This window comes from Chaetodon trifascialis, chromosome 16 (assembly GCF_039877785.1).
Source record: "Chaetodon trifascialis isolate fChaTrf1 chromosome 16, fChaTrf1.hap1, whole genome shotgun sequence".
Lineage (NCBI taxonomy): Eukaryota > Metazoa > Chordata > Actinopteri > Chaetodontiformes > Chaetodontidae > Chaetodon > Chaetodon trifascialis.
Genome location: NC_092071.1, coordinates 17,910,852 through 18,191,050, shown reverse-complemented (window position 1 = coordinate 18,191,050; position 280,199 = coordinate 17,910,852). Strand labels below are relative to the sequence as shown.

General features: G+C 41.6%; 10 protein-coding genes across 14 annotated transcripts; 6 read left to right on the top strand and 4 right to left on the bottom strand.

Moving 5' to 3' along the window:
- Positions 1–49,406: 49,406 nt before the first annotated feature.
- gabrb4 (gamma-aminobutyric acid type A receptor subunit beta4) lies at positions 49,407–102,738 on the top strand. 2 transcript variants are annotated; one of them, XM_070982694.1, is made up of 10 exons: positions 49,569–50,916; positions 52,778–52,872; positions 81,883–81,950; positions 83,817–84,037; positions 92,781–92,863; positions 95,646–95,783; positions 97,928–98,080; positions 99,168–99,424; positions 100,063–100,152; positions 100,465–102,738. In XM_070982694.1, exons 1-10 carry the CDS (start codon positions 50,837–50,839, stop codon positions 100,816–100,818), a joined length of 1,539 nt encoding a protein of 512 aa, XP_070838795.1. In that variant the 5' UTR covers positions 49,569–50,836; the 3' UTR covers positions 100,819–102,738. The 2 variants fall into 2 exon arrangements, with proteins under 2 accessions (XP_070838796.1, XP_070838795.1); XM_070982695.1 differs by lacking the exon at positions 100,063–100,152 and having other exon boundaries at positions 49,407–50,916.
- A 14,216-nt stretch (positions 102,739–116,954) lies between these two features.
- On the top strand, positions 116,955–121,659 carry LOC139345123 (V-set and immunoglobulin domain-containing protein 1-like). The gene is made up of 7 exons (XM_070983618.1): positions 116,955–117,065; positions 117,205–117,368; positions 118,202–118,409; positions 120,367–120,522; positions 120,662–120,778; positions 120,897–121,041; positions 121,130–121,659. The coding sequence occupies exons 1-7, from the start codon at positions 117,023–117,025 to the stop codon at positions 121,224–121,226; spliced, it is 930 nt and encodes a 309-aa protein (XP_070839719.1). The 5' UTR covers positions 116,955–117,022; the 3' UTR covers positions 121,227–121,659.
- A 2,113-nt stretch (positions 121,660–123,772) lies between these two features.
- On the bottom strand, positions 123,773–129,245 carry tmlhe (trimethyllysine hydroxylase, epsilon). The gene is made up of 7 exons (XM_070983882.1): positions 128,837–129,245; positions 128,577–128,753; positions 126,070–126,349; positions 125,767–125,886; positions 125,341–125,577; positions 124,939–125,077; positions 123,773–124,792 (listed from the first exon to the last, which is right to left on the bottom strand). Exons 1-7 carry the CDS (start codon positions 128,976–128,978, stop codon positions 124,661–124,663), a joined length of 1,227 nt encoding a protein of 408 aa, XP_070839983.1. The 5' UTR covers positions 128,979–129,245; the 3' UTR covers positions 123,773–124,660.
- A 4,257-nt stretch (positions 129,246–133,502) lies between these two features.
- On the top strand, positions 133,503–143,200 carry mpp1 (MAGUK p55 scaffold protein 1). The gene is made up of 12 exons (XM_070983161.1): positions 133,503–133,888; positions 137,806–137,934; positions 138,043–138,121; positions 138,435–138,520; positions 138,634–138,702; positions 140,121–140,317; positions 140,471–140,574; positions 140,657–140,737; positions 140,885–140,965; positions 141,045–141,247; positions 141,647–141,721; positions 141,807–143,200. The coding sequence occupies exons 1-12, from the start codon at positions 133,766–133,768 to the stop codon at positions 141,981–141,983; spliced, it is 1,404 nt and encodes a 467-aa protein (XP_070839262.1). The 5' UTR covers positions 133,503–133,765; the 3' UTR covers positions 141,984–143,200.
- Positions 143,201–145,092: 1,892 nt separating this feature from the next.
- On the top strand, positions 145,093–156,006 carry vamp2 (vesicle-associated membrane protein 2). Its single transcript, XM_070982386.1, has 5 exons — positions 145,093–145,657; positions 149,923–150,025; positions 150,223–150,381; positions 150,908–150,959; positions 151,134–156,006. Coding segments are annotated over exons 1-5 (333 nt in total). The 5' UTR covers positions 145,093–145,655; the 3' UTR covers positions 151,151–156,006.
- Positions 156,007–159,404: 3,398 nt separating this feature from the next.
- Positions 159,405–165,403, top strand: pcolcea (procollagen C-endopeptidase enhancer a). Its single transcript, XM_070983881.1, has 9 exons — positions 159,405–159,799; positions 161,823–161,931; positions 162,026–162,284; positions 163,733–163,857; positions 163,976–164,112; positions 164,207–164,541; positions 164,629–164,709; positions 164,787–164,957; positions 165,056–165,403. The coding sequence occupies exons 1-9, from the start codon at positions 159,420–159,422 to the stop codon at positions 165,184–165,186; spliced, it is 1,728 nt and encodes a 575-aa protein (XP_070839982.1). The 5' UTR covers positions 159,405–159,419; the 3' UTR covers positions 165,187–165,403.
- A 1,881-nt stretch (positions 165,404–167,284) lies between these two features.
- On the bottom strand, positions 167,285–170,905 carry tmem88a (transmembrane protein 88 a). Of its 2 annotated transcripts, none has more exons than XM_070983260.1 (3): positions 170,431–170,905; positions 168,832–169,154; positions 167,285–167,818 (listed from the first exon to the last, which is right to left on the bottom strand). In XM_070983260.1, the coding sequence occupies exons 2-3, from the start codon at positions 169,138–169,140 to the stop codon at positions 167,531–167,533; spliced, it is 597 nt and encodes a 198-aa protein (XP_070839361.1). In that variant the 5' UTR covers positions 169,141–169,154; positions 170,431–170,905; the 3' UTR covers positions 167,285–167,530. The 2 variants fall into 2 exon arrangements, with proteins under 2 accessions (XP_070839361.1, XP_070839359.1); XM_070983258.1 differs by having other exon boundaries at positions 168,832–169,157; positions 170,431–170,904.
- A 4,846-nt stretch (positions 170,906–175,751) lies between these two features.
- On the bottom strand, positions 175,752–194,155 carry kdm6bb (lysine (K)-specific demethylase 6B, b). 2 transcript variants are annotated; one of them, XM_070982771.1, is made up of 22 exons: positions 193,988–194,155; positions 191,447–191,571; positions 188,976–189,032; positions 188,222–188,342; positions 186,820–186,876; positions 186,273–186,492; positions 185,905–186,150; positions 185,647–185,802; positions 185,295–185,573; positions 182,353–184,988; positions 182,113–182,239; positions 181,070–181,175; positions 179,975–180,180; positions 178,775–178,926; positions 178,616–178,684; positions 178,370–178,518; positions 178,187–178,301; positions 177,917–178,104; positions 177,625–177,766; positions 177,414–177,540; positions 177,138–177,308; positions 175,752–176,055 (listed from the first exon to the last, which is right to left on the bottom strand). In XM_070982771.1, exons 4-22 carry the CDS (start codon positions 188,335–188,337, stop codon positions 176,032–176,034), a joined length of 5,286 nt encoding a protein of 1,761 aa, XP_070838872.1. In that variant the 5' UTR covers positions 188,338–188,342; positions 188,976–189,032; positions 191,447–191,571; positions 193,988–194,155; the 3' UTR covers positions 175,752–176,031. The 2 variants fall into 2 exon arrangements, 1 of the variants encoding a protein (XP_070838872.1); XR_011603172.1 differs by lacking the exons at positions 175,752–176,055; positions 177,138–177,308; positions 177,414–177,540; ... (2 more) ...; positions 178,187–178,301; positions 178,370–178,518 and having other exon boundaries at positions 178,617–178,684; positions 178,775–178,937.
- A 3,265-nt stretch (positions 194,156–197,420) lies between these two features.
- On the top strand, positions 197,421–200,016 carry LOC139345036 (endonuclease domain-containing 1 protein). Its single transcript, XM_070983485.1, has 3 exons — positions 197,421–197,442; positions 199,008–199,246; positions 199,408–200,016. The coding sequence occupies exons 1-3, from the start codon at positions 197,421–197,423 to the stop codon at positions 200,014–200,016; spliced, it is 870 nt and encodes a 289-aa protein (XP_070839586.1).
- A 3,534-nt stretch (positions 200,017–203,550) lies between these two features.
- On the bottom strand, positions 203,551–264,891 carry nlgn2b (neuroligin 2b). Of its 2 annotated transcripts, none has more exons than XM_070982253.1 (9): positions 264,028–264,891; positions 239,070–239,817; positions 231,327–231,380; positions 226,239–226,388; positions 213,852–214,037; positions 211,133–211,398; positions 210,849–211,002; positions 209,036–209,402; positions 203,551–208,332 (listed from the first exon to the last, which is right to left on the bottom strand). In XM_070982253.1, the coding sequence occupies exons 2-9, from the start codon at positions 239,584–239,586 to the stop codon at positions 207,402–207,404; spliced, it is 2,625 nt and encodes an 874-aa protein (XP_070838354.1). In that variant the 5' UTR covers positions 239,587–239,817; positions 264,028–264,891; the 3' UTR covers positions 203,551–207,401. The 2 variants fall into 2 exon arrangements, with proteins under 2 accessions (XP_070838354.1, XP_070838355.1); XM_070982254.1 differs by having other exon boundaries at positions 209,036–209,396; positions 264,028–264,650.
- Between the last annotated feature and the right edge of the window lie 15,308 nt (positions 264,892–280,199).

The following is a 280,199-nucleotide window of genomic DNA, read 5'->3' as shown; positions in this document are numbered from 1 at the left end:
GATTGTTGACCGCTATTTAATGTACACGATCCGTCAGTGAAATGTTACAGCTCGCTGCATTGGATGATTGCTGCACTAAGTTCACAACATGAACATAAAGCTTAATTCTGACCATACCAAAGACCCCTGCTGTGCGCATTTTTCTAAATGTGTTTACTCTCATGTCAGATGTTGGTTTCTTGTATGTTTTCGTGAGATACTTTTAAATCTACGCTTTACTGCAGCTAGAACTGAAGAAGCCTTTTGGATGAGAGGCGAAACAAGCAAGGTCCAGTCGCTTTTGGAAAAAACTTGACATGTCCAGTATTTGTGCCACAGAAGGTGTTTTCTGTGACAGTGGCAGTCATGTTAATGTTGGTGCTCTGGATGCTGAGGCAGTCAGACTATACTCTAGTGAGTGGTACGCCGAATAAACACAATCATTCTTATATGCACAAAGCCCTCTGAGGTTATATCAGCTCAAAGCCCTCTGAGGTTTAAGTCATATCAGCTCAGACGCTACAACCATTAGTCTTGAATTCATTTAGCAGGATAGTCAGTGGATTAATTAAAGGATGATTTCACTGCTTTTCTAGCCAGGTTTTATTTTCATTTTGTTTCCTCACATGCTGTTGCGACAGTTCAGTGGGGCGGCCGTCTAGACCTTTAAACAAATGATGGAGCTTGCTCTCAGTTCAGTCAGTGCCGCACTGTAAATGTCTGTGTTTGTATCAATAAAAAGAGGCTGACAAATTGTGTTTCTGGTCACATTTTATTCCTGTGCCCAAAATAAGGAGAGTTGTGCGACATAGAGTCAACAAACCTGTTGAAAGCACGCTGTGACTTTTTCTGGGAGCGAAAGGGCGACGAGGGTTTCCTCTCTGTGAGGTCCACCCTAAGGTTCCTTGCATTTATCCCTAATTAAGTTTCTGTTGAAGGGTTTCCCCTCAGTGTTGCTCAGGGTCCAAGGTTGGGGTGCCATTTCCATTTATCATTTTCATTTATTCTTTCATTGTGAAGCCCATTGAGACTATAATTGTAATTAGAGGCTGTAATAAACTTGATTTGCTGTGAGCTCCTGTGGGCGAGGAGAGGGAGAGGTGCCGACCGGCTCTGCCAAGGAGCCTGTGAGCCACGAGTAGAGACAGAGCTCAGGTGTAGGTCTTGTGTGCTTATTTTAGGGTGAAAATCATCCATATACCCCAAAGCTAAATGGTTCCCTGCCTATTTCGCCAATACCACCTGCTGTGTAAGATGCCTTCTGGCCTATTTCTTTAATCCAAGGATACTCAACGTAGGGTACGCAGGCCAAATGTGGCTCGAAATAGGGTGCCTACTGATCATTTTCCCATTCACAACTAAATTGATTGATTCACATAGGTCGTTTTTTTTATCAGGGCTGTACGGAGGGACAGGTGCTCCAGTTTTGTAAGTTAGAGAGAGAAGGCCGAGCTTTGTGTGACGGCCTTTCAGGCTGTGCAAAGTGCAGTGGGATCAGACGCTGAGCTATGCAAGGGAAGACAACGACTAGCTGAAGAAGAGCAACAGTTATGCAGACATGAGAATAATTCTGATCCCAGAAATATGTATTTCACACTAAAAGAGCTTAAACACGCCGTTCATTTTGTCCCCAGTAGGAGCAGTTTATATTTATGGTTTATGAATCGTTCCAGCATCTGAGTGACTGCATAATGGGAGAGGTTCCAGCTGTTATACATGTAACCAAAGCATTTACAACTAAAATGCTGTTGCTGCAACTAAATACAGTAAAAATATATGATTTATCTGCAATATAGGCCTGGTGCCAATCCTTATATCAGGTTAATTTAGTTAATAAGTCAATAAGCCAGTTCATTTGAAAGAATGTCCTTTATTTGTTTCTATGTGTAACCTGCAAGCATGCAAGAATACACTCGTTAAAGTGGGACATTATACACCCTTTTCACATTTTACACATGTTGTCTTACCTTCTTTCATGTATGTGGCTAAGCATGAATCAAGCACAGTGGACCATTTCCACACTTTGTACAGCTACCAAGTGCCTTACAGTTAGCTTCCTTTCAATAAATCCTTGAGCTGGCATAATCATGCCCTCCGGCTAATAATTATAAACTCTGGAAAAACTGACACGGAGATATGTGTATGTCTCGGCTGCTTTTGTTAATTAGTCCCAGCTTGTGGACAAAGATGTGTTGGCTTTTGCAAAAAAAAACAAACCAAAAAAAAAAAAACTGTTTGCAGGAAAAATGGGTCCAGTTTATCTAGAAATAGACTTGACCGATTTGTGTAATGTAAAGAAAAACTGTACAACAGACAATACGGGAAAGCTTTACGTGGTAGATATGTATAAATCTACATTTTTAATCATTTCACATTGTTTCATAGCTTCAGGATTTATTTAGCAGTAGAAGTACTCTCAGCTGCGGCGGCTCATAAATCTCACCATTGCTGCGTCTCTCAATCTGCCATTTTCAGCACATTTCAGGTACAAACACTGTAATCCCTGAATTGTTTGAGAAGCAGACTTAAGACTGAAAGGTTCTCAGTGGCCAATCCAGCTCAGTCTGAACTACTTTTGGGGGTCATTTTGAGTGAGACGCGTAAGCCTCAAGAGGTGATGCTGGCCAAAAGGTTGCTCTCAGCGGCTCCAAGGTATGAACACATGTATCTGAATGTCATATTGGCGAGCAATCTCATGGTTAGATACCAACCTTCCGCTTTCTGTTTTCTCCCACTTTCTTCTCTCTGCGCCTAATGAGTGTGACCTTTTCGACATTCTGCAGTCTTGTAAATGAGGCTTCTGTTTTTCCTGCATTCATTATCGTAAATTGAAAATTAAACCGAGGAGACCCGCGCTCCGGTGCTTGTGTTTGTGCTCAGGTCTGAGCCACAGGTGCCACGGTTGTCAGGGATGATAAACAAGTGCAACGTGATTGAAGGCTCGATGCTTTTTCTCTCATGGAGACGAAGAAGCGCGTTAGAGCCCTGCAGATGGGCACGTTGTGTCATCACACAAGATCAATCAATGATTAACTACCCACAGAGGAGCCGCCTGGTGGCAGCTCTAAGCAGCGCCTTAAATTAATGACCAATCAATCCCATCACTATGCATAAAACAGTGTCATGTATGGGATGTGTTAAGTGTGAGAAAATGTATATATTTACAGACAACTTCAGGCAGGGAACACTGTGCCACATCAGCTAGCCATCAGCTGAACCTAATTAGTGCTAATTACTTTTAGCATTTAATGCCAGGCAGTTCATTGAAGCTGTCAGCCCTTCATTTAAGGCATCAGCTCCTCTGTCATTCAGTGATCCTGCCACACTGCTCATTGTGTGGATGTAGCACCCCAGCCTCTTCCTGTTCTGGTTCCCTGGTGATAAAATGCACATGCAGTGGTATGTTTCTGCAGGCCTGTCCCTCATAATGACGTGCATTCCACATCTCAGCGATATGCGATTGCAGGGCGATTTCATCTCGAGCTGTGTGGATTCTGACAGGGAGAACCACAGAGAGTCTGTGTTGCCAAATACAGCTGCGTAAACATTTTTACATGAGTTGAGGAGGTTTCTGACACTCACCACAGAGCCAAACTTTGCATTTAGATGCAGTGTGTTGCTTCAGAAGGAGGTGGTGCGATCCTCTCGTATAAATCAAGCAACACAAATCACTGTCAGCCATATAATTAATCACCAAATGCTTTGGGATTCAGCTCATAAACACTGTCATGGTCCAAAACAGAAGTGTGATGCTAATTGCTTTTGAAAAATATTGTTGCTTGTTAACAAGTCCCCCCCTCCATCCATCAACCTGTCCTCTTTCTGTGACCGCTTTGTTGTCACCCAGAGTCTTCACTCCTGCAGTAAACAAAGTGACAAAAGGGCTTGTTATGGTCATGTATAGATCACCATCATCTGTAAAGGAAGCCGAAGCTGCTTGTTGGTAAAGATAAATCCTTCCACAGTTCCAGCCTCCAGCCTGTTGGGAGCTGATAACAGAGTCCAGTTGCCATGTAAATATATTTTTCAGGGTACGTTTATTTATTTATTTATTTTTTCATTTCATTTCCATTTAGTGAATAACTTTGCACAGATGATACCTAAATGTACAATGGAAGCACGACTATCATCAATCCCTCAAAGACCTCAGCAGCAATCTGAATTCAGACCATTTAGCACAAAATAATCCCAGATGGGACTCTGACATTTTCCGCAAAAGATGTGTATCTGCTCTGAAGACAAGTGGTGCTCATGGCCAAACATGTCGCTCGACAGCAATGCTTCCCAATCCAGCTTCTTGGCACTGTGGGTGCTGCTGGTGTTCTATCTCATCACCTCGTTAATTGAAGCTCATTGCATTCTCTCAGTATTCCGGTGCTTAATCACTCCTTCATTAGGTGGCTGAAATGAAGGCCGAGAACATTATTTAAACTGAAGCCCCTCCACAGTCGTCCCCAGATGTATATAAATATATATATGTACAGAGCGAGCCTCATGAGACTAGGTGAGCACTGCCTGTCCCAGAAGTGTGTTGTAGCCTATTTGGCTGTTGAGCACAGAACAGAAGTTTACATTTGTTCTCAGAGAGAGTCCTCTGGAGATTGCACAGGTTTGTGCCACTGGATCGCACTGGCTTAGGTTGTGCATTTCTATTGTTTATTTCCAAGGATACCCTATATATACTGTGTGCATATGCATCAATGTGTACATGTACATTTTATTGAATGAGGTAATTATGCACTGATACCAGCAGCACTCAGGTATACTTAATTATGTTTACGCTAGGGCAGTCCATTTTAGCAGTATATTAGGTGAAACTGGAATTATTCAATATAATTTATAAATAAAGAGATGACTGCTATGCTGTTAGTAATTCCTAAAATTAGTTGTAATGTCATACCAGCTTACCTTATAGCTTGATTTACCCACCAGTGCATTCATAAGCTGTACTCTATCTATACCTAGATATCATTCAAAGATACCTTATCAGGGACAATGTCTTTTCTCACATTTCATTATATTAACAGACACATTTTAATAACATACAGAAGCTGTGGTGCTCCAAGCACAGCACAGCAATAAGTAAGAGAATCCACTCAATTAAAAACTGGTATAAAGATAATATTTCCTCTTTTTCACATCTACCAGAATAATAAATTCAATTCTATATCAAGTAGAAATTCATAATAACTATCACTGAAGCTCTTACACAGTGATATCGTTCTACATGCCGTATAATAGGTCATCTACCTGCCATAGTCTGTAATTAGCCATGAACTCTAATTCTAGCTTAGATGACTCACATCGCTGTGACCACTACTCCAAATCATCACATTTCTGCTGTGCGCTCCAAATGAAACTGTTATTCAGAGGTGATGGGGGGATGGCAACATGTGGCCATAACTAAAACCTAGTTACACCTCAAAAGTGGGTTAAACTATGCAGAAAAGCTCACTGTGAGATGATGGATGATGGATTGAAAACAATAAATTAATGTTGAAATATTGGAGCGAAATACTTGGAAAGCATAATAACTCTTATAAGTGTCACAAAGTGTTAGTACAAGGAAACTTGGAATCGGACCCCAGGGGGTGAAACTGCATAATAATGTAGCTTTAACTCAGAACTCTTTCTGTGAAGTTACATCAATCTCAGCTGTTTTGGAGCTGCTGAAGTTAAATAGAATAATAAGGACGTAATGAATAATGCACAATTAATGTTAATATTGAAGGACAGAAATTCAGCAAAGCTTGGCTCTGTAAGAATGCAAATACAATGCTATTGACAGTGCTCATAAAAGTCTAATAATGGTGGAAGAAGAGCTACATTATAGATGCCTCTTTTGTAATCCAAGAGAGAATTATGAGACTTATTTGTCACATTTGAATAATGTGATTGTAGAGGAGCTGGGTGATGGAAAAAGATTTTAAATTTGTGCTTTTTGTTTATTTTTTAATTGGCCTTTTTTGTCTCATCACACGTATTAAAGCGAGGAGGATGAGCAGGATGACGTGCAGCAAAGGCCCTGTGAGAACATTTTGTATGGACCTCATATTATATGATGAGCAGGATCTGTGAGGCCAGTTAGATAACATAAGTTTATCTGTTTCGCACTACTGTCTGTTGTCTACAGTCATACAGTCCACTGCATATACAGTCGGTTTCCAAGGAGCTTTCACGAAGCAGCTTTCACAAAGGAAGACGTGATGTTGAGTATGTTTAATTCCTATCTTTCTTTAACATAATGTTTGATCTTTCGCCAATTTCAAAACCCCCCCAAAAAATCTCACATAGTGTCCATATCTTAGATGTACATCTTCAGACAGGCCCTGGTGATTTGAGCTACATGTAGCATCACTAAAACAGAAACTGGCTGCCTGGCAGCTCGACAGGCTTCAAAGAGTTTGCGGTTAGATGTGGATTTTATGAAGCAGAAACTGTTCTTTAAAGATTTTTGGGATGGAGAATACCCGAAAGAATGACTTCTGCCAGCGAACATTTCCTCCAGCTGTCATACAGACATGACAACCTTAGATCCTTGAGTTAAGCTGTGAGCTGATATCACACTTAAATGTGCCCTTAGATTAAACATAGTATGACTAGGTATGCAACAGCCTTGCATGTCAAACTATATTAGGTGCACAAAAAATTTATCTGCACAAAATGACATAAAATCTCATGACACTTGTACTTCTGTTCATTTCTACCCTCCAATCCAATGATCCATTGTTGAGGCTACTGAGTTTATCTGGGAGGAGGAGAGATAGAGCAAGAGGGTGCATAGTTAGTCCTTCTGTAGATACAGCTGGCACTCGCAGCATAACCATTTGCTGCAGTGCATGGAAGTAGTAATTCAAAGTAAACCAACAGGAATTAATTATTGATGCGTTATGAGAGACAACCATACATCATTATGGCATTTTAGGTGGAAAGAAAATAAGAAAGAATTATTGAGTAGGCACAAGTTAGGTCAGCCGGGGTACACAAGGGAATGGGAAATACAAGCGTACAAAAATCAACTTGCTGGTGTGCCAAAGAACACAAACACCGTCCTGTAAGGCCTGACCTTCTGCAAAGGTCCATCATTCAGCTTTTCTGTTTACTTTGGAGAGCTCACTGTGCCATGGGGGAGATGCAGTAAATGCTTTACATTAGGCATATGGAAGTAAAAAGCAGAACTACAGTGGAAACACCCCGAGCCTGCAGCCAAGGCTGAACAGTGAAGAGTTTAAAGCCTGAAAAAATGCGGCTTTCATCAACAGCCAAAGGCATCTTCAGAGGCAGATAAAAAAGAGCAGCGCAGGGCGGTGGTGGAAGGAAAATGACTTCACTGTATCCAGGACCCAAAGTTGGAAAATTCATCTCAAGGGATGGGTGGCTTACAGTAATGTAGCATATACAGTAATGGTAGGTTGAGGCTAATAAAATGCCTAACATAAATCACATCTTGTATCTTTTATTCCTTAGAAAATAAAAAAGTATTGATTAGGTCCCATTTTCTAACAATCAATAAAGCCTTTCTGATGACTGGAATTGATCAACATGATGGCAAAAAGAGGCTGATGGTAAGGGTCATGACCTCTCCAGTCACCAGAGGAGATATGATAATGAAACCCACTCAAGCAATTATCTCATCAGCCCTGGGATTCTCTGTGTGATCGATGGACCAATATGACCTCATGTCTATGATCACCTTAAGTCTCCCCAATGTGTTGGACCTGTCAGAGGGCAGTAATCAACACCGAGGAGTCGGCGTGACTTTAAGCCCCGATTCAAATGTCACAACTCAGAGCACAGCTCGGGTACATCCTAAAGGACAAGCTCTGTGTAACACTGGCCACAGTCTTCAATTTTGTGACTCGAGAGGTCACAAACAAATGCTGCTTTGAGAGATCTGTGTGTGTGTGTGTGTGTGTGTGTGTGTGTGTGTGTGTGTGTGTGTGTGTGTGTGTGTGTGTGTGCTCGCGCCACAGAGGTATGCAGTATCCAGTGTGTTGGTGTGCAGTCAAGACGGCAGCAAGGCTTCCAGTGAAGCATATTAAATCAACAACAGCTACTCTGTGGTGGGTCTTTGTCATCCTGTGGTTTCCATCAGAACAGAAAGCACAGTCATACTCGTGAACAGTGGTGGCTGTCACTCAAAATAATTCTCCTCCACCTCGATGTTCCGCATCTGTGTCTGACTTTTGAGTTTTACTGAGTGGAGTTTTTAAGATTCTGTGTTTTTCATCATGGAATCATTTCTTGATTGTTTTTTTTTTCTTTGATGAATCCTGTAGCCAACGAAATTAGAAAATAGCAGAAAAAAACACTAAAGGTGACATTTTCAGATTGCTTGTTCCAGCCAACAGTCCAAAGATATTTAGTTTACTCTGGTATAAAGCGGAGACAAGCAGCAAATCCTCACATTTAAAATGCTGTATAGAGTGAATATTTGGCATTTTTGCATCTGTTATCAAATGTTTGCTGATTCATTTTCTTTTATTAGGCTGCACGGTGGCGCAGCAGGTAGTGCAGGTGCCTCACAGCAAGAAGGTTGCCGGTTCGATCCCCGGGTCAGGCGGGGCCTACCTGTGTGAAGTTTGCATGTTCTTCCCGTGCATGCGTGGGTTCTCTCCGGGTGCTCCGGCTTCCTCCCACAGACCAAAAACATGCTCATTAGGTTAATTGATGACTCTAAAATTGTCCGTAGGTGTGAGTGTGAGCGTGAATGTTTGCATGTGGCCCTGCAATTGGCTGGCGACCGGTTCAGGGTGTACCCCGCCTCTCGCCCATTGTAGCTGGGATAGGCTCCAGCCCCCCGAAAGGGATAGGCGGTATAGATAATGGATGGATTTTCTTTTATTAAGTAATCATTTCAGCAGTAAGTACCAGCTTCACAAAGCCAGGGTTTAACATCCTGGATTACTTCAAATTGTGTAGATGTGTCTAATAAACTGGAAGCTGTTCTTCAAAGGAAATTGTGGGAAAAGCACTCATTTGCTTTTCTTGCTGAGCGTTGGAAAGTATAAAGCTAACACCAGCATCTCTGGCTAATTTAGCTTAGCATAACTTTAACATAACTTTAATCGTTCCAGGTGCTGGAAGGCAGATTTCCAGTATTTGTACTAAGCTACTTGTAAGTTAGCCGGCTGGTTGTAGCTCCATATTCACAGGACAGAAGAGAATGGCTTCTGTCTCCTTTTGAAAGCAAATAAGCATATTTCCCAAAATGTCAAGCCATTCCTCCAATGTGCTCTCCAAGATATCAGCATCAGATTTTCTTTGCTTGCATTAAGTCTACTGTCTACTGCATGTCAGAATATGATTCCTATGTTCAAAGGTCTCCTAAGACCTTGATAGAAAAGCTGCTACTTTATACAAAACTTTATCCTTGCTGGAATTTTACATATCATGGTCTGATCTGAGTGCTTCTTTTCTTTTAGTAGATGAAATGTTTTAATTTCTCTGATTATATGACTGTATACAGCGTAGAGATGGTCTGTTTACTGAGTTGGGAGTTTGTAGCTAATAACACTTTCTGATTCCAACATAACACCCTAGAACCTTTATTCCTCTTTATACGTTCCCACAAGGGACAATTACCAGAGAACAGTGTCAGGTTTTCACAGTTACTCGGTTGATGCCGTACACATGGACTGACATTTAAGGACTCTCTGTCCTCTGAATTTGATAAATGAATCTTTCGATAATGAGGTGGTCGTGCCATCACACTGCAGGACACTCTTTTGAATAACACATTTCAAATTGAAGAAAATAACCCCCGTTTCCTCTGGGCACAGAGTGGGAGAATACTGTAGCAGGCTAGTTTGCCATAAATTTAATCCCCTACCACCGGGCCCATGGAGCTGTAATGTCAAGGTGAGGAATTCAGACTGGAACCTCGAAGACATGCGCTACTAATGATCAGATTTTCCTGGAAAATATGGAGGAGGGGATGAGTAACACTCTCCCCTGGAGGCGTCACAGTGGGGACTTCTTCCTGTGGCACGCACATCATGCAGAGCGGTCCTGTTAACCCCACAATGGAAACAGCATTATGGCGTGAACACAAAACAGAAAAGAAAAAGAAGAATGGCTGATCCTTGCCAGTAATGTCTTCTACGTCTACCTTGCAGTGTAGAAGTGTTCACATTGGTCATGGTGAGGGTTTTTCTGCTTCCCATACCAAAGAAAATGAATTTGAGGTGGTGGCTCCAAAAAAAGAAAGAGAAAAATCAGTGACCACAGTGTTGTTTAAAAAAAAAAAAAAAAAAAACAAGTTGTGATTGACAGGCTGCAGTTGCTGGAATTATAATAAGGTGCAATTAGTTATAACCATGCTGTTAGTTTCAGGGCACAGATATCTTGATGACCATTAGATGCATTGCCATGACATTTTGATTCCTTCAGGATGAATTGTAGTAACCTTTGGTGATCCTCTGACTTCTCATCTTGCACCATCATCAGGTCAGAATATTATTATATCCAGTACTTTGGTTTATGACCGAGCACTTGGTGGTCAGGGTTGTCTTTAGGCAATGCAGTGATTTTGATTTGATATTCTTCGCCATCTTTTTCAGAGTACTTTTAGATTGAGATGGACAGAGTACTTGAGAAAGTACTTGTGTAAAAATGTACCTACTTTGGTAAAAACAAAAAGAAAGTCAGTTAAATGTACTGAGTAAACATCGCTGCTTTACATTTATGGTACTGTTGAATTGAGGCTACAACTGCATTCAATATCAACCCAACAACACTAGTGGGAAAACACCACATCGTGCCACCGACCCCTGATGCCCAAACAAACAATAAATTCCATTTGCATAGACAGATTTTGCAGCCTGTGTGTACCACTGATTATTAGTTCTAAATGTCCCGCTTCTGCATAGGCTCAGTAAAATTAACCAGAAAAAGGACAAAACTTTGACAATTAAACTCAGTGACCAACAATAAATAAAAAGAGTGCAACAACAACAACAACATTAGGCTACTGAGATTAAATAAGTGCCATTTTAACAGCAGAATAAAACATCACCAAAGCAGACAACAGAGATGTATGAACAACATAAACTCGGCTGCAGGGCTCATCAGGAACAGCAGAAAGTCCTCACACACCTCACTGAAGGAAGACGCTCCTCAGCAGTGCAGCAAATGGGCTGTAGTACCCACCGTAAGCATTTTAGCATGTAGCCTTTAGCCAAACCCAGCATGCACCTGATGGTCACTAAACATCTTGGAAGTGTTTGATTTGTGTCTCTTAGCGTGCTTCTGGGTGGTGCATTAAATCAGTAACTGATTAAAAAGTAGATATGAGCTTTGCTGACTGCAATAATGACTGACAGAATGAGTATTATGTCCAGATAATAATGTTTTAATTCATTTATTAGCATTTATTCATATTAGAACTGCAAAGGTAGAAATCTAAAAACTGAAAAAGCTTATTGTTATAATTCCCATCCAGCCAGCTCCTGTTGACTTTCTGTCCTGTCCTGTCCTGTCCCCTGTCCCCCTGTATCTATAGCTAATATCATGACAAACGTACAGGGATGAAGCTTTATATAACTCACTCGTTTAAATTATATTAAGGTTTATAATCATGCATGATAAAGGGCGTGGTTACTCTAAGTGACTGCTAGACATGCTAGCCTCCATCCACACTGTCACTGAGCGTCACAATGACTCTAGTCTCTGTGGCGTCAGTGGGTGACGCCACAGAGACTACGTCCATGCTTTATATGGTCTATGGGTGTTACAGAGATGCCCTGTCCGTCCCCAGATGTAAGGGAATGTGCTTGTTTGGTACAGACCCCAGCAAAAATCTCAGAATCATTATTTTTATATGTTTGTGAGTGAAAATGAAATGCATGAGCTACCGTTCCCACTAAAAACATGACTCATATGTCAAAAGCAACACATCAAAGTAAGTTATTTTTTCTGCATATCATTCATCCCGACTGAGGACATAAAACAGCAGGAGATTTGTGTGATTTTACACAGCTGTCTCTGGAGATTACACCATGGTTAACAGAAACATCCTACAAGTAGAGAACGATAGAGCTTTTTATTAAACACTGTACTGCTGCCCTCCCAGTCTGCAGTGTGCAGTTATACAAGCAACGATTCAGAGATGTTCTTCCTAAACAAAAACAGTCCTACCCTCTTTCAAATGTATAATGTGCAAGTGTCCTTCAACTGAGCAATTTATAACTGTTCCAGCTGAGCTGCTTAAGGACCTTAAGTAAAACACAGAGGATACGGTATCCCTACAAACATCATTCCTCCTTACTGAAAGACAACATACGCAAAATAGCAATTAGAGATGGATACAGAATCACAGTCCCACTGTTATATTCTCAACATAATCTTTCTCTTGTTCAGAGTAAGAACTGACATGTTGCAGTGCATTTCATCTGACAACATAAGTGCACTAGCCTTGTCAGTGCTGCTTCCACAGCAGTGCAGATGGTGGAACAGGGTATAAATTGTGAGAGCTTGTCAGGGATCTTGCCACAAACAGCAGCACGGTTCGTGTAGTAGGATATAAATTTTGATGGTTGGATTGTTAGCTGCAAGTGCTTATTACCATTGAAAGCGCTCACACCTACAGCACAGGGAAGCTGCCTGTAATTCTGGACCACTGCAATGTACTTTTGGATCCACCACAATTCATTTTGGTCTGTTAAATAGTGATTGTGATTGTTTGACATACCGACTACACTGAAAGCCTTGTGCTTAAACAGTCTTTGAATATTGTACTTATTTCAATCCATTTGATTTTTCCCACAATAGTTTTGGACCTTATTTAGCTTTATTTTATAGTTTGGAGTGACTGATTAGATGGACTGGGGGAGAAAGGAGGTTGGCATGCAACAATGATCCCAGGCTGGATTTGACAAAAGGATGCTGCTTTCATGGTACACGCTTTAGTGAGCTAAGCCACTTGGACATCCATTCCAATCTCTCTTTTAATGATCAAGCAAAGACAATGGTTCAGGCTCTCTCCTTTGTTATCTCTTGCTGACCTGAAGAAAGCTCTCCTCGCTTTCATCTCTTCTTGTCCAGATTAGTTGATTAGTTTACCCTCTCATCCGCTCTCAGACAGAATTCACTCCACCTGCTGCAATCAGCACAAGATGCAAACACTGTACTTTTAACCAGCCAGGAGTCGGGATCATATCACGGCCATGTGAGCCTCACTACACTAATTCCAGACTGCTTCAGAAAGTACACTTCAGACCTTATAATTCCTTACAGTATGAGCCAGTGTGCAATCTCAGATGTACTAGGTGGAGAGCCCGTGGTGCTCTGAAGTCCAGTGTTAAATTTTAGGTCAGTCCTTTTTTTCCCCCAGTTTTTCAGAGTTTTTCTGTACATCTATTGTGTTTTATTGTGGTCTCTGTAAGGGCAGAATCTTAAGGTTGTGGTATGGCACAGCTATCAGCAAATTAAAAAGAAGCCAAAAACTAATGGTCAGTGTTGTGGATTTGGGAAATGAAGCTGTCTGCACTGTCAGAGGTGTTCTGCCTCTGCATCAGCAGGCCAGCTTGGCTCCTTATACAGACAGTTTGACACGATCTGGAAGTAACCAATTGTCTCAGCAGTCAGTCAGACTCCTGCTTGTTATCAAACAGGCATGCACCTAAAACGAAGTACGTATAAGAGCTTGTTTTCTAAGAATGATCATATCCTACGTATTAATTCTTTAACCAGCAACTACAAAGCACATGTTCAAGTTATGCCAACACAGAATAGTTGCGTGAAAACAATATTTTAAAGAAAGCATTGCTAACCCAGAGTATGAACTCTCCGCACTAAAATATTTACCTCTCGACTTCTCCTTTCCAATAAGCACTGTGGAGCTGCTGAGCGTTGACTTGCTCATCTGGAGTCCCACCACGGTCTGACAGTGATGTCTTCCCAGGAACAGTGAGCACAGCTTGATATGTCAGGAAGAGGCTGCTCAGAATCAGATTCTGACACCGCACTTCGTATCTGCAACATGATCACGAAAAGGTCGATTTTATTTAAAAAAAAAGGAGTAGACCTCCCGTAGTTTGCATCACAAGGCTGGATTAGGCCCAGCTGCGCATGCATGATTCTCCCAGCTGCATTACTGAAGCACCAGCCAGATGATTTATCACAGCTGATTGTAAGACTACATGTTGGCCATTTCTTTTTATCTAACTGGAACAACCCCTGTGCTTGCCAACAGCTGAACTCAGGAGAACAGTTTGTTTTTGCTGGAAATAAACAGTGATGCTGTGGAGAATTTCCATCTGATGCGTTACAACAAAAAAATCCATCAATATTGATAATAATCAACTGAATTCAGTTAACACAAGTGTGATGACAGGAAAACATAAGGGATAATGCAAGAACATGGCACTAAAGAAGACATTTTTATGTATAGTGCTAATAACGAGATTTAACGGTCTCTTAAATCTGTTTTTAGCCTTTTTTAGACTCAGAATCTACAGCCATGCTAGCGGCACAGTGCTGTGTTCACATCATGCCATTCAAACTGTATTTATGAGGAAGCGAGTGAAGAAAAACACATCAGCCCCCGAGTTGTATTTCTCAGAGATATTTCTGACAGTGAAGACGTCTCTCTCACAGTAAAGAGAACTACAGGAGGGTCAACAAACCAGGACTACCATGGCTGCAAAGCCTACATTGCTGGTAGTTACATCTAAACTCCACTATTAGCACCAATGCAGTTGATTCATATCAGTTAAAGCTGTCACACTTATTTCACCTGTTAAAAACCACTCCAAATACAGTAAAAGTATGCTTCCCAGAGATTTTCCTGTTCTTCCCATTCTGCTGACATGATGTGAGTGCAGCACTGGCCACAGCAGTCCTTCAAGGTAAACATGCTGACGTGCTGGCGCTGGGTGTGTTAAGATTTGGTATTTTAAAAGGACCCAAAATGCCACAGTCTGACAGAGAGGACAGGAGACCAGAGAAAGTCAATAGATTTAATGAATCTTCAGAGAATGTGCAAACAGACGAACCTAGAAGAATCGCAGAACTTGGAGATCTCAGAGGAGGAAGAGCCAGAGGAGTGTCGAGTCCAATCCTTTCTGAAGACATAGACAGGCGAGGCAGGGACGGGGACAGGTGGGGATTAGGCACCTGGGCACAAAAAAAGCAAAAAGTCAGGAGCAGACAGACAAAACACAGATCAAAAGTTACTTATGATATCTTCAGATCTCGGTCGTTACCATGCAGATTCGACAAATACTGGATGAGGCACCGGTGCTTATATACTGTGGCAGAAGGTGAGTCTTGATTGCTTGATAGAGAGCATCTGTTCTCAGGAGAGGAGGCTGGACCCAACCTGTCAGCCACGCCCTGCAGTGTAGCAAACCCAAACATGACAGAGAGGAGACAGAAGGAAGGGGAAACACAAAGACACAATGGGGAAAAAGACGGAGAACTGCGGATCCCCACAAAGTAAGAAGACAGGTGGTTATAAATCATCCTACGAGGAACGCAGGATGATTTAGTGACCAGACACACACTGTTCGGTCAGAGATCGTTGTAATATTCATACAGCATTTCATGGCATTCGATCCAGTAGTTGTTGAGATATGTCGATCTGGACTAATGTGGTTGACTAAAACACTGCAATCATTACTGCTACTAGTGGTTATAAAGCGTCAGTTTTTGTATCATGATGGGGCTCTACCTCATCTGTCCTGCCATCTCATGTCTTTTTCATTTTTGCTGTTTTATATTGTTACTGTTCCTTTTGTTTCGTCTTATGAAAGGACGTGTATCAAATAACATCTCATTTGGTTCTGCTCAGTCCTGGTTTTAGTCACCCACCAAAACATGAAAATTAAGTGCTTAAAGAATTAGTTTCAGGGGTTCACGTAAGCTCAAGATTTTACCGTGTTTAAAGATTTACAGGACAGCAGATGTAAGAAACAGAATGAGAGAGGTTAAATCAGGAAAATAACATTATTTTTATGACTTAATGGCATACTTGGTTACGCAATTACTCCAGCATCCTCTAATCATATGCTGAGCTGTAATGTTGGGGATTAGCCTTGGCCTATTTTTCCTTCTCACACTACAGTACAGAAGCTCTTCTACTTCTTCATACGTCTCCTTTTTCCTTCCTCATCCTGTTCCGTTTTTGCTCTTTATTACAGTATCACGGCCCTCAATGATGTTGCAGGAGCCCAACACACATGATAATTTAATCGTGTGCTGGTGCAGCTTTAATACTAAGCTGTGATGGGAAGCACTGCAAAGCGGCAAAGCTGAAGGTATTTTTGTGTGTGTGTATTTTTCTTGTACAGTTCATCAACCATTTTTCCAGTCCTTTATTATGTTGATATTTTCTGTTTAGACACGACCTAAACAGTGTCTTGTTGCTTTTAATGCAGTGTATAATGGAGAGGTGAGTTTTCCTTTTACTGACTGTAAAGCTCTCAGTCATCATCGTACCGTGTCCACTCAGGTTGATTGGGCTGTCCTGTTCACTCAGGGACTTTTTCATTGCAACACTTTAATGTGTGGTGGCATTCTGGGTCTGTTGCCTTGTTATTTGTGCTCTTGTAGCACCAGAGCACTCTGTGAAATCACTGCCTATAGCTACAGTAATTGTTTTCGCTATCAGCACCTAACATCCAAAATGAATTAGGGAAACAGCTTTTGTCTAGTATACTCCCTCTCTTTATTTGGACAGCTGATGTGACAGCAACTTTTTGTCTTTCTCCCATTTTTGAAACAGCAGTATGATGGATATTCTCTGTTCAGTGCGATGATACATTCACCAATACTTTACCTTGAGAACAGTGGCCTTTTTAATGGAAGACATCCCAAAATGTCACAGACAAAAGAAAAACACAGGTTTAAATGAGAAAATTAATGACTTACTGGGACAGTTGAATAGAACCGAGACATCCTTAATGTTATTACTAACACCTCCATTTCCCACTGTGACAAGTCAAAATGACGGTATCTTCTTAAAAGTGGGCTCTGCTGCTTTTCTCAGGTTTATATTATTGTGAACTGAATATCTTTGGGTCCGAACTGTTTGCTAGATAAAACAAGACTTTTGACTTTTGTCTGCGGGGACTTTCAATTACAATTTTCTCACTATGCTCCGGCACGCCACAGACTGGACAAATTATAGATTAATTGAGAAAATAAAAGGCAGGTTAATCACTAATCAAAATAATTAGTTCGATTTGTTTTGCTTGTTAATGAGTGAACATCCATTTCCTGTAGCATATATCACCTACCGAGGTACATCACTGCTACGTGGAGAAGTGCACAATGTCTCAAAACATGTGCTCTGTGCCCAGAAGGTGAGATAAATGAGTTTTCACACCATGCAAGGATCCACGAAGGATATAAAACTAGAGACAGGCAGTGCACTGCCACTGAACTGATGGTTTGTCTCATGCTGACATACGGCTGTATACATTTAGCTGTAATTGTCTCCAGTGAACTTTTAATTCTAAACCTATGTGGCACTGTGCGTTTGAAAATGGTGTGTCCTGAGGCAAAAGATATACTTTGTCTATAGCTTAGATCTAACTCTGAGTCAGACTTCAGACAGACCTCTAATGGCTGCAGGATGCTTTCCTTGGACAAATGAAGACAACCGACAATGTCCTCACTGCTCTATATTCCCGACAGGACACTGCGGTCTCTACAAACTCTGTCCCTTCTCTTTTCTCACTCCACAACATTGTTAGCAAACCACAAATTATGAATCATGTCATCCTCTCTTTTGTCGTTCGGTGCCACCGGTCAGCAGGTGTCACCGATTGTTACCATGGAAACGTGGCTCCTAGTTCAGAGTTAGCCTACAGGGGGGCTGGCTAACTTTTTATGTATAAAACAAGTCAGCCTCTATTTTAGTGAAACTAACTGGTATTAGACCATATTGAGAGCAAAATTAAGACTGGCCCAACACTCCAGAATCTAAATATCTAGAAATGTAATCTATACTCATCTATCTCTTATTACAGTGGTCACATTTGTAACCCTCTGCTGTGTTACATAAGACTGTCAGAAAATATAAGGTCATTATTTTCTAATCAAAACAATGTGGAGGAATCTTTAAAGTGGTTTATCTCACATAGGGCCATGGCTGTAGACAAGTAGCTGATTGCATATGCAGACTGACCCCCTGGTATGATGTGTATAGATATGCTGTGCATGTTATCTACTGTACATAGATGAGACGGAGATGGAGACAGCAAAGCGCAAAACAGAAGTGTTAACAGCTTAGGCTTCATAAGAAAGACTGGACAGACTATCTGTTGGATTTGGGTGCAAAGTGACCTTGGCCATGTCTGGAATGGTGATACAGGAACGGAGAACTGACAGTGAATGTAAATCACATACCCCTTTAGCTGATTAGAGTGCCATATGCAGTCTAACAGGACAAAATATGGAGGACCACCCTAGTCATAGGGTGCAAAAAGTGCCACAAATAATGCATCTGCCTACCAAGAACAGGTCTCAAGAGAGAATGACAGGTTTATGTGCTGATTTTAAATGGTGTGTGTCCTTCGTAAAGAGAGCAAGCACAGAGTGCACTCCGAGTGACTTGCCATCATAACCAATATGACAAACTGAGGCTGCAGCTGGGAATACCAAATGATAGAAAAGGACAGGCTTTTATCACAAACATGCTGCAGAAATGTGAGGAAGCAAACGATGGCAGCAGCAGTGTTTGGATGGGTGTACTGTATGTGTGGAGCTTGTACCCGTCTCTAAAAACTTCCTCATACATAAAGGCCCCAGGGAAATTAGAGTGATGAGAGAAGCTACGAGGTGTCTTTTTGCAGTGTAAGCTGTGGGAGATGTTGTGTGAATAGTTGCATTCTCTGCAGTGAGGGGGCTGTTGTGAATCTGGCTGTATTGAGGCAGTTATTTAGTGTAGCTCTTCACCATGAAATGTGATTCTGTGAGCGGTAATGAGGCAGCTTTTTTGCATTCATGATCAATTGTAGGGACAGTAAGTTAGAGACAAGAACCAAAATGTGTATTACTGTTGCTGCCCTTTGTGTTATCTGCTTAAAGAATGAAAATGTGCACCTGCAAAGGTCCAAATGGCAAGGGCTCTTCAACCAAATGTAGAATAGTTAACTACTCATATTTATTTCCCCTGAAGCCTCAGTAAAGTCATGAGTCACAATCATTTAAATCAGAGCTTCCATTGTCTCCACTGTTCTGTCTCCTGTCACTCCACAAAATAAGTTTCTGGACTAAATTGTGTCTTACACATGGGTTTTCTCAGATTTAACATCTTTGAAATAACACTCAGTGTAGGTGTGTTTGTTCTTTGTTTCATTTCTGTACAGTTACATCTTTGGATTCATTTGACCAATAAATTGTGATGCATTATTATGGATTAAGCTACATGGCAGAAAAAAAGTAATTGAAATTAGTTCCTTTACTAGCTGCAACATTAGTGATGTTTAAACAATTACGCATGACTATTTATAGTCCAGTGATTTCATATATTACTCTGAAATAGGCTTTTGTGCAGAATGATTAAGTTTACTTTTGGTACTTTTAGTGTATTTTTCTTAAATCAAACTGAAAACAAACTAAAAACACACTGTGATTCTACTACTTTTACTGAAATAAAAGATCTGAGTACTTTTCCTCAACATTTTTGGCTTGGTTTGATGCTCTACTATGAACTACTATGCTACCTCCCACATAGCTGCGATGTAATCAGGTTTGTTCAAGGATTAATACAATGCAGTAGCGCACTGGGATGAGCAACAATGAATACCTAACTTCTGTGTCTATAATCATCAGATATAATGATAATGATAACAGTAATTATTATTATCAGTAATATCAGTATGTGGTCAAAAGGTCTTTGTCCTCATCATTATCTGACATAGAGCCAAATGACAGAAGGAGGTATTGCCCCTTGTCTAGCATTTCCCCCCACCTGGGGTCCTGTCCAAATGAATACCAAACCATCTCTTGAGGGCCAAAGATTAGCATTTCCAACACACTGGAGAAATGTAGAAAACAAGCACGGATTTGTGGAATGAATGAATTCAAAAGCAGAAAAAGATTCTCTTTCAAAGGGTCAAATGATGGACTTGGTTTTATTGACCAGATTATGAAAAGAGTACAATATCTCATACAGAGTAAAAAATAATAAATCTGCTTTCTCTATCAGTTTCTCTATCTCCATACAATCATGTCCCATCAGTATTACTTCTCCCTTTATACATCTGGAGCTAAGAGGATATACAGTGCCTGTCCTTGAGGCAGGGTATTCTCTTCTACATGTGGTAAAACATATTCATTTCATTGGTTGCACAGCGTATGCAAGCAGGATATACATAAGCAACTGAATTCAAAAAGCTTCTCATTGTTTATATAGTGTGTGCATGCACAATAAATACATGATCTATGCAGACAGGATGTGGTACTTCTTTTTCAAACAAAGTAAAAACTGAAACACTTTTTGCAGGTCATCAGTCTCTTAGTCTCTACAGCTCACAGGGAACACAGGCTGAATGCATTCATGGCCTTTGCTCTCTCCTGACACCCTATCTTTTGTTTTGCTCAGGTCTTCCCTGCCTCTCTAAAGGTAGGACTCACTCTGTTGGTCCCTGACTTTGTAGAGGTGGTACGCACTTCATTGGTCCCTGCCTCTGTAGAAATGGGGCTTGGTCCATTCATCCCTGCCTCCATCGATGTGTGACTCGTTCCAATGGTCATGGAGATAAGGCATGTATACTGGTTTCAAGTCTGTTTTGCAGAGAGGATGTCCTGTTAGGCCTTGGGATTTGAAAGATGAATGTAATTGGGTTTTTCACCTTTGCAACTGTACAGCTACAAGCATGTTGGACCCTAGGCAGGACCTAGCTGAGCAGGGACAGAGGTGCTCTCAGACAAGTTGGACAACTCCATCTGTTCAGAATAGCTGTCAATGGGTCCAGGAATGGCCAGGTTTTTGTGTCTCTCAGGTCTACATAGTCCTGAGACAGGGGCAGAGTCCCCTGGAGTGGTTCTAAAGGCTTGTCTTTCTAGTGTCATTTATTCATCATTCTTAAACATAGGGTAATTGACCAAATTATACGGCAGAGGGATTGAAAGTGTGTGGGCCTGGTTGTAATCCCTGGATAGTCAGAAAGGACTAAGAACATTTGTTACTCCTTCTACTATATCACATACTGTATAATATAATTTCCTCTAGTTAGTTGTAGGCTTCCATCTGGCAAAGATGTGCATAAATCATTGATAAATATGCCCTGTAAGACATTTTCCCATGTGGGGTGAGGAGCCCTTTTTTTCTCATGTAAGGCCAAACAATTAATTTTTTAGATCCCCACTTTCCAAGGGTTCTAATTCCCAGCAGACATTATGAGTACAGAGAAGACAAGCCTTGTATAATTTTTCATTAAAAATAACCATTGGAATAGAGTAAAAGTAAGTTGACTTACAAACTCCCTCTTTTATTAGCACATTATTGTTGTCAGTAATTGGCATCCCATTTCTAATGGGGAATGCCACATGAGGTGGTGAAATTCATTAGAGATGTGACCTTTCAAATTTGATCATTCTCCTAATTGGTTTCCCTTGGTGCCTCCTCGTTTGCACCATGTGTCTTTTTGCCATCGGGCCTTCCTGAAAATATATGCATCTGCAGATAAAGAGCCCTGTAATTGTTAGTCAGTGTCTGCATATTCTGCCAGCATTCTTATGCCCATAAGGACCAACGTACCAGGGTTGCTCCTTCCACAGGTACCTCACCCATTTTCCCCCTGCAGGTGGGGAGATTCCTAGGATGTAATGTTTTTGACACATAGTTGTCCTATTTCATACAACCATCTCCGTATGGCTGTTCATTTGGGACTCCAGTTAGGATAATACATTTTATCTTTTTCATTCCCTTTTGAAGGAACTGAGTTCTGCAGCAAAGGGTATTCTTTCTGGGAGGTCAAGGCATTTTCTCTCTATCATTGCCATTTGAGTTCCTATTGGTTTTTTTTTTTTTTTTTTTTTTTTTATTTGGATCTCTTACCATGTTGGGGCAAGAGTGGTTAGCCCTCCTCTTAGATCTCTTTTAACTCTTTCTTCCAGGGTCCTGAAAGGATCTTCTCCAAGGGTTCGGATGATTGATGCTAATATTCTAAGGACAGTTTGTCCTTAAGGTGGTCTGATCTTGTGTTATTTTGGTACAGGGCTGCTCCTGTGGTGTTCAGCAGATTTGCAGGTACTGAATCTATGACACCTCGTTAGGATCTTTGCTCAGACAGAGGAATCCAATTGTTTCTATTTCTGTTTTTTAGGTTGAGGGAATAGTATTTGTTCTTCCCCGATGCTTCGTCCTCCCAGGAATACAGAGTTGAATGGTTTGGGACATTTGCTATTGAGTTTGAGTGGGTGGGTTGTTAAAAGACCCCTAGTTACTCAATCAACCCCAATGAGTAACTAGGGGTCCTTTTTTAATGTCTGGGCTTTCTAGCTCCATAAGTGCACAGTGGGCCTGTTTATAATTTGTTCCCTCACAAACTTATACCCTGCCCCTTACAGGCACCTCTTTTGTGGGTATCCTATTCCTTGAGTTGCCATTGATTTTTCATAGTGGGGAAGTCCTGATGTGACTTCTTCTTCTCTGAACCATAGTTCCTCAAAGTCAGAGATTGGGCCACTGTCTCTTTCTGGGGTAACTTATATTGTGGTGGAGCACTGCAGTTGAGGCTTTACAGTAAGATTGAGTCCCTGAGGGGTGCAGAGTACTATCACCTTTGAAAGACCACCTGTCTCAGTTTATTGGGTTCCTTGTTCTTGGTGGTAGGCTTTTCACTCTCGACACCTCCCTTGGGTCGCTTTTGCACATCTCTGTTCCTAGTCCATTGGTGGTTGAGTCCTCTAGTGGGAAGATTGGAGACCTGGGGTAGTAGGGTTGGTGAGCAGAGCAGGACTCTGAAGGCAACTTTCCTTTGGGGAGTTTGGGAACTTGACTGTGTTGGTTGGGGAGAGGTATGTAAAAAAGAAGCTGTGTGCCCTATTAAAGGGGATTTTCCCTTTTATTCCTCTTCCTCCTCTTCCCAGCAGCCATCTGTATTCTGCCTTGAGGTTTTCTCCTTTTTCTATTACTAAAGCTACACTGCTTGCATCAGTAAGAAAACAATTTGTTGTATTCATGAGCATAGCATGTGGGGTGGGGGATTTTAATTCTTTTTAGGTTTGAATCTATGGCATGGATTTTAGTTATCAAGTGGGTAAATATATTCTTGAGAGGTTCCCAGTGGTGGAGGGTTCTCTCTCTATTATTATCAGTAATATTGATATTGTTAAAAAAGTCTCTCTGCTCCCAGAGCTTATGATTATCTGACAGAGAGCCAAAGGATGGAGGGAGGTTTGCCCTGCCTAGGGCACCTGTCTGAACAGCTCTAACACTCATGCCTCTCTTGAGGAGCAAAGATTAGCATTTCTAACATATCAGAGAATTGTAGAAAACAGAGGGTCTTACCGAAGCATTGTTGAAGAAGCCTTGGGTGAGCAGAATGAAGAAATCAAATGTCGGAAAAGTTTTCTGTCTTTCAGTGGATCAAATGATCTACTTGTTTATTCACCAAAATTATGAAAAGCAGCATATGAAATCTCATACAGAGTAAAAAATAATAAACCTGCTATTCCTTGTTAAAACAAGGGTGTCTAAATCAGTCACCTTTCTTCCGTCTTCAGAAAATCTCTGTAGGATTTTGTCCTCTTTGTATTCTCCTTTTACATCGTTGGAGCTAAGGGGGGCTCCAGTGCTTGTACTAGGGCAGAGTGTTCAATGGTAAAAAGTTTCATAGGGTACACAGAGTGTGTGCATCACAATTCAAAAACCTTCTTACTGGTTGCACAGTGTATACATGCACATTGCACACATGACCTAGTTAGACAGGATGCAGTTCACTTTTTTCCAAGCAAAGTCCAACGTAGCACTTTTTTTGCAGCTTATCAGACTCTCAGGTGCATCTTCCTCTTTGCTTATTTGCTCACGTAGAGAGAACAAGCTGAATGCACTCTTGGCCTTTGCTCTCTCCTCACAGGTAACAATCTAATAATGTAATATATAAGAATCATTATGTTGTCTTTTGAAACTTCTACTGAACTTTTATTTAAGCGACTTGAACTGTTCTTCTACTATCTTTCTCATTTACTGGATCACCTTGGACAATTATGGAAATGAGCCCAAATCTCAAACTTTGAGTTTAGTCAATTCTTTCTCTTTGATAGGTCAGTCGTGGTGTGGCCTTTAGAATGGGACAGAGCATTTTTGTTTTTGTTGTTTGTTTGTTTTTGTTTTTTTAATTTTTAGTCCAATTTCTAAGAACAGGGTCAAAGTTTGCTTTTTGTCTTTTAAAAAAGACTCAACCATCTTCTTTATTTTTAGGGTTCTTTGTGCATGGAAGGCCAAGCAATGCTAATTTTATCTTACTGAAAATAAAGATGAAAGAGATCACATTGTTGAAAGAGCAGCCTCTCTCTCTGATATGATGAAGGAATAGGGCAAAACCTTGAGATACTGATGATCACAACATGCATGCTATGGGTCACTGGGCTAGCAAAGTGCTACACCTAACTTTGTGTCATCTAATAATAACAGCTGTGCTCTATAATTGCGGTGCTCTTTTAACATTATCTCTCACACTCTTCAAATGTAAGACTTTCAAACATCACCCACAAATGATCTCTGAGTGACACAGAAGATTTTAAAATATGTTTTTAACTTTAGCTATCTTAGCTATCTGTATACAATGTAAAATAGGAAACTGAAACCGAAAAGACCTGAATTTTAAGCGCAATGAATTTTTTTTGTCACTTAATGTTTAAACACAAAACAGTGCTGGGTTTGTTTGTTTGTTTTTTTTGTTTGTTTTTTATTTTTACATATTTAGTTGGTCATTGATGGAAATCCTTAATATTTCAAGAAAAAAAATCTAATTTTTTTGATGTTTGATGTCTGAACCCATTGTCTTTTTGTATCACATATAAAAACTGAATAGGAAAGACAGTTAACATTATTAGGAGAGATGCTCCATGCTGTTAGCATGTCGTCTCTAACTGACTTCTAACATTTGTGTCTCCAGTTGTGGTGGAATGAATCTGCTCAGCAGCTTGAATCAGAGCTGTGGGTGACATAATAACAGGGGCCATGTGAGAGCCAACACAAGTCAAAGGGGGCTCATGCATATGTAGCAAAGAATAATAGTTTTAGGAGGAAAAGTGCCAATAAAATTATAAGAATTCTCATGATGGTTGTCTGTGTGCAGGTTATGAAATCCCCCAGACCATCATTGAGGAGGAAGGACACAGGACTGAGACACCATCCAGAGGATCAGAGTGGTATTACAAGTAAGAAGCAAAAACATGAGTTGGGGTTGAATTTCTTTTCCCTCATTCATCTGCGAGAAGGCTTCCTGAATCACAACACTGGTCACCAGATGGTGCTGCAAAGGCAGGTTTGATCCATGTGTTGCTGGTCCAGGCAGGAGGGTGAAGGAATGAGGAAGTGGAGGGGCACTCACATCAAGATAATAATCATAACTCTGGTGTCTGGTGTGCGGACAAGTGACTGATGGCAGCAATAAATCCAGCACAACAGAAAAGAGGCTATTATATATGCTGTGGACGAGAGTGATGCTTTGCACTTTAGAAATTAAAGGTCCAGGGGGACAATGCTCCTCACTTCTAAATGGAAAAGCCATATCTTGCTATACTTGGAAGCTGGAGCCACAAATGAATGGAAATTGTTGTGTAGCAGTGGATGGATGGACTGTTTAAGATGGAAAATGATTATCAAGATATTTATTTATTTATTTATTTATTTATTTATTTATTTATTTATTTATTTATTTATTTATTTATTTTCAAATGTCAAGTAAGCCTTTTTTATTGAGGGTTTCAGAGTATTGCTAAAAGCAATTAACAATGTAGTAAGCCAAGAGGAAAAAGAAAAGAAAGCCAGCCTAATCAAAATAATCACAGTAATACAGACTTTCTTAATTTGAGGCGTCTGCAGAGGTGGTTATTAATGCCACAATATAAACAATACATTGAAAGCTAAAGTCCTCCATTTAAAAATGTGCCTGAAACAAAGTAAAAAGGTAAAATGTACTTAAGGATCAAAAGTAATAGTGCTCTTTCCAAAGAGTGAATGGTCTTTCTGCAGTTAAATTATTAATGTGTGAAAGCAGCAACTTAATGTTGTCGGTGGTTCAGGTGCAGCCACTTCCTGCCATTAGGCAGCTTGAACATAGCAGTACATCATATGTTGAGCTTAAACTGTGCGGTTTGCTTAGAAAACCTCAAGTAGACAGCAGAGTAAAAAGTCCTCTGTGGTATAAAGTAAAAAGTCAAGTGAATTATGTGGCAGTCTTAAGTGCAATACTTTAGAAAATGCACTGTTCACTGCGGGTTTCCACAAATCTCATCATTTGCCATTTGTTTTTGTGCACTAGAAGTTGCCGTGTCAAATGTTGAGGGCGCTGTGGATGTTGGTGTCGATAATGTTATGAGATGATGGATGCCAGACAGCAGGGGAGCTCAGGACATTTTCCAGAAGCACAGAGGTTGGCACTCGGATGGGCGGTGGGCAGGAAAACAGGAGCAGCAGATGGGGTGTCCCATTAGCAGTTGTCCTGTTAGCTAGGGCCAGCTGCCACTCTCTGGGTCTCTCTCTGGGCCTGTCTTCTCCCCTGAGTCAACAGAATAAATCTATTTCCATTTTAGGTTTGCTGTTTTGATGGCTTACTATTGGACACAAAACTTGCACACGTGAAGCTGCATACAGAGCAGAAGACATATGAACCAAAGACACATTTCACAGTTTGTGCTCCATTCTAAAGAGAAACCAGTTTCAAGCCTGTTTCACCTCCGATCACATCCAGCATCACTGCTGAGTGTGGTAAAAAGTCCATCCATCAGTGATGCCACAGCGTCCTTGAGTCCACCTGTTCATCACTGCAGCAAGGTGAGATGCAAAACCACTAGAGGTCAGCAAAAAAACAACTTTTAGAGGGAGTTAAGCTTCTCTTTAACCAGCTTGAACCAGCGGGGTTTCCCTGCAAATCTATTCTAATAAGGAATTTCATCATATAGCAATTTAGCAATTAGTGTGCAAAAATATCAACAGGCTTTGCCACTTTCTACTAACAGGAAATGATGTAATATGTATGATGTTGGATGTTAATCGAAAAGCAACTTTGTCAAAGTGCCGTTTCACCACCACAACTTTTTTCAAAATGATAGAAGGAGCTCCTCTATTTCCTATGCGCACTGCATTGTGGGAGAACAGCGTGCATCAACGACTCCCTCCAGAACTGAGCAGATTTGGTCTGTGTAGTGTGTGCTTTGAGTATACTTTATTTTGTCACTTCTCTCTTGTGAGCACACTGCACACTCAAATAACCCGCTGAGAATGTGTACGTGGTATGAAAGTGGCACACGGTGGTAGACTAGAGCATGTCATATCTAATATCACGTGAAGGGATCAGAGGTAAAACAAAAAAAAAGAAAAAGCAAAAAGAAGAAGCTCCACCTGTTTAAATGAACTTACTTAATATTTATAAGCTTACCTAAAAACTATCACATACTCAAGGGAGCAGTAACCATCAGAAAGTGTTGTTAAGATCAGAATCAGAATGTAGATTTTTGTGTTAAAAATAATAAATTCGAACACAAATGTGATACAAATGAATGTTACACACATTTTTATCTTGCGTCATACGATACACACAATGTGCATGATGTCATCACCTCTACAATTAATACTGCTGATAATAATAGAAGCAAAAGAAATCAGAGGAGGAAGTTTAATGTGGTAGTTGCAGCTGGTGAAGACAAAGCCAGCAGCCCCTCACGCTGCTCCTCTGCCGCTTTAATAACGACAAATGGTAATGATGGGATTTCCTTGCCCAGATAAGCAGGCTGTCTGTCACTCACTGTGCTCCACCATTTGACAGAGAAGCGTGGTCGCTTTACACCATTTCAGTCACCAATCAAATGCACACAGACGCACACATGCACTTCCATACACATGTCCCAATTTTCCCACAACCTTTCTTCTTCACTCATCTTTTTTATTGTTTGTTGTTTTTTTCTTTTTTCTTTTTTTTTTTAAATAGCTCTTTGTTCTCTGCCCATGTCTATTTTTATCCCAGCGTTCACGGGAGGAGTCAGAGAAATGACGAGGCTTGGGAGACTTGCTCATCTCCATGGCAACTATATTGCAAGCCTTCATTGTCTAATATATCGTTTTCTTTCCTATTCTATACCTTTGTCGCTCTTATCTTATTATCACATTTGTTCAGGTCCATCTTGCACTGCAGTTCCGCTCCACAGGCTCTATGGAGCTCTTTTTCCCATGCATGCTTCCTCTCCTGGATCCTCATCTCTCCACGCTGTCCACCCCTCGGCAGCCCCCTCCCCCCAGGAGCGGATTGAGCTGTCTTTTCCTCTCTGAACCAATGGGCGTGCTGTTGTGGAGTAATTCTGTACTAACCCATGCCTCACTCATGAGACACAGCTTGGCTGCCATTCGTTGTGCTACCACTGTGAGGCCCACTTCCATGAGACTAAAAATCTCTGTGGGCTTTGTTCGGTTCAAGGGGGTTTCCCCATTTTTTCCCCCCTGTACTGGATCCTGTTGAGAAATGCAAATTTACTGGCATCCTCCCCAGTCAATAACTGCAGTATGGCACCCTCTTTTGAAACACATGCTGTACTACTGGCCTTGTTTGTGATTTGATTAGAAGAGGACTTCCATCACTCTTAAGTTGCTATGCTTTTTTTTACAATGCATGCTCCTGGAAATACAATCCTTTGATATTACATGAGCCTGTATTTTCCGATATTTATTTATGTAAGATATTTCTAATTAGAGCTGTATTTTCTGAAGCAAGCTCAAATCAAACTGGAATTGATGATGCCATTTGAAATCCTGTCCTGTCTGTTTACACTAAATTAAGCAGCGCAAACAAATCAGCATCAGCGTTATGCCATCGCGGATATCCCAGCCATTAGTCATCACTTCATCAAAATATTTTCAACCATTGCAGCTCGCTGTCTGTTTGAGAAACAGGGCGTGCATTAAATTTCCACATGCGGGATTCCTTCTCGTCACGTGGCCCGGCAGCACAAACATATGCTGTCAGAGGAAGCTTCTGTGTTCAGTGGCATTAGGTGCACAAAAACACACATAGAGAGAGTACAGACAGTCATAGGAGCTATAATGGTACCAACATGATGGGGGTGGGGGCCTCTGAGGAGGCGCTCCAATGAAACATAAGGAGGAGACAGAAATATACCACGGAGGCGAACAGCAGACTGATGCACACCCTCCTATTTAATACAGCCTGCACTCTATTAAAGGATAAAAGAATATGCTAGCACCCAGACGAACAATGCCAGGTGAGATAATGAAGTTAATTACGTGTTGCCTTTTGTGCCAGTCACCAAGCGCCGACAGATGCCAGTAACCCTGAGGAACTAAGTGCTCACCCATGGTCCTCCAGATTGCCCCTAAGAGAAATCCTTTTCACTGGTCCGCCCGTTCCCTATGGCAACAGTCGGCCCCCTCTGCGTCACCTGCCAGCGAGGGAGCAGGTGGACCCAGCGGGACCAGGTGGAGACTTCACCTGTCACACTTCCAGAGCCATCCTACGCATGCCAACACAAACATAAACGGAGGCGCAAATAGTCCAACCCTGCAATATTTCACGCAGGTTTCATTATGCATCACACATGGAACCTGCTGCACACGCACCAACACATGTAAACACACATGCATTTATAAATAGGCATATTTACATATTAGCACATTGCAGACTGCAAGACTATAGGCATGATTTGATTCTCTCACAGCATTGATAAGGAGTTTAGTTTCACTGCAGTAACATCATGTCCTTTTGCTATATTTTTCATCATTACAGCTATTTATTTGCTACTGTTCTCAGTTTTCTTTATGAGTTTGCTATGGGTTTATTATTTGTGGTGCATGTATATACACACTTAGATCCATCCCCGTTTGAAACTTTCTGCATTCAGAAAGCATCAGTCCAAAGAGAACGCTGTTGATAATCAGACAGAGTGCTCTACATGAGCAGGAGAAGGAGTGATCCTATGCAGGTATTATGGGTTGTATGAGGGCTGCGTGTGACCCTTGATGTGAAGTGAGTGACAGTCAGGCAGTCTACAACAGTATCTAAGGTCACAGCCCCCCACCCTGAAATACAGAGCAATCAATAGTGGCAATGAGATGCGGTGTGACGAGTGGTCTATCAATACCTCCGGGCAGAAGGAGGTAGATTCATAAATCAATCCTGTCTTTCAGCCTCTGATTGTACAAGAGCACTTACAATGGCAGGACAAGAGGGCATGTCAGCAGTTTACTGTTTTATCCAAACAAAAACAAATCTCCTCGGCAGAAATGATAATAAAAGTTTAGGAAATTGCTTCATTTATTAACTGCAGCATTATTTAGCAGAGATCTATTTTAAACAGATTGTGTAGTTTCTCCTTTGTACGCACAGTATTCCAGGAGTGAAACCAAGATGCTGAATGGAGAAAATACAGCATTATACTGTGAGCCTTTTGCAAAACTTGACAAACAGATTGATGATTCTGAACAAAGACTTGGCAGTGATGGAATACGTCATGATATTAAACTACTGGTCCAATGAACAGTACTTGATGTTTTGGCATTGACAACTAAAATCAATTCTAAATGCCATTAGGAATATATGTTTTCTTCTTTTTTTCATCCCTTGGCCTTGCCTGCTATCCCAGCAGTAACGGCATGATAAATGTGCAGGGAGAGAATCGCACGCCACTTCTGGGCTGACAGTGTGGGACGAATGATGTAGTGGCTTCTGATGCGCTTTACCAGGAAACAACCAATAGCTTTACTGGACCACTCCTTGGCTAACCACAGGATGTCAAGGGTTACTGATTGGAATCACATCTATCTATCTGTCTATCTCTATCTGCTTCTGAAATGTCCTTCTCCTCTTAAAGGCTGCTCATTCGCTGATACAGGAGGCCATTAGCCACGAGTGGTGACATGTGTGGACAATGTGATGTTACACTTTCTTGTCTGCTCACTGTGTACATCCTATTCCCCTAAAAGGGTGAGTATCTGTGCAAGGGCGCTGGGGTGTGACCTCTGGTTCCACAGTTACCCTCAGTTGGGAAATCAATGAAGCGCGTGCGCAAAAAGGGCTCCCTGAGGACAGTCCACATCTGCACAAATCAGCACTGTTTTGTCACCACCATTTTTTCTCAGCTCTGTCAGATGTGATCAGAAGGCACAAATGTGCCACATTTTACACACCTACACTGGATCTTCACACACAAATAATCAGAGGATACCCAAGGGACAGGTGATGCTGGCCACACTTCACACATCTCAAAAAATATTTGAAAAAGTAGGCCACACAAGTGTCCTCTTGCAATGTCTCGATCAGTATGTAATCCTCACGGTGCTGTTATTCTATCATGTGAATAAACAAGTGCTGCAGCACAATATAATATAATAACAATCTTCAGTGGGGTTGACTAAAATCTTCCCCACCACAACCTGCACTTTGTAATTTCCTCCATATCTCTGTTCCTCTTTTCTCTCTTGTGCTGCACAATCCATTTGCTTTCCAGGCCCTTCAGTTGGCTCTGGTCTTGCCATTGCTTGATACTGTACAGTGTATGAGTTTCTTCCCTCGGGTCTCTTAGACATGCAGAATACTGAGCTGTGCACATTTAGGTTGACAGATTAGTTTACATTTGGTTTGACACCACAAGAGAAGGGCTTGGCTTGCCTGCAGTAATGACCGCTGCTTTCTGGGTTGCTTTAGTGTGAAAGCATGGAAATATGGAGGTCCAAACCCTGACCCAGTAGAACCTGCCCATGAGTTCACAGCCCCTTGCCTATGGTATATGAGGTGAATCATCTATATGGGAATCCATATATACCAAGTAAAGCAGAAAGAAGCCCTGGGGAAGATTCTGTTTCTAAATTAGTGGCCACTGAAGGCTGCATTACGGAAGAATGCATAATCAGGCTTCAAGTGCGCTTAATTCAACACTGACCATCTCAGAAAGAGACACACACACACACACACACACACACACAGATAGAAAGCAAGTCAGTCAGTCATGTGCTTATTTGTAATATTGACTGTGATTATAGTATATGCACTGTAAGCTTAATTACGGCATAAATCATTTAATAGCTGATTGAGTCGGATGCTTGTTATATGAATTTACATTACACGATTTTAATTCTTTTATGCATTTAGAACTAGCTTTAAATGAGCTCTGTCACTTTTTCATTTTTCAGGCAATGATGAACAGACGTATCAAACTAATACAGCATGTGCTGCTTATACCTGATTAATTCGTCGCCATCTATGTGAGGCCACCTCTCTAAAAGAGTAGCGCAGCTGCTTTGAGATGGCTCAGGTCCCTTGGCTGAACCCCACCACACAGACTGACACATGCACACAGACATAGAGAGGCGCATACACAGACACACATACAGAAACAGACACACACACACCTCCTTTCCCCTAGAGTGGTCTCTGCAGCTGTTCCTGTTGGGAGACTGCGTGATTTGGATCACTAGGGCCAGAACAAAGTCTACACGATTGTTGGAAAAATAGGTGCTTCAAGGAAGATTAGTGTAAAAAAAAAAAAAAAGTCAGATATAGGCATAGGGGAACATATTTTTTCATTTGTACCACTGCAATTACCCAATGAGGTGCCCTTAAGCCAGGCATTTAACCCTCGGTTGCTCCAGTGAAGTTCCCTGGTGGCCATTACATTAGATTCTGGCTATAGTTGGGTGCCTCCTGCTGCGACCATGTGTAACTTTATGAAGCTTTATATTTCTAAAAGATATCTCCGCTCAACCAACAGACCCTGTAAAAATTAATGTAAAAAAAGAATAATAATAATAATAATGATAATAATAATTGATTCTAATTCTGCCAGGAAAGCTGAATAATAGATCAAGTCTTATGTTTATTTTATTACTATGGGTCTTATTTATAAAAATCTTTCAAAATGATGTATTACATCTAAAGTCATGCAGACACCAAAAAAAAGGGCAAATACAATTAATAATTTTTATGAAGCAAATGTGTGTAGTTTTACTAAACCCCACTACTGATTGTACTCTTATCCCAGCCACTGGTGCAGATCCTATGCTCAGTCTTGCTAGCTTTAGAGTATGGTGGCGGGGAGCGGTCATCCCAGCATGCATTTGGTCGAAGGCTATGGATTCACACATGCACATGCAGGGATCCCACATTCACACACTCACTTGCTATGCAGGTGATATTCCGCTGAATGTTTCCAGGAAATTCAAGGTATTATGTTACAAAATTTACATCATCAAACAAAATTATTCTTGTTTTGAGCCCTGAATTCATCTGATATTGTCTCTCAGTCTTTTGGAGGACAACCATACAAAGTTGAACATGTACTTGTCTTGTGTTTTTGTTTTATTTGCTATCATACTTGCTGTCATTGGGCCGAATGTGCCAAAAAAACAAACAACAACAAAAAAAAAACATATTGCAATTATTTTGGCAGATATTTTGATTGCAGTTTGAATCAAGATTTCATGGCAATTTTTACATTACGTTATCACAAAAGAAGACAAACAAAAAACAACAACACAGAAGCGATGATGTGATTGCTACTGGGATCTGTGCCAAACAGGCATGCATGTTCCCTTACATCTTGATTTGTAGGCTGAAGCAACTCTGTAGCATCACAATGCTTCATTCAACAGTAAGCTGTGACACATTTTACCTTGATCAAAAAATTGCAGCTTCTGCAATTTGGATAATGCTCTTGGCCATATTGCAATTTCGATAATAGTTAATTGTTCAGGCCCCCAGCATGACCCTTCTACACTTGGGTCAGGTCACAGTTCCTATTTTAGATCAGTCTTGTCTCTTTTGGTTTCAGATATTTTTAATATATGTTTTTATTTATTAGAACTTCTACACTGGGGTTGTGCTCATTCATGTTCCTACTGTAGGTGTATTGCTCGTAAGTTAACTGATACAAACTGGAAAAAACACTTGGTGAAGTAGAGTGACACAGCTCATACTGGGAGTTAAAGCTAAAGTTAGCATGCCTCACAGGCAAATGGCTTGTCCCAATTCCATACTACATCCCTAATTCCAAGCAGACTTTAATTATTTAGCATGTTCACTATGAAAAAGTGAAAAAAAGAAGTGCACTGAACCTGTGCCCTGTGGATGGACACCATTCTTCCACAATGCAATATACAAAGGAAATGAAGGTGCTGCTCACAGCTGAAAGAATAAATTGTGATTGGTGATAAAGCAAAACAAAACAACTCCAAACTAACAAAAAAAGAAGTATAGAAACATTTTGTTTTTTATATGTGAAGTTAAATTTTTCCAGTGACTTCCTAAAGTCACAGTCTGTATTGTATCATTTTCTGTTTATATTTTAGATATTTCTATATTTTATGTATAAACAACATCCTCCACAACCTTTTCTAGATAGTATACTGTAGATCTGATGTTGTACTCAAAATCAGTTCATATTTTAAATCAGTAATTGTTTTGGTAATGATAATTTTTAATAGATATATTAGTGTCATTACTGATACTTCTCAATCAAATAGAGCAGTTTTTAAGGAAAATAAGGGACTTGTTTAACATGTAGGCTGTCCTTCACTGTATCCAGATATTGATCTCATCACAATCAGCGGGGCCAATGAGGTATGAACAGTGCAGTGGTTGCTGATTGCTCACGACTAAAATGACATTGACCTCAGGTCATTTCACACTTTGTGTTACATATTGCAAAGAACACACAATGTTTCATTTAATCACAAACGTCATACACGATAGGAGTCCTTATTTTTAAATTATTTTTCCTGGAAGTCACAGTTAGACAGATTCAGAATAGTACTTTGAATGCATTCATGTTTGGAGGTAAAATATTTAGAATTATCTGATCTTGAACTACTTGACAATGAAGGTCTAAACTGTCACAATAAGTAATTAACTGTGTAGACACACACAGTACCTTTTTGTCTCGCAGAAGTTGGCAGTTTCAAAGTGATGTCTTAATTGTATTAGCAAGGGCAGTGGCTGCAAAGTGACAACATCCCATTCATTATCTATGCAGACAAAGAGGGGAGACAAGCAAGGAATCTATAAAAAAATGTCAACAGCTGAACTGAAAGTGGCAATACGCCACTACGACTATGCATATGTCGGTGTCAACCATGAGAGCCCCTGGCATAGTTTGCATAGGATCAAATGGCCAGACAGCGCTGGCTTCAGTTGTTTCACTGCAATTTCTATCATCCAATTATGCCAGGATAGATTAAGTGGTGCATCTGGATACTTCGATTGTGATTTGTTGAGCCAGATGATGTGCTTTAGTGGTCTGGCTTGTATGCTGATCTGAATTGTATGGATGCCATCCAGTGGCACTGCTTAGGGGCAATGTAGAATGACTGACAAGAGGTAAGGTCGCTATAATGAGTTGATTTTTTTCATTCATGATGGCCAGGTGATTCCACAGTTTTCTTCAAGCCTTAAAGTAGTCACAGTTTCAATTTGTCCAATACCTGCAGAACCGATGACACTCCCGTTAGCCTCAGCTGTACTTTGGCTAATGCTAATTAGCAATTTGTTGGACAGCAAAGACATTAAACTAAGATTGTAAATTAAACATTATATCTACTAAACAGATTTAATGCTATATTACTATGTTGACACACACCTTTACAGATCTACTAGCATGGCTGTAGACCCTAGTCTTGTTGGAGTCCCCAGAAATCAGCATCTGGTTTTACTCTGATACAGCATCTCCACAGTTAGGAGGCCATTCCGTTTATGGGTCGTGTGTGAAACCACATATCTGCTCTGAACAGTGAGTCCTCAGGACGACTGTCAGTGAGGAGTGCACTCATTTTACTTCATTTTAAGAAACATCTTTGTATTTTGGCAGCAAGATTGAGTGATTTCCAAACTCATTTGTTCATTAGTGCATTGGTGAGAGCAAAGGTTTTTGTGTAGTTCATTGGAGTGATTGGATATGTAATGTGTGTATGGACTACCTGCATACACACAGGAGCCTGGGGAATGGGTGATGGTGAGAGTGGCCCTCAAGGGTCAACAGCAATACCACATGACAGCTTCACAGCTCATGGTTGCAGTCTCCGCACCTGGTTACCTAATTCTATGTTCATGAGTGGCCGTGACTAAGTCAGTAGCATGTAAGATGGGAAAGATCGTGTCCTTGCATTTTGGTTAATTTGCACTCTGCTGCATCTATTGCCAGTATGTGATTAAATGTGGTGGCCAGGTAACAGACCTCTCCTTGTGAAGATGTGTTAAAGCAAGAGAGACGCTTCCAGATAATTCATTTGGAGTGCACTATGGTCCACTGACCAAGGCATCACCACCCATCCTATAGGCACAGTGATCAGACTGGAGGAGGCTGCTGTCACTGCACCTCATGTCAAATGAGCTGAACCTCTCTAAATCTGTTTTTGGATTTGAATATAAGGATTTAAAAATTCAGACAAAACAGCTTTGGCATGAGCAATATTTGTTGCAAAGTCAGTGCTGTATATCTGCCAGGAAAACTATCCTGATCTCCTTGTTCTCCAGCAGGGGGGAATTTCCTCTTTGAAAGTGACACCTGTGCCATCCCTGCTGCTGATGCGATCACACGGCTGAAATCTGAGAGAGATGCAGCATATTGTTGTACATCACAGCGGTCTAATGCCTGTGTGATTTAAGATTGTGGCATCCAGGACGTCAGCAGCGGCACTAGCTGATAAATGGTGCAATTTATACCCATAGACAGATTATGAGGTAGGTGATAGGTGATGATGGGCCTGGATGCAGATGCCTAAACCCCCCCCCACATCCTGCCTGATCATAATGGTGTCATGATGATTTCTGTGTTGTGTGGTCTTTAATATGAAGACGTTTTTCTCAAGGATCTTTGACTTAGACCTTTGACTGTCCAGAGATGTTAAACAATGTTTGGTCAAAACATTTTTAGATTTTGCCTGCAGCAAGTAATCAGTTGGGCTCACATTTGAAGTTTTCCAGCAGTTCATTTTCTTATGGTGGTATAGACTGTCGTCTGTGGCATCTCTGAAATGTGGGATCAACCATCCTGAATACATGTGTGTTGTGGTCACACTGCTCAAGTGAGGGACACTTGCAAAGCCTGTCAATGTGTGCGCTGGGACAGGTGAAGATAGTCAACTAGGTTTTGATAGCGATTCATGTAACAGCCACCTTGTCTGGGGGCCCCGGGGCTGTCATATTTGCTGTGGACTCTGCCCATTGCTGCACTGAAGAACGCTTTCGACTCCACTGCCCTCCCCAAGACATGATGGTGGTGGTTATTGTGGGTCATTATACATAAGCCATCTGCATCAGTGGCCCACTGCTGTCTGTGCTACTCCTTCTCACATAAAAAAATATAATATTAAACAGGTTCTGGATTACAATGGCTATCCAGGGTTTGGTGTCCCTCTCCTCCTTTGGTACAGGTCAGCCACTAACTTAATGTACAATAGCAAGGCTGTAGTGCAGTGGCTACACTCATTGTTCTGGGTCTGTGTGTGTGGGCACTGTAATTTATCTGTCCAGTTGAGTGGCTGAGGAGTTACAAAGGCCTTCCTCTGAAGCGTGGGTTTGCCTGCTACCAGACGGTTGGCCTTGAGAGGCCAAGTAGTTAGCCTACATGGTCTCTGTAGGAGGCTCCAGAGTCTCCATCTCATCAAAATTTCAGCCAAGAAAGGCTTAACTGCATTGTTGAAAGTAAACAAGGATGGTTTTAGCTTGCTGGTAAGGTCAGGAAAAACAGGAATATTTGTCAATCATAAGGGGAATGTTGGCATCTTTCCAGCCATCTGTGTGGGTGCATCAATAAAGCAGCCAGGCCACATGAAAACATATGAGGCAGGGCAGAGGTTGTGCTATAGATTGAGATGTGACTAATAGCTTCGTCCCTGATAAAACTGGCAAGGTTGAAGCATGTAACAGAACTGAAGTAACGTGATAGGTTAACATTTTCAGGCCCCTGAAACGCTATTTGAGATTGAATGGGAGGGCAATGCAATTTATGTGGTGTGTGCCTTTCGTTTAATCACGGGAGAGGAGTCACAAACAAAGGTTGCTTTGCTCCACAACCTCTGTGCACCACTGCCGCTGTGTTCTCCTCAGCATGGAGGTACAGCTAGCAGCAGCCCTGAAACACGGCCATTTCGACAGAAACTGGAAGCTGTGTCAACAGAAGTGCACGTGTTGACAGATTGGCTGCGATTGGCTGTTTGGGTTTAGGGTTTGAAGGTCAGCATGCAGCCGTTCCTGAAGGCATGCCCTGAACCATGACATGTGCTGTATATTACTGGTCCATAAAATCACAGAATGGTAACAGAGCAAGTGAGATAATGTGTATACTGTGTGTACGCATGAGCGCATCAGGAACAGACAGCGCATGTTGCTACTAATCAGAAATCAGCAGGATGACTGTCATCAGAACATTTAAACGGTATCATTCTTGTAATTGTGTCAAAGTAAAGGTGATGAGAAACTTGGGCAAGAGAACTCAAAAGCCCCAGACAAATAAAGAAATAACAAACATGGAGACAAAGTATTTTATTTGGAGGTTTTGGAGCACTGTTGATTCACATGCAGTGTACTGTACAGTGTGAGTAGTGTACTGTTCAGACACTGTATTTTCTCATTTAGCACTTAAAGTGAGATATTGAATTTACACAGTAATTTTGACACATGCATATTTACTTGAAATATCCTTTCCTGCTCTGGTGAAGCAAAAAAGCAAAAAAAAAAAAAAAGAAATAAAGTGAACACAGGACATTTTCTTATAGATGCTACAGACCAGCTACACAGAAAGGGATTTTACAGCTGCTGAAATATAACCCATCAATTTCAGTGACATTTCATTTCAGTGGAATGTTGTCACTGTTTTATTATACAATTTTGTCAAAAATAAATAAATAAATAAAAATCTATCAATTTCAGGCTGGTGTGCCCCATGTCCAGATATTTCTAATGAAAGAAGTGATGTGGTGATGAGACAGAGGCTCAAGGTCAGCATGCAGCCGGAGCTGATTCAAAAGCGAATATCAGGCTAAATAATGTCTGCAGTAAATAACAGCTCCGCATTACTGTAAGGGGGTAATAAGTAAGATTTTACTGCCCGTCGCACAAAATGACCACAATATATCTGCAGTGGGTTGATAGGATTATTGATCAACACAAGTGAATCAACACAACTCACCAGCTGCTGAGATTTCCTCTCTGTTTTGAAGCTTCCTGTTCGTTGGAATCTCCCTGCGGCCTACCTCCATTTTCACCTGCTTCAGGATGGAGGACGGTGCCCTGAGCAACTGACTAGCAACCTCAAGACATTTTGTTCTCAAACTAAAATAGTGGATTGTATTTTTGCCTTCTGTTACTGTATATTACTGAGTCATTACACGTTTCTTTTGCCACTCCAATCCCAGCTGACTCAAGTGTCTCAGAAATAATTAGGAATTCTGGAAATGTGACGCTGTGTCAGTCACAGCAGCTGGTAGTCACTATTCTGGAGGTGTGGGTGATGGAGACTTGTGACCTGACGACATTGGTGAGAACCTCCTGCCTGCTGAAAGACAGTGAGACAAGTCACAGCAGCCTCTGAAGTAAACCTATGAATTCAAAGACAGGTTTGTGTGTGTGTCAGTGTGACATTGAAGGCACTGAATGGTTTGCAGCATAGCAGTTGTTTCAAGGATGAACATGACCAGTTACATGTGCACTGCTCGTGCATTGTCAAGAGACTTTGAAAGAAACTAATTTGTAATGAATTAACTCATAAAGTCCACTGGAACAGTTGCTTAGAGAGCATTTTCCTCCATACAAAGCTGTCTAGAGGGAGACATGTACACATATCATGGATTAGAAAAAATATAATGTAAAGACATGCAAGATCTGCAGGGTCCTGAGCCCAGTGCAGACAAAACTTCCTTCAAATCACTAGAGTGCGTTTAAAGGAACAATGCAGCAATTTTGGGCTTTTCTTGCTAAGGTTTACACTAAAACAGTGGTCCCAACCTTTGCAGTGTTTGTGTAAAATAAATGATTTGGTTGACTTTTGAGATTATTTCCTGTGAATGCTGCGTCAGAAATTAATTTTCTTGATATGTTTAGGAGCTTTTTATCAGTATCTGTCTGCATTAACAATTGTGCATACTTAATAGGCTTCTTTTGTGCCAAATTCAGTGTTTTCTTCTCCCTGACGCCTAGCTTTGAACTTTTCTTCTATTGGTCAGGATCAGTGACTGCCTGGAGTCGTTGCTGGTTATCTGGCAACCTCAGAAGAAGTGTGGCCATCAGATCAGAAAGCGCTTCCTCGTGGTGCCGACAGGACTCAACAACAGGATGGGACTCACTGTGGCTGACCAAGAAACAGTCTGACGCGTAACCCTCCCTAAAACCATAACATGTCATCTTCACCCTTCACTTTTTGTATGAACTCATCGGGGACCTCAAATCTCACTTTGTTAAAAATCTTTGTTGATAATTTGAAGCATTAAAATTTTAGACTGAAAAGGCAAAAGAAACGCACCCTCAAAGTCTCGCCTGCATGTCTCTGTGCAAGCCTGGCGTGTAATGTGTAGCTATAAAAAATGATAGTGTCCATCCATGGCTCATTTAGCAAATAAGATAATATCTCTTCGTACCTGCCTGACAAAGTCATAGAGCCTCCCACTAATTTGCTTTATGACTTACTTCTCTGTGCTTGTGTGATAAGCTATGATAGTCACCTAATCTTGTAACTTCTGGCAGCTGTGAGCTATCTCATCAATTAAAAATTCCCAGTGGAGGATTGAATCCCAAAAGGAATTACTAAAAAATTATTATCCAATTATGATCTGCTTACAGCTGTGTAATTATACTTGACCACATTTCGTCCTGCTGTGTGATGAGGGGATTGCTGAAGTCCGTCTCTTTTTAATTAACCTGGATGAATGAGACTCACAAACCGATGCATCGGTCTGAGCTCAAATTGTGAATCAAGTGATCCCCTGTGAGCCCCAACCTGTGACATTTCCTCACTAATTATAGCTGCTGTTTGTTGATTTCTGAAAATAGCTTGAATTCATTTTTGTCAAGTGAATGTGAGCACTTGATGTGATTGTATTCATGTTTCCTGCTTTACTGCATTTTTAATTTAACAGGGAACAAATGAAAAGCAATATCATGAATATAGAATAGTAGAATTAACTTGCACAATTAACTGAATATTGTCTCAACCAAACCAAACTATTCGTCTTGCAGCTGCACGACATGACATGGCTGCATTGCTTACAGCATGAAGAATGTTGCTGTTGCCATGTAATATAGCGAACGTATCTGCAAAAATGGAGCATACTACACACTCCACATCCAGCTTAATGGACAGGACACACGCTGATGGAATGTGGTTCAGTTCCTGGGAGAATTCCCTGCTCTTGTTTCTAATTGGAGGAGGAAAAATAACAACCTTGAGTGAGTGAGAGCGTTTTAGTCCAAAATGATCAGAAAGCCACGCAGATTTCTGCAAGTCACAAAAAAGGCTTATCTGCGTTTTAACATTTCCACTTGTCCCTGTTTATGTATTTTTTTTCTATTTGTTTGTTTGTTTGTTTACCGAACACTCTGTGCTCTGTGCTCGCTGCACCTACAGCTCCTTGCATCGTTATGCCAACTCCTCTCTATGGACTTAAAAGCTTTTCAATGCATCTCAAAATATTTATGAATCTAAACACAGTTATTTTGCTTCAGCAACTGAGTGCCAGCAGTGAATACTGTAGAAACCAACCTATAGAGTCAGATTTGCAGACTCAAGCATAAAAGTCCATTTGGGCAGTGCGAGAGACTATTGACTTGCTATTGGGAGGATGGCTAATGGCACTAAAAGAGCATGTTTTTGTGCTGAGATGGATTAGGTTATCCCAGCTGCACATAGTGTACTGTGCCACCTATTTTCAAAACACGGCCAGGATTGTATAATCTTAAGGGACAAATAATTATTGCATGTACATGTGCGCAATGTGTGTGTACTTGTGTGTGCAGTCATGCGTGGTTTTTCGTATTTGTACATTTTTGTATTTGGGAGTGTAAGAAGCATCACGGCCCTCAATCTATTCCCTCTTTTTCAGCTCAACCGCGAGGCACATTGCCTAAGGTCTGTTTCATATTGTGAATTAATTATTCTTTGCTGGAATTGTGGTAGTGTGTGTGTGTGTGTGTGCGTGCATGTGTGTGTTTTAGTGGCTGAGTATGTGTGTGTGTACTTTGTTATTGCAAAGGAAATGACAGAGCAGAGTATTATTTCCCATCTACCACATCCAGACCTCATATTTTTGAATGCATTAACTCCATGGCTATTGCAAATGCATCTCCAATGCCAATCACATTCCTTTGAATTGCAAAGATGGAGGGAGAGAGAGAGGGAGGAGGACCAGGGGTGAGGGTGCAAGGTGGCTACTCCTCACTCTTTGTGGCTTTGTGCTTGTTAAAAAAAAAAAAAAAAAAAAAATCTTAAATGCAGCTATGTGCACTGGAAAGCCTCTGCTCGCTGAATTTTAAAATACCTTTGGCACCATTGTTTTTTTTCCTCCTGTGTGTATACAAGCTGCAAGCAGTCACGCAGCTGTTTCCATGGCAATATCTATCTGTGTGAGGAATTCATTAACCCTTTCTCGTAGGAGTTCCGTGTAGAAATCCCACGTAGAATACAGATAGGAAAAGAGGAAGGGATGCTACAGTGCTATTTTTGACAAAATGCTACTATTTATGAAATGCTACATATTTTTGGTGTATAGTGGTGAATCCCTGTTTGCTGTGCTGTTGACATTCATTGTTTCTGCGTTATCTAGACAACTGAAAGGCTGTTGCATCAGGCTTTGACATTTGAATTTTAAGAGAAAAAGAAATTAGGACACTTTGAATGCAAATGAGAGCATTACATGACTTACCCTTTTGCCAGAGGAATAAGAGAATGACCGACCGAAGGCTCCACCGTACAGACATAAGCCAAGCTCACTGGGAGCAACAGTAAGACTGCGTTTGATAAAAGATAAATCAATGGCGTGCTGAAATCCATCTAGACAGTGTAATATAAAACATACATGGAGGATAAAAACGAAGAGGAATATATGACATGATACATACGCAGACAGCATGTACCTACTCACACATGCAAAGACAAACAAGCACACTTACATACGCTGATTCTCAAGAGGGAGAGAGGTAATGCTGTTACTGACTCCAGACTTTGCTGGACGACACATGTGTCACAGCCGTGCTGTTTTGATATTGATAAACCATTGAGAAGATTAACCTCATGCCAGACCTTTACAAACACTTAATTAATTATTTTGATTGTATCAATAAAAGGCCACGGGGGTCTGGTTAAATATGCACCACCCCAAGTGTTCTATAAATGAAATGCACTGAGAGTTGCAAAGGGACATGGGTGAGGTAAGGGACAGAATTACAGATTCGTATTAGTGTTTGTCCTCCATCAATAGCTATTTAGCATCAAGTGTTGCGCCTCACCCATGCTAATTTTGGAGCTGGCAAAGCATGTGACCGTTTGAGATGTGCACTCCTCTGGTGTAGAGGACAGATGAGTGTTTCAGGTCAGTTAGTAGTGTGCTGCCTGCAGGGTGGCGTTAGTTTCCTCACTCTGGAGGATGAACAGGTAGACTGTGTGTTAAGCTGCTGGCTGGCTGTGGACTCTGTATTTCATGTAACTGCGCAAAAATACAAAGCACGAATTATCTCACAGAGGGCGGTGTCACACATCTAATCTTTTGCTTAGTGTGGTTATTATTCAGACCCCCGAGGACAAGCAGCTCGTGTCATCATTATCGATCTTTTTCAAATATATATTACATTTTCCCTGGTTTTCTTCAAGGGCCATGACTTTCTTGTTTATGGTCAATAAGGACGTGTTCATTAATTTCCAATTATGTTGTAACATTCGTACATTGCTGTGAGCAATCTAACATCCGAACTGAACAATCGAGCATGAAACTAAGTAGTAAATATTGAAGTCGAATGTCTTTCATTTTCTGACCTTATCTGAAATTCCTCTGCTTGCATTGATTCAAACCCTAGAAACTCTGTTCATCAAAATGACATATTTAGAAGTTTTTTTTTGTCATGGGACTAAAACTCTCGCCATGCCTTAAAATAGCTTTGATGTAACTCTACACTTTGTCTTTATTTAGTATGTGCTAATAGTCCCCACCTCTATCTCCACCCTCCTCCCTGCTGCTCGCCTGCAGCTTGAGAGAACGTGCTCACCTTCGACTCCGCTCATCAAACACACAAACGGAAGAAAAACTCCCATCTGCCATATGCACTTGACTGACAGAACCGGATCTTGCTAACATTATACGAGCAGCTCTGAGGACGACCTTTAATATGACGTGCTTACTCTATGAACAGTCCCTAGTCATGTGAAGTTTGCTGTTAAAATTATCGTAACGAATGTAGCCAACATCTAATTCAGCAGCTTCGCTATCTGTCAAACCGCTTTGAGTAACGTTCGCCATAACTTTAGTCATCAACACCCCCAGGCCATATAAAATGTCCTGTCAGCATTTGACATGAATCATCATGGGACTTGGCAAGTTAAGATCATCTAGCACATCCCTCATTTGTTTGACGTAGTCAAGTTTTGTGGCATCTGTTTTTGTGTAAAACTTTCAGATCCTTTGGTAACACATGAATGCTCAACATTTCTCCTTTTGCAACTTTACAATCGAAGCAAAACGTGCCTCTGCCATCTGTTTGACATTTAGCTTCCAAATAAGTACCTGGCTTCTCGGATTTCCCTCGTTTCACTGTAGCGTTATGCTCATTGTATGGAAAGCCCCATCTCACAAGTTGACACATGAAACCCTGGCTGTTTGAATCTGCGTTTGAAACTGCTGAAACTGTAATCAGTCCCCTCCAGTTCCAAGGTGGAAATGCTCAGCCACGGCGTTGACCGCTTATTTCGCTCATGACACGTCTTCTGGCACATAAAAAAACTCCATATCAACATGTTGACAAGGTTAAAAACATGATTTTCATTGCAGGGGGTCTTTAATGATTATGAATGGATGTCATTCATGTCAGGCTGAGGTCCTAAATCACATACATCTGCCATTCTGTAGTTTATACACTACACGACGTGATGAGTAGAGGATATTATTCATTTGATGCATCATTCTGGTTTGTTTACACCATTGTTTTTTTTCCTGCAGAAACCTGAGGTGGACAAAGTGGAAGCATTAGCATGCATTTTCCTGCTTTCTTGTGTACTATCTATGGTTTGAGTGTAAACAGCGCTCCTCACAAGTATTTGGAACATTGTGGTGCAGTTCAGCCTCAACGAGCAACACACTGCACTTTGATTGGGCTTTCTATGGTAGCATAGCAACAATTGCCTGGTAGCCTGCTTCGAGGTAGTGCTTCAGAGCCGTGTGCCGTGTGTTTTCAAAGCCTCTAATCTCATCTCTGCGGTCAATGAACGACACGATGTACATTGAAGTTGAACCTTCATTTTCTCAAAGCTTGTCGAGTGCACTGTTACACAGAGGGGAGGTGAGCTCTCACAGTGCTGCTTTGACCTGCTAGTGTAAAGTCATACAGTACATACATTACGGATTAAAGCTGATTCACATGCTATCGAACTCCTATTTACAGAACACTTGCACATCAGTTTTAACCTGACTCTGACTTTATGGGGCTTGTAGAGGGTTGCCCAAATCAGTCTTAATTAGGTTAGGAGGTCAATTAAGCTGCCAATATCAGATTTGAGGGTTTGGCTTGTGTGTGGCCAGGGCCATGAGGAGAGCTGAAAACACTGATAAAAAAAAAAAAGATAAAAAAAGAGCATGAAACATTCACACTCCACTGTAAGATAGGTAGGTAGCAAGGTAGCATCTGTACCTACATTTAAGAGTACTGCGGTAGAAACACAGGGTTCAGATATGGATATGGGTTTCAAGGGTACCATACCAAAGGGATTTGTTATTCTGTCTTACTTTTGCTGTGGTGGTGGTGGTGGTGGTGGTGGGGGGGGGGGGGGGGGGGGGGGTTCACCTATTGAATTGAGACTTTCAAATATAAATGTGAGCACTGAACATGACGGGGTGGAACAGACTTTCCTCTTGGGCTTGCCATGGAAGCGGGATGCCTCAGACCAAGGACAGTTTGCATTGTCCTGGTGAAATCACATCGCTCATTCCTCCATCTAGACGAGGTAAACCAGGTCTGTGTAACAGAATATAAGGACACAGGTCATCAAGTTCAGATGAATCAGGCCAATGATGCAATCTCTGTCTCTCCAGCTAGGTCACCTGGTCTGCTTTTCCAAACCAAGGCGCGACAGCATTGGTACCAACTTGATTTAACACAGCAAAGGAGACCAAACATGAACTTGAGCTGTCATCTCACCTCATAGTTACAGACTGTGTTGTCGTAAATGAAACGTCTTCGCAAGAAGCCTTGATTGCATTCTCTAATCAAAGGGAGTGCACAAAATCCCACAACACATTAACGTTAAGTGAACTCTCATTAAGTCACCCCCTTTTAGAAAACACATATATTCACTTCTGCCACTGAATGATGGCGAGGCCACATGAAGAAGGGATGAAACATGTTGAAAGACATCAGTTAGATATAGTTACTCACAGTCAATTGGGGTGTTTGACAGATATGAACAGCAAGAGAAACAGGGAGTGACTGGAAGGCACCAATGCATTAACCATGTGATACTATTTATATCAGAGGAGCAAGGGTGACCCAGTAACTCACATGTGTTATGCAACATATGAATGGAGCAAAAAAGAGCATGGTACATGCACATCTCAGGGGCTTGGATCTCCTTGTCATAGATGCCTATTAGAGTTAATTGCAGTCAAAGAATGCATCAGAGAATGCTGTGAATGGGAGCACTACTGCGAGTGTGACCGACTATAGAGGGAAACACAGACCGACTGTGACCAGAGACTGAAGGGATCCATGTAGCGTGCTGTCACACAGGTTCTAACTCTATATTACACTCCATTACTGTACTGTACAGACGCTGCTCTGCACTGGTTCCCACCAACATAAACTGTGGGAGATGGACTACCATCAAGCAGTACATATATGGACAAGTCTGCTTCTTCAGCAATTATCCCGTGCACAGTTACTGTTGCCTTGGTGCCTATGCATGAATACACTGATTAAACAACGGGAGTACGTCAGGCTAGTTTATTCTCAAATGGTCTGGTGAATAATTTGCATTTAAATCACTGAATCCCACCTTGAAAACCAATGTGGTACAGGCTGAGTAAAGGATCAACCACACATTCAAAGGTGAAAGCCCACTGGTTGACGAATTTACGGGATTACAAGCAAATACAGCACTTCTCTCTATTTAGGGGCTGTTTTTTGGGTTTTTTTTGGAGGGGTTGCCATTTCACTTTAAAAAAATGACAACAAGACACTTGTTGCTATTGATATTTGCTTTGGACCCTCCCCTTGACTTAGAACAGAAAAGCTTAATATGTTGGTGAAACAAACCTTTTTATTGTACATAACCCAAGTCACACATTAGGAGAGGTCAAAACCTTTATGATCCATGGTGCCCACAGAAGGCTGTTTTTGATGTATCTGTTAAATCTGTTTTTACAGTAAATGTTACAAGAAAAGGATGGAGTAAAATAGAAATCAGGGGCATGGAAAATGGAAGACCCTCCCTTAATTTAGCCAAAAGAAAAAGAAAAAAAAAAAAAAGTTTTTTCTGGCCATGCTAATTATTTTCATACAGTCTTAGAGTGTCAACAAACAGAGATGAATTTAAGTGTGCACCATATATTTCTTTGTGTCGGAAAACATTGAGAACTATTGAATAAAATAATTTCTTGCAGAAATTATGCAAATAGCTCTGCTTCTTGAATTTGCGGTTAATTATTAGTTGATTCAGGATTACATTACAAAGAATTCCTCAGCAGTTACATTTATTAGGGAGACAGTTAATGTACTGACAAGGAAACTGTTCTCTCTCTGAAGCCCCCTTGAACCTTTCACTGCCCAAAAACTATTACACTGATTGTGGTTCTAACCAATCTGATTTTAAATTTCGGGTAACGCTCAAGTAGCAAGAAGCAGACCAGTCAGCAAAGGTTTCTGAGATTGCAGGCAGACTATTCTGCATAAAAAGACTTTAGACTTTAGAGGTTTAGTTTGACCCCCCCCCCCCAAAAAAAAGGTCTTAACTTGGTTCATGAGTTGATGAATGTTGAAAAAGTTCATGAATTTTTTTTTCTTGTCACACAAGTGTTTCCAATGTCACAACTGAACATCCACATACTCAATTTACTGCTTTAGTACTACAATTAAAGGTCCAGTGTGTCAGATTAAGTGGTATCTAGCGTTGAGGTTGCAGATTACAACCAGCTGAATACCCCTCACCTCACCCTCCCCTTCCACGAATGTCAGAGAACAGACATAGAGCCATCAAACTATGGAAGTTTGTCTGTATAACTGTTCACCCCTGTGATGGAACGTGAACCGTGAAGGCCGGTCTGTGCCTTGCAGATCGTGTTATGTTAATTGCTCACCCTTGGGTGCCAGGTCATGGTCAGTCATGGTGTTACCCTTTGATGTGCACTATGTAATTGCAATGCCATTCTGTTTGAAATGTCCACATTATGTCAGTCTCATGACTGGAGGATTGAGGACAGTCCAGTTAATAGGTTGTGTCTCCTCCAAAGCCAGAGCACAGGAGAGCCAAAATACAAATGTAGAATTAATCTACGTTTTTGGTTTTACACTGACATTGACGTAAGGTTGGCATTATTATCCAATCACAAAAGCATCACCGGAAAATCAAACAGAACAGCCATTTTTCCTTCTTTGTCAGTGTATCCTTTTTGTTGAGTGCCGTGACATCACCTATGGGAGGGACAAACTGAGTCTTCCTCTTTTTCAGGGTATGAAGGACAGCAGAGAATATTCAACAGCAACAAATTCCTGCTGACTATGAACATGTTTCAAAGTGTAAAAAAAAAAAAAAAATCTTCTTAGGCCACAGACTGATTGAGTCTGTGACTCTTATCACAGCGCTTGTGGCCCTGATGATAATGACGATGAGGAGGACAATGATGATGAAGCAAAAGGGAAGTGTGGTATCCCTGACAGGCCACATTTCTGTTACATGCATTCTTATAAGTGGTGACCCCCCCCCCCCCAGTCTAACAGATATGGCTCCATGGTACATCAGTTGCTGTCTGCTTTTGTCCCACTGACACCTCAGTGGTGACAGCACTGGGTCTGCTCCTTTAAATGAGCCTTTGCGCAGAGCCTTCGAACCACCACAACTGCATCAGTGCTGGATGGGTTGCTTAGCAACTGGACAGCACAGAGATCCCTGAAGAAAACCTCCTCCTCTGTATGAAACACAAGCTCGTGCGATTCTTGAATTGTGATGTGCGCGTTGGCAATTTCCACTAAGGATATGTATGTTTCACATGCAAAAAGAGATTCGCGATAAGGAATGACATAAATCAGACGTACAGCCCAAAAAAGGCTGCGCGTGTTCGTGTTATGTGTGCGCGCACGTGTGCCTGCATCTTTGACTGTGTGTGGGTGCTTGTCCGCGTGTGTGTGCGAGTTTCAGAAAAGTGGAAGAAATGCATGAAAACGCACCGGCACACACTCACAGCATCCTAATGGGTTTCAGAGAGAATAGACAGACAATTCAGCGCATGAACAGGCTGTCGCTAAGGAATTCACCTTAGGTGTCCCCCCCTTCTCCCCCCCAGTAGGACATTATTTTAATTTCAACTAAGAGCTAGAAGAAATCGAAAGGAAAAAAAGAGGCAAGATCTGCTCGTCATGTCTCTTCGGACTGTTGATTCTCTGTCATTTGTTGAGTGTTTCCAGGAGAAGAGGAGCGGACCACATTAACGTGTCCAAACGCCATTTAACGCTGGGCAGCGAGCGGAGGCAAGTGGACTTTTCAAATAGGTTTGCATCTTTGATATGAAGCCCGGCGTTGTGATACGTGCATTGGCGTCCTAGGGGCCATCCATATTTCTCGGCATCTAATTTTTTCACCAGAGGAGTGATATAGCCTGCTCTGACGTCTGCATCAGATATTACCCAGTGCTTTTTCAATGTGCATTTTCCCCTCAGTGACTTTGCGCTGATCTACATCATCATCAGCAGCAGCAACGGGGAAAAAAAGGGAATGAAGATTTCATTTGTCTTTTTTTTGAACCCACCGCTCCCCTCCAGCCGACCAGCGTTTCCAGCTCAAACAAATATCTTTTAACAACATCACGTTGTGGAATAGTCTGGCGCTGGAGCATCGCTGGAACCATGCCTCTTCTGCAGATTTGGACTGGGAAATTTCATCCGCCAATTTGATCATCAAGAGGCTGCTGCTCAGTCATTCATGCCAGTGTTTGTTTTTTTAAGGGGAAGAAGACTTGTCATCACTTTCAAAAGTATTGTGTATGCTGTTTTTGAGCAAGATGTCTGATCTTCTGGTGTTGGTCGAGGGGCTCTGTGACCTGCACGGATTTCCATAGCCGGGGAAAAACAGCGGGGGCCAATTACGAGATTTTTTTTTTTTTTTTTAAATCGAGAAGCCTATTTTAATGAAGACATCGCATGCGTAGATGTAGGCTAGTTTATTCGACATTTTTAAAAGGCAATTATTTTTTGATTGCCAGTTTTTACTTTGTGCATTTCCTGGAGGACCACTGGACTGGTTGGATTATAGAAACTATATATAAGGATTTGTGGAGATGTTGGGTCGTCAAGAAGATAAATTATGTGGAATTTTCTCTGCTCTGGCGGCTTTGTCCTTCTTATGCTTTGTTCAAAGGTAAGAAAAACGTCGCTTGGAGAAAAAAAAAAAAAAGCTTCACACCATAGACGTGATTACCGGTCAATAACAGGCTGAGATATGGCAAATCGCATTAACAGCGGACCCAGGCCTACTTTATTAGGGGCATTGATGCCGATATGTGCCCTAATAGATGGAGCTGTGGCGCGCGCGAGCGTAAAAACATGCGCGTGCACTGTATCAAGCCTATTGTGAACCGTAACCTACCCCCGATATGAAAATGGGGATATACTTGTGTGTATTGGATTGGGCGAATTTCAGCATGAGTCGACCTGAATGGCAGCCCTCATTAGGCTCCAGGAGGCTCAGCCGATGATTATGATAGGATCAATCAGCCGACGATCGATTGATTACGCCACAGCGGCCAGATGTATGAGTCTACAGTGCTGGAGACACTCGGCCCGCAAGCCCACTTATTTTGTTCTGGAAGCGCAAACTAATATTCGTGTTCATACAATCATCTTCGTTTCCCGTTTTATTGACCTGATCCAAATTAATCCCAATCGAAAAATAATCCCGGCAGGTCATCAACTGCTGTTGCTCTCAGAGTAGGAGGCAGGGTGTAAGATTTACCGTTTCAATAATTTCATCCCTGTATTGTTTACAGTATGAATGACCGCACAAGGCTTCATGAACATCATCACAGTCAGAATCTCCTGATCAATTCCTTTATGGTCTGCTCGAGGAAGGCGCTGATACACATCCCCGGTGGCCTACTCCTTTCCCTTGTCTGCAGTAACCTACAGCCTCACTTATGAGATTTAGGTGCTCACTGAGAAGTGGGTCGCACTTTTTTTTTTTGACATTTTGATCCCATTAGAATGATCCTGAAGAAAGGGAAAGGGGAGCAGTCTTGTATGCGTTTCAGGTGTCACTGATGTTCCCTCATGGTGATGCTCCCAGGTGTCAAACCCACAACCTGTAACCGGCCAGCTTGATGAACAGCTGCACTGCCTATGAGCTAATTGAACAGTGCTTCCCTGGCTGAGCCAAGGGCTAGTGCTCCTATCAGGGGAGCACTTTTAACCCACTTCCTCCCCTCGTATCCCCCCTGCACTCATTCTACACCCTCTCCGTAACGAGGAACCTCAGCTGGAGAGCCGGCCTCGGTCAGGTGTAGCAGGTCATGGCACTAATGTTATAGGTGTCAGTCAGACTAGTGCAGACTATACATTTCTGGCGGGGATAGTCTGCCTCTGACAACATGATGGGAGGCTGTTATAACAGAGAGCTTATTTACATTCCCATGAATAAGACTGTGCTCCTGTCTGAAACTATGAAATTGTTACTTTTATGGCCACTGTTCTGAAGGACCGACATCAATAAAGTACCTGACAGGTGTGTCATCATCATATATCCCCTTAGCAGATGAATATTCTGTAGGTGGGGCTCCAAGGGGGGAAATGCATACCCTCACAAGAACACAAGAGTCAGTGTGCTTTTAATATCATGTATGATGTCAGTACAAAATACTGTAACTTACTGAAAACACATCTACGAGCTATAATTCTATGCAGTGTGAATGTTTAGCTTTTATTCAAATTGTATTCTCACTGTTAAGGTGGTGACACAACCAAGAATGCATTGCATGCACGGCTGAGAATGTAATAGAGAAAATGTGACATATCAATGATTGCTTTAGAGAAAATTGGAATTCATGGACCCTGAGTCTTCTTTTGTCAAAACCTCACCATGTTGATGTAACGGCCTCTTCGTCAAAGGCAGCATTCGTGTCATTAATATTCAGGGAAAAAAAAGCTACGTACAGTAGTAGTTTTCGAGGTACAGTTGTTTCCCCACTGCAAAAAATGACTCAGACACTTGTGGTTTCTGCCCTCAGCTCCTCCACTGGAAGCACCGGAATGTCTGTGGCCAAGACTACCGTGGACAAGTTGCTGAAGGGATATGACATCCGTTTAAGGCCTGATTTTGGAGGTAGGTGCTGTGGCTGCATCTGTTTTGGGGTCTCAGGCTCTGTTGTCAAGGGTATTCACATGTCAAGGTGTGTGCGCAGCGATATTTACGAGTCATTCCTCTGGAATCTGCCGAAGACTTGGCCTGTGGCAAAATACAGGGAAGAGCTTTGAAGTGACTGCTACCATGTCATTACTATGCATCTATTCACGTATCGAAGATGGCTGCTCCTGGAGAAGTAGGGCACACACAGAGATGAGCAGTCAAACACTATGTTTTTTAACAACAGGGGTAGTGAGTGTATTGATTTTTAATAGTATTATGATTAGAGACGTTTCATGGCCTCTTTGTATTACATAGCATTGTTTCTGAGCGTTTGATTTGCGGATCAAGGAAAACCCTTCTGCCCCATTAACTTTTATTGGAAATTGTGAATCTTGTACATCCGTGCTTTAGAATAATGGTTATTTTGATAATTGCTGAAAATAGAAGGCGTGGGCGACAAGTCATTAGTGTATGTCATTTGGGTTGATTGTTTTCCTGAAACAATTTAACCACAATAGACGTTAAGCAGTATAAAAATAGTTGGATTTTTGAACCGCATACTTGCCTGTTGCTAATGGTTTTGCTAATGATCGAGTTACTTTAATATAAAAACAAAGGTTTGGAGAAATGTTGGAGAGACAGAATGTTTGCAAATGAAGTACGACACCTGTGCCTACAATGTAGATGATGAATTTAAAGCCAATATTTCATTGTTTTGACAGTATCATCTGGGGCCTGCTCTGTGCAAGGCCACTCACTGATGATGCCATAACTCAGCACTGACTGACAGCCATTGTGATGCCTCTAATTCAGTACAGTGTATGATTGCACCTGTTCATTTCAGCACCAGCTTTGTTGTCCCTGCCGTGCACACGCATTCAAAAACTTTGTATTCAGAAAAGCTTATGGCCACTTACTACAGTCGCTGTCTGAAAAACAAAGAACAAAAGAGGCTGTTTTACTTCCAGGGCATGTTAACGGAGTGTGATGTTAAATTAATGAGAGCAAGTAACACAATAGTATGTCTGTTGCCACTTAAATTTGCTCCAGCTCCAGTGTGGCCAAGAATCTGCTGTGTCTTAAAATCTTTCTCCTCTATTAGTTTACCAAGTCTTTCTTGGTGAATCATGTGTATAATCTCGTACATCCAGCACTGATAGACGTGACACTCAACCTGTTGAAAAAAGAAACTTTATTGACTGGTAGGTAGAGACAGTGTGGCATGACTCACCTACAAAATATGTGAATATCCTATGCAGCCATGTTATGTGTAAAACAGCTCGACTACATTAAACCAAATCATGTAATGATTACATGATACATAATGATGTCCACTGCCTCAAGAACTTTCCATATCCTGATTCACTGTGGCATTTTTTTTTCTGCAATGCTAAATAACATAATATGTTTAGAATAGAATATGTTTTAATGTAATTCTACATGTAGGAGGACACAGACTTACATCTTGTAGACATAATTTGGCTGATTATTCTATTTAACAGATAGAATGTGATTTCTGTCTGTTAAATGTATATTATTCTTCCGTGTGTTTTTTAAATAGGCTGCAGGCTGCAGCTTGTCAGTCCTGCGTCTGCACTTGATGAAAATGAGAGCAAGCAGTGAAAGACGTATAGCAGGTGCACCTCCTCATATAACCTTCCTCTGGTTGGGTGCTCTGCCAAGATGCTCTGATGAAGACTTATGTGCCAAAATGCGTTAACCTGATGTTAGCCATTGTAAAAATATGTTATAGATGAGGTTACGTCTTCGTTCTGTGTTTTGGAGAGCTGCCATTCCAGACTTGTTTCATAGATTCAGTGGAAGCGAAATGAGAGCAAGCAGCAAAGAAATGTCTCAGTCACTTTGCTTCTGGCAGTTGAATCAACTTCATAATACGCAAAAGTAGTTCCGAACGTTTCACATTAAAGAATTTTTAATTTTCAGCCAATATCGGCTCCAGTGCAAACTGGACCGGCTCACTCCAGTGCAACTACGCACAGTTTCAGGGTCAATGTTTCCGTAGCATATTCACTCCTTACTCTGCCCCACTAATGTAGCTAGCAGGTAGTTGATGCTGCCAAATGCCAACTCTTTGAATCTCTCTCTGCTGGCAGTTGGCAGCAATTTTAACTAATCTAAATGACTTTAAAGAGTTTTTCCAGTTTGGAATCGTCTTTATTGTCTTCCTCACCTGCAACAGTGTTGTTGCTCATCAGTCCTACAAGTCAAAGCAGACAAAAGAGCTAAATGTGACTGAGAACTGCTCACATTTTGTTGCATATATTGATGTTGATACCGTACATATGTGTTTGACTAAAAAACAGCCAGCAGGCACGAAAAAACCCTTCACTCTATGCATTAATTATGAGCCTAAGATTGGGTAAAAGAGGCACATATACTGTATATTTCTGTTTAAGAGGCACATTCACCTTAATTACCATTTTATCTTCAACAGAACAAGAAAATGAACCTGATTCTGACTTCTCAGTGTAAACAAAATACTGAAACAGTTTATTTATCTGTATTGTTTCATCATTGCGCAGTGGTTTGAATACCCATGTTTTATATCAAACGAACAACAAATAGTTTAAAACAAATCATGTAACAGAAACACTTTGTATCACTGTCATGACTTTGAACGGTAAGCCAAAATGTCAGGAAATGAATAAGGAATTGTTTTGATTCCTGGTTCTCGGTTAATTTTTAAAGCATTTCTAGAGCTGCCTTGTCTTGAAGATGATTTCAACAAACATTTCTACTTTGTTCTTGGTTATAGCTCACCACTGTCTAGCAGCCTGTGACTGCACTGGAGATGGTAGAGCAGGTTTGAAAGAGTGAGTATCCCAGGCAGAGAGTAACTGTGCTTTACCCTCAGGCCAGGGAGCTGCAGTCCATCATGTCTTGATATTTCCAACATCAGTCAGCTACTTCTTTCGTGCCACAACTGCTGTCGACCTTCAGCCCTTCAGATTCAACAAAGAGGTTTTAATTTGGCTCAATGCTGGACACAGACTGTGGCTCCCCAAAGCTGGGCCAACACCCATATGTGAGATAAAAACTAGCTCAACGGTGTGCAGCGATGGAAAAAAAATTGTGGTTTGAATGCTCACAAAGAGGTTGCCAAGAGTGATGCCATAGGATTGTACTGAACTGCTGTGGCCTTAGCACCAGTATATCCAGATGAAAAGCCCACTCTGCAGTCACTCTATTCAGACCCGCCCTCTTCTCACTGTTGATCTGAGAGGCAACCTAAAACCTAAGAAATGGTACACACACTCAAATGGCAGCCATTCCAAGATTTTGCAAGGAAACAGATTTGTATGTTTCCTGAAATTATAGCTGTTATTGGTTTTCCTTCTTTTTTTTTTTTTTATTGCAGAATGCAAAAATCTTCTGTTTTTCCTGACTCTATCAGTTGCAAACTGTGTATGTATCTCTTCTTCATTATCTGCTTCCTTGGATTGTAGCCCTTGGATGTAACTTCCTAACAAATGGCAAATGGTCATAGAGCTGAGTCATAGACCACAACCCTCATATAACCTGAAAGATGCATTACATAGATTTAGATTTAGCAAACTTACCGGGGCATTGCAGACATGGTGAAGAAAGTATATTTTCCGGATATATCTGTTTGACTGATTACACTTCTGTGTGATATTAGGTGAAGTTGTATATACATTGTTTTAGAATAACTTGACAAATGAGAGCCATTTACACACAAATCCGACTCAAGCCTTTTTTCAGACTGTTCATTGTCACTTCAGCTACTGTAATTTTAGTAGTGCCTGTTATCAGTACATACATGCTTGCTACCTAAGTGTTGATCAGTCCTATCTTCACTTACTCAATATTCAACATGAATGAAATAAGGTCGAAACACATTTTTGTTCCAGTTCCAATGTGCTACTTGTGTTCTTCTTCCAGTATGTGAGCCTGTTCTGACATGAAGGTTTTTATGTGGGTTCAGGATAGCATCAGTAAAGCGGTTCAGAAAAGCACAGAGAGGAGTTGTTTTGAGCAGTTTTGGGCGAGCTGATGGAGTGTTAGCTGGTCAGGCAGATGATTCAAGAGGATGTGTGAGAATGTGTGAGGGCGACGGGGAGATAGACCACATAGCAATATGGTGTTGTTTGAGAGTGTCAGTTTGTGGAGAAAACTAAAGCTTGGACAACGGAGAGATTGGAACATTGCTGTTACAAATGAGCCTAAACAGAGCTCTATTTCATGTTGTGTTTCTGGTGTGTGTAATATGAGGATCTGGTCTTTGAACCACTGTCTTTCAAATCCCTTCTTGGTAGTCCAGAGTTTCAAAGCTCACGGCCATTCCAGTGAGCTTGACACCCATGTGGTGGGGGAGTTGCACCAGTTGTTGGAGAACTGTGACTTTTCTGTTTGGTTGTGTTTGATGACATGCTTCAAGACAGGCTGCTCCAAAGGTTTTATGAGGATGGCATACAATGCTTTTGGGTGGGAGAATTCCCTTTCCTGACTTTCAAGAAAGCAGTGTAGATTTCTCAGGGACCTAAAGACGACTGCAAAAAATGTTAGAAATATTCAGCAGGGACATGCGGGAGTTTATGTGTTCAGGGTCATTACATTTAAGACTCATTTAAGGTGTCATTATTAGTCATCTGTGTGGAGATTAACAAGAACCCCCAAAACTTAAGGCTGCTGTATCCTTGTGAGCCCATTCACACAGTAATGGTGCTTTCTTTCTGTGGACGTTTCAGCCTATGGCCAGTATGCAGAAGTCAGGTTAGTTATAGAAAAGGGTGTGGGTCCCAGTCTCCTTGGCCATGATTGGCTCAGAGAGATCAGCTCAATTGGCAAGAAGAAGAAGAAGAAGAACAACAACAACAACAACAACAACGATAATAAATACATTCTATATCCAAAGATACAGTTTTAAAGTGAGATGCACGTTAATCTTTTGCTTTTTGCTATAAAGGGACACGTATAGGAAGAATTGGAGCATTTGCACAGATTGAGGATCATAGTACCCATCATGTCAGTCCTAACAGAAAGAAATGACATGAGCACATCAGTAAAATTCACAAAGATTTGCTCTGGTACCATTGCCTAGTGCACAGTATGCAGGTTTTCCAGTCAACCAAAGAATTCTCCCACTGATTAGTATTCTTTACAAGTAGAGTCAAATAACTCATTGGCAGAATCACCTGCTTAGGTGATGAGACTGTTGGCCCTCCATAGCACATGGTTTGCCACCCTAGGCTAGTGTTAGTGGCATCCAGTCCCACCATTTTCCAGTAAACAATGGACAATCTGCTGCAAGACCTTGATAACATTTTGATTACATGGGCCACAATAGCAGAACCCCTTACAAACCTGGATCTGTTAGATTCTAGGCTGTGCCTGAAAAGAAACAAATATATGTTCCAGGCATCTACTGTGGTGTGATACTCCGGAAACATAATCATTTGAGTGGGCCTGTAGCCAGCAGAAGATAAAATCGGCCACCAGTCCTTAGACCCTTTTTGAGGTAAGGGCATGGCAAACTACTATACTGCAGCAAGTCATCAGATGCCTTTTTTATAAATCTGACCCTGCTGTGTTACCTGCTTCATAAAGATGCAATGTGTAAACCGGGCCCTGCTCCGGAGAAATTTAAGGGACTGATGTTCTTCTAGTCAATAGAGCTGCCTGTGTATCACAATGCAGATTATGTCCTGTCCTGCGTTTCCTCCTCCTATGGTGTTGATACACTGCTTTCTCACAGGACTGTACAGAAAAACCCACTGCTTGCGTCTCTGTGGACCTTTATGATATGTGCAGACTGTAAATGTGTGATGAGTTTGTTCAGTGAGAGTCATTCCATTCTGTCCATGGCCTCAGGTAGGATAGCTACAGTATATGTACACAGCAAGTAAAGGGATTGCAAATACAGATGCACTGAGCGGCTTACTTCTGCCATACGCACCTGCCACAATGTGTATGCCCCTGAGACAGTGTTTTTTGTTGGAAACTGTCATGTAAGCTTGTACAGCACAGCAGTGCATGCATTGGATAGAAGATCATTTCCTATAGTATGCCCTATGTTGGCACAAAACAGTGTTTGGAAGATGGATGCATCCTTTGAGGGACCAGAATGGGTGTACCTTCCTGTGACTGATCACAGATCATGGGGTGCTCCCAGATGAAACCTCTCAGTGGAAAAGCTGTGCCTAGCTGTATGTCTTGTGGCCCAGCATAGACAGAAAGGTGGAGAACAAAGTGATCTCCTAGTGTGAGGCCAATCAAAGGATGGTTCCACCATCACCTTACATGCCCTGGGGGGGAGGGGGATGGCAGCAAATTACTAGTCCTAACAAAGGTAGATGTTCCTCATCTGTCCCTGAAATTGTGGATGCTCACTCAAGGGGGATTGATGATCCTATCACAATGAGGTGTTTGCAAACCATGCTCAGCGCTGCAGTGACAGGCAATGGGACAGCATTCACCCATGGCCTTTATAGTGACTTTCTGAAACAGAATGGCAACTGTTATGTGGGCACAGCTTTGTTTTACCCTGCCCCTTATGGCTTAGCAGAGCAAGCTGCTGAGACTGTGAAGGAGGGCTTCAGGAGATGACGAGGGACTGTCCCAGGACAGGTTTGCAACTGTGAGTTGCTTTGACTTATCCAAACGCAGACAGGCCCTGTCTCATTTGTTGTCCAGATGGCAAACTGATGTGTCATTAAAAAGTGCTCAGACTATCTTTGCTTGTGAAATGACTTAAGACAAGAGTCTGTCAGTTTACCAGAGCTTCCAGTGGCAGCACCAGTCACACAACATTGTTGGCACCAGTACACCTGAAACCATCGGCTTGAGCCTCCTTCACCTGGAAGGTCTCCTGTGACACTGGGATTGTTCCACAGGTTGCACTTATAAACATCCTTTTGTTGAGTTAAACATGTCTTAATTATTAAGGTATCTCTGGTTTTATGGTTGCTAGTCAGTCCCATGTGTTGCTTAAACGGCTCTGCGGCTGCGTGTTCCATCTCTGGAGAGTAGCTGAATGTTAGGCAGACGTCAATGAGCATGCTCAGGGACACGCTCTAATATTTACAGTTGTCTTTGCTTTGCTACTTTACCAAGCAGAGAGCAATGAACTCAAGCTGCCACCTTGATTGTAATGAATATGAAACCCAAATGCTACAAAGAAATCCTATTTTCTGTTCCAGCACTAATTCATAAGCTACAGATGGCATATATCGCACACATATTGTGATATTTGGTAATATGATAAATTGATTCTTTTCGTGTGAATTGTTGGTTTAGCCTTTTTCTGGGATTGGTTTAGTGAGCAATATAATTATGTGTATGCACATTTTTCTGCACATTAAAATACAAACAGAATTATCAGAGCCATACCTGTTTTGATTTTGCTGTTTGGCAATATGTTCTGCATGTTGCAATGGTGATTAATCACAAATTAATTGCAATTTCAATAATCATTGTCATTCTATACAAAATTTCCCTGAAAATGTGTTTTTGTCTTAAATGAACACATGTAATTTTCTGCAGACAATGCTGTTCTCAGTTTCAGTTTTTTTTTATTCCTTTTGTCACTCATACAGCCTTGCATGGACACACACACACACACACACACACACACACACACACACACACACACACACACACACACACACACACACACAGAGGCATTAGTACGTGACGCCTTCCATGTCTCTGCATCAAATGATTATTTCTCTTTTCAGTTGTCTGCTGCTACAATAGAACCACAACGACACACTACTTCTCCTGACTAACACAGCCCACCTTGATTTATACAAACCCTCTGAAAGACATGACACACTCTCACATGTCCTTCACACATACATACATGTAAGCAGGGCGGGATGTTCTGCTGTATGATGAGATGGTTTTCATAAAGTGATGACCCATAAAATGTATCTGAATAAATTTATTAAGTAGAGTAATGAAATACATGACCTAGCTAAATCAGTTTCATAAGAGGCCTATTTAATTATTAACCAGTCTCTCAATACATTTACAAATATGGTTACCTTGTTGGAGATGATTATTTGATTTGAATAGAAATTGAATTTTTATATGTAACAAGAGAAATGAAATGAATGACGCCATTCATTCAGACGCCATCCACTGGGTAGCTTGTTTGTCACAACAGTCGTGATGTCTTTTACTTCTGCTGCTTGGGTCACTTGGCGTGTGGCCACCTGTATGTCTTTTTTTTTTTTTTTGTATTTCTGCATGCAATCTAGTAAGAGATTATTTCTTTGTCTGTGTGCTTGGTCAGGAAAAGGGGCAGGTTGATCTGACATTGCGATTATGATTTATGCATGGGAACTGGAATCATATAGAGTACAGGGTCACCCCCAGGCTGACTTTCACTGTGTTGATCTCAATATTAAGGAAAAATCAAAAAACACACGTGATGTCCACTCAGTTGACAGAGATGAGAGGCCCCGGCTCAGCTCTCACCTCGGTCGCACATTCGTCCTTCTGGAGGACATATTTCATATCAAGCTGTCATCATCAAAGGTTTTATGATCTCAGCTTCCACCATTTACAAAGCATGAAGGGTGACACATCACAAATATTGGGAACACGGCATTCTTTCTGCTCAGCCTGAAACAAGAGCAGGACGTATCTGGACTACACATTGTTTATCAGAAATTTTAAAGCCCGTGCTCATCATTGCTCTTTGTATGGTCAGGTTGGATGCTCTGCCTTGTCCACCTGTAGACTTAACAACTGGCACATTCTTACTTATAAGGCTATCCTTGGTCTGCTTCCATCTTAGCTTCAAAAAGTATGGGAAATTTTTGTCCTCACTCCTGGGACTGTTTCCTGCTAAAAGTCCCCAAGGTTTCTACTGAACTTGGAAAAAGGGTGTATAAGTTTGCTGCTGCCTTTGCTTGGAACCAGTTGCAAAATTACCTGAATCTTTAGCAGCTGGTCATTGGACACATTTAAAGTCTTTCTGAGTAAGTCAGAAGCATCTGTTTTCTTTCTTTGATCTGTTCTCAGTTTTTGTCTGAGATTGTTTTCTGTCTACAACCGTTATTAATGTACTCGCAGCACTGCAGCATTTTCTAAATAAATACATTTGCCTATTTTAGTAATGTGTTATGGACAGACTGTGTAGACTGTATATAGCTGATACAAGGCATGGCAAAATTTGTTCTCAAATATAAATGCTGATCATGAAGAGCATAAAGTGAAGTTGAAACCCCTGCCACTAAATATAGTTGACAAATGTCCAGGGGGTATTCTGAGGCAAGCACTTTTGAAATGGTGACTTTGAAATGAGCTTGTAGTCATAGAATGTATTTCTCAAATGCCTTCCCAATGTAGACTGTGCTGTATATTATAACAGGGTTAAAGTCATATAACGACACACTGATGCACGCAGAACAAAATATGTACAATATTTCTGGTGTAAAGCAACATTAATTTAATTTGAATTAAAAAAAACGTTTGACACTGCAAATATAAATGATTGACAGCATTAAATGGGAGGTGATACACTGAAAATGTGCACAGTTCCTCTCCCCATGATCAACATGGAGTACACACCACAGTGTCGAATATGATGAGAAGAAAGTAAAAGTTAAATAAAAGTTTATTACATAGAAAAGTTGGAGAATGACTAACTAGCTGGTTGTGTGGGCTTTAAGTGATTAACCAGTGTGTCTTGCATCTAAACAGATGAGTTTATATAAGTTGGACTGTGAATATAAGGATGTTAAGCTTCTTTCTTAGCATATAAATTCCATTTATCCACTTAAGGCTTATAGGTGACTGCAGATGGCGAGGACAATAGGAAGGTACATTGTTCCACAAACGCATAATTGAATCACTATGTACAAACATGCTGTATAGCTGTGACTAAGTAATAAACAGAATTTCATATGGTGTATAGACTGCTCTAGAGGTGGTATTTGTACTGTATGTAGAACACTGGGTTGTTCATACTATCCAGCTTCTTTTGCAGTGGTAGTTGATTATGTCAGCATTTACATTGTCTTTCTCTGTTTCCTATACTGAACATGGAATATAATTTAGATTATCAGCACAAATACAGTTCTCTGATGCTCCCCTAAGCTGCTCCCCTTCCTTACTTTGTCCTTGTCTGGTGTAATAAACAGTGATACTGCCTTAGTGTGTATTAAATAGTATTCTGTCAGTTGCACAGCTGAGAGAAAATGAATTTTGCAGAGCATATTGTAGATGTGCATAAACAGGATGACAAAGAAACTGGAGGGCCTGTAAATGTCTAACAGCAGGTGCTGTACTGGGGTAATTTATGAAGTGTTGTCAATTGGTGGAGATCACCCTGCTGACTTCAGAAATCCATGTGACTGCTCAAAATTGCAAGCGATAATCAGTCCTGTGATTAGTTTGGATAACTTCAAATAAAGGTCTTCAGAGGTGCATGCAGATATGGAAGATGTTTCTGTACAAGATGTATGTTTTAGGCAGCGGGGACAGAAAAGAATGCGTCCTGCCCCCTACACAGTAATGTCACAGCAATGGAGAGGTCCACCGAGAATAACGCAGAAAAGATAAAAGTGGTGACTGTTAGAGTCTGGGTTGTCCTCTGGGGCTGTGGGAGCATTTTCACGGTGGTCATCACTTCTGTGAAATATAATTATTTTGGTTGAGATGTCTCATGTAAACACACTGTCAATGTTAGGCCTCCTATTGTACTGTAGATCTAGACAACAGACGCTGACATACGCTTTGGTTCTACAGTAACTTGTTTTAATTGGTAATTGTGTCCTCAGTGCTTTTAAGTGGTTATTTAATTCCAAGCTACTGCATTCTGAATACAAAGGAGGTATGTCAGCTGAGCTCTCTGGACACGGCTCCACAATGTTCTTAAAAAGCAGATACATATACATATTATTATTATTACATATGAATCTTTAAATTCACAGTCCAAAGTGAATGAAACTGCAGTGACTAGACTGCTGCCGCATTGCACGTTGTGTAAAGCTGTGAATACAGTATCTGTGACATCACCTAAAGCTCTCGAAAAGAGATTTTATTTTTACTATTGTTAACATTGTATCAAAGTCTGCAACAAAAAGCAGATTCACAGGAAAGAGTGAAAATAACTAAAATTGTAATTGTACAGGTTGTAATTGGATTTCTAGAAAGAATTTGCGAATACATCCATTTTCTTCCATATGATTGGAGTTGCCTTGGAGTTGCTGTTTGTAATCTTAAGGCTTGCAGTATTCAGTGACAGTTACTGCCTTATTGTTGCCTATCAAAACTGTCCAAGCAGTGCAGGTTTGCCACTGCATGTCACCAAACACATGCATGCTGTCTGATGGAGGTAAAGCACAAAAGACCTTAAAAGAATACTATGGAGCTGAAACACCTCTGAAACCCATTAAAAAAAGAACAGAATCTAACAGGAAGGCCTGATTCATGCATGAGTGAATTTTGTATGTTAAAATTTATAAAATATATTGCTCTTGAGAAGGAAAAGAAAGCATATTATCATTAGCATAATGCCATTAGTGTACAATTTGTATTTTCAAGGCCAAATTCAGTTAATTTACAAAGTGTAGATATACACTACATATTAAACTGTCCATGTATAATTCCTACTGTATGTATTGGCAATCCCAGCTCATGTGCAAATACTTCTAATGCACAGTATATTGAAGGCTGTGTTGCTTCCATAGCTGCGTATAATACTCATAGTCGTCCACCACAGCTGTCTTTCAGGGCTCCATTATGACTGGACTGAGTATTTATCACGATGTACTGTAAAGGAATTTGACACAAGCCTTTAATGGTTCCGACTGAAGGAGCATTAGCGTACATTTCGCAGTTTAACGATTTCGAACATTAAAAGGCATCAAAAGGTGCCAGGACCACAGGGATGCGAGCGTCTGACTCTATCAGTAAGGCAGCTTGTGGCCGTAACTGTAAGCACCTGATCTCTGGCTATAGGCTGCTTTCATTTTACCAGTGTGATGCAGCTCGACGCCAGTTCAGCCGGCAGCCATGTCATCAAAGTATGGTCACCTGTCCCTGTCTGCCACACGCAGCCTGGGTTTTACTGATCTCATTTCCCATTGACCCAAATGAGTCCCAGCTGCAGCTTGATCTTGTTTGTAATGGAAAAGCAGTAAATGTAGCCATGAAACTGCACATCAGTTGCAGTGAGACTGCTGAGTAGAATAGACACTTAATTGACCGAATATGAAAGGGAGAGCCCAGACGCATGAGTAAAAGCAGGAGCTGCAGCACTTTGTATTCTGTTTCTAATGTACTACACTGTATGTAATGTAAGTGTAATTGATCTTTGGCTATCCTTTATGTCCTATAAGATAAGGCTAAATGCTTTTAACATATGTGTGCAGCTATTTACAGAAATCACTTCCCGCACTATAGATTTACCCTCTGTGAACATGACCGCTGATTGATGGGTGCAGGACTTCACTTGCAACCTGCATTTTGCCATCTGCAGCTATTAAATGATATATGACAGCAGTTCTTCCAAGACCAGTGGACACTTTTGCAATACTGAGGACAATCTCTTAGTCTGCGGGCTGCCTCGTGTCAAATGGCAGGCTGCTTTGCATAGGGGCTGGTAGCACAGGCCATCGTAACTCAGTCTCAAAGTAATGCCTATTCAGCGCAAAACAGCAGAGTGTTGTCAGAATCCCAGGATGGATGTTGGGGCATGTACAAGTGATATCTATCCTGATGAAGAGAGAATGCCCGGTGATTTATTTCTTAGGAATCACGGGAAAAATGCTCAAGCTGGGCGCTTTTCCCTTCACTTAGATTTTCTATTTGAATTAAATGAGGTGTGTATGTAGGCAGGCAAAGAAAGGGCAAGGGTGGTGAGAGACAGCATGCAGGAGAAAGGACATACTTCATCTTCCTATTCAAAGTGTTGTTTTCAGCAACTTTGAAATGAAGGAGAAAAATGCTGATAGAATTGCACCAGAATGTATCGCAGTGGACTGCAAAGTACAAAAACCCTAGGTCAGACATTGAGGAGGCATCCTGCATGCAGGGCATTTTTTTCCCCCCATTTCAACTCTCCTCTTAAGGTCCCCAGTGACTCGCTTTTTTAACCTGTGGTGATTGATGGGAGGTGTGTCCTTGACAGGTCCAGGATTGGCTGGCCAAGGGCAAGATGCAGCTATCCAATTGTTTCACATAGATAAACAAGGAAAGAAATGTCATTTACAGCATCTGGAGATAGATGCTGTCATCCTCGCTACCAGGAAGCCCGCTTAAAGGCCCATCTCATTATTGAACTCCAGCAGCCGGCCGCATACGAGGGGTTTCCACATAAAAACGATGTGTGCATCATGCAGAGCGGGAGGACAAAACAAGATGCTGAGGTCCACGATATGAAACATTAAGAATATAAAAGATAGACTTAAGAGTAGGCTGCACTAATATGCTAAAGGTCAGAGATCTTAATATTAATTGGCCTTTGCAGCTGCATCCTGTGCAACTTTTCACCCACTATGTCTCGTACTACATCTGTATTTATGTACAGTATCAACCAATGTAGGACCAGGTGGAAATTAAGGTGTTATGAGTTTGTGAAGGCTATACATATACAAAAACATTTAGCAAAATAAGAAACAATGAACTAGTTGTAGTTTATTTGTGTGATTCATTGTAATCCTTGGGCAGCGTCATGTCTAAAATATACAGACCCAGTCTCTGGAAAATGCTCATGCATTAAAATAATATAACAAACCAGTAGTTCCCATCAGCAATCAGTTGTAAATTAATTTACAATGCACAGTATATTGATCTGTGGCTAACCAGTAACTTGTGCTTTGTGCTGTGCAAACCGTACTGTAATCATGATAATGCTCTCTTAGGTGTTCTGATACTGAAAATAACACCTTTTTTTTTTCTTTTTTTTTTTAAAATAAATTATCACCTACATGCAGCTGGATCAGGAAGTAGAGTGATTTTCAACTGTCAACCAAACTTTAGCACTTTTCATGCTAACATTTTAAAATGCATTGAGACCCTTTTGATGTCAATTTTGTTCAGATCTGTGCAGCACATCTCTCATATATGAACCACCCTGCAGCAAACACCTGTGTTAGACTCGTGCACGTTAACGCAGAACAAGGCCGAAGCTCAAAATATTGAGCTTTGTCATCACGAGAAGTAAAGAACTCAAGTAGCTGGCTGTTTGTTGGCACTGTTTTTTAAGTGCATGCTTTCAAAAGATGATCCATTATTCAAGATTTTTTTTTTTTTTTTTTTTTTTTTTTTTGGCCGGGTACATTGACGTTGCGGGCATGCTGCGGCTGCTCTTATCCAGTCATCAGTTTCAATCAAAGATGCAAACATCTTGAAATAATTCAAACGTGTAATTGTGGCGACCTGACAGGCTGTTTTTCTGCTGATGTGGTTCACGGTCAGATGGTCTGTGTATGATCCTCACCGCATAACTGTGAACGCCAGATGTATATTTATTCCTAAACTGAAACATCATCTGGACTACCTTCATTTAGTACCTGCAAAGTGCTCATTTAGTTTATAATTTATACTGTCTGGTCTCCATTAAAAGCAGAGGAACCCATCTGGAACAGAGCTGTCCATTTTGCCTATAAGGGTAACAGTTCAGTTGCGTCTACAGTGCAAATATAGACGTATGTATGAACCGACCGATGAGCTAAACTGTCTTCCTCTAGCAACACAACACACTTCCTTCCATATTTATCTCCTTCATTCCATCTTTGAACACACCCCAACACACACTGTCACTTTTCCTTTTGATTCCACTTTTTTCATTTGCTCTTCATGGGTTTATTTTTTATTTTTATTTGATTTTTTCCTCATTATTGAGTCTGTCATTTATAGTCTGTTATCCAGCTCTGTTGACTTCTGTTTGTCACGTTGTTGTTTCTTTGTTTTGTTTGAGGTGAGATGGTTTTTTTTTTTTCTAGTGTCTTTTTTTATCTCACCTGCACAGTGACTTTCTCTGTTCCTTTGGCGCATCATCATTTCAGGTGCAAATAAATGAAGTCCACGCGCAAGATGGCAACGCAGGAGAAGCTGAGAGTAGCGCCATTCACATGGGTAAAAAGACGTCTGAGGTGTGCAGCACAAGACTGTTTTATGGAAATGCAGCCCCCAAAATCCAGTTTTAGAATGGCTGTTGTCACAGCATGGTACAAATTTCAATTTTTGTGTTGAATTTTGCGCCTTTAAAAAGAGTCTTTGCCTTTGCCTGCAAGTTTCCAGAGTCCCTAAATATTTGTCTTTGCTTTGAAAGTATTTATTGGTAGCTTTAATTGCTGGCTCAAACAAAACAGTAAAAAGAATCAGGCTTAATTTAAAAACCAATTTATCAAAATTGCAGCCAACAGCATGATCTCTTATTCCCTTGCATGCACACCAGAGTTAGTGCAATGGTCACAAATTAATATATTAATAAAGAATTAATTCATGATTCCTGCTCTCTTGAGACACATTAGCCATGATCGTTGAGGAGGATCTGCATGTAATTACCACAAGTTAATATAATTATGCAGGCAGCTTCGGCAGGACTTACCAACACATGGCGTGCCAGTAAAGTGACTGGGATTGACTGCACATGTAGGTTACTCAGGAGATTAGCTCTGAATCATGGGATCAGTTTACAGAGACAAAGATGTTGTTTCACAAAGAAATATCTACAAATCTTTTTCCCAATGGTCATACTTTTTCAAAACGTTCACCTCAAAATGAAAAAGCGGCATGGAAATAGATTGATTAAAGCTGTCAACGTGCGATCCTGTAGTGGGCACACACTGTCCTCAAGTGCCCATACTGTACACGGGCATGCTGCCTTTTTTTTTTTTTTTTTTTCCACCATTGATCAAGATATTAACCTTCAAGAGTCTTTATTTCTTTCCCTTTTACATTTTGCTTTGCAACAGAATCATGACTCACGCCTCATCTTGAGTGTCCTCTGTTTGTGCAGAGCAGACCCATCAAATCCAGCTCTGCACCTCTTTCTGCCGTATGAAGCATCGCTTTGAGATTTTAATGTTGTTTCTGACTAATTCGCTGTAAGGACATTGGGGGTTAAATCTTATGCAAACTTACAACAGAGTGTGTTTTTGATTGGCTTCCATGTTGAGATATTTCCCCTCACGTTTTGCATTTACACTCATTCTATCCATTTAAATAATATTTAAATTGTATTAGCACCTGATTACATTAAAGTCTGCTAAACTAAATGAAACTAAACCTTCTGCTGTAATTCACTCTCCATCCCTTTGGACTACTTTAATAATGTTCCCCATGGGAGTGTAATTTATGAGTTGGAAAGCCAGCCAGTAATATGTACAGCGTTTCATAATTCACTGACAAAATCTGTGTATGTAAGTAGGAAGCATTGTTCATGTGCAGCTTTTTAGTGGGGAATCGAAGTAGGTTTCATATATCAGGTGCGAGGTGTGTGACAGCATAGGACGATAAGATGAGGCCACCTTTACTTATCCTCTGTCTCTCTGGCTTCCTGTGATGTACTGCCTCTGCTCTCCTGCTTTCCCTCATCATTTTCTTTTTCTGTCTCTTCTGTCCTTTTTTACTCCTCGTGCCAGAGATGCTTTAATGATTTCCCTTTATTCGCCAGCAATCACTAATCTTACCTGGCTGTTTCTTGATCCATAGTCGCAGCGTACTTTACATTTATAGCTGTTCAGTAGAAGACATTGTCACATTTTCTGTGAATTCCATGAATAAATTGTTAAAATGACCACACAGAAAGGCTGATTTCTTATTACGTTTTTAATTATATATTCAACAAATAAAAGGTATTTGCTCGGTTATTCAGAATATATGAATGTATACAATCTGAAAAAGTAAGCAGAAAACAAATAAAATGTGACATCATTTCATCATTTTGAGGCATTTTAAAGGCTGGCAAGTTTTGGTTTCTTTTTTTTCCTTTTTTTCAAAGAAAAATAACTGCAGATGACTTGCAGCGTCTGGTCAGTAGGATCAAACTGAACTGCATGTCTTAGATCCAGTAACACTTGTTACACTCATGCTGAAATATCTAGTCTACCATTTCCATGTTCCTCTCTCAGTTCGGGTGTGACCACAGTCAGACTAGTCACAACCTAAACTCTCCACCTCATCTGCCTGGTCATTACCGTTTGTTAAAGTTAAGACACGCCGTCTCTTTACTTGGAATGTCGCACTATAACTTTTGCCTCGTGGCCCTGGCCTTAATAGACACACATCAAATAACATGTAAGTCAAGTTAAAAGCACAAAGCGCCTCAGCCTGGTTTGTGGACAAAGTCTTCCACTTTGAGATGCATAGAAAGCAAAAAGTGGCAGATCTGGATCTCGGCAACATCTTTTCTCTGATATCTATTTTCTGTAAAAATGCTTTATTACTCCATGTTGGAAGGGACAAACATTTGCTTTGTGAGAAACAAATCTGCTCAATGTCCATATATGAGAAATACACAAGCAATGATGCATATTGTAAAGCGATGGCGGTGGAAAAGTAGAAGAAGTAGAAAAGAAGCATCTCCTTTTGAAATGTCTTCCTAATGGTTATGGGTTGGGGTAGGACTGTGGAGCGGAGACAACCACAGAGACATTTTGTCTCAGTGTGTTAGCCTGAAGAAATGTTATTTGTTCGTGAGGCAACCTTAGAAATGTTTTTGCATATTTATTAAGATCACACGGCGGCTGAGTAGTTAGCGCTGTCGCCTCACAGCAGGAAGGTCCAGGGTTCAGATGTGTCAGTCTGTTGAAAGCTGTGATCTCTCAGTGTGGAGTTCACATGTTCGCTCCATGTCTGAGTGGGTTTCCTCTGGGTGCTCCACTTTCCTCCCACAGTCCAAAGACATGCAGGTTAGGTCAGCTGGAAACTCTAAATTGCCTGTAGGTGTGAATGTGTTTGTCAGCCTGTATGTGTGTTAGCCCTGTGATAGATTGGTCATCCATCCAGGGTGTATTCTCTCACCCAGTGCATGCTGGGATGTAGGCTCCAGTTTCTCACAAGCCTGAACAAGAGCATGTAGAAAATGGAAGAATATTTCTTGAATTCTAACAAAGATTTATAATATTAAATGAGCATTTTTAATCTATGGTTGATGTTTTCTGACTTGTGATCTGCACACGGCACATTCAAGAGTTCTCATTCTGTGAACTTGTGAGGATATTTCAGGTCTTGAAGGTGCAGGATGAATGGATTCGGCCAGTACAGGCAACTACAATAGCTCCCTGTGGTGACCTAAATAGCTTCATTCATAAAGACAATCTACATTCACAACCTTGTGGACTAATGTATAAAAGTATAGAACTACCTTCCTCTCGATGTACGCCAACGTATCCGTTACACAGATGCTAATGTGACCATTTAGTTAATAAGCATGACACAAAATGTTTTTTCAGCAGATATTATCATTGTGCCTGTGATAATGACTTGATTTGATGCTTCACTATTTTGTTTCTAAGTGTGTAGGTGTGCCAGGTGAATACGATTTTATATTATTGCCAAATATCATTTAGGCTACAGGAAATGTTTCCATACTCATAATTGACGTACATTACCGGAAGTGGGGTGTTAAGAGTGTCAGAGTTCGGCTGTACCCTTCACACATGACACACAAATCGGTTGTTAGATCTCAGAATTTTCACGTTCATACGGAGCCAAGCTGGAATAATTCAAGCCTCTAAACTTTATGATGAATTCATCACAACCAGGAAGTGATGCTCCTGCATGATCACCTTCAGTAGTGGACATGGTAACATGAAAACTGGTGCAATAATAGAGCTGCATTGAGTAGACCTGCCGAGTAACTGAATTTTAAGGTGTCATTGTTACGTTTTAGACCTTCTGCATTCAGTCACAGTCGATGTCTATCAAAGACGACCTGTGGCTTGGGAGGCAACGTGCCTTTTCTGCATTGCACGAAGATGGAAATAATTGATGAGGCTGCTGTACGAAATTCAGGGGAAGAATTCTGAGCGATGTAATATATTCTTCTATTTGTTGATTTTTTTGTGGGAGAAAAGGGCTTCATGAGAGCAGTAGCCATTGAAAACAAAAGCGAACACAGACTCGGATAAATCATCATGCCTCTCCTGCAACACTGTAGGGAAAATGCTGCACAGTTGCTATGGAACCCTCTGTTGCTAGGCAATGGGTTGATTATCAGAGTATATATATCAGAGTTGATTATCAGAGTATATATATATATATATATATATATATATATATATATATATATATATATATATATATATATATATATATATATACACACACACACACACACAACTGATCTGTGGAATAACAGAACTTAAATGCAATTTATCCAGTTGGATATCTTTTATACTCTGGGCTGACATTTGGAGCACACTGAATGTTCAGATGCTCCAAATTTACATGAAATCTAAACATCAGGGAAGGTTTCACTGATGCTGGGGAAGAACAGTGCTACTCCTCCCTGTGTATACCATATAAAATCATATCTAGCTTCTCCAATGACCCTCTTTAATCAGATTTCATCATGTAACGAGGTGAAACGAGATATCTTCTCATCTGCTGAAAACTCATTCTTCTTGGCACAAGTACAGAATCAACCCAGATATGCCAAAGGCGTTAACTCGGTCCCTAATCTCAGCACCTGTTTGCTGGTAATTTATACTGCTCCATTTATTGAAACATCACATTTTCAAGTAGTGGAGATACAGTAGTAAGGGAATATCATTATGTCGCCCTCTTGTGGTTGCATTCAGATATCAAACTAATTAAGCCTTTCATTAGTATTGTTTAATTGTTGCTTCATTTTCAGACATGTCATGAGGTTGAAGGGTGTGTTGAAAATCACCACAATATTGAAAACAGACATTAATGTTCATAGTCCGAGAGAGTACTCATGTAATACCGTTTTGAGTTTGCTGAATTCCAGCTTTGCCAAACACAACCAGCTGATACCAGCAGGGAGGTGTGACTGTCTGCAGCTCTGTCTCTGCCTTGATTACATGCACACAAGCTCTCTGTCCATGGAGTCTTAACTTTCGTCTGATTAAGGATCTACACAAGTCTGTGTTCTGCTCTCTTTTGCACAGTCTCTGGACCATACTCCCCTAACATCTGATAAAACCTGCAATTATTCAAATGGCAGACATATCATACCAGAGTAAGCAAAGGACTGATGTGTCATGTGCTATACTTTCCCTCATGGACAATGCTATGCCAAACTCCACTAAAAAATCCATCCATCCATTATCTATACCGCCTATCCCTTTCGGAGTTGCGGGGGGCTGGAGCCTATCCCAGCTACAATGGGCGAGAGGCGGGGTACACCCTGAACTGGTCGCCAGCCGATTGCAGGGCCACATTCAAGGACAAACAACCATTCACACTCACACTCACACCTACGGACAATTTAGAGTCATCAATTAACCTAATGAGCATGTTTTTGGTCTGTGGGAGGAAGCCGGAGTGCCCGGAGAGAACCCACGCATGCACGGGAAGAACATGCAAACTTCACACAGAAAGGCCCCGCCTGACCCGGGGATCGAGCCGGCAACCTTCTTGCTGTGAGGCACGCGCACTACCTGCTGCACCACCGTGCAGCCCACTAAAAAATCTTACAATTTAATGATGCTTTGCTTATCAGTAAAGGAATATATAGGTGATGTCGGTAAACACATGAACCACTGTGTTTTTTGTTTTTTGACAACACTCTTCTACACTTATGAAGAAACCAATATCAGACTCTGTCAGGGACAGAAGATGAAGCTGCTCATATATACATATTTTATCTTTGAGGAACCAATAATAAGTGTACAGAGAGCTTTGGCTGACATTGACAGTCCCTAATGGAGACTGTTAATGATTTTTGCTAATTTGGCAAGCACACAGCTGGTTACGCTCAGACACACCCAGGGGAACTACATTAACTTTAGGCTATGAAAGCCCATTACAGCACCCTACAGTCCAGGTATAGTTGATTGTCAGATTTCTACAACACGGACAGATATAATGGGATTTAGAGATCTTAGATATCTGCATATCTAACAGGTCCAGCCTCTGTGGTAGGTAGATTACCAGAGATCCTTTCCACAGTGTGCTCCCACAGAGACAAGTCTACGCTGCCCCCAGTTGACGTTGGGATCTTTTAATCTTACGAGCCCTCCCTGACACTGAACTTATATTGTTTTGATGTGAAGTGCCATTACCAAGGCAAACGTTAAATAGGGCAGCCTCACTGCCCACTACATCAGTGTAGCTTGTCTGCCCTGAGGCTAGATAAGACTGTCAGACTGGAAGCTGAATGTCGAGACACATTGTTGGAGTTGAGAGGACAGCATACATAGATAATAAGCAAAGGAGGGGACAGCTAGGCTAAATTTTAAAAAAAGGAAACTGTCAACAAGGAGTGAAGACATGATAAGCACAGTGCGATGCATGATTTGCTAGTTTTTGACTCACAGAGGGCATCTGAGCTCAACACAGCAGCTATTGACGTCGCAAAGTTGCCAACCCTGCTAATACTTCCCTCATCTGGGCCAATCATCCAATACAGAAATACAATTAAGATGTTGTGAGGATGACGTGCTGATTGTAAATGTTTAACATGGGGATCATAGGCAGACATCACCATTCATGAACCACATAATGTAAATGTGGTAGTTTTCACATCCCAATACCCAGCAGCAGTACACAGCAGCTATTGATTGCTGATTCTAAATGTTTAACATTTACTGAAAGGGATACGCGGTATAGAAAATGGATGGATGGATAGTATGATATACTGCGATCATCCACAACATTAAAGCTGACAGGTGATGTGAATAACAATGATCGTTTTGTTACGATGCATTGTTTTACTGACATTATGCCACCCTAACACACACCACCCACCCAGACTTTGTCATAGAGCAAGCGCACACCCCCCTGCAATGTCAGTGGTATTCCCTCTTGGTACTGGCCTCCCCTAGCAGGACAGTGTGCTCTGCTACACCGCAAGAACTGCTAAGAAACGGCTGAAGGAACACGACAAAGAGCCCAAGGCGTTGACCTGGCCTCCAAAATCCCTCGATCCCAATCCGATCAAGCATCCGCAGGATGTGGCGGAACAAGCTCAATCCATGGAGGCCCCATCCCACAACCCACACTCCCCAAGAATCTGCTGCCAACGTCCCGGTGCCAGACACCACGGGACACCCACAGAGGTCCTGAGTTCATGCCCTGATGGCTCAGAGCTGTTTTGGCAGCACGAGAGCGACCTGCACAATATTAGGCAGGTGGTTTTAATGCTGTGGCTCATCAGTTTATGTACTCGGCACTGTCATTAGTCATTAGCACATTATTTATGCTGTAATAATCAGGATATCTGCTGATATCCAGGGAAGCCAGCAATACTGCTATCCAATCATAAATAATGCTATTATTAAAAGTAGAGCTGGACGTTTTGTGAAAGGTGATGATCTGCGTTCTTGCCACTCTATCAAGAAAGTTGGGAAATACCCCTCCTTTAAGATGGCTATCTGCTTTTCGCAGTTAATGATCAATATCCACTTGGCGTGGAAACAGCGTGAGCATGGTGGTCAGTGTTTTCACATCAAAGCGTCATCTGAGTTTTCCTGGTCACTCTGCTCTATAGGAAGAGCTTGATGACTGAAATGGTTTGCTCCCAGTGTTAATTCTCACACTGTGATTTAATAATAATGACCTCTGGTGCCACAGTGAAAGCTAGAGGATAAATTGTCCACCCTGCCTTGATGTCCAACTCCAGACGCCCCAGTGCTGCAGTAAATTCTGCCATTTAGAAGAGTGCTGGAATATCTTAATGTGCCCAGATGATGGTTGAAGCTTAGAAAGTCTTTGTCTCACACAGCTGAATGCATTAGAACAATCCCAGAATGCCATATGGAGAGTCTCCTGTTTGGCTGACTAAACTTGGTGACTAATACTACTTGTGGACCGGAAGCTTCAAGAAAAGCCTTTTTTTATGTATAAATGGGTTATGAATTGATACCTGACCTATACAGCAATTGGATAGTGGATTAAGAAGTTAGTTTGTTGCCATGGTAATACTCAGAAAACAAGTATGGTAGAAAAATGTCATTGCATGAATGACTTGTACTGTAAAACTGTGGGTTTTCTTTCACTTTGTTTCCACAGTCATTCAGGACTGAAAGGGACAGCAGTCTTGTGAGAGTGAGCAGGGTGAGAGAGGTTAACTGTCTCAGGCGGGGCCCCCCTGTGCAAAGCTTGCATGTTCTTCCTGTGCATGCGTGGGTTCTCTCCAGGCACTCCAGCTTCCTCCCACAGACCAAAAACATGCTCATTAGGTTAATTGGTGACTAAAATTGCCCCTAGGTGTGAGTGTGAGTGTGAATGGTTGTCTATCTTGTATGTTGCCCTGCGATCAACCGGCGACTGGTCCAGGGTGTACCCCGCCTCTCGCCCGTTGACAGCTGAGATAGGCTCCAGCCCCCCCGCAACCCCGAAAGGGATAGTCGGTATAGAAGATAAATGAATGAATGAATGAATGAATGAATGATAAGCTAAGCTAAGATAAGCTAAGCTAACCAGCTGCTGACTACTGTATCTTCACCTGGCAGATGTGGGAGTGGTGTCAACACATTATACAAGAACAGAAATGAGCAAATTTCCCAAAATTTCTAACTGTCACTGTGAAATGCTGCTGTCTTTTATTGTATCGTAGTTGTGATTAGCTATGAAATGTAGACAGATCTGAATAGCTGTCAGAGTCAGTTGTCCATGTGTGAGCTGACACTGAAATGGAAATGTTCTACCAAAGTTACATTTCTTTATCTTTTAAAGGTACCATGTGGAGTCTTACCTCTTAAAACATTTGCAAAGCCTATTGATCCTGCGTTAGTTCCCCCCTCTATTAATGCTTATTTATAGTGTATAACCACCAGCAACTGTTACCACCCTTTGCGATCAGTTTGTGCTGATGCATTCTCATGTGCCTGCTGGTAGAACATGCAAATCATAATTCTACCATGCCACAAGCGGTCAAACACACCCACAGAGCACCTTTTTCAATTTTGCCCTCTGAGTGCTGTCATGGTGCCTGGTTTTGTAGGGAGCCACACACAGGGTTCAGTTAAGAGGCAACACTGGCTGACAATTCTACATCAGTGCATATTGTTTCTGTAATTTGTTTTAATGCAACACATCTAAATACAGCTCATCATCAGATGTCTGTTGAAAGCTGCTCCTATTGTGATATCGGCCAAGTACAAAACCACAGAACGGGAGCAGTTTGACACATTCAGTGGATTCTTGGAAAAGTATTGGAAACTGTTTACACACTCATATGCTAATTGTTCAGAGACAATATGGTTTGTCTAGGGACTGTGTGATGCCTTTCTCTCGCTCACTCCTCCCTTTTATGTGAAATCCGAACAAAAGCAGAGACCAAGAGATGACTGCAGTTATCAGGTTGCCCATCAGTTATGAGTACTATTTTTAAACAAGTTCCAAGTATTCTGGGGGGGGGGGGGGGGGGGGAATCAAGCAGTTTAAAGACAATGGTTGAAATGCTGGTTGACAATTAACAGAGCGACGCTGGTTTAAAGATGAAGGTGTTTTTTTTTTGTTTTTTTTTCCATAAAGAAGTGCTGTTCTCCCAACTTGTGTCGTGCAAGTGCAGGTAGCGGTTTTATTTTGAGAAAGCTGTGGTGACAAAGTGAGTGCCTCTGTTTCACTAAAGCAGGGTCAAAATATGCAGAGAGAGACAGAGAAAGAGAGGGGGGGTTTGGTGCTTTCTGTTTTCATCTCGCGAACGAATGTACTTTGACATCTCTGGGGAAAACTGTTACTGGTTGCCTTCACAAAGTGCGATGGAAAATGGCTCTACTTTTTCCCTTTTTTGTAGAGAGATGGGTCAGGGAATATGACAAAGCTTCAGGGCATTTAGCGTTGTGGGAGGAGTGGGGGGAAGAAAATAGGATTACAGAATGTAAGAGAGAGGATGGATGGTCCTTTTCAGCCAAGTGGTTTGCTGGTTAATATTTTAGCACCAGCATTTGAAGAGAAACATCATAATTAACCAATATCTGCACGAAGGGCCCCACAGGAAGGATCTTTAAGTCATTTAGACGAATCAGGGTACATCTTACAGAGGTTATGGATCTGAGTCAGTTTCATATCATTGTGGCTCAGCTTGTGTGGTTGTCTGACACACACATTATGGTCAGTGTCCACCTCAGTGGGGCATTCAGTAGCAGTTTTACACTAGAAACTCTGTCTGTCTCCGAACTCTGATGTCATAGACTAGTACAGTGACCTCCCTTCAGGCTTCAGATGACTGTTTCCTGACCCGAATACCAAGGATAGTACAGAATGGTGGTAAGTTTTGTTTGGTGCCAAGCCTGTAAATTAAGTCCAATTATGATAATATTTTTCAAATTTTTAACCAAGTGGTCCAGATGAGATAATTAATCCACCTAAAAATGACCCATTTGCTCAAATCAAATCAGCTGGTATTGCTGGCTCAGAAACACTCTGTTCTATTGTATTCATCCAATGCCCTGAATTTAAGTTCACTTTATTCACTACAATGCATGCATGACTTTTTTATATCACTTGCATATATTATTCTGTTAAAATACGGTGGCTGGTTCCAGTGTTTCTTTCTACCATCAACTAAGGAACAAACTTATTAGCTTCTGCTTGACTGATGCCTCTGCAGAACACCAGTAACTTGCTCTGTGTCGACTGCTTAACATTTGCATAAACTGCCCACCACACAGCTGCTACATGGCTTTCCAAGCATTTAGCAATGTGACACACCCAGGTGGTGTTTAGCACATGTGCCAATACAATTATATTTGCAACCTGCACCAAAATAGCTGCTCCCAGTTCAGGTGAATTCATGCACTGAAAATAGTAAAGTAAGTGTATTTGGGGATGTTAGTGTACATTTTTGGTTTTGAGAGAGCAGTGCTTAAGGTGAGAGACATGTCATCACTCGGGAATAAGACACAAAATGATTTATTGGGTATGGTTTTAGTGCAACAGTCCTTGTGGTCCAAAGTTGGATCAGATCCTGGCAATGTGCCCTGCAGGAAAGCGTCTAAGTCTGGCCAAGCATGCAAACAAGCACGTATTAAACCACGTGTTTAAGCCTCATTCAGTGATGGTGGCTTCACGATTGCTTGGTCAGTGAGACTTTGGTTTTAGATTTGTGTGGGGTGTTGGGACCCCATTATGCTTTCAAGTCTGGTTTGTATTTGTTTTGGAGTGTGGGAATAGACTGAAATGTTCTGATGCAACTTACAATGAATATTTGGTGGTGTCTGAATATTTAATAAGTGGACATTGGATTAGGTGAAGTCTCTCCCATATGGAAAAAAAATCACTGATGATTGTCTGTTTAATCAGAGCAGACAATACTTGATTGACTTGAAGTTTTATCCATCAAAGCAAGGGTTTCGATAGGCTAATTGATCATCAGGCTAATGCTCATAAACATGATTTTATTAACACTTTTCTACAGACAAAATGTTTTTAGTCAAATGTCATTGCTCATTTCTTTCTAATGTCATACAACAGGATGTACAATGAGCTCCATGCTTTGAGTAACTGAAGCCAGACACACACTTTGTGAGTGTATGCTGTTATTACTATAGTTAGAGAGGGTAAAGTGCAGACTGACAACGTTGATTGAACTGTATTTTTAGCCATATTCAATAAAAGGAAGTATAGGCGTAGAGCCTTTTCGTGTACCCAGACTCTTTATTTCAGGGTTGTGAAGGTATTTGGACAGATGAGGGTTATATTAGCAATTTTAATACATTGTCAAAAACCTTTATGGGCTCTGAACTATGCAAGTCTGCAACCCATAAACATCCCCATGACTCCTGCTGTCTGCAGCAACTGTCAAGATCTGTTTTCCATCCTTTTTGCATTTCAAAGCGTTGTATTTTGAGAGGACTCAGAAGAAAGGGAAAGTTGTAGATCTGTTCTGGTCAAAGAGAGACTCGGCACACCAGTCATGATTTAAGTCTATTTTGTGAGCTCCATCCATCCATCAGAGCATAGAAATGAATCACTCCGCCCTCTGTGAGCCTTTACTGTCTGTACCCTCTCCTGGCCACATAAAACATGCAAACTATATCACATTATTACCAAAAATTAATAAATGCATACTGATGTAGTTCAAAATTAAGTTTAAAGCTTCACGCGCTCCCAGTGACTACAGCTCACAGATGTTGTTAGCTCATGGCTGTTCCGTTACGTTGATGCGATTGTGTAGAGAATGAGGCCTTGCAGAGTTTGAAAGAAGAGAGGAATTGTGAAAAGAAGTGATTTAAACAGATGTGCAAGGACAAATCCAACAAAGAACAGGCAGCTAACTTCTAGCTGCTTCTGAGCAGGGTGGTATGACAACTGTGCAGTGCATTTCTCGTCACTGCGTCATCTGTTTTGTTCTTAATGTGTGCAATGGGTCAGTGAGAGGACTTACGAAGACTGTATGATAATGATACACATGATAAAGTGCGTATTGTAGTGCATCTGTTTTCTGTGTTGTTTATGATCCTTATGCTAATGCCATTTCCACTGTAATACCATGGGACATTATCTGAATATACTGATTCAGCACTGCCACATGAACCAATCACTGAACTGTCTCTGCTGTTTCTGTTTTCTGTGTCAGCAATTCATATTTTGTGGCCTGATCATTCTCACTGGCGCAGTGTGAGGCTGACACGGTTTGAAGAGGAAGAGGAGGGGGAAGGGTGTTTAGGTGACATGAATGCTATAAATGTATAGAAACTATTATGAGACCATAAATATAGAAAGAGAAAGGATGTCTCATAATAAAATGCTGTCAACATTTCACGCACAACATCCACTGCCTCTGGGAGCAGCTTCTCAAGTGGTGGGTGCCAGTTTTCTTTGTTTTGCTGCCTCCTAGAAAAGGTGAAGAACAGATAAAAGGAAGAAAACTCTGAATCTGGTCTCCAGGCTTCTCTGCAGTCCTGCATCCAGCTTCTTCAGTGTTACTGCCTGTGTTGACCAACGAGGTGTGGTTGTAGTGCGATGCTAATATTCCAGACATTGTTTGAATTAAACGTGATATGAAAAGAGCTGACTGCTACAGAATGAATGCACTCGAGGTTGGTGTCTTAAAATTGGACGTCGAGGTTCAGGGAATACTCTGCTGTGGCGCGTGGTGTCATTTATCATGGCAGTTATTTTATATATATTGCAAGCACACAAAATGACTGAAAATGACGACAATGTTGCGTGAAGACGTGTCTGCCGCTGTCTGAAGCTCCAGCTGTTGTTTAGAGTGACTGTGGGCACTGTGAATGGATTATCCTTGTAAACCTGAAGTTGCGTGAATATCGAAGTGGTCGAAGGGTTTGCTGTACATGTAAGCGAGATGATGTGCATAGCTGTTTACATGTCTACAGCATGTACTGTAATCATGTAAATGAGGCACAGTTTGCTCTTCCTGTTCCTTGACATGAATTGCCAGCCTAGAAATTAGTATGGATGAGTGCGTTTCCTCAGCGCTGTTTCATAAGGTTCTGACAGTAACCGATCTATACTTTCTGTTTTATGTACACGCCCGAAGCAACAAAAGTAGATTTAAATTTGCTTTGTCGCTTGTGTTTTGTACACTACAAGCGAAGCATATGCATTTGAACAGGAGTTCGTAGAGTTGAGTGATGCAGATCTTCTGCCTGATGTTGGTCTTTCAACCAAGAATATTGCAGTCTGATGTATGGGTGAAATCTCAAAAGTTTCAAAAATGTACCAGTTTATAAAGTCAGCTGTCACAGGTTAGTTATATGAGTTATATGTTTTAAATGAGGACTTGAAAACTTCAAAAGTTGGAATATGTGTTTAAGAACTTAAGTAGGTTAGAAATCCAATTAATTTAATATTATCACTACTCCATCAATGTACTTTGCATTTGGTGCATTATTCTTTATGTACTTTTCTCCTCATGGCAGTTTTGCTTTGTTCCCTCAGGTCCTCCAGTCATCGTAGGAATGAGCATCAACATAGCAAGCATTGACTCCATCTCAGAAGTAAACATGGTGAGTTACAAGCTTCTTTGTCTTGTGTCTTCTTATGTGTCCGGTTCATCCTCACGCTCACAGTGAGGGTGTAACACGCACAGGGTTCATGCTAATCTCCCCAGTTCCCACACACCTTCAGGCAAGCAGCCAGCCAACCAGAGGCAGTTTTCAGGGCATCAACAAATACATGATACACTGACTTTCCACCAACCAAACACTGACAGTGACTGTTGTACTGGACGGAGCCAGGCTGAGGGTCCTGCTACAGAGTTTCTGTGGTGGGCAAGAATCTTACACATCCTCCCTGAACTACTGGTAATTTGTTAACAGTGTAATCTTTCCACTACTCTGCAAGACAGTGCATGTTCTTTTGCTCTGATGCTGACTTGAGAGCAGTCAGGAATGCGGGCTCAGGACTGAAGAAGGCAATATGGCTGACGTCTGAGTGATGACGTCACTCTGTCCCTTAGCGCTCTCTTTATTTCACTCGGCGTGACATCGTCACTCACAGTGCAGCTCACTCCTCCCATGTGGTGAGGCAGCTTTTCTATTTTCTGTTGCCTTCGTTCACCCTCTTCTTTCTTTGGTCTTTCATCTTCTGGAGTGATCAGACGATTTTCAACCTGTTCAAATCCACAGCGGACTTTGTTCCACGTGTTCACGATTTGCTTGAGATGTCTTTGCTCTTGAACGTCTTTGAATCACGAGTTCAGTGTGAGAACAAAAGAACACTTCTGATTAATGTCCATATGTATATTAAATGTTCAATGACAACAGCTATTGCATGAATTTATAATTTGATGAGGGGCGAGTTATTAAAAATGCTCTCACCAAATGTCAGTGTTTGTAACTTCTTGCTGTTTTGTGTCACTAAAGGTTTATTGTTTTTCACCAAGTCTGCATTTGAAATGGCTAATTTTTAATGACTGATATGACTGAGACGGTTGATTGATTTGTTTATCAGCAGTATGGCTAAGTGCTCATTAAGAGCTGAGTGTTCATTCATTTCTTCACGAGTGATGCTTTTCAACACAAAACACTTCATATGATTAATTACAGAACAGGATGGAAGGGTTACTAGATGTCTCAACATGAATCATGCACAAACACGTGAAGTGTGGGTTCACTTGCTGTGTGATCTGAGATGAATTGCACCTTTCATGGAAATGAATTTTGTTAAAGCACACAATATTTAAAATCATTGGACTGTGTAGGTTGAAAATTAAGCCAGTGCGTATCTTTCATGGGTCTGACTGCAGACTACAATACTTTGACCAGAGGGGCAATGATGCATTAGCTGTCAGACCATATATCTCCACTTGAGCGCTTTTCCAGTTAGATACAGTATTATACAGGAGTACTAGCACAGCTGTATTTATTGGTTTGCTGCCCATGTTCTGTCTTACAAATGCTGAGCAGGTTAGTTTCCCTGATTGTATAAAAAAGCTAAACAATTTTCATGATCTCAGTGCATAAAAATAGTGTTGCTGTGCCCGCATAGCAGATGCATTTCTTTTATTGCTGTTTTAGCTCTATCAGAGTTGCTTATTCCTCTTTTTGTCCTTCATTAAATTACACTGTGGTGAAACACTGCATACAGGGGTTTTTAATTTGTTGTATTTTCATGTCTGTTCATACACACCACCATGTTCTTGTTTGCATATATTACATATGGTACTATCTGTCAGTTGTGGCCTGTGATTGCGTCATGTCCATGTGTTCCTCCTGGTTTGATGAGCCATGCACACTATTTCTGAAACTCTATCTGCTTTCATTGGGCGCTGGCAGGCAATAAGAAGATTAAAAGTTACCGTAGCTCATCACTTCTTGTACCGCTGAATTGTTTTTGTCTGTGACTTCATACAAGCTTTTCCTTCTCCCCAGGACTACACCATCACAATGTATTTCCAGCAGAGCTGGCGAGATAAGCGTTTGGCCTATGGTGAGCTGAAACTAAACCTGACTCTGGACAACCGTGTAGCAGACCAGCTCTGGCTCCCTGACACCTACTTCCTTAATGACAAGAAGTCCTTTCTTCATGGTGTGACAGTCAAAAACCGTATGATCCGACTGCACCCTGATGGCACTGTCTTATACGGGCTGAGGTAAGAGCGGAAACTCTGCTTTGTGTCTCATATACACACACATCTCTTATTATGTGCATTGATTTCCTGCACTCTGTATGGCTGGAATGGTGGTTTGCATCAGCGCTTCCCCTTTCAGTATGCGACTAACGGATGATGTATATTTTTTTTGTTGTTGTTTGACGTTGTTTTCTTCATTCCAACACGTATCTACTGGGTGAACCTGAACTGCTCGGACCAGTAATTTTCACAGAAGACTTTAAAAAAGAAAAAGAACATATGTGGCTGTCAAAGATTGCTGCACTAAACAAATTTAAGAAAGAAAAGAAAAAAAAAAAACATAATAAGAAAACTATTTCATCAACAGGTGATCAGCGTCTAAGTGCATAACTAAAGGCATGTGTGATAAAAGCAATACTATGTGAAGAGCCCACGCAGTCTCTTACAGCTGATGATGATGAGTTCATAAGGAATAAAAGCCTTCACTGCTCGCTTCAATACACTCGGGGAGGTTGCTGCTACAGCCTTACTGTACCTGGTCTGGTATGAACAGTATCTTATGGTGGCTAATGTTAACAAACTTTGTGTGGCTTTTATAGTCCACTGACTTTAGCATTCATCCTATAAATGTTACTTGTGGTCACTGATAAGTTGCATAGTCAGTGGTTAGAGCTGAGTCATACCTGCAAGTCTCCAGTTTGCTTTTGCAGTCCAAACACAACAGGTCAATTGAATTGGGCACTCTAAAGTGCCCCTATAGTGTGTGTCTGCCTTTTGCCCAATGCATGCTGGGAGTCACCCAGAGCAGAAAGGAGGTGCGGTATAGAGAAGCGATGGATGGATTTTTCATGTCTTTTTTTAATTCTGCTTTTGGAAATACTTAAAAATGCAAGAGGACGGAGCCTCAGAAAGAAAATATATATACACAGGAAAGATGTTAGAGCCATGCTGGGAGAGGCTTTACCTCCTCGTGACCCTGCACAGGATACGCACATACAGACACTGGATGGAGGGCATCACCAGCATTTAGAAATCTAGAGCGAGCAAACACCCCATTTAATATAAGAGCAGAAAAAACATGAGCACTTAATTGATGGATGGAAGGAGGGTGATTTTAACAGACAGAGTCTCAACAACTGTTAATTAGATGACTGCTGCCTTTATCATTTCATTTGTCTCTGCCATGTGTCAGTCATGCAGCATGTGAAGATTGTGATAACTCACAATCACATGCTAGTGTCTGGTTCTGTGGCAGGATGAGTTATGACACATTTATTTTTGGCACCAATAAACAAGACTTTCAAGCTTTTTTTATAAAGTTAATAGTCTCCAGAGTTCTAAGTGTGAGTCAAGACAAACAATAACAATTTTTTGGAAGCAGACGGGTGCATTCAATCCAAAATTCATTGACCCAAAAAGGCTAAAAAAAGGTTCAAAATGCTCACCACCTAAATGTCCCAGATCACTGTGACAAACTAGACAACTCAGTCAACATTAAATGTGCACAGAGGGACCCATCTAAAATCCCTCTGGGACGTCTAAAAGTAGGAAAGTGTCCCGAGGTTTTGTTCAAGCTCGGAACAGATCGCCGCTTTTCTTAACACGTCATTAAAATAAAGCAGTTTGATGGAGGCAAGAAAGCTGGGAATGTGTTTTGTTCCATGAATAAAAGAAAATGGCAGTGACAAGTTGTAGATCATATGAAGTAATGAATTATTAATGCCGTAATCAGAGTTGAGAAACTGAATTGCTGAATTGATGCTGACATAAAAGGAGATATGATGGCAAAGTTTTCTTTTTTTACCTTTTATGACTCTTCAGAAGGTAGCAGGAGTGCAGTCTCACTGCTGCTGAAGAACACGTTGCAGCTCTCAGGTCAGGGCAGTGTACAAGTTGAATCTTGGAGAAGCTTGGTGCCACCTTGAGAAAGGTCCAAAGTAGGATGAATATATTATTTTTCAGAGGAATAGGTTATCAGCAGGTACCGCTGGGGCGTATTAAAATAAAGGCCAATCAAATCACTTTCTGTCTTCCTCCTTCTGCCGCTGTTTAACGGCTACAGCGATTGACTGAACTGAAATAAAAGCACCCCATACATCCCACAAGCAGTTTCAGATAACTAACAGACAACAGATAAATTAGAATGTGGCACTATTTACACGTGACTTTGATGGTTTTGAATGTGTGCGAGATGAAAAACTTATCCTGTGTGTGCCTGCAACAAATACAACAGGTGGAAACGTGATCAATTTCATGCCAAACTGGTACCGGAATTACACTGCGCCACCTGATCTGAATAAACATTCCCAGCTGCTCCACTCCACGTACCTCAGCAAATCCATGTTCCCACAAAAGTATCGAGCAGGCACAAGCATAGTAAAATGGACTCGTGCCAGAAGAAAATGGCATTACACCTGCATTTGCACCTCCACTGGCTTTGTGCCTGCATGAATCAGAAAGCTAAGGCTGTTGCTAGGGACACGAGCATCAGCCAGTCCTCCAGCATCTCTTCTCCAAGCACACTGCACAGGGGTTTGTTGTTAACATCTCCCACTGCAGTGATGGTAAAAAGCAGATGGTGTCAAGCCCTTGGATCTGTCCTCCAGACCATTTTTTTTTTCAGCAGTGTACAGTAATTAGAAGCAGTGCACAATCTACATGCCATGGTGCTTTCAGGACCTTTACAAGCCTCCTGTAAGCATGCCATTAAATTGCTTTGTTAAAATGTTTGACTTTGCCCAAGGGTTGTGTGGACATTTGTTTTTTTTCTCCCAGAAGAATAGATTTAACAATATATGTTGCATTCTCAGTTCAATTCATTTGAATGTTTCGCCTCTCAAGTTTGACCGCTTGAGGTTATTGTTGTCTTAAATGCATTTTATCGTAAAGACCGCCTGTTTGAATCCATCCCCCGTGCCACTCTTGAGTGCAGTAAAATGCAAACTGTGGACAATCACATTACACACACTACTGCACCTTGTGCTGGGCTCTCACCTATCCACCCACTGTGAAATGTGCTGATACTGCTGTTTGTCCTGTTTTTTAGCCTTTATTTACCTTGATTCTTCATGTTTACAGTGATTTTAATCTGAGCTGAGCTGATTCGTGTTGATCATCGTATTCTATTTTTGTATTCATTTTAAGAACAAACTGACATTCTCTCTTCTTCACAACTCCGTCCTTGTTTCTTTACCCACTGATCTCGTGTTGAGCGTTGTAACAGTGCATTCTTTGTACCTGCAGCCTCTGTTCTCTGGCTAAACCAAGCAGATTGCATCAATTTTTTAGATTGCGCACAGGATCATCTGCATTTTTCTGCAATTAAAAACATTTATGTATACAACCATGATTATTAAAAAGATGCTGTAATCAAAAATGTGCACAGATCGTGATTTAGTATTCACAATTAACAATCAAAAATTAACATTTAATTGACCAAAATCAGATCTGATTGTGACTGTTAAATGGTAGACTTAGTTAACAGTTGACCTTATTGCTGAATTCCACATTTGAATGCATTGATAGTGGTTTGGGGTAGCAGACAGCACCTCATCAGCTCTGCTTACTCAAAGCAAAAAAAAAATCCAGCATTCAGATCAGTCCTTCCAAGGTGACCACTGCCTGTGGCTCTCTGTGTTTCACTGTCACAAATACCTCCTACAGTCAAATAACCAGTGGTGGAAAGTGACTAATTGTCTAAAGTACTGCTCTTCCACAATTTCGAGGTACTTTACTTGAGTATTTCTTTGTCATCCTACTTAATTCTACAAGTCCACTACATTGTCAGATGCCAGATGTTAGCAGTTTCAGAGAAGCATGGTTTCCCCTTCAAACTTCTTAGATGGTTTCATTGAAATAATTTGAAATCCAAAGTTGTAAAATTACTTCTTTTTTTTTTAGAGAGAGGGAGAAGTCCAAGTAATGAATCTTACCCAGTAAACATCTCATGACCCCCAGATTTATCTTGTGACCCTTTGGAGGGGCCCAACCCCAAGCTTGTGAACCACTGGTCTAAACTACTGAGCTGTATATAAAGTAGACCAGCTACAACAGTAAAATGCTGCATGCTTATGAACTCACACAGCACTATGAATAATCTAATAATGTTTTGTAAAATAATAATGACACACAGGGCCTTTTCGTTGCAGAACAAGTTCTTTTAGTTTTGATACTTTAAGTGCATTTTGCTGATAATATATCTGTACTTTTGTTCAACTTTTACTTGTCAGGGAGCATTTTTACATTGATGTTCAGGTACTTTCACTTAAGTAAAGGATCTAAGTGCCACTGCCAGCAACATGTTAATAAAGCAAATTGGAGACTATGAATTGTACATGAATGTGCATTTGCCTACCCATGATTCCTTTCTCCAGGGCTGGATCGTCCAAAATTCTAATCAAATCTGGAAAACTGCCACCGCCTCCCTGAAATTAACATTGCTTTTGAACACCTTGCTTAAATTGACATTTTGAGTACCTGAGATATGCTGTAGCTAGATTTTAACCTTGTGCTTTATTTTCATGAGGCGAGGGAGGGAGGGGGGCTGGGGCTGAGGACTGCTGAGCGGTGCAGGAGAACGTTTGGGTGCTGCAAACAAACAAAGTCATTCCGAACATCAATAAAAGAAGTCGGCGTCAGTAGAAAGAGTCCAGCTGGGTGTGGATGATAGAGCAGGTTTGTCTAACTTGCCAGTGAGTTGAGGGGCTGAATCATCGTTAGCGAACTCACAATCCAGTTTGGTCGTGCTCTGGGTCCTGAGAGCATTGAGGGCTTTGTTGAGCTAAGCCTTCACCAGATGGTGTTTTCTCTCTTCCCGTTCCTGTGAATCCACTCTCTCGTGCTCCTCGTGCTTATTAAACCACGGTGTAGTACTATGATCTTCTTTGGTATGCAAGCTACCTCGCAAAGAAGGATACAGGAGTAGACTGTGTGGGTGTCAAAACTATTGCTCACATATCTGAGAGCCTCCCGGTCTGTAGTGCTGAGCCTCTTGGATCCGCCTCCAGATTGCTTTTAGTTGTCATGTGATGCTGGCACGATGCATGGTCTGAAAAGCCAAGAGTGGCCTGTATAAAGGAGTGGAATACACCTTTGATTGTGAATTAGAAGTTGGTAATAAGGCGCTAAGCCTACTAAGCTGTTTATTTTTGCGTTTGCTTTACATTGTATGTGCTTGTCCAATGGAATAAGTCACATTTCCATCACTTCACGGCCTTTAACTTCACACATATGATCCTCAAACCCTCTGCCGACATAGCTGTCTCACAATACTCTGACCAAAACAGTGCAAACCAAGTAATATCGCATGTCATCTTGAATCCTGTGAAGTAAACAGACTGCTGAGTGTCGGACCGCAGTGCCTGCTCAGGTCTGAGGCGGCTGCTGACCATCTCTGGTGGGACTCTTAAGTTGCTGACCTACATCTGCTGACATTTCCAAATCCCAGGCCCTCACTGTGAGCCGTCCCAGCTCGTGCCTCCTCAATGATGATTCTCTCCTCACTTGTTAACTGTCACATATAAAGTCAATTTTATTCGTAGTGGGGTTTTTTTCCCCTCTCTGCCAAGGTGTAAAGAATTCATTTCTGTCCAGTACTCCTGCTGGCAGGGTTTCACTGCTTCACTCTGCTACTGGGGGTATTGTCTTTTAAGAACGGTAACTGTGTCTTGACAGGATATGTCTTCCTGCTCGTGATCACAGAGGACTCAGGACCTCGCTGCAGCTTGAGGTTTCAGGCAGCACATTGTAGGGTCTCACCATACTTAAGTTTGTTCCATTTTTCACTGCATGCCATCAGATGCAACTTGGCATGCAGGTTTTCTTTTGGAGATGTATTTGTTTTACCACTACTTCTCATTCTGATTAAAAAGCCTCTGCTGATAATGTGCTGATGGATACCTGGTTTCTAGTTTACAGTCAGTTCTCAATGAGCGTCTTGCAATGAATTATGGGATCCTGCACGAAGACATTGTTTATTGCTCCTTACTGGTAGCCAACATACTAACTGGAAAAGGTGATGTCACATGCTTTTAAATGATCACTTCGACTTCTGAATTGAATGTGATGACGTATGGAGCCACCAGACAGTTCCTGAGCATTAAATTCCTAATAAATAATACTATTCTAATATTATAAAGGATTTATTTTTTAGTTTGATCATTGCTTAATTAGTCATCAATATTAGGGGCTTTTTTCAGTTTTTTACCAATCCAGGTTTTATGTCCAATACATTCCCAAAATTGCATTGTCTTGTTAGCTGTGCAGCTAGCAGTCCTGTTAGCTGACTCTGGACAGACTGGGAGCTCAGAGCACTGGGAGTGTTTGTGTTTACACTGTTAGCACAGGAGCTTTAGACTGTCAGAGGGAGATTTTTTTTTTTTTTTTTTTCCACTGCATTATCAGAATATTTCTCTGAAATGTTATTTATATTTTCATCAGTATATTTAAATATGCACCACCGATAGAGTGAAAGTGAATGTGGAGGTTTCCATCGAGCTGATAGCAGCCTTTTTGCTGCAGTGGATGCAGCTAACCATAATTTTCTCTTGTTTCTTTAAGTTTAAGTTCAAGTTAGAGTCATAATTAAATGACATTACTCGTGGGAAGCAGGGTGAAAAATGATCCAATCACTTTGGAGATAATTTTATAAAACCTTAATAAAACTGCATATCCAGTATATGTATGTATATACTATATATATGACAGGGATTACAATCAGGAGTCATTACCGTCTTCATCAGGACATTTTCTTTGCAGTTAGGTAAAGTTGATGAACAAACTGAAGATGCAACAGTTGACTGTTCCAGTTGCTTGAAGGTAGTTTGATATTGCTCCATTTTTTTTTTTATTTGTTTATTGATATAGATAAATGAGCAAGATATTTATTCCATCTCTCTGTTTTAGGTAAAGATAGAAAGATATCTGTGAACAGTAATTCATTATACAGTATACGTTAAGCAAACATGTTAAGGGATGCAAAGTCAGCTGAGTGTCACAGGGAATTCCATCAACTAAAAAAAGACTGAATATTATTTTAATTTCAAATCTTGAAAACTCATCAATCTTTTTTCATTCATTGTGTCACCTACATTGTTAATTCCAAAATCTTTCCACCTGCTTAAACTGATGCCCACCTCACCTAAAAGAAACATTATTGAAAAAAACAAACAAAAAAAAACCTTGCCTTTTTTCAACATCTTGCCTGGAAATCATGATTGCCAAGTGACCTTTCCCATTAATGTAATTAGGCATGATGTTATCTCCTCACAGTGTGTACCAGTGGTAGCCCTGCTGTCTGCTCAGAGCAGAGGAGCACTGCGAGGCAGCAGGGAGGTGCAGCACAAGAGAGCAGAACAGAATCTGTTTGAGCAGCTTAATGCTTGTGCAGCAGAATGCAGCTCAGTGTCATTGTGAATAATAAACATATACCTGTCACACATTTTGTTTATGTGTTATTTTCTTTACCCTTCTGCTTCCTTCTGTTATCATGGACCTAGAGGCTGCACATGTTAATCTGGCCCAATCAGCTTTAGCAAAACATATTTTGTTTTCCAATTACCTGCCGACAGCACTCTGTTCACCCCACCATGACCAATTTACAAACTCTGAGTTCAAGCAATATATTTCCTGTGCGAACAGTTTGTTATCTACTGTGTTACTAATTATAGATACTGTAGATGGTTGTGTACATTTGCTTACTGCATCAATGTAAAACAGTAGACTGTAGCAGCATGATTAATAATGTATCTAAAACTTGAAATGCGCTTTAAAGGGCCTAACTAATGTTACTCTCATCATGCTCTAACATACACACAGAGATATGTAACGTGCATATCAACGTTCCCCTGTGAACGTGCTGGTGGCTCCTGACACAGAGATGATGAGCTGAAAATGTATTTTTCTGTTCATTTACAGAAGAGGGCAGTAAGCGAATGAAAGCTGGTCTGATGAACACGTAGCATCTGGTATGAACAGCAGAAATGTAATTACTAAAATGTGCTGCACCGGTAAATACTGTATCTCAGTTAAATGCCAAAGACCCCTACATGTATAATTTGTAGCCAAAGCTGTTTTCCTGGGCTACTGGATTATTGACGTGAATAAACTGCTATGCATACATCTTTTCTAAAGCTACCTGGAAGAAATGCATATCTCAGAACTAGCAATAAATAACGCACATTGACAAAATCGCAGACGCTGAGCAGTTAGTGATTCACATAAAAGGAAATGCTTCCACTTGGGGAAATGTAAAAAAACGAAAAATATATCATATTTAAGAGTCTCTGGAAGAGTTGGAAAAATAGCTAAAAAACACAAGAGAGTAAAGGTTTGCTCTCCTGCTCTCTGCCACGTGCATTCAGGCAGTCTCCAGCTCCCATGAACCTGAAAAGATTGTCGAGGTTAAGGAACATGAATGTGCTACGAAGTTGCACACATTCAAACCCCGCTAAGATACGTGCAGCACTGGAAAAATGTCCTGACAATAATGTACACTTAAAAGCCAAGCCATGGTTGATCGAACTGCTGTGGTGCATTCATGTTTTCAACTAACAACCACAAAATAATCACGTTGAAAGTGCAGCTCGAGGAAGTGGTGGACACACTGGTGGTCCGTCATATTGTGCAACGTGAACAGTGTCGCACATCGTGACCTCCCTCTTAACAGATTCCTTCATTTGTGGGAAAAAATGTCCTAAAATGATCTGTTCCTGTCTGTCCATGTCTTTATGATAGCACCTGCTCTCCTTCTGTCTTTTCTTCATAGAATAACCACCACTGCTGCTTGCATGATGGACTTGAGGAGATACCCTCTCGACGAACAGAACTGCACCCTGGAAATTGAAAGCTGTGAGTAATGCAAAAGGACCTGCAGTTTTTGACTTTGTCTCTCTCAACAAAGACCTTCAGACAGCACCCTTCAAAAGCAATCAGCATGATTGCCAGAAAGCTGTTTGTACTGGCTAATCACCATCTTAAAATCATTGCACCTTACCTCAAAGAATTACGCATAATTAAGTCAGGTTTTTGTGGTAAATACATTTAGTGTGGAGACCTCGGTCGTGAAATGTTTGGCATCTTTGTCAATGTGTGCCACTTTTCACATGTTTTACCTCTGCAGCTGATGACTGACTGCTGTGAGAAGAAGAAATCACAGTGCTTGCTGATGTGCATTGATTACCATTCCCTCAGTCTGACAGATGGAATGGATCTGGAACTTTGAATGTTGAAAGCAAAATGATAACATTAATATTGGGGACCTTACTTGACCCTCAACATGGCTCTTAACCCCTAAGTTACATTAGCATCTTGCAATGTCTGAATAAATAATAATATTAGCTCACAGCCACCACGTCCACAATAATCATTTTAATGAATAATTTATACATGGGACGCATAACAACTAACTAACTGACAACAAGGTCATAATGAGTTATTGGTTAAGTGCCAGTTAGCACCTGATTCAGAGTTCATCAGGAATGATTCATTAAGGAAGTCATTTGGATCAATAAGATACAATCTACAGCAGCAGTTTGTTCTCAAGTACAGTAACCTCACATTATCTACAGTGTCCTTATAGAATAATACAGCCTAATGAGAAATAAGACATGAAATAGTCAGAACTCACCAAACAAGATGTAACGTCGTAATTAGTGAGCCTTAAAGGTGCTGGTAGGTGGACTTTTTTACCTTTTTATGGAGTCAGAATAGCTGTTTCCACCCTTCAAGCTAAGCTATGCTAACTGTCTCCTGGCTATCTTCTTATCTCACTCTTGGCCAGAAGTTGAGCTTGACTCCTGAAGTCCTCTTTGAAGTGTATGTGCGTACATGCATTATGGAGAAAAATAGACTTACATGATATTACATGATAATATTTAATTTATGTGATTTCATGTCTTTTAATGTTTTAATTTAGGTAAATCAATATCCAGGGGGGAAATGTGCAAGTTGTGTAATTAAAAATTGTATATGCTTGATCATTTTCATTGATCATTTTCATTGATTGTTCCATCAATCAACCCATTTGCTCAATACGGCAGATATTTGTGGTTCTTGTTGTTCAAGATAAAAGTGCAGAGTGTTCACCCTCAGGGACATCAGTCAGCAATGAAATATGGATACGCCGTGAATTAAAAAGTTGCAAGAATATCTGCTGTTTATGCTCATGGAATGCTCTGCATTAGTGGGAGTCATGCACATTAACCATCAGTGTGATTGATTAGGCGGGCAGTTGTTTCAATTTCATGGCCAATGTCACATTTCCTTACCCTATAACCTCAGAGAGAGATTTAATGGTAATGAATCCTGGTCCCTTAGTGAGTTTAATGCCATCCAGGTCTGGACGTGGGGTAGTAGAATGTGAAATGTAGTTACACTTCCCGGACTGAGAAATTGCTCTGCAGTGAATGCATACTGGTCTATTGACATAAATCTGCTGCTGTGGTCACTTTCAATTGCACTGCCAGTTGAGAATGTGTGGGAGCGCCATACCAAGTGACACATGTTAATAAATATTCATGCAGGTGGTAATGCATGCATGGATATGGCTCCATAGGAGTCTGGACAATGGCACATGTGATTGCAGGGTGAGACACCAGACAGATTGAAATCTGAGGCAGGGAGGCTTTTTGTATTAGTGTTGTATTTGGTGCTGCATAAATCATTTCTTCAGAAATCTCTCACCGAACCTCTTCTCCTGCCACTGTCTGACTACAATCCCTAATGCAACTTTTACCAGAAAAATACGAGAATGAATTTGATAAATTGTAGATAAAATTAAAGATATGGCAAATAGGCGAGTATCGCCATGGACTACAAAGCTTTAGGATTATACAACAGCTGTCCATTTGATGAATCTGATGTTGTTCATTGTATTTTTTTGTAATTTCTTTAGACCTCAATAAAAAGTACAGTCAGTAATCAGGTAAATGCAGGGTGATACAAATGAGTCAACAAAGCCAAATTTAATCACACTAACTGTTGTGGACATTGACAGATCTCACTGTGATTGGTGGGTGCTGTTCAACTCCTGCCCAAAGGGTAGGTTGAAGTGTATGGGAAATACTAATGGGAAAACAAGTCAGCAATGGTTCATTGTAGGAAAAAAGAAAAAAAGATCCATCATACAAAAACGTGTTGTGCTGGCTCACTACTGAGGAAACGTTAAACGTTACTAGTTAAAGGTGAATATATGTACCTTAATATAAAATGTGACCTTTCATGTTTCTGATATATGTAAAATGTTTTACTTCTGGAGTGTTCGACAGTGCACTTCTACTGTAAATGGACATTTCTACCATGTGGTAGAAGCTCTTGATCTAAAAAAAAAAACAAAAAAACTGTAGTTAATTTAAAAATCACTAATTTATGAATAATAGATTTGTTCTTGCTGTTCTATGTAACGAAGAATTACAAAGAAATATTTTTGGTTGCTCAGTTCTGAATGACTTTAATGTAACACAGAGTAGAAACAAATGTTTTATTTGTCAAAGCGACCTCCACTCATTATCCATATTCTTAGAAGACTTTAGATAGAAACACAGTTAACTGTAATGGTTGGTTCCTCACCACAATCACATGTTTTATCTTCCTCTCTGTCCTCTCCCCTCGATCTGCTCTGGCCATGACACAGATGGATATACCACAGATGACATCGTATTCTTCTGGCAAGGAGGAGACAACGCTGTGACGGGCGTTGACAAGTTAGAGTTACCTCAGTTCTCCATTGTAGACATCCGCTTGGTGTCCAGGGAGGTCAGGTTTACTACAGGTAAGGCTGTATTTGAAATGCTTCAAACCTACCTAAAAGCAGGCTGTAGAGAATCAATAGTATAATAGTTTATAGTTGTATAGTGGTTTGATATTGCTCCAACATTAAAATGCTGTTTACAGACTAAAGATTCAATTAAACTAAACTCACAGGGAAATGGTCATTCTGCATCATAGATATTTTAGTGCTAAATGATTGTACTTTTGTTTGAAATTTTAACCACAGATTTTAATTTAAAAGTTTGACTTTTTGGACAGTTAGCTTAGCTTAGCATGAACACTGGAAATGGTGGGAAACAGCTCGTTTGTCTCTGTCCAAAGACACCTCTATAGCTCTCTAATTAACATGTCATGTCTCATGAACTGTGTCACAATGAAGTGTAAAAACAAGGCACTTCTGTAGTCAGGTTTAGAGGTGCTGGTGGTTTGCAGATTTTTTTTTCCCCAGCCTTTATGTAAAGCTACACAGATTGTCTCTCTGCCCATAGGCTCATATTTAGTGCACTAAGTGATAAAGACCATAGTAACATTACACCTTTCCTATTGTGTCATGTAACACTCTAAGTTTGTAATGTTAGCTAGGAAGTGAATGTTAACATTAGCTGTTGTCCAATGGTAATAAATGGGTTATGAAATATTTGGTTTAATTTAAAGATATGGCCCAGTGTCCCTCTGGATTTTCATTATTCATTGTCTCTCCAGTTCTTGATCAACCAGGAAGCGGTGAATTGATAACAATTTGTCAGATTCCTGACATTTGTTACACTTACAACAGCATTTCAGCTCCCCACCCCGAGCGTGACGGCCACAGTGTGAATAAAGGATGTGATCGGGTCTTCCACCACTGACAGAGACATATTGAAAGGATTACAAAATGTTCAAAATCAGATCAGGATTTAAATTACAGTACAACAAAACACGTACAGTACTTTGGAAAGTACTATGCATAATGTACATTTGTGATACTCTATGGAGTGTTGCGGTGGCATGCTGTATAGTTTCAGTTCTGCATTTTAATCTTTTGATGACATACAGACTTTAGACAACTTAAAAAATAAAGCCCAATAAAAACAACTAGAAGTGATGTGTTAGTTACAGAAAATCTTTCATGAATGGGTCAGTAATTTATTCCAGTTGACCCCAGCTTCCCCATAAATAAACTTCTTGAGAACGGACAACAAAGGAGAAATTTAAGTGTAAATCTCATGTTTGAGTTTAACGAAATCCATGAACATTTGTTGCCACCATTAATCTAGGATTTACTTGGGTCATCTAAGGCCTTTTGTCCCCGACTTGATGAAGTATGTATGCTCAGGTATTGATTCATTAAAAGATTTAGAGGAACCTGCAGATGATGAGGTCATTCATCACTGTGTGTTCCCCATAGCAAATAGCCTTTTAGATTAAAACCATCACGCTTATCTGAAGCCTTTTTTCTTTGGTGACATATTGGAAATAAAACTGTAGATAGAATACATAGAATGGAATTTAACTATATTTAGAGCAATTTGTATTGTTTCTAACCTCGTAAATATCTAGCTCTAGCTGAAGCAGAGAGGTCCTTGATGTTTATGTTGCTTTTTGCATCAGCATTGTGTGGTTGTGGTTGTTTAAAGTGCATTCAAAAGACCAATTAATCTCTTGGCACAACCTGCTGATATTTTCCTGCAAAATATGCAATGGAATGACTTACTGCCTCGCAACCACATACTGTGTATTTCCCTTCCTGGTTTAGTGCAAAGGCATACATTGCAATTATGCACCTCTAAAATGTCCTTTTGGTAATGTTTAGAGGACAGAGAAAGTGCAAAAGAAAGGCAGAGCAGCTCTCTGTGACAATTCTCAGAGGGATGCTGGAGCTGCCTGCTGAGATAGGGGGTTGCAGAAAAATCTGCCGTGTTTGCGACTTTCTGCCATGTTTAATTGGAATCGAACTTGTCCCTGGAAAGGAATCCATCGCTTTGGGGAAATTAAGTGCTCCATCTGAACAAATGGAGAAATGACTACCCCGCGCGTTGTCAAAGTGCAGACTTTGGAACTCTTAAGTTGTGCCAATGTTTTCCCCCTTCTCTCATTTTTCCACTGATGTGTTTTCACTCTGCCCTGCTCTTTTCCAAACTATCACTCCATCCTCTCTCCTTACAGGTTCATATCCAAGGCTTTCGCTGAGTTTCAGGATTAAGAGAAACATTGGGTATTTCATCCTGCAGACATACATGCCCTCCATCTTGATCACCATCCTCTCCTGGGTCTCCTTCTGGATCAATTATGATGCCTCTGCAGCTCGGGTGGCCCTGGGTAAGACGCAACCACTGCTGCATTGTTAAACTTGGACCTGTCTTCATTACAATCCAGTGATGGCCACAGGAACTAAAAGCATGTTGAATGTTACTGTGTACATTGCACATTTACGGGCATATGAAACTGCAACTTTATTTTGACTGAGTGAAAGAAGCTGATGTCAGTTGTGTCTGTTCAGTCACATTGCTCCTGGAGATTCTAGAGATTCTGTTCTCTTGCTCACATGCGATGTTCACACAGGTCAACCAGTGCTGCGTGAACACAGAAAGAAACAGAAACACTGATGCACATGTTGTAAATATGGAGTGATGAGCTGTACATACTATGAGTAAGCCTGAGAGACATGCTTACTCATAATATAATAAACATGCCCCAGTTACCTTAAAGTAGTACACAGAATGTCACATCAGTTACACCGTCGCTATGTTGCTGATGTTAATGACATTTAACACATTTACATTACTGTGTCCACATGCTATGACAGAAAAGCTCTCAGACAATTTAACAGTAGTTTGATTCACTGTACGTTGACTGAAGATATATATCATATGTGATCGTCTCCAAATTGAAGACTGAGGTAGTTTGTATATTTTGTGCGTTGGATAATAATCATCCAATTATAAATACTTATTCTCTTCCGATCTGACACCTTCAGTGCCTACAGATTCAGATTTCACGTACAAACTGTAAGATCATCTTATAGAATATGATGCACAGTTTGAAATGAAACTGATGATGATGAAACTCTGTATAAAGTTATCAGTTACAACCTTAAAATGCTGCTTATGTGCTTGTGCATCATTAATAATAATCAACTAATATGCTATATATTAATTTTACACTGACAGGAGCCATTCTCTTGTTTAATAGTACCTTTTCTTTTTTATCTATATTTTGCCAATAATAATTTCATACTTAGAAATTTTTGAATGCAAGACTTTGCTTTAAATGCAGTATCTTTACTTTGCAGTATTGTTACTTTCACTAAAGTAAATGATCCAAATACTTCTTCCATCACTGCAGTAACGTGGTTTACTTCCTCTGATGGTGAATTGTGTGTCTCTGTGTGTGCTGCTGTACTCAGGTGTGACAACGGTGCTCACCATGACAACAATTAACACCCACCTTAGGGAGACTCTCCCAAAGATTCCGTACGTGAAAGCCATCGACGTCTACCTCATGGGCTGTTTTGTCTTTGTGTTCCTGGCCCTGCTCGAATATGCCTTTGTAAATTACGTGTTCTTTGGCCGGGGCCCTGCGCAACAGAAGAAAATCAATGAGAGGCTGAACAAAGCCAACAACGAGCGCACAAGATACGAAGAGAAGCGCCTGAGGGAACAGGTTTGCATCTTCATCTGCTACCTCTCTTGTAGTCTACCTCTCTGTGTCAGTCAGAGTTCAAGTACAAAACAACGATGTTCTGCACATAAGAGTTCCAGCCATAGTCATTTTATCCATAGACACATATACAGTATTCCCTGAAGTAACCCTCCAGAAGCATACTAATGCCACCACGGCCCAATATGCATTCACCAACCATCATCCATTGCTTCTCCCTCAAGCACTGACTGCTTTTTATCGAGCATAGCCTTTTTCATTGAGATAGCGATTCATCTAGCTCAACAGTGGTGTTAACATTCTCATTTCTTATTTAGGTTGTTGTCTCTGTTTATGCTGTGGGCGTCATTCATTCTCACTCTGCCTCCTTGTATTTTAATATCTATTTTCCAACTAAAGTGGACCAAATATCAAGATGCAGACTGAGTTTAGCAATTCGGCACTGGCAGATGCTGAAATGGTCAGACTGAATGAAGCCCACCCCCCCTGTTTTTTGTGTGTGAAGTACTAAATGCTTATTCAAAGTTGTTCCTGTTAACTCTTTGTCTTGATGCATTGTGTAATTTTTGAGAAAATGTGCTTATTTGCCACAATTTTATAGCCGTTTTAATGTTCTCTTCATTTTTCTTTCACATTGCAAGGACTCCATTTCCGTGCCGTTTCAAACCAACACCTTCAGGTCATTTACACAGCGAAGAAATCTGTATCTCGAGGAACAAAGAAAAGTTGGGGTACATGTATTTAGAAATCATATCGGCTGTAGGCCAGCCTTCACAGTAAAGTCAGATGATTAAGGCTGTTCAAATTACTTGTGACTTTTTTGCAAGTGAAAAACCACTAAGACATTTCTCTATAAAGAAACTCTGTTAACTACTTCTGTTGCATGCAAGAAATGACGTTCCATATCATCCCTACATTTTGCTTTAGCTTGACAGCTCGGGGTATGGGTGGGGGTTAATATAAGTTTCATTATTAAGGGAATTTGGGGCTACTGCTAGACATTTCAGCCCTCACTGACTCAGTGTCTTCCCCTCTCCTTGCAGGTGGACGCTTATGGAAACATCCTCCTCACCACGCTGGAGATGAACAACGAAGTGATGCCTTCTGACGTGGGAAGCAGCGTCAGTGACTCTCGGAATTCAGTCATGTCCTTCGACAGCTCCGGGGTCCAATTCAGGAAGCCCATGGCGCCCCGAGACGGCTTCAGCCACCACTCGCTGGACCGGAGCGCCATGCGGAGCCGGGCCAACTGTCGGCTACGGCGACGCTCCTCCAAGCTCAAGTTGAAAATCCCAAACCTGTCAGATGTTAGCACCATTGACAAGTGGTCCCGGGTCATTTTCCCAATCACCTTTGGATTTTTCAACCTAATCTACTGGTTGTACTATGTGAATTGATGTGCATCCCACTAGGAATCATGGGCCATATTTTGAGAGCACATTAAATTGGCTTTGATACAGTTCCAAAATATGTATACACATATACAAGTTGAACATATGTATATGCATATTTCTATATATTATATTTATATATACACATGTGAAATCTGAAGGACCTTTCTGCTGTACAAAGTATTAATAGGATGACTTGAATGTTTAAGAATAATTGTGAGAGAAGAATTTCAAGGCTTTGAGTTTCTTTTTCCTCCTGAAAGAAACAAACAAACAAACAAACACGAGGCCCCCACCAGGGGTTTTTGGAACTAAAGACTGCATGATATTTTTGCTAAAAAAAAAACGAGAAAAAAGAGAAAGTGAAAGCTCTTGAGAGAGAAAAGATGTCTCAGAGTCCCATTGACTTTTTATTGATACTTATTGTAATCAAAAATCCTCTACTGCAGCTCATGAAATCAGTGGTGGCTCGTCTGTTCAGGCATCAGCTGAGTGAGATCCTTGACACCCCCAAACCCCGCCACCCTCACCCGACCTACCCCCCACAACCCCCCACTCCTCCCATTGCCCATGGATAACATGCACGGAAATCTCCGGTTCTACTATGTACAGCAACCTTGTTTGGATTATGTGTTGTTCCTTGGGTTTTTTGAAGTGATATCGTTCTCTTTATCAGACATCAGCTCTGGCCTAATGGTCTCCATTAGAGGGCCGTGTGGATGGGATGTTTGACCGCCGCGTTCCCGCCCAGAGTCAACGCAAACTTGTGTTCCTTTCTCTTCTCATGTTATTTTTAGAAACATGTCCTCGAGGGGGTCTTTTTCATTATGGTTAAAAACAAGTGCTGATTATTGTAGATATGATTTTGTCTTGAAAAATACTGTGATTTCAGAAAGTGTCAGAACATGTTCTAGAGCTAGGGCATTATGAGATAAAAGAGTCAAAGGTATGCATTACTCATTTTGATTGTGTGAAAAAAAAGACATACTCTATACATTTTATCATTCAGATACTCATGAAAGTATACTTGTACTGTTTATTTCCTCCTATTGATTGATTCACATGCTCTTTAGATGCAGAGTTCATCAACGTCATATCCTGCTTTGTGTTCGCTAAAAGGAAATGGGGGGGGGGTTGCTTTTGTGATGCGTTTGAAATTATTCCACAGTGAAGATGTGAGGACATGTATATTCAAAAGAGTCAACATATCAGCCCGCAGTTTGACCAGTCGTCATTCAGTATCCAGTATTTCTTTGTTTGTTGAGCATTTCTTCAGTGTTGGAGTCACAGTTTCTGAAGGCAAGATGATTTGATTGGGATAGCTGAGGGCAGCCTGGACAGAAGACGTGGGGAGAAGGATTCAACATTTCACACTCAGACTCAATCAGTGCCGTCACACAAATGCTCTGAAGCCCGAGGATCAGAAGCATCAGACTAATCAGGAATGATGCCGTGATTCTTGGGGAGAAAATGTGTGATAAATAGCCATGATTTGAAATGTCGACCAAAAGGCCTATAATCCATATGCGTTATTGTTTCGTTATGCTCTCAAACACACACACGCTGCATTTCCAGTGCTCAGGTTCATTTGCAAAGGAAAAAAAGTACTGTAGGACCTTGATTTATTTTGGAAGTCAGCCCAGGAAATCACATCTTTATAGGTGGTGGAATGACACAGAATAAAAAGTTAAAGAAATATAGATGAAGTCAGAGCATTAGATGACTGAAGACTGACAGTGGACATTGTAGGGAAGACAAAAAGCAAACAAACAAACAAACAAACAAACAAAAAACCTGAAAAAATCCTTCCTTGCCTGTTTAACTTCAGATGAAATGCAGATTACCACCTTCATTGGTGTCATCTTCACTTCAAGCACAAACAGGCTCTATTGGAAGCAACAGGCTCTGAGGAAAACCTGCACGACCAAATCTAGAAAAAATAAAAATAAAAAATCACTGTCTGACTCTTCAGAATACACAGTGCAGCGTGAGAGAAATGAACCAACGGAAACAAGAGGAAGATGGAAGGGCTGCAGAGTAATCAGTTTAGCATCAGAAATATCCACTCCCCTCTGGAACGCAGTGCTCAAAAAGGGAAACTGATTGGAAACCAATTTGTCTCCGTAAGTCATAGTGAAGTTTGTACAGTGATGTGGCCCGAGCTGTGATCCCAGTTTAGTATTTCTTTTTGTTTAAATTTTATGCATCGTCGTCACTGTCTTGTAGAAGCAGAAGAACGGAACAACACAACCACCTTTAATCCATGAAAATAGACAGGAAGTATCTAAAAGTGGTGAGAGTAACAGGAAGACATACAGAGCTGAGGTTTACGCTTCTGTCTGCAGCTGAACAATCTGTTGTTTGTCTCTCAGTCAACTGTGAGGTCCAAAGGATTACATGACCAAAACATAGTGATTACTCTTAAATGTTAAGAAAGTGAATTTGTTGTCATTTATGAGAAAAGTGACTGTGAGTCAACAAGTGCCACAATGAACTAAAGTAGCAGCGAGTATTGTGAGAAAATGGCTTCCGGGTAAGAATTTTGTCTCCAAGCTCTGAAGCGGGTTGTATTGTGTTAAGTAGAGAATACATATTCAGTATTAAACTGTGGGTGAATGGTAGGAGTAACAGCTGAAGTGGTGCCATATGTTATTGTGCACAAATACGCAGAGTTCTTCAAAAGTTGCCAAATAGGAGTGAATTAAGATTGAATTTCAATGAACTTGAATACAGTAGCATCAGATGTTTCAACATGCAGTCTTTACAGCTTGGTTAGGAATGCTCAATACCAGTTTTAAAGGAGTGCTCTGCAGGTTTAGCATTGCACTCCTTTTAAAATTGTTGCACTCATGAAAAAGCATCAAAAATCAATGCAGCAGAACCAGAGATATCGCCTTTTTTATTCCACATATTCTTAATTTTCCTTGTCAAAATCTGGTCTACATTACCCATGATGCAACTCTACCACAGACAGTTTGTCAGAGGGGTTTGTTATGCTAGGGGCGGCTAATGTAGCCATGCACCTCTAGCCTCAAGCAGAGGTGAGGAGTGGGCTACAGAGGCTCGTTAAGCTCTTTCTTACTCCACACCACCAGATTGTTTTTCATTTTCACAGTTTCACACCCAGCTGACTCAACTGACATCATTTGAGGCATTTATCAGATTTCACACAGCTCCTTCTAGCCAACTTTTTTTTTTTTTTTTTTTTTTTTTTTTTCCCCACATATGCAGTACAGCTCCTGTAAACGGACTTTGATGTGTAAAATCTGTGGAGCTCCCCTTTAACTCATGATATACATCCCTGAGATATGCATAACTTATAAAATCTTCACATTTGAGACGTCAAATATTCAATGTGCTTGAAGGCATCTGAGTCAGGCGTATTCAGGCGCTTTCATGGCGGTCGTTACAAATGTGCACATTCATGTTTCAGGTAACCTCGTCCTTTAGAATATTTGGAGAAAAAGCAAGGTGGTAATAGTGGATAATGAATGCAAGTTCATTCAAATAATACACTTGTTTTGCATAATTTCATCCCGGTCTGCACAATAACAGCTTATCAAACTGTTAAAAGGTAATATGATGGATCTGTGAGGCCAGAGGATGCTATTTGTTCCAGTGCAACACATTGTAAAAATGTGGGATGTAAGTCAACCATGAGAGTTATTTCAGCTAATTCAAATCAACATGTTCGACCAAAAAGAAGCCTGATCCATCTGCTCTGTGGTTTCAGTGAAATGCACTTACATTTTATAACGCAAACTAACACAAGTATCAAATTGTCATTCAGGTTGGTTTATTCCCAATAAATGAATACAAACATGCCTATTCAGGTATAAATTCTTTTGAGATAGCCGATGCATATCTTTAACGAACTCCAAATGCATACAGAGGAGAAACATTAGCGGCCCTTGCATGCTCACAGTAAATATCACTCATTCCACTCAGAACATGTATTACCTGCTTTCTGGACATGAAATCAGCACATTCATCCCAAAAGCTGTGAGGATCTTTTGTTCTATGCTTTTACTTTAGGATATTTGCTTATATAAGAGAGAAAATAGATTTCTTTTGACACATATGTTCAAGAAGTAGAGGAGGAGAAAAAAAAGTGTTGAACTGATTTCAATGTGAATTTTCTTGCCTCTAGTGTATATGTGTAATTACATGTGAATTGTACTGTAAATATGATATCTTTCACTTAATAGTTCTTAATGCATGAACAAAAACATGGCAGTTCGTAATACCAGCTAGCCTCACTGCTAATGGCATGGACAGCTTCTCTAGCATTGGCATACTTCTGCAAACGAAACCTAAAAAAAGAAACACAAGAAATACATGGTGTGAACAAAATAATGGAGAACTCAATGCAAAGTCCTCTCACAGTGACGGAGTTTCTGGTGGCTCTGAGTTTGTATTGGTTCACCCACTCCCTTAAGAACAAGTCTAATGCTAATGCTGTTGAAGATTCCTGGAAATTACATATGCCTTGGTTCACTGTCAGCAAATGGGATGGTGGCCTTGTTAATGAAATTCTCTAGTTGGGCATTCCCTTTTGCCATGTCTGAATTTAGGATTTGCAGGAGATTTCAGCACAGTATAGCTGCAGCGTTTACCTCAGCCATCGTCCATGAATCAACTGAAAAAAGTGATGGGCATCGTCGGCTAGCTGACTTATAGAGGCTAGGGGAGCAGGATAGCCTTAAGAAGGCGAGTGGGATGTTCTTTCCTGCTCCTCAATAAGACAGTCACATGTGCCCTTGAGCAAGGCACTTAGCCAATTGCCCAAGTGCAGCTGCTCACTTGCTAACAACAGAAGTCTATGTCTGTGTGGGCGACCTCCCACAAATAAACATGTTTAGCTACATTGAGGGTATTGATAGAATACTGTCCCCTGGATACATGTAAAGATGAAAAACAGTTCCACAAACACCCCTTAGTTCTGTACTGTAGGAGTAAGTTACATTCAGTGTTGCAGTGTGATTAATCTGTTTCAGTCAGTGCCATAAACCAGCTTAGACCTACTATAGTAAAACTTATAAATAATGTTATTTTATTTTTTTTCTGACTCCAGTCTTCATGTTAGGGTGTTTCATCTGGGGTCACAAAACTCCCTCAAAAAAAAAAAGAAAAAAAAAAAGAGATATGCATGATGGGCGGGACCTGTGACCACAAAACTGTCCTGTGAGTTATGAAGAGCACTGAGACTGACCTCTAATGCAAGACAGGACCACACCCATGCAAGACAATTTCATCCACCAAACACCAGACCAAGGCTGACAGGCTCCTCACTGTTGGAAGAACTTTTGCTGGTGCATTCATTATTTTGTATGTACCCTGTAGGTTTTGTTTTGCATGACCTGAGTTTTGAAAGGTTTATTTTCATATATTTTTACTCCACACCATCCGATTCATCTCCACAACCAGGAAAAGAAAGATCCAGTGTTTACATGCTCAAATTGCACTTGTTTTACAGCCAGCTCTATAAATCTTTGTGAAACAAACTGTTCGTAAAACTGGAAGAAAAATGTCAACATAGAACGTGCATCGCGTGATTCGTGTGGATCACCAACGTGTACTTCTATATAATGTATTTACTGTAAATCACGCGATTTGGAATAGATGCACCAAGTGCATGCTGTAGTTTTATCAGGTTCAGCATAAGCATTAACATCAATCGCCCTTCAACTACAAAGGATGTAGAGGATGCTCACCAGTAGCATCTGAACGTAAGCCATGTGATTGCACACTGAGTGGGTGTTCCCTGTATTTTCTCTTTAATAAGTTGCCTCTGGTTATGGTCTGTTGTCGATTACTGTATGATGATACTTGCAAGAAGCTGTGCTGATTCCCAGTTACACATCAGTATACCTCCCTCTTTGAAAGAGCATACCAGGGAGACTGTCTCATGTTTAACCAGTAGGTGAGAACGATTTTCCACACTTTATAAAAATTGGTAACTAAAAGAAAGAAACCCACAAAAGACCAACAGCTCATTTTATTTTTCAGTATGAATTAGTAAATGATTTTATTCATTTCTGTGTTCATTTCTGATTTATTGTATTTGTTGCATTTGTTATGGATTGTTATTCTTACTGTTGTTGTTGTTTTATCATAAGAAGGAAATGTAATTCATCTGATATACTGGCACTGGAAGAAAAATGCATTTGGTTTTTGTACTGTAATTGTTTCGTTCTCATTGGGCGCTTATTTGATTCAGTTGTTTAATAAGGTGTTTGATTTCATTTGGAGTATCAGTACTCATGGAATCAACATTTGTGTAGTATGAAGTTGTATTTTTTTTTGTCAGTGCAAATTAATGTTATAGTGTCAATCAGCTTTTTTAGGTGTTTGAACAAAATGTGTTTTTTACAAATACAAGGTGTTCAAGTATGTGGTATAAAAAGGGTTATCATTCAAACAACAGACTTTTTACAAATAAAGGCTTATACAGTAAAGAAAGCTAATGTCTTTTCATTTGCCCTTTGAGGACTAATACATTGTTTCATTTGACTTTTTATTAATTTCTTTTCAGGTATTAGTCCCCAAAAGGTAAATAGCATACAATGTTGCAAAATAAGAGGATAAAATCAGGTATTTACCATCGCTATTCCAGGTTGTTGTCAGAGCTCTCACCTCTTCGCTGGTGTTTTGCTTTTGATAAGGACTGTTGGATATGAAGACAGTCCCAACACAAAATTTAAGAAAAGATTATCTTCTTTTAATTTGATTACAAAACATTGCGCGTTTATGAGAACATACCTCCTTTCATACCCTATTTCCTGAATAAAGACGCAAAGTGACTCCTGCTGACAAGTGTAATATTTGCCCCTTTTTCAATTCAGGAACTACTAAATTGTATTTTTTGGACATTGTTGGCAAATATAACAAGAGTAAAACGTATATACTGTAGTACAGGTTGGATAAAGTAGCTTTGTGGCCTGTCTGGGGCACTTTGAGTTCAACATCTACAAACCACAAGATAATTAATTAGTTCTGTCACAAGGACAGATGCAGTTGAAACTCTTTGCTGAGACTTTTTTGTCCTCTTGTCAAGGACATGATGCTACTGTATATATGGTAGCACATTTGTTTTTTTCTTTTGTTTTTTCTTGTTGAATCCACTCTTTTTGGGTTTGGGCTACAGCAAATGTTTAGGTGGTGAAGGTGAACAGCCTCTAAATGTGACTGCACCTGGAGCACAGGGAACAGTAATGGGTAGCAGTGAAATATTATGTTCTTTGTACACCTCTAAGCACAAGGAGGCAATGTGTTTCTGTCCAAACATTGCAGCTGCTCAGCTCATTGATTTTATAGATTCATAGTAAAGGGACTTTGGGGGCCTTTGGGTGCAACATCTACCCTCACTTTTGAGTTCCTCGTGATGCAACAACCTGATTAAAAGCACAATCTGTGGTCTAAAATAAATTTTAGAGAGTCGCTCCCACCAACAAAATTCAAAACACAGTACTGGAATCTGCTGTCACTTCCACATAAAATGACAGGGCTTTTAATACACAGACAAATGACAAAGTTATTAATGTTATCCGATGTTGTTTCAGTGCTGTTAACATCAATGATGTTTGTACATACGTCTGGCCTGTAACAGCTGACAAGCACAAAAATCTCACCTTTCTTGTACTGTACGATGTAAGGAGGGCAGGGGCCTTTCTGTGTGGAGTTTACATGTTCACCCCATGTCTGTGTGGATGTCCACTGAGGCTTCAGTCTCCTCTCACAGTCCAAAGACACAGGTTAGGTTCACAGGAGACTCTAAATTGCCTGTAGGTGTGAATGTGAGTGTGAATGTGTCTGTCCACATGTGGGTTAGCAACAGTATGTGACAGACTGGCAACATCTCCATGCCTCACGCTCTGTGCATGCTGGGATGGTCTCCAGCCCTCAGCAACCCTTTAGAAAATGGTTGGACATCAATGTATGCCAGATTGTGTTGTTAATTGCGCATTGATGGCTTTAAATAGTCATCACTTCCAGGCTTCATTAATGATTTTTGAGCAGTGACGTCCCCAGACACTAATACTTCAATGTCGTCAGGGGCAGGACCTGGGGCTTCATGCATACAAATGACACATACGCAGCTTGGTGTGCAACTTTTAGGACAGCATAAAGTAAAGTGGACATGAGAGCACATTCTACACATCATGTATATGCAGATTTGGGAAAAGGTTCAGGTGCGGGATTTGGTGATGCATAACTTACCTCTGTTATTACAGTACAAAGTTAAAATGGGTTTTCTGATAGCTATTTATGATGTGGAAATATAACTTCACTGTACAGTTCAAGGCATGAAAGATAGAACTGAATGCATGTTATATTGCCTGCTTATATTGTCTGCGAAATCCTGACTCACAAAAACTGAAAAGTATTTGAAATTCCAATTATTTTAGAACAGGAGGAGATTAAACAAGACTAGGAGTCCACAGACATGCTAGCAGCTCTGTGGTTTAGGCACAGTGGTGTTTTGAGCTAAATGCCAATATCAGCATGGTAACATGCTCATAATGATGTTAGCATGCCAAATCTTCTAATTACCATTGAACACAAAGTACAGCTGAGACTGATGGGAATGTCATTAGCTTTGCAAATATTTTGTCATAAACTTAAGTATCAGACAAATTGAAGGTTTGATCTGATGATCGCTAACGCCATTAGGACACATCTGGGAACCATGAATGTCTGTACAAATGCTTATATTAATCCATCAAGTGGATGTTGAGATATTTCAAAGGCCAAATGTAAACTTTTACCTGCTGGTGGCATTAGAAGAAAAGCCAGAGAGGCACCAAAGTCACGACAATTCTTCCTCTGGGAACCATAAATGTGTGTACTTTCAAGGCAATCCATCCAATAGTTTTTGAGATATATCTGGACTAAAGTGGTGGATCCACATTGCCATACCTAGAGCCACAGCTAAAACAGTTAAAAGACCAGTGTGAAGGATTTAGTGGCATCTGGTGATGAGGTTCCAGATTGCAACCAGCTAAATACCCCTGGACCTTTCTAAGTGTGTAGGTGAATCTATGGTGGCCATGAAACTGAAAATGTGAAAGGCGCTCTCGAGCCAGTGTTTGGTTTGTCCATCTGGACTTCTGTAGAAACATGGCAAACTCTGTGGAAGAGGACCCACTCCCGCTGTACATATAAAGAGCTTATTCTATTATAACAACAACAGAACAGCTCCTGTGTTGATCATACACATGAGAACATAAGTATGATTCTTATATTCTTATATCATCTCTGCCAGTGCATACCCCTAAATCTTACACACTGGTCCTTTAAGTTCTCATATCAAAATTATATTGGAATTAATGAGATTTCAGTCATTTAAAATTGTTGGGAGAAAATAATTACTGTCAATAAAGTGCATTGGCGGGTGTCCCTGTGGCCTAGTGGTTAAGATGGTTAAGTCTTTCATCTGCTTGTCTCTGTCGAGGGACAGCGCAGGGTCAGCTGTGCTGCCAGCCAATAGGCCTTTGATTCTGACTTGGCATGGCAGGAAAAACGCATGTTGCCAATAACAATGACGATGGCTGTGTTCCATTCCAGTGTGCCAGTAAGCCATGACAGTGTGACAATGCAGCAAGCACAATATCAGGACCCTGAGAGCGAAACGCTGACACTAACTCTTTTTGACCATTATATTTTTGTTTGTGGTTTGCCTTACCAAAAAAAAGTTACCAGCTACCAAGCTGGACAGCTGTTGTACACCTGTCCTCAAACATGCAAAACAGCCACCTAGCAGCCATTAAAATAATAGCTACAGCCGACCTTGCTCTTGTTTTTCCACACTTCCCCTTTTTCTGCTCCATACCAGTTCTTTTTTGAGACATAGCTGCTTTACTATAAATAATGCATCGGGGCAAGAAAAGGCCGCAGCAGCACAGTTAAAGGGCAGAGAATCATTCTCTAAGTTTCCAATGTACTGTATGTAGTGCATAGTAAGTTTCCATCGTTTGTAGTTCATAGCACAGGACACAATGAGCTTCACACGATGATGATGATCTTTAAATATCATGTAGCATTAAAAGTGATGCATCATTTACACTCTGGCTGTTTTCTCAACACAAAGCCTTAAAGACAAAGCTTAAATTGATGCTTAACAATATTATTGTTACATTAGAAATATTCATTTGTTGCATATTTCTTGTTATGTTGGAAGCAAACAGCATTTAGTCAACTACAATTAAAGATATTAGAGGATGATGTTGAAAGGTTTTATTGCAAGAACTGTAAAACGTACAGTATTTTCTTATACATCATATACGTGCTCGAAAATTTCCAACATTAAACAATTGATTAGTGGCCACAGTTACTCTTCTCCTTGAGCTTTGGAGAGCACTGTTATGACCACAATTTATACATATTAGCAAGACTGATTTAAAGGTCAGAGGTCAAATATCGAGGAATGAGAAGCGACTAATAGATAACAGGGGACCTTCATACTTGGACAGAATCAATGTCACTAATATGCGAGCAGGTCATTAGTTCGAGTTGTGGTAAAGCAGCGTCCTTACTGAGTTTGCTGTGACAACATCACCAATAGAGACACAGTAATGGAGCCATAGTTTAATTATTCGAACCAACCCAAAGACATGCTGTATCTGTTTTAAATGTGATCTGATCACAGGGCTTTAGCAACGTCTGCTTGGACCATGGATCATTAAAGCAGACACAAGCAGAAAGTTGAGATGAAATAGATTGACTTCTGTTAACTGGAAAGTGGTGGATTTCTTCTGTCATCCACAGATCCATCTACAATCCAGCCATACCTGGATGCAGCATTTTCCATCTTTATGCCCAAAACTGAGCTTGTCATGAACTTTCACACAGTGCAACTTGATTTGACTGATTGCTGTGTTTCAATGTATTGTGTCTAAGCGCCTTTCATGTCGTTGTTGTGCGTGATGTATGCCTCCTCTCGTAGCTGTGCCCTGCGTAATGATCCTCTCCTGACATGTCAGCCTTTAGATACAAGGCAGATTTAATGCACAGGTTTGTCTCACCTAATTGATTTCTTTTAATTTACTCTGAGTCGCCTCTACCAAGCACTTCAACAGTTGATTATGCCACTAAGAGAGTTGACCTTGAGAGAAAGGAAGGTGTATAAATAATACGTCCAACATGCAAGGATGCACAGATCAGCCTATATTAAATCAAGATCACATTATACCATTATAACTCATTGCAAAGCACTCTAGGTAAGGTCTTTGGGAAACAATGGCGATAACAGAATGTACAAATACTTCTGCTTTATTTCAACGCTTCATGTTTAGTATGGATAGAATATAAAACGTGCAGCTTCAGCAGGTTTTCCTGTGTTTTCATCTTTCTCTCCATGGATTGGCTGTTTCTGCATTGGAGTGCATAGCTCTGTTGAGAAGATGGATACAGAGTCAGTGAAGTAGCTCGGCAGAATGTGCCTTCCATTTCTGTGTTCTATTGTCAGCACTCCATATAAAAACATAAAATATTGAAAAGGTCCATTAACATGGGTCAGAAATTGATGGCTGTTCCCGTGTGAGAAAGAAAAAAAAAATGAAAGTGGCCAAAAAGCAGTGAATGCTTTGGCTTTGCGGCTTAGAATTGCTTGTTCTTTCTGCCACGTACATGTGTTTGATTAATTGTTTTAACTGAGTAATGCATGAAGGTTACAGTCTATCTGGAATATTTGAAACATTCTGGTGCAAAGAAATGATAAAAAAAAAAAAGGTCAACAATGCTGCACTTTTGGCGTCACAATCATGATTGTCATGATTCAATATTCAATCCAGCGTTTCAAGCAAAGCTCATGTTAATGGATGCACATGACTATAGATTTTACAACACAGTGGTGCCACCAATTCAGGGAAAAGATGTCCAGTTTCCAACAGATTTACTGTAACTAGTTTCTTCCTGGATCTGCTGGATAGATAATTTCCTCTAAAATCATCAATTATTCAGTCAACAAACAATTAAATCTGTTCATGCTTTACAAGAATCACAAATTCTTTAAGCATCTTTGACACGATAAAATGTCAGGCGTGCTTCCACCTCCTGTCGCACAGTGTGTCCATCTACTTCCCTTCTGCAGCATGTTCATGTGGGTTGCCATGGAGTTCTTGTTTGGGGGTTGAAAAGAGAGTGAAGAGATGAAGAAGAGTGGAAACATAATGTGTCTAATAAAATATTAAGACGCATCTCTTTTATGCAATGTGACCACGGCTGAACCGTTAAATCCGACCCCCCCCCAGGGGCATCAGAAAATCTTAGGGTATGGCAAAGGCAGAGTGAGGGATGGAGGTGGTGGTGGAGCAGTTAAAGGTGAGATTATTGTTACAGTCTGTGCTAGAGAAAATGTATACACTGCATCTTGTATGATGAATGTGACTGCACATGTCATCTGTGTCAAAGGCAATTTTTCACAATTAATTGATCCTAGCTGTGTTTGAGCTTGTCATTGCCCTCAAACGTTTGCATTATCCCATGAATATCAATCAGCGCACAAGATCTCATTGGAAGACGTGGAAATCTCCCTCCACTACTTCCTGTTAGTCACAGAGAAAGCACCCTGAGGATCACCGAACGCATCAATTTGGCATTCTGCGTGGAAAACGCAAACTTCCCCAAGCCAAGCGAAATCTTTCAGTTAAATTAAGATCACAAGTCAAATGCATAAAATTACACTTTTCTGGCAAATCTCAACAGCCCGCTTCTCAATTTATTTTGGCATTTTCCCTGGATTGAAGTCAGTCACTGAAGGACAGATTTTAGATGATCAAAAATGCCATTAGACAAAGTGGATATGGGAACATAATGTGTCTTAGCCAATAAGGGTCAACTATGTGCTTGCTCCTTTTTTTTTTTTTTTTTACTGCCAGCACTTTATGAAAGTTAGATCTTAAATGCAGCACTGACAGGCTGTCAATTAGCCTGTTTGCTGAAATAAACTTTCCCCCTTCCTCTGCTCATTCTTTCATGCTTTCTTCCTTAAGCGGTTTGTGATAGGTCACCGTCTGCAATGACAGACTGTGTTTCAGAGATGACACGAGTATCAGGAGACGTTACCTCTGACTATCCCCGCCCGAGCTTTTTCAAGTTTTATTCGCGCAGTTGTGTCAGTCTCGGTGAAAGCGGTGCTTTGTTTGCATTTGATGCCAATGTGAGATGATAGTTTAGTGTCACTGCGTTTGGCTTTTAGTGCCAAGAAAAAACTAATGCAATGCAAAGGCGACCTTTAGTCTTGTGTGAGTCAGATGATGTTTCACGCCGCTCTCTGAGGTTGTGTGTTCCTGTTCTCAGATGTGGTTTGGTTTTGTACCATCATTATTTTTCTAAGTGGCTGCTTGATACCTGTAGGGACAATAAGTGAAGCCATGCTAAATGTCTGGCCTATATATTTTTCATTTCTATGGTGGGAGGCAGCAGGAGAGGAGGGTGAGGGGGGAGTGAGGCCAGAGTGTGGCGCTCTTGGCTCTGTTGCCAACAGCTGCACCCCAACACACACACACACTGATACACACTCAACATCTAACAGCCTCGTCTGTCATCTGCTGGCCACCTTCTGAACTGCATATCTGTCTTCCTTAATAGCAACAGCAGTTACAGTATCTCAACCAAACTGTTAGCGCTTTTGAACAAAGCACATGAACACATTACTGCAGTAATCAAGTGATGAATACTTGATTATATTCTGTTGTAATCACGTGAAAGCAATCCCCTGACAGGGCCGTCGTGAAGGCAAAGAAAACACCACACCTCCGATTTGTAGACCTACTCACAGTTTCTGAGCCAAAGCTCTGACTCACACCTCCTCGCAGTCTGCTGACAGGGAAACACTGGTTGTGGTGGGTGGATGAATAAGTCTGTGTGGAGGTATTGCACTGGAAGCTGCTGGAGGTTTGAGTAGGACACAGTTTCAGGCCCAGCAGCCTTCATTCCACTGTGTTAGACAGCTCTGTTTGTGCACTGTGGGGGCGGATTCGTCACCGGCCGTCCACTCACATTCAGAATAGTAACTGAGGAGTCATTAATGTGATTGTATCGTATGCTAAAAGGTGAATCAATCACATGGCTACAATCTATTGTACAATTTGGAGATTATTTGCTACTTTAGAAATTTTTAGCGATGTTTTTAAGCATGCTGGCAGCTGGCAGGGCTCTCAGGATGGTCAGTTGACCCAGGCTCAGCTTAACGTGTATTGGATGGATTGCGCTTTGTACATGCTGCCCAGAGGATCAATATTAATGACTTCGGTGAAAATGGCTGCGCTTACGAGCATTTTTTTTTGAAAGCTTTTACCACAAGACCATGAGTTAATTGATAAGAAAAAGAGATTTGTTATCTTGTGATAAAGTGATTATTCAGTCATTATCATGATCATTTCTATCAGTGTCTAACACAGGCAGAGACTGCATTGCGTCTCATAGTTAAAGATGACATTCAGATCAGTCCTCATCATTTAAGGAGAAGACGAGGCCGGATGCACCTCAGTGATCCCGCTGAGAGTCATTTTCTCATGATAAATCATCCCGACATTATGAGAAAACAAGCTTTACTATCATGAAATAACAAAATAATGAACTCATGATCTTGAGATGAAATGTAAAATAACTGCAAGCAGGGACATTCTCGTCTTCTGTAGGTTTGTAGCAAAATACCTACAAAACTATTGGTATTTCCATCAGCCTCATTAGTACTTGTGTTTAGTGCTAATTAGCAAATATTAGCCCACTACCATGTTAACCTAATTTGGGGAACATGGTAAACATCATACTTAAACATCAGCATGTTAACATTGCCATCATGAACATGCTATCAGTTAGCTCAAAGCCTCACTGTGCTTAAATACAGCCTCACAGAGATGCTAGTATGGCTGCTAGCATGGCTGTTGGCTGTCAGTGTTCACACATGTGACGTCCTACAACCTGCATTTCATTTTGGTATCATTTTGCGATGTGATGTGCAAGCAAATTATACACCACAGATATGGAGTATCAGTATTTCATAAATCTAACCAAATGTGTGCATTATTTCTGAGTGTATTCATTCTTTTTGGTTGCCCCACTTGACTTCATGGAATCAGAAGAAAACTTTCATTCTCCCCCTCTTATCACTTACTTACTCATGCTGGCGACTTGATTCTTCATAGCCGTGTCTCAGTCTTGGATTCTGGTGAGCTGGTCATGAGTCATGCTGTTGATTTCATCTATTAAAAGACTGCCCCTTTGTTTTTTTTTCCCCTGTACAGTTCTGCCAACACATGTTGTTCTGTTCAAAGCCTTTGGACATCATCTCATCTTCCAACCTATCACGGGCGTGTCTTCTGGCTAATGAGCTCCACACACCTCCCTCCACTTTCTACATTACCCACCGCCTCCCTCCCTCACCCCTCCAGTCACCCCTGATCAACATTTTTCACATTGTTAATCACTTATGTCAGCTTCTGGTAATTATAGACAATTAAGCATGTGTGATTCACTGTCTCTCCGACAGCGTTGTGCTCCACACTGCGTGAGCGAAAATGACAAAGGTGAAACTGGCTTTATTAAGTACGCAGCACCAGGGAGTGAACTCCCCAATGATAAGCAGCATGTTGCACTGCTTTGGCTTACACATCCTTGAGGCAAGCGATAAAGGCCAGGTGGAGATTAAATTACATTAATTCCTTCGCCAGAAGCCCTGACCCAGAATGACTTACAAGACAAGGAGGGTGGAGTGATGAGCTGGAGTGAAACTACTGCCAAAGTACTGAAAAATGAATTAACCATTAGTGTCAGAACACACTGTGGTCCTGACCTGCCACATAAAGTCAACAACCTCAAACACACAATGGGCTGCGCCGACTGTGACTTGATTAGCTGTTATTCAAAACGCACACTGTGTTTATTCGTGCATCAACGAACAGGTGAGTTGTTTTTCTTCATTTCTCATTTTCTTCGGCCCCACCCGAAATTATTAACGGCTAAAACAGCGTTTTTTGAAAAACAACAGACTATACACACCCAGTCTGGCAAACATGGATATGCAAACATTGTGTTATCAACATGCCCAGTATCAGCCAGTCCATTGCAAGGCAGACTGTAACCTTGCCTATGATACTGTGACGTTTTTGTCCTCTCTTCCGGTGCTGCCTGCTACAGTCAGTGCTGGAGACTGTGGAAAGTTCAGTTCTGAAGAGGCTCTGTGAGTGTGCTCCTCCATTCTCTGAAGATGTGCTCCACGCTGCGCTTGTTTGTGCTTATAAGCATCATAGGTAACTGCATTTCTACTGCTTCATCTTATGTTTTGGGGATTTTTTCAGGGGTAGGTTTGCGTTACATGGTGGTTTTTGTGAAGAAAGATTATGTTTGGATTATATGTACTTGGGTCCTGATAAATGTGTTGCTCTGCAGGATGTGTCGAACTGATCACAGTCAGCACTCCGCACAAATACATCAATGTTACAGTGGGTGGAAGTGTCTTCCTCCAATGTACGTTTGTGACTACTGAGCAGACCACCACCAGCCTTACCGTCCAGTGGGACTTTGTTTCATCGTCCTCCATGAAGCCACAGCAGGTATACACACACACACACACACACACACACACACACACACACACACACTGCTGCTCAGATCAGAGTTTTGCAGTAAGGCAATTTTGATGTGTTTAAATGTGCTTAAAATGGGTCATGTTATTGACTGGGAAGTAGAGATGCTCGGGAATATCAGGTAATGTCAGTGATATAATATCAGGCTTAGTAATTTCATTGATAAAAAGTGAGAAAGATCTGAATATTTCCAATGAAATCAACTGAGCTCAAAAGCCACTCTTTAATCCCTATGTGTTTGTTTAATGACTGCACAAGGCTTGGAGTGATATTGTAAAGACATCAGTCATTATGTGTTTCTTTCAAGTTTGCAAATGCAGAACAAAGTCAAAGCTTGTTGCCAAAATATGCCTTATTGTGGATTTCCATCGGGTGGAAACTTATGAAAGAACAACATTTCGGACAATATCCAAAATCTCAGTGGCTTTTATTTGAAACGATGCTGAAAGTCGTTACAAAGCTTGAACATTCACCAAAAGCACATCTTTTGCCGCTCACACACAGGATGGCGCCTTTCTTTTCGGAGACACACCTCAGTGAGTCAACAGAGCCTGTGATTGAGAAATCAGATAAAAGCACTTTTAATAAAAACACCATTCTAAATGATTGATTGAAGTCATTAATGAATAGAATTCTGACTTTTAAATGAATGTAACAGGATGACCAATGTTTAATTATCTACCACAGGTAATCAAATGACTTTTTAAATAAAATGCCACCATTCTTTGGACATGATACACAAAAAGCCATTCATTTAGGCCCTGGGGACAACAGTCTAACTTGCTGCCATTTGTTTCCAGGTGTATTACTATCAATCAGGAAAGGATGTCATTACAAGTTCTTACGAGGGCAGGCTTCAGCCTCCCTCTTCTCCCGCCACGACTGGAAATGCCTCAATAACGATAAGCAACATGAAATCATCAGATTCTGGAGTCTATACCTGTGAGGTTCACAACTTTCCCGACGTGGACGGACAGTCTCAGGCCAATATCATTGTGAATGTTCTCGGTAAGTTTTGTTAACTGGAAAGAATGCGTTAACCTCCAGTAAGGCTGAATATTTCAGTGAAAGCAGAAGTAGCTGATTGTTTCTGCGTCTGCTTGGTGCTCTGATGTTCTGCTTTCAAACTAGCCTTCACACCCGGACCTGGGTGGAGTCTGACAACATGAGCTGCTGATGCTGTTTGAAAAAAGCTATTGAGATGCAGAGAAAAAAAAAAAAAAAAAAAAAGGATCTCCTGCTGGAGCCTCAGCCATTATTCTCCTGCTGGTCAGGGTGTGGCTACCCGATAAAGGGAGAGCCAAAGCACACAGTCAGATTTTATTTTTGATTCGAAGGTTTGATCCCGTAGTAGCCATTCTGTGTCCTCATTTGTCTTTTCTCTCAGCATTTTACCTGTGAAAGCAGGTCTGCATCAGTCACAACTGAGTGAGCTACTCTTTCACTTTCACCTGAGTATTTCAACATGAAACCTTGTGCGAATGACTGTAGCTACATAAGATTTATATAATCATTTCACGGAAGGGAGAGCACTTTGATTTCAAAGTGATATTGCAAAGTGCTCTTTCCACAACTGAGATTGCTGTATTTATTATCAGTGTTGTAGCATCAACACGTCTATTAAAACAGTGGCCCTGAATAGTGTGATTAGGGAATTACATCCACTTTGGATCCTCTCATTCACTGAGTTACCAGGGACAACCTTGCAGGCCTCAGTATCCTCAGTTGTTTCCATGGTTACTGCAGCAGTCTCCTCATCGTCGGTGTTGGAAATTAGAGTCGGGCTGTGACTACATCCTTGTAGTGCATACAGAACATATATCAGCATCTGCTGCATGTCCTGTATTTCATAAGCTTGATGAAAATGTTTCCACATACTGAACATGATGCATGTGTAAGTGCTCTATGGATATGTGTGGCTGCTGGTGTGGTGTGTATGTGTGACTGTCATGGGATCCAACATGATTTTCATCATTGCTCTCTGTTACATAGAATTATGGTGATATTCCAAGGAGAGTCAGCAGTCTATTATAAATCACCAGTGAGTGTGTGAGCCTTTGCCCGTACCGTGACAACAATAAATATAAAAAATAAAGTTATGTTCAATCTAAAAAGCCTAATGATTAGTGGACTGCCTCCATGAAATACACAGTAAGGAATCAGTCACAAGTCAGGAGCAGAGAGCTGTGAGGCCACTCCCAGCACACATCCTGCCTCACAATGACTAATGGACGGACACGTGACGTCCTGTTGATGAACAATGAGCAAAGATCTGCCATTTTAGCTCAAGTCTGTGAAGTGTCATTGGTAGATGCACAGGTTGATATATGGTATCTTTATCTAGTCTGATTTGACTTTCAGGACCTGTTTTGAACATTGTTAGTGCTAAGATCATAATTATCTCCTAATAATCATGTGGTCTACAGCGCAAGTCCTATCTTTTGTAAAAGTAAAAATTTTTGAGTTGTGATTACAGGTTCATCCAGAAACAAACATCAGCCGGCAGCATTAACAACCACACTGATTCAGTCTTTGATTGATCAAATTGCTTAATAGGAACTAAATATACAAACAATATATATACAATAGCATAAGCCAATCTCTATTTCATGCTATTTTATTCTTCAAGTCCACTACATTTCAGTACATTTTACTGTATTATGTTTGACAGATGTAGTTTGAGACCCAAAGTACTAAAATTATCCGAAAATGTTCCCATAGAAAAAGAAAAACTCCAAAAAGTAAATGTGAATTTGTGTAGCACAACTTTGTGTTTTCCTCATTAATGATCAGATGACCACACAGACTTTGGAGGGGGCCCAGCCCTGCGTTTGGGAACCACTGGGCCAAACTACCATAATTGTATCTGCTGATTAAACGTGTTTCTTTATAAAGTCGAGTACATTTAGAAGAGTAAATGTAAAGCCACATAACGGACTCGTGCATCCTCCTTGTGGTCTGCTAGAGAAGCCCTCTACTCCTTACTGCGCCGTCCACGGTGATGTGGAATCGGGTCACCTGGTCACTCTGACCTGCCACAGCGAGAGTGGGAGCCCAACCCCGACATACAACTGGACCAGACTGGATCAGACCAAGACAATGAGGCCTGTTCTAGGAAGAGGTGAGTACTGTGTGTGTGTGTGTGTGTGTGTGTGTGTGTGTGTGTGTGTGTGTGTGTGTGTGTGTGTGTGTGTGTGTGTGTGTGTGTGCGCTTGTTAACATTCATCCTTTCATAAACATGTGTGTGCTCATTTCCTCAGTGACCATAACTGGAATACTGGAAATCAAAAACATATCCCAGTTTGAGTTTGGGGAGTACCAGTGCAACGCTTCAAATGCTGTGGGATATTCCACCTGCACCGTCGAGCTGAGTGCTGGTATGTTTGTATTTTGAGAAAATGTGCAAAAATGTACACCAATAAACTGAATAAGGCAAAAAAAAAAAGGGGGGGGGGGGGGCTTGATTCATGGATTTAAAAATGCATGTTTGTGTAGAAGTGGGCGATGGGGTGATTGCCGGTGCGGTGATTGGCGCGTTGCTCGGCTGTGTCCTCATCGTCCTGGTTGTGTGGTTCATCGTTCACACCATGAAGAGGCACAAGTACAAAGCGGTCAAAGCAGCCGAGGGCAGCGAGATGAGGTGAGACTTTAGGCCCTCAATGTTGAAGCATTTCATCAGATCACCTCTAATTCAAGCGTGTAACAGCAACTCCCTCTCTGTCCACTAGGGGGACCTCTCCCCAGGCCCAGGGATCCGCAGACAGCGTTCCCAAGGCAACCACAGACAGCAGCCTCCATGCTGAGGGAGATGAGACACGAGCCTAAAAAAAGGCCTGTTGAAAACAACTGGAGCGACGTCACCGCTCTGAACAACAGGATGTTCAGGCTTTAATGTACGTCACTCTCAAATGTAATCAATGTGGTGGAGCTCACATCTGAAGCTGCGTTTTGTCACGTTTTCTGAATCAAGAAAGTTACAATTCAATTTGGCCTTTAACTGTTTTTTCATTTCAGGTTTTTTTTTTATATACTAAAAATCAGCTTGAATGTAGACACAATGTCTGTAGTGCTTTTGTTTGTTTTACCATTTCATAGTTAGTATAGCATTGTTGTAGATGAGCCCTGCATTTGATACACAAGCGACATAATGTTAGAACAAATATTTGAATTCACTGTATGAAACACTCCATAAAAGGTTCATATCATGAGGGGAAAGTCTGTACCATGCAAATGATCCATGAGATCCACTGTGTAGTAATATAATAAGACATTATTGTGTTTAAAAACCAGTGACAAAATTATTGTCTTTTAAGTCTTTTAAATGATAAAATGTCTATAATATATAACGTATAACATCTATAGAGAATAGAATAATTTTTTTAACAGTTAATGGATATTACAGCTCCCAGATGGATCTTTAATTAATCTTTGTTAATACAAACTCTCAAGCGGCTGTAGATGAAATATGACAGTTTTATGTACTTATGCTCAGAGATACTGATTCAATAAAATATTTGTTTTCTGAGTGGTTGAGTCATGTAACTCTTCCGCTCGAACCATAATGGACAATATCAAGTTTCATCTAGGTGGCAGCAGACTCTCACTGGAGCCGTCCACTGCAACTCAAGCGTTCAGTCATTTTGAAGTCCCTGAGAGCTCCATGGAGGGTTGTCATCTGGGTTTCAGTGGCTTTCTTAAGATATCAAATCTTATTTAAACCATGCGGTTACTCCAATAGAGAAAGCGATCTTCTTTTCTCACAGATTAGAAGATGAGGATGATAAGGGTTAACTTGGCAACTAGACAGAGATCCCACTGATATATACTGTATCATGAAGAGGCCCATGAGTATGTGTAGCCTTTAGATTCTTCCACAGATTTTCAGTTTTGTATTCATTTATGAATGTTTAGGAGGGCAGTGGTGACAGCCTGAGCCATTCAATTCCAGGGGAGAAAATAAAAGCTAGCATTCACAGGGTCATTGGTTTGACTCCAGCTCTAAGCGCAGCTGCAGAAGAATTACTGACATTTTGTATGATACTGTCAGATTATTTATTTCCCCTTTAATAAAAGCAAATATTAAACAGCTCCTTCTTTTGCACAAATCAAATCCATAAATTTAATGCAAAACGACCTGGTTATCCCTCTGCCAACGCTAAGCTAGGGTCCACTGTTTTATGATTATTTAGCAAAGGCAGCACAGAGACTTCAGTATGTTTCCTTTATCTGAGTGGCTTGACATCTTTATGGAGCCAAGTGGGGAGACTACCTGCACCTTAATTTTAATTCATCTTTCACTGGTTACACCTTATCTATGAATAACTTTTACAATTTAATTTGTGTGAATAATTAACAGAGCCTGCTTTCAGTGTGCTGCTGGTATATCACTACCTGACCCTACCAAGAAATCTATGTGAAGTCAACCTACATAGGGCACATTGTCTCCATAATAATAAACATGTCTGAGTCTAGCCCCAGGCTACTGTGGTGGGTTTACAATTTAGCGGTGGAAACGTGCAGAAATGAATGATGAAAATTGTGTTTATGGTCAAATAATAGGTGAAAGTCATTAATAATACAGTTTGTGCAAATATGTAAATTAGATTTGCCATTTTATTATCTCCATCTAAATAAAGTGGCTCCTTTGGTCCTTTGCCAACTGGCTGTCAGCATTCTCCCAATTTGAAGTTAATTTTTAGTCCATTATCTTGAAGATACATGCGTGAATCTGTTAATGATTCAGCATGTCAGCAAACAAATTCACATCTAATGATGGCATCACGTGAGGTGTTTAGCAGTGACTCTAAAAAGCATCATGTTAAAACAAGAGTGAGTGGTACAACTTACTGCATGCATAGCTATTATAAGCACACACCTCACCACTATAACATAATATAAAAACCATACAATAATCCTGGTCTCACTTGAACTCTTGGACATTGGATGCAACTTTGTGTAATGCAGCTGCAGTATGTTACTCATTGTTTTCAATCCGGTGTACGACATCAAAGCTGAGCTTAGTCACCTCTGAAAAAAGTGTTCCTTTTAGCTATGCTAGCAGCAGCAGTCTATGGACTTCACCACCTTGCTTCAGATTGAAATATCTTAACTTTTCATTCATGGCACAGTCATGACATTATAGTTTCCAAAATTGTCCAAGCACATGAAAAACAACTGACATTCCCGTCAGCCTCAGCTGTACTTTGTATTTAGTACATTTAGTGCTAATGGCTGTAATGTACTGTATGATCCTGTCTGATGGGAAATACTATGGACTCCTTTATGCATTCTGTGCACTCTCATTCTCCATTACACCATTTCATGTGATCAAATGATTGCATGAGCTCAACAATGAATGAATGAAGCCATTTGAGAACTGAAAACATTTTAATGTTTGAAGTGCATTATTGGACACATTCTTAGTCTATATATGTACATAAACCTTTAAAATGATACAAAAACAATCAACAAACATAAATGACAAAATAATGAACAAAGATAAGAAAATACAGCATTTATTTTACATGAATTGTTCTGTGCTCAGTGAATAAGAACCGATGGACACTCTAGCTGAGCTCTGGAGATCCTCTGTGGAGATGGGAGAAACTTTCAGAAGTGCAACCATCCCTGCAACGCTCCACTGATCTGGACTTGGCAGAGTGGTCAAACAGACGCCTCTCCTCAGTCAAAGACATGAAAGCCAGCTGGAGTTTGCAAAAGGCATTTAAAGGACTCACAGACTGTGAGAAACAAGATTCTCTGTTCTGATGAAACCAAGACTGAACTTGGGCTTCACTTCTAAGCATCATGTCTGGAGGACACCAGGCACTGCTCATCACCTGCACCATACCATCCCAATGGTGAGGCATGGCAGTGGTAGCATCATGCTGTGGGGATCAGGGTTGAGAGAGTGGAGCAAGAGACAAAGATATCCTTCATGAAAACCTGGTCTAGAGCGTAAAGGAGTCCAGACTGGGCTCAAAGTTCATCGCCTAACAGGACACTAACCCTAACACACAGCCAAGACATCACAGGCTTAGGAACAAATCGGTCAATATCCTTGAGTGGCCCCGCCAGAGCTTGGACTATTTCTTTTTCATTTTTTGTCCTTATGGGGTATTGAGCATGGATTGATGAGGGAATATATGAATTTAAACGATTCTTAAGTAATGTGTGAAAAACGTGAAGGGGTCTGACTCTCTGAGCGCGCTGCAGGCTAACCGATAAGGCACAGAAGTGAAGAGAGCTTCAGGTCAGCATCAGGCCTGCAAACCGAAGCAGCGTGCAGAGCTGAGGACGTCGTCTCTGGTCAGATAGCATCCACAGAGCTGCCTCAGGCCGGTGAAAGACTCCCTCCCATGCATGACACGCCAGTTGTCTATGAAAATCACCTTATGTAGACAAGAGAGGGTAAAAGCCTTACATTACTATGAAGTACACTTACATTTTTATATTCCGGTTTACTTTTCAGCTACCCGAAAGCTGTAAATCGATTGACTGAAACTGACTTTTGGAGAAGCATTTCTAATTTTCTTACCGTCCCTGGAGTCAGTTTCACCCACAGCTCGTTCTCTGGCCGCTGTAGTTCTGTGGTCAGCTCTCGATGTGCCACATACCATCGCTGAACGAGGTCATGGGGGATTGTGTTTATCACTGACCGGTCATAGTTGTTGTATCTGTTGAAAAAAAGACACAAGAAATTCATTTAAAAACATAATACAAACATAGCAAGAAGCTGCAGTAACTATTCTAACTACTCTGATGTAAATAACATATAAAGCTTAAAGGTGGAAAACTTACATCCCCACAAATGCTGTGTAGCTTGACAGTAGCCATGTGTGTGCATAAAATGATGTATAAGATAAATGATGCATTGGATGAAAATAGTGCAAAACGTGAACAGTACACTACTGCATGATCAAATGAAGCGCTGATGTACCGGATCAAGTAGAGTTCATTGTTCCAAGGATAAACGTCGAGCACGGGGCCGATGCCTGTCATGTGGTTTCTGTGGCTGTCAGTCTTTTCAATGTACTCGTGCCTGATGGGCACGCGAGCAAGCAGCTCAAAGTTTTCAGGAGACTGCTGCCGTACTTTTTCCGCAGCGTAGAATCCATCCACAAGTAGCGTCCTTCCTCCAGTTCCCTCGTGCTTGAGGCAGTGGAAAACCTGGATCCTGTAACAACAATCAATAAATTGTTTTTAAAGCTACTGGATGAAAAATATTAAAAAGCATAAATTCATGAAAGGTACATCAAAATTAAGAGGCAGCATCATGAAAACTGTTGACGCTGATTATCCTTTTGCTTCCAGTGCACGGGGGCTCTTTTGAAATCCCACATCAGTGCATCTCTCCTGCACCTACCCACAGGGTTCCTGAAAGTATGAGGTGTCAGTGTGGCGGTCCAGAGCCACCTGGCTGTAGGCACTGTCTCCTCTGGAAAAATCTGAAGTAAAACACCACATTCTTCCAAAGGTAGTCTCCCTTGTGGATCAGTAACACACAAAACACAAATTAGAATTGAGCGGACGGGACCAAACATCCTCTGCATTGGCCCTGAATGCTGTCATTGGATGCAAATGGCTAATGCTGAATAGCTGCATGAGAATGTCGTCTGTAGGAGACAGAGCTTCACTGAAGCACAGGCCAGGAAGAACCACTCAATACCTGATGAGGCTGACCCTCTGGGTAACTGCCTCTGTGGCCTCAACTGTAGCTGGGACACCATCTACAAAAGCGATCCCGTACAGAAGATAGTTCTGAAGAAACCTCTTTAACTCTTCATCGCTGCTCATAAACGTGTCCCACTTGGCAGAGGGTATGTTTGCATGCTTATAGATGTCTGAATTCCAAAGGATGCGAGGCTGGACGGAGCTCTGCTTCCTTCCTTCATAGCTGTTTTCAGCTAACCAGTTAAGGCTGTACTTTGACACATGACCTCCAGGCCCTGAGACACAAAAACGGATAAAATGGTTATTAGGTGCAGTTAATGGAGAATTGCATGAAATTGTATGCATGACCTGATGCTGACTTGTCTTGATCAGTTATTTATGAAAGGTTACGGTAGAATTGGGAAGATTACATTGTGTGAGCTAACTATTATTGGAATAAAACGTTAACTTTTGCATATCTATTGTTCAATACCTACAATGACCATCTAAAATGATGATTAGCAACATTAAGGATTACCTGCTGGACAGCATGGACAACTGCCCCAGCTGCCCCTCATTTGATGGCTGTTGTGTGCTCTGTGCATGATGGGTACTTAAAAGCAGCAGGATACGTACACATAGCAAAGAGAGCAAGGGCAACTGGGAGGTCAGCAGGGCCTCACAGGGTCAATAAAGCCTTGTTATGAAGTAAGACTTAATACTTTTCTCTTAATCCATCTGCTGGATTGGTAAAGTATAAAAATGACTGACTTTAGATAAACTGAATTGAGTTTTGTTGATCATTTTATAGTTTTGTTTTTATCTCATTTACACAATGTGCATGAACAGAAACATGAATTGTACATCAGGTTACAAAGGATTAGAGAACAGCTCAGCAGAGTTTACCATCTATATGTCCTCTAAGCATACGGCAAACAAGAACATCTGACCTGTGTGCAACATGAATATCTACCGGGGCCCATTCAACATTGAGATTGAACAAGTCTGTGAGGGCCACTTTTAATGTGTCGGTTGTGCACACTCAGACTCAGCTGACCTTGAATATGCACCACTAACAGGGAGAGGCACAAGTGCCAGTATGCCCCCAGGAGTATGTGCGTCATCAGGTGTCTTGAGGCTGGCGGGTCCTCATTTGTCAGTTTATGTAAGGTTCAGTGCCACTCTTGTGGATACATAAAAACAGCCCAGCATCCAAGAAAATGCTGGCGCCCAGCAGGCCACAGGGAGGCATCAGTCAGTCTGAAGTCAGCAGCATAAGCCAGACAGACGTCCACAGACAGAAAGCACGGCACTCTCCAAGCTGCCAGACTCTGCCGGCACTGCTGCCGGTAAAGCTTTTTACCGGCACTGCTGTAAAAGCTTTACTGTTTCAGCGCTATAATTATCTTCCTGTTCACTCCTGACGTGACCCAATCGAGCTGTGGGTGTGTGTGTGTGTGTGTGTGTGTGTGTGTGTGTGTGTGTGTGTGTGTGTGTGTGTGTGTGTGTGGGTGGGGGTGGGGGGGGGGGTGGGGGGGGGGGTGATACGAGGATGTGCACATGAGCTGCTGGCAAGCGACACTGAGACACCTGTTTCCTTTTCAACACCTGGCTGCTGTGGGACCATTTATTCCTCTTACTCCAAAAGAAGACAGCTAAATCCCACATGGCTTCTCCCCCTTTGTTTGCAGGAGCAGGCTGCTACTACAGTTGGAATAAGGGCTGCCTCCAGCTAACTGGGGGTTGGTGCTAGTTGAGCCAGTTCCACTCTGCCTGCTGGGGCCTCTCAGGCGAACATCTTTTTATGTGACAGTGTCTAACTGTGCAAGTTAAAGATATTTTTCTTATGGTATACAGGTGACACAGTCCGGGTGTTGTTCCATGACCTGACCACACCCTATGAATTACCTGACAAGAAACCACCACAGAGGGAAAAGTCCACCCCTAGGCTTGCCTGCGAGAACACCTTAACATGTTATGATTAACAGTAATGCGCTCGCTCTTCCCGTGTGTTTGGTGTGGAACCAAATACTCCTAGAAACAACTCCTCGATGTAATTCATTGGCTCACTAAAAGTAAATGACTGACCTCAGGTTACATGCTGTAAATTATTTCATCTTCTACTATTCTTGGTGCTTGTGTTACCACAACTTTCATTATTTTTTTGTGCATAGCTGATGCAAGGATTTTAAAAGAGCAAACTACATTTCAGGCTGAAACTCTAAGGATCTTTGTTTCAGCCAGTTATAACTGTCTGTGATGTTCAGTCAACCGCTGCCAGAGGTGCAATTGAGCACAATAACGAAGCAATAACATGCAGAACATATAGCATAACAGTTACCCCTTTCGCCCAGTTGGTAATTTAACCTTGTATGAGGTGTTATTACTGTCATTAGGCTGCATATATTCTGAATATTCTGGGCTTGACAAGGCTTTTAAAACACTTTGGCCGTGCTTTGCCTGACAGATCACCTCAGCAATGCACCCTTTTATTTCCAAACTTAATATTTCTAACAGACTCACATGTGAGGACGAGATGGCCGTCTTGCACATTTGTACTGTCAGGACGGATGTTGAGGTCTATGCTCCCAGTGTCCAGGTTTCTCTGGTTCGTGCTGGAGTTGTATGAAGAGGCAGAGCGGCAGTGATCCCGCAGCCACACGTAGTTAAAGCGCATCGGCGTCCCTCCATGATTGAGCACTGGTGATTTCATACGCAGAGGTTAATAATGAATTTTGCCTAACAGATATGTAGAAATCAGCTTGAAATGTACTTGAACTGACCAAGACAGTCTTCAAGTAACTGCAGAGTTGCAGGACGCGCAGCACACGCACGGACTTGCAGCTTGTGTTTCCATGGTGGACCAGACAGCATCTGTATCTGCAGCAGCGCAGGACGCACTTTGCTACTTAACGTGCCAAACATCCCGGACGAAGACACGCGCTTATGATCTTTAAAGTGGAAAACCCAAAACTTTAAATGACAACCAGTCAGACAGAAGTGCACGAACCGTGAGGAAAAACAGGTGCGCTTTCCCCCCACTCCGATTTCACCTGAGTAAGTGGTTAATCTCACAAAATGTCTCAATATGCCAAGAAAGTAAGATTAATTATTAAATGCTGCATAGTAACCCCTGTGAATTGCCTTCAGTGTTGGAGTTATGGTAATCCGCTGCAGCGTGTACCCTGAAGTGACGCTGGACGCATGCGTTGTTCTCTTTACCCGAAGACCCGGATGAAACGCAGCGGCTATACGTTTGCACACTCGTGATGAGGAAAGAGTAGGGTAGATGAGTTTGGAAGAAGCAGCCAGAGGAAAGCAGAGAGAAGGAGAGAAGGCCACGAGTTGTTCTTCAAACTGTGAAACTAGTAGATGTTTGAAGAAGTGCGTTACTCATTGTTGGATGTGGGTTATAGATGCAACTGAAGAAGGCTTTGAAAATAACTCATAAATGTCCCAGAGCAGTTGATGGAGTATCATACGTGGTCAGTGCAAGGAGATTTAAAGAATGTAGCAGAGTTTTTGACAGTCATAGATTGTTCAGGATGAGATGGAGACAGATGTGAAACATTTGTTTTGTTGCAAGTTTTCCTGGATCACATCATTAATCCGTTAAGGCCCCATCGTTGCATTAATGGAACACTTTGGATGCAAACCGCCTCTAAATACCAATGAAGAAGACAAATTTAATCTGCTGTCCCTGTCACTGTGCAGCCTAAGACCTACATTCATTGGCCAGTTTATTACGTGTACCTGGCTAAACCTAATGCCACACTCCTGCAGTAAATCCCCCCTTCATGAATGTTGAAGCAGCATTAAAGAGGTGCTGATTGAGTTTTATGATCATTTTAGAGGCTGTAGTTGGTTTTGCCTACCCTCACTGATACAAATGGTGTAGACGAAATAATAGAAACACCTGTCAGTATAATATGATATTGTTCATATGTATCTGCCAACACAATTCAGTGAGGCGGGCTCATCAGTCAACATAAGTGAAAGCATGTGCACAGTGGGTGTGTCGGGTATTAAAGTTGTGCTGTGGGGCTCAAGAGCAGACTCAGCAGACAGAGCAGTAGAGGACAAACCGGTCTTGGCATTAACTCCAGCTGTCAGTCAGCAACAAAGAAGTGGGCAGGCAGGTAACACACAAGCTGTGTGAGATCAGAGGAGCAGAGAGGCTGATAGGTGGCAGACGTGCAGGCGGGTGAGTGAACAGGTGACTGCAGGGTTTCCTGTTCAGCCAGGTGGGACACATACAAAACAGTATGTTTATTACATTTTATGTTGAGCCAAAATATGATCTTTTCACAAGCCTAATCAAGTGGATTGTGTATCTAAACCTAACCACGACCTTAACCACAGCACTGTCAAACATAAAACTGAAAAACAAATATGAAGTTTTGACATGGAGTCAAGGTTTGCAGAAATGTACAATACCAGCTGTCATTCAATTCATTAATGTGAAGGAATTTTCAATTGCAGGCCTTCTCTACAGTTAGGAGCCCAAAAGTCTTAGCACAGCAGCACAGAGACCTCAGACAGTCACACATTACCATAATATCTGGAGACCATTCTAGCAGACAGCAGATGTCTCTCCCTGTCTCAGCTCAGTGGTAACCGAGCTCTTATAGATAAATTGTACACAGATAGAGAGGACCATTCAAGGAGGATTGCTCAAGTATTCACATTTTTAATAAGAAATTAGGTCAAAGTGTCCTAGGTTAGAGGGATGGAAGTCAGGGCATACATAGGTACAGTAGGAGCTAATGTTTAGTTTCCTATACTATCCAATAGAGTACCACAAATATAGAAGATAGGCATAGAATATCCATAAGAGGAAATAATTCAAGGAGTAGAAAGGAGAAATGTGACGTTGGGAGTATTAATACGCCCCATTAATAAGGACATCTTCAGGATTTGATGTGGCTCTACCTCGGTTCACTTGTGGACATTGTATTGCAGATTCTCTTTGATGCATCAAACCTGCAATTAATAGTTCAGCTTAAGACATCAGAAGTCTCCTGGTGAACTCCTTCCTTCAGCTCACTCGATATTCCACCACAATTTGTTGCACCTGTGCTTTTTCTATGTGACATGTCAAAATGTCTAATGTGATAAAGGCCCAAAACTACACTTATTAAACATTTGTTGTGAAAATAAAAAGTCGAGTTGAACTTAATTTGTCTCCAGAGGGGCAACTGATTGTGCAGCAGTAAAGACAGCAACAACAGACAATATCAAAAAAACAGTCGAGCCAAGCAAATACAACATATGATGAGCAAAAACTGAGATGAAAGCAATATTAACCAAGCGTGATTGTGTGGTCAAGCTGATATTACTGGTTATCACTTTCACTTTTACCGTGAACTGTACAGTGAACTGGCCTGAAGGCAACGTCTGAGCCTCCAGCTGCAGGAGAGGCTGCTGTCAGACAGGCTGGATTCTGCTCTCTTTATCCACTGTTTGTTATATCAATCAGACTTTTCTGTTGAGTGCCTGTGACACTGCTACAGGCCTTGATCACCGTTGCTAGTGCACTTATCTGTTTATGGCAGAGGCATGGAAACAGAAAAAAAAAAGTAGAAATTGACTCAGTTAAGATCTGTAAAACAAAGTTATCAGGGACCTGTCAACACTGAAGTGAGCCAGCTTCCTCAGACAAGAAAAAGAGCTGCTGGCTTTTTGTTATCCAGTATGCCAATATGTGATAATTTAAGTTCATTTTACCATCAGTCTAATTAAATCAAATCAGGCCTTTCCCACTGCGGGTTCAGTCTTGACCCGTACTATCACAGGTAGCCAGAGCTTCCACTGTTTAGGCGCTCGTACCTGGAACTAATTTCAGCACTAACCCTTTTCTTGAGAAGCTAAGAATTATCAGTCTGAGCCATGATAGTGGATGGCTGATACAAACCTGCATGCTGGCTCCCTCTGGAGTCCCCTCTGGGCACTGGCTGCTTATCAGTGAGCTAACACTCATCACCTGGCTGAACACTTCTTCCCTTTGCCCCCAGGAACCAGTCTGTTTTCACAATGAAGAGCAGCAGGGCTGTGCTGCCTGTACAGCACAGCGCCCCCCCCCGAAAAAAAATTAGGTTTATTAGAAGAAATCATACGTACAAGATGATAGAGCATCCAAACAGACTGAATATGTTAACATCTTGTAGTCATTATTTTCACCACTCTGAGTCCACTGCTCTGATTTTCTTATGAAGTTGTCATATAAAAAGGAGGTTATACAGACATGGGAGTGATTTATGTAGAAAAGAAAAAAAAAGCCCTTTTGCATACACCTTTGCATATATCATGTGCATTCCTTCTCAGTTGCCAATGGATGAATATGCTGTTACAGCGTTACAGTATGTTGTTTCAGGAGCCTAAAGTGCAGGCTGTGTGGAAAAGGACTGGAAACATTAGAGAAAATAAATATTTTTTATTTTTTATATATGTAGCCTAAATATGTATCCATATACCAACACTCCTGTGAGCTTGTTGTCAAAATAATATATGCATGCTTTTTAATGTTGAATCTGTGCACATTAGTATGCACAGGCTACTATATATGAAGACCATTAAGTGAGATCGGGGAGCGTTGGCCCTTGTAAAAACCTCAGGTATATGACCCCGTGGTTGACTGCAATGCTGCATCCTAACAATCTGCCGCTTAGCGCGCTGTTCTCTTATGGACGTGTTTGCAAGTGATGTGCTGTGTGCACCGTCAGTAGGACTCCCGTTATTTCGCTTCCCTGTAGCCTGTTAGTGCAGCCCAGCTGAGAAAGCTGCGGTAATGCTGCATTTGGGTACTGTCAGGAAATTTTTAAAGCGTTTGCTTTGTGTGTACTCGAAGAGCTTACAACGAGAAATACGACAGCGGATGAGTGACAAGTTAAGGGCTCATACGGCATGGTAGCACTTGTAATTAATGATTAAGGTGCTGTATCATTGTTCGGCAACTCTTACCAATAATTTTTGTATGTTTCTCTTTTTCCTTGCCGGCTCTCACACTGTTAGGAAATATGTGAAAAGTTAAGTGCGGCAGATTGTGAAATCAAAACGAGAGGAGATCATGCCGCAGATACCCAACAAAACAATAAGAAAAGAAAACAGTCAACGATAGAAGAAGGCAACCGAAGAATAGTGTATGTTTTTGGTTTCAAGGGTTCTACAAGAGGCTTAATTACTTTATTTACAGATACAAAGCACTCAATAGGCAAGCAAGAAGTACGAGTGAACATAAAAACGTATGCTAGGCTATAATATAAGCACAATGGTATAGCTAGCCAATATATGTAGCCCTAACTATACGAAACAGACCATGTACAAGGCAAAAACACGTCGGTTACACGGTCCATTGTGCTTTAACTTCCGCGTAGAAACAGTTCAGCGCATGCTAACATAAATAACTTTGAGCATTGATATTTGGGAGCTTCCACGGGGCACGTGAACGCAGCATGAGCCTGCCCCTCTGAGCAGCAGTCAGTTACATGTTTACTTGCTTTGTCAGCGGTGTCCCCGCTGCAGATCTCTCATGTACCTCACCTGCTGCTGATCGAAACCTTGGACTTTTATCTCGGAGAGGCACTTATCACACCGTCAGGCCTCCTTATCAGCTGTTTCTTCTCTCGCAACATTTCGTGGCCAGCCTCTTGTGGACCTTGAGCGGGGGCACATCGGGTTCACGGGTAATTTTTTTTTCTAGCTAACAGGGAAAGATGACGTTAAAATCCAATAAAAACGAACCGGCCGTCATACTGGAGTCTGTCAACAGCGTCCGGACAGCCCTCTCCGATCTGTACCTGGAGCAGCTCCTTCAAAACAAACCAAAGTCTGAAAAGGTAAGGTGTCGTTTTTTCTGTCGTTTTTTTTGCCCCCATATTTTGGTGTACTATATGTTCGCTTCCGGGAAACAGAGATGAGACACATGACCGTTGTTTGTGCCTCCAGTAGATCTCTAAAAATAGACGTAGCTGCGTTTTCATAATCTAATTTACAGCAACTGGATGTGTTGATCTCTTAAACAAAGAGCTAAACATGTAGGTCTTCTCAAATCAGCTGGTCTGTGTCAGCAACCACTGCACTGCTCAGTCAGCCTGAGTTGGGAGCCAGCAGACATTGCATTGGCAATTTCACTTCTGCTTTCCCTCAAAACTACACATGGGATCACTTGACAAACTGGGGGGGGAAGGTTGTATGATCACATGTCAGACTTTCTATATTTCCAGCTGTGATCACGAGACAATGAGCCAGGAAGACAGTGGTATAGAGCCATATCATGGTATTGCATTGATCCCATAGTAGTCATGTTAACATGTTAAGTGGTCTCAAAGCACCAGCAATAGGCCTGTTTTCTTGGGCAGTGTTATGCAATATAAAAGAAGACAGGTATGTGGGAGATAAGTCACCCTTAGCCCAGTGTTTAGCAGTGCTGTGTAATACTGCCTGCAGCTACTGCAGGAGAAGTAGTGTCAACAGTCATCTGAGAGCAGGCAGCCTGTTTACCACATCACACTGTACCAGACTGTTGTTACAGGCACAAACTTCAACTCCAGATTTTGCTGTGAAACCACCGACCTCGCCTCTAAGATTGGCAGTATCTTCCATGTTCACTATGACCACAGCGGTTCAGACACTTGCCACTTAAATCCTCCACGACCTCCAGGCCTCGGTTTGGCAGGCTGTAACGCCGAGGGAGCTCTCTGTGCTAAACTTCTTATGTGAAATTGAAAAGTCAGCACTGAGCTACTGAGGGAAATGGTGAAGGGAGGAAACTCCTTTCCTGACATCAGCAGTTTGCCGTTCAATAGCCTTGAGCTACAGTCTTGCCAGTGTGTCCCTCTGCTCGACGCTGATTTGTGAAATCATTGTCTTTAAGTGAGGTCACGTGGTCCGTTATCTTACTGTGCACACTGCTGTGTGTTAGGTTGAGCATGCTGTGGTGTATCAGTGTATTTTACGTGACATCTAGCTGGTTTACTGTAGCTTATGAATCCTTTATCATGAGTCTGGTAATGAGTAATGGGAGTAGGCCTGTTCTGCTCTGTGCATGCTACGACTCTCTGGAGATACACCTCCAAATACTTGACTTACTGTCCATCAGCTCTGCATGTATGCATATACTGTGTATACACAGTCCGTCATGTGTGTCAGCTCAAGGACATGTACACTACTTGTTATGTTGGCCACACTTGCTGGGGCTTGAAGTGGAAGTTCAAATGTTAAGACACAGACAAGTCCAGGCAAATCAGAGGAGAGCTGGCATGAGATGGAGGCTTTTCAGCAGCACGTCCAGCTATCTCTATCATCTATCCAGATTGTGCCAGTCTGCGTTCAAAGAGGCTGTAGCTGTGGTTGGGAGTTTGTCCAATCGGCTCGTTACCTACGCTGTTTGTTTCTTTTCAAAAGATGGAGTTTCATCTAGGTCAAATATTGATCTCCGACCATGTTCCTCCACGAAATCAATACTTCTTTGCCTGTTGCCAGGAGATCCACCCTAAATCCAACAGGGGGAAAGCATTAATAATTAATATGGCTTGATTGAAAGGCAAATCATCTTAAGAGAAAGAGCAAATGAGGAGGCAGATTGTATTACAATCTAATCAGTGCTGTTAGGCCACAGAGCTGCAGTATATGAAGAAAAGCAGCCAGAACAATGGCCATGGATTTCTATTATCTTATCAAGAGGTGTTCGTATCACAGTGTGATTGTAAACACAGCCAAACCTCATCTTCAGATGAGATGAGCAGATGTCCAGAGCAGGAAGTGCTCTCTTCTTCACTGAATGCCTTCCACCCAGCTCTTTGTTTATCCTGTTGCTTCTCCACACCCACAACTGGCATTCAAGTGTTTGAAAGGACTTCCTGACCCCAGTTCTAGTTACATGTGTTGACTGTTAGCAGTGATTGAACGGCATTGTGACAAACCCCATGAATACCTCTTAATCATGGGCTTATCTCCCTCCACTGTAGTGTGAGTGATATGAGCTGATGATGAGACACGTTAATTAAAAACGCCTTGTAGTGCCAATCCTAGTCATTTTAACGTTTGGTGGGAAGACACACTTCCTCTGTTACCTGCTGCACGTGAGAAATCTGCCAGTCTTCTTCAGATAGCTTCAGCTGTTCACAGCGATAATGCCTGGCCTTTAGATTGAACCTTTGAGCACCTTGTTGAGAGGAAATCAAGCCTTTTGCTCTGAGCCTTGAGGAAAAGGACCCGGCATTTGTGAGTATGGAGCTTCCAAATTAGGAAAACCAGTAAATGTCGTGATGCGATCGCCCAGCTTGTACTTTTCCTAACACTTTGATCAAGTTTGCTTACACTAATCATAAGATCACAAACACAAAATTCATTTCCTGCTGTCCTCGCGGCAGCTCCACATGGAAATGTTTTGCTCTAGGAATGAAAATAAGTGCAACACCTTTGTTTGGATTTCAGAGATAGAAATGAGAGAGTTGGTGTTTCAGGATTAAATGTGTTTGTGGTGATTCTTATCTGCAGCAAAATTGCTGTTCAGCTTCCTTTCCTCAGAAGATGTAATTTCATCTATTCACCACAGGACGCTGTCCAGATGCTCCCTCCTGGTACTGTACATTCCTGGCATGCTATATTACTTCACAAGGCTGGTAAATAATGATCATGTTGCACAGAAAAACAACTGCTTGACTTTCATGACGCGTACATTCAGTTCTCTGTTGATTCTCTGAGAGTCTGTACCACAGCAGGGAAGCAGTACACAGACATGCAGGTGTTCAGGAAAGTAATCTTTCAGAGAACATATATTTTTCATGAATAAAAATACAGTCTAAATTCCTGCATGTGTTACACACCAAGCTGCTGCTCTGCATACTATTTTAAAGCTGAGGTTATACAGTAGGCGAGGAGGTGGGGGTGGCAATAATTCTATTTATTGGTTTATTGTAGTGCTGATGCTGGAAGATAGATAATATTATTTTTTTTTTGCTGAATCAGTGCTGAGGTGTCATTTTCATGCAGAAAGTTAGTGCTGATGCAGCTAAATGTGTTTAGTGACCAATTTCTGAGCCGTTTGATATCGTGCGTCATTGTTCTAAATGACACGAGTGCTTTCCGCTGAATGCCAGTTTACTCCAGAGGGAACAATTACGGGGCATCTCGCTCTTATTACATTTAATGTGATTTCTCAATCACAGCGATGTGTTTGTCAGAGGAGCTCTTTCTCTCTACGGCTTTACAGATACATGGATCTGTCTCTGACGGTGATCTGGACCAGAGATCATCTTTGTTGACACTGTGGAAGTAGCCTGGAGGACAGGGGTGTCCTTCTTTTGGACCCTTTGGGCTCATTTAAGCGTAAAAGCGCAGTATGAATCCACAAAACCAGCCTTTTGTCCGTTCTTTGCACACTCGTCTTCCTTTTATTAATGCTATTCTTTGACGTGATCACCTGATGAGACTGGTGGTATCCATGACCACATGAACCTGGCAGACCAGATCACTGGACGTGGTTAATGAGGTGTTATAACACTGGGTTAATTTTCAACCTTGAACATATGTTGAAACTGCAAATGAAACGTAGCTGTTGGCACACATTAGCAAAAAGCTTTTCACTGCAGGTATTGGAAAGAGCGCTGTGACTGTGATGTGATCTGTCCCGACAGGCTGACTAGAAGAACAGGGACTTCAGTTCTGTGCATAGACGAAGGTTTAACCTTCATTTTGAGCAAAGCTGAATTCATTTTGTGTGAGATATAACATTTTTTTTTCCTTTAAACAGGCGGCTATGCAAACCTATGACAATAAAGGAGCTGAGGTTTACACCAATGGTAGTGCTGGACATATGAATGGTGCAGAACTGACCAAGATGAAAGAAGTAGCATTTGAAAAGAATCCCTCAGAGCCAATGGTATATCATCTGCCTCCACACACACACACACACACACACACACACACACACACACACGCACACTTTTCTTCCTGATTCCCCCTCATTGGTTGTGGTCTTTGTCTGAAGGGGGTGACTCTGAAGCTGAACGACAAGCAAAGGTGCACTGTGGCCAGAATATTGCACGGGGGCATGATCCACAGACAAGGTAATTAATCACACATTGATTTTGTTTGAGTGTTAATGGGGAGGGTGCGTCTTATCGTTAGCATCTGCGTGTACTGGAGGAGATCTGTCTTCATCAGTGCCTGTTTTGGACTATTTTTACTGCAGTTGTTATTTTGATACATGCCTGCGTTGCATGTCTTGTTTTGTCTTCAGGTTACCCCTCATGAGAATAAGTATTAGCTCAGTAGGTGCTAGCACATGTTAGGACCACGATAACTGTGATACAGAAAGTAAGCTGCCGCACAGAACAGCACATTTACGTTACCACACGTCTCCTGTCTTCTTCTCTCCAGGGTCCTTACATGAAGGGGACGAAATAGCGGAAATCAATGGAAAAAGTGTGACAAACCAAAGTGTGGATCAGCTACAGAAGATCCTGGTGAGTTGATGGCTTTTGCTCAGGTTTACCACTAAAGTCAATGACTATCTTTATGTAATTACTGCATTTGTACCACAAAATAGCAAGTAAAACTGCGCCATCTTTACATACAGAAAGAAACCAATGGAATCGTCACAATGAAGATCATTCCCAACCTGCAGAGTCGATCCCAAGCCTGTGAGGTAATATGATGAGCAGCAGAGAATGCGCTTAGCGTCGCTCGTGTGGTGCCTTGTACTTTTGTTCTGAGTGAATTTTGTGTTTCACATTCGTCTCTCTGAACTCCTGTAAATTTGCATGAATAAACGGAGAAAATCAGCCTTTCGTTCCGATCAGTGGTAATGTCTTGTGATATAATCTACAAATATGGGTTTGATTGCATTTCTTTCCATTTTTCCCCTCTACAACTTACTTCTCAAAAGGACTTTGTTCTTTATTAGGTGAATCTTCTGTTAGTCAGTGAACAACCCAGGTGACTATAAAATGAGCTCAAATCTAAAGAACGTCACTCGCATTAGCTTTTGCTAGTTTGACTTGAAACACTGTGGTAGTGTGTTTCATTCTGCCATCTACTGGCCACAGCGCACCCTGTTTTCTCCGGCAGCCATTCACGTGCCTCCTGTGGCATAAAAATTTCTGCTGGCTTGTCAACGGCTACTGTTCTAACAATTATATGACTTGATGTTGCTCTTATCTTTATATCTTTGCTGTGGTCAGCGATGGCAGTCTACTCTAAAGCTTGTAGTCCATTAATGTGTAGGCTTAGTTAATTCACTTTTCATGCTTAACGCTCAAAGAACATCATTTTTGGTGGCCCGGACCACTCCAGTGTGGCCTCATAGTACACAGTGGGTGTATTCACTCGGTCTGTGTACAGCTGCTGCTGGAGTAACTCAGGGACGCCACAGATGTTCTTGAACTGTACTAACAATAGTCAGAATTTACCCTGTGGAGAACTTACACGTGTTCATGCCGTGATCTTTGACAGTTTAGATAATGACTGAACATAAACTGATCCCGCTCATCAATAAAATAACAAATCCCAAGAAGAGTTAGTTATCTAACGTGGAGTATGAACAAACTGCTCAGCCGGATGTTAAAAGGACAGCAAATGTCCAGACATCTGTTTATTTACTGAACCTCTTTTGGGTTGAACTTTAGCTTCTCTTTGCTCTTTATATGTTTTCTACAGGAAGAAAACTGATGATTTGATAAATTCGACCTCATGCCTGCAGAAAATTGTTCATTTTCACAACGTGAATTGAGCTGTCCAAGATCATATCATGAGCTCGTAAATTCTGTCAAGGGGTAAATTTTCCTGATTAACATTTGCAGAATCCAAATATATGTGTCCTACTATGAGTATTTATTGGTGAGAAAATGTCTGAAGGTTAGCTCAAAGATACTTTTTAAACATTAAACAGTAAATGCACATTTGCCAGAGACTGTTTTCACATCTAATGTAGGTTTTAGGAGATTATTGAACACATTGGTAAGGGCCACAGGATGTCAGTAATGTCACGAACACTAGACGCTGCAAATGTTTACAAGCTCGTTTTTTCTAAAAAGCAGAAACACCATATCTTCTCTTAATCTACAGATGTACATGAGGGCCCAGTTTGACTATGACCCCACCAAGGATGACCTCATCCCATGCAAAGAGGCCGGCCTGAAGTTTCAAACTGCTGACATCATTCAGATCATCAACAAGCAGGATCCGAACTGGTGGCAAGGCCGAGTGGAGAGCAGTGTTGCTGACTTCGCCGGACTCATACCCTCCCCAGAGCTCCAGGAATGGTAAACCGCTCTGTCGTCCCGTCTGATGATGAATCCTGCAGTGTGAAGTCACATTTCCCTTGACATGCCAACGACTGACAAAATGTGCTACATCAGCATAGACCTAAAGCTGAAATCTTCCCAGCTTGACCTAAATCTCTTTTTTTCCCGCAGGAGGGTGGCGAGTAAAAGCAAGGCCAGAGAGGGCAGTCAGTCCTGCAGCCCGTTTGGAAAGAAAAAGAAGTGCAAAGACAAATATCTGGCCAAGCACAGCTCGAGTGAGTGCAGCACTGGGTTCACGTTTCCAGGAAGTTTTCTCAGTTGGAGTCTTTGACTCAAACAAAATGCCTTCTTTTGCAGTTTTTGACCAGCTGGATGTGATTTCTTATGAGGAGGTTGTTCAGCTCCCAGCTTTTACAAGGAAAACACTGGTGCTCATTGGTAAGCGCCCTAGCTCACGCACTTTATTTATTTGCTGTGCCAAATTCTAAAAGGTGTAACAAGACATTTCTGATCATCCGTATTGATCAAAATATCTCAAAGTGTATTTTAAGTGTCCAAGTTAATGTTTGATGAAAATGTCTGCAGGTGCACCTGGTGTAGGAAGGAGCCATATCAAAAATGCCCTATTGACTAAATACCCTGAGAAGTTTTCCTATCCGGCACCACGTAAGTAAACCTGTAGACTTTTTTTTTCAGCCAACCTTTCAGAGTTGTCCTTTGGCTAAGTCTCTGACCTTCTACACAGACACCACCAGACCCCAACGTAAGGATGAGGAGAACGGACAGGAATATTATTTCATCTCCAACGAAGCCATGACCAAGTGCATCTCTGGAAATGAGCTACTGGAATATGGCAGCTTCCAGGGAAATATGTTCGGTACCAAAATCGAGACCATCCAGAAGATCCACGAGCAGGCCAAAATCGCTGTGCTGGACGTGGAGCCACAGGTTAGCATTCACAAGTTGATCGGAGACGTAGCATGAAATTTTAGACTCGCATATAGTCAAAGGGTTGCCTTTTATGCCTCTTTGAGCAGGTGCAAATTATTAACAATGGTGAGACTGACCATTCAAAGGCAGGACAGTGAGCTCAGATGCTGAATGTGTTTAACGCTCCGTATCTTTAGCCTGACCCTTTTTGCTCTTCTCAGTAATTAATCCTTTCTAGCCACTTTTTCCACAGCTGTTGCTGTTTGCAGGTTCACGGGAACATTTGAAATATATAACCTCATTTGTTTCATTAAAAACCAATGTGTAAATACACAATAGAAATTCATAATTGAATATATGTAGGCATGGTAAACCTCCATTGAGCTGATACTGATCCCACTGATCTTGCACTTACAGACCTTGAAGCTCCTGCGGACTGCTGACTTTGCGCCTCTCGTGGTGTTCATCGCTCCGACCACCACAGCTACCCAGGTGCTACATCTTCATCTGAACCCACTCGAGTACTTTGAAACTCCATCAGCGATCACCTGCTAATCTCCTCTGTCTTGTTTCCTAGACGGAAAACCTGCAGATGATCCAGAAAGAGTCGGACGCCATTCTGACCACATATAGACACTTCTTTGATGTGGTTATTGTCAACAACGACGTGGATGAAAGCGTGAAAGGCGTGGAGGAGGCCATGGAGCGTGCCACCTCCACCCCACAGTGGGTGCCTGTATCATGGGTGTACTGACAGATGTCTGGCACCAGTATAATACCCTTTGTTTGTTGAAAAGCAGTGCAATATCACTCCTTACACAAAACCAGTTAGTGACATCCCAGGTGTGTATGGGTTTACTTTTGGTTCATGTTCGTTGTCACTGAGATTTTTTTGCACAAACGCATTCAAAAAATAAGCAATACGTAGAAAGGTTTATTTCAGAAAGTCGACAACCTCACCAGGGCTGTTTTATTTGGTTGTTTAGACATTTGTGCTTGAGGCTCTTGAGGGGCTAACGGATAGTTTTGGTGCCGCACACCTTTTGTGATTGTTGGAACGTAAGCAAATGCAAAATAGGACCACAACTGTGAATGAAATCCAAACTTTTAAATGAGGGGATTTTCTCATGTTAAGCATCATTTCTGGACTCATTGTTGTTTTTTTCTGCTCTGACTAGACTGTGCCATGAAAGTGATTGTTCGTACAGTGAGTGTCGCTCCATACAACAATAATGTCTTGTTCACAAAACCTTTTAGTCAGTCATTGACAACCTCACGTCTCATCAAAACTGTATACCTCATGGGGTACTGTAAAGGCACTTTTAAACAAAAAATAAATTTCCCAGCTCTGTTGCAACGGCTCCTTTGGCTGTGTTTCATGTGGAAACCTAATTCTCCAGAGCCTTCAAGGAAAACTGACAGTTTTATGTCAGCAGGAAGTCTCTAAGTGCACAGAAATTCTTTCCACTAGATCCATGCAAGACAGGAACACACATGGCAATGTGAAGAAAGAGCAAATCCACAAGGCTTAATTGAAATATAAAGGTAGATATTTATACTCTTATGGCTTGGGATGACATTTTGCTAATTTGTCCAGACTAGACTTTATTTTATGTTTGTTGTCTATGTGTTTCTTCATGTCTGAGCAGAATATGCCACACTTCAAATCTCTCTACTATCATTTTCCACTTGGACTATGGAGCAGAAGAACTGCCTCTGTTTTTAGAAGAAGTCATGGCTCAAGGCTTTGATCAATTATAGATCAAGACTGGCGGTTTGAGCTGCACAATACAAGTAGTGTACCTGTATCTCCGCATTACAATTCTGCCCTCATCCACGGTGTGAGAGAAATAGTTGCAGGTTATACATGACAATGAATTTGTTCACAGCTTTGATCCAGGATGGCTTTGCACAGTTTCCGGCTGGCATTGTCAGGATTATGTGCTTAATGAAATCAGAATTTATCGAGTGAAAAATGGTGTTTTGTGTTCTGTTCATTCTTAATGACGAGTGCACAAATATGTGAATCTGCAATGATTTAATTAGTAACAATTTGCAATATTGAAACCACATTTTTTGAATAGAATATACCAAAATAAGTTGAGTAGCAGAATTCAACAAGGCGCAGTGAGTAATGGAAGTGGAAACATCACAGAATGACGGTACATGAAAACCTTGAACAGATCTTTGATGATTGTGACCATTTTTCCCAAATTTTTAACCAATTGTCATTAGTGTGTTAGGGCTCTGCAGAGAGCAGCTGAACACAATATAACTCAGAGATGATTACCAAACAGCATGCCAGCTGTACATTCTCCAATAGGGGAGGCCACAGGCGTTAGTGGGGGCATCGACCCCCCCAAAGCTGTCCTATTGCACCACCATGTGGCAAGTCAACACCACCCTGCTACAAGGATGGACCTCCATCGTGCATGGAACCACACATTATATACAAGGCTTGTTCAAACAGTGTCCAGATGACACTTTGTCACCTGTGTGGCAAAATGATTCACCCTGCAGCATGTGTGGAAATAACTGCAGTGAACAGATGTAATTATATGCGTTATATAGCCTCATCACATTCTTCTCTGAGTGTTTCTTGATTTGACCAGCATGTGAAGCAGCTTGTAATGTTGTTTTGCACGTTACTGTATAAAGAAAATGTAATATTATTATTATTATTATTTATTTAGATAGACAGGGTATCAGGTATGTATTTTGTTGAGTCAAAATCATATGAACACATGCTGTGGTTATGGATATAAATGCAAACCATTAAGCGAAACAAAAGGGAGGAGGCTCTTCTAGAAAACACGTAGAATCTATTTGGTTGAACAAGAGTTCAGCGGTGGGACCGAGAGTGGATTTACAAACTCACATGAGATTTCAGCCGGTGTAATTTACTTGCACCTTTGAGACTAATGCTGCAGAGAAAGCCAATTGATGTGTCAAGTGAGGTCAAGTTGAGTTGAGTAGGTTCAATATATGACTGGACGTTTGAGTGACACGGCAAAGAATGTCTCCCAACATCAGTGTGACTATAATGCAACATTTCTTATTAGAGACACTGCGTTGATGCATTCAAAAACCTTTCTAAACAATGGGCTTTTTACACTCATTTATTCCTGTTACACGTCAGTGAAGCTTTTTCACATGAAATGGGTACAATTATAAAACCTGCTGAGGCCTACTGATGTACAGATCATTGATGAGATCCTGTGGCAGAAGTTTCCACTCTTTTTGGATTCACGGTATGATGAATCGACAAATCTTTACTCATCGGCATTGTCTGTGAAGATCGCAGATTCAAGACTACTGTGAGAAAGGCCACTTAAGAGTAGAATGGAAATTAAATTCACACTAACAAAGAAAAAAGCATTTGCATGCATTTCTTTATTGGCTTAGCTGAAAAGATGCTGTTTGGGGCCATAATACACTTTAAAAATTCTGCTTTATTTGGTGCAAAAAAATGAAATAAAGTAAAAATATCAGCATGACTCATCTAATTAGAACCAAAATGTTCAATGTCCAATCCACTGGTTACTTTGAAATGTCTCATAGATTTTGTTTTTACTGAATTTGGGAAGCTAGAAGTCAATAGGAAGGGTCTCCGGGGCCTAGAGGGCCAGGCTGGAGGACATGAGCCTGAACAGACTCACATTAATTATGTAAGATTCATACTATTGACAGTACCATACTGAATGTAGAGCATCCTGAAGTCATACTGAAACCCACTTCTTCAAAGCAAATGTTGGTAAAACGCTTTCAGGTAGGTTTCCTCTCCACTCCATCCCTCTACATATTTACTAAATGATAACCAGGCACCTATGCGAAGCTCGCCACACCCCCTTTCGTGGAACGCCATTTTGTTGACACACAGACGTGCCATCAAAATAAGCTCTTTTAGAGGGGCTGTAACGCCGTGCTTGACCCTGACATGTAATGCGTGGGAATTAAATATGCTCAGAGTGCCAATAACAGCGTCCCCAGATAAAAACAGCGCCGTCTCAGCCATTAAAACGGTGTGTTTGAAGCGTCCGGCCACCCATTTCAACATGAAACTCGCCGCGATTGACGTCACCGAGCCGTCTTTGTCCACCTAATCCAGGCGGCTGTTTATTACACCTTCATTACCGCACGGACTCCGACAGCGCCCGGCACTAGTATTAGCCTGCAGGTGCCGCATCATTGTAGAAGTAGGACGAAGGAAAAGAGGTTTTGTAGCGAGGGGACACATCTCAGTGGCAGAGACAAGCCACAGTTCCGCCTAAATAGGCAGGGAAACGCCACAATAACCAACCAAAGGGTGCCAGAGGGTAGAGAGGAGCGCAGAAGGCAATCCACATCCATCTGCCAGCCACTTAGTACGCGCTAACATTTCCAGCCCGGATTTCAGCACAGCTGTCTAGCCAATACTACCAGGAAAATGTAAGTACAACATCGTTTTAAAGCTGTTTTTTTTTTTTTTATTTAATCCTGTATTATTAATGAATTCCAGTTTCGTCCTCACGACTGATGTTGGCAGGCTATTTGGGATTTGTGTGGTCTGAAGGGTCGCTTGTGTATCTTTGCCTTCAAATACTGAGGTTATTTCACTGCTGTCACGTTCATCGATATACCACTGCTACATATTGCCTGTTGGATTGAATTTTACAGCTGTTTTTCGCTGATAATATGACCCAAACGTAAATGTAGAGGCTAACGCGTCGGCCTAACCTTGGAACAGACGGAGGCATCGGGTTTATCTTGTTATTAGACACATAATTAGGCTTATTTTTGCCATTACACGATGAACGAGCTTCGTGTCCATCGCGTGCTTCTTTTATTTAATCGTCTCGTGCGTTTCACTGGAGCCAGCACGCACGCATTTTCTTTTCCAGTTTGGACTGGTTTGATTTGAAAAGGACACCGTCTGCGCGAGCAGCCACAGGCTCATTAAAAGCACATTAAAGAAAACCTCATGCACAATAAAAGCTTTTCGTCCTTCCTGAACATTTGCCAGGCCTTCATTTTGGTGTCGCTGAAGCGCAGGTGACGACCAGGCTAATTCTAGAAACAGCAAGGGCACGACGGTGAACGTCTAAAGCGTCGACATTATTCGACGAATACTCTACAGACCTTCTTATAGACGATGATATTATTAGCTCTGAAGTAGGCTTAGGCCTAGTTTACGTGATATTTGCAACCTACAGCGGGGGGTGGGGATAGCCTAGCCTCCTACTGTGTGTCGTCGATTGTCGTGCGAGGGCGGACAGCTATATATCTCACTATATTTCAGGCTGTTTGCGTCTTTGTGGCCAAACTAAGCTTGTAAAATGTCTCCTCTACTGTCTTACTTCTTCCTTTCTGGTTTCGACTGCACATGAAGCAAACATATAAAGGGTATGGAGGATTGTTGTTGAAATAGCCACTGAACACTGAACTGTGGCAACACGTTTGCTAACACCCCCTCTGTGGGCTTTAAGTTTCATTAAATGTTGCTAGAAATGTCCACCCAGGTGCCCGAGGAGCCTCCACGCCCTCTGTGTGGTAGGCTTTTGGTGTATTTACAGGCCCGTCGTGCCCGTCGTGAAACGTGATATCTTCCAGGACTTCATGTCGGCCTACTGTGCTGTGTACACGGTCAGAAACGAAAGAAACCAGTGGCGAGGGTTCGGTTCCAGTTCAGTGACAGCGCGCAGACTGGGATGCTGAGGCTGGGATCACCTCGGCTGCTGCGGCGCTGTCCAGTGCTGAAATGTCGCTCTCCAGTGCTCGAAGTCAGACAGCATGCTTCTTCATGACTGAGCAAACAAACAGGAATCCATTCTTTTCCCTCAGTGGTTTAAATCAAATGTAAAATGATGGGATGATATTCTGTCTGGTGCAGAAGGTGTAAGATACGTGTTTAAATTATTCTGCATTTCATCAGGGGCCCCTGAAAACCTTGCACATCGTCCCTCAGTGTTGCTCCAGCACTCTTTGGAGACCACAGGGCGAGACTATTTTTATAAGATCTGTCTTGAAGGAGGTTTTAATATATTTAGCTTTCACACCAAATCTGAAAGCAGTGCATTGTAGGGAGAGGAATGTGATACTTTACCAAACCAGGATGTTAGCTTAGGTTAGGTTAGGTTAGGTTAGCTCCCTTTTTGCATGGTTTACATGTTTATATTTCTGTTCTGTTGTTTTCTGGCATTATCCTCAGGAAATGGGTTGAAACTCTACCTCCACACACAAATTCATCAGCAGGGAGAGGCAGTTTTTGCCAAAAGGATGACATTTAGGGCCCTTTTTTTGTGATCTTGAGACAGGTGACATAGGTTCACCAGGTTACATTTACCACCAGTACCTGTTGAAATGCACTCTATCAGTAAATAGGATATGACTGTCCCAAGTGCCACAATCAATGGGGCGTTCAGAAACCTAATTCAGTTTTTAATTTTCAATTAAAAGTGAAGATTGTGCACCAAAATGGCACTGATCAGACACAGTTGCCCACCTGGGTGTGGAGCTTCCAGTTTGTTGCTTCATCAAACACAGTGGGCGGTGTTCACAGAACGTGGAAGCTGGTGAGAAATCTTGTCACTGCTCTCACAACTCTTCCTGGTTGGTTGGGGTGCCAGTTCAGAGGTGATGATAGCGTGAACCTCTGCGCACATTACAGCCTTGTGGTGGTACTCGTTGCCGGCAGGTGAAAAGAAACCTACAGTTATTACATAGATGTTGTCTAGTTTAATGTTCAGCAGTGAATGTGCACAATTCTTTATCAGATCCTTACACTTGTTTAAGACATAGAAATAATTACAGATATCACAGGTAGCCTTGAGTGTTATATATCAGCCAGTTTCTGTTCTGGCTGGTTAGCAGCTGATAGGGACCACCAGCACCATGAGGCCAACTATTCAAAAGGATTTGTTGTTGCTAGAGGATTAGTCATGTGTGAGCGTGTAAAGGTGACCTTTATACAGAGTTTTGTCTCACACTGGTAGTGTAGCTTAGTTCTAACTAAGGTATATTCATCAGAACATCCTGCAGCCTTAGCTTTATCATAAAGTACAAATCTACAGTTTCACTTAACGATTTTATTACATTATTTGGATTGGTAGCAATAGAGCATGATAAAATATCATACAAATAGTCATACTGTTTTTGTATTTGCTTTGTCCATTCTGTATTTCAGACATGAAATTTAGCTGTAGTAGAGCCTGTATTTTAAATTAGACTTTGTTGCCCCTGATTTCCCTTGTGGGGAATAACAGATACAGAATGAAACAAATTGCCTGGAAATATGTCAAAAATGTCCTTAGAAACAGCAGGTTTAGGAATGATCATGAATAGAAATCTACTGATATCCACTGATTTTTCAGCACCTTTGTTTGTTTAAATGAAACCTGTGTACTAATAATAATGCATATTTGTTGAATCAGATGATTCTGGAAATTCTGCCAATTCTGTTTGTTTTTTTAGGTAGTGGCTCAACTGTTACATGACACTCTGTAAATATTAAAGTATTCATAAATGACTGTATATATTATTTAGATTTATGGTTTATTTGTTTCTCCTGCTGCAAAGAGTGGAGGCACAAGTCCTGTCTGTCACTGAGGTCATTATTGGTGCATAGTGCATCCGAAAGGAGAGGTCTATGTAGGTCACAATACAACATGACATGACAAATCTTCTTGACTTTTGCAAAGCCTGCAGTCATTGATTCTTTTTGTGATGCAAGATGATTATCTTGACTAAGAACTGAAGTTGTTCATTTTGTGACACATTAAATCTTCCAATTCCTGGAAAACAGATCTGATTCTAACTTAAACGGCCTCATACAGTATGAATGTCAGCACTTCACATCCTCTTGATAAACAGCAAAGTACCAGTAGTGACTCCATTGCATTGCCATTGTCTTTTAGCTCCCAACACTGTTCAGTCCACAGCAAAACTCCGCGCTCTGTGAGCAAATATACCAGCATCTGAGGGAAATAACAATAACAAATGCTTCCCCAAATGAGCATATTTATGAGCACAACAAATTAAATATTTGTCCTTTTGCTGAGCCATCTTTCCTGTTGTTGTCACTAATTAACTTTTTTCCAAGACAACAGAATATGACACGTAATTTGAGCTGCAATGATTAATCAGTTAATTGTCAATTATTTGTATTATTTACTGATTCATTGCCAACTATTCTGATAATTGATTATTTGGTTGAAGAACTTTTAAAAGCTGATTCCATCTTCTTACATGTGAATGTTCTCTGGTTTCTTCACTCCTCTGTGACAGTAAACGGAGTATCTTTGGGTTGTGGATGAAATAAAGCAAAACATGCAACATCGTTGTCTTGGGCTTTGGGAGACACAGATGGACATTTTTCATCATTTTCTGAGATTTTATCGACCAAACAACAACAACAACTACCAAGAAAGTAATAAACAGATTAATCAATGAAAATAATCATTAGTTCCGTATAAAATACGGTTAATCCTGCTTTGGAGAACTTTTGCCTCCCCCTTCTGGCAGTGAGGGTAATCACACAAACACTGTTGACCCCTGCTTAAGACGACATAGGCGCTGCCATACTTTCAGTAGCTGTAGCCTACTCCTTTGATGTGGTTGCTCACCCTTCAGCTCTGGCAAACTATTGTATTTTCAAAGCTTTTCTTGGTTTGTATGTTTTATATAACCTCTGAATATTTGTATTTTTTAATCATTAGGTCTGCCCCAGCCGCTGGAGCCCCTGCTGCAGAGGGAGGGAATCAACCTCCCAACCTCACCAGCAACCGTCGTCTGCAGCAGACGCAGGCACAGGTGGACGAGGTGAGTGCTCACCTCACTGCAAACATGTTGTAAGGCTCGGATGTAGACATCTCCGGTTTCAACATTGTTCATTGGTCACTCATTGGTGACTCTCTATGCTTGCTCACATGCTAGTTCAGCCCCATCCTGTCGGACCCTCACCCTCATTCTGTCTTAATAGCTGATTACACTACATTGCTTTGTGTGTCTTTCCCCAGGTGGTGGATATCATGCGTGTGAACGTGGATAAGGTTCTGGAGCGTGATCAGAAGCTGTCAGAACTGGACGATAGGGCTGATGCCCTGCAGGCTGGAGCCTCTCAGTTTGAGACCAGCGCTGCAAAACTGAAGAATAAATACTGGTGGAAGAATGCCAAGGTGAGGACAGGCAGACGTGCACATCACTTAGATAGCAAATATGTGTGTGTAAAGGCTGCCTTAAACTATCCTGTGTACAGACAGATGAAAAAAATAATGAGGGATACCTCTAGGAATGTCAATTTCTGCTAAGGGCTTTCTGGGACATCAATATCACTATGTCATTGGTTGTTTTAGGGTATAAATTCAACACATACTATCTAAATCATCATTGGATTACACAACAGCATGTCATTTTAGGAGTCATTGTGCTGCTCATGACGTTCATGCTGTACAGTAGTGTTAAAAAAAATCAGAGGCTGCTGGACTTTGAGGTCTTTGAGGTTAATTTAGCCGGGGATTACAGGACAGTTGAGAAATTCATTATACGTCAGCATGAATAATAATTGAGAAAAGGACAGGTGAAACTTTGTGTGCGCTTCAGGGCATTTGTTCTGTGTTAACACAAAAGTGTGATCAAACTGAAATAAAGTGACACATTTCACTGCTTCTCTAATGACTTTTTCTGCAAATCCACTGACCACAGATGATGATTATCCTGGGTGTGATATGCGTGATTGTCCTCATCGTCATTATTGGTAAGAATCCTCAGAACTTTTCTTACACAGATTTGTCATTGTTATCTCAACCGATATTATATTCATTTGAAGAAATCTAGGAAGGCTGTTGACAAAAGTTTTATGCTGATACATTACTGTATCATTATGAATTAAACTCCATCACATTTACTTTTCCTGTCTTTCTTCCCACAGTGTACTTCAGCACCTAAGAAGAGTTGCTCCTACCCCAGTCTAATCCCAGTTTCCTTGCTACAGAAAAAAACCCTCAAATCGATTTCAAATTTAACCATGAGAAAATAATTGATTCTATATATCTATCCGATTAGCTTCGATATAACACCCCTAAACCCTTCAGGGCCCCATGGCTCCCCCACTTCCACCACCTTGCCTCTGGACCCCTGTCAATATTTGTCCTGTGAGTGTGTGGCCCTGTCTCCTTTCTGGGTACTCTTGGCTTTTCTAACCCGCCATACTGAGAACCAAACACTTGTGACGGTGCAACAACAGAAAAGGAAACAACGATTGGCGATAATTGTTACATAACTGATATATATAGTTCTTTGTAGAGTTTTATTCTGATATATACTGTTTTGTAGGTGTGTGTGCGTGTGTGTGTGCATTTTGTATTTTTTAATTTTTGTATTAATTTTACGTATGCTTCAGCGTTAACTACTGCCTATTAATCAAAGTGTGTATCTTGCATGTTATCATCATCCGTCTGTCCCCTGCTTACTCTCTCCTTTCGGTGTGTTTTTGCACAGTGGCGTTAGCCTCCATCTAACCAATGGATTACCAGTTGATTTTCAAGTCCATCTGTGTTACTCGTGTCCACTCAGACTGTCCAAAACAAGCCAGAGATCTAAAACTTTCACTGAAAAAAAAAAAAAAATATATATATCGTCAAGTTACAAAAGTTTGAGTGACTACATCGACAAAACTGCCCATGAAAATACTCTTATTTCAGCTCCAGATTTCTGTAACTTGATGGCGTCAAAAACTTAGCTTCTTTGCTGGCTTTCTGAGAGAGTTAATGCTCACTGATATTGATCAAACATACAGAATAATGCATGACTTGTTAAACTTATCCCTCGTAATCATCATTTCCAGTCTTTTCCATCTGAGTGTCATTTCTCTTTCTCCCCCCGCAAACTTTCATCTGGAATGTCTTTAAACGTCCCAGCCCTCTTCTGTCTCTCAGCATGCTTGAACACCTCAGTTTCTTCTGATAATTTCAATACTGCCATAGTACAGTTGGACCAATGTCTGTAGATGTTTCTTTTTTTATTTAAATATTACGTAGTGTCTTATTTCGAAAACATTCCTTCATTGCAGTCTAGTGCAAATGGTCTTACCGTAGCACATGTAAGTGTAAGTATCTTTAAAAAAAATACATGCAATGAAACTTGTGTCTAAAACGTCAGTCATAAAAACTATAGGAGAAAATAGTTAATAGCTGTAAGGGTAAGTTTTGGATGGACAGGATTAGACTCTCAGTCTGTCCAAATTCTTTTCTTTTGTAATCTTAAAGATGTTATCCTAACATTACACTTACAGTATACTGTGGAGATGTCATTAATGTCAAACTGTGGATATGGGCTTGCAAAACAATCCTTATACCAGGTGATAAAATAGGGCCGTCGCATACATTTGACAATTGATCCATTTCCATAAAGCAAAGGTTAATTCTCTCCGGCCCGTTACCTACATGGTCACTGAAAAGCCTTAGTCTTCAGTCACCTCTGCCAGTTACTGTGGAATATTTCCAGTCAAACACACCCTCACACTTGGTGTAGGGGGAGTGGCTGACTGCAGAGAAGAAATCTGTTTAAAATGCACAAACAACCTTGTTTTTGATGGCGCTGTCTGGCTGGTCAATAGCCTGGCCAACGGAGATCCTCGTGCAGCAAAACCTCTCGACGTGAAGAGCACATACTAAAAGAGACAATTCAGCCTTACTTTGCAAATCCTGGAACAGGGACGGAGGCTAATGAGGAAAAAGTCAAATTCACACTTGAGTTTTAGTTCAGCAACTTTGGGGGAAGGCTCAGAAATTTACAGTCAGAGGTTCGCAACAAGAGACGTGTGAAGCAGTTGTTCCAAAACGACAAGCACTCCTTTGAGGAGTGTTTTGCCAGCGCAGTGGTTCTGTCTCAGTGTTTCTCCCTATAGTTAAGGCCTTTTTCTTTTTTAAATATAATAGATTCTATTTTTTATTATAGTATATTTTTGTGTGAAACAGACAGGTAAAGAGGAAGTGTGCAATCAGTACTGTTTGCTGCCAACAGCGGTGAGCTCCTCTTTACCTCCGTCTGCTGTGTTTTTTGTAATTCAGCTCTGTGCGTTATACACTGCCAAGCAACAAGGGAGAGGCTTCTGTTGTTATTTCTTTCATCGGTGCCCTCGCTGGTTTGGTCTTAAACAATTCTTTTACATTGTCTCGGCGTCCACTCCTGTGCATACTACCCTTTGGGCTACGCTATGAGCAGGAGAGCAGGGCAACATGATGCACCTGTTTTTTAATGCTCTGTCCAACTAAGGCCTTGTACACATGAGATGACATAAGCCTCAAATTCCTTGAAACTGCAAATGGCATTTTTGATCGTGGTAAATCTAAACTTAAATCATTGGAGTCCAGTCAGTCAGTCAAATTTCTTTGAAGTAACTCAGATTGTGCTGCACTGCCATTGTTAACAATCCTAAAATGTCTAAATTTATCTTTACAGTTGGCTTAAGTCACTGCAAAGAATTAAGAGACCATGAAAACACATACAGCATGTCAAACCAAGTGTGTGTAAAGCCTTAGTAGCCTTGTCTCTTTTAAACATGACTTCCTCACCAGCTGAGAAGACCAACCTGCCCCCTTTTGCTAAACTTACTGATTCTGAATCCTACAGTGTGTGTGTGTGTGTGTGTGTGTGTGTGTGTGTGTGTGTGTGTGTGTGTGTGTGTGTGTGTGTGTGTGTGTGTGTGTGTGTGTGTGTGTGTGTGTGTGTTAGAATAGCTCTGTCTTGGGAATATCCCCAGTTTATCCCGACAGATTAGGCCGCTTAAATCTCAGAGTGAGGGCACGTTGTTTCCTTGACCACTGAAGTACACAAGCAGAGAGGTTACAGATCTGCCCGCCTGTTCTATTAGCAAGGACCCCAACCCTGACAAACCCACTCCTCCCCTTCCCCTACAAGTTTTCCTTCAAACAGAGCAAAAGTAAACTGCAGAAGATTACCAAAGACCAGATTTCCATGCTTATGCTGCCAATTGCCATCAAAAACAAGTGGAGACAAACAGGTTATCCAAACGATCCCAGTCTGTTTTAAATAGCTTCTACCCTCACCCTACTTATCCATGATGACAGGACCTTTTAATTAGCACACACTATCTACATGGTGTGTCGGTTTGGCTTGTGAGTGTGCCAGTCTAACATATGCAAATTAAACCAAAACATAATGACCGCATGCTTCAAATCTCAAATACAGACTCCTCCACCAGGTGTCTCCAGGTCTGAAGATTCTCTTCAATCGGTAACAAGTTTTTAGACACATGATCCTATAACTAATAATAGCACAACTCTTCTTTTTTTGTGTCTCCATAGTGCTGCCAAGTTCTAACATGAAAAGACATACACTTAACTATAGCTATTAGACATAAACCGAGAAAAACATAAAAAATCTGCATTGTTTGGTGTTGTAATATGGGGGTGTTTTGGGGAGTAGGGGGTCCTATATCCTCAGGTTTAAGGTATTAGCAATTTACCAAAATATATATGAAGACAAAAACTATATTATTAACAGTAAAATTGGGTTTTGGCAATAGAAAATCATTACAGGGTTAAAATGTGGTCCTTTCAGCCACCCTGCAGGAGTTAACCACACAGTGGACTGAAGTGAAATAACACTACTGATTGGGGTAGGACTTCTGTGTGTTCCATTAATCCAACTGTTGTGAGTGCTCAACCAATCTGATCACAATAGTGAAAATGAAGTGAGTGCTCTCTTTTTCTGTTGCTTTATTGTCTGTATGAAAAGAAGTGCGCATATGTTTTAACACCGTGGCACTTTTTCTGTTGTGATTCGTTCGTTTTGGTGGGACGGGAACATGATTCAGTGGAGAATATTGTCTTATGTCAACCTCAAGAATTGTTCAGTGATCTCAACTTACCGCTGTGTTCAGGTCATTTGGGGGGGGGGGGGGGGGGGGGTCCCAAATGCAAGTTGCCAACATGGAAAGTGTGTTCACACCCTCTTCCAGGTTTGGAATATAACTCGTGAACTTGTGATTCAAACTTGGAAGGAAACATCATAAAGAAAGACACCAACAGCAGATCCAATCCTTCAACAAAGCATCATGTAATACTGTGTGTACAGAAGGGGGGGTGCTCCCCCAATGTTTACCCCCAAATGCAATGAATGCAGCGATAGGAGGGAACCTGAGTCTCTGAATGTTCACTGGATGGCTATAAACATACAATATTCTACTTAACATATGTTAACTTGTTTTATTTTTGGACCAAATATTGTGTTTTTCTTTTGCATCAATTTAGTAATAACTCCAGATGTCACTGAATTGTTTGTGTGCAAGCACTGATGGGAAAAGGTAAAGACAATGGGAAGTCAATGGGAAAAAAAGTATTTTTACCTTCAATTGTCCAGAATGATTAGAATGATTCTACAGTTTACATCAGATTGCCGTTTGTATCTACAAGATATATTTTTTGTTTAAATCTGTTTATTTTTGAGGAAAGATTTTAATTTCTCTTTGGGACTGGGGTTGTTGGGATGCAGGCCCATATTGCCCCTGGTCATCTGGCCTTTCAGGAGGGACAGGGCTGGAGGATCATGGGCAATGTGCTCAGTTTTATTTCATCTTTTTCTTTTACTTTGCTTTTATTTATTGATAGATTTATTGTGCTGTCATTTGGTATGGGATTAGGAACTAAGCAAGGTTGACTCAATGTGAAGGAGAGGAGACTGAATGAAAAACTAAAGTACATAAAATAATTGTAGTGTAAATCTATCAATGTCTTATTATATTGATGAACATCATGAAATATATGTATATTGGAAAAACAGTACCTATGACAAGTTGTACTTTTGTGTGTGCTTTATGTGCTTTGTGGGTGTGCAACCATGGGCAGATGCAATTTTGACTGCAGTTCTGGGACCTTATCTGACCTGTATGAATAAGTATAAAATTTATTATCAATACAAAGATAAACCTCTTTCTTTAATGCATTCTAGTTACACGTGTTTCTAAAATACATGGAGACCTGGAGCCGTGAAAGTGCACATTTCAGCATTCATCCAGAGTCGCTTCAGACAGTCGCTGACCTCCACATCCCACCTCACACTAACACACACACATCAAAAACTGCAATTCCCTGTCGAAGAGCAAATGAGGAGTCACGTTAGAGATCACGATAACAATGACACTTAAAGGGACATTATCATATCCAGTTAATGGTGTATTGCACATCACTGTGTGACTGCGCAGATCTTACAGAGAAACATTATTGAACCTCTTGTGTGATTCATGCAGTACAGGTTCTAAGCAGGTTATTAGAGGACCATATCGTAACATTTCATGGACCCACAGTCATGCAAAATGATGGAGCAGTGTCCTGTTTCTTTCCATAGTTTACCACTAGTAATGGTGGTATTAAAATCATGTAGGAATAGTGGGGAAAAGCTGCTGTATCTACATTTTGTTGCGAAGGGAGCCACTAGAGAGTGACTTCCGGCGACTTTTATTTTGAAGGAGTCGATGCAAGTCGCTGAACACACCCCTCTCTGCAGCTCCGCCGCGGACGTTGTAATTTCAAGTTTTCACCTCCAGGTGTCACCATGACAACGAGCTCCAGTGTGGACAGAGGCGTCACTGTCGGTGTACAGAGAGAAAGATGTCAGCTAATTCATCATTAATGTGTATCACATAACGTCTGCATTACAAAACAGAAGTGCGAACATTTGAACATTATTATGAACATTTCAGGCTTGATTAGTTCATCACATTGCTGTGCTGAAGAGGAATACTGAACAGAAAATGCTGCTCTGTGTGGAAATCTGAAGCCTGAATGCTTACTTTTGAGATGGTAGTTTGCAGATCTGTTAGTATTAACCACCACTGCACAGACTGTATACAGTAAGCAGTAAATAGAGATGGAAAATCGTATCTTCATTGCTTTTTACGCGCAAGCTGCAAAAGTATCTCACTGCAAGAACAAGTCCTTTTGTTTTTTGCCTATTAGTCATCTATACAGTCAACAAATTGGCGGATGTCTGTGATTTCCGCTCTGCCTTTCATTTTTGAGAATACAAAGCATATTTGCGTCTATTGCTTGAGAAAAAGAGATGCTTGAGTGCTGTTTCCACAGTGAAAGGGTTTGTCCTCTACCAGGCATGATATTGTCATTAGAATCCTTGGACTTACTGGCAAATGATGATGTGTCTCCTGAGCAGTTGCCATGAAAAGTGAGGCAAGGCTACAGCAGTAAGTGCGATACTGTATGCTGTTAGACAATCACATGTATCCACAGAGTGTTTAAAGGTGCTTATTATGAGATTTCACTTCAGTGCAGCGTCCTGTGAAAGCCAAATGAGGTGCTGTGAGATTTTTAGCACATTGTCCATCGGCTGAGCACATCACATTTTCTCATGGAGTGCACAGTGAGGTGCATCCAGGAAAAAGTTATTATGCCTTATTGACTTCCCTCTTTAAATCTAATAGACTCGTGCTGATGTTTCATACTCACAGTTTGCAGTCTTCTGGTGCCGGGCGACATCTGTAATGCTCTTAAAGGATTTCTCAGATAAAAAGCAGGATAGCAGCATTTCTGGTCAAATCCTTATCTCTGTGCTTGTGCTTCTATTTATTTCTGAAGTCACATGAAACTTGGCCTGCTGTGCTGTGCTGCATAACTGGAAGACAGATCTTCTTCTTTTTTTGAGACTGCAGGGAGTGAATTTAAGAGGAACCACAATTACAGAGAACAGATGGGTCTATAATTATTATGGAATCATCAGTTTCGGTCCATCACCTCGGATGGATTCACACACGCATTTCTATTCATTGTTTTCCACCTCTCTAGCGCACTGTCACATTTAATGGTGTGTTTTTATAAATTGAAGTGATTGTGTTGGACAATAGCAGAGTCATTTGCAGAGGGAATGTGTGGTGTACAGTCATCCGTTGGCTCAGGCAGGCATGAACATGACCTGACTCCAGGCTTCATTCAAAAACAACTTCTCACTTTCTCAGACTGCTCCTCTGTCAGATCGTTTTAAGTTTGTTTTCCATTTATCCTCATTTCTCCAACCCCTCCCCTCTTTACCCATCTGTCTCCCATCTCACAACAGTCATCTACTCCCCCACTGCTTCCCTCTGACGCTCCAAAAGGAATGCACATCCAGCTCGAAGGATTCATCAGGAGTTATTGCAGAAACCTACACCCTTGAGTTTGGATTCCTGCTAAGTGTAAAGGTCGCTGTTCCTCCCACACATAATGGCAGTGGCTGCAGAGTTGTGCACACTCAGACGCTGTCCGCCCCCCAGCAGACTCTGCACGTCATCGCATTCCTGCTTCTGCTGCCTGTTATCAGGACTTTGGGTTAACACAAACACAGCAGGACTGGGGAAAGCTCATTTCTCCTGCTCACCGTGAGCACCAGTCCCCCTTCCCTGTGGCACCAAAACTATTGCAAGCAGACTGCAAAACCTGAAAGAAGATTCTGAATTCAATCACAGTGTGAAAGGCTATGCCACACGTAACCGGAGACACGGCCTCTCTGTGGAAACTCTGCTTTGTGCTTTCATGAGTTGTCCATGCTGCTCTCCCCAGGCTTTGATCAAGGTGTTGCAGCTCTGTAGTGTGCAAAAGCAGCTGATTTTATAGTGTTATTGCAGCAGCGTCCCCTCCACAGGCCTCAACAATGTAGGCCAGAGGGTTTGAATACTCCCCCCTCTACACTGTTATTCTTGCCTTGGTGGATTGTACGGGTTATAGATGCTCTCTGACTCAGATGTTATGGAGCCAAAGGAGCCCCTGGGGTTTGGGGAAATACGGTAAGAGGAAAGAGATCATTTGTTTTAGGAGACTTTGTCTAGGTCTTACTGGAGCTCCTTTTTGGGTGTTATTTTGTTTGAACTAGATAGCTAAAGTTAAAACATTAAGGTCTCACACGTTGTTGTGGAATGCAAAGATTTATGGCTCCACTGGTCGAGTGCTACAGCCCATAGAGCCTCAGGCTCTGGCCCCACCTGTGCACCCTGTATAGTGATCAGCCAGACAGTCACGATGGACGTTAATGGAGCTAACTGCCACCCAGAACTGATTTCAAGTCCTTTTACCATATGTTTCAACCATGTGAAGAAGCAGAAATATGTGCTGTGTGATAGATCCACACCTTTCTGAATGTCCACAAAGCATCAACCACAACTTCTGCCTCTACTCCTCTCTGCCCTTCTTTCCTAGAAGTCAGGCTTATCATGGAGAAACATCTGGCTCTAATTAAAGCCTTCTCCTCCTCCCTCCCCATTCACGTCACCCCCCTTGTGGCTCTTTGTCGCTGCTGTTGTCCTTTCAGCATCACTGTCTGTCTCTTTATCCGTTCTCGAACTCTCTTCCCCGTCTCATTCCTCCCCACTCATTCATTCTCTCCGCCCATCCCTTGCGGGCGGCCTCTTTCTCGTCCTACCCCCCCGTCTTACACCTCTTGCCTCCTACTATCATCTCCCTTTCCTGCAGTAGTCTGCTTTGCTTTGTCTGCACGCTGCATCATGATACATGTGATCTGCATCTGGGCTCTCTCCTTGTTCCTGTCTCTGAATTTAGGATGGACAGCGGCTCAGCAGACCAATTACACCAGGTGAGGTCGCAGTTTGAGGAGATTGTGTATGTTTGAGGAATGACTGATACTCTTCGTTGAAGTGACTTTGCTGAGGTGAGGATACTAGTCGTACTTTTAACAAGAATCAGCTAATTGAGTTCACTAAAGCCTGCAACTCTACAGAGAAAAACACTGAATTCTTTCCTGTTTCTGTAAGTGAATTCTTTCCACTTCACTGTTTGATTGGGCACAGAGTTGTCCTGTTGGCTTTTGGCTCATGATGTGAGGCACGCTGACTCTGCAGTGGCTGAGCCAGATGTTAATGCTTTTGGGTCTGCCTGTGGGGTCGAATCAGAGCGACTTGGCTCAGGCTCTGGACATTTTGGCTCAAATCAGCAAGCGTCTGGCTTTGCTGGGGTTCGGCTGTCTGAGCTCGTAGTTTGTGGGAAACAGTTTTTGTGTTGCATCTAAGTATAGGTTTACTTCTTCAGAATGACTCTGACTTTTCGCACTTCTTGTGAATTGTCATGAACAGCTTTAAAGACATAATTTCCACAACTGAGCCAAAAACAGCGATTCTCTACATCACAGACTGTAAAATGGCAAACGATAATAACTTCATAATCATAGGCCCATTCTTCTTGGTTCATAAGTATACATCCCTGCTGGCAACAGCCTGGAATAGGAACTTTTCCGCTCTGTGAAATGAGCTTCGACATTCACTGAAGTCTGGGTGTTTGGGAAGCAACAAAATTTATTACACAAAGCGACAAAATAACTCTGAGGTTGGACGAGTCAGCTGTAAAATGTGCTCGTCAGCTAACACTGAACTACAGTTCTTTTTTGTTCATGCGTCTTCATCTTTGTGACTCTAAAGCAGTAGTGGACATCTTTAAACTGAGGAACCCATCCAGACAGCCACAGCGCTCTGCGGCTTCACTTCATTTTTAATGGAGTTTGTAATCCCTTGTGGTGATTCTGATGTTTATTGTTAAGATAAACATGTAGTTAAAGTATACAAAGCTTCATTTTTAATGTGATGAAATGATATTAAAATGTGACACGGGTTGGTTATATGTGTAGTTGGCAACTTTTTACTTTCGCTCATTGTTGATCCCTGAATATCAGATTCCAAAATAATCAACAAAGTGGTACTTTTGACTCTTTGAGACATACTGCTGCCTCTCTGTAGACTCTGGACAGCTTTACCTCAACCAAGCCAAACACTTACTCAGAAATATTAAATCAGCTGAAATAACAAATCACGTCATAGCTATGGAAGTGCTCAATTTTAAATAGGCCTACATTAAAAAAGAAAAACAAACATCTACAGTGGGCATAAATAATCTCATGAATAAGTGGTGTGAAATATCTAAATGAACCAACAACTCAACAGTCATACCACCTGTCTGTCTTAAGATCAACACTGACAACAACATTTAGCCAGTCATCTCCAGTTAGCTTACAATCCTGAAGTTATTCGGATTTAACCACCAGGCTGCTGCTGTAAATAAACAGCTCCTTGCATTATGAGCAGCATCAGCTCTTGGCTTTTCAAATAATGTGAGGCCTCGCGTCTATTTTGAGGCACATTTCATGGTTGAGATGGAAGAGTTGGCCTATGAGTAAACAAGAGTCTGTGTCCATCAGTCATCTTTTTCTAAACATGTTCCTACAGAGCTCAAGTGTTGGCACAATTAACTTGACTGTGGTTTGACTATTTCTGTTTGTTTTGCTTTTACTTGCCTTCAGTCCTCGGCCATCTAACTGCAGTTTGCATATATGCAAGAACAGATGTAGCAACACCCCTGAGGCTAATAAGATCCTCGTCTATTTACATTGCACTCAGTTCTTCCAGTAAATTCTACATGACCTCAGTGGCCTAGAGTGGTCAGAGTTTACGGACAGACCTTTGAAGGAAGTGAGTTAAAACACTGTGGGACTAGTGAGAGTCTCAGTGGACTTCTATGAATGCAGTTCTATTGTCTCACAGACCTACAGTGCCATTAGTATTGTCCCTGTTTCCCCCATGGCCTCTCTCTTTCTGGCTCCTGCTCCACAGGCCTGTGTTTTACTGTGGAGGAGACCTGGTCGCAGACTCTGGCTTTGTTGGCAGTGAAGGCTTCCCAAGCTTTTACAAACCTAACAGCAAATGTACCTGGCGTATCACCGTGAGTCACTCACCCTGCAACATGTCTAAATACTGACTCCTGCCTCACGCAGCCATTCAGTGTCTGACTCAGATGCAATCCCTCTGGTTTCCAGGTCCCGGAGGGAAACGTGGTCATGCTCTCTTTCCGTATTTTCGACCTGGAAGCTGACTCACAATGCCGCTACGACTATCTGGATGTTTACAACGGCCATTCCAACTTGGTGCAAAAATTGGGTCGCTTTTGTGGAACTTTCCGCCCCGGCGCTCTTATTTCTACCACAAACACCATGATGCTGGAGATGGCCTCTGATGCAGAGACGCAGGGCAGAGGATTTGTGGCCTACTTCAGTGGAGCCAAACCATATGTAGATGGTATGTGGTCAAGTTTTTTTTGTCTTTTTCTGTTAAGTCATGCCTACAAATGTGCAGCCTGCATGGGCTTACAACACACCACAAAGTATACAGTAAAGTCAAAGGGATTTATCACAACATGGTAACCCAAAATTTGTTCAAATTAATAATTTAGAACTGATCTTATAAATGATTAGTGAATTATTTATCAACCATCAATAGTTCCAATTTTTTAACTCTTTATAAATGATGCAATATTTCAAAGAGCCATTTCATGAGCAACTGACACTCTTAAGTCACTGTTGTGTATCCAAACAAGCTTGCTGCTTCTCCTTAATCACACAGCTTGCACAAGGCTGTAGTAGTGATGAGAATAGTTACCCAGGACCCAAACAAGGGAAAGGCCCTGGAGAAGCCTGAAATTAAGTATTTATTAGCCATTTTAAATGTTTATATTATGGGTCTTGTTAGTAACTTATTATCACTGTCTAAATAGACAATTCTGTGTATCTGAAACATATCGGAGCTTCTCAGGACTGCACATGGTTTAGTCCACTCCTGCAATCAGGTAAGACACAAAGGGGATGTCTCAAAATGTGATAACTGCACAGAACCAAAGACTTTTGTGTCTTTCAAGAAGCAAAAGAGAAAAGCAAGACAGGAGAGAGGAAGAAATAAGAGGGAAAACAGCTGTGCTTTGCCTCAAATTGCTAGGCCGTTTTACAACAGTAGATTGAACTTTGCACCTAAGAGCTTAGCTTAACTTATCTTAGCTTGCAAATTAATTCAGCAGCATTTCCTTTCCTCCATCCTCTCATGCCACTGAGCTCATAAAGCGACTTCCAAAAGACGTATCAAAGAACCACTGAGAGCAAAATGCTGAAAGAAGATTTGCATCAAACATCAAGAGTGAACACAACCAGCCCTGTAAAACAAGACTCCAGTAAACTCTTGTCCCATCACCTTTCATCATGAAACACAGTAATCCTTTCTCAGGCCAGAAAATACAACTTAAAAGATGGAGATACCATATATAAATACCCCTCTCTCCCGTTTCCTGTTACTCATACCTCTACTATGTGCTATAATAGAAACATAAATTTGCCTAAAAGAAGGAAAAGAAGTATCTAAAACTGGTGTGATAATAAGAGGGGGCCCGCTTTGGCTGAATGTGCAAAATGCAGCTTGCATAATGTTTTTCCCTTGTGTATACTTTCGATTCTGCTAACATTAAGATAACCAGCCCTTAATTGTGCAACTAAGATGTTCAACTTCCAAATAAGCATGACTGATGCAACATCCTGTATGATCAATGATTCAACCTTAAAAGTCAAAAAGTCATCAGGAAGAAAAAAATGATTGTTAAGTTAGTGCACAGTATCAGTACTTACCTCTGACCGTACCTTTAGAGTATTTTCTGCTGTTATCTTCGTTCATTGTCCTCATGGAGTGTGGACAACTTGTTTCAGACCAGCAGTTCTGTGGAGGGAAGATAACAAAAGCCCAGGGGGAGATCAAGACGCCCAACTGGCCTGACAAGAAATACCCACCTGGAACCAGCTGCTCCTGGCTTATTACTGTGGAGCCTGATATGGTTGGTGCCACGCTCACTCCCAGCATGCAAACATTTGATTTTCCAAAGTCTTTTACATGCTGAACGAGGAAACTAGTAGTCCTTTAACATTATCTTTCTGCTTCTGTTTGGGTACCAGGTCATCCACGTGACGTTTGATAAGTTCGTCTTGGAGGCTGACACCTACTGTCGGTTTGACTATGTGGCATTCTTTAATGGTGGAGAGAAAGATGATTCACGCCTGATTGGAAGATACTGTGGCGATCAGGTCCCAGAGTAAGTGACAGATATCTCTAAAGCTGTTTTGTTTGCTTTTAAAAAGTCATTCCAAATTGACTACTCTTAACCTTCCTACCTGTCTCCTGTCCAGGCCCATTACCAGCAGCGGTAACGTGCTACTGGTCCAGTTTGTATCTGACCTCAGTGTGACATCTGATGGGTTCTTTGCCCACTATACCAGCATCCCAGCGGGTTCTAACATACCAACAGTTAATACAGGTGGTACAAGGTCCATCCCCCGAAAGCCTGCAGTCAAACCTGCAGCACCTGAGCGTCCTGCCGCCACTTCACAGCCACCCGCCCCCACCCCCAAATATGTGCCCACTCAGAGACCCAAACCAGTCAAGCCCACAAGAGGCCGTGGGCAGGGCACCACAGGCCAGGACAGGAGGGTGGTCGCCACAAGGCCCAATGGAAACAGGCCTGGTGGGTGACTTTATGTGCATGCTATGTTTGTGCGTCAGTGTGGACAAGATATATATCTAATGTGCTTTTTTTAATGCATTTTTCTAGTAGTCCCTCAAAATCCTCTGTGTGCCAAAGCCTGTAAAAGAGATGGAACCATCAAGTCCAGTTTCTGTGCCAGTGAATTTGGTAAGTTTCCCACCCTTCACATAAGCATCAAGCAACCAATCCGATATTGTGTTCTGACTGAGCCCTCCTTTCCCCAGTGATAACCGGGAAGGTGACCTCTCTGGCCCCCGGGCCCAGAGGCACTCTCCTTGTTAGCGTCTCCCTCATTAAGACCTACAAGGCAGGTCGACTAACAATCACGCAAGTTGGAGAGACCATGTCCGTTAAGCTGGTGTCACAGTGCAAGAAGTGCCCGTTGCTCCGCAGAGGTATCAGCGCCTTGGACACACACAGATTACCAGCATTTCTTCTTACTCAAAAATATAGTACTAATCAATCTTTATGGTCATTGTTTCCTTTCCGACAGGTATCAACTACATTATCATGGGTCAAGTGGATGACGAAGGACGTGGTACCCTGGAACCTGGAGCATTCACTGCCCCATACAAAGCCCCGCATCACAAATTATTAATGAATATTAACAACCAACCCTGTTAACCTCCCGTCTGTCCAGGCCAGGAAATTCAGATATATCAAACATACAAATCCACTTTACAATGTGAAATACATATCCACTAAAAGCACAATATTACACTAAAACATAATGTTTCAATGTTTTATCCACCATTTTAATGGAATACAGCTTTATACAAACACATGGCAAACCTTATATTTGTAATTTATATATGAATAAAGGTTTTATATCTCTTCCCAATGATTTGACTATGCTTTTTCATGGCTTTGTAGCGCTCACTGTCTCTCCAACTGTTTCTGGTACCACCTTGTGGATTTGAAGGGTAATAGCACTCAAGATAAACTCCTGGTAATCTTAACACATGTTCTCCAAGCAGGTATAGATTTAAAATCCTGTGACATGAGCTGAACATTAGTCACATGGTTTACCATCCAAATGTTAAGTCTTATGCATTTTTAAATCTAATTTAATCAGGAGTAAAATGAGCACAGATATTAGATGTCAAACTCTTGTTTAAAAAGCTGCTGTTGGTATATATCACCAAGTATCTATTACAAATGAACACATTAGAAATATTACATTACATTTATTGCTATTGCAGTAATTGCTAATGATCAATACTGCTCCAAATCATTATGTTATTTTCACTGATCTTTCATAGTATGTTCCCTTTCTCCACTTTACCCTAACATATATAATACTTATACAGAATTGCCACAAACTGTATTAAATTGTAATGTGGATCAACATGTGAATATAATTATAAAATATCTCTGGTATCACCAACAGACTATCAACAGCCAGACCTACAAGAGCAAAATATATAATATATATTTGGTCCTAACTGAGTTCTAGATTATATATCAACTGTGTTACTGAGTTAATAATGAAAAGAGATAATAGCTATACCTACAAAATGGACCTAAAAACCATTCCAAGAGTTAGAGTTAGCTGTTATTGTAGTTACTGCATTCTGTCCAGTCGCTGCAGAAAGCTGTTATATAATAATACTGAAGTTTCTCTGAGCAGTCTGTGGAGAATATCCAGAGGCAGAGTGCAGCATCTGCAATTTTAGGTATTTGGTTCTGGTAAAATAATCAGCATCACAAACCTTCTGTCTATTTTACAGTTTGCTGTCCAGCCACAAACCCCTTTTCCCCAACTTAATGCTTCTGTAATAATAATAATAATAATAATAATAATAATAATAATAATAATAATAATAATAATAATAATAATAATTCAATAATGGCTGCACATAAACCTTTATCACAAAATAGAACTCTTTATTGAATGTCATTTCAAGAGTGCTTACAAAATGTAATCAGTATAAAACTGATGATATTTGTCATTAAGTGCATTTAAAAAAAAAAAAAAAAAGACTTTGTTTTACGTTATTTAGAATCTATATTTACCTTTTGAAACCAGAAAAAAATCTGTAATTCCTAATAGTCACCAGTAGAGGTAGATGCAGGACCAGAATAACTTCAAACTCCTTTGTTTGGTGTAATTTCTCAACCATTTGGTCTGACTTGAAATTTTTTATTACTTTTTACGAAATTACCATTTGACAAAAACACATTTTTAGACAGCTAAATGAATAGCACATCAAATACATATCAATTCATCAATGATGCGTGGAGGTCAGGATGAAACTATTAATAATAACCTGTGATATCTCTGCTTACAAAGACAGTTCACCCATGAACCAGACAGCACATATACCTCCATGTTACAGTCATTAGCATGTTGGAAAAAATGATAAAGTTTCTTCTCTGCTTTACCAAGAAGATTGACAGTTGTAACCAGTTTGGTCACGTGATTTTTAATGAAAATAAGCAACTTGTGTCTGGCAGCTAAATAACATCTTGTCCCAAGAATGTCCCATAAGTGTCTGTGGAATAAAATAGGACAAATGCTGTGGTTTTACATTCTGATGACTCTGATCACGTACACTACAGTCTAATATGTGGATTTATATGTATGGAACTTTGCTTGAGACGCACATCTTTTACCCGTTTAGCTCATTCAGTGTATTTCACATTTCTTTAAACTTCACCTCTTAAATATAATTGGTTCAGTCCATCATGCTGCAAGTGTAAAACACAAAGCTGGGCAGGTCAAGTGGCACTTTATTGTAAAAAGGTATAAAATACATTCAATATATTGAAATTGTATACAAAAACCAAAACTGACTTCAAAACAATGACTATAAATGATGAAATATAATGGATTTTTACAATGGCTTTAGAAAAAGAAATACAATGGAAATTTGCTTTAAAAATTCAGACTCAAACAACCCAATTCATGGTCATTAAACTGGGATACATATTACAACCATATACAATCCTCTTCTCCTCTCCTGTCTTACACCCACACGCTACCCTTCCCCTCCCTTTCTGAAGCTCCCCGCTGGCCACAGCAGCCTCCTGCACCAGTGCCCCGGTGGCGAGAGGCGGGCAGGTTCTTGTAGACGGCTCGGCTGTAGGGAATGAAACACATGCCCAGCTGGAGGTGTCGGGCCAGGCGACAGTAGGCGGCGAGAGCCAAGACCAGCAGAGGGGTGAGCAGCAGAAAGCCCACAACCAGCAGAGCCACACAGCCGCTGTCATCCAGCAGGTCTGAGCAGTACAGAGATGTTCCATGAGGCTGCACCTGGAGAGCAAGGGGAGGGGGGATGAAGGCATGTTTACATGGATGCAACAATCAAGTGTACAGGACACACACACACACACACACACACACACACACACACACACACACACACACACACACACACACACACACACACACACACACACAGAGGCACACACAGAGGCACACACAGAGGCACACACACAGCTACCTCTAGTTCTTCAGTATGCCCCTCATTTTAGGCCCAGCCTGCAGCCTGTTCCATAGCACAAACTATAGTATTCACTAACTATGCTGGGTGTTTTCAAAATGCACACTTAAGGTACACTATTGACCTACAATGCATTGCACAAAGGAACCAGAGCAGAGTCCTGCAAACAGCTGCAACAAATTAAGAATTAAGCTCCAGGAAGAGCCAGTAAGATCTTGGAAAACAGTATCAAATCTCTGGAAAAACATAACAGTGGCTTTCCCAAATTCCCAGTTTGATTGACAGATTGACAGTTGGTATGAAGGTTTTCTTAACATGCTTTATTATGACTATATGCTCATAGTATGTAGTATGGCATTGGGACGCAGCACCAGTCTGACCTACTACATTTCAATTTCAGTCCATCCCATCTATCCATTTTCTATACCTGACCATCCCTTTTTGGGGTTGCGGGGGGGCTGGAGCATATCCCAGCTGTCAATGGGCGAGAGGCGGGGTACACCCTGAGCCTGTCGCCAGTCGATCGCAGGGCAACATATACAGACAGACAACCATTCACACCCACACTCACACCTAACGACAATTTAGAGTCACCAATTGACCTAATGAGCATGCTTTTTGGTCTGTGGGAGGAAGCCGGAGCACCCGGAGAGAATCCACGCATGCACGGGAAGAACATGCAAACTTCACACAGAAAGGCCCGACCCGGGGATCGAGCTGGCAACCTTCTTGCTGTGAGGCACGTGCACTACCTGCTGCGCCACCGTGCTGCCCCATTTCAATGTCAGTCAAAAAAAACATAAAGGATTGTCAGGATTCTTACTGTGGAGTGGCAGAGGAACCCAAATATAATCATGGTGAGAGCAGGGGTGAGGATGGTGCCAAACACGATGCTGGCCAGCCCGGCATTGATCAGTGCTATGATCAGATTCTGTGCCGTAACCAGCACAGAGCAAGCCCAGCAGTCCAGAGAGCCCCTTAACTCCAGGGGGGTGTCAGCAGCTTCGCTGCCCCCCAGGGAGTATGGAGGTGGCACCACGACCCCTGACCCCGCTCTGGAGGGGGAGCCCCGCTCAGAGTGGGCCTGCTCAGACACCGTCTTCTCCAGCGTCCCGTTCCGTGACAGACTCATCTTGCTTGTGGTCTCTGCTGCAGGAAAGAAAAGCACCGTAAGCCTGATAGCTTCATGTAATTGTTGAATCTAACCTAATAATCTAATATTCTGGAATGCAGTAGCTTTATTTTAACTCTGCTCTTAGGACTGAAAGATTACATTTGGAGAAAATCTGCATAAACTCTATTTGTGTTTCACAATATTGAGATGATGTATTTATCACAGAGTGCCAAGTATTTTAAGTGTCTGCATGCCCTGATTTCTTCACTCTAAAGCTGAAGAATGTTAATCCATTAAGCAATAAGTTTCTTAAATAATGTGGTGAAAGTTGTGGAAAGTCAACACAGATAACCGCAGAGCACTAAGTGCGAGGAAATGGGCTCCAGTGACCCCACCTTCAAACTCCAGCATAACCACGTCTAAGAACAATGAGCCAGGAACAGCTGGAAAACTCGGAAAAACCCCACTAATCGCTGATCTGTCACAACCATGTTATGACTTTGATTTAGAGCATATTTTTTACAACTGCATCAGAGGGAAACATTTCCATGTGACAAATGAAAAGTGATGAGAAAATGACAGAGGCCAGTTCCACCATTTCCCTCTTGGCTGTGTTAGCAGCTACTGTTATTACGCCAAGCACCGTGTGGACACGTGTTTTACAAGCAATCTTTCATTTTTCTTCCGTCTGTCAACGTCATTTTGAGTAAATTACAGCTCACTACATCTGCACCACCCGCCTTTATCATCAGCTCACATGTTTGTGATGCTCCATGAAGAGAAAACTTGAACAGAATTCAGGCACATTGTAAGATTTTAGACACTTAAGTGGCTTTAAACATGAAGCGAAAGGAGAAAGGATTCATAAAACCACCAGTTTTTGTGGTTTCTTGTCTTTTCTTTCGACTGTATAAAAATCAAGGCAAATCAGACGATTTCTTCTGAAAGACTTTTACAGGCTCTCCAACAATCCTGTGGCCTCAAAAACATTTTTTAAATGTTTTCTTTTTGAGGTAGATCTGTTTGTGAGGGTATGTCAGCCTTTCATCCATTCAATCACCGAGCACCTCAAACACTGGCCGTCTAATGATGTCATCCATACAACCACCTTGTTTATGGATGAACTTCAGAAATCACAACTTTCCAGAATCACAGAGTAACATTAACATTCAGGGTGTTTCAATAGAACAATCAACTGTGTGCATTCCAGTAAACTGAGCCCTTTTGTTCGGGTCAGACGAGCATTTTTCTGCATCTACAGCATGGTTTTATTAAAAAAGAAATGGTGACGTACTGTGTTGTACTCACTGTGCGGTAAACCCGATGTGTCCTCCTGCGGTTTGATGGTGGCAGCAGATGATGGGACGCTGAGAGACCTGAGCAGCAGAGCGGTTCAGAGACAAAGAGAATTTCAAAAATTTCCTCCCGACGTATGTCTTCTCTTTTTGAAAACCCAGATCTTGAGGGTGGTATCCAAATGTAGGTTGACTTTCTGCTCCTTAATTAAATCTAAAACCTTCTCCTTTTGTGTTCTGGCTGATTTCCAAAAATATCATCAGATATTTGAATGTGAACTTCTCCCTCAGACTTCTCATGGGTCAGAAAAGAGCTCTGTAGACTTGAGGCAAATTCTGCTTTCCCACTGGCTTCAGCGCTTCCTTCCCTGACATTCTGTTTCCTCACTGCGACTCCAGTTTGTGATATGATTGAGTGGCTACGAGTGTGTGCATGTGTGTGTGAGTGTGTATCCTGTGTTGCCTCTGATGCGAATGTACAGAAAGCAGGCTGGGCTGTGTAAAAGGCTGCTGTTTGTGTCTGGGCAGGGGAGCGGTGGAGGGTTTCTGTGATAACCCCTGGAACTAGGGGGAGGGAGGAAGAGTGTTTATTTGGACAGATTAGAGGAGTCAGGGTATGCTGCCCAATCCACAACACTTGACACCCTCACTGGGGACTTTCTCTACTCCACTCTCAAATACTGATAAGGTGGGTTTCTTAATCCAAAACAGCTGAGCTGGTTTTGTATTGATGTTCATGGTAAAATAAAGCCACAAACTGCCAATAAACACACTTTGTGGCTTTAAGACTGACCATTACGTAAGATAAAGGCCATGGTACACCATGACAATGAACTGTGCTGATGAAGGTGTCAGTGTGGCTCAACTGCTGCGCAAAAACACAGCGCTGAAAGAAGAAGGTAAAGGGCAAGTCAGAGTTGCTGAAAATTTGCCTCTGAAGCAGGAATGACAGAGAATTGGCCCTTGACCTTTTGATGAAAAACAGAGCTCAGCTTTCAGAGAACATAAGGAAATGAGGATGGGGAGGGGGAGGGGGAGGGGGGAACGCTGACTAATTTTGTTGGGGAAAGAAGCTATCATGGGACTGATAAGAAACCAGAGGGGCTCAGTTCAAAGGGTGAAATTAGTATTTTGATATGAAGACTCATTTTTTCATCCCGCTCTAGACATCTTTGTTTATTTATTTCTTAAATATATGCACTCCCTGGAGTGAATAAGGGCATTTTAAGAGTCGGCACAAGGAAAAGTGATCAAAGAGTCCATGGCATTAGTACTGTGCGTAAAAAACGTGGGAGCGATGGGTGGTTTTGCTATTAACAATGCCACAGTGTCCTGTTTGTATGTGTATGTCAGTGTCTGAGGGGGTTGGTGGAGGAAGAACGGCCTTCCTGTCCTTGGAACCGGGAAATCCGTTGCTGTGACCACGTTCATGATGAGCTGTCCCTGCATCTGCAGCTTTGCCATTCTTATGTCCTCAAACCCCAGAGATTAAGACAGGAATATATGGCAAAGAGCAACCAGACAGGTAAAACCTCTGGTTTACACATAGAAAAGGTAATGTGACTGTCTGGGTGCATGTGCAGACTTCACAATTGTTGCTATTTGTTCTTTTAAAAAAAATGTGTAATTTGTTCTGTTATTTTACTTTATACTCTGTTTCATATCATTGGCTGTATATAGGCTGGGGGCTCACTATGAGTGTATGTACCACCTTGGTCAGATGATCCAGGCCACACTACTGCCAATAAAGACTTGGACTTCTGTGTTCCTTGATGAAGTGGAGCGGCTGCAGCTTTGAGAAGGTGGTGTCGGGAAAATGTTGGAGGGAAAAAAATAAAGGTCTCTCCTCTTGAAGCTTCAACTCTGACAGTAGCCTTAAGCAAATTGGGCCAGTGGAGCCACCCAGTGGCCATCACACTGCAGCTGAAGGGCAGTTGCAACACGCATGCACATGCTTGAATTATGACCAGAGAAGAGTCTGTAAGGTGCCAGTGCTGCAATCATTCAGTCCTGAGATACAATGCAACTGAGAATAAAAACAATAAAAAGATGTTTTTCCATTGTGATCCTCTGTAGAAAAAGACTAAGATGAAAGATCTTTGAGACAGGCACTGTTAGTGTAAACCCAGGATGGAAACGCTGTATGCAGACTCACTCACATGTTAACATGCTTTCAAACATGAGAACAGACAACAAGAGTAAGTATACTGTGAGGGTGCACTTATGCACTGCTTTCAGTTAAATGCTAACATGCTCACACAGCAACAGTGCTAACATGCTAATGCACAACAGCTGCATTTCCCATTCATCACCCTTTTACTTTAGCTTATTGACATGCTAACATTTGCTATTTAGCAGTAAACACAAAGCACAGCTGAGGCTGGTGGGAACATCATTAGTCAGCATTTTGACCTGGTGATGGTGCTTGATGAACAGTGACCACCCTCATCCTGAGGGAGATCACGGGGACACGATTGTCTGCACTAAATGTTTCACTAATCCATCAAGTTGATGTTGAGATGACAAAGCACGAGAAAACTTTGACCTGCTTTCTAACAACATATTGTATGAGAAGCAGCATGTAAAATGTTTTAAATCGTGCAGTGAAAAACAACAAATGTTTGCGGTTGATGATGCTTCCCTGAGAACTTGTAACAAATCAAACTCATATCACCATATCATTTTGAACATCTGAGGTGGGCATATATACATGAATGCCTGCAGAAATCAGTGAAACTCCCCGCACCACACAGCAACTGGTGATAGAAAGAAAGAAAAATCAAAAGAAGCGACTTGTCGTTGAATAATTTATCAAAACATTTTATTTTCTTGAACAACAATACAATATGTCACAGAAAAACCACAGAGGGATTTAAGACAGGTCTGGCTCAGGTTTTCTTCTATGTGAGTTCTTTTTGAAACAATAAGTGCAGCATAAATCAAACAAGTCAAGAGGAAAAAGAGCATCATTACATCCTTCAAATAATACTAATAATGAGGACAAGACACAAAAAAAACAAAACCTTGACGTCATCAAAAGTCACATCCCTAAAAGTCTCTGCAAAAGTGTCAAGAATTACATCTACTGCTAATGCTCATCATAAAACCACTAACGCCTCACAAGATTATGAATTTCATACAATGGAAAAAAAAAAAACATTTTAAAAGATCTTGTATTTATCTGTTAGATACAGTACAAAGACATCATTCCATTTCTGTTACAAGCAACTGTGTTGAAATGGTTCTAAGCACCAACCGGTTGGTTTGAGTTCGATCACTGACTTCTGTTCATACATCATTATATGCTGTTTAATGAGGGGGCATTGAGGCAAGGAGGGGTCTAGCACCATGAAAATTAATCCGCCCTCTGATTGCACTTCCCCATCCACACATTATGACCATACTACATTTTAAAATACCTTGTAGCCCCTTATCAAGTGAAGTACCCTTTGATATGCAATAAATATATAAGAAAACAACCATGTACAGTATAAATAATGTCACAATTTACAATTTTCCATTTTCTCTGTATTCCAAAAAACAGAAACTGACAACAAAAAGAGGTATAAAAGTGGGAAGAAATTCCCATTGCAGTAATTTAAACTAGAGTGAAACAGGATATCTTCGTGGTGTATTATAATATAGCAACAACAAAAACAAGTGACTGAGGTGGACACATCTGACCATATACAAATTAGATTTTTGATCGCAAACAAAACTACATAAGTCTTCTAGTAAACCTGAAAACAGATACATTATGTACAGTAAATGGTGTGCACAGACTCATGAGGGCAGGGGTAAGATCTGAAAGCTGTCGTTTCATTCAAATTATGAAAAAACAGGCCAAACCTATGCAGCCAAATCACTGCATGTGAATACAATCCAGTGTAGTAAGTGATGATCAAACTGTATGCAGGAATCAAATCTTTTACTTTGAAGTAAAGCTGGACCAATAACATCCAGGCCAATATATCAGCCGATATTAGCTTATTGCAGGTAAGTCGTTTAGAGCAGTGAGCATGAATGCTCTTCTTCTTCAAAAAGAAAAAAAATCCAAGGGATCTGTACAAGAATTATCAAAGCTATGTCTTTGTTGAAAAAAAAAATCTATTGCTTGCTTGTATTGTTAACAATATAAAAATCAGCCTCAAAAATCTAGTGTCAGTCAGGCTCTGTTGTATAAATTTAGTCACTCTTGCATTATAATAACATATAAAGCCAAATGATGGACTATGTAGCCTCAACAAAATAAGACCTTTATTTTGAAGGAAAAAAGTGATGACTGGCTCTTTCTTGTCATGTCTCAATTTATGTGCTCTTCAACCTGTTAACCTGGAAACTGGCAGTGCATGGAGGTGGACCTCGTCAGGATGGATGTTTGGGACAAAATGAAAACACTGAGGTGCCATTCAGTCTGCTCATCTGTTTGGCCTCATTGGCTTTTGCATCATAGGATTATGATTGTGTGTCTCTTTGGACGTTTTTCAGACTGTAACGGGCACTTCATTGACACAAACATCAATGGCAACCCCCCACCCCCCTTAGCCCATCTATGCACACCACTGTGTATCCCATAAATTCATTCACAATTTACAATTATTTATTTTATCTGTCATCTAGAAACAAGAACATAGCAACAAAAGAGGTATAAAACTGGGATCGCTTTCCCGTTCCAAAAATAAAAACCACACTATGTCTGTTTTTTGGGCGTATCAAAGAAACCACACCAAAGACTATTTAGCTGGACTTCGCTGGAAAACAAAAAAATTGAATTTTTCCATCTACACACTGGATTTCCAACTAAGAATGAAACCATATTAGTCCTCTAGTAAACCCGTATTTTAGAGAAACTGATAAAAGTTTTTGATTCACTTTTTTTTTAATACTTACATAAAACCTTATTTATGGGTGTTTAATCCTCTAATTACCTCTCCTCTAAATACAGTTCGCAAGGCCAATGTGGTGTACTTCTAGGCTGGTAAAACTTCTTAAGTATCTAACGAGAATAAATAAGATTGGAATAGCACCTCAAAGAGTATACAGACAGGAATTACAAATGTCAGAGTTTACCTGAATACCAAACAAAAACAGGAACCAATACGATGCCAAATGTGACAATCAGCTACTTCTCCTGTGAAGCCATTCCCCTGCTGGTACAACAGAATCACAGCAAATTCATGGACATATAGAATAACTAGATTGGTGTAAAAAAGTTCTACTGAATTTGCATAAAAGTACCTGAATTAATACACAGAACCGGCTACTTGACGCTTTTGAATCACAGCAGTGTCCGTTGAACATATAACCTGATTTTCAGTGCTAGCAGTGCTCACATTTCTTTTTTTTGTACACATCTGAAATGCTTTTCATAAGAAGTACCAGTCTAGTCATTCTATTTCAAAACACACGTCCAATCAGCAGCTGGTATGGGGAAGACAGTGAGCTATAGTTGGATTGGCTGAGTATCCATACCTTACTGTGTGATGTAAACAATACTGAGTAAACGTGATTGGCTGATTCAGAGAGTGTTTTTCAGGAATAGATTGCCTTGAAGACGACATTTGTGCTGCCATTAGAGTTTTGGTTATGGCTGAAAGACACCAGGGAGGAGTCCTCACTTTGATAAGGAAGATGGAGCCTGAAGGGGGAGAAAAAGAGGGAGAGACAGTTCAGCTGGCCACTTGTCAGAATTATGTGTGTGTGTGTGTGTGTGTGTGTGTGTGTGGGTGGGTGTGTGCGCACGCATGCGCACGCACATGAAGTTGTGATTTGAAAACAATTAGAGCATTTGGATTGGATCAATTTAAGCAGTTCATCAATAAATACCAAATTTGCAGAAAATACTGTGAATAATTTCTGATTATTATGTATATTTACCATTTTTGTGAAATATTTTGTGTCCAGATATCTGCATTTATTTTGTTTTTGTGATTTAACAGTTCTTGTGAACAACACTTATGTTCAGTTGAATCTAACTTTATCTCATGAACACAAGCATACATACCAAATAAAACTAGATGATACAACATACAGTGTTAGAATGGATGGTATTATACTATTGAGGTCATGTATGTATTTAGCAGATTTTACTGCAGCCATCAGTGAAGGAGGCACAGTGGTGGCTTTGTATGTTCAAGCATGTCCAAAATTAAGACCATTTTGATTTGGTTTTGATTATCTGACAGTGCAGCCGTTAGCAGAGGAGTCTGTTTTGAAATATCTTCCTCTGCACCAACAAAGTGAAGCTTTCAAAACAGTCCCTGATCGCAGCGACAGAACAAGGCAATATTGTAAACTGGGACAACAAATAAACGCACAGGCATTCACTGTAATGCATCATCAATTGCAGACCAGCTTCAAGACTTAAGTTGATTTTCAGATTTTCTGACATGACCTGAAACAGTGAGGACCGGAAGAAAGGAAATCTAAAATCTGATGGTTTGCTTTGGAAAAAGGTCAAGAGTAACAGAAAGTGAACACAAATTATACACAACAAGTTAAAACATGCAAGAATCACTGTACTTAAACTCATCTCAGTTATGATTTCAAGCTTTTGGCACATCTGATGTGTGATTTGTAATATCGCCCTCCGCCTTTGCACTGACTGACAGTGTTATATACATGAATCAACATGAACTCTGGTTCAAACCTGATCGTGTCTCAAAGTCATCACCTCTCTGGCATCACTGTTACTGTGCAAGATTAGAAAGCGATACTGACCAGCGTGAAGCTGTCGTAGATTTTCATCAGCTCCTCCATCCGATACTGTTCCAGCACCACTACTCCTGCCAGCGATGGGCTCTTAGCTCGGGCACAGTCCTCACAGTGCACCACGTAGCTCTTCTTAGTGCTGTTCTCGCTGGTCACAAACAGCAGGTCAAACACCTCCACCTGCACGGGCACAGGTGTGGTATTGCGCTGAGTATCATGTTTGTAATGCATCCACAGCACATACACAAATAGTGTCTGGAGGCCAGAGGAGGAGGAGGGACTCACATCACACTCGTTGCAGTAGTAGGCTGGCTCGTCCTTCACACGACTCTGGTAACAGATCTTCTTCCCTGCAGCCACCAGCTGCTCTCTCAGGATCTGGATGTGCTTGATGGACTGCATCAGGCAGTGTCTGAGGGACACAGAGGAGCAGATAGTGAAAGATGTAACCAAACACGCTGCCACACACACACACACGCACAGAGAGACATCTTACTTGATCATCTTGAAGGTATCCTGGTCGCTGATCTTGATGGTGCGAGCAACATTCCAGGAAACGTGGATCATGGGAACAATTGACTTAACCTTCTTCACCTCGTTCCACTCGAATCGCTCCAGGGCGAGTTGATATTGGTACGCTGGGAGAGCAAAAAACACACAAACAGCGGAAAGAGGGCAGCATATTAAACAGCATATCTCATTCTGAATTCCAGACAAGGGACACCTGACTATTAAGTTTTAAGCTGCAATCTTTCTTCTTCTCTTGTTTTCTGGTCCTCGTAACTTACAGTTGAGCGGTCCTACGTTCCAGGCGATGTTGTTGCACCAGCCCACCGCCTGGACCCAGTGCACAGTCCCCGCATTGATCCAAACCAGGTCACCCGGCCTCTGAATGAAGCGGTACACAGGGATGTTGGAGCTGTAGAGGTCTTCCAGGACTGGCCACCAGGACCCCGTCAGGTAGTCTACTCCATGCCTGAAGGACACAATTGATCACATTCATGCACAGACACTGCAGCTTCTTGCTGCACGTTAAATCAAACAGCCTCTTCACTCACTTCTCACAGAATCTGTTGATAGACTCCCAGTAGTGCTCATGGACCGCAAACCACTCACAGTCACCAGGCCCGATATTGATGTTGACTGAGCAGAAATTATTGTTCTCTTGATGACCTGAAAAGAGATGCAGTCATTTTATTCACTGTCTGTCATTTGAAACTTTACTTCAGACGCACACTGACCTGGTGTGCGGCTGCCTGGCACCTTCATGTAGAGCTGCACGGTGTTCATGCCCAGGATTGTGTGACCAACGTGGCTGAGCATGTTGTTACTGGATTCCACACGCATGAAAGCTGGCAGCTTCAGAAGCTCCTGCAGCTGCGGCTTCCACCTTGTAAACACATATGATGAGTAATGTAAAACAACAAGGATCCTGAAGGGTAGCTCGGCGCAGGTAGAACGGGCAGAATTTTATGACATAATCTCACCTTTTAAGGTCAGAGAGGTCAATATTGGTCCCAAATTTAATGATCTTTCCCACTGTTTTCTGCTCTGAGCTGGGGAGAAGAACAAAGTCTGAGCTGAATGCTGTTCACGCATTGAAACGGTGAATTCTTCATGCAAACTGATGACAGGTTCGTGCTAACCTGGGTGTGGTGTTGGCATTAGCAGGCTGGGCTTTGCTGAAGACGGGAGCAGCTTTACTGTTGGCTTGTGTCAGAGCAGCTTTTGTAGTGGCTGATGGGTCTGAGGGCTTGGCCTGCTCTCCTTCCTCTTCATTCTCACTCTCCTTCTCCTCCTGTAACACATCTACATGAGCTTAGCTAAAAATGCATTAGGAAAAACAATATGTGAAATAGATCATTATTTACCTGCCACTTGTGTGGATTTCATCAGGCCATGCACTTGGCATGTTTACTTTGCTTTTCTATAGAGATTTCTTGAAATTAGCAGGATTATGGGAGGAATGTTTAATAATGGATCACTGTGGTGCAAAGGGCTGAACTAATTGTGGGAAAATAAATGTGTCAATCATAGTAACTATACTGCACTGCAGTCGTGGTATATGTACACAACAAAGAATTCTAACCACGTTTCACACTGGCAAAAGTAAACAGAGCTGCATATATTTCCAGTACCATCCTCTTCCTCTCTTTTCCAGCCGCATCAAAAACAACATGCTGAAACCTACTGGAAGCTCAAGAGCAGTTATACACCAGAGATGACAAAGAAAGACTGAAATCAAATTTTCTTCAGAAACATATTAATCTAAGTGAACCAACAGTTAGTGTTTATTATAGTTATTCTCTGGTGCTAATATTGACACACAATGGGCCTCGTGCAAGGACATTGTTGTATTCTTCTCCTGAACCTGGATTCACCAAACTCTCTCGATGTGACAAACTAAATCACTTCTTTCAGTGACTCAGATGATGTCTATCACAAGCATAACCAAGAGCCCTAGTATGGTTCTATAAAGCTACCTGTTCTGCTGTGTTTGTGGGTTTTATTCATAAAAAGTTACAGAAGAGTAAAAAGAAGATATTCATAGAAATAACACCATGAAGTCAGACTAAGCCTCTTTCCACACTCGTGAGGTTCATACATACCTCAATTCTGAGTATGAGGACACTCTTAAATGGCTTGTACATGCTTTGTAAGAACGTGTGGTATTTCAATGAGGCCCAGTGCAAAGCAAGCATATCTGGTTTTTGACTCCATTAGGATGAAAGTTGTACTACAGGATGGCTTAAGTCAGTTCATGATGCTTTTAATTATATCAACATCCTCTAAACATTAAACCATTTGTGCGCATGTATGCATGTGCCATGAGGGAAGATGTCTACCTGCAGGCTCTCCTGGAAGCTGGAAGCCTGGTACTGGGCGTATTTGGCAATGGTGGTGTGTGAGCGGCTGCTTTCGCACGGCCACGTCTGCGCCGAACCACTGGGATCCCAGTTCTCATCAGCGGGCTGCTGAACCTGAGTCCTCACTTCCACAGCGTGGTCCGCATTGGCCTCCACCAGAGATTTGGTGGAGAACAGACCAAGGTCTCACATAGGGAAAAGAAAGCAGAGATAACTGTCAGATAAATCTGAATTTACAAACTGTGAATTTAATTTTTGATAAATTTTTGATTTCTCAAGGCATTGGGATTTCTAAACACTTAAAACTGTTTCTATCCCAGTTATGTTGCCTTACTTATTTTTTCAGTCTCTAAGCTTAACATTGTGTTGAAACATGAATTGGTTTTCATTCTTCATCAAAGTATGACATAGAGGGAAAAGGAGTAAGAATAGAAATGAGATTAGCATATTTGTACGAGAGGATTGTAAAGTACACACACTGAAATATGCAAATGCATTAAAAGCAACAACCCTGGATCATAGCACAGCCTTGCAGTGGGCCAGCATCATGTCATGGCTGAGCATACATGGTCTGCATTCAAATAGGAATCATAAAGAATTGTGACTGTGATGTGTCTGTGAGAATGTGCTGCTGTCAGCTGCCCTATTTGGTTATACACACGGCACTTCTTAGACCTGACAGGTTTTGCCTTGTTTGTCTAATCTTCACCCCAACCCCCACAATATTTGCATGTTGCTCTCATAATGATTGGGAAAGATGCAGCATCCATAGACTCAACATGATCAAACGTTTAGAAGATCATGTTTAAAATGTCTATTGCAGCTAAAATAAACCCCACAGTTTAATGACAACCTTCATTTATATCTGAACAATAAATGCCTCAGTCCCATCTTTGTTCTCTTTCCCTGCTGCTTGCATGACAATTTTCACAAAACAAATGGCTCTAATTAATGGCAATGTGTTATTAATTACCAAAACTTTAGAGTGAATGGAATCTGGTCAGTTCTGTTGGGCTAAATAGAGTAAATGGAGTGGCATAAATTAGCTGTGATGAGTATGGTGTATAAATTTACTAAGGCGGAGAGAGCCAGCAAGGCCTCTGATGACTGTAACAGCGTTTTTGGGATCAGTGCAGAACTGGAGCAGAACGGGAGAGAAGGCGTCCCTCTTGCTCTCCAACTGCAGGAAAAAAAAAAAAAAAAAAAAAAAGAGTAGTTAGAAACATTTGAATGCAGTAAAGGAATAAATACTGATACTACTGATACAAAACTGTAGATGTCGTGAAACAAGATGTGATAAGGCAGCTCTCTCTTATGCTATCAAAACAATGATCCAACAAATAATTCATTTCAATTTAGTAAAATTTTTAATTTTCAGTAAAATTATGGTGGAAATTTAAAGTCTTTTATTCATATAAGAACAAGACAAACAGTCTATAGCCATGCAAAGACCTCTGTGAGGTAACACTTAGCATTATACTAACATGGTCCAGATGACTATGCTAGAATGCTGATGTTATGTATATGCTGACCATGTTCTTCATCTTAGTTTAGTATGTTCACATGCTAACATTTGCTAATTAGCACCAAACATAAAGTGCAATTGATGCTGAAAGGACTGTCATTAGCTTTAGTCAAAGAGACTAGTTTAAATTCTGATGGTAACTAAAAATTTATGGGATGACCAGAGTAATAACCTTTCAGACAAATGTCTGAAATTTTGCACCAACGCATCACACAGTTATTGCTATTTCTATTTCTATTCTATTTTTTCTATTTTGATTATCAATTAAATTAATCTTTAAAGCAAAAACGTCAAAGATTTGCTGGTTCCAGCTTCTTAGATTTCAGGATTTGCTGCTTTTCTTTGCCATTTGTGACAGTAAATGCAGAGTCTTTGGACTGGTGGTTGTACAGCAGAAGCAATGAGCAGATGTCACTCTGGGCTCTAGTAAAATGTTATGAGATTATTCACAATTTCATAGACTAAATGATTAACAGGTTAATTCTGAAAATAATCGGCAGATTAATCAATAATGAAAAGAACTGTTAGTTGCAGGCCTAATGGCTAAAAACATGTATTTAGGATTGAGTACTGGTAATCTGTGTGGACTCACGTAGATGCTTGGTGTAGGAGGGTTAAGCTTTTCTCGAGGTATGGCGATATCAATGGAAATACTGGGTTTAACAGAGAAGGCGGGAAGCAGGAACGACTCCTTGAATTTCCCCTTCACCCTTGTCGCCCTGGAAGAAAATGACAAAATGCATCAAAAGGACCAATCTGGATATGAAAGCCACCCTGAAACTCTCCTGTCAAAATTCTATTAATCAAAGAGTATCTTTGTCAGAGTACTCACTTGCAAGCTCTGATCACTTCGGTAGCCGTGTTTTCGATGCTGATCTTGGAGAGTGGGATTCTTTGCTCCTCAACCTCGGATATGTTGAACGTTTGTCTTCCAGCACTCTCCACTTTAATCAAGAGGATCTTAAGCTCCTTAGACAAGCCCATGGACAATGCTTTCAGTTTTAGTGGGTCAACTGGAGCTAATGAGCAGGGAGGTTTACTTGCTGATGTGGACACACATAATTTGGATGTGTTGATTGTTACAGTTGACACTGAGCTAGGGGTCTTGGTGTTTATGTTTCCATCTGCAGAGGATATCTTATTTTCTAACTCAACAACATGTTCTTTCTTCTCTGTAAGTATCTTTTCCTCAATGTTCTCAATGTCCACATCCTCTCTCTGGGTGTCTTTGCCACACAGGGTTTGAGTTTCCTGAGGAATCTGGCCCTTCGTTCTGTCTTTGAGAGGTCTGGGTGAGTTGCTGGAGATGACGAGCACTGAGGATGAAACATCCCCCTCTTTAAAACTACTTATTTCATTTGCTTTGTTTTTATGACAGATGACACTGCTTTCTTCTGTCTTTATCTTAATCTTGATCTCTCCTTCTCTTCCTCCATCTTTAGCCTTTTGTTTTCTCTTCCTGTCTGCACCTATGTGTTGGGTCTTTTCACTCTTTCCTCTCTCTTCCTTGGTGGAGACAGAAATGAGGCTGGTGAAAGAGGCTGTATGTGTTGTGGTCAGTCTCAGCTTTGCACTCAGTGACCCGTCCAGAAGAGACGGCTCTGTTCTCTTAGTGAAGATCTCTGTTTCCTTGCCCTCTGGTTTCTCTTTTATATCAATCTCAACTTCTTCCTGCTTCTGCTGTGCCGGAGTGTCCGTGACAGCCTCCATCAGATCTGTGGAACTGTGGGATTTCAAACATGTATCTGAGGTAGCGTGAGTTGGTGATTGATTACCAGGTTTGGAAGATGCTGTGGGATCTGATTTGGGGGAGAAATCCTGATCCTCTTGACAGTGGATCTCTGGCCCCAATTCAAGAGAAGAAGAGTACTTCACTCCTCTGTTGGCGCCAGCAAGAGGTCCCCCGAAAGGACCACCTCGGCATGTGACCCTCTGGCCTCCCAGAAAAGTGGCCAGGCTCTTGAAGACATCATCCAAACCTGTTTTATGATGTTGAAGCTCACGAAGAAGAGAGCCAGAAGTTTCCCCACTGTTTTCCTCCTCTTCTTCCTTTTCATCCTCAGTAACTGGTTCCGTTGCACAAGACAGATTACAGAGTTCAGATATGCCATCGTGGGAATGATTGGCCGGTGGACCTTCACAATGCTTCTTATTCATATCATCAATGCTCTCGCCATCAACAGGTGGAGGGGACAAGCACTGGGTGGGGCTGGGCTGGAGAACAGGTCTACTTATCATTCCGTTTTCAAGCTCCTCCTCATCCTCTCCCAGAGTTGACACTGGAGAGCCCTGCCAGCTGAGAACAGGAGGGGTGTTCGCAAGATTGTCTCCCATTTCATGCAAGTTTCCCATCACTGCCACAGGCTGTAGGTCTGGGGCATTGAGCAGTCCTCTCTGCCCTCCTTCTTTGCCATGCATGGGCTGCTCTAAGCTAATAGAGCATGCTGTAGTGAGAGGTGCTAAGGCTTTAAATAAAAGACAAGGGAGTGTATCATTGAGCGTTGCTTTTGGTCCGTCTGTTGATTGGGTGACAGTGGTGGGCTTCTTGCTGGTCTGGTTGGGACTGGTGTTCCTGGGCAGAGTTTGCATTGGCTGTTTCTTGGCAGGAGGTTTTTGGGGGTTGCTGCTCTTCTTGGGAATTTTGAGACTTTCCGATTTGGAGGATGGCTGTGGTGAAGTGCAGCTGGAATGAGGAGTGTTTGTGGATGGCCTGTGTGTCCTCTCTGCTCGTTCGTTCCTCATCCTGTGCTTGTGTTTGGGCGGTGGCTGGCTTTGATTCTCCGGAGACAGAGTTGTAGTCTCCATTTTACTCATTTTAGCCTCTCCTGAGAAGTTGGAAGTAAAGGTGGAAGTGAACATTTCCTTTTCTATGACTTTGCTTTTCAAGGCAAGCCTTCTTTCCTTCTTTGCCACTTTATCCCTCTTCTTTTTTCTCTCAGCCAACCTTTTTTCCTCTTTTTTCTTCCGCCTTTTTCTTTCTTCACCCTTTCTGTTTGTCTTTTGAGCTTCACCCTTTCTCTCCTTTTTCACCAGCTTATCTGTTTTTTTGTGTTCTTCCAACTCCCTCTCAGGCTTGTTCACTCTTGATCTGCTGTGGGGCGACTGTCTTGAGCAGAGGGGCTGTGAGGTCTTTCTGTATTTGACGTCTGAAAACCTGGATTTTGGACCAGCGTGAGATGGAAGAGATGTGGTACATGTCAGGCTAGGTCTCAGGGTGTGATTAGGGCTTCCCTGGAGTTTCTGCTGTCCACTGAGGCCAGGACTACACTGACGAATGACTGAGGGATCTTTTCTGCCAATCGCCACCGTGTATGAAGAGGGACTGGAAGGAGCACATGGACTGCTGGCAGTAGAGCCTCCATCATTAGTACTGCAGAGGAGGGATGAATAGGGAGGCGAGTCTGCACCAGAAGACTTGGCGAGGGCCAGATCCCTTGAAATGACCCTTTGATGAGTGCGCTGAGGTTCCTGCAGAGGTAGCATTATATCCGTTAAGACATTTGTTCAGGGATCAGTCACTGAAAACCATATATTTGCACTGTTACACTGAAACAAATAATATTAAGAGCAACTTAGGCCTGGTGACATGGACCAGGTTTGAAAAAGGAGATATCGAAAGCTTTCGCTTCCTTCATTTCTATTACCCCCATGTACTTGATGAATCAACAAATACTGACTTAGACACACTCTATTTAGTAAGAGTAAAGAGGGTGTAATATAAAAAGCAGACAGATATATGTGTGTGTTCATGCTATTTAAAAGTGTAATTCTCACTGTGCTTTGTTTGTGGTGATGGCTCCGCGAGTCCTCAAGAGAGTGTAGTGACGGGTTGTGCTGTAGGGCTCTGGGGTGGCCTGTGTGCCGTTGATAGTGGTAATGATGGTTTTGGTGGCTGTAAGGCACACGGGTGTGGTCTGCTGGTGAAGACGAGATTTTCCGGTCGACCTTCCCTCTGCTTCCATGATGTGGTGGTCTGCTGCCACAGCTCTGGCTTAGAGTTGCTAGGTTACTGTTACTGAAGCTATGTCCTCCAGCTCGCAGTTTAGAGGTTTCCTGCAACACAGCCAATAAGAGAAATCAACAATGATCAACATATTTGTTTCATGTATTTATTACACAAGCTTACCTGTTGCTGTGTTGTTGAGGTCCTGTGGTCAGAGTGGTGGCAAGGACCCCCCCTGTCATTAAGAGGCTTCCAGTCGTCTTGGCTGCAGCGGTGATGGCGAGGTGGTGATGGGGCGTGGGCAAGTAAAGGTAAATGCCTTGATCCAGGATGAGATGACTAAACAGAGAAGCATAGATATCTTGTCACAGTGGATGGGATTTGGTGCTACTGCACAGAAATGAAATGAAGTGTACATTTAACTTAGAAAACAGACTTTACCTGATCAGGGCCAGAGTCCCTTCTCCTCTTGGCTGGACACTCTTCCCTAGGAGATAGAGGGTGCTGTGGGGGTGGACTGTGCTGGTGCAGTTGGTCTCGCCGCTGGTGGAGGTCTGGCCTTTTCCAGGGTCCTGGTCTGTTGTTTATCATTCTGCCTGGAAAGCTCCTGCGGCAGTCTGATGGGGCCCATCTCTCTGGTGGGGACTGGATCTCTCTGTTGTTGCGATGCAGGCGAGGACCCCCGTGCTATCAGTCAAAGAGAGAAAAAGGATAGTCGTAATCATAAAGTCAAAGATGACACACTTCTAGCTTCAATAACAATATGAACTCCATTGAAAAGAATATGGTTCCACATCCGCAGGTCTCACCACAGAGTTGCTGACACTGTTGTCCCAGTTTACGTAGCGATCTCCTGGTCCTGTTAGATAACCGTTGTTCGTGCCAGCTCGGGTGTGGAACGAGCGTGTGGAATTGTGATGCCAGTTCTGGGCCTCAAATGGTCGCTCTTTGCCATCCCAAAGACGTAGAGGTTGTCTGTGCCCCTTAGAGATGCCCTTGTCCTGGACACGGTTGACTGTTCTCTCCCCCCTAAGCAAAAGACCAACTGAACTAATTAACAAGTATTATGATGTAGACACTGAATCAAAACACATATGACACAAATGGGAATTTATACAGCAAGTGAATATTTATAGCCATGGTGGCATGAAGTGACCAACTTTTCTGCTGCTTAAGTGACAAATGAAGTTGGCTCTCCAGCTGTTTTAAAAAGTCATGCTTCCAGTTGGTTTCAGTACCAAACACATTGCAGTACATAAGTTATTTAAGAAAGATGACTGGTGCTATAAGTGGCAAAGCTGCAAAATGCACATTTACAATGCAGAGTATGAATACTGTTTATACTGATTTACTCACCTATTATAAAGACGACTTGATGGCAGATGATGTGATTGATTGCGCCCTTCTTGGCATCTGCAGTAGCAAAAAACACAGAAAATCTGTAGTGTCTGAAGGTAATAATGCAGCAGAGAGTTGAACATATACAGCTCATGTGAGAATATAACAAATCTGGGTGCTCTGAACCTTGTTCGTAGAGGCTAGAAGTTGGCTTGAAGCCAAACTTACTTGCTCTCCTTGACTGCTGTTTCAGTTTCTCTCTGCAAGCATTTGCTTTGTATCTTTACTCTTTCTTTGAATGTCAAAATCAAAGGTTTCTTGTTAATGATTTTTGCATCACTCAAAAATGAGGTGTTACTTGAGGGGTGTTTCTTTTTCGTTACATCATTTTAATGTCATATGGAAAAACGGCAACTTTTACAACAATGACCTTTGACCTCACAGACTATAAAGTATATTTGCATAGCTAGGTCGTAAAGCACTTCTGGCTAAAGGTTCACTTAACCCCATGCACAGGGTGATGTTGTCATTGTGACCCTACTGAACTTTTTAAACAGGTGACTGGATAACCCAATAATTGATATTTTTTCATTTTCTATTGCTATAAACAAAAACATACATCATGAATACTGTCTGTAATTTGACCTTGAAAGGAGACTTGTGGTGTTATTTCTCAGATGGATTGGACAACAGTTTTTTGTGTGTGTGTGTGTCTTTGGGAGTCACACCTTTTTATCAGAGTCCCAACTGTTACTACTGCCAAAACCACAACCAGACTACACATACAACCATATTCATTAGAGCCAACCTCAACTGCTGCAGCTGAACGGTTATATTGAAGCTTCTCTCAGCTGCAGCTGAAGAAGTTATAGTTTCATTCACTGGAGTCCCGCTTGTTTAAACTGCAGATGGGCTCATGCTCACAGCTGCAGCTGAAATAAGAGCTGTTCATGAATATGCTCATCACAGTTTCAGTTAATCAGCCAGTCCTTTAAACTGGTGCTTATCTTGAATCAACCCAGACAACAAAGGCTGGAGTCCCACCTGCTGGAATGACCTTTGTTGGGAAAGTTCAAGCCTCAAGTTGTTCTGCTATCCACTCCCACTGAGTTTCAATTCTTTTCCGGAAGACTTTCAGTCCAACTGTCTAGGTGTGCAGCACATTTTTATCTGCTTTCTTCACTGCAATAGCAACAATGTCCCCATTGGCTGCAGTGAAGGTTAGTGTAGTCTTATTAGAAGTCTAGATTGGTGTGCATGACTACCATGCTGCACGACTCCTACTGTACAGTAAATAAACAAGAGGCTATATCCTCTGTATCTGAAATGATATGTGTGCTCCTGAGAATGGACTATTGTCATTTTACAAATAAAAGATAACACTGTAGACACAGTAAGTGTGTATGAGGGTGCTGCTGACCTTGTGTGGCTCCAGGGGCGACTGTTTACAGGAGCCCATTGTCCTCTGTTAGGTCCTCCAGCTGGATAGGAGTCCCATGTGTTACGGCCAGAGTACAGCTCTGCTGGGTGATACATGCAGCCTAAAACACAGATGATGTTTAATGTGTACAGGGTTCAGATTTGAACAAATAAATAAACAAATGAATAAATATGATGTCTCCGACCAGATAAAATGCAATACCAAAGTCTTGTCACTTTCAACCAATCAAATCTTAGCTTATGCAGTGACAATACCTGCCACTCCCCGTTGTTTTAATTTGTGACTACTTCTTATACTTAAATGATGTATGACACAAATTAAGGGAAAATTTAGTTCCTTGATGCTTACTCACAAGACTGCTCTACACACTGACTGATTATTTGATAGGGCCTACAGGAAGGGCCCTGTAATCAAGACAAGTAAAATCCAATTACAGCAGCAGGTGGAAAGAAGATCAAGGTTCATTTCTGCATCTCCATCATTCCACTATCTGTGACATTTGCAGAAACTGCTGAGCTTTGTTTCACACACCATGTTGACAATAATATATACCTTCATATAACTTCTTGATTGGACAGTGCTTTTGCAGTACTGTACTGCAAAACTTAAACGCAGTATGTACTACTGTGATGCTAGAAAGTACTGCAGTGGTGCAGATGCTACATGTTTTCATGCATACAGCCATACACACACACACGAAGTACAGAGGCAGAAACAAATGTTCTGTGGTTACCAGTCTTGGTCTGTGTTTGGGAGGCCCTCCACTTCACACCTGAGAGCAACGAGCAGCCTGCAGAGAAGACACATGGATGAGGGATGCAATCAATATGTGACTAGAGAGAGAGAAATGTAATTCTATAGCATGTCTACACAGTAAAAGCTCTTGTTCTGGCAACATAACAAATAAGCTTTTTATCCTTGTGGGTCTGTGATTTACATCAAGACCAAAGTGTAATTTTGTGTACCTCCAGTAGATTTTATTTCCTGTCTTTTCCTGCTGCACTGTATGTGTTGAGTGCTCATATCATCAGTCAGCCAAAGCTGCATTGTGCATTCAGCCCCTCTCTAATCACTCCCACCCAGCAGTCTCCACAGCCAGTGGCCATGCAATGACAGAAAAAAGAACATGGCACTAAGACGATGGGCCATGGCGACCTCGCTTTCAGAACAAAGAACAGCAGAGAGAAAAACTGGGTGGGCTTCTTTTCTCACTGTATAGTAAAAGCTTTGATTCAATCTTCCATCCGATCCATCAGCTGCGAGTTCAGCCATCTATGGTGCAGGCACACAGAGCTCTACAGCTACCTGCTGAGTCCTGGACCACTAAACCAGGTCAGGTTTTTGGCTGGTTGTGCCTCTGCAGAATTTCAAGTTGTTCACTCACTGTGCGATCACAATTGCTAATTCTTAGCCTCCTCTGCACATTTGGACTTTTATTGACTTGTTTCACTTTGATTAAAAGACAATTGTTGCATGCAGTCATCTCTTTTATCACAGACAGAGATGATCTCTGACTGTCTCCGCTGCTGTTGCCAAACACTTCAACACCGTATATTGTGTTGAGGTTAGCTGACCTTGTAAAGATCAACTCTGCAGGCTGAGGCGAGCATTGCTCTACTGAAGCTAGGTTGCATCTCTATATGCATTATTTTTCCTCAGCTATTTATAGATAGCATGAAGAACTGCTGTGCAACATGTTACCACTTCCCTCTGGCTTCATGTTTGTTTCATACAGGTTTGTTTGTGGTTAGACTGTTGCAGTTGTGCTGCAGTAACCTTTCTGTGAATGCTGAATGAGCTAAGTGAGGCACCTCTTCAAGAGTCCATTTCCAACCAGTTGCTAGAGCAACTGAAGCCAGACTGTTCTTAATGCTGTGGCTTCAGGCTTTTTAGAGTCAACTGCATTTAGATTTATTTTTAGAGTAGAGAAAGGACACAAAAGACTTTCATGTACATCTTACATGACAGTGTAAGCAGTGACAATGCTAACACACAAGAAAGTATGACTGCATACCTTTATTCTAACATGCAGCACTTTATGTCATCATGTTCAATAGACACTGCACGTCTGGGTATATCCACTCTAATCCTCATATCACATCCTGTTCCTCTGAAATCTGCTTTCTGAGCTTCTACAATTCTCTGCTGAGGCTGAAATAACCTCTTCATCAGCCGCTCTAAAGCTTCCTTTGCTCAGGATCTTTTTGTTTGACATTATCCTCAGACTTGCCTTTCTGGGTCTGTGTCCCAGAAAGGCAATTTATGCTAATGTCACAACACTGTCCACCCTGAATGGTAATAAATAAGTTCTCTGTGTGCTCAAATCAACTTGCAAACTATGTTTCACAGTTTGTGCTGTGCTACAACAGTTCTAAATGGTGTGTTACAGTTTTCCTTTCTTTGACATGACATCTTACCATGCATTCAATCCTGAGCTTGCTAGCATTTGAGCAACATTGCACAGACAGCAGATATACCATCTGCTGTCGATCCTCCCTGTTGCACACTGGAACATACATAGCAGTGTTGTAGGGGGAGCCGTCAGTCAACAGCAGCTTAAACTTGACTCTACACAACAATGGCTCTGTGCTCCCAATATTAAACCCATCTGTGCAGGGTTAATTCCAGACATCTGGAATTTAGCTCCAAGGCCAAATGATGTCATGTGCAAAAGGGGTTAAGTTGCTGTTGAGGTACACTCTCTGCTTCACAGTCAGATAACTTGGAGAAAAGAATGTGCAGTGTAAACAGTACAGTACAGGAGCGTACTGCGTTACTGTAAATGTGGGCATGACATCTAAGACATTACTATTCTGTTTCTAACTTTTATAGTGAAATATTTGTATGCACATGATGCTTTACAGGTAAATATTTTAATGTATTATGCTGCAGGGTGTTTAGTTGACACCTACAAGGAGGTTAAACCTGCTGTCTGCAGCCTTTGGTGTGCTTCCTGTCTTCCTCTGTCACCAAGGAAACCCTGGTCATGTCTCTGTCACCACAGAGGGATGTCCATGCGTCCGTTCACGTCTCTGCTGAAAACTTCATTTGGTTGTCTAACCTTTTGCAATTTCACCACACCGATACTGTTGCTAAGTGGACATTGGAGGCATTTATCTAAAACCTAACAGCATAAATGTGCATGTGTGTGTGTGTGTGTGTGTGCGTGTGTGTGCAAGTGTGTATCCCTGTCACCAGTCTTACCTTGCACTGAGCACTGAGAGAAAAGGGGACACAGACTCTGGTCTAAATTCGATGATGCTGCCAGTCAGGAATAGCAAGACAGCAGACTCGGATCCCTTTAAATAGACATGCTCATCCTCCGCTCACTGCCAAACACACACAGACACACATAGTAGGGAGAGTGAGGAAATACCATAGTCAGTCGGTGCACAGATGTAAAAGACAGGAAGGTTTTATTGTTTCAAATCAAGGGCAGTGTCTCTCTTCCATCCGTCAGGTACTGCCGCCATTCTCTTCCTTTATATTCTCGTGTGTCATTTCATACAACGCATGCTTTCTCACACACTTGCAGTGTTGCAAACCTGACCCTCTCCAGACAAAGAAAGAATGAAATGACATGAAAGAGAGAGAGGAGAGGAAGAATGGGCCGGTAACCTTTGGCAAGCTGGTAGGCTTTCTGTTCTCTGTCTTTCCACGTCATGGCCTTGCCCCATTACCTTTGCTATCTTCACTACTTGTTTCAACAAGGCTCTTTTCTTTCTTGATACCCAATATCCCAGCCTCCTCCTTTCTCTTTCAGGCTATGTGTATGGCTCTGCCTATGCCTCACCCTCCCTTTTCTCTGCACGCTGTGTCCTTGTATCCCTGGCAACCGATGATATCATTTAGTCCAGAGCTGGGAGCAAGGCCTCAAGCAAGGAGGCGAGTGTTTGCCGGTGTGTGTGTGTGTGTGTGTGTGTGTGTGATTTTGACATGGAGAAAGAGAGACGGGGGAAGTGTAGACAGTCTATAGGATTTGATGTATAATTCCACATTTCTATGTTCTCTGCTCGCTCCTCTCAAACGTCTGCAGCCTCTATGCAATTGCTCTGTCAGCTGAATAAAAAATTCACACTGTGGAGTGAAGATCTGCTGCAGCACTGCAAACACACTCCAATTTGTGTTCTCATTTGGACAAATCAACAGTCTGTCACATTCTTGCATATTTCACAATATCTGGATCTGCTTGCTAGCTGCAGTGAACCACTGCAGATGTGCATCTCTTGCTGAGACTTTATGTGTGTGTGTGTGTGTGTGTGTGTGTGTGTGTGTGTGTGTGTGTGTGTGTGTGCGGAAGTAGTAAGGATACTGGTCCTATACCATAAAAGGAAGGATGGGCTGCACCACACCAGGCCTGTCTCTGGTGGCTCCTAGGCTAGCTAACACGAGGAGCAGAGACGTGAAGAGAACAGATGGAGGGGAAGTGAGAGGCAACGATGTACAGACAGACCCTGAAAGCATTGCACATGCAGGATTTCATTGGATTCAAGCCTGAAATAGTGTCACGATCACAGAGAGGGAATGTACAGTACGAGCCGAATATCAATCACATTTCTAAAAATAACATCCCCGCAGCCCCGCTTCCCTCTGCTCTATCCCCTTCTCCCTTTCTATAATAGCAGCTTCTCCCGGTGTATGCTCCATAAAGCATAGCCCTCTGAGGGGTGCTGGAATGTACCAAGGCAAGGTCAAGAACAAGAAAGGGGGGTGTCTTTTGCAAACAATGCAAAATGTACAGCTGTTTGTGAACAAAGACAATGAAGTGGGTTAACAGGTTCGAATAAGGCACTGGAGGCACGTGTGTGTGTGTGTGTGTGTGTGTGTGTGTGTGTGTGTGTGTGTGTGTGTGTGTGTGTGTGTGTGTGTGTGTGTGTGTGTGTGTGTGTGTGTGTGTGTGCACGCGCACGCATCTGACAGCTGGCTTGTGAGGGATGGTAACCTAGAATCACACATCCAGGTGGTTACCTAAGCTGGCAATCATATCAACTGAAAGCATACACCGGGTGCATGCTGTACATTAGCAGTAGTTACCATAGAAACCCTTTGTTTATTCTATTTTAAGTCAAAAATGAGTGTCTGGAGATTCATATTTGAGCCAAATGTTTTACAAGAACACAACAAAGCCAGTGTGTGAGAGGTGTTTAAGAGACAGAGCTGAACTTTCAGCGGAGCTAAGAGCTGTGTGTGACACAGTTTGGACATGACTTTAAATGGAGATTAATCATCACACTCGGTCACACTGGTGGCCTCTTACTACTGTACACCTCCCACGAACAGAGAGAGAGAGAGAGAGACACACACACACACATGCTGATATTCAACAGTTAAACGTTCCAGAGCACAAATGTAACCACAAAACAAGAGTAACCGCAACAGCTCCCCTCCACTACATTCATCAGTTCACATTTCTGCCCCTGCACTATGTCTCTGCATGTGAGCATTGCATGTGTGTGTGTGTGTGTGTGTGTGTGTGTGTGTGTGTGTGTATGTATGTGTGTGTGTGTGTGTGTGTGGGCTTCATGCATGAACGTGCAGCATTCAGCAGACACACACTGCAGCATGTTCAGCCAAGGCAGATCGTTCAGAACAATGACACACAAAAAATCAACACATGTGGACAGGCACTGCACAAACAGGAGACAGAAACACACACTCACACTGCTTCCACACTGCATTTAACACATCCACATTCAGCCAGGAGCCAATTGCACATCCAGCTGCTCCTCTGCTCTCTGCTTTTACCTCTCTTTTTGTGTCCTTGTTCTCTTTAGTCCACACACCCCTCTGCTCCCCTTTTCCTCTCTTTCACTCCTCGCCACCTTGTCTCACCCGATCCTCTCTCCTCTGGCTCCTGTCTTTCCCCTCTCCTCCTCTTCCTGTTTCCACTCCACTCTCTGATGCTGGGGATCTGGCAGCAGACCGATCCATGTACAGAGACCGGCGAGGCGGGCCCAGCAAGCTATCAATCACAAGACGAGGGCCAATGAGAGGGGAGAGCCTCTTATCTATCACATTTTGCAGCGAGCTAGAGGAGGCAGGAGGAGGGGAAAACAGCAGACAGAGGCATGGAGGGGCTCTTTATTTCCCTTTTCCTCTGTGTGTGTGTGAGTATACAATATGTGTGTGTGTGTGTGTGTATATGTGTGTGTATGTGTGTGAGTGAGAGAGAGAGTAAGTGAGAGTTGGATCATGGCCAGTACAGTAGAGGAGATATTTTAAATCCCTCCACAGCTGTAAAAGAATCTTCTCGAGCTCTTTTCTCCCAAAAATCACTGCAACCGGTTGACACTTGTTTTACTTTAAATGCAATATTTGTTAGCTTTGTGCATTTATCTGTGCAAACACACACACACACACACACACACACACACACACACACACACACACACACACACACACACACACCTCATGCACACTGTCATGCTGCTAGCATTTTTCAGAGTAAGATTCTTCATTAAAGAGGAAAAGGGCCACAGGATCACATTAGGCCTGGCAGTATGAGTGTGAACAGTGCACAGGTTTCTCTCGGCAGGGCAGGACAGTCAGGTATCTCTCTGGATGAAGAGGGAAGTGAGGCGGAGGTAAATGGTGACAGAAGGGCCAGGGCTGTTGGCTGAGCTCAAATATCGAGTGACACAGGATAACCAGGGGGAGGTGGGGCTACAGCTCTGGGTTCATGAGGGAGGGTCTAGTCTTTGTGGCTCACAATGCAAAACCACCACTCACTCCTCCGCTCATTTCACCCATCAGCGACCAATAAAAGCTAAGCAGGCAGAGCTGTGGGCCCGGAGTGCACAGAGAGAGGCAGAGGTGCAGAGACAGCGAGCTGAGGAGGAGGCAGACCAGTGCGAGAGTGAAATGGTGGAAGCATACTGCTGACAGATTTTTTTTTTTTTTTTTACCTCTGAAGTGCCTTAGCAACAGCCCCTGATCAGCCCAAACTCTATTGGTCAATGCTCAGCCCCATGTGGGTATTTGGACCAATCAGCAGGCTTTGGTGCAGAACTAAGTGGGGACAGCTTCATAGCTTCAGAATATCTGCTAAATTGAGCCCCCTGGTGGATCAGCGAAGGCCTAGAAACTGTCTCCTGTAGTGTGCAAGCAGAGGGAGCATCTGTTCTGTCTCGACAGCTCCCATCAAAAGGCTGTCAGGTTTCGGATGCAATCACACAATGATTATACTGCAAATGTTTCACTGTGCCTGCAGAAGAAATTATAGACATCATCCTAATGTGGATTTCATTGAATTAAAGTTGTATTATTAAACACTAGTTTAATCACTGCAAATAATAAATAACAAATGTGTTAAGTTTTTTTTCTTAATAGCTAATAATAACTAATAACTCCTATTCTGACTCTAAATACAGAGCTGATAAAAATCCTATCATGGCAAACTGAGCAACGCAAGAAAAGAATGAAAACAAAAGAAAAAAGTTAAGAAAGGAAAAGGAGAAACAGACCTGCCCAAAACAGGAAGATATGATTAAGCCCTCTTTGAATACAAATTCCTAAAATTATTCATATTGAGCACCAGGAAGGAGATTTGTATCAGCGTGTTGAAAACTAAAACAAATGAATTTACACAGAAAGAGTTTCAGAGGAATAGTTTTAACAATATAATCCCCACAGTACAGCCTGTCTGTCAATGTAAAGCACCTCTGTCATTAAACACATAACACATCAGTGCTTTTTTATTGAAAATGTGCTGGATTAAAAAAAAAAATGTTTTAATGCATTTATCACAAGCAGGAAACGTGAACAAGCAACAAACAAGCCTACACTGCCTCCAAGTGGGCGATATATATTATTGCATGATGACACACTGGATTTTACAGTATGAAGAACGAGCACAAGGAGTGGGTTCTAAAAATACAGTAGAATAGGTCAACAAAAAATGAGTAGGTTTTATAGTAAATGATCATACTGCCTTTATTATATCAGCATTTTAAATCACTGCATACTGTGCAGCCCCCAGCACCAGAATCAACCACAATTAGTTTCAGTTGTCATTAAACATTCATTTTCCTTTAATGGGCTTATCCCAGGTCAAATATACACACATTTTAACTGCGTTTGTAAGGAATCTGCATGAGAATCAGAGGTTCACTCGACATCTTTAATCCACCATCAGAAATACACAAACAGACAGCTGATGAGCCTCCCCAAAGTGCTGCCCCCATGACTCACATTGATAATGGCTGAGGAAAACAGAAATGTGTTGCATGGACAGTTATGACCAGCGGTGATAACACTGAACTCAACAGCAGCATCTTCTACTGAAGATGAGGCAGCAGAGGGCGGCCGAGCCAGGGCTGAGCTTGGTGAGAATTTATAATTTTAATTGGTAAAAATGCTGACGGCTGAAAAATGTCTGTTCACATAACTGCACCATCGGCCCAGGCTACATAAGTTATGATTGTCATAACTCAAGATTAGATCATAGAGGCGAGCTGGTCCCTCAGTGAATAACCACGCTCGATCACTCAAATTGACTTATTAAGGCAGTGAAGGATTGTTGCTCTGGCTAATCTGACAAACAGTTGCCATTTGCATGAAACAGACTTGAGGAGGGCGGCATAGGACAGCACCAGAAGCCATTGATATGCAGCACATTTTTCATTTTCTTTACATTTCAGACATTTAGATCTGTGGCTTCCAATCGTTTGAGCCAGACTCTCCCACAGCTCTGCTTCAAATGTGTTCATTTCAATTAGTAATTGAATTAATAGTAATTAAAAATTGAATTAAATTTGATGTTTCTACTATGAATTATAAAAGAGGATGTTTTTATGACAATTTGACAACATTATGACATTTATTGATTGGTTTTAGTTTAGTTAACTATTTCAGCCATTTCTCCATTATTTTTAGCTGCTGTATTTAGTTCAATCATTCAATTTAGAGCTCTGTTTCAGATTTTCATCCATTACTTTAGCTGTTTCAACCATTCATCCACGACTTGCTGGTTGCTCAAATGCTAACTAGCTTCCACTCCAGGTTGTTCAGGTGCAGTTGACTCAATATGCGGATAAATGTTTTTAATCAAATCCTAATTTCTTTCTTTCTTTCTTTCTTTCTTTCTTTCTTTCTTTCTTTCTTTCTTTCTTTCTTTCTTTCTTCTCCCTCCTCTCCTTTTTTGCTCATTATTATTCTAGCTACTCCAAAATCTTTCCAAATGGGCTCTATCCAGTGCAAAGGTACCACCACTTGGATGGGAATCACTGATTTCAATGCTAATCCTCTTGAGAGCGTGTGCAACGAGATCAAGGACACTGACAGGACATGTGGTCGCTGAGCGGATCAATCAGTGACCCCTCTGTCACAGGAAGGTCATTGCAAAACCACAAACCACATGGCATGTTGACGTCGACACTTGGAAAATCAAGAAAGTGCACCTGGTAGTACTGGAAAGAGAAAACTGTGCGGCCACAGTCATCATGTGTTTAATAAAAGAAGAGGAATTTGCATAATGTGTCCAAGCTGTTATGAAGGACTGAGGACAAAAAAAAAAAAAACTTTGGAGACAGGAAGAGAGTTTCAGATGGATTAATTGCTCTGTACAAAGTGAGCTGCCAAAATAGGTCAAGCACCCATTTTGGCAGAACATTGAACCATTTGCTATGAAACACTCATTCTACGTCACGGCAAATTAAGTTTCTTCAGTTGCTGTGGAGTACTGGATTACTTTCTTATTTTGCCTCTTCATATTCATCATTATCCTCACAGCTGCTTGAAGTACAACTCTTGCTCTTGACTGACTTGTTAAATGAAACGTCTGCATTTCGGCAGCATGCTTTCCTCAGACCTTGACTTGAAAACGTGCTGCACACATACGCTCTTTGTCGCTATGTCAACTTCCATCCTTTATCTCCACGCTTCACTCACAGCACCAGAGTAGCATAGTACCTACCGGTCACTGTAGGCCTTTTGTTCATCACTCAGACAGATTAGACAGTTTTGCATTTTACCATTACACTGAGTACATCACTGAATATCCCATTTCAATATGGCCTGTGTCTCTTCACCACATTTAGTAGAATTAAGGCGTCTGTGAGAGGGAAGCAGGGACATGCTTACGACACACCTTGCAAGGTCAAAATGTTTTTGCAAGAGGAAGGCAGTCTGCGTTTTTACATTTTGTGCCAAATGGAGGTTTCACAAGCATAGTGGATGCTGGTTGTTCAGAATAGGTTTGTTGGTTATGAGTTCCTTGCAGTACTGAGGTGAATATATAGAATAATGACATGGTGAAGATGTGACATACCACTGCAAACCCAAAGGAATCATCATCTAGAGGCTAGTTTCATTACCATTGAATTGCACCACCAATACAATACATATATGACATGAATCTATCCCAATGAAGTCACAAGGACAAACCTTTCAGTGTAGCCTAAGTGGCCACAGAGATGATACACTTCCATGTGCTTGTTGCAGTAACTTTCTGTCAAAGAGCAACAACCTGAAAAACATCCAATTTAGGATAATATTCAAGAGAACAAACAGCTTTTTATTCAACATTATTTTAGTTGTAGGTTCAATGCAATGACCTGCACATCCACGCTCACGTGTCCAGAGGCCTGTCTTTTGGTGACACTCTACTTGATTTGCATATCTGCTTCGTGACATTTAAATCATAACTGCAGACATTTTTTGCCATTGTTTCTGCAGAAGCTACAGCAGGAGACGTCTTTCACGATGAACATGTTGGGCCCTTTACTTTTTTCTCCTTTGATAATCTGCTTTTTGCCTCTCGTGTCAGCAACGGTTGTCTTCGATTTTAATCATGTAGAGAGGTGCAAGGACTCCCTGTACATGGGGACACCACCCCGCGGCTTCGTCGACACCAAACTGAAGAAGATCTGCCAGCGCTACGCAGACAAACCTCGCTTCGTGACCCTGTATGACCCCCACAAGCGGATTCCAGTTTACTCGGCTTACACCTTCAAGAAAACAGAGGGAGACAGACGTGTGGACTATCCATGGATGTATGAGCCGCAGGTCAGAGATCTGTCATTCATTTTCATTTCTCAGCAGGTAGCTCACACTGAAGTATGAAATCTAATCAGTTTCAACAGTTCTAGTCTTGAGGCTCAGGGGAAGTGGCTTTGTGTTAGTCATCACGTGAAAGGATGCTGTAAGTTCTGTTTCTGTGTGTCCAGCTGGCAGAAATCGATGGGAATGGAAACATGCTGCCCTTCCCTACTGGTTACCTGCACATGAAGTTTGAGGACAGCCAGGCAGTTCTGGATGACTATTCTGACGTGGTCCTGTATGAGAGAGGTCACCTGAACCCAGACCAGCACCAGTCCACCCCACACGACCGCGCCGCTACGTACACCTTGACCAACGTGGTCCCAGAGATCCGGGAGTTCAACATCGGGCCTTGGCGAGAGTACGAGGAGCGGATCCGGGTCCGTCTCAACAACTTCTGCCGCGGGACGGCCTTCATCGTCACCGGCGTGACCACCAGGGGCAACATGATCCGGCGAAACAATCAAGACCGCGTGGCCATCCCGGAAGACGTGTGGTCCGCGTACTGCTGCACCGACTACGACCGCAACGCACCGCACGACGTCCGCATCCGCTTCCCGTCCCACGCAGCCATGGCCAAGAACGCCAAAGAGGGCAACAGCGTGCATGAGATGCCGGTGCAGGAACTGGAGATCCTTCTGAAAAACAGCATGGATGTGGATCAGAACCTTCAGATCTTCTACGACAACTGCATCTCTCCATCACCGCTCCCTCTTTACCTGCAGCACACTATCTGAAAGCACGTGGGTTCCTACTTACTTTCAAGTTAACTTGCGTAATGGTAGATATTTGTGTTTTTCCCCCTCAGGAGTGATGAAAAGATGTCATAATTCTCTGCAATGTTTATTTTAATTTTCCCTTGCAGCTCCAAACAGAGGTTTGATGTGCTCTTAAAATGTATTTTCTTCAATTAGATCGTTTTGATAAATGCCTTCATTGTTTCTCCTCTTATGAAAAACAGAAACATGTCACAGGAGAGGCACTTTGCTGGGATTTTCTGCAGACTCCTTTAATAAACTATCTGAATTTACTGGTCTGTACTGTGTTTTAATGAGTAAAATACCAAACTTCATGAAGGGGGTTGTAGTGACTGAGGTGAAAAATGACAAATGTGCTCTGAGAGTAAAATACAAACAAGAAAAACAAACATGTGTGACTGAAGTTCGCCTGTAGTCAGCATGTTAAATTATTGTAAACTGAATGTTAAGCTGTGCTGAGCTTAGAAACAGCTTCTTCTCAGGTTGAATGTTTGGTGTCATTATAAAAGCTGGATTTGACTTTCATGGCTGTCTGATGGGTTTTAGTGTCTTTAATCATTTAGTTAATCTCTAAGTTATAAAAGACATTTGAATGTAATAATAATAAAGAGGAATCTATGGAAAGCTGCATACATTTGTTGCAGAGCTTTTAAGTTTTTAACATTAAACCAGCAGGATTTGAAAACCCCAATTTTACCATCTACATTTCATTATTTAGAGACAGTGAGAATAATGTTTGGGTATCCAGTGAGAGACATTTGAATATTACCTCTGTGAAAATCATAAAAGCATATTTCACTTTTCATAAGTCATGTGGTGCTGAAGAGCATCTTCAAAGTTTTGACACTGACGTTTTCATTTGCAATTCTAAGGAGGAGGTTTAATTTTAATAGAGGCTGGAAGCACTCACTTTCTGAGGCAGCAGGCTGTGTCTATACATTACAGCTGCACGCTGCCATCTAGTGAGAGAGGAAGAGTATTTTCGGTGCTCACTCCTCACAGGGACACCAGCACACTGTCTGTATCCACAGAGGTTATTGAGCTGAGTACAAAAGAGAAATGCTGTGACATTACTGTGTGCATCAGTCATCCAAACACTTCTACAATCTATTTACAGTGAATGTGAAGTTATGACAAAGATGATTTGGATTAATACAGTGAACCATGAGAGTCATTAAACCCAGTGGGTTTAATAACTTACCTCTTATTGCAACAATAATTCAAGCCAGTTATTCTAATCCAACTAAGAACTATTGAAAAGTTGCTTGTTTGTTTTTTGAATGTATATGAATGGCCGGCCGGGCTGGCTTATTGAAATGATGTGTATTTTTTTCCCTATACTCTACCTGTGACATTCATAATGCTGCAAATGTAGTTGGTGAATTAAGAAAAACAATTAATTAGAGTGTAAATTGTGACTTTGGAGGGATTAAAAAAAAGGTGTAATGTGGTCTAAAAGTGCTGATGCAGCACCACAGAAACGTACGCATCGGTGGCCAAAAAAAAAAAAAGTTCAATTATTTCCACATCAGGCCTAGAATGAATGGAAAGCCGTGCATTAACACAAATGCTTCATCCAACAGGAGCAGTGCATCAGTCTGTTCCAGAGTATTTGCCGTAATATTGATTTATTGAGTACAACAGCTGAATAAACAGAGATCAGAGGACGGTTCCCTTCATAAAACTGGAGCTGCCAAGTTATTTTAGGCTTTGAAATTCAAATCCTTTAGATAACTTGTGGACCTCATGGAGTGAAAGTCAGAACTCCAAAAGCTCAGCTTTAAGAGGCTGTGGTGAATGCTAGCTGGAGCTGAAAAGCAACAACCACAAAACTGTTTCTGATGTCCTCAAACTCATACCTACTCCTGAAGAAATAAGCAACCATGATGAGCGATAACTGTCAATCTTACTGTGTGTATATCTTGATGTTGATATTCTCTCTGAGCAGCCACACTATTTCCTCTTTTCTTCAAAAAACAAAACAAAACAAAACAAAACAAAACAAAACAAAACAAAACAAAACAAAACAAAACAACAAAACAATCATTACCACTGACTACAAGCTCCAATAATCAATATTTTACACACTGTCAATGAATCAAATGACTGACAGTCCCGACCAACCTGCTCTACGGACCTTTGTAGCCTCTTCAATGCTTTTTTTAACTTCATGTTGACAAAGAGGCAAATTTTCTCAAACCTCAGACTCTCCGTTTTCTGGTCTTTCCAGCAGCAGTGGGCAAATATACAGTTAGCAGCTGAGCTTGCTAGCTAGCTGGTGAAACAAGTCAAACGCACAGCTCATAGGCTGAGGTATTTTTCTCAGGAGGTGGAGACCAAACCAGAGCTAAAAGGTAAATTTCAGCAGGAGGCCAGAAAAACGCCTCATAATTAAAGTTAAAGGTTTAGCATGCAGGATTCCCCCCAGAAAACAATGTACAGACTAATGCAAAAGTAATTCCTGTCATTCATTATGACCCACAAAAATTGTGTGTCTTTATCTGCAGAGACTGTGCCCCCTGCCCGGGCTTTGTTATTTTGGTGTTTGGGACATTTCTGGGCATTGACCTTTGGGCAGTGGGTGTGTTGTTTCCAGCCAATAGCAGCACACAGGTGAGGTGGGACTTCATAGAAAGGCAGCAATCAGGCGCAACAGTGCAGACCACCCCTCACCCCTCCCCAAAATTCTCCTGTGTGGACACAAAAACAATTAGCTAATGTTGCTGTTACTCCACAGATTACTAAGAATTGGAATTATGTTATTAATTAGTGTCTACTACTCTGCCTATTAGCAAGCTAGGCTGATGATGGCTAAACTCTGAGTAATTAGAGCAAGCCATCCAACTATTAGCACAGCTGGTCATTCATATACACCAACCACGCCGTTAACACATGATAAATAGTTATTTGGTATAATATTTGACACCTCATCACTCATTTTCCTGCAAGATGTTGGGTACCCTGCTGTCGAGTCACTGCCTTATGTAGGTATGTGGTGCTGCAGGTGGTGCAGGTGGTGCATTCTACTATTCCTGCATAGTATACGTTTAAAATAGCTTTGTATCTGCAGGCTGTCTAAATAAGTGATTTGCCTGCTAACCAGTGAGCCGTAACAATGTTAAAAGTTGCTCTGGGTTGTGTGTACTGACTTGTTGTGGGGTTCTTCTGCCCCCAAGTGGCGTGAAAATGTACTACAGTTTATACATTGCATCTCTGACAATGTGACAAAAATGGCAAAGCGTTTGTTTAAGAATGTCTTTTAATGTTTTCCAGTTCAGATACACAACATACAGTGTGTAATAGCCTCTATTTGAAATAGAAATATTAACTTTAATTCTTTCAACCCCTTCTGGTCATTATGCTCTCTCACAGTATCTTGAGCTTCAAGCAGGTTACTGAATCAGACTAAATGAAACAGACAAACAGGTGCAAGCCTTCACATTACCATTCTAGCAATAAATGTTGTAAGAAGAAGATACTTGGATCCTTGTAATGCTTTTTATTTTTCTTATCTTTTTCCCTTACCTTAAGCCAACATCAACTGTAGTGTAAACAGGTAAACTTAGTGAGTGTGCTTCCGTTATCTGTTGGCTGTCCAAACCCTCGTTTCAAAGAAACAAAACCAACGAAAAACAAAAATACTGTCTTATTAATGCTGTTTTTGGAAGCGTGGGCAACTCAAACTCACATCAAACAGCTGGGTCAATAATCTCAGAAACAGAATGAGCAGACAAAATTGCAAAAGGTAGCAAAACAACCACCGTTATTAGAGTCTGAAATAAGACCAAAGGAGTACAAAGGATTTCACAACCTCCCAATTACGGGTTATACTGTATGACAATGCTCAAGACAACGTGAGACACTAACAATTAAATCCAACAGCATCACAAGTAAAATTCCTTGATTTGTGGTTTGTTTTGAGCACATTTGAAACATCCACCTTGTCTCTCGTTTCTCACATCTTCCCCTTGCTTCATCTGTACCTGCAGCTGTTCTTTGGCTTTTTAACCAATCAAAGGACTCGTTTCACTCAAAAGCTGCCTTCATGATTGATGGGATAGTGCCAGGTGTGTAGGTTATGCTTTAGACAGCCACATATGCAGTAAGAGCATTTTTATCACCACAATATCGAGGCTAACCTGAGCCGTAAGCATTCCTTTTCGTGTTTACGTTGACCTCAACCATGCTGTGATTTTTTTTTTTTAAGAATTATTCATGTATGTTAACAGATGTACTCATGTGCCCGTAACCTATTGGAATTTGTCCTTGAGATCTAGGAAATAAAGGAGAGTCATACACACGCATGAGTGCTAAAATCATGTAAGTCATCTAAACTTGCACCTGTTGTCACAAAGAAAAGATCCGGCCAATCACTCAAAACCAAACGACAAACATAATATTTACAAATTCCAGTTTTGTTCTCTTACACTTAAAAAATGTACAGTTTTGTTTCATGTGTTGGTTTTTGTTCTTTTGTCCTCGCAGCTCGCTCCAGTCCAGTGTGAGGGATGGCAGTCTGGCTCCAGAGTGTCGTTATCCTCAGCAGACAGGATACAGAGCATCACAAGGAGGCGGAACGAATCCCGCTCGCCTTGCTTATGTGGTATAAGGTGTATGAGTAATGTCTGCCGTTAATTTTTTTTTCAATCAGGTGTTTAGAATGCATCCTCTGTGCATTGACAGGTCATACTGCAGCTGATGAGCTATCCTGTCATTGCCATTGAATCACTGTCAGAGTTTGTCCAGTGGTGTCCTAATGTCACTGGCTTGTTTTCAGAATTGTCCATAGTGACGTGACCCGTCTGTGTGTTCAGTTGTGCGAAAGATGTGAAACGCGCAATACAAGGCTTTCTCACCTCTTGACCGTCATAAATATATCTTATCCGTTCTCCCACCTTACAGAGGGGAGAGTCATGAAACAACATAAGAGCAGACGAAAAGATAACCGTCAGGCAGTCTTCAAACACTTGAAGCATGTGGTTAATGTCAGTCACAGACATAAACCTTATTTAGACTATTCATGAAAAGTAGTTGTTTCTTTTCTTTTTTTGGAACTCAAAAAAAAGTGCTATCTTCAGGTGAGTTGAGATACAGTGACTGCAAACTTGACAGTTGCAAAAGATAAAGAGAAACAGAGCAAAAAGAGGGAGGAAAGAAAAAGGCTTTCATCAGTCTCTCTGGTAGTTTTGCGGCACAGCCTCAGTGTTAGGAAATGAAAAAAATAAAGAGGAAATATTTACTTTCTTTGTTATAATCATAGTTTTACACAATATTCATCTCTTAATACTTTAATACCTTTTTGAAATACCACAAAGTGCAGCCGATATTAAAATAGAAACTGAAAATGATTTTCAAAATAAAAGAAGAAAAACAAAAATCAATGAAGAACAAGGCAAATAATCAGAATGACAAACAAACTTCTCTGTCCACACTCTTTATAAAAAAAAAATCATGCAAATATCCCAGACAGCAAAGTAGTTAATAAAACTTTATATTCTTCTTTTTTAAACGAGGATATATTGAATCTGATTTCCCTTTAAAGAAGAGACCAGCCACAGTGCAACATTGAGTGGAATTTAAAAAAAGTGTGTGGATCAAAAAGAAAGATGAAGGGGTTGGCACTTTTTATGATGGTAATTCCTTTTGTAAGATACAGTCAGGACAGACCTCTCCGGGCGGTCCACTGGACGCCAGTGAAAGAGGAACTTTATCACAGTACTTGGCACCAAGAATGCTGGTAAAAACGAGATATCAGAATATCTTTTTTTTCATTCATATCCTTACAATTTATTAATAATACATCATTTACATTTGTGTTTTTGTATAAAAGACTCCAAAAGGAAAAGAGAGTCTAGTAGTGATTGCAAGAAAGAGGAAAGAAGTGAAAATGGAAATGGATTATGTCAATGCTTTAATAAAAAGAGCTACAAGGGCAGATGCAGAGAGAGACAGCATGAGGCAGCGGGAAAGAGATAGAAGCAGTTAAATGGGCTGAGATGGCGATACAGACAGAGAGATAATGAGTGAGAAACAAATAAAGTAATGGACATGATTAGAGGCGAGATGCAGCGAGTTCTAATGGGCAGCCTGGATTCCAGGTTGCACCCCACAGACTGAGCATGGTTCAGTTATTTCCTGTACCGCCACAGTTGAACAGTTGAAGCCCCAATCTGGAAATGTTTTGAAAGCAGCTTTTGTGAGCATAAGAATTTTTAAAGTAGCAGGACGTTTGGCATTTCGGTCGCTGATCATTGCTGAAAACAGGTGCATGAAATAATTTGGAAACAGCAGAGACTAAAGGTTCATACACTATGCAGGATTTTCTGAAAAAAGAAAAAAAAATGTGTGGACTCCACTCAATCATCACTTATGAGCCACTAGAAGTGTGTGGTGGTGTATTTATCTGCAGAGCCCTCTGTCTGTATTCTTTTCTTATTTTGCCACATTTGGAACGTTTCTGGGCTGCGGCCTTCGGGCAGGGGGTGTGTAGCCCCCAGTCAACAGCTCGCAAGTGAGGTGGGGACTTTATAAAAAGGTAGCAACCAGGTGCCAGACTGTAAGCAATGGCAGCTGCAGCGCTGACAGCTCTTTGTTTACAACAATACTATGCGACAATTCCTGCATAAGTTTGAAAATCAATGCAAAACTCAAGCTTGACGGTAAAATAGTTCCTCCTCGTGCTTCCAGCGCTGTCAGCACATTTTACACTTAACAAAAGTCTCTGAAATCAGAACGCAGAGACAGCTGTTGGGACATAGTGCTCAACACAGGGCGCCAAATTTCACTTCCAGATTGGGCCTTTAAAGCTGCAATTTGTAAGTTTCAAGAAATCCCCGCTTTATGACAGACAGCTTGTCGGGGCATATGTCGCCTCATACAATGCTGCTCACTACTGTGTTATCTTTTTACTAAACGAATGAAAATGAATGTATGTATTCTATGTCAAACATGGTTTAACACGGACACAACAACACATGCGCAAAACAACCAAGCTACACGTAAGATGCCTGACTGATTGTGATTAGCTCCATACCCCTCAGGGAGAGAGCTACAAGCTTAAAGCTGCGTCTGGTGGCTCACCTAAGCAAGAGATATTGAAAGAGCTGTAACGGTGCAAAGCAGTGCGTACCTATGATGACAGGCTTTTGGCAAAGGAGCCGCTTAACCAGCTCCTCCTTGATTTATGATTACATTTTAGAGGTATTTCACTGCTTAAAATCTTACAAACTGCAGCTTTATTTGAGGGCTTAATGAGAAAAGACAAAGATATAGTAAAGAAGGATAGAGGGCGGTGAGAGTGGAGTTTGTATGGAGCAGTTTGTGTGGTGCGTCTCTGTAAGCCCAGAGTGGGGTTGTGCCTGGTCCTATACACGGGTGGTGGAGTGTTGGTGTGGCAGGGCATTGTTGCTGTGGCTGGGGACAGGTGTAGTGGAGGGGGCCGGGACCGGGGGATAAGTGTTGAAGGGATGGAGGGGCTGCATGCTGCTGATGGTGCTGGGAATCATGGTGATGGTATTGGCTGTCATCAGTGGCACGTCCTCCGGCGCCCGCCGCAGGGCCAGCGTGTAGTCAGGTGGGCACACGGGAGGCCGCAGGGGTTCCAGGTCACCGTGGACGCCGCGAGAAGGGAGGGGTGTGCCGTGCTCCAGCTCCACTCTCTGCTGCTTCATCTGCAGCGACATCAGCTCCTCCTCCTGACTCAGCGCCAGGTCGTTGTGCGGTGGGGCCCCTACGACTCCCATGCCAACACCCATGCCCATCGTAGTGCCACGTTGCGGGGACAGTCGGCGGTGGCGTCTCTGCATGAGTTCATGGCGCTTATCCCGTTTGTAGTAAAGCGCAGCAAAGGCCAGCACATTCAGGAAAAGAAGCGAGGCGCCCACAGCGACTGTCACACTCAGCTCGGTGGAGTAGTCCCTAGTCTCACTCGGGAAGGGAGAGTAGCGTGGTCTCTCTGAGCCATCGGGCTCAGGATCAGGCGGGTAGGTGGAGATCACAGGGTGGCGTGTGGAACGGGTGCCGGGGCTGTGGGGGACCTTCCAGCGGTTGGTGCTTCCGGGCGGCAGGTGAGTGGTGATGGGGCTTATGATTTTGTGGAGGCTGTGGAGATGTGGCACCAGCTCCAGCCAGAAGGCCACCTTGTTGGCCCGGTAGTTGTCTCTGACACGAGGCTTCAGGCCAATATGTAAATACTGCTTGTCTTTGGAGCTGAACTTGGTCCAGATGACCTCCTCAAACCGGTTGGGCTTGGTGTGAATGAAGGTGGTGTCCTGAGGAACTGGCAGGTTCGGATCCCTGCAAGAGAGAAATAACAGAATCAGAACTGTTTCTACGTTAAGAATTATTATCACTATCAAATTATTGACTAAGCATTACAGGTGCTGCTAATACAGCAGTTCAATACAGCAAAACACAAGAGCTAAGGTGCTATTTGGGTGAGCACATTTCAGCAGAAAGAATGCCTCAGGAGGAGCAGGTGCTGTGTCACTGTGCTCCACAGCCCCAACCCAGATGTTAATAGACACACAACATGTTCAAGAACTCAACAGATTAGCCCCAAAATTAAGACTAAACTGTGACTCACTTTACTCAGCTCAATATATTATCTTGTTCTATTCTCTGTGTCACAGTGATCTGGAAAAGCAGCCCCACTGAGTGAGGCAAGATGGAAAACACACGGATGGGGGCCTGTATGTTCCATGTGTGTGACTTCCTTAATGTGTATTAAGGAATATGAGGCCATGTGATCACTGTATGTTCAGAACGTGACTATTTGTTATCAATATGCCAATGAAGTTATGGTCATACCTTGTGGCTCCTTGCCAACTGGTCAAATATTGGGTAACTTTGGAAAATAATCTTTATCTCTTTAAACCATCAATGTGCTTGTGCATTATTTAATGTGTTGAGTGCTTTACATAATACACCAACTTGACATTTAATAAGATAATTGCATTTAATGTCAGAAAGTCATTCTTAAATTTGGCATTACACTCACCCCGTCTTTGCAAAGTTGGTCCAATAAGTCATGACGACAGCGCTGAGCATGACATCGTTCTTGGAGAAGTTACAGGGGAACAGGTCAGTGGCTCCCACCATGGGAATCCCAAACACATAGGGGATCTCATCTCCGTGGGCTGCGTCTGCCCAGTCTGGCCTCGCCTCGGTCTGACAGTGGTGGTGGAAGGTATAGAAAAAGACAGGCGACTGGAACTCAGCGTGCAATTTGGCGGTGGCGACGGCCGGGGCCACCCACTGATGGTCCGTGAACAGAGCCAGGAGGGTCTTCCTACGCATGTCACTGTTGTCCCTGTCAGCCCAGTCTGTGTACATGAACTTTATGGTCTCCCTCAGGATATCTTTACCTTGCAGGAAACAAAGTGGGTCGTGAGCATGTATGCAGTCAGAGAGAGCTTGGTTATCTGGAACGTTAGGTGAAAGGTTTTAAAGCTCAAACTTTTTTGGCTGAAATACTGTAAATGTATGTAGCCTCCACAGTGGCGTGCTGTTAGCTGTTCTTTCCACTTCCTGTCTCACTGCATGGGCTTTCATCGCCCACAAAATGTCACAAACAAAATTTACTGTGGCTATAGTTTTTTATATGGCAAAATCGATGTTTTCCAACGCTACGTTACTGCGAGTTTCATTGCAGCAAATGATCTGTTCAATCAGTGACTTTCTCCAGCTACACAGCAGTTCACTGAGGCGAGACAATGCCACAAGCTGGAGACTCTCCGAGGGAACACTATGACTGACCAAGACAGACAGAGGCGTCAGTCGGCTAGTTTCTGGTAGCCTTGCCAGCTTGTCTCCTTACAGCAAAGTTAATCAGCGAAGAAGTGCATGACACAGGTGTCTCTGCAAAAAGAATCTACAGCAAAGAAAGAAACACAGCGAAGCTTGTTAATCAAGCTGCTGCATTTCTTTATTCACTGACTTCTATTTATTTTGGACACAGCAGTGCTTCATAACTGATACTGGAATACAAACTTAAAGTTACACTTCTATTATTGCAGATTTTTCCCGCAGATACTTTAATGTGTGAGACTCCCACCAGCTCTGTTCAGAATGTCTGTCTGGAAAAGCGTCAGATAATGAAGAGGAAATGATAGCAGATGAGAATGCTAGCAGCTATGGTGGAAAGTACATTTAAGTAGATTTACGCAAACACTGTACTTAAGAACAAATTTGAGGTATTTCATTCAAGTATTTCCATTTTAGGCTACAAGGGGAAATATGGTACTTCTGACAGCTATAGCTAACAAATATAAGTCATATGTTAGCCTATTGAAAGCCTATGCGTGCTGGGATTAGTTGTATGCATGGCATAATAAAAATCTCATTCAGTTATTTAATGAGCTTATAAAATGCAATGCATTGATACAGATTACTCCACCCAACAGTATGTGAAATGATTCAAACTATGTTGTAGCTCCACTTCGGCCAACTAAAACAGAAAAATGCTGCTTTCACACTAAGGTATCCGTAATAATGATCTAATGACAGGATGAAATTTTTGTGCTCTGAGTACTTTTACTTTTTATATATCAAGTACTTTTTGCTAATAATACTTATGTAGTTACAATGTTTACTGCCTGACATAGCTGTAATTGAGTCTGAAAATGAATGTATGTATTCATGTATGTATTTTACAGTGTAGCACTACTACTTTTACTTTAGTAAGTAAGAAATTATGCTTGAACATTATTTTAAGTACTTCTCAGTGCTCAGTGGAGGCCAACCACACATGTACAGTCAAAGATCTGAGCTTTAAATTGAGAATTTAAAGGTAAAGTAATGCAGAATCTGACCATCTGGGTATCCATACAGATTGTCCACAAAGTTGGAGATGGTGTAGTCAAACGAGGCGGCTGATATTCCGTCTTCTCCTTCGCTGTCGTCCACAAATTTCAGACCCTCTCCTTGGTTGACACCCAGCAATATGTCGTAGTTCAAGAACTCGCCCTGGTGTCACAAAGAGCACACACAGAGTGACATGCCAGCACAGAGTGCAGTATTCACACAGCACGAGCTAAGAAATGACAGACACAATGCGATCATTCACTGGATGATATGCAGAGAAATCAGCTCTGACCTGCTGCATGAGGATCTCAGGGTCATCGGGCACCACGTCCCCGTCTACCACAGGTCCGAAGGCGATGTGGTAGCGAGCAGGCTGGATGTCTTGGTCCACTAGCTCCCGGAAACTCTTCCTCCTCAGGCAGTCCACCAACTCGGCCATGTCCCCCAGAGTGCAGCCAACCTTCCTTGCCAGGATCTTGGTGTACATCACAGGCCGGTAGTTGACTGCCCAGCTGGAGATGGCTGAGCCACTCTGAGCGATGGCCCTCTGGAACAGGCCTTCACAGAGACCAGACCATATACAGCAGATACAGCTTCAACAGAAAACATACAATCACTTATTCTCTCTCAGCACAGCGCCGTTTTTTTTTTTTTCCCTCTGACACACTTTTGTTAGCAGCTGATGGGGCCTTCAAGGCCTTACAGTACGACTTCAATAATGCATACGTTGGAGGAGGAGCAATGGCAGAGTATTACATACGAAGCAAAAGGAAGCAGATATTCTGCCGCTTTCATAACTGGAGAAGATCTCTCTGAACATTAGGGCAGGAAAATGAAGTGCTTCCATTACATACAACAAGAGACAGCAGCAAGAAAAATGGTGACAACTCGACGCACAGCAGTGGGCTCGACGGCCGTGCTGTTTCAAGCAAGAAAGACAGAAAGACAGACAGAGAGAGAAAGAAAACTGCTCGCACTGTTGCACCGCTGCACTGTTATGTAAAGTGGCTTGCTGTCCCTCTGTTTTATCTGCAGATTCTGTCATTAATAATTAAGCCCCCCCATATTCTGCATGTGCCCCACCCCCGCTCCTCTCCCTGTGAAATCAATTAAGAAGCCTCTCAGCTGCAGCTCCAGCTCCACTCCTCATCTCATCTCTCCTCCGCACACACACACACTACCTTGAAAAACGCTTCACCCTCCAACTTTTTCTGCACTTTCTGGTTTTTCCAGCCTGACTTCAAAATGGAGTAGCAAAGCTTGGCCCGATAGGCGAACCAATATAATGATAGGATATGTTTTAAATACAGCACCATACGAAGTGTGTGAGACTGAAGGTTAAACCAGGAAGCCCAGAGTGTGATGTGTGTTTTTGTTCTTGGACAGCAGCGATACAGAAAACATTAGCTGGCAACTTGACGACAGCTAACAACTTGGCCAATATTGCCCAATTGTTGAAATGCTCTTCCATGTCCTCCTGAACGTTTTCCAACTCTTGATAGACAAAGAGATGCGTGTGCACACATTACAGTACAGTTAAAAAAATGCTTTTATTTGATCTGCTTAGTTTGTCAGTGTGAAGGTTAACACTGAGGTACTGTAATAACATAATCTGAATTCTTGGTAAAGTATAAAGTGCCATTCACCTTCTGCCTCTACCCACCAAATCAGAGGATTAGTGATCAAACATCTGGTGGGTATTTTAGAGATCTGCCATTCAGAAACAAACGAAAGAAACAGAGTACAGTACAGTCCTTTATAAGCAGTATACTGCAGTGGTTCCAGATGTGGTGCCTCGAGGACGAACCAAGGGTGCAACACTGGACATTTTCACATGAACTGCATTTTCATATTATGCTTTCAAATGTATCAAAACAGAGGAACAAACATTTAAATCACTCTATTAAAAACAATGTTGAATATTCAGTTACTGTATGATGCAGCTGGTAAGGGCATCTCACAGTTGCTGGTTGACTCAGTTTTAAAGTTATCCAGAAATAACGATTGTTAGAGTAGTGACTGAATGGTTAAATCTCTTTGCTCGTAGTTTTTGGTGGATATGGGAAGCTAGCTGAAGCACACCTCAATCTTTCTCTGCAGTGAAAAATGTCAAATGCAGATATGGTGTCAAATAAGCTCAAGAGGCTTCTTGAGATAAAGCAAAACAGGTTGTTTGCAGTCACATGGCGTTAAATTCAGATGGAGGGCAGGAAGTGAAAATGCAAGGGACGAGATGATGGAAAAGTTCTTAGTGGGAAAGTTTCTATGAAACTATGAGAGCGATTTTTCAAGTGAACTAAAATATTCGACTGCTACTGAGGCAGCAGATGTAACAACTGCCTGCTCATTCAGATGCCGCTCTACTGTAGAAAACAAATGAAAGTAGCCAAAAGTGTGGAGGCAAACAACTTTCTTGTCAGAGGTTGGGTCCACGACCTCTGACTGTCGTTTTGTTCTTTTCAAGGGAGCATGGCTTTTATTGTCCCATCGATTAAATGAGCAACAAACTTGCAACACCGTGGTGTGACAGTTTCTGAATGTCTCTGCTTAGAATCACCAAAGCATTCAAATTGGAATTGGAAAAGAAATCCAATTCAAGATATATTTGGTATCCATTCGTAAAGCCTTGGCCAGAGAGGATTACTTTCATTGGAGAAAGACAATTTTGTCAGTGCAGTCAGTGATCTTAGACCCTTGTGGAATTATGTTATGTGGGATTATTACATGGCTTGTGTCCCAAGGTGAGTAACAGTTTTATGGCACATAACCATCTGCTGACTCTAGCGCTGTCCAGACTGACAATCTGGCTTCCTTGTACATTACTGAATCCCTGCAGTTTTTCCTGTTTATTTCTGAATATTGTCGTACATTCTTATCTGGTTTAGGCTGTTCATTGAAATGACCAGCATGCTCTTCAAAGAAATACACTACCCACACTGTCCTGAAATGTTAATTTCCTTTGCGCAGGGTATATGACTACTAATGTGACAATGACAGTGAAGGATCTTTACCCTCTGAGTGGTGGGAGAGGATGAGAAGGTTCACACAGGCGGCTCCGGCTCCCGAGCCAAAGATGGTGATTCTATCTGGGTCTCCTCCAAAGTGGCCAATGTTTTCATTGAGCCAGCGCAGGGCCTGGATCTGGTCCAACAAGCCATAGTTCCCCTTAGCAGACTGGTCCCCTGTGCTCAGAAACCCTGCAGGGTAAATTAGAACAAACACAGAGAGGAAAAGAGACAGAAAATACAGATTATGTGCGGAAAGAGGAGCAGGGCAGGAATTTGGGGACACAGGATGACATGATCGCGTGCATTTACTGCCTTTGTTACGAGTAAAAAGAAGAAAAAATATCCCACATAAACAGAAGATGGCATCCTGTCATTGTCAGGAGCTTCTCTGCCTCCAACTCACTGCAAGTCTGAGGAGATTTCACACAGAAAGCTTGCCAAATTACTCATTTTTAATACCCACGCTGGAAATACAACACAGTTAAGAGAACTTGTCAGAGCAACAGAAGGCATGTTTCACCTACTTCCAGGACACACATTTACACAGGAGGTGCACACCCACAACAAGATAAAATAAACTGAACAAAATGTCTCTCTCTCTCTCTCTCTCTCTCTCTCTCTCTCACACACACACACACACACACACACACACACACACACACACACACACACACACACACACACACACACACACACACACACACACACACACACACAAACATTTACTTGGGTCACTTCTGGGGACATTGCATTGACCTCCATTCATTTCCTGGAGACTTACCCTAACAGTAACACTAACGACTACTTGCCTTAGCCTAACCCTGACCCTAATGTTAACAACTGACCCAAAATCAGCTTTTTCCAGCCGATGGGGGACACAGTTTCTGTCCCAAATTGGACAAGCCGTGCCCAGTTAGCTGGCAAACCTCTATCCGAATCTTCGTATGTCTTTGCCTGTCCCTCTGGATGTCCACCTCGGCATGAAAACACTGTGCACTAATTGTCTTCATGTTGGTCCACACATGCTGTGACCTGGTTGTACTTAGCAGAAGCATGGACACTAATGCCACATTTCCACTAGCACGGCTCGACTCGACTCGACTCTACTCTATCCGGTTGTTCTTTGTTTCCATTAGGGATAGTACCTGGTACCCGATACTATTTTTAGTACCTGCTCTGGCGAGGTTCCAAGCAAGTAGAAGCGATACTATATGTGTGACGTCAACAGCCTGTCGGCCACTGATTGGCCAGAGAGTGTCGTCACTGGTCTGCGACGTCCAACACCGGGAAACAATCCCGTCCCCTCCATTGTAACGCCGGGCAACAGCAACCGCTGACTTTATTCTTTATTCTCACTCGAGGGAAATGGCTGCTCGTAAAATATCACCATGGTCCGTCGACGAGGTCCAGACTTTTCTGGGTTTGTGTGTGACAAAAAGCCACAAACCGAGCAGCAAATACAACATCGCCTCGACGTCCTCCATTGTTTGTCGGCTCTGTTTGCGTTGCGTACAAATTGACGTCATGGCAGTTTCGCGCAGCCGTGGTATGATGACCCCGCCTACGTTGAGGAGGTACTATGAAGTACTCAATTGTAATGGAAACTCAACCAAACCAAGTAGAGTAGAGTAGAACCGAGTCGAGTAGAGCTGGAACTGTGTAATGGAAATGCGCCATAAAGGTGGCCATGTTTGCTTCTAGTCTTTTACATTAAGTCAGAATCACCCCTAAATTATTTTTTTTTTATCTTGAGAGAACAAATTAATGTTTTAATAAGTCTGTTAGCTCAATAACATGCAACCACAAACAGTGACCCAGTCTCGAGGAAACAATAATCTTTCTTCTAACCTGATGATAATGAGATAATGATCCTGAGAAACCGCGGCTTGATTAAATTGTGATCTATAGATAATAGGATTAGAGAATTTATTGGAGACCACAGCTGCTCTCAGCTTCCACTGTGCAGCATTTAGTGTTGGATGGGTTATTAAAAACATCACCTTGGAAGGATTACTCCTGGTAATCAAGATATAGCTTGCATGTTAATGTTTAATTGTATTATCCTTAGATCATCCCGGCAATTGACTGGCTCTTAGCCAGATGTGACTCTGACCCGGTAATGTATCAGTGCTGACCTGTGCCACTTATCAAAACCATAGGCATGTGTCTACGCCGTGGCTGCCCAGCCGAGTGCTGAGCTGCCTGCCACAGTTGCCTGGCAACTGTCCAGATCTTCAGGCAAAATGATATGGACAGACACTCACAAAAGCACTTGCATACACACAATCGAGCAATTCCATATTGAAGTTCACAAACAGTCAATGCAGACACGCAGTTGAGGGTGTGAACTAGCACGCTAGCCCAAGCTAGCGCCTCCTGTCATTCACTTTACAAGGGTAACATGAAGAGAGGAAATTTGGTTCATCTTCCAGCACTGAAGTTAAGTCAAAGTTTCCTCTTCTCTTCCTCTTTCAGTAAGTTTCTTTCTGATCCCCCCCATCTGCTGAGTTGGGCTTCCTACTGACTTTAGCGCTGAGAGCAGCAGTTTATGAGGCTGAACTCATGCATATTCAACACTTGTTTTAGGTAACGGCCAAGGAACTGTGAGGAGAGTCATCAACCTCCAAGTAAAGATACAGGCTGGAGACAGTGAAATGAATGGATGACAGAAAACAGAGGAGCGGTGAGCAGATGATGGAGGGAAATATTTACAGTATGATAACAGGCAGTGCTCATATATCTTCCCTGTCACTGTTATAAAAATGGTCTTTTAATGAAATCATGAAAGTATAATGCACGCTATCACTAAATGCAAAAAATGGTAGGAGCTTTCAGTGTTTCTCTACTCTGATGAGATGAGTCATGGCAAAAAGCCATTAGCAATTATTGATATTGTATTGTGTCTCTAACAGGAAGATGTAGTAATATAGAGAAACAGACATGTATCAGGCCAATTATCCAAAAAACGGGGCAGCAGCTTCACATCAAAGGGGCGTTTTCAGTATTTTGTGCAGTATTTCTACTGCACTGTATTGAACAACTTTATTCAGTACATTCACTGACTGTCTCTGTAGAAGCCTGCATCATTCACAAATTCACAGTCCAGAACTGAGGTGCAGTCGGTCATCTGACCGTTTGACGACTGAGACGGGAACATGCATCTGCAGAAGAGCTTTTAGGACTGAACAGAATGACTGCAGTGGGTCACTGAACATATTTCTGTGAACAGAGAAGAAAGAATAAGAGAGGGGGATGGTGTGTGTGTGTGTGTGTGTGTGTGTGTGTGTGTGTGTGTGTGTGTGTGTGGACATGTATTACTTATGATGTGGGGACATAAATTTGTTTGTGAGGACTGGTCATCCTTATGGGGACATAACACAAGTCCTGATGAAGTAAATCATTAAATTCTAGGGTGAAGCCTTGGATTGAGGTTATGGTAAGGTCAGGTTTAAGTTAAGATTGGGGGAAGGCTTGAGGTTAGGGGGGTTGGGGGGATGTTGGAGAGGACTGAACTGAATATTGCCCAAAGCTACTGTCAGATCCTAAAATGACAGAGAGGTGAGAGGAATGTATTGAAGGACGCATTATATAATTTCACTGTGACGTCACAGAGGGGATGATGACAGATGTCAAAAAACAGAGGGAAGATATTGTCTTTTTATAAACACAGAACAGGTGACTGAAGAGAGGAAACAAAGCAATGTTTCTGTATGCGTGAGTCACAAAATTTAATCAAGGAAAAGTGGAGGCACTATTATAAAAGGGGAGAAAAAAAAGCAGACGGTGAACGTCCTGCACACTGAAGACTAAAGAATCTGTTTTGATGATTGAAACAGAGCAGATTTTATGATTCAACTTTCGGATTAACAACTGTTAATGAATGTAACTGTGGATGAATATGACCTTTCCCCGTACTGTTTGCAGTACGTGCTGATAATTTCACATCTAATTCTATCTTTGAAAGTACTCCTGTCCATGAAAGCAGTAATTCTGATGTACAAGTTCATGAATCCTCTTATGGGCACTGTCACAAAATGTGCAGTGTAATGCCACATTCTCAGCAGAGCCTATGTAAACAAGCACACAGTTTAGATTATAATTAGATTATATATAGGGCTTGAGACTAAAAGTCTAAAGTATCGCTAGCACCCCCAAGAGGCCATTCTTTGATTCAGCGATCTCCTGCTGTGCTCACCTCTTGCACATTGGATTATCAGCACTTTTACACAAATCTGTTAAGTCTCCTTGTTGGCACAAGAAGTTCAATCTGACGACCTGCTGGCAGGTCCATTTCAATTATGTATCACTCTGTATGTCAAGTATACCAAGAAATTAAATTATATTATAATTGCACTTGCTGCTGCTGAACTAATGTCATTTCAGTACACCGCCCATAGGCTTCCAGTGTCACTATATTTATTACCTTACTTATCTCACTCAATTTTTACTCTCAAAGGCCCGTTCAAATGGTACCAAGCTGTGCTATAAAACTAGGCTGTCATGCAAATTTGAAAAGCAATGCTTCAAACTTCACACTGACACAAAGACGTTTCAAAGCTTTTCAAAGAAAGTTTCACTCCAGAAACAACTGATGGCTGATGAGAATCGCAGTCAGTGGGGATTAAACGCTGATCAAATGAAATGAAGTGAATCATGAAACGGAGCCTTGTTTACAGACAGAACCTCTAATCACATGGCTGACGATAGACATAAAGCTGCTTTAATCAATCATATATACTCATGAATCACATTTCCCTTCACATGTGTTGCCTTTGAATGTTTACGACAGTACATTGATAGTACATTTATTTTAGTGTTGATATTATATCATCGGGCCCTATTCTCTGGCTACACTGGCAGTTATTGGGGAGACACACATTAAGGACTTTCCAGTGTGTGGCTCTGATGGATGTCCGCATAGTATCTGAGTAGATTATCTGCTTACAGTTATCCTCCTAGTCAACTAGGTTTGTTACACAGAAATGGAAAGGTGAAAAGTCAACCAAGAAATCGTCTAAATGAGGCATTTCCAATGCTGAATTTGCTATTAGCAGCTGCTGTTTATAATGTATCCATGGATGCAGAGACAACTACCACTGGATCACTTTAGGCATTGGGTAATGACATCCGTGGAGAGTGTAAGCCACTCTAAAATATGTGCATCGTGTGTGTTAGGATTTGGCTTGACTCACAACACAGTTTGAAAACCTCTGACATAAATCAACAGTTGTAAGCAAGGACGTAACCATTCAGCGGTGAGGAGAGCACAGTTGTTATCTTAGGTACTCCAGAGACCTCGCCATTTTTAATTTGATTTTGACACATTGATGTGGTGTGTAAGATGTTGAGCATCAACTATGATTACTGCATTAATCATCTTGCTTGCATTTGACTGGTCCAGCTGTGCAACTGGCTGCCAGCCTGGGAGGCAGATCGGTGTCAGTTTTGGTCAATACGCCTATAAGTCATGAGTGTTCAATGTGAACTTAGCCTATAGATGGTTGCGACTTGGCAAGATTTCTGTTTCTATCAAGGATCTGAAGCTTCTAATACATAATTTTGCCATCACATTCATCACACTCCCTCATCACATTCTACACAATCACACTTGCAATAAGGCCCAGACTGCAGATGAATTATTGAGCAAATTGTTGCTATTTCTGCAAAGGGAATAAATCATTTCTAATGTTTAAATTGAATTTATTGATCCAAATTCATAGCTTGCACGCTAACCGAGTCCCAATCAGAATGACACGCAAGCAAAATGATTATGTTTTTTCTGTGCTGTCATCACAATCACAATGTACTGTAGGCAAAATGAGGGGACAGAAGTGTTAATGATTGCTTGCAGAGTGGGAAGATTGTGGCTCTGTGCAGGGAGTGGGAGGTGTGTTTCATTTGTATTTTTAGGGGCCGCTGAGTTGTGAGAAGGTAGCAGGCTGAAATTAATTGACAGCAGAGTCTGTCCTGGTTAAAAATACTGTTTATGATATATTTAAAGGGATGTTTTCGAGAACAACGGGCAGCACAATTTGAACTGTTGCCCAAGGCTTACTGAGCTAAGCAGTATTCGTGGAGGCACGGATGCTGTTTGACTTGACATGCTGAAGAAATGCAGCCATGTGCATGGCCTTGCAAAATATATTAAGCAACGTAAACTAGAAAAGCATAGAAGTAAAAATAAGTATAAAATTGTGCCACAACAGGTTGTGTAGCACATTATTTTTGGATAAATCATTTTTAATTGATTGATCTGTCCTGGACAACTGGAGAAAACACAATTGCTCCCTGCAGTTCTCTACAAAAGTGTTCAACGACCTGCACTCTGTCATGAGTGAGGCTTCAGCAACTCAGCTTGTGAAGAGCATAAACAAGGCTTCAACCTTAAAGCTGCGCTAATCAGTCTTTTTCTAATAACACTGGGTGAAGAGGAACGTTAGACTGACTTTATCAATAGTGTCATCATGTTGGGAATAATATTGTTATTGTCATTATTATAAATATTATTAAGTAGTCTTAGGTGATACCATGGATGTAATTATTGTGGCATTAAGCGATGCAGGTGAGTAAACACAAGCAGTGTTTTGAATGATTTCACTGACTTACTTGTGCTGTGCAAATGAAGCCGCATTCAAAACATCCATTGTGAGGAAAAGTTGCAGTTCAGGCTCATCTAATATGAGGCTATGAGAACGCAGCTAAACAAGCTTTCACTTACTGCAGGCCTTGTGGATGTGCCGCAAGCTGGCTTTGTGACGTTTCTTTGCAAAAGCACCACAAATAAAGAAACTGTATGAAGAGTGAATGATGAATGGATGTTTTGCGACCTTTACATATTGACAAGTTAACGCTGGCTTGCTGTAGACTGGAGAAAAAGACATTCCATTTGTTTGTATTGGCTCTCTTGCATGACACAAGCTTTAGTGGTGATGAATTTCAACCAGATCATGCAAATCGTGAATTTTCTGTTTCCTCGCTTGGAGAACAAAAGTGGTGAAGCGTCATTTCGGTGGGCTCCTGCAGCAGTACGCCTGCAGTAGTGATGACCACACAGTGAATTATCACCAGACTCTGTAGACCTACAGAGCTCACTGGTTTAGTTGTCCAGTCTGCAACCTTCATGTTCAGCTTCGGTCTTACTGTTATCATCGACCTTGTTTCCAGGTGCAGCAGGCAGACGTTTTCAATGAAAAGGTTTGATAAATCCCCTGCACCCCAGCACCAAATGACAGACAAGCAGAGTGAGCCACGAGCTGGGGAACATGGTGGAGCATTTAGCAGCTAAAGAGCCTGTTATTTCTCACTGCAGTTGGTGGAGATCAAAACAGAGCTAAAAGCAGACTAAATATTGGACTAACATTTGTCAGATGGTTAATAGAACGACTCAGAATGAATGCTAATATCGCTCTGTGTCTGCAGGACATGTAAATAAGCAATGTCCTGCGAGCAGGTTAACCATAAAAAAAAGATCCTCTGTGCTGTGAATGCTAATGCTGCTTGGTGAATAAATGCTCTTTCAAATGAATGTTAATGTTGCTCAGTGTTTGCTGGATGTTTAAGTGAGCAGCTGTTTGCTAACACACTCACCATAACAACATGATCAGGCGATAGTAAGTCAGTGTTACTGCTTGTTGCACTTTGCTCAAAATGGTCCAAAAAATCTAATGAACAGAGCACAAGTCAAACAGAGCACCAGTGTTGATCTAGTTGGGTGTCAGCACATACAGGACATGACCAATTTTCAGAACATTGCAAACAGTAACAACAAAAATAACTACAAAATTTGCTTGCTTTGAACTTATCAGAGGCTGAGTAACTGACTTATGTTAAGTCACACAGTATCACCCAGCACAATTACAAATATCAAAAGTGTATTTTGGCAGGATGATGACTAAACAATTGATAAGTTCTTTCATTCCATATAAAAGCTCTGTTTATTAAATGTGCTGGTATTCACTACCAAAGAGGTTGTTCTTAACTTAAAAGTAAAAAGCTGAAATTGGGTAGAAAGCGCTGGGAAACGTTTCCAGAAGAAGCGTTTCATCTCGCTTCCTGAGGTGAAAAATGTTCTCACTCTCAGAGCCCACGATGGTGGGCCTTTCCCCAGAGTTCATTAATTAGTTAATTAGTTAATTAGTCTGAACAGATGGCTATGCAACACAAATCAGAAGGCACTCTGGGCCTCGAGCAGGGGGAAGGTAGGAGAAGGTGAGCCGAGCAGCAATCTGGAATCTCAACTGTCACCAAACCTCTGAACCGGGCCGTGCAGCAGACATTTTCCTCCCATGCACTCATTTCACTCCACAACGGCACGGCGTATGATAGATGAATCGGAAAAATTCAAAAAGTATATCACTTCCCGGAAAATGACATGTCTATGTGTCACACTGGAGTGAAAACATAAGACGTTAAACCATGTGGCTTAATGCAAGGGCGCTGTAGTCACACTGCAGGAGCGTTTATTTGAATGAATACTTTGCATCACTGCAGATTTAAAAAAGCATTTCTGATGGTTTATTTTTAGACTGTTCCCATCTCCCCCCTTCTGTTTCCTTTTCCCTCACTGCCTCTCTATGATTCTCCCTCGCTCATCTGTCTCTATTCCCAGCTCTCTCTTCCCTTATTCCCTATCACTCTCTTAAAGGCGCAGGCATTGTATGAAATGAGGCTGACATGTGGAAGCTCCTGTGTGTGTAAGTACAGGGTAATACTAAAGATCAGAACATGAAACAAGCAAAAATACGGTGTGCCTGTGTTTCTCACTTTGACTCAAATTCAGTGTCAGAGAGGAGCGCTATTAAAAATTCAGATGGATGGTGCATTATTCATATATATATTTTACGCACAGCACGCAACCAAGTAGCGCACTCATACACTCACACACACAGCCACATGCACAAGAAGCTGTTGGTGTGCACACGGCCAAACATACATGCTTATGCTACACAACCATACAAACACACACAAGGATTATCGCCTTAGTACAGTAACCCATTTAAAGCATATCTGAGAGAGGGAGGGAGGGAGGGAGGGAGGGAGGGAGAGAGAGAGAGAGAGAGAGAGAGCACACATTCGCCCACATACCAATATTTTCAACAATGTTCAAGGAATCGAGGACACTGCGTCATCCCTCATAATCACTCAGCAGGATCGCTCTCCACCTCTATGTGTATGTATTTTTGAGGTTCAGTGCATTAAAAAACACAGTGCAATGCATGAGTGCGCTTCAAACATCCCCAAAACGAATCACGGCTACAACGTCAGTGTGAGACGGCCAGGTTACGGTTTGGAAACAAGGTCGAGATGAAGCAAATAAAGACACTTTTTATCAGCGTGTAATGTAACACTACATTCAACGCACCTCATTTCAAATAGTCAACTGAATCACATGCTCAGATTCTTAATGGTCACAATTTGTCTGACAGCTGTGAAAAAAGACCACATAGCAGGCTGAAATTGAGCAGCATGAAGCTGCAGGTCCAGGTCCTCATTTCACTAACTCTCAGTTTGTCCTTGTCCCTGTGCCTCTCCATTGGCACTGTCAATAACGGTCTGGATCATGTTACCCTCTGTTAATACTCACTGCAACTCTTGGACACCATCCTAAACTACTCCCATTTCTCTGTTTATCATTATTCTGATATGTTGAAACAGGCCTGATGCAATAAACAAGATCTGATTACCCAACCTGGCAACCACAAAGACAGTCACAGATAGTCTGTGTGCAAACACCTCTGAAAGATGATGGCGAATGTAAATACTTGACTCCACTGATATCCAGCAGCACAAGGGCTGGGTACACACACACACACACACACACACACACACACACACACACACACACACACACACACACACACACACACATACAAACACACACAGCTCAGCCCACACTCACAGGCCAAGCAAGCACTGCAAATCTCCAACAGAATGGACAAATAGAATACCCCTAAATCCAAAAATACACTGAGAGCAACAGACACACATTTCAATTTGGTTTTCAATGGCTGAGTGTACACCAAAGGCACTAAGTGGTCAGTGGTCTCTCTGAAGTATAGTGAGTCAGATCCTGGTGGTTTTTTTCTGCAGAACTGCACATTAGTACAAAAACGAATTAATTAAAAAACATTCGGGTTAAGTGAACACAGCAAATACATCTGTTATTATGAAATCCCTGCAACGCAAGAAATAACACAATAAACAGATGCACACAAAGGCTGTTATTATACATAGACATGTTTCTTGGTCCCAGCAGTAATATAGACTAATTTAATACAGTTTGTACTATCAGGTATGCATGAAACAACCTCTACTCAACATGAACCCTGATACTTTGTCGGGACATGCCGGTTCATGTCAGTATAGCCACTGTGTTGCATTAGCCTTATGAGCTAAAGGTCAGCAATGGATGAAATAAATAAATGGCAAAAAATATTGGGTTGGGTTCAGGTCCTAAATTTAGCAGTACAAATCCACTGCTTCCTCTACAGACCCCAAAAATCTGTGAAAAATCTATGACGTTGTCTGTGATGCTACAGCCCAAACTACAAGGCAACGTCAGGTTCACGAGTCTCATTATGTAACTCCAGTTCTATGAATTCTGAATTACCATCAGATGAAATATCTTGTCATCAAAACAGCTGAAAGTGGCTCAACTGGTGTAGAGAGTCTGGGGAAAGATAGAAGGACACTGGAGCACTGATCTGACAGAGCTGTCAGGCGGTGGGAGGGGCAGTGGTTGTGGGGTCTGGGTTTGATCACCAGAAAATCCATTTTACAAACCTTCCTCATTTTAAGAGGTGCTTGCCCAAAGCATGGCAACCTATTAGAAATGATGGTCGATTAACTGGCAGCTCCTGCCCACGACTGAACTGAAAACAACACATTTCACCATTTTTTTAAATGTTTTTGTTCATTTTTGAATGTCTAATTTCATCATGACCGCTGATGATGACTGATGATGATTAACATAAAAATAAACTGACACACATTGAAGATTTGATCTGAGCAATTGATCTGCTACCTCTCCCTCTTTTTGCCTTCTGTATTAATCTCCTCTGGTTGACATGTCATGTTCCTATTTCTGCTTTCCATAACTTCTCTCTATTTAGAATGCATGTTGTTTGCCACATGCTTATATATGTAGTAGCTCTAATACACAATGATGACAGAGTAACGTTCACAATAGATGACAGGCATACACATGAAACTTATAGACACATCACTGCTTGATTGTAGCTTTAATTTGTGCTTAAGAGGATCTTCCTCAAGCAGCAGGTAAATCAATCAAAGTGTACTCACTTGACTACACATGGACCATCGTTTTCATACTAAACCATGGCACCACACCAAAGAATGAAACATTCCTACAACATGGTCTGCAGCACGACAGTCTGCTGATGTTAAGAGCCAATAAGGGTGTGCCATGCACTCGGTCTTCATTGCTGCTTCGGAAAACAGGTGTAAAAATCTAAGAGGATCTGTAGAAACCTCATAGAAAACGCTCCTCTATAGTACTTCTACAGTAAGACTGATCAGCAAACAGGGCTCAGGTTGGGGTCTCAGTTTCAGGCCTGCACAGAATGTGGACACACTGACAGCTACAACGCATGCTTTTTATTCTCCAACCATATGTTGTAGACAAGAAAAGCAACATTTTTTTGACAAAACATGAAAGTTTTTTTTTGTATGAACAGCATGCCAGCACAAAAATAAAGAAAAAAAGAAGGAAAGCAATATGTTGTCTTCTTTTGTTTAGTTGCTTTGATGGGACATCTTATCTTGTGCAATCTTATACAACAGGTCCCTTGAGATACTCATCATTTTATGGCTCGCTCTCTCTCTCTCTCTCTCTCTCTCTCTCTCTCTCTCTCTCTCTCTCTCTCTCTCTCTCTCTCTCTCTCTCTCTCTCATGCATCTTGTCTGCACTTTCCCTTACATGTTCTCTCTGCTGTAGCATGTCAACACTGCTGTAATAATTTCAGATGAGTGGCTGCTTTACGTCAAAAACTCAAATATCTTGACAGTATATACCGTTAAGTGACAGTCATATGCCTGTTGTTATAGCCTAGCCTGAAACAATATACACAGCCTGCAGAAGGAGGGGCTATAATTTCCATTCTTGGGCCTTCTGTGTTCAGTGATTTATGATTTGAAGGGGTCATAAATCATAACGCCTTATAAATGGCTATTTTTTAGACAGTGCTATTTTTCTTTATGTGTGCATTGTACCACCGTTTCTAAATCACATATTTTGACAGACATCGACTCTCTGACACGCACGGACTGGTCAAGGTGAGAAGGCACATGTTAAGCGAAGTCTGTAAACATTTACTTCAGACGCACACCCGTGCATGACAACGGCGGCCGGATGTGCCACGCCAAACTTACCGAGCACACCAAGCCGATAGTTCATGGTGACCACGATGACATTTCCATAGGCAGCGAGGACGCTGCCATCGAACATGTTCCCTGAGCCCTCCATGTAGGAGCCTCCATGGATGAACAGCATCACCGGCTTCTTGCGACGATCCCGAATATCTGCACAACACAGACAAACAATGCTGTTTGATATTTTCACGCTCATACAGTCTTAGGTTAATTAATTAATTAATCTCTTCTTTCTTATTGAGCTTGAGTGTGCACTGGCAACAGGTAGTCTACCAAGTTTCAACTGACAGCTGTCTAACCGCAGCAGTCCTTTAAGTAAAAATATCCATAAGCAGCTTGGTCTAACCTCCTACACCCAAAGATTCATTAGGAAAAAGAAGAGAAAGATACTAAGTATGAAACATTTTCAGTGGGCTGCCTTTAAGTTGGCAGCAAGTGTTTCATGTCTGCCCCAATGGGCTTATCCTCTATATTTTATTCTATGACGTCTGTTTCCCCTGTCCTGTGCAGCAATGGTACCTTCCCAAACTGCTCTTCCCCTCCTTGTGTGGAGCAAATGGTGCAGCCAGTTCTGATGCCCTCTCTGTTATTGGTGTCTCTGTGCCCATCAGTGTGTTGCTATGGTTCCCCCCCACCATCACCACCACCACCACCTCCGCCTCATGAAAATCCCCTCTCGCAGCGTCTGTGGTACGGTCTGAGTGTCTGAGCGTGGATAAGGCTGAGAGAGCTGCCAGTGCAGCCCATTTAGGCTCAGCGTCTGCACTGTGCAGGGCCTGTGGATAATTTGTATGAAAGCCAGATCAAGTGGAAACATAAATAACAGCCACGGCATCTGTTTACCCTGATGAGCCTCAGCACTCAGAGACGGAGGGAGACAGAGAGACAGGAGGGGAGAGAGAGAGAGAGAGAGAGAGAGAGAGAGAGAGAGAGAGAGAGAGAGAGAGAGAGAGAGAGAGAGATAAAGGGGGGTAAGACAGAGCAAGGAAGGAGATGAAAATAGGGCAGTGTGGGAGAACTGATGGGGGTAGAGACATGGATGGGAGGTTCAAACCAAAAAAACACGATAGTGAGGATGAAAAAACGTGAAATGTTACAAAGCAAGTCATACATAGCGAGGTACGCTAATGAACACTCAAATTCACACAGGATTCACACCGTATTCATACAGAGACACACACACGCGCACACACAAACTCTTGCATAGGCAGCTGCGATGTTGAGTCGCTATGGAAACTGCTTCTCGCTAATAGAACTGCACCAGCCATTCCACTGCACCGACTCACTGAATGCCTGTTGCCTTGGAAACAAATTCTACTCACGTATTTGCACACCCGCCTGCATCACCACCTGAATCTCAGGTTACACATGCACTGGGGTGCGTCACTCACAGCCGCACACACATACACACAGACACACACACACACAGACACACACACACACACACACACACACACACACACGACAACACACACAAGTGAGCATGGAAAAACGGCACATATGGCTTCACACATACATATGACACAAGCAGACTGGCTAAAAATAAAAAATTTCAGTGGTACACGCCGGCGTGCTGTTCTTTTTCATCTCTTCTCTGGTGTATTCTGAACCTCAGCTGATTTCCCAGAGGATATGTAAACAAGTTCAATTATCCCGGCATTACCAGGACAGTATAGAGGAGTGACATGTCAGCAGGCAGTCACCAGCCCCACTCACAGTAACACTTAAACCATAAATTCAGCCCTAAGAGAAAAGGGATTTAGGCAGTAGCTGCCATTTTAAATCTGTACCTTTTGCCTTTGAAATGCCTGTTTGACTGTGGTGTTTACAGAGATTACTGATGTAAACATATTTGATACCTGTAAAACAGCCAAACAACTTAAAACAGCAGTGCACAGATTTAGCATTGCACTTTTAGAACAATGCCAGAATCACGACGGACAAAGATAAAAACCAACGCTGCAGAATCAGAGATGTGATCTTTTTTATCGTCACATCGTTTATTTTTCTCACTATCATTCTTCTGCTTGTCAAATCTTGGCCTTCATTACCTACAATGCAACTTGACTGCCGCCAGTTGGGTTTGAGCTTGGAGAGTGTTATGCGAGCAGCAACTAACGTAGCCTCCAGCCCCCAGCAGCACGCAGAGACGAGGAGCGGGCTACAGAGGTCTGATAAGTTCACCTCTTCCCAGCTCCTCACCCCGAGATCTTTTTCACTATCAGACTTGCAGTCTTCAGCCCCAACTGACGCTATCTCACGAGACATCACTTGAGGCAGTTTATCAGATTTCATGCAGCGCCCTCTGCAGCCACAGAAGCTTTTTACCCACGTGGTTGTACTCCCCAGCACCTGAGTTCCCTTATTTCAGTAGTCATTCAGTGTTTAGTGTCCTGCCAATACTTTGGTGGGTTTTGCTTTTCTTTGTGTGTGCTGCAGAGCATTTTTGGGATCAATTGTGTTGTGTATGAAGTGTTTGTAGACTTTCTATGAGGTGGGGGTGATTCTTTTCTTTACATGGCATGGATTGTGCCTTTCATAGGGAGGCCCCTTTTCAAGCTAGCCTCTGCTCCACTAGCCTTGACCTGAAAATGCACTTTCCCATTGAAGCTTTCTTTTGTTGTTTTTTCTAAAAGGCTGAAACGTAAGTGTTTTTTTGTCCAGGTTAAATTGGTATCTGTTGCTGTCTAAATGCAGCTTGCAATTTGAAATGCAATTTGAACCCCATTGCTCTGCTGGGGTTTTCATAGTGCACCAATGCATCCAAGTGGTCTTACCTCTGAGAGTGCATAAAGGTCACAAAGTGACAGGCGTTACAGGATATCAAGGTCATTACTTTAAGGAATGAACTATGAAACCAAACTAACTCACTTTCAGTTTTTGTAAACTATCACACTGTGAATAAAAGAGAAAAAAGAATGAAAGAGAAAAATTAAGTTATAACTGAAATATTTGCTGAGCCCAATAAAGGCTATAAGGAAATAAAAATCTGTTCATTTTGTAATAATAGATAAAAAGCTCATGCATACCTACAATGCCTTAATGAAAGGTGGATAGAAAAAGGTCCAAGTAGCGTACAAGAAGAAAACTTTTTGCAGCCTATCTCGTGACTTTTATTCAGGTAACATTTCTAGGCCATTAGACTTTAATCAGGTGAGCTTAAAAGCAAAATTTATCTAGTGTATATTGTATAAAATCGGGACACATGGTGTATGTAATTTGCTGGGAATACAGGCATTTGTCCAGCAAGGCAGCCTCTGGTGATAATAAAAAACCTGGAGAAATCACAGCATTTGCATGAGATAATCCTTTTAGTGCAACAAATTATAATAAGAAAAAAGCATAAATACAAAAAGATGGAAACAGATGTGTGTTAAAGGGAGAAAAATGGTGCTATGATTAGAGGGGGCTCAACAAACAGGGGGATGATTAGGGGTGCAGGGTCGTGGGGTGAAAGTGTTTCACTCAAATCCAAGGCCTACACGGCCAACAAGGAGCTCACTGTCTTTCCTGCCGGCCTCCAAAACACTGGCACATTATTCACTTCTCTCTTTTCAACCTAACGTGATACTATCCTCCTCATTATCCACCCCACCCCCAATATCTATTCTCAATGTAATGTCTTACTTCCCAATAGAAACGATCTACTTTCTACTTTTCCATTATTCTCTCATTCATTCTCTTATGGAAATCTCAATTGATTTGGGCGTAAAAGTTTCAGCCTGACTCAGCACCTGAATATTGTTTGCACCTAAAGCCATGCCCAGGCAATGCAGTTTCTTGTAAATAACTTTCAAAAAACAAGATGCTAATAATAGTATTTTCCAACAAGGTTTGGGAACCTCTGTCCAATCCATACCTGAGCAATTAAGTGAGGAATTCAGCCCTATCCGAGCCCTCCCGCTCCTGTCAAGATCCATCATAGGTTGGCATAAATGTCAAGCTCTACCAGTCTCCTGCTCAACCACCCTCTCAATCTCTCGGTCTCTACATCTCTCTCATTTCCAAAGCTCTATAAATGTCATTTCATCATGCACTTGTCTTCATTATGACTATTTTTTCCCTTCTCTCCCACTCATTGCCCTCCCCTGTGCACTCGCAGTGCTCAGTTTTTCCCTTTTCTTTCATCTCTATTCTATCATTCTGCTCCTCTCCTAGGCAATCCTGCATGAATCCTTCCTTCTGTTTTCACCGTTAAGAAACCACACAATTGGATTAGCTACATCTGTCTCTTTTTAAACCATAGCAATTAGAGATGCAAGGGAGAGAGAATTCAATACCCAAATAGCACAGAGCCCAAATACAAAAAAAACCCCACAAAAAAAACCACACACACTGGCACAAATTGGAGCACATGCACTCAGGCGTAGACTTGCACATGCACCGTGCTCGAGTAGACGCACATGCTCAAATGGAAGTAATGCACTCTATGTGTGCATAATGCTATGTAATATACAGTGGGTCTGGGCACATGTACAGAAACAGATGCACACACTGTCTGCATAGATTCTGGCTGCATCAGTAAAGAGTAATGAGAGCACCTCCATTTGCCTGCAGTGAACTTGAAAATGTACAGCAATAGCAGACGTGCAGAAATCCTCCAGTTTTAAAAATGAAGGATTGCAGGAAGCCCAATAACATTATGGAGGACAGTAATGTAGCAGACCATTTCATCAGGACTTCAGCACAAGAATAAAAGCACAGGTGAAAAAGGACTGAATATTGATTTTCAGTGATGCATCACACGGGAGAGTCAGGACATCAGCGTGCGGCTGATCAACCACATAGCAACCGAGAGTGGAAAGTAAATTAGCTCTCCGTGCAAATACCCAAAGAGCAGCATTTGTAATGGAGGGGAATGAGGAACAACTATTTTGTATGGAGCTCTTTATGTATTTTGGCTAAAAGCATGCCTGTGGGAAGAAAATGACAGATTTGTGTGCTAATAAAACTGGTTAACAATGGACGACGTAATGCGCTCATAGAGTGATGAGTCTCAGATGATTATTAGTACAGATACAAACACAACATTCCCCACAGAGTAGAAAAATGGAGCACGAGGAGGGAAAAAACATGCAATTAAAATACCTTCATCCCTTGGTCTGTTCATTGTGGACTCATCGTGTTTTTTTGTGAGTGGACCTGAGGTTCAGAAAAAACGGGACGGGGGGGTGGGGGTGGAGACAAAAGACAAAATTCAAAAAGAAGATTAAAAGAGAAAAATAGCAAAAGATGAGACATTCTGCTCTATCACGTTTCAGCTGAAGACCAAATGTTTATAAGGACTACACAGTGTTTCCTGAAAAGATAACCCCACACTCATCTGTTTTAACTGCTTAGGATCTAGTCGAGGACTGCTTCGTAAATGACCCCAGGGGCCACTTCTCCTCGACCCCTCTCCCAATCAGTCCTGACACTCTGCTGCTTTGTAAAGAAAAATCAATGAGCGGAATCAAGCCATCACTCTTTTCGGTCAGAAAAAGCAAAGGAATGCCAAGACACAGCTCGGGACAGTGGTGCAGTCATATGGCAAAAGTCCTGGCACCATCCAGACAGAGACTAGGCTGTCAACACACACACAGGCACACACACACACACAGGCACACACACACACACACACACACACACACACACACACACACACACACACACACACACACACAGATACTCATCCTGAATACATGTGACCACGTACGCACATTGTGCACAGAGAAATGCTGGCACAGAGCCTGAAATGTGAGTCTTTCCTACCGAATTAGCAAAGAGGGAGCTGTTTTTGATATTTACACCACCCGCGTAGGCTTGTGACAGGATTCCCCTCACCAAGGTCAAAGAGGAGCCCCACATTAAGCTTTAATGGTCACGCCAGTTAAATGCTTCATAGGGCACAGCCAATAACACACATTTATCACGGTGGCCAACCAACGCCCCGGCACGTCAACCTCTGTAAGTCTTAACTGATAAGGATCCCATTAATTTGTTTTTTCTTGGTTTCTGTCGGTGGGGCTTTCCATCAGCCGACAATTACAGCTGTGTTTCGTGTCGTTCTCAGTCACCGTCTACATGCAGACATCTTAAGAGGAAGCCATTAAAACACACTCACGTTCACACGCATACACACACGCAGCCCCGCGCACATGAAACGCTACACAATGCATGCTAACGGCGCCTTCATCATCTGTTGCCGTCCTCCTCATACCCACCCTTCAGCACACTCCCTGTTCTCCGATGGGGAGGCGCTGCAGCCTCTCATCTTTAAAAATACTCTTCATTGACTTGCCAAGGGGTTTAGCACTCTGCTAGTGTGCTGCTGACATGTCTGTTTCTACCATTGTGCTAAGAACCTCACAGTAAATTGACGGCATACCCATGTGTGTGTATATATATATATATATATACACACACACAGAGTATATACACAAAGGAGACACCTCATCACTGCACTCCACCATTATAATGCTGCATTTTCACCCATTTCTCCATATAAATGGTTTCCTAATATAAAATATTTATCTTCCATCTAAATGGAAAAGGATCAATGCTGAATGGATTTGCTGCATCCTCAGAGTACCACCATGCAGGCGCCCGATCCGGAAAGCACTTCCTGCCATAGAGGGAGATGGTACAGTAGTTGGTCCTAGGCTACAGAGCAAACAGGTAGATAGACCGGTAATGGATAAAAAGGTACATTAGTCCATCATCTTATCGGCACTTCCACACTACTTAGGGCCACTCTAAAACCACACCTCGCCGCTTAATGGAGACTCTGATTTCATGCGTTTTCTAATGCCTAATAAAGAGCTAACCTATACACGAGGATAAGTGCCGCTCAAACAGTCACATTTTGTACCAGACCATCAGATTTCACCTGAGCAGAGGTTTGTGCATTAGTCTTTTAGTTCAAAAAAGAGAAGACAAAATCCAAAAAACTCTGAAGAAGTTGGGTATTATTGAGTTTAGGATGATTTTCATTATCAAATAATGTGTTGATTTTTCTTTTTGACGACTATAAAACGTAACTATAACACAAGAAAATGTCAGAAAATACTGTAAGGGCCCTTGAAATTTTCTGAGAAAGCCAACAGTGAAGACAGTCCACAACAGTCCAACATCACTCAACAGCCGAGTCAATGTGTCTGTGAGCAAAATGCTAACATCAGCAGGCTAACATGCTCCCAGTGACAATGTTAACATGCTGATGTTTAGCAGGTAAGACGTTTCCCATGTTCACCATCTTAGTTTAGCGTGTTAGCAAGCTAACATTAGCCAACTGGCACAGTACAGCACAGTAGAAGCTGATGGGAATGTCACTAGTTTTGCAGGCTCTTGAGTAACGGTTGGTATTCCAGTAACCATGGTGTTCAGTTTCTAACCATGTAAATCTAGGTCTTGACTTCTGACGATGAACTTCTGAGTTTAGAAAAAAATACTACAATGCATTGGACAAAGTAGGATGTAGCCAAAGGGAAACACACACACACACACACACACACACACACACACACACACACACACACACACACACACACACACACACACACACACACACACACACACACACACACACACACACTTTTCGGGTCAAAAAACATCTTTCCCATCTGCCTCAGTAGAAAAGCCTGCCAGTAGGTTGACTGTCACATGATGTAATGGGCCACTGGTCACTGAAATGCACTGGCCTATGCAGGAGAATTTAGCTCGGATTGTCCCAGTACTGTTTGACCTAATGCAGCTCCATCGCTCAGTCAACAGTGTTTCTGTTCGGTTCAGTGAGCTTGTGGCCAGAGCACAAGCTGTCTCCCGTCCCTCTCCATTTCCTCAGTGCAGTAAACGGGATGAAGCTGCAGTATGTCATGTCTATGGTGGCCTGTCTGCTTGACAAGGTGTCAGACACAGCTTTGGTTCATCCCCCTGCATCCAGGCAGCAGCTTCCAGCACATGCAGTCCTATCCTTCTGCTCTCTGACTCCTCTACTGTGCCTCCAGCTTCTAGCTCCATCCTTGCCTCCACTGTCCTGCCTCCTGAAATATGGTTTTTAATAAAGAGCACGGTAAATGGCTGCTCTAGCGGCAATAAAAATGAAGGATCTCAGGCCCTTGGCTGAGGAGTGTCTTGAGGAAATAGGAATGCAGTGAGACAGTGCTATTGCCTAGAAGCCTGTCCACACAGGACAGTTAGGGTGGAACACTGTAGAAGGAGGTAGGAAGTAAGAGACAGATAAAGGGACAGTCTAAAAATCACTGTTCAGTTCAGAAGAACATTTGTGTTGTTTACATTATTCGAAGAACTTATTTGAATTTCGTCTGAGTTGAAGAAGTAGCAGGCTACATAGTGGCCTGGCGGGGAAGGGCACGGAGCTCATTTGCATTCAGAACAGTGACCCCTTCTACCGCCATCTGCATAAAGATGGAGGAGAGAGGAGAAGAGGCAGGGATGATTTGAGGGAGGAGAGAGCAGGAGGGGTGAACAGATGCAGAAAGAAAGGGAAGCTGTGAATTTTCTTTTGTCTAAAGAATAATGCAGTGAACACGTTCAGTGAGAGTATTTGTAGGTCTGAAACAAATACATCAGAAAGGGCCGTGACTTGAGGTAGAATGGGAGGATAATACATAATGTTGTACTCTGGAGATTAAATGTGTCAGAATCAAGTTGTGCAGGCCAGATTTGGCACCAAAACATTTTGACTCAGGTTGCTGAGATTCAGTGCTGCCAATTCATTTTGGCCCACCGACATCCACCATGAGTGGGAACGCAGCTGCTCGCTGCCAAACACAGAACAAAACAGTGCCGACATCCTCCCTTTATACATGCTTGACCATCACTCACTGATAGCAAGTTAGCAAGCTAACCTACTAGCTAAGTCAAATCAAGTCAACTATACTTATGTAGCCCAATATCACAAATCACAAATTCGCCTCAGATGGCTTCATAATCTGTACAGCATAAGGCACCCTCTATCCTGAGACCCTCGATTAGGACAAACAGCTACAACAGCAGCTCTCTGAGGCTTTGCAGGTGTCTGGCCACACCAAAATACTGGACAAATCAAAATTTGGTCAGAGATGTTGAGAAATCTCTCTCAAAACCACAAATGCAACCTCGCTGTGGCACAAGAGGAATGGTCGGGGGATGATCACAGTCAATATCATCAGGGAACCATGATTGAACAGAATTTCATGGACGCTAGAAGAAAAGTCACCAAAGTCAGGAGTATTTATCTTCTGGGGACCATGAATGGCTATACTGAATTTCATGGCAATATGTGTAACAACTGTTGAGATATTTCAGTCTTGGCATTGCTATCCCCAGAAGTGCGTCACCAGAGTGGCTAAAATCATGATGTGGAGCCGAAGGCAAACAGTTTGAAGTCAGGTGTTACACCAGATACTTCTCGGCATGTTAAAATCACTTGTGGTTCATTTCTATGCTTAAATGTGCTTAGAAATGAACAGAACACTGCCAATCCCAGTCTAGATAAAGCAGAAAAGTTGAGTTTTTGAGTACTAAAAGCTTAATAAGCAATGCCAAAGTAGTTTTCTTCCTCTCCGAACATGAACATTGTTGTTCATTTAGTCATGAAAATTTAATGTCATAGCGAAATACCTACGTTTTCATGAGCTTTTAAAGCTCATACTTCTGACTAAATCACGAGACTAACAGCAGGTAAACTACTTTCTGGAGTGTGACAGCAGTTATGTGCAAAATGTAGCGTGTTTGATTTCAGGGGCATTTCACTCTCCTTCAGCTTCTACTTCTCTCTCACACACAAGGCAAAATACATCCTTGGGGACGGCATCAGCCTTGTGTAAGCAGTGACCCCTGACAGTAAGTGACAGATTCTGACAAGCAAACAGGGCTACATGTAAAATCAGTCTCACTCATTTGCACACCTCCTCCCCTGGGAATAACACAGGACACTCTACATCATCCTCTCAGAGAGTATGTGACACACGTTTGTACTATACAGCATAGTTACTGTAACCGCAGAGCTCTTGACTGATGTACGTACACTTTTAATATATTAAAAGTAGTTAAATCATTTTTTCAATCCCTGCTTCTCATCTCTTGTTCACAACTCCTCTATATTTCTCTACATATACTTAATATTGCAGTAACACTTTACATTTTCCACTAGCAATCAATCTGCTTGCATTTTTCGTTGTGTCATGGGGTAAATTTATCAGTAAAACAAATCATCTGCAACACTGACATAACGTAGCTAAGCAGGTTTATGTTTTCAGCAATGACTTCATACATGGTCGGCGGCAGTAACACATAAATGTGTATTCTTGAGTATTCTCAGGCAGCTCTCCGGTGAGCCCATTAATCATAGACTTTTTAACATTTTATCATTAACCTTGCTTACTATCATCAGTAGCATATGCTTTGCCGCCAAAGCTACACTTTGATCCTCTGTTCTTTTACCTGCCCATCTGCTTTCTCAAACGCTCTCAACTGGATCATTAATGCAGAAGTACACCCAGATAGCCCATGAAGAGGTGGAGGTTTTGCCTGATAGAGATGTTCAATTCTTGACTAATTTCATCCCATGAGGCCTGAGCAAGGTTGTCTTTGGTATTGTATTTGATATATTTTCTTCTAACCTATCAGCTACACCTTGATTGTATTCCTAATATAACCACAGTAGCCACAGAGGAGCATCCATGCAATACAAACCTGAAGAGTAAGTGAAAAGACCTCATTCCAGCCAAACCACGTAAGTGGCATGTGCAACTCTCCAAAATGGTCATTTTGGTTTAAAACCAGATGCTAATTATACTAAAAAAAACACAGTTTATTACAACACTTTGTTGACTAGTTTGATGCAAACAGGCACACTACAAATGCATCCTGGGTAAGATAGTTAGTCAGTAGCTAAAATCCTGTCATGAGCCATAATATAAGACTCTTCATCAATTCCATATGGCAATGTGAATGTTAGCCTTCAGCAAACTGAAATGATTAAAATGTGCATGTTAGTCGAGCTTCTAGTATCTGCTAGCACATTCACTGCTAGCTGACCACCACTGGCTGTATGAGCTCTTACAGTGTTATAGGACCACACACTGCCTGGCTTGGTGATGTTGTTTTTCAAGTGTCAGTCATGTTAGGAACTGATTACTGAAACTGATGTTTAATCTCTTTTTTACTATTGAGCTGCATCCTCTTCATGTTCTGACAGATATGTCAGATCTGTGTCTAGCTAGACATTTTGAACACAGTTGGTGGAAGTCATTTGCTGGATGACAGACCCACAGAATTTGAGGGAAGTGTCAGTAATAAAAGAACCTTAACATAGACACTGGAGTATTTATATTGAGGGCATCCTTAACTTCAGCAATGGAGGTTATGGGGGGCTTGTGTTACTACAAGTGGTCCTTTAGCTTGTTTCTCTCATAATCGTTTTTTTTTTCCATTTGCTAACTGTAAATCACTGGTTCGTCAAATCAAATCGAGGAAAGAAGAAAGAAATGTGGCATAGATAAATAATCTTTTCCCTTTGCTACAGACAGTTCAGACATATTTTCCAAGGACAGTTGTTAGGAAAGCCTTCTCTGGCGTTTCAGCCATCCTGCCATAGAAATACACGAGCAAGGCGATTGAAAAGTTTGCTCTGCTTACTCGTTGACTCAATCAGTAAATTCATTTATTCATGAAATGGTCAACAAATCTGTTGCAGTTTCAGTATGTTAGCATTGGTAATGTTAGTTCCTGTGGGGGCTTTCTAGACAACACTGACTTTGTGAAAACCAAGTAATGTGGTCACAGTTCGGCAACATTAGCAGAACATGAGAAACAAGGTCGTCTTTGGTGATGTATTTGGCACAGTTTTGGCTGTTCTTCTAGCCTTACCACAGTAGTACGGCATCCATGTCCATGAAATGAGTTATGTTAGTGTTAACAATGCTAGCCTAACAACAATGACTGTATTAAAACAAAGCAAAGTGATAAAGAAATTGTTAGAATATTAGAAAAAAAACTGAAGAAAAGAGAACAGTGCTTTCACAGTTTCTGGAAAACTTTCTCAATGCAGGGGCTTGTGTGAGTGTGCAATTTCAGAAATTTTGCTCTTCTGCTGGTTGAAGTAACAAAATGTTAATGGTGTCACTGACTCACTGTTTGATTTATTACATCAGTGGTTCACTTTGTTCAGTCACTCAAAACACATGAGACTTACTCCGCATTGCTCATGCAAAAGGTCAATGTTTGCAAGTTAACACAATTAGCATTATGAAGACATAATGCCCATGCATGATTTAAACAAATGAGTGTTAGTCCTCTAAAAGGTAGAATGTCACAGGGCGACTAACTGGGACAAAAAGCAGTCAGTTAGTAGAGCATGTTCTGTGTGAATTTTGAATATGTAATAAAATGTTAGATTAATTAAATATGAGCAATTAAAGTTAAATGTATCTAAGTGCTTAACAGAGTATTAGCACAATAAAGATGGCACATGTGACTCTGCAGCAGGAAGCGATTAGACTCAATAACCAATAATAATTGAGAATGGCATTAACACAAGCCCAGGAGATTATAAGAGAACATATTCTATAGTAATCTCCCACATGTCTATTGGCTCATGTTAAGAGCTCTTCTTCCATGGATTATAATCCTGACTAACTGATCATGATGATTATTACAGGCAGGGCTCGAGTATGGGCATAAATAGGAATTTATGAAAGTCATTAGAAAAGTATGAGCTGTTCTTACACAAAGAATCTTGAATTTCACTCTTATCCTGTCCTTCTTCTAACCCATTCTAAATGTAAAGACCAGTTTAATGGTTCAAGACTAAATTCATTTCCTGTATGAGCGTTTTGTCTTACTCACCATCTTCAGTGGGGACATAGATGTTCAGATAAAGGCAGTCCTCACTCTGGTTCTGAACATAGGTCGCTGCAGCATCCAGGTTGTCTGTGAACCACACTGGTAGCATGATCTCAGGCAAAACCCCGTGCACATTCTGTGGACACACTGGAGCAAACTGGGTGGCATTGCGGATTTCTTGCCAGGAGCCTGGAGCTTCAGGAGGCTGGAAGCGGCGCTCGCCGATAGGTGCGGTGGCATATGGGACACCTAAGTACTGTTCCACAGGGCCCAAGATCTCATTGTTGAGCTCCCTTCTTATACCACGTATCTTTCCATAGCCTGTGGATACTATGGGGTGTTTCAGGTCAACTCGCTGGCACGAGGAAAGGGTGAGGTGTAGCACTAGTCCCAAGAGCCACAGCAGACAGTGATTAGCAACCTGCTGAGACGTATAATGACGCCTTCCACCATAGCCTTGGTGGCTGGCAGCATTGAGAGGAAAAAACAACATGTCCAAAGTAAAAGCTCTTTTAGTCATATCACTAGGACTTCAGCTGGGTATAGAGGGGGATCACAAACTCAGTGGGTTATGGGAAATAACAAAGGCAAAAAGAGGATTTGTGGACAGGGACGGGTTGACCGTTTTCCTAGGGTGACATGGTGAGGCAGAGGGACAGGTAGCATTCTCAGGTAGACTCTGTGGTCTCTTCCGCCTTCCTCTTTGGAACTCCTGATTTGTCCAGAGCTGCAGTCAGGAAGCCAATTACACCTGGAAGACACAGACAGGTTTTAAATCAGTGTGTGTGCATGAATAGGTTTGCTCTTTAAGCGCTGTCAGTGTGTTTAAAAAGGCACAAGAGGACAACACGTGTAAGCTGATTTTACTGAGGATGAAGTGTCTGGAATAATGACACTTGACTGCAGATGACTCCTTTGTGGTACATTTATATTAACCCAAGGCTAAAGTTTGCTATTCTTTCTACCACACAGGCACCAAGGATTGTATCTGACCCGACATTAAGCAAACAATGAGGGACAGTCATTTAATAATCAATCCACACATCAAAGCAATTCAAAACTCAAAATATGGACTGCAGCAGAATTCACCCACATGTTTTCATTTACCTGAAATGGTTGAATCTTATAATGACACAATACTACTGCCTAATGTGCACATGATGTAATGCATTCCTGCATTGCAGCAGATGACAAAACAGCAATAAAGGACACCATCAGTGTTAATGATGGGCTAATGGATCATCTCTCCACCTCGAATGAAGTTATTTATGTGCTATAGTGTCCTGTATCATGCACTTATACGACGTTTCCAGACACACTGCAGTCTAATGTGTGTGTGTGAACTGCATTGTGGTAAATACCTCACCAACCTTTGCAAACACTCCTGCCACATTTCCTGTGGGCCTTAAGCCCGAATTCCTGTAAATGCCTATCCTCTCTCTCCAGTCAAAGGATAGGAGGACTTCATCAGTATATCGGTTGGTCCACCACTTTGGTCCCAACTGAAATGTCTCAACAACTGCAGGAGGGATTGCTTTGGCACCACTTTGGTTCACGAGCAAACACCTGCAACAACTAATGACATTTCCCATTAGCCTCTGCTGTGCTTTGTGGTTAGTGCTGATCAGCAAATTCCAGCATGCAAACAGGCTAATCTAAGATGGTGTACATGGTATACATCACACCTGCTAAACATCAGCACGTTAGCATCGTCTCTGCTCAAAGCACCACTGTGCCTAAAGACAAGCTCACAGAGCGGCGAGTGTAGCTGCAGACTCTTCGTGGTGTTTTCTCACAGAGACCCAAGTCCTCTCTGAATTTCAATTAAAACTTGGTCACGCTATCTTCCAAATTTAATTGGTGTAATTACACATTTTCTGCTTGTCTTATAGAGGTTACCAAGACTTAATTCTAACAGTTGATTTAAAATTTGTGCCATTTCACAGCCTCCACTGCTGCTGATACAGTAGCAGAAATGGTGTCTAAATTAGGAGGGACAAATCTTCACTGAACATGAAACCAGCTGAAAACATGCTATTATTATGTTGCATTCCTCTTTGTTCATCACAGTGGCATTCGCTGCATCCACCGGTATCTCTCCAGATTACTCACAGGTTGCCACTGTGTTCATTTATGATTAACTAACAACTACTGTACCATTGAGTCATGCACATGTAGTTTTATCTCTATTTACTTTTGTACCATTGTGATGCCATCTGTCTACATTACCAATCTCGACACTCAAATTTAGTGACATTTGTAGGCTGCATGTGGCTTGCTGTTGGCCAGTCAAAGCTAAATTCTTGGTCTCCTCAAAGTCCTTTCTAGATTCACTGTCTTATATTCAGATTGGCTCAAACGTCTCTTAGATTCAACTTCTGCCACAAGTCACGTCCGTGGTGAATATGCAAATAACCACATACATCACATCTGCCAAAGAGACTTGCGTGATGCCTCCCTAATACGTTTTGGGTGCAAACACATCGCTGCATCTAGAGTTGTAAACTTGTCGTCACGTCACCATTGGGCACGCTGGGGTGGAAACTGTGGAAAGAGCCAAAGGTTACGTTTGAATCTGTCTTATACCTCCAACTAGGAAGAACTTGGTAACAGAAGCTTATATGAGCAGGTGAAGGCAGGATTAAGCATCTGCAAATACTCAACCTGGCTGCAAAAACTTAATTTGAAATCCAAAGGGAATCTTTTCCACTGACCTAGTGTTGCTTTCGTCAACGAAAATTATGACTAAATATCGTCGTCAACGAACCTTTATCACATTACAAAAATGAGACGAGACGCAACGTAAATGCTGGTCATGTGACGATAACTATAATTAAATATATAATGCAGGATTGTTGAGGAATAAAAACGAGACTAAATGTGGTTTACAAAATAAAAACTCTGCTAAAATGTCTCTTCATATTCATTGACTAAAACGAGACGAAATGTTACAATGTTATTTCGTCTCGTTTAGTCGCATTGTTATTATTTTGCAGTGTTTCTGTTTCCTGTGTCTCACTTCAAGGGCTGCATCAGGTCACACTGTGCAATCGCAAGCGACATCTCTTCCTAAATCACCACTCGCAGCATTATTTACAGTAGAAGATGCAGCTGCGGTATGTTAGCATTAACGACAGACAGCTGACACAGAGAACGGGACCGATGGCTGGCCAGCCGTGGTTCGTCTTTAGTTTGGCTAAACGAAAATTTTGGTTTCGTCTGCACTGCTAGGTACTTGACTGGGTTAAATAGAATTGCATTACTAAAAAGAGACTAAAATACAATTTTCCTTGACTAAAACTAGACGAAAATAGTCACAGATAATTCTGATAAGTCTGATAATTCGGATAATTCTGACTAAAATAAGACTAAAATGCACAGAATTTTAGTCGACTGAAACTTGACTAGACTTAAAAGAGTACGAACGTGACTAAAACTAATAAAAACTAAAATGACAGCTTGACACAAAGACTAGACTAAGACTAAAATTAAAACAGGCCGCCAAATACAACACTGCACTGACCATACCGTGTTGTGGCCCTTGCCGCCTATTTCCATCTTGCAGATAATTACAGTATTTCGGAGTGTAAAAGAACACTTGTCTTGTGATCAACGTGAATCCACTGAGAACACAAAACAAATAACAGCATGTTCACACATCCTTCTGAGGAGTGAACAGGCAAAGCCCCACTGGCCCTGCACCCCTTTCAGCCATCCACACTGTGTCAGAGTTAGCCTTTCCCTCTCAACTCAGTTCAGTTGGTTCTTGCTTCCACATCATTACAGATGAATGGGCAGTGCTTATCACACTCTGGCTTTGGGAGACGGAGCCGTTTAGGTGTGATAAAGGCTTTATGTGGCGCTAACTGTTGGTTGAATGCCGCCTCATCCCTCCACCCTCAACCCTGCAATATACACACTCCACTGCCAGCCAGCAGACACAAGGGATGACAGTAAAATATAGCAGAAAGATGGTGTGCAACATTACAGGATGTTAAAAGTTAGTGATGTGAGTGGCCTCTTAAGGACAAAATAGGAACAAGTTGTCTGGAAAAATATTCAGTTCATTAAAGCCCTCTGAGTGACTCCATCTTATGACAACTCTACTCATTCTGAGGAGGAGGTTAGAAGTGTGAGGACACCCTGAATTTTCGTCAAAAAACTTAGTGTGCATACATAGTCAAGCTGAAAATCCAACTTAGAAAAAAGATTAATGTGAATTATACACAGTGCATGACTCTACGCGCTGTTGTAAAAAGACTCATTGTGAGGGGGTAAGATTGCGTGATTTAGAGAAGCCACTAGACTTGGAATAAGAGGGAGATGTGCTCCTTCTCCCAAACTGTTCATCTCATTTTTGCTTTAACTTTATTCACCCAGCCAAGTACGTTTAAAGTAGTAGTTTGACAGTTGGGGGGGGGGGTATGCATGGCTTTGATTTGTTTTCTTGCTAAGAGCTAGATGATGATGATCCACGCTACTCTAACGTCTATCTGTAAAATATGAAGCTAAATTCAGGAGTCACTTATCTTAGCTGAGCATAAAAAGGCGCAAAAAGGCAGCCTGGCTCTGTTGCAAGGTTAATCATGGTTTTACATGCGCAGGTCTATGTCTTGTCTGTCCAAATACAACCTCGTGTAAAGCCAAAAAGTAGTGGTTTCATATTTGATAAATATCACAGTGGTGATTATCTTCTAGCTACAACTGACAATCAATAGTAAGACCAAAATGATACAAACACAGGCTGAAGTACTGTAAATACAACCATACATTTACTGCACAGTATACTCACTATACAGATCTATACAATACTGTACAAAGTCTGTGGTTTCCAATGCGCTGAATTACACAGAGCAGCTGTTGCTACTCACTGCTGACATTAGCTATAGGTACATTTCCATTTTGATTTTAAAACAGCCATCTGTGCTTGTATTTTTTTCAATAAACGTGACTTAACATACAGAGCAAGGCCAAGGTCAGAGCGTCTTCAGTATGCACAGCAGTCCCAGGGATGCACACAACAGTATGTCCTTACTGGCTGGGATAGCCGAGGTGTGGGTTAAGTATCCGTGCTCAGATTGCTCTCTGTAATGCTTACCTCCCTGCATGTACTACCAATGATGTACACACACATGCTTAAAATCCAATGAGGCATCAGATGCTGCATGTGAGCACAGACTCTACAGTAAGCATAAATTGGCCTGTTCTCAACCACTCACGTGTGACTTGCAAATGGTAGTACCCTAGCACCCTTAACATCTGTTCACGTCAACCATCCGTGAGCTGAAACCGCGGTGAGTGTGCATCTTCACGCACAAAAAGGGGTGAATTGACACACAAATCACCGGGCTGATTTAAGCTGTTTTCTGTTCTGTTTTACATAATAGGCAGCCTTGTCAGCTGAAGCTGTTTGAGAGGGTAATGTCCCTCCGCCGGTTTGACACTTTTATGGGCACGTTTCAAATGGAACGGTCAGAGTGGTTTGTGAAAACTTTCACAGGGTGGTGGTGCTGGGGGAAAATGCTTGCCTTGGGATTTTAGATTGCTTTGTTTCCACCTTGAGTGTTAAAACTACATGCAACACTTTAGCTGTCAAGCTGTTCTCCTCTGCTAGTCAACATCTGTGGATGAAAAGCAGCGTAGCAAACCAGAAACAGACTGCCGAGTTCCTGACTAAACCTGGGTGTCTCTATCTACTGTCACTGTGCTTAGAAAGAGGGGCCCTTTAATTGGAAAATAAAACAAAACTCTGATGGCTGTATGTCGTATTCTTCTGGATAAATCCCTTGGGCAAAAGATATGTATGCAAAGACTTTGATAGCAAATCCCCCTTATTCCTCGCCCCATAATAACTTGTATGAATTATGGGCACGACCTCCGGTTATTCCTTTCACTGAACTGGCGTCTGTCAGAGAGGTTTGCTACAGGTGTCTTCCTTTTTCTTAGAGATCCTGGAAAAAGAGCTGATGTGGGAGCACAGCCTGTCACACCTTAAACTGAATAATCTGATCATATCTCTGCCTGTCTGGTTGGGAGAACTACTTGTAGAAGAGTCCTTGGATAGCATACAGTAGCATATTTAGCTACTTTATTGATTTTGGTGCTAACAAAGGTGAAGGTACTTCCATAGAAACAGTCAGCCGACTTTTATTATAGGAAGAGTATGTAACATTTGACAGAGGAAATACTGCATTCTTGCTTTTATGAAGGAAAAGTTGAGCTAATGAGTAAAACACATGAATACACTCAAGGGTTTTGCTTTTGCGTTCTTCCCTTGTATGACCGGTAATTTATTATGTTAGAAAACTTGAGACATTACTGTGTAACTAACAGTAGTAACCAGAACCTATAAAAGAGCCAAGTCAGAGCTCCAAAAGTCCCATATCACTGCTTACACTGAGGTTACTTAGTTTGCTTACATCCTGCAGGTGTAGCTCGTGGTATGTGCAGATACAGGTGAAATAACACAGAACTTGTCTAAATATAAAAATCATAAATCAAGATATTAAAAGATGCTGGTTAGGCTTTAGGGGGATAAAACCGCGAGGCTAGCCAGGCATGAGACTGGTGAACAAGAAGTCATGCTCAAATTTCACGTCATGGGACCAGGATTAAGGTATGTCCCAAAATCAATTACACAACTGCACAGATTGTAAATGTGCATTTCATGTGTTAAAGAGTTCAATATGTGACTGTTCAAATCTGTCGATTTGGCAGATTTCACTAGAAAGTTTGACTTTTAGAGAGCAAACATGCTGATGAACATGATGTAAATGTCAGGTGCAGCCCGTGGGCATCGTGGCATGAAAACACGGCAGTCACACCTGCTGTGAAAGATTAAGGGAATGTTCCTATTAGCAGGTGTAGTGAGAACGATTTACGCGGTTTTGATTAAAAGAGATGTTTAAAGGCCTTAATGTTCCCTTAAATCTTTAATGGACTAGGCAGGATGAATAAGTCGTCTTGTTGATGAAGTGAGAGGCTAACAGAGGAACCGGAGCTAAGATTAGACTTGTCAGGCTGCATATGTAGGCTCAGCCAAAGGGCCTCATCCTCTTTTCACACTAGACGTTGAAGCTATCCAAAATGTGCCCCTATGCCTCCATGTACAGACTGCCAGGGAGCACTGGGTGACACAGGAATAGGAGACGAGGGAAGAAATGGCTCAGTTAGTTCATTCTAAAATTCGGTGCTCACAGGGCAGTTTCAGCCCATCTCAATTAGGATCCTGTGTGATTCTACTGGTTTGAGAACCAACCAGTCAACTCTAATAAAATCATGTGAATCATCAGTGAATTTTAGGTCAAAATTTCTGAATTTATTTGGAAAAAACAACATCCAACTGATTGAAAAAGTGTATTTGAATCAGAGAAGACAGTTAATCCCCTTAAAGATTTTTGTCTTTTACAATATGACATGCCACATAATGAACAGTGAAGCCCCTGAAGACAAGGGGAGGGCTGCAGAGGGTAAAAGGCAGAGATTCGGCAGACTTTATGTCAATCGAGCTTTAAACCATATTAGGATTATTGTAATAGGATCACTGTTGAACCCTTTGAGAAGATAGATATTTATTTTGTAATGTATTCTTTCAAGCCGTGGAGATGAAAAATCACTGCTGACTTCAACGGTGTCATTAAGGCTGCGGCTTCACGCAGCTGAGAGAATGTCAGTAACATACAGTATTAACCTGGCAGCTTGAGAAGTTTTAGCATAACTCAGTCAGCGCAGGAAGACTAAAATGTGATTGAACAACTATATTTTTAGGACTTTATGTGCAACACAGTTGAGCAAGAATTAAAAACCCTGCACCATCTGCATCATTCTTATGCAATCAAAAACACGGTTTATCCAATACAGGTATAGCCTGTCAGGACCAGATGCTTCAACTTAACAGAGCACAGACATCCACTTTACTAATCAGTTTCAGCACAGAGAGACGACAGGCGACACATCACCGTCATATCTTCAGACAGCTGGTTAGCTAGCGTTAGCAGCCCAGCAGGTCAGGACAGACTGGATGAAGCACGCTGTTTAGTCGACTCCTGGTCCAGATAATGTCGAGCACAAACTGAGCACGCAGATGAGTGTGAAGTCTTTTTTCCAGTCCCTCTCATAGATACCTCAGTCACTGTGATTTCTGCGAGGCAGAAAACACGGACGGAACAGCAGAATTTGATAATAAAGACGGAATCAACAATAAAACAAGGAGTTTCATAGCCAAATCAAGACCACCCTGAAATTTAAAACAGATATTCATTGTCCTCAGAGGATGATTTCTAATAATGTTCAGCCTGCACTATCTTCAGGCTGACATTTACCTTTCAGCAGTACCTAAGTGCATCACAAGGTACCTTAAAAACCTATGGCAAAATTTCCACTAAACCTGGAATGAATATTCCTCGTCCCCATCGTCCTCAACAATGAATAACAGATGAAATGAAGTGAGCACACTGACTGTAAACTCACCAGAGGATTAACTCTTTGCATTCCACGAGGTTTGCTTTGGCTCCACCCTCAGGCCAAATGACAACTTTGCAACCATGCTAATGTTGCACGCTTTGATGTTGCCCAGAGGATAAACCCTTCATTTTTAATGATCCCATGGCATTTGCTCCCGCGCTACCCTCAGGACAAATACTACATTTTTAGCAAAACTGCAAAATCGACACCATGTTGTTTTGCTGCAAGCTAAATTTTTGCAACGATTACTCCATTATTGTGAGTTATAAATAATTTATTAAATCTGAGAAAATAAACATTTTGGGTTGGGTCTCATTGGCAACCTCATAAGTGCAGACAATACCATAAACTCTCTACACTCAAAGAGGAGCTCGATTAGATACCACAGCTGCTCCATTTGCCAGAGCTTTCCCATCCTCATCACACTGCAGCCAGAATTTTTTTTCCACAAGGAAATATCACTTTACACTTATTATTATTGCAATTAATCCAAGAAATGACTGCAAACATCTCAATGAAAGGGGATAACGGCTTGCTGGGCAAATCCTGACTGAGCAGCAGAGGCCTCCAGCTCCACTGCAAAGACAGGTCAAAACAAATTAAACGTCATTATATTTCTACACTACACTGCTGCATGGATTCACCCCAATAATTAGAAGAAGTTCAAGTAAATTATCAAGTAGAAGTCAATTAAGGGGGCCTTAATGAGGCATCAATGCAGGTTATTGAAGCAGCAGCAGGGATCATAAAGCAGCAGGAGCAGATAGGAGATGTTAGACAAAAGGCCCTCTGTCACTGCTGGATCAGAAAATCAATATGTTGCTGTTGTTTGCCACCGTTCTGTCTCCTTAACACCTGTAGATCACATGGAAAACCCTTTGCTCTCCACACCAGCGCACAAACAGAGAAAGATAACGTGACAGCTACTGGCCAGATGAGCAGAATTTGGTATAGATGAACATTGCTGCCTCTAGGGGGCTGTTCCTCTTTATTTATCTGCTTGCTTAAGTGTGTTTGGTAGTTGTGAGTGGGAGAATGTGTCATAATGAAGCCAAGCGGCGTACGCAATCTGGTGACACACTAATTAGCGATGATCTAGGTGAAATGCTAGCTGTGTTAGCGTGTGCATAGGTGTCTGTGGGCAATACACACAGTTTGAGGGAGCAGTCTGACAGCTGCTTTGCCTCAAGCTTAAAGCTAATTTAAGAATAAAATGGCCCACTAAGTTAAATAGAGAAGGTAGCTTAGCCATGTTAAGACCACTGCCCAGGCTCACTGGTGTACAGTTGCACCTAAAAATTCAAATAATAATCATGATGCTCATGATAATCCTGATCAAATCTACAATGCAGAGAAAATAAAATTGAGGAAACAGAAAAGGTGGTTGCAAAGATGAAGACAATAGATAAAAGCATGTCTAGAGGGGCGCAATTTAAAAGGAGATTTGCAGGATAACATTGAATTAACTAGCTTACGTTCCTCAGGCAGGCACGTTCGACGCTAAGCCCCCCCAGCGAAACTGCAATCAGCTTTATTCTCGACTCTAGACTGAGAAAGAGCCCGAGGATCTCGGGCTGACAGGAAACACCAACGTCTGAACGCAGCCACGGGCCAGACGCTGCTGCATCCTACTTTAAATGTGATCATTGAAAAGTGATGACACCACGCCAGAGCCCCACAATCTCGCACAAGTTTACATCATGCTGTAGCCTCTAGCTTGGAGCAGATACACTGGTGCATTGGTTGGCAACTATATACAGCTCTGTGTTATTTCAAGTATCCCACTTGTCCGAGGACCCCCAAGTAATATACTATCAGCGTGTGTCTCAATGTTCTTGATGTGAATGTGTTATGAACATTTCACTGGCAATGTGCGAGTCTGACTAATTCATTACCAGCTGTGACAGCTCACATCCAACTGACAAGCAAATCCCTCTCCCTTTATTTGGAGGATGTCTGGATAGGACGTGTTGTTGTAAGTTGGTGAAATAAAAGCCATAGGGATAGGTTATTATACAAATCACGAATGATATGATAATATCATAAGACTGCCATGAGAAAAATACCCCAAACTCACTGCCGAGCAAAGGGCTGCACTGCAAATGTACAGTACATGCTACTAGACAACGAAAGACTAAGGGATGTTGTACAGGACCTTAAATGTAGGATTAGTCAGATGTATTGAAGAACATACAGTACATACAATATAAATTGGTTTTGTCACTAATCAACTAATCACCTCAATTAATTAGTAAACAAGGCGTGAAATATATTGTAAAAGAAAATACAGTTTGTATTTTTCTTAAAAAGCCTTGTTCTCTGGGTTGATAGCATCAAATCAAATATGTGTTTTCCTTTTCTCAAAATGATACCAGAGAAGTTGAATTTTACATCCTCTCGTTCAAACGTTGTTATATATTTAAGGTTTATTCAACAGCTCCTGTCTGTTTCCACAAGACAGCCCCAAAGCAATTTCTGCATATGTGTCTTTTTCTGGTTGTGAGCTCAGCCTGTTCGCTGCAGAACTGACGAAGGTTTGAGATCACAGGAAGGAGGAGAAGGTGCATGGTTGTGAGGGTGTATGATAAGAGCTGGAGGTCAAAACGAGGAAGGAGAAGAGGGTGGCTTACAAAAGTCATGGAGGAGCAGAGACCAGCGGCAGGAAACACCGAGGGAAAAACTGCCATGGCTGAAACATAGGCAGGTGCAGGGAGCAGAGGTGACGTGTGGTTAAGTGGTTTGCTGAATGTCAAGCTACAGCTCATCCTGTAATCCTCTCACTTAAAGCGCCACCATACTGATAGCTGGTGAAGCTAACTTTTGGCAGCTAAAGATGAAACCCGCTGTAAACAGTTATAAAATGTAGTTATGCAGACCATAGTATGGTGAATTGCATGAAATTTTTCTGAGATATACTTAGAGCATATGCAAGGCGCTTTAAACCGTGCAATTAAAAAGACAAATATTAACGACTTTATCATCAGTGACCTCAATCCTACTGTGTGGGAACAATGACATGAAAGCAAAACAGAATTCTTTGAGATCTCTCTCTCCCTTAAAGAAAAATGGCCTTTTCAGAGGCCATCTTGCTTGTTTGAGGACCTTCATGCTCAGTTGGACTGAGGTCCGATTGATGTTCAGCCAAAAAAACTTGTTGGTTGCCTTGTCTTTATGTCTAAGATCAATGTCCTGGTTCTGCAATTGGGATGTAATGTATAAAAAACCTGTCCCTGAAGCTGCATGTCAGAACTTTAACCTCACAGCCATTGTTTCATTTCACATTAAATGTGCTCGAGCAGAATAAAAACCATGTCTCTGTCCCAACGCCTTCTGACTGTGCTGTGTACATTTACCACAGTAGGCAGCCATTCTGTCCCCGAGCTGCCCTCACGACTCATTTCAATCCAGTGTCACAAGAGAAGTAACACAGCTGCTTACTCTGGTTTTAAAAGCCACAGCTGAAAAAGATTCGTTTCTAGGAAGCAATAATCACGATTTCTCTGAACAAGCGCAGTACGCTATCATGCATTTTTTACATTTCTAATATTTCCTAATTTGCTGCCGGGCTTTATTGGATTTAATAAGTCTCCTACCTTTTGACAGGATGTCAGACGGACAAGTTTAAGTTTTATAGAATGAAGAGCATATTAGCATAGTAGCATATTGACTCTTCCTTGGTCATTATAAAGCACTTACCAATGCCTTATTGTGGGGGTTAGGGTCAACTTCTTTCCTTACGATCAATAAGCAGTGATTAGGTTCGGTAATGGCTTGGTAGCTGTGGAATATGGTCACGCAGAATAAGACATTAATATGTGTTTTATGATGATTAATGAAGAGCTAATATGCTGCCAATATGCATGCTGATAAGCAACTAGTTAAGGATGACTAAGTGTGCCTTTAATATAAAGAAGAAAGCACCTACAGTAAAAATATAACCCTGTTTTCTTTCACAGTAATGGTAAAATAAAGTGTCTAACACATCACATTTCCTGCGTGTGTTACATAATGAAGCCATTTTCAGTTGATTAATCATCGACATTGATTTTAGGGGAAATTGACAGGCCCACATGGCAGTGGGTATATTTAAGTCTGCATTAATAGCCCGGTACACTAATTAAGACATTAATCTAGTTGTTGCAGTTGTCGTGTCAACACTTGTCTGTCGATGTCAGCAGGAGGAATGTGCGAACAGCCTGATTTCAGGTCGTAATTTTCTCTTCTTAAATGTGTTCTTTGTGTCAAAAGGGACAGCGGAGAATTTGTTTGTTTGCAAGGATGGCAAAAAGGTGACTGGGAAGAAAAGCCCTCATTTTTGGACTGAACGCTTTTAGCTAACATTATGAATGACGAGGCTTCTATCAGCATGTTCTGAGAAAGTCAAAGAAACCACAATAAAGACATACAGAACAACAGCCCGACATTTCTCCATAATTCCTTGTGCCAAATTCTTCTCAATGTAAACTGCCCCCAGTCTAATCAAACATGCCCCTGCTGAGTGAAATCACTTTAATTTGAACTGTGTGTGTGCGTTTAATTGAACTATTACTGCAATCACTGTTGTCACAGTAACAAGCATGCCCTGGTATTGTTCCTATCATGTAATCAAAACAAGAGCAGCCAGTTATGTTCTGTAAAATTACACTCAAAATATGATTGTTTGGGGCTTTTTTCTTTCATGTTGTGCATAAATAAATCATTACTATCCACTTACATTTGGATGCTGTCAAAGCGTGTTGCAGTTAGGTACTCTGTTACCTGTTATCCCCCCGGTCCCTGGTGGAAAGTGCATTATGCTTTAAGGAGAGTTAGTGGCTGAGAGACACATGTCAGCCACACCTGCTTCATTCTTACATAAGATCATGTGAGTACAAAGAAATACTCGGCTAAAAGAGCACACATGCTTGACACCGTACGGCACATTTACACAGTAATGCTGTTGTTACAGAAGTGTGCAGTCGGTGGGGGGAAAGGGAAGAGCAGCTGCAGTCTGGATACTGCACCAGTGTGGCCAGATAAGGGCTGTGCGGGAGAAATGGTGTGAGATTTAAGACTAAGTGACATGGATGGCAACCGAAAGGTGGGAAAATGGAGTTATTGCATTAGTGGCACTGAGTGATATGGAGATGTGGTGAGACAAAGAGACTTACAGATGTGTCTCTTAAGACAATGACTGACATTCAGATCATTTGAGTGACTGGGAGAGATGGTTGGAATCATTTCTAAGATCGATTAGTTTCTGCTAATAATTTCACAGATTAAAAATATATTAACTGACAATGCAGAGGACCATAGACGTCTCGCATAAACTGTTTTATTGTAGTACCTGTGTGCATCAGTAGGTGGTGCCTCTGTTGATTGCTAATATTATTGCTGGATGAAATTAGCGTGTGTGCTGACTGCCTGTAAAAGCTGCAAATAAGAACAAAAAACAAGCGCCCCCCTCTTCCTCTGCCCTCTGTAGAGTGAGGTAGACCTATAGCTAGGTACATTAACACCCATGGTGGAATACCCAATTGCTATGATTAAAATCTAACCATTGTGTCCAGTTTAGCTAGCTCATGCTAAAGGCAGCAGCCTCTACAGAACCACCTACAGTATGAGCTGCTCAGTCAGTCAGTGCTCTCCAAAAACATAATAGGAACAGTCCAAGAGACATCCCACTTCTTTAGGTGTAAGTTCACTCTACTGGTGAAAGTGAAACATTCCTTGAAAACAGTGCAGTAAACAGTGTTCAACTCACCCCGATCAAGTAGCTAAGGCGTGCTGATTCCTTAAATAGACCAGAGCAGCTAAAATTGTTAAATAAATCAAATTGTAATAATAATAATGATGATGATGACAGTGATCTGAAATGATGCTGACGCTTGTTATAATGTGTAGAACAGATGATGAACCTGTGGGAGGCAGCGTGTTCTAAATAAAACTGCATGTAAATGTTGAATAAAAGTTTATATGAGCCTTTGTCCAAATATTATGTCATTGCAAGATGACACTTTGCAAAAGGATGAATGAAGTCACATTTTTTTAAACCACATGGTTGGTCCCATTGTAGATCTAGAAGAATTTTGCACATGTTTTCCACTGACATAATGAATGGCCATAAATATATTCCATATGTAGATGACTTTTAGCTCAAAGTTGAAACTTCTAAAAATAAGAGCCCATTGTGTGCAGCACCACCTCACTCTGTAACACTTAGACAACTTTCCTGTGTATCATCTTATTGACGTATTTGGTCAGAAGTAGCGATGTTGGTTTTGTCAGTATTGCCTCATACTGGTCTTTTCTTGAGAAAAACAGAAACATTGAGTAAATCACAAGAGAGCTCAGACCATGAACTCCCTCCTCTCAAAGTCCGGATCGCTGCCGCTTCTTTCATTAAGTTAAATGTTTAATTGTCCAATATAGAAGATATCATGCATGAGAGAGTTAAGAGGTACAATGACTGAGCTCCACTGGGTTGAAAGAATTGCGAGGGGAAGTGGAAAGTTGAATGTGATTGATTTTAGCCTTTGGACTGCAGTGCTTGGAGTTATTTTTGATACGATTACGCCAACACGTTATTGTCTCCCTTTCTGATTTTATGTATATCCTTCTTTAAATATCTGGCATTCGCCCGACTCCCTCTGCTGTGGCAATGCGCTGTAGTCCAGCAGTATCTGAAGAAATTAATAATTCAAATGTTTTCAGTGAGGCCGGAATAACCTGCGTAGTTTTTTTCACCAGCCTTTTTTCTCGAGCTCTCTATGTGTACAGTAAGTGCAGTCACTCCCGCAATGTTAACAGGGGATCCCAAGAATAACAAATTCATGTTTTTGTTTTGCTGTTTTCTCTTTTCATATCATTGCAGTCAAAGTGGCCTTGTTGCATTATAGTGAACACCATAAACAGCAGCTGAGACAAAAGCGGTCCCTGACATTCTGATACGTTTTAGAAAAACAGAGGAAATTGAGATATTTAAAACAATTGAAGCAAATTTGTTTAGAGGATTAGGATTTAGTGACACATCAATGTGATTAGCAAAATAACATTTGCCTTTTTATTAAGCTCAGCTAGAGTCCGTCTCTATTGTTAACTAACTCGGAGATTTCAGCGAATGCAGCTGCGATGCAGCTTCAAAGCGTTTCAGAAGGCTGATTTTGTTGACTTGAGATTTTGCTAATTTGGTCATTTTTCCTTGATGTTTGTTCTTCTGCCATGGGTACGTAGACTGTGTAGTTAAATGTTTTTGTTGTCTGTTTTAATTGTGTTTATTGTTGATAAACGGTCACAAGTCTGCACAGGGTGTTTTATTTTGAAAACTGACTGGATTTTCCTGTTCTTGGTTGGCTCGATCTGCTTTTACTGTCGGTGTCAATCATTCCCGCAGCGCTTTCAGATTGCCTACCTACGAACAATGAATTCACAGGATGTTGTACTTTTGTCTCACTGATAACAGCCTCACTGTTCACTGCTCACACTCTTCATATCAAAGTTCAGTTACTGTTAATGCAAACAAAGCATCCTGCTAACAAGGAGTGGCTTTTATTGTGAAGAAACCACAGGAAATGCAATATACTTGTCACCATAGTTCGCACTGACATCAAAAATGCCTGATGAAAGTTACATTTTTTACACTTTCTGATAGCAGATCAGCTTTAAATATTGCAGCGAGTCAAGGAAGAGTCAGGAAAAGCCACAGTGAGCTGTTAGATGAAGAGCTGCAGGTGACAGACTGCACACCTCCACCTTCTCACCTAGGTAACCCGCATGCCGCGCCGTGCACAGCATGGCAAGATGGAAAGAGTCCAATCACTGACTGACTTCTTAATTAAAACAACGTGAGTGTAAACGGATTAAGCAGCTCCTTTTCTGGTGTTTTCCTGTTGTTTTTCCAAGAGTGTTTGCTGTATTGTTGAACTGCACTTGCTGTTACCATGGTTACCACAGGTGTTGCTAAATTGAGGCAACAAGGATTACTACTTTAGATGTTTTAGTTGCCAAGCCTTGAAATGTCCTTTGACCACAATCGTCCCCTGTCCTTAACCATAGCGTAGCTGCCATGTGCAGATATTGTAGATCACCGAATGTAATCAAAGGTTCGAAAAATCATCCAGTATTGACGGTCCTGTCCGAGGGCTGCAGGGTCAGTATCATTAAATCAAAAATATCTGTTTGCTTCTTTGCTATTTGCAATGTGTTTTCTCTTACATCTACAGGAGAGCATTGTCGTACAGTATGTTTCACAGAAAAATTATGAAAATATGCCAACAAAACAGACAGTGGAATCTGTGACGCTGTTTGAGACGCAACGCATTATAAATCATGTGTTATTACACTATGGCAGAAATCAACAGACACACAGAGCAATCAGCATTATACAAGTTTGTCTGCAGCCATGATAAAGACCCTTTAAACCTCATATAGGTGGGAACATTGTGCAGACGGGATGAGGAATGCGTACTATAGAGGATCAATCACACATTAAGACCGAAAAAATTCCCATGCTTTATGTGTGGGAGATAGCAGGTGCACTATGTTTGACCACAGGCAATCATAATAATAGCTAATACAATCATCTACAAGTCATGCAGCTGGCCCTGCAGCTACGCACTGCTCATCTTTTCAGGAAGGGGGGGAGGCAGACTGGTTTCTTTTTCCAGCCAGAGGAGTTCAGCAACACATCGTGGAACATAAGTCTGCTTTACTGTCTCACACTGGGGGTATTCTGACTCAGGACCATCATTCATTTGAGTAAATACACACGGTTTACTTTGCCATGCTCTTCCAACACAAAACGGCTGGTGAAATTTAAATGTTGCCTTAAGAGGACTGTCACGTTCAGTGGAAAGTGTACCATGACAGATGGGCTGGCTGCATCGATGATGTGGAAGTTAGCTTAAGCAGAGCACAGAGAGGCACTGTATATGATGTACGCTGCTGAAATGATCTGTATGCCCAAAAGTGTTGAGAGGTTTCCTTCCTCCAAAGGCTCTGAGGTAAGCTGAATAAAAGATGGAGAATGTAATTTGGGTTTCAATGCCAACAGACAAATCATTCAAAATAAGAGCACTTCAAAAAAACATGCAAGACTTTGCAGCATTTGCAATCAATTTAATCTTCTTCTGTTCTGTAATTAAATACTCCTACAAATACAATGTGTAAAATATTCCAATAAAAACTAACTAATCTTAACAATAAAAAATTTCATCAACACCAACTACCTACACAAGCTGACACTGAAACCTCAAAGTAAAATCAGCCACCATGCAGCCTCATTAATCCTGACAAATGGATAGAAAGAAAGCCCAAAATGCAGCGACATGAAGCCTCATGTTGGTTCAGGTAGGACACTGGGTTCCTGCGCGCCATCAGATGATCAGTATCAGCTGACTCTTACTATTACCTATCAGATTAAAACAAGGTAATTAGGTGGTATTGATAATCTGACAAGCTCACACTCTCGCTGATGTGATTCTTCGTGTCACTGCTTCAGTTACGGGTCGCGTGTCATGTGGACTCCCGCGTGCTGCTTGGAGTGCCGTCAGAGCATTTTCCCCCAAGTGCATCCGGACGTTTATTTGCAATAAATGGGCCTGAATCCTTTGATGTAAGTGTCTGACTGCACTGCCTGACATTTTGCAAGAGCAGGGTACAGTGTAGTGGTCTTAGTAGTCCAGAATGGGGTTACATTGGTTGTGCTCATGTGAACCTGCTTAGAAATCAGCTGTATGGTCTAAAAGCCTTCACTACAACTGACCTTGACGTTCACCAAGTTCAAGTGATTTGACAAAATGTTGGCTGCAATGGCAAAATGTAACATGATGGTGCTATGAAGTTTACACTGGGCCTTAATTTGCAACAGAATTGCCACAACAGTAGATTTACTCGCCGGGGCAAACTACATCTTACTACTTTTTCATGTTGAGTTCAACTTCAACATGCAGATTTGTTCTACTAACAAAGAGCTGACGGTCCTGACAGCGCTTATCTTTGAGGGAACAGAGAGCCGGAGAGCCCAAAACAGCAGAAGCTATCACACCTTGTTAACACATCGCTCCATCCACTTCTATTTAACCGTCTCTGTCGCTGTATAAACGCCTCCAAGAGGAATGGCTTTCAGATAATTATGAGACAGACGTCGGTAGATCAAATATTTTTTCCTTGAATAAACTGTGTGACTGTTAACATCCAAGCCATCTTTGCTTAGTGACAGTAAGAAAGCAAGCTGTCTGGCTTGGAGAGCTCACCCCCCCTACAATAACTCTTTATTGAATGACATGTTCAATCCCGAAAATGAAATTCCTGGGGGAAGTAAATGGCGCAGCACAGGGAAAATAAAAACCTCTTACAGCTATTATGATTAACCAGTGCTAGCCCAACTGGCGTGTTAGTGGTTAGCTCACCAGCCTCAGTGGTACGCCAAGTATGCCTGAGAGAGCGAGTAGTCACGACATCGGCAAGCTTCTACTGTATGTTGTGGGAACACACATTTGCAAAGACGTGCAGGTGAATTTCGCTGTGCCACTTCCTTCCGTTTAGTATGCATGTAGCATGGCACCATTATCAAAGAGGGCACGCGGCGCTCATGTATTAAAGAAGCCTGTCCGGGCTGGATTTGCATGAACTCTATCAAAGCACAAAAGGTCTCCGGGCCAGTGTTTACAAAAGTTTTTTTTTATTCTATCTTGCTAAACTGCCTTATTCTACCTTGTTTTACGATGCTGACTTTCATTTCTGAAATTCCACTCTGAGTCCCACTGTACTATAGTACTGATCTCATGCTACTTCCCTAATATAATAACACATTTCAGGCTTAATTAGAATTTCTTATGCAAGAGGAAATGGATTTCGTGAAATAGGTCATAGGAAGTACTGTAAATTAGCCAATTTGAATTTTATTTTTTCTTTATTTTTTAGGTAATATAAGACCTATTATTGTCCAGGAAGTTCTGTTTTAATCTGCGTTGACACTGCTGGACTTTTTTTTCCAGATATCTGGGATCATCAGAACTTTTCTACAACACCCTACTAGTGTTCTGGTATATAAAGGCAAACTCAGCAGCTCAGAATCCATTGCGAAGCCCAGACACGGATAAACCAGATGCATCCAGCGAGCTGTTGGAAAACACTGACTATACGGGCCGTTTGTGATGTCTGTTTTTTTGCTTCAGCACAGCAGTTACTTGTACCTTAAGTTAAAGGTCAAGCACAGTACATGGTTTTACTTGGAAACACCAAACATTGTAATGAAATCAAAACAAGAAAAAGGTTGCAATTTTCATATTTAAACACATTTCCAATTCAAGGTTTCCAATGTTTGCCATTTGCAGTGATGTGTCAAAGCTTGCTATTGATGGGTTTTTTTTCCTGCTAAGTGTCTAATTTTCCACACACCCCCCCCCCCTTTTTTTATTTTATTTTAACTGTCTGCTCTCCGTGTTTATGGCAATAATGAATAACCTACTGTTTCCACTAAAAACAGCTCCATCAAGAGCTGACTGTGGTTCTGAGGTGGATTTCTCTACTTTGGACAACAGGATGTAATTCTGTCATCACATACTGTGAATGTATTTATACGCTTGTCTTTGCACCTTTCTGACAGTATGACATGAGCTTTTTTTTTTTTTTTAAATGTTCATTGAAGACAAAATGCCCACCATTTTCAACGTCAGGTGGAATTTGAAAAGGCTTTTCAGGCCCCAGTATTATTCAGGGTATTACTCATTTCAGTGCTTGTCAGTGTTTGCCTCAGATCTATGTCTTAAAATGTCTGTGGATTACGTTGTCTAACATCTTAGTACTTTTGATATAATGACTCAGACAACTCGCAGAGCCTGTGACTACACTACACATGCTCTCTCTTTTTGTTTTTGGTCAATGTATGTCCACCTTGGCTCATTTTATTTAGCCCCTAATTATGTCACCGGCTTTATTAGCTACAGCTACAGTGAGATTCCATATGCCAAGCACCAGACAAGAGGGACATACCCTGGTGTCTTTTTTTCCACTGTGCTATCATGTTCCCATCTGAAACTCTAGAAACTATGACATTTAACTAACAATAAGTGGGCTGCCTCCCAAATTCATCATGTTGGCTACATTTCAAAGTGCATATCTTTCCAGTTCACATCAGCGCTGCCCACCCTTTTCTAAAGAGCACCGAGGTGAATTCAGATCAGTGTAGTTCCACGATACGCTGCCTTTGCTTTAAAGAACACATGCAAGATTTGAATGGCAGCTCTGGCTTGTGTATCACTGCCCAAAACATATCAGAGATTTCAAATGTTACAGCTGCTTAATGGATCATGTCTGATGAAGCTGAAGGGTGGAACTCTGCGGTTCAGGAAAGGTCACGGGTACCGTTTTTTAATGGGCTCGGCCTCCGTCGCTAAGAAAAGGCACATTAAATGACCAGATATTTGAATGGGGTTTGGTGTGATATTCTTCCCAGACTTCACAAGACAGGACAGCACTTATCAGGGCTTATATCTCATGGATGACTGTTATGTGATATTGTTCAAAGGAGGTTACACAAGATGGTTACCATGGCATTTGCACAGGCGTTTCTCCAGCTTTACTTTGCTCACGGATAATGGGTCAGGTCAAGCTATTCTCCTGTTTTTCTCCTCCTTGGTCGTGATGTGGCTGAGTGCTGGGTCATTCTATCCTGCCTTTTCTCTGACTTGACATCTTCACACAGAAATTAAAATCTCCAAGCCTCCATTGCGGCAGCTACACCATTAAGTCAGAATACAGTAAATGTTTTATGTAAAGATGTTGTAGCTTGGTGAGAAAGTAGGCTACTCGGATGGAGGGAGGATGTATGGATAGTAACAGCTGCCAAGCCTCCAAGCTGCTCAAATATAAGACAATCTGGGTTGGATTTTCATGCTGTCTGGGGCTTCTGCCGAGCTTTTTGTGCTCCCTGATAATTGTACAAACTCAAAAAAAAACACAACATGGCAGTGCTCAGAATCTAAAAAGTAATCTAAAAATGTTTATGTGTCTGATCTTTGTGCTAAAAATGTGCAGCTTTCTGCACGGACTGGTTCCTGGTGCAGCAGTGATGCTATAGGTTATATCCAATCGCAATGCCCAATCTCTCAGTCCAACAGATTGTGAAGCATGTTCTTGATACAGCTCTGAGAGCTCGGGAAAGTCCCACACTAAAAGAAATGGCAAGAACACAAGGGCTCTCCTGTGGACTTTTTGAGCCCTTGAAACACACTTTTTGTAAGTGCACAATACTGCAGGGTCTCCTTAAGGGACCGACACACAATTCATAGTGTTGTAACATGAGAAACAGGAATGGCACAGTCACTCCAGGTTAAAAAAAAAAAAGAAAAAAAAAAGAATGATGGAAGATACTAGCAATGAGGGCTATCCTGTACTTTATCCCACGAAGATCAATTTTGGAGGCCCTTGCATTAATGTCATGCACACACACCAGTGGCATCCATTACATTCTGTGGGGTTCAATGTTTCATCTACAAAGTGGACAGACTGGATCACTGTTAGCCAAACATCCACTGGCTTAGACTGACTTTAGCAGTGATAGGTGCAGAGATGGTGTTCAGTCACAACAGAGAAGCTCCCCAACCTCCTCTCTGCTGTTCTTCCATTAAAAGCACGTGGCAAAGGCGCTTCAAGTGCAACTGTATTATATAAGAATATACAGAATCATGTGAGAATATATCAGATTTTTGCACTTTTCAGAGTAGGAATGCATCATTGCTTGGGGACCACTGTTTTCTTCAGTGTGGCCTCTTCATGTGTTGGCAGCTCAGTGACACTGTAAAGTTTGTAATGCATTTGATATGAGGAGTTTTTAACACATACTTAGACACAGCTTGTTTTACAGCAGAAGACATTCAGCGGCAGCAACATAATTTGTAAAGACAGAGACATTAGTGTCCACAGCGTGAAAGCGTACTTTTAAAATGGACAGCGACAAAAAGCAGCGACCAAACCACAAACTGTGCAGTTCAAAGTACATGTAGGCACGGTTTGGAATAAAATGAGTGTAGCCCCCTTTGACAAATACAACTTAAGCCCATTAAAACATTTCTTAATCATGCTTTTGTTTCTACTCAAGAGGCCACAGCTAAATTAATGACACTTCAGCTCACCATCACTTGTCAGCCAGGTTTTAGAAAGCACACCCTATGGCTGTGGTGGTTCAGTGCAAGCAGCCTATGCCCATGCAGCAGCAACCAAGTCCCTCTATGAGCTCACTCAGTCTAACAGCAAAGCTTGTTGACTCAGTGGAACAGCAAACTTGTTTTTCGAATGGAACAACTGTATTCATCCACACAGCACTGCAGCATCAAAGAGCGGACCAAAAGACCAAGTCATGTTCTTTTATTACTATGAACTGCTTCTGAAGTATGCTGCGTGCACTTCAGTCCATTCCCACCCACTGCACCTTTGTTATATCAGTAAGCAGCAAAAAAAAACAAAAAAACAGGAAGATGCAAACCAAAATGTCACATATCAAAGTCTTAATGATGACTTCAAGTGTTTCATTTGTTTTACTTGTTCAGATCCATAAAGAGGTAATCAATTCAAAATTAAGCTTTAACCAAATATGTAATAAAAAAGGACCACAGTTAAAATACCCATGAGGCTGGGACGGCTGTTTAGCTACTGTCCTACAACAAATGGACATCAAACCTGTCCTCCGGTAAAAAAAGCTGTGGTGGAGAGGACATTTCTCTGAACACGCTCTGACACGTCACCCCGCTCATCCGCAAATCAGCCAAGCATACCTCATTTAACACTAACACGTTTTGTTCTGGACTGTAAGTCTCCACTTCGTGTTGTCATTCAATCCATTAATCCGCCATTCTTTCTTTTTTATTCCATTTATCTTTTCCATTTTCTCTCAGGAGACCAAATGACTTGTGCTCACCACAATATTAGCTTTGCTGGCCCTTTACTGTAGCTTACTGGATACAGTAATCTGGGAATGGTGGAGTCACAGTATCATTTCTTGGATATTAAAACAAATGCTGGTGGTTTTAACAGTTAAAGTATGTGTATTACAATTATATACTGTGACTGTTGATGATGATGTCACTGAACTAACATCCTTCAGTATGGTAAAGAATCACCATTTACTATAATTTGCCACCAAATCTTCCAGGCCCACTGGTTAGTGAGTAACTGGAAACATAATGGATCAATTTCAGGAACAGATAATGAAATTATTAGCTTGAAAATAATAAATGTTCCAAAAATACTTTTATATTTGGGGTTCTGGGCTCAGTTCTGCCAAACAGGTTCCATTCTGCCATGTATGGAATGACATCTGGATCAAAAATGCACTGAATTAGGCAGATATACGGCTGATACAGTCTGAAACCCATGCAAGTCTTCAGCCATGTTCTGTTGTATTTGCACAAGTGTCCAAATGCCAGTAACCAGGCTGACATGATGCTGGCCTAAGAAAGCAATCACAGCTATACCAACAGTACATGAACACGAGCGATACCAAATTCTGCAAGTCTACAAAATGACTTTATTGGTTTTCTGATGGATCTTAAATGTCACTCCTCCATAGCTACAGGCACCGTGTCTGCGGGAAAAACACAAACAAACACATTTCATTCCCCTAAAAATGAAAATATACCATTTCTCATCCATGACCTGTCAGAACAGAGGTCCTGTTGTCTGCCATTAACTGAGCACTGCCCAACCACCACTGAATATTAATGGAGCCTTCGCTGGATCATCAGAGTGTGTGCATTTAATTCACAATCCTATCTGCATCTTCTCCGGCACAGGCTCTGTGTGTCTGTGTGAGCGTTTGTGCGAACTCTGTGTGTGTGTGTGTGTGTGTGTGTGTGTGTGTGTGTGTGTGTGTGTGTGTGTGTGTGTGTGTGTGTGTGTGTGTGTGTGTGTCTCAGAGCTGTTGTGGGGTTGGTTCATTAGAGAGGACATCTTCTGAGTTCAAGGCCTGTCACACACTCTGGTTGAGATTAGTTACATTGCATCATAGCAGCATGTGTGTCTAATTAAGCGGCAATACAGCCATCAATAAGCGCAATAAGAGCACGATTAAAGGAGTCTATACCTTCACAACCAAGGGGAACAGGACACCATTGGAGCCCAAGTGAGCCACACTGCCGCTGCTAATAATAATGAACAGTCTACATGATGAGTTGGTTCCACTTAAATCTCCTGAATAACATCTTGTTAGCAGCTAAAGCGACAGAATGCCGATGCTGGAAGCACAAAGTGGCCTGATCATGTTAAGATGTGACAGCTTATCAACAGGCAAGGCCAATCGAAGGCTCCCGCTGGAAGGAAGAAAATATGTGCTATAGCAACAAAGTGGCACGAGGATTTGCACTGAAATCTCATTCCCCCCAATTGTGACAGTGCGTCAAGATGGATAACGTGCGCATTGTGCGAAGTCACCAAAGCGTACAGATTGCGCACACATGAAGCCCATGACAGACAGAAAAACCTCCAGTCACGTTTAGGAAGTGGTGGTGAACATACGGCTTACCTAAAAGACTCGATGCGAGCACCGGAATTATGACGATGACGATGATGATGGCCCGTCCATCTAAACACGATTCTTCTGTTCTATGCTCTGCCGGCGTGTCGATGGGCTTTTAACTAGGCCATTTCTTCCCTGGTCGCAATTATTTCTCAGGAGGGTAACGCGTCGCAGGCTTTCGCACATCGGTACACCTCCTCGGTGTCTGTCTTTCTCTGGCTTCTCCAAAAAAAGCACACCTCATACTGCCCCCTCCTCCTCCTCTCATCCCTCTCTGACAACACCCTGCTCTGTTCCTTATCCACAGATTTTTTGGACTTTAATAACACTGAGATGCGGCGGCGAGTGTGATTCGAACAGGAGGTGGAGGAAAAGGCGCTCGGAGTGAAATAAAAGCGTAACGCTATAGCGTCAAGACTGCGCGCGTTGCCTCAAAAGTCAACGCAGTGATCTGTCCTCTTTTCCCCGCTTGTCCATGCTGATGATAATCCACGGTATCTGCCCCACTGCACCGCCACGGCCTTAAAAAAACGGGAAAGGAAAAGAAAAAAAAGGAAAAAGAACCCAAACACGGATCACTTGACTTAAAATGAGAAACAGCGCTCTTAAGACACCCCACAAAATCAGGTGTCCAGATCTCCTCTGTGCGCGCTTGCGTGCTGCTCTCTCTCTTGATTTCACTTCTTGGTATCTGGCGCTCTGAACAGAAAGTAGAGACTCAGAGAGAGAAAGAGCGCGGGGATCTTCCGTTTGGCCTTCATGGTTTTACAACAGCGCCATAAATGCTTTCAGTATGAGGATGCAGTGATATGATTTGGAAGCCCGGAGCCTGCTGAAGAGGATCCCGCGGCTTGCGCTCCAGCTGCCTCCCTCTCTCTCTCTCTCTCTCTCTCTCTCTCTCTCTCTCTCTCTCTCTCTCAGTGCGGTCTCATCGCCTCTCTCGCTTATAGGACACCACTTGCAATATTTCAATCTCACAGCTAGTTGTCATGACGAGGAGGTGCGACGCGCAATTCAATGAACAGGCGCTTGCTGTGCTGAAGTCGTCGTGAGAAAAAAAAGGGACGGGGGGGGGGGGGGGGGGGGGGGAAATGTGCATTTGGAATACTGGCATCTGCTTTGAGTGCGTTTTGACGAGGGTCTGCACCAGGCTGACGTCAGATGTTTTTTTTTTCTTTTTGGCGCCAGACATCGGTGCGTTTCACAGCGTCAGAATATCATACTGACTTCTAGTCATAAGCAAGTAATCATAAAAAACATGTTGATACATGCTACTGCTACTACTCATAATATTCTTATAGTATATATTTAAATATTTCCATATCATATATGGAAAATAAGTATTTATTTTGGTAACATTTCCCATATTTTCCAGTCATTTCCTTTAAAGTATCTAATATTCTTGTACATGTGCATGAAAGATTCTGGAGAGGGCTATGTAATTTTTCCTAATTTTAGGATAAAACAAGTGTTTAGTGGGTACTTTCACTTAAACCTGCATTAATTGATTTGGCCATCTGGGGGCAGTAAAAACAAGCTGCAGACACAACACTGACATATCACTTTTTAATTTGATATGGGGAAATTGTAAGTTATTAACACATTTTTATGAGTTATTAATGCATTATTTACACATCCAGCAGACAGGAAGCAGCATTACACATTGTATCCACCTAGTGAATGTAAGCACAGTCCAATATTCATTCTGTTTTTAGCTCTGTTTTGCTCTCCACCAATTCTTGAGGGAAATTTCTGGTTTTTCAGCTGCTAAATGTGACACTACGTTTACCAGTGGCAGGTAGTTTAGTGCTGGACAGGTAATATTAAGTAGAGTTTTAGAGCTTTTTCTCGGACAGAATCATATCATTTGCTAATAAAAAGTGGAAAACACAGAATATCATGGAAATTTCCAAATGTGGATGACATTTATCTAGATTTCCCTCCCATTATAAGCATCTTTTCAGCGTGCCTATGTTGAATGAATGGAGAGAACAATGCTGTTATGTTTTGGTGTTTCACACACAAAAAGTCATGTTGAAGAGGTCCTCAGAGACAGACAGGCAAGAGCTCATCACTTCAACAAACTCTCAGAAGTACAACACATCAGCAGATGCAAGAAGAGAGGCTGTTGGAGAGTTCGTCAGATATTCTGAATGAAAAAATGGAAAAGCTACGTCATTTTTAGTCTAGCATTTTAAAAAACTTAACCTGTGTGCTCGCTTCATAGCGAGGCAGTCCTGCACAAGTTTAGTTTGATAAGAAATAGTGTTGTTATAACAAATACATTGATATTAATTACATTCTGAACAATTTCTTATTGAAATTCTATTCTAACACACGATTACTGCAGTAAACGTGTGTTAGAATAAACAAAATGACAAAATGTGCTTAATTTATGAAACACAAAAATCAGAAAAATTTAAATGAAAAAGACAAAATTTTGGAAAACTTAAAACTGAATCTGGAAAGAAAAAAATCAAAAGGATCTCATAGTATCCTAGTCGCAGGCTGTAAAACCAAAACAATGGGCTGAAAGATGGTAAAATGCTCTGAATGGCTGCAGACTAGATTGATCACCAATAGCGCCACTTTTTACAACCAAGCAGTCATTTGATCCATTATTAATACACAAATATTGATTGTAGCAGCATGGATGCATTCTAATTACATGCTAACCCAAGAATCACTGCACAGCAGATCAGCCGGACCAAATGTGAAATATGTCAATGATTATGGACTTTATTCTGAATATTTTTTAATTGTATGTTTGCAATGAATGAATGAACAAGCATTTTGAAGTGAAGTGGTTCATCAGCTGATATGTTTGTCCCCACAACACCTAAAATATGACTGGGACGTGATACAAAGAAGACCCAGAACACACTTGGAGGGATGAAATATCCCACTTGGCCTGGGAAAGCCTTGGGATGTCCCACGAGGTGGTGGATGTGGCTGGGGAGGAGGACTACTTATCCTGCTTCTGACACAACCATTGTTTCATACATGCAACAACAAGCATAATCTCAAATACTCAAATAATGTCACAACATTTTAATTTACGTACTTGTGAAAAGACAATTAGGTACTAATTTGTGTGTAAAAACAGAATGAGCTACATACACATTCAATTCTATATCTGAGCATCGTTTGCTCTGTTTCTCAAAACTTTTTTTTTTAAATTTCAAAATGAACACTAAATATTCCAGCTATCATTAGCGTAACTGTTTACTGTAACAGAACGAGATTAAATGGTTTATCAGTCCTTATCCTGTTATTCCTACATCTATTTCAGCTTTGTCCTATCATTGCTGAAGGGGATTAAAATAAGGCACCAATTATCCATCGCTGAAATATAATCAGCAATGGTAGACTTACAAAGCTGGATAACTGATAGCTAATAAAAATGGCATCGCTGTGTCCAACATGCATCGACTTCAGTAAATAACTGACAGTGCAGACAAGAGCAGAAAAGCCTTATTGTGACACAGAGAGAGAACAGAATCTCACTCAAAAGGCAAAGGCTGTAAAGCACGACTTCTTACGATGGTTCAGTGTGGAGGAAAACCATTTCTCAGCAGTCCTTGTGCAGAGGGCAAATCTCAAGTGGCATGTTCGAATGAGAGGGGAGATATTGTAGGTGCTGCAGTCCCCGGGGCTCTGACCACTTATCATAGGTTGGGGAGGAGATTAAAGAGCCAACAGCTGCAGGACTATCATCTGCTTACTGAATATTATTAACTGCAAACAACAAAGCAGTATCTGTCCAGACTGGCCCTGGAGTGTTTCTCTCAGAAACTGAGTGGGAGTGAGCATTCTTCTTTCTTTTTTTGGATTGCATCACAAGATCAAGCTTTTCATTATCAACTGACCTACTGGGAAAATAGTGAAACTCCGCAGAATTTAATTGTACGCAGGCATTCAGCACAAGCATGCACTGTAAGCTTATTGTTTCCTAAATCAAGGTTGTGCATGCCGCTTCTGTGCCCTTGGATCGTAAGAGTTGAAATGCAGCAGGAGGTGGTATATGGGCAGAAGAATGGAGGAGGACTGCTTGAATGCTTTTGATGTGCATTCAATGAAAGTACATCAAATCAACTTTATATGCAGGGTTATACTGCTAATCTTCCCACACACCAAGCAACTTCCAGGAGAATAAAAGGCAGTAGAGGCTATAATACGGTCAAATGTTAAGTGTTCGTATTAAAATACTAACAAATCTTGGCACTACTGTATATCTTAACTTTATCTTACATTAAGCCAGTGGTTATCAAACTGGTGAGTCACTGCAGTGACCAGTGAGAGCAACAAGGGTTTGCTGATGCTGCTGACCTTTATTTCACTCAAAAAAAAAAAAGGATCCTTTTTTATATTAGTTGCTTCCTCTATTATATTCTGTATATCATATTTTCAGCTTCTGAAATGGGGCATGACAGAAAAAGTTTTACAACCACTGAATTGAGCTAACTTATCTGAACTTGAACTTTCATCATCCTTGTAGTTAAACAAAAATAATGCTACATAAAGAAAATCTGCCTCTGACATGAAAACTCAGTGGAGGAACAGAGCTGAAGGTTATTAAATTTAAGGGCTGACAAAACACAAGTATGATACACTGAAAAAATCACGTTCGCACCCCGTAAATCAGCACAGACACAGATATCATTAGACAAGAGGGAGACACCCTGGCTGAAAGTAACAAATCTGAACATCAAGGCAACACACAAGAGACTGAGCTAATCCAAAGCATGCAGTTCACAGATGCATTCATGAGGAGATGACGCAGTTCCACTGCTCAGATGTTGGAGAACAGCTCACTCTGCTGGATAAACGGTGACATTGCACGTCTGGTCATTCAAAGCAGAAGCGGTGTTTCAGATCATTTGTTTTGCATGTGACGCTGTGAAGTCCCTCCAAAGGATTTACAGAGGACACAATTCAAGTCAGCGTTTACTGGTTTTTCAAAGCAAAGGGCTCTAACCTTTAAAGGTCGTAAATGTGAGTTTAATACACAGTAAAGCAAACAAGAGGCTAATATCTACAGTGGAAAGCTAGCATCAGCACAACAGAAACACAAATACTTTTAGTAGTCTAATTTTTACAAAATCCCTTCATCTGTTTTTTTTAACACTGTCTGCAGGTGATTAATCAATGACAGGAAGCTGGAAAGATACAGTATAGAAAACCAGGAAGTTGTCAAATTCAAACCATCAAGTCACAAATCAAGAAGCTAAAACCAGATAAAGAATTCTACAGCGGCATAATGCAAAGCAGAGATTTAATGAGTCTTTTAATTTGTAGCGCCCACTCCCATTAATTTAACAGCTGGAGTGCCTGAGGAAAGATCCCATAAAGCCAAGATCCTTGTCCTGATAGCCCTCACAGCGACAGAGAGGGAAAAGTATGATTGCCTGAGTCGGAGGGGTCAGAGAACAATTTCAGAGCTTCGTGTTGTGTGTGGTTGTAGAATATAGAGCCGACAGAGACGGAGATGTTGAGACTGAATGTGGATTTTGTTGCCAATCCATCACCATCACCAATCCACTGTCTGACATGACTCTCTCATCTCCTCGTTCCCTTTTGCTGCGGTTTTCTCTATAACCAACAACTAATGGCTGATGTATCCGGTCATTCTTTTTCTGCTGCTGAATTCATGCTCCAGTAGCTGCTGTTTTTCTTAAGCAAAGACACACATTTAACAGCACTGACTCAGTGTAAGGCCGAGGAGCATAGCTAACGCATTAGTTTGTGGGGTTACAGGTTAGGTTAAAGCCCCATTCCCATCCAGCACATCCACTGCGAAGCACCTCCAGTGTTAGCTGCTCTGTCCTGCAACAACACACACTATGTGTTACATTTGTCAAACACACTGCTATTACTTTATGTCCATGTCCTCCATGTGAGGACACACACTTTTTGCCTTGGACGTGCAACTTCAGCCTCATTCTTACAGAAGTAAGTTTGCACATAAGTTTGCAAACTTCTGGGAATATTCAAGGTGGAAACGTGCCATGGAAACCAATGGGAATTTATGAGAAATAACAGGAATAAAAATTTAATTGCAGGGGTTATTCCATCAGTGTGTATTAACCTTGTTACATGCAGATAAAAACAAACTTTTTAGCATATCATAAGTAGACATAATGGAAAACACTTTAGTTGAGTTGAACTTTAATTACATGAGTTAACTCACTTAACAAGAAAAAGTAATCTGTACCTGTAATGGAAGAGTGTGCAGCTGAATGCAAAATGTTGTAAGTTCTAGTACTGCTTTTTATGTAAAAGTTCCACCAAAATGCTCATTATCAAGGGTACCATTTTTATATTAAAGTGTGCAACATTTCCCTAATTTAACTTCCGTTGGAAATTTCCCAGAAATCTTCTGTAAGTTCTCTGACCTTTTGTTCCCAGTCTTTCAAATGATATTATGTATGTAGTCATCGGGTTTGTGTTTATGAGCCCTTTTACAGGATTATATGAGCTAACAATGTCATATTTTGCAAAATTTTCTATCAAACTGTCCTGTGTTGTGCACAGTATAGAACCACAATGTCAACATGACAGTGCCATCATTTTGACAGTTAAATCTGCAATTTAACCACCAGACACATCTCATCTTTTAAGCTGATATGACGAACCTGTTAGCAAACATTTACACATGCAGTGGCCATCTGATGAGTTTATTAATGTCACTATTTATTATGTGCTCAATTTAATGAATGGACTCTTAGAACTGATGATATGTCATGACCATTTTAAGTACAAAAGCCTAACCAGGGACAGGGGTTGCAAACTTAATTGGCTGGAAAATACTATATGGAAGACATCTGTATCATGTTATTGTAATCTGATATGTTTTTAATTGTCCTTGACAAATAAAGTAGTAAATAAATAAATAACGTACATAGTACAAGTCCAATATTCAGTTTTTAGTTTCTACCTATTCTTGAGGGAAATATCCAGTTGTTTAGCTGCTAAATGCTCCTCTATGTTCACCAGCTATGAGTATGTGCATAGCCCTCGACCTGCGTGTTAGCGCAGCCTCAGCACATTATTTCTAATACAAAACATTTATCACAGTAATTGCAAAATCCATGTCGTAGCAGAATGTGACACCCGTCACGTTGACAAAACCAGTATATTATTTATTTATTTTTGATAATACTACTATGGTAGAATTCAATACCATACATAAGCAAATGCCCATAGAATGACATCCGTCAGCTTTCATACCACAGTGTACTGAGAAGCCAGTGTACTGCTGTTACCCTACAATACGCCGGTCCTAAATACTCTGATACCTGGAAACAGGTGGTCATGTAGCAAAAGCGTGAAATTTCTTGAACAGTTCTTCAGGTGAGTTTGACACTACTCTCAGCTCTTTTGTACAATTATGCCATTCTTATCCAAACCAAATTATGTCAGTGCTGTCATCCACACACACACACACACACACACACACACACACACACACACACACACACACACACACACACACACACACACACACACACACACACACACTCATATACAGTAGATGAGGTACTGCGGAGGCGTCTTTGCACCCAAGAAGGTTGACCTTACTCTTAACAGTATTACTTGTTCTTTAAGTGTAGAACTACCACTGGTGCTTTTCAAAATACAATGATAGGGATGACAGTTTTGATCATTTTGCTTCTAATAGCCTGACACCCATTAACTGGTGACCAACCGGCCATGATGTTTTTGACATTATCGTGGCTGCAGGCCAACACATGACTGTTGCGGCTGCATGTCTCCAGCGTACTAGTCAGCTTCTCAGGGAGGCTCTGAGTGAGGAGCACGCTGGACTGCATCTCACAGTCAGCACTGATGAAACGGCAGCTAGCTGTGATGTAGCCTTTGTTTGTGAGAGCTGTCCAGCTGTCAGTCATCAGAGTTAGCTTGTCTGCTCAGGCTAGCTTGACTTTTAGCTCATCCTTCTTCTCCTCAAAGTGCATTTAGTCACATTAACTTCAGCTCTCACAGGCATAACGTTCTCAGGCTCAAGGTACTGAACTAGCTCTCTGAACCCCTCGCTGTCTACCACACTGATTGGCAGCATATCTCTCTCAATCATTCGGCACATCAACTGGTTGATGGCCTCAGACTGGAGCACATCACGCCTTCTCCCCGAGGCTTGCGGCAACGTGATCTTTGGCTGCCTCGGACACGGCAGCCAGGTGCTTGCTGTTAATGTGCTAAAGCATACTCCAGGTACTTCTACTTACTTACTACTAAACATTCGACTGTTAACTTTCTGGAGGTAATGGTCGCACACTGAGCTTTGTTTAGTGCGCTTCATATTTTACATTATAGATTTTTCACACTGCATTTAACTCCAGGCTGAAGGAGCTGTTAGCTAAGCAAAGCAGCATACTGTGTGTGCTTGTGTAAGCAAATGAATGAACCTATAGAGCGACATGTGTAAGTGGTCAAAATTATTCTTGATGGTTAACTGATTAATTAATGATTAATCACTGACGCCCCCACGTGATAAAGAAACATTTTGACCAAAGGTGAAGAATAAGAAGTGACATTCAAGGAGAGTAAATAATGAAAGGTCATCCACAGCAATCTATAAGGGATGACAGAGGGAACATTTAGAAGCCTGATTCCAGATAGAAATGGAACTGGAATGATCATTTGTTCCCTATATTTAACACCCATTTAATCTCTCTCCCTCTCACTTTCCCTTTCTCTGCTTCTCACTTGGTCCCCCTCCCTGCTGCACATAACACTTTACAGTCTCCCTATCCATAGCTATGTCTTTAATAGGATGAGGGAAATCATGTTAAAGGATTTAAAACCTCTGCAGTGAAACGCTGTAGCTTTGCCAAGCTCACTCTCTGTCGTTCAGCTTCTCATTCTCTGTCTCCCCCCAAACACTCTCCTCTCTCTGAATTACTTAGCACTGGCTCATACTGTTCACTCCCACAGACTCCAGACTAATAACAGAGGTCCAACAAGGACACTGCATTAAAGAAAGGAGCGGTAGTAAATGCTCGACTATTCGTGTCAGCATGTTTTCACTTGACATACAGCACACGCCGCGCGAAAAGTTCAATAGACAAGAGAGACGTGGTGGCTGAATCATTTGGAGAATCTCAGAGAGCATTCAATATTGGTGAGAAGACTCTGCTGTCTCAGTCTTTGTATGAAAAAAAAAAAACTGTCTAGTTTCAAGGAGCTCGACTCGAGGCTGCTGCTGGAATCAGAATAGTGAAACACAGAGTGTGCTGCATGTACTGTCGTGTCCCAGTTTCTTCATTGTATCCAAATTTACCAAAGACCTTTTAAATCAGTTGAAATCCATTCTGACTGGATTAAATACAGATGCTGAAATCACATTACAATATGATGTTCTGAGCAGAGCAACGTGTTATATTTAACAGTTGTATGAGTAAAACAGATGGGCATGTGGGTCAGCCATTGATTTAGTAAATGTTTGAAACGGTTTGCTTTCCTTCCCTCAGCTAATTCGGTGTTTCCACATTGAAGGGAATAAGTGGTGCCCAGTTAAGGTCACCATCTGTCCTTAACGGGCCTTTTGTAACAAAAAAATCTGCAACTAACGCTTCTTGCCGATGAATCATTTTGCAAAAAATCACAAGACCACAGAGCTCAAGGTGATATATTCAAATTACCAACAGTCTAAAACCTAAGGAAACTGAATTTACTGTAATATGGAGCTGATGCAGAGATTTAAGAAGCTGGTGCCAGGAAATGTTGGTCAATTTTGTGTGAAAAGTGACTCAAAACAGTCAATCGATTAGGGAAACAATAAGCCGCTTGTTTAATTGTCAAATCGTTTCAGCTCTAAGCTTCATTAAACACTTTGGTCAACAGATTTGAGGTGGCAAACTCTTCAGAAATAATGTTGCCTGTATTGAAAATGATCATTATTGCATGTCAGTCGACGAGAATTCAAAGCGAACTCAACTTGTGTCACCTTCAGGGCCCAATCAGATGGGAGCATTTGCTGTGACAGAATGAGACTGTGAGCTTTATCATGATGCAGGTGAAACAGTTTGTCATGCACAGTGAATAACTCCCAATATGAAAGGCCAGTAATGATGATGTGTTTCTTCGTTCTTATCTTTTTCACATTAATTCAGTCTGACAGCTACGTGCACCGAATTCATCGCTCCCCATTATAAAAACCACAGGTGAAAGAGAGAACAAACCGGCGTCTCAATCGAGAAATGCCCTTGCTGTGTTTTTCAAGGATGCAGCAGCCCTGTGAGTCAGTTGCGTTGCATGTACAGCAGGAGGTGCTGGCTGACTGCGCTCCGCTCTCTCCGTCCTTCTCTAATCCTGTAGCGGCTCTGTCAGTGGGAGATAGTCACGGTCTGTGAGTAAGACTATCAAGGAGGAGAGGGAAACCAGGATCGAAGAGGAAGATGGGAGGATACACAGGGACCGGCAAGGCAAATGGTGCCTTTAGTAAGGTGTTACGATGAAAAGTGGGGGTATAGGTGGGTAAAGGAGTTGTGTGTGTGTACACGTATGCCTGTGTGTGTGCTGGTGTGCGTGCATGTGTGCTAAAGCTGGATGGGTGATCCTAAAGGACATGGTTTGCTTTAGCAGAAGCACTTTTCTTCTGAGTGGCTGCCTCTCTTCTTTCTGTCCTCTTTCTCCATCTTCCCTGACTGGCTTCAGACCAAACCTTGTTCTAATGTTACATCCTCTGTCATGCCCCCTATGTCCACCCTCTCTTCCTCTTTCATCCCTCCCTCTCTCCGTTTTCTTCTTATCACCCTGTGAAATACTTCCTTATCCTATTCTCTCCCCGAGGTCTTTGTCTCCTGGAGTTGCAGGTGAAATTAGAGGATATAATTTCCTACAATCAGCAGAATCTGGTCCACAGCACTCCACCCCCTCCCCTCTCGCCCTTCCGCCTCCCCACCCTCCCTTTCTCGCACGAATCCCCACCATGGCCAGGGGCAGAGGAACACCAGCAGAGAAGAAACCTCCCTTCGTTCTGCCTTCTACGTTGGTTGGGTCACTTTCATCTTCTGATCGCGGGGAAAGAACAAACCGACACGGAGGAAAAGAGGCACTAATGAGGACGGGAAGCAGATGAGCGGATCTTGATCCGGTGTGTGTGATGAAATGGAGAGAGTGTGTAGGGAAGGGCGGAGAAGGTTAGGGTCAAATACACAGAAGAAAAGAAAAGCCGGTGAAGGACGATGGAGAGGAGGAGCGGGAGTGAGGCGAAGGAGGACAAACAAACCTCTTGTGTGGAAACATATAGCCACACACGCACGCACACACACACACGCACGCATGCACGTGCACATGCTGCACATCACACATTGAACCAATCTGCCATGGATAAGAAGATTATGCCTCTGAGTTTCCTGGAATGTTCTCTGCTGTACCCCCTCAACTACCACCACCCATCCCCCACCCTCACAAAAACGCTGTCTGTCTCTCTCTGTCTCTCTTCTCCGGGCTGTGGCGTGGACTCAGGCTTGGATGCCCCGATCTTCTACGGCTCAAGTTATATAAGCACAGCCCTGTCCTCTCCCGTGTCCCCAAAGATGCCCACTGAGCACACCATCCCGGGCCCCGTCACTCAAATGCTGTTTCCACTGACCTGACGTTGCCCAGCCTGCAGGAGAGCCTGTTTGCAGTCAATTAGCCTCATACAGCATCTCAGCCATTTGACACTGTCTTAGATGCTTTAACAGCCTCAACCAAGTAGCTTTTCTTAACTGTGAACAAAGCAATTCCAGGAAATGCTTCGACTTTTGGCTACTTCTCTTATTTGTCTCTAATTTCATGAGGACTTTCTGTAATCCTCGTGTACTGTGCGACACGTGACCATCAAATGTAATCATTCGGAGAACACCTTGCACCGAGGGGGGAGGGCCTGCACAGTATAAATGTATGAAGGTGTTTTTCACCTCAGAACTGAGTGTTTCCTTCGTCCCACCTAATGAAATCTATCCATCTTTCAGTACGTCCTTGTTCCTACCCTCTCACAACGTGCCGCACCCCTCCACCTTCCACCAACATTCATGACGGCGAATCTTTTGCTCCGCCACGTCTGTTTGTTGCCCGTGCCCATTCATCTCCATTAACACAGTGAGAGTATTAATGGTTTCTGGAGAGAAAATGAAAAGCGAGATCTGCTGGGGTTTTAGGGGCAGATTATACAGTGGTCACTGAATGGCTGATTTACATTTTTTGTCTCTGTGTGCCGATTGTCCTTTAATTCCTGCCTTTTTCTTAATATTGCTGTGCGTATACTGGAAGAGGTTGCTGCTGGTAAACACTTAAGCTCTTGCTCTGCAGCATGTTTATTCAATTTATTTCTGTTAAAGCAGTGTTCATCTCATCAGCAGAAATACAAATGAAGAAAATTTGCTGACGACCTATTTTTCATGACAAAAACACCTGATAACCATTTTCTACCTGTGAATAACGACTAAATGATAATGTGATTTTACCATCTTAATGCAAAGTCTTTAATGACCTGCAGGCATCTGCAGAATCACACTATAGCTCTTTAAGTGAAAACAAATAATAAAGTCAAACAGTATCCACACAGCAAACCAAAATACTATATCTCTTGCCCAGAAGTTGATTTAGCCAGTGGATTAAGGGTCAAGGGGGTAATAAGAAATCAGTTTTTCATTCTCTATCAACTTTCCATCTCTTCCCCTTCTTAGACTTCCACTCTCCTCTCTGCTTGCGTCACATCTCTTCGTCCTGCTTCTTCACCGACCATTCCTTCTGTCCGCTCCCTTTTCTGTATTATTGCTATTTGAGCAGTATGATACAACATTTTCTCCCCACTACATTATTAACTAAAGTGCACCACCAGAATAGACAACTTTAGATGCCCTTTGTGATGATTCCTGCAGCGTCTGCTCATACAAGGGCTTGCACTATGCTGGAGAATGCATAAGAGCTTGCACTGACTTTACTGTGGTCAGGTTATAGTTTCATGCGTTTCACTGCCAAATGTTTGGAATCAAATTAAAGATAAACTAAATTAGTGGCATCTATGACTTGAATATGAATACGATATAACAAGTAAGAGGAAGAGACACGCACAGTGGATGAGGCAGACAGACAGAGAGAAAAAGAAAGAGCCAGAAAGCTTGAGAGAGAAGGAAACAGACTCCTAGTGGGGTGTGACAAATTATTCCTTAAGCCATGACGCACTAGATGGGCTGCAGTCCGAAAACAAGGGCAGTAATTAGTCGAGGAAGCCCTCTCAGACCACAATGTTCCCACACGATCCAATAAAAGCAAAGGAAATGTGAATAATAAAAAGCCGTGGGTAGTTATGAAAAGCAAAAAGAGAACCTCATGGCACGAGATGTTTATGTGTGCGTATTTGTACGACACAAAGCAGGTTTTAACTCACTGTCAGTTTTAATGGAGACTGGACTTCCTCTCTTTCGGTATATAAATTCTCCCGCATAGCAAGTCTTGAGTGTAATGCATTTTATGGCTCCTCTTTCCAGCAATTTGCGACTTGAGATTCATCTCAATTTATAATGCTTATTGCCAAAAGCTTATGAGGTCTACTTTGGAGGCAGATTCAGTGAGCTATTAAACCCCCTGTATTACCAGGATGTAAATTTTTAGTGCCTCAATTTTTAAAGCAAGAGCTGTAATATGTGCTGTTCCTCAAATAAAAGCTTCTATCCCGCAGATACCAGTGACGAACAGCTTTCCGTGCTCGTGCTTCAAGACTCACTTTTAAATTTGCAAAGGTTATGATGCCACTGCTTTCATGCACTGCAGAGGCTGAATGAAGATGAATAATCGCTGAGGAGGAATCTCTGAGGAGGATTTAAGCCATTAGCCATTATCATATCAATAGATGTCTATTGATTTTTCTGAGTCAATATTTGCAACATTAGAGCCATTCAAGTGGCAAGAAGGGAGGATTCAAAGATGTGAGTTTCAGTGCTAATGCAGAACTTTAGCCTTAGCAATGATCAGCTGACTTTTCCTCTAGTGTCAAAATAGGTTGACATTTTTGGTTTTTGACAGCATGTTTTGACAGTTGTCACATGGTTTGCCATGATGTTTGGTACAGATGTCCAACAATCCATCTTATGGTAGGCCACTGTCAAAGATGTTTAATGATTAGCCATATTAGCAACACTAAACATGATAAACTAAGATGAGAGATATCTGCTAAACACCAGCATAGAGTAGCATGAGCATGCTGTCATGCTAGCATTAGTGTTTGAGCTCAAGGCACTGCTGTGTCAAACTTCGGCCTCACAGTGCTGCGATCGCTGCTGAAAACTTGAAATGCGTTCCATGCGCTCCGTTCTTTGAATGCTCCGCGTGTTATGTGCGGAAACTGCTCTGCTGATTGTGTGATATGTAAATGATTTGCACCTTAAAATAGAACTTTGAAGACAAAAGAACATGCAGGAGTACAGAGGACTGACACACCAGCTTCACACACAGAGCATTCAAGTGTCACTGAGAGACAATCGGGGACTCACATCCGCGCTTTGGTCTCATCTGATAAGCTGACATAAAATGTCCACTTGGTCTCCGTGCGTGCGTGTGTGTGTGTGTGTGTGTGTGTGTGTGTGTGTGTGTGTGTGTGTGTGTGTGTGTGTGTGCGCGTGCGTGCACAAGGGCACATCTGCAGTCTGCATGCACTCACCAGACATCCACTTGTGTCAGTGTGAGAGAGAAGCATCTGTGGGGATATTTCTGCATAGCTAATGGTGAGAGTAAAAGGTATCATATTAATATTTTAATTGCAGGCAGTGCCAGGGCTTCTGTTGAGAGACAGGCTTAATGTGGTGACAGATGAGGGATAGGGGTAAACAAGGATTTGGCTGTCCTCCACGGGAATTGAGAGGACAGAGTTGGGGGATTAAACTGCAGTTTTGGCTGAAAGGCACCTAGCCTGTGGCGGCACGGACGAAATCCAAAGGCTGATTACCGGGGTCATGAGTATTAGACACCATACACTAGTTCACGACATGATCTCAAATACCCAAAGTCACATTTCAGCCGAACAAATACAAAACAAATTCATTCTGGACGTTTGGAGGAGAAATCCTCATGAAAGGAACAGTTGTAGCCCTTAAAGCATACAGCCTGTGTTTGCCATCAGTTGGCTGCACGGCTGTATTTTAATCACTTTGGAACATCATGGCAGGTCAGTGACTTGCTCTGTTGCCTCACAGCATGAAGGTGTTGTTTGCTCAGAGGTGAGAAGGTGTCTGCGATCATGTTAATCTGCGTTGGCCTTATTACAGACTGCCAATTTGACCAATGCATGCTGGGATAAGCTCTTGCCCTTTGTGAGGCAAAGGTGGAGCATGTCATTGTCTTGTTTTTAAACTAATTTTCTTCCATTACATAAAATCAGCACATAAAGTTGACAACAATAATCAATCGCTTGCGTAATGAAACTTACTGTAGCCTCTCTTCTTCAGCCTGAGTGGTTTTTTGGCCTCGCCTTGGCTCCTCTGCAGACCCAGGACTGATTCATCCATAATGTATTCCCGTAGTTCAACTTGAATTACATGAAAGGGATTGGCACAGGCCCCCCTACCAAACACACACATACACATGCAGTCAAGTTCAATTTGTGCCCTTCCATGTACCTCAATGCACCTAAGGCTGGATTTAAAGTTGGCTCACGTGAGATAAATAGCCTGCTCTGGCCACTGAATTAAACTTATCCCACACTACCCCTGTGCAGTGCAAATCTCTGAGCACAGCGCTCACACTGGAGCGCGGATGGTGAGTGCTGACAGAAACGAACTATATAAAACCTGGCACTTATTTTTGCAATCAAAAATATTTCTAACTAATCTCAAACCATGCAGGCTTAAGACCCATAAAGAAAAGCCCTCAGCGGCAACCAAACATAAATATAATGTTCTCCCTGAGATTTGCCACTCAACATTTAAGGCTTAGCTTTCCTGATTTGCACTGGCAATTATTAGGTTTCCTCTTGCATGTCATTTAATTGGGCTTCACAGGTGGGACAGTGCTTGTTCAGTGACCTGCTTGGTGGATCTGAAAGAGCAAACAGGAAGCTATTTTTACCACTGTCTGGATCTATCTGTGTGACAGTGAGCAGGCATGTATGTCTTCATATCACAGCAGGCAACGAATTACCATATGCTAGCCAACTTGTGCTTGAACATTCATGC

Bases quoted from the DNA above. Each gene is read 5' to 3' on its own strand.
- LOC139345123 (XM_070983618.1), top strand. From the start codon at position 117,023: ATGTGCTCCACGCTGCGCTTGTTTGTGCTTATAAGCATCATAG. The intron at 117,066-117,204 runs GTAACTGCATTT...GTTGCTCTGCAG, and splicing joins TGTGCTTATAAGCATCATAG to GATGTGTCGAACTGATCACA. The intron at 120,779-120,896 runs GTATGTTTGTAT...ATGTTTGTGTAG, and splicing joins CACCGTCGAGCTGAGTGCTG to AAGTGGGCGATGGGGTGATT.
- kdm6bb (XM_070982771.1), bottom strand. From the start codon at position 188,337: ATGTATCACCCAGCAGAGCTGTACTCTGGCCGTAACACATGGGACTCC. The intron at 184,989-185,294 runs GTGAGAATTACA...CTACCTCTGCAG, and splicing joins ATCACCACAAACAAAGCACA to GAACCTCAGCGCACTCATCA. The intron at 178,519-178,615 runs GTGAGATTATGT...TGTGTTTACAAG, and splicing joins GACCTCTCTGACCTTAAAAG to GTGGAAGCCGCAGCTGCAGG.
- tmem88a (XM_070983260.1), bottom strand. From the start codon at position 169,140: ATGAGTCTGTCACGGAACGGGACGCTGGAGAAGACGGTGTCTGAGCAG. The intron at 167,819-168,831 runs GTAAGAATCCTG...CTTGCTCTCCAG, and splicing joins GGTTCCTCTGCCACTCCACA to GTGCAGCCTCATGGAACATC.
- nlgn2b (XM_070982253.1), bottom strand. From the start codon at position 239,586: ATGACTAAAAGAGCTTTTACTTTGGACATGTTGTTTTTTCCTCTCAAT. The intron at 211,003-211,132 runs GTCAGAGCTGAT...TTGTGACACCAG, and splicing joins CTGAGATCCTCATGCAGCAG to GGCGAGTTCTTGAACTACGA. The intron at 208,333-209,035 runs GTGAGTGTAATG...TCTCTCTTGCAG, and splicing joins ACCAACTTTGCAAAGACGGG to GGATCCGAACCTGCCAGTTC.
- pcolcea (XM_070983881.1), top strand. From the start codon at position 159,420: ATGGAGAAACATCTGGCTCTAATTAAAGCCTTCTCCTCCTCCCTCCCC. The intron at 163,858-163,975 runs GTTGGTGCCACG...TTTGGGTACCAG, and splicing joins TTACTGTGGAGCCTGATATG to GTCATCCACGTGACGTTTGA. The intron at 164,542-164,628 runs GTGGGTGACTTT...GCATTTTTCTAG, and splicing joins GCCCAATGGAAACAGGCCTG to TAGTCCCTCAAAATCCTCTG.
- LOC139345036 (XM_070983485.1), top strand. From the start codon at position 197,421: ATGGGCTCTATCCAGTGCAAAG. The intron at 197,443-199,007 runs GTACCACCACTT...CTCTCGTGTCAG, and splicing joins GGGCTCTATCCAGTGCAAAG to CAACGGTTGTCTTCGATTTT. The intron at 199,247-199,407 runs GTCAGAGATCTG...CTGTGTGTCCAG, and splicing joins CATGGATGTATGAGCCGCAG to CTGGCAGAAATCGATGGGAA.
- mpp1 (XM_070983161.1), top strand. From the start codon at position 133,766: ATGACGTTAAAATCCAATAAAAACGAACCGGCCGTCATACTGGAGTCT. The intron at 137,935-138,042 runs GTATATCATCTG...CTTTGTCTGAAG, and splicing joins AGAATCCCTCAGAGCCAATG to GGGGTGACTCTGAAGCTGAA. The intron at 140,318-140,470 runs GTAAACCGCTCT...TTTTTCCCGCAG, and splicing joins TCCCCAGAGCTCCAGGAATG to GAGGGTGGCGAGTAAAAGCA.
- vamp2 (XM_070982386.1), top strand. The intron at 150,026-150,222 runs GTGAGTGCTCAC...GTCTTTCCCCAG, and splicing joins CGCAGGCACAGGTGGACGAG to GTGGTGGATATCATGCGTGT. The intron at 150,382-150,907 runs GTGAGGACAGGC...CACTGACCACAG, and splicing joins ACTGGTGGAAGAATGCCAAG to ATGATGATTATCCTGGGTGT.
- gabrb4 (XM_070982694.1), top strand. From the start codon at position 50,837: ATGTTGGGTCGTCAAGAAGATAAATTATGTGGAATTTTCTCTGCTCTG. The intron at 52,873-81,882 runs GTAGGTGCTGTG...TTGTTCCCTCAG, and splicing joins TTTAAGGCCTGATTTTGGAG to GTCCTCCAGTCATCGTAGGA. The intron at 92,864-95,645 runs GTGAGTAATGCA...GCCATGACACAG, and splicing joins CACCCTGGAAATTGAAAGCT to ATGGATATACCACAGATGAC.
- tmlhe (XM_070983882.1), bottom strand. From the start codon at position 128,978: ATGTTTGGCACGTTAAGTAGCAAAGTGCGTCCTGCGCTGCTGCAGATA. The intron at 125,887-126,069 runs GTATTGAGTGGT...CTGATCCACAAG, and splicing joins CAGAGGGTCAGCCTCATCAG to GGAGACTACCTTTGGAAGAA. The intron at 125,078-125,340 runs GTACATCAGCGC...TTTTTTCAACAG, and splicing joins AATGAACTCTACTTGATCCG to ATACAACAACTATGACCGGT.